This window comes from Alligator mississippiensis, chromosome 12 (genome assembly GCF_030867095.1).
Source record: "Alligator mississippiensis isolate rAllMis1 chromosome 12, rAllMis1, whole genome shotgun sequence".
Lineage (NCBI taxonomy): Eukaryota > Metazoa > Chordata > Crocodylia > Alligatoridae > Alligator > Alligator mississippiensis.
The window spans coordinates 3,942,336-4,230,693 of NC_081835.1; the positions used below are offsets into that span (position 1 = coordinate 3,942,336).

At 44.0% G+C, this 288,358-nt stretch overlaps 1 protein-coding gene and 1 long non-coding RNA gene across 22 annotated transcripts in view; both read right to left on the minus strand.

Annotated features, from left to right (window-relative positions):
* Nucleotides 1-6,425: 6,425 nt before the first annotated feature.
* On the minus strand, nt 6,426-158,957 carry LOC132244516 (uncharacterized). The gene is made up of 4 exons (XR_009456072.1): nt 158,799-158,957; nt 112,275-112,398; nt 20,131-20,343; nt 6,426-6,538 (listed from the first exon to the last, which is right to left on the minus strand). It is a non-coding gene; the product is annotated as an uncharacterized LOC132244516 (long non-coding RNA).
* Nucleotides 158,958-170,686: 11,729 nt separating this feature from the next.
* MAGI1 (membrane associated guanylate kinase, WW and PDZ domain containing 1) overlaps nt 170,687-288,358 on the minus strand; it is a 410,797-nt gene continuing 293,125 nt past the window's right edge. Inside the window, exons 2-24 of one of the 21 annotated variants that reach the window (XM_019499604.2) lie at nt 268,090-268,209; nt 259,090-259,183; nt 253,147-253,353; nt 249,461-249,668; nt 246,623-246,705; nt 242,754-242,792; nt 239,182-239,239; nt 236,240-236,328; nt 234,897-234,989; nt 231,381-231,563; nt 228,866-229,486; nt 211,825-211,856; nt 204,114-204,330; nt 198,120-198,197; nt 194,428-194,519; nt 193,292-193,484; nt 191,022-191,315; nt 188,298-188,501; nt 180,876-180,966; nt 180,708-180,768; nt 179,758-179,904; nt 178,072-178,210; nt 170,687-174,474 (exon numbers count right to left, since the gene is read on the minus strand). In XM_019499604.2, the coding sequence (XP_019355149.2) occupies nt 173,750-174,474; nt 178,072-178,210; nt 179,758-179,904; nt 180,708-180,768; nt 180,876-180,966; nt 188,298-188,501; nt 191,022-191,315; nt 193,292-193,484; nt 194,428-194,519; nt 198,120-198,197; nt 204,114-204,330; nt 211,825-211,856; nt 228,866-229,486; nt 231,381-231,563; nt 234,897-234,989; nt 236,240-236,328; nt 239,182-239,239; nt 242,754-242,792; nt 246,623-246,705; nt 249,461-249,668; nt 253,147-253,353; nt 259,090-259,183; nt 268,090-268,095 (3,954 nt within the window). In that variant the 5' untranslated portion in view covers nt 268,096-268,209 and the 3' untranslated portion in view covers nt 170,687-173,749. Of the gene's footprint in view, nt 174,475-176,002; nt 176,092-178,071; nt 178,211-179,757; nt 179,905-180,707; nt 180,769-180,875; nt 180,967-188,297; nt 188,502-191,021; nt 191,316-193,291; nt 193,485-194,427; nt 194,520-198,119; nt 198,198-204,113; nt 204,331-211,824; nt 211,857-228,865; nt 229,487-231,380; nt 231,564-234,896; nt 234,990-236,239; nt 236,329-239,181; nt 239,240-242,753; nt 242,793-246,622; nt 246,706-249,460; nt 249,669-253,146; nt 253,354-259,089; nt 259,184-268,089; nt 268,210-288,358 lie in introns of all 21 variants that reach the window. The other 20 variants (XM_019499607.2, XM_019499616.2, XM_019499615.2 and 17 more) reach the window with 20 other exon arrangements.

Here is a 288,358-nt window from a genome sequence, read left to right on the forward strand (position 1 = left end):
TATTGAATGGACCGGAGGTGGGGTCCCAATTACAGCCGAGCTAAATGCAAAAGTGCAAGGTGCATGGGCTGGGAAAGGTTGGGAAATCACCAGTCTGAGTTAGCTTTGGGATGTTTCTTTACATCAGTGATTCTCAACCTTGTTTAACTCCAGGGAACAGGCCAGCTTAGCCTTCCCCCCTTTTGGAAAAATAATAGAGTGACTCTTTTGTGGCGAGGAACTCGTAAAACCACAACAGGTCAGGATGCTTTATAGGATCCTATTCAAATCTCTGGACGTATCTTTTGAACGATGTGGGTGTTTGCACACCCACCAGAGCTAATACTGCATGGCACCCCGCAGCACCCTTCAAAGGATTTCACAGCTTTCTGGGGTGCTGTGGCAGCTTGGTTATGAATCACTGCATTTTATCATTAAACAAAAATAATCCCTTGCTCACAACTGAAATCTGTGTGCAGTTATGTCTGCTGTACACCACATGAGAACTTGGTGCTTCATCTGCTCTCTGGAGATGGGGACTCTGACAGGGGGAAGGGCTGGGGAATATATAAGTGCAAATAGGGTTCTTGTGGTGCAATACAGATTTATACCCTACTTCCCAGGTGCCGCTTTCTGAAACGACTTGGCAGAGGTTTCAGTGCTGCTGGGCTAGATCTGCACTAAACTTGTGTGGTCCTGCAGAAGTACACTTCACGTGCAGCATGCTCACGCTGCACTTGGGAGCAGCTGTGTGTGTCCATGCTCATGGCTGGGCTTGGGATCTCCAAGAGGATTTTGTTTTGGTGTGGTTTTGCCCTTCCCTTTAGATTGCCTCAAGACCAAATGACCTACGCCAGCTGTTCGTCACGAGCCCAGGAGGACTGCGCTATCAACACACGGCAAGCATCGGGTTTACACTGTGTTCAAAAACAAGCAGCAAATAATGAGAAAACACCACTTACTAGCATACTTTTTTTTTTTTTGCACCAAAATACAGGGCAATTATTGAAGAAGAACTGGCTCGTGTGCAAGGAGCAGCAATAAGGAACCGGTGTTATACTTCACCAAAGCTGTTAGCGGAGGCGCCTAAGTCTCATTTATGCTCAAGCCTCTTTCATGCCTCTCCAGTAGCATCAAGGGAATGAGAGTAATGATGCAATTCACCTCCTGCCCAGTCCTGACATGCCCTCTAGACTGAAGTACAGCGGGCTGAAGGAGATAGGAGGGGTGTGAAAGGCATGATTGTTTCATCGGGCCAGGGGAATTGCCAGCTGGTAGACCTCAGCTGCTTCCCCGCCTCTTTACCTGGTGGCTTGAGCACAATAGAGAGTTTCAGCTTCTGGCAAAAGCAACCTTGTGGCTAGGTACGTATGTTTATCCGTTTTTAAGCTAGCTATTTCCCCCAATGATGATTATTCATCCCAGGCTCAGATTCCTTCAAACTCCTGGCCTCAGTCTCTCATCTGGCAGCTTATAGATGAGCGATAGGCTGAGCATCTGACAGCCAACTTTATCAATAAAAGCAATGGCTAGCAGTTCTGCTCCGCACACAAGTTGAATAGCTTTCCCCAGCTGAATCAATCAACCTACGACCCATTCAGCTTAACATCATTTGCGTCTACAATACGGAAACACTCTCACCATTCCTGGGCTATTTATGCCATACCCCAGGGCCTTATTAATCAGCAGTGCTCTTCCACACCCTTTGATAGCATGAAGGATAGTCTCTTGCTCAGTGTAAGATGCAACTGTCTGGTGATATCTCAAAGGGAGCGGGAGAACAGGAAAAAATCACTGGAGAACAGAAGAAATCACCATCACCCATAAGTTCGACTGAAGGGAGCAAAGCCCTTTTATTCTGCATGGTTGATGACTGACATATAGGAAGTGAGGTGACATGGGTGTAGGGGGGGAATCAGTAGCAAGCTGTTGGTAGGGTCAAATAAACTTACATTATCAAGGCATTTAATTTCTCCCTTTCACTCTGCCCTTCTAGACCTGACGGCTTGCTTTGTGCTTCCTATATTGTCAACTCTCTGGGGTGGAAGCTGTGGCTTCTTCTCCAGTTGCAAAGCACCTAAAGGTACTGTGGTCCAAATAACCAAGTCAGATGCCAAATGAAGTCCAGTCAAAGTCAATGAAGTCCAGTGGTCCGAGTTGGCGCTGGAAACGTTGGTTGGCATTTGCAAAAGGGCCACAAGAGCTAGGTGCCTAACACATGTGAGTGCTTCTGCTCACTACAGAAGCTCATGATCCCCAATTAGTTGTCAGATGAAATGACTGCGTTTCATTTTGAAAAGCTCAGCCATTCAGCAAAACGCAATGCTGCTGAAATCTCATCTAACAGGGCTCTGAATTGCAGCACATCTAGTTTTTGTGCTTAGAAACTGTCATTATTTGCACTTTACTCCTTTGCTGGCTACGCCGTGCCGTAACGAGGCAGATACATTTCAAGTCTCGTCATTAAGTCGGTCCTTGAGGATCTGAAGTGTGATGTTGGAGAGGTAAGAAACAGACAAAGTTTTCTGTGCGTTAAAAACGCAGTTTAAAACGGAGCTGATTTTGAAGCATTTGATTAGTTGCTCTTATTTTGTAAGTGAGACCTTGTAGGAAAAACACGCCGTTTCCAACACCCACTTTAATATTTGCCGTTAGCTCCCTGCTCTCGGCTGACGCGGTCTCTTAGCAACTTTCTGCCCTTTGCCCCTTTTCATTCTTGCTTCTGTTAAGAGCACTTCCTTTGGTTGCCAGTCACTCACTCCCCTTCAGGACTTCCTTAGAGAAAGATAATAAAAATCCTTGTGTAGATGGAAAGCGCTATTGCTGCATCCCTATGTTTATAGCACAGGCCCAGGGAACAGGCTGTCCTGGGTTCTGGCTTCCAACCATAGCATAAATCAGACAGAAAAAATGTTAAAGCCCTGGAGAAGAAAGCAGAAACAGCAGCACGCCCTGCAGTACGAGCACCAGAGCCACCTAGCACCAGACTCAGCTCTCGTCCTTATGCGGGAGTGTGAAGACAAAGGCTTTCCCCCTGAATGACAAGCGCTGTCACTTCTTTTCCCTTGGTGGGGATTGCCCATGGGAGATTAAAAATGCAAAAGGGAAGAGGTGAATTCTCTGCCCTAGCCTTGTAAAAGAGCCTGCTGGCATTTGGCTACAGCCCCTGGAAACGTGCCTTGCTCAATGGTCCTCCAATGTAGGGCGCTAACACCTTGATCCTCCTCCCACGCTGCCCTACAGCTCCTCTCCAATCCCCAGGGCCCAGAGAGGCAGCCACAATACCAGGGGCAGACGTGACTTTTGGGCATGTCTACACTGCTTCTGTGCAAGCTGAGATAACAGCTGAGATGCCAAAACCCAGCAATGGGACCATGTAGGGGCCCTGCGAGAGCAGCCCTAAGCATGCACCGAAGCAGCACGCCCGAACAAGAACCAGAGCAGCCTTGCAGCAGATGCACCGAGCCACTCTAAGGCATCAGCGTGGGATCTGGTAGGAGCTGAGCAGGAAAAAATTTGCCGAGTGGCCATCTTCAGACACGGAAACAAACCCATAAAGTTGTATCCCTCCTTTTTTGTCCTTGAATCTAATGCAGCAGCAGCCACTTACCTAGGAACATGACCTGAGGTCTCTGCACCCCATAAAAAGAGCACGTATCAGCTTCTTTCATCCTACCCCATTCAGCAAGGCCATGTATCTACCAGGGGGACAGTTTAGAGTTTGCCCACACCTCCATCCGTCACTTCCATTTATAAACGAATAGGGACGAGAGTGAACAAACCTCAGCGTCGCACACGCACATCTGAAGTCAACCAAAGGCACGCTGTACCTATGCGAAGGGCTGCTACAGGCAAAACTCTGACTCCACGTGTAAGCTGATGTATTTTGCAAGCACATTTTGTAGAAAACCCACAAACTCTGGCCTGTGGCATATATTGTTGGCTCTTGTCCGTGGGCAGGAAAAGCATTTATTTATTTATTTATTTATTTATTTTTTACAGACATCTTTCCGCTGTAAGTGTTTTTGATCTTTCTTTTTATAGGTTTAATACCTGAACTCTAGACCTTTCTCAGGCAAATAATTATTTTAACAATGAGGCCTTAGCCAAATGCTGCAAAATCCTAGGGGAGGATATAGGCTGCTTTCTGCAAGGACCTTGGGAAAGGCTCGCTCAGGCATTTCATGTGTAGGACCATGACAAATCCAGATGTAGAGCAGGTCAGACACAACCTGGTGTAAGACTTTGTGGTTTTACTCTGAGTCCATCCATCCATCCTGTTCTGATGAAAAGGGATAGACTGCAACACATGCTTGAGTGCCTGGTTGGATCAGAGCTGTAACCCACAATGCTCACATCTTCATGGCTTTTAAAGTAAATGGGTTTTATCTATTTGGTCTCCCATTGTGAGCGCTGAAGCTGTATAAAAGCTTATTTATTATTATCATTTTTAAAAAGCAGGCTGGATTCTCCACTCCATTTCTTGCTGTTATAAACCCATAGATTTCCACAGCACAACACAGGGGGGAATCGGTCCCATCAGGTGGCCGTGAACAAGGGGAAGAGTGAGAAGATGATAAATGTGCACGTGGGAGAGGAGAGGAGGAAGGGAAAAGATGCCTGGAAGAAAAGGAGATGGAGAGTGAGCCATGCTTGAGGAAACTGGTGGCACAGTACAAAGGGGGAGAAGAAAGAGGAGCAGACGTCCCATGGCAGTACAGACAGTGAAGACGAGACCATCCAGTCCAAGACCTAATGGAGCCAAGTTCTGATTCACATGAGGAAATTGTCCTTTAAAACACAGATTCAGCAAGGACTCCAGCACCTGTTTAGCTTTAACAGACATGTACATCCCCAAAAAAGACTTCAGGACTTCCGACTGGACTTAAAAAACAAGGCCTCAGGTGCTTAAACAGTCAATGCCAAAGAGCTTTACTGCACTGGAGGCGCCAGAGGAATAATTAGTGGCTTATAATCTTGGCCCCCTTAAAACCAGTGGTTTTATCATAGATTTCTGCAGAGCCAGTGTGTCACCAGTATCCTTTAGCAGCTGCAGAAGTGGCACATGGACCTACCGTGGATCCCTAATGATGGCTTAGCATCACACTCCAGTGTTCACTGCCTAATAGCGTGTGCCTACAAACGCCACCTTTCCCTCTTGCAGCACTTTATACCTGGCTTCCACATGAATGATCAGGACTTTAAAAAAGAATTCAAGCCATAAAGTTAGATTTAAAAAGCAAATAAGTAGGTTAGGAGGACAACTTAGTTTGCCAGAGGTTTCAAGAGGTCTGTGGTTTTATAAGCCAATTTAGCCCAGGCCTACTGAAAATGTTTCCTGGTGGTAGCGCGGGAGTACTTTCACCGCTACGATAATACTGACCTGTACTCTAGGTCAATGGAGATGAATATGACTGCAAATTTGGTTCTTTTGTTGCATGTAATCTAATGCCAGATAGTTCGGAAAGTGTATTAAAGCTCCTCTGTGCATGACCTCGCCGGGATTTTTTTTATCATTCAAGCTTTAGTATAATTCAAGGAAGGCTTTACCCTGCCCTGATCATAAATCGCCCTAATGAGGAGCCACAAAGCAAGATGCTCTTGTTAATTCTAGTTTTTCCTCGTCCGAGACAGAGAGGTGAGAAGTCACCAGAGCTGAGAGCTTCCCAAACAAGGTCAGCAGAAAATATGGAGCCTAGAAAATCAGGTCAATATTCGAGTCTGCCCCAAGGGGGTTGGAAACACGGCAAACCGATTAAATGTCTTTCTACCTACTAGTGTCTGCCCATCCTCTCTCATGTTGAGTAGCTTTATACTCTGTGGGCTAATTACTGGGACTACTTGTGGGGTATCATACCACCTCCGCACCGGGGATGTGGCTTGACTGGGACCTCGTATGCCAATGCAGGGCACAAGCATGCAAGAAATGAAGCCTCAATAACTGTTTCAGCAACAGCAACAATCATTCCCAAAAAGACAGGCTTTAGAAATTAATACATGCCGTTCAAAACTGCATCACAAAATGACTGGTTTCCTAATAGGTGCTGCACCGTGCTTGTCAATGTAGCCTCTGAAGGCATCGCGCTCATTAATTCATTTTTACAACATCCTGTGAGATGAAGAACTGGGACGTGGAGAGATTATGGTCAAGAGCATCCAGCAATTTCTGGTGCAGTTGGAAACACCAAGGACCTTGTGTTTCAGTGTGTGGCCAAAAGCTTGCAAATAAAGACATTTTTTTAGTTGGTCTAATAAAAGATATCACCTCTAGCTCTTTGCAGGTTCAAAGCACAGCTGCCTGTGTGCTCAGCCCCTCTGCACTTGGACTACAGGTTTCCAGAGGTCCAGAAAACCACAATTAATAACTGCCTGTGACAAATCTCATGTCAAGGGACTTACCCATCATCTCCTACATGATCTGCCTTTCCCCTCCAAGACCCTCCTTTCTCTTCTTGCAATTTCAGCCTCCGTCACTACTCACCTTCCATCCTCCGCGACCAGCGAGGCAGGAGTCCTTCAGCCTCGTACTCTTCATTCACAGAGCAGGTCCATCCACAGCCTACGCAAGGAGAAAACACAGTATAAGACCGAGGATCTAAAGACTGTATGCATGTTATCTTGGTGACAACCCACGTGGGTCACCAGTAGCCATCAAGGCTTGACACCACCACACAGGCATCTGCCGCTTGAGCTAACGGAGGAATTGGCATCAATAAAAGGTTGCTATCTTCTATGAAGCCCGTCTCTAACTTAAGTTCCTTGAATGATCTTGCTCCATATTAAAAACAAAACTGCCACCAAATTGTTGCTTGTAGGAGCAATGTGAGCAGAAAATGGCTCAAACAAGCAGGGGACCGAAGTACTTGCGTCTGCTAAGAGGTAGCATCCCCAGCTCCTGTGCTATGGGACTATAGAGAGGCTGTGGTTTTTCTGTAGATAACAGCAAGATTTCACTTTTTCTTGAGCGCAATATCAAAAAGGTAGGGAAAAGTAGGCTTTCCCTTAGAGTGCTTAAAAAAGGACAAATGACAACAGTTCTGTCCATCTCCTGCTGAAGAACCCTTGGTCTGGTAACCATCCTTGACATGCGTCCATTAAAATATCCTCCAAGAGAGGAAGAAGACGTCCAGACACACAGCGTTCAGCCCAGGTTACAGCTGGAATAAGCCAGAATCATGTGGAGCTATAGCGTATAGGCAGTATGGACAACTAGGTAGGGAAAGGGCTGGGAATTGGGTCATGTTTCTATCTCTGTCCCCAGCCTGCTGTGTGGTTTGGGGCAAGTCACCCCATACATTTGTCTTCTCACACCTTTTGTTTCATCTTTTTGGATTACAAACTGTTTGAGGCAGGACCTGCCTCTTGCTCCGTGCGCATACAACATGTAGATGCAATGTCCCGAGCTTATTTGCAACCTCCAGGTGGTACCGTGATGTAAATAGAAACGGCAATTGGAAAAATAAAAATAGCTTGTTTTAAACGCAAAGCAAACCAGTGAAGTGTTTCATTTTCCGTTACTGTTATGCTTCCAAACTGTAATCAGATCCATTCGCAGACTAGTATAACGTACGGATATTTGCCCCTTCAATAAAATGTGCAAATGACCAGCACTGCTCTTTTAAAAATGCATATATAAATATCTCGGAGATATTTTGTGAGACCAAGCACTGGTAAAGAAAGAGAAGCTGAACTGCACCAATCTAAATTCTGGAAGTAATGAACTGAGATAGGTCTAAGGTTAAATGAGAGGACCGAGATATATCTAGTTAACCACGTATTGTGTGCCTTAAAAATACCATTTGGATTCTGGTGACATAACATGTGTACCCAGTCATGGTCTGTAACAGCAGACCCTGGGCTTGACCAGAAACATCAGATTCAGCAAAAGAGATGGGAGGAATAAATGCATTCAATCTTGACACAAAGGAATCGTTAGAAATCAGTATAAAAATATATTGCAGAAGAGGGAGAGTGCAATTAGCTATGCATAAAGTTGCTGTCGAGTAGGTAAACATTTTAAGATCCAAAAAATATACCCACAGTCTTCACAAAGGATGCATCGAGAAGGTTGCCAAATGGGGATTCAGGTAGTCCCTATTTATACTACACTGTCTTGGTCAACAGGGGATGGCTTTCTCAGATCACGCCTGAGCTGATTCCCAGACTTAGATGTACTTCTTTTACTCTGGTTTTTGATACTGACTCCACACAATAAATATTCAGCATGCAGAGCCATGCTATACTTCATTTGAGTACAATTTGTCATATTTTTCCCAAGAGCTGCTGCTGATGATTTTTAAAACCAAATGTTCTCTCTTGCTCATTTTTGTTTCTTTTCTCTATCATATTAAGCTCTAGCCTCAGTAATATCTTGAATGATGATATAACAAACATAAAAGTTGGAAAAAAGCAGAAAGCACATTATCTATTTTAGGAAACAAGTCCAATAAACTAAGACCTAGGTAGATAGGTTGCTCCTTCACACAATGGTCCTCTGCAGGATTTTCCATTGGGCCAGCATTTTTCTCTGTAGGAGCAGCTTGCTAAAAGATATCAATCCATTAACCTGGTCAAGTCTATTTGAGTCACTACAATTGCTCACATTTATTTTTTTCATTTGCTGTTCCAACTCCTCTTTAGTTATCCAGCCAAGTATTGAAAGATACTCTAAACAGCATAACCTAGGACAAGACAACATGTAATTCTCTCTCTCCTGTCTCCTTATCAAAAAGGAGCAAGAGAGCAGGAGAGAGACTCAGACCAATGACATATAGGTTGGAGCTCTCCCTTCTCTCTCACTAAAATAGCTCAAAACTAATCACTCCATCTACAGTAAATCAGTATTATTCAGACACTTCATGAGACAGCAAGGTGGGAAGGGACAGACTTCTTTTCATTAGCTTAATTGAATTTTACAGAAGACCTAGCTAGAGCAAGAAGCCTAAAAACATTCATATAGCTATTAGATCTTCAGACTTCACTTAGCTTGGCTTTGCTATACCTTCAGCTACTGGGGATGCTGGAAAGAGATGGACTAGCCATGTCAGGCCTCTGCCAATCCAATAATCCTCCCTTCTCCAGGAAGGAAATCCCAAATTGTTTTAAGGCATTACAACATTTGAGTAATGTCATCTGAATAATCACCCACATTTCTTTTTAATCCACAAAATCAAGGCATTTCTGATAGGTGCCAGCTCCACTAATGGCCTTTTCAACTTGCATAGTGGCATTTCACTAAAGCACTTCTCTAAAATAAGCGGGGATGGATGCATCAGGGACTGCAGCCAAGACGTCCTGAGCTACAGCCAGATTTTGGTCAGGCAGGAACCAGGAGCAGAACAGAAAGCAGGGTGGAAACTTGAGGCTGGGCAAGTACAGGATACAGGAAAGCAACTGCATAGCCACTTAGTCACTGTCTAGAGGAGAGGACTTGATCAAACATTTGTGTTCACTGCTTGTATGGCTGGCTCCGGAAGGGGTATAGTCATGAGTGCAACAGGAAGATTTTAAAAGTATCGGGAAAACCCACCCGTGCAAACAGTAATGCCGCTGAAATGCAAGAAAGGGCAAATTTTGTTACGTGTACAAGCGCCCGTCGAAGCAGAAGATCCTATGCGGTGTGGTCTAATCGGCCCACCTCGTGCTGAGGGCAGTCATGCAGATTATTTGCTCAACCCAGTTGACAAACCAAGACAATCCTTGAACCAGACCTGGGTCTGAACTAGATCAGAATTTTGCAAGGTTGAGTTTTCAAAGAAAGTTTTATTATTTCTTTCAATGGCACAACTCAGCACTTTCTGTTCCCGACAGGGACCCTATGAGAAAACACTTCTCTCTCATGGGATCTCTGACTCAAGCCCCAATCCAGAAGCCTTGGAAAACTCCAAAGAACAGAGTTTTTTGGTGCTATTTGCAATCTAAACAGGTGGGGATAAACTCAGATAAGCATCTCAGCCAGATATTCAACACTTGCAAGGTTCATCTATCACCAGAACTGCCTGACTTTATTTTTATGGTCCTAGTCTCTCCTCAAGACATCCTTGCAAACCCTTGATTAATGGTGACGGGAGTTATGCAGATGAACAACAACAACAAAAAAGAAAATAGATCCACTATGAAGCAGCTCTCATAGTCCACCCTGAAAAATGCCAGCTTTCCATAAGAAAAAAACCTAATCCTTCATTACTCGCTTGAAGTGACAGGCAAAGTAGCTTCAAAAGTCTAAGAATTCAGATACATTTCTCAGAAAACTGCAGCGCAAGAAAAAAAAATGCTGTTTCCATTAGTGAGGTATTTTAAAAAGAACTGGTTCAAGACAGCTCTTAAGTTTTCCCTCCTTATATACTTCAGACAGAAAAATATACCACTTTATTTCTCAGAACCACTTTCCCGTGCCCGTATTTATTTTAGGACTTATATGCAGTTCTTTTCCTTTGTCTTTTGATACCACTTAACACCAGTAGCGGTTACCAACATCTTAAAGGCCTCTCTAACTCTTCCATGCGTGTGCTGTAACTGTAGATAAATGGGTACTCCAAAGGCAGTAACTATTGGCAATAGCTAACTACCATATAACTTTGAGAGAAAATGTGTTGCATTCGCTTCATAACTGCATATGTTTTTCTCCGTTGCACCAATCAGGAGGATGTTTCACCATTGCTGAAGGCCCCAAAAGTATAAAATCTCGGAAACTCTTCTTTGAAGCAGCAGATGTATGCAATGCATGCGATTCATTTCATTTCCACTATTAAACTGATAGCAACTTAATTGCTACAGCAGCATCTGCTTACTGGCATACAAACTGCAAGCACTCTTTTCTACTGATGCTTAATTTTTTTTTTCTTCCAATTTTAATACTCGAGGTACAAAAGGTATCTGCAATATAGCTCAGCAATTCCTGGCATGGCTTGCAGATGGCGACAGGGAAGCAAAGGTGATGGTAGAAGCAAGAGCTTCTGGAGCTCCCTACTTAGTGGTTGAGGCCCGTCTGCTGCTGCCTCTTGTTTCAAACGGCGTTGAATAAGTAGGCTGGGCAGAAGAAGCAAGTCAAGTTTTTAGCAACTGCAACTTTGGCTCATAGGAAAAGCCTGTTAAATTTACAGGCTTCTCTTCATCACTAAGTAGCTGAGAAAGTCTCCTACCAGTGTGTCCTCACCATCCATGAATGAAAGAAGGAGAAGAATAAAGGGAAGGAATCTCTCAGGACCACTGAGAGGTCCTGGTGAAGAACCCAGACTCCAAATTTAAGGTAATTTTACTACAAACGATAAACCTCTTTCCCTGGAGACTTCCCTGAGGATTGGGCAGGCCCCGGGACAGAGGACCTCCAGCTGGTTCCTACTTGGGAGGAGACACCAGTCCCTGAACATCATGGGTGCTGTACCAGTGAGACACCTGCAAGGATGGAGCCAGCCCTCTCGGGTCCAAAGCAGCCAGGAAACAACCTGCCATCCCAGAGTCAGGCAAAGGTCCTGATCCTAGCACTGGGGTGTTTGTTTCTCCACTTTCCAACACCGACCGAACAAAAACTCGCACCACACAAACCACCCAAACAGTAGTTTTCCAGGTAAAAGCCAAGAAGTGTTCCCCGAGATGAAGGCAAGGTCTCAGTGCCCACAGCCAGTCTTAGAATGGAAAAACCTGAGGATGGCTACACATTCATTAATGCGCTTTAGGTAATGCACATTAAATCTAGTACCTCCAGGCATTTCTACACATGCAAGTGCTGCCGCACTGGAGGTTATGAAAAGCACCCAGTGCTGTGACTGAAGGGCTGATAAAATGGTGGCAGTGCACTTTTGAACTGAAACACATAAAAGGTGCTTTAGTTCAAAAGTGCACCAGTGCCATTTTCTGCGTACTGACGTGCCTTTCGCCGCCTATACATCTGTACGCCACACAGACCTGACCTTTCATACTGTTGGAAGATGAACCGAGTCTGCTCCAAAGTAGCGTTTCTCCGGCGCATCACGGGACCAAAAACTATGTGTATAAATGCCCTCCATTGTGAGGTACTAGAAAAAGGTGCATTAGCCTATTTTAATATGCATTAGCTAAAGAGCACGTGTTTTTGTGACGTTTTAATGCACATTAAAATAGACTAATGTGCATTAAAGCACGCATGGCGATGCACCCACTGAGTCTGTACTTTTAATGCCTGGCTTAAAATATTTCATGGAGAGGAAGGTAGAAATTAATTTTGTTCCCATAATCGCTTCCCGAGGGCTCCTGAAGCTCCATGGCCCCTGAGATTGTATCTCAGAAGACATGGGGAGATAACTTTGAAAACTATATTTCTTTTCCTGAACAGATTCAATGATGTTCTGAAGCACGTACCAATTTGCAGGACACATGTTGGTGAGCTCCGTGAACCTGATTTTTCTGAGGCAGAGTGATAACATCGAGAGTACAAAACCGATAAACTGCTTGGTGGGAAAACCGACCCCTTGAGGCCCCGGCCATTTATGGCAGGAGACGTAGGACAACGAAAGAGGAACAGCATTTTTATCTACTACATTTTATTGGGACTCTTCTAACCACATGTCAACCAAGCCTCCTTCTCTCTCTCTTTTAAACATACAGTGATGAGTTATGGGCTGAGCTGGCATTTTAACATTTGTGTTTAGTAGGATCATTTGAAAAAATGGAGTACAAAAAGGCTACGCTAATTGGAAACAGGAGTTATTCAATGCCAAGCAGGAATTAGCTACAGTTTGCATTTTCCTTACAGATGGCACATAAAAAAAGGCTTAAATTTGGAAATCAATTCAAAGAAATCTACTTGGATTAGTACCATTGAAAAGCAGCCAAAGTCAACCAAACCTTGCAGAACTTTAGGCCCAAATTTGATCTTGGTGGTGGGAACTGCAAGCTCCCTGGGTGTCCCTGAAATCACATCCATCTTCAACCCCCTCCAGAGCTGAATGAAGGCATGGATTAAAATCAGGTACATATGATCTGAATTGCAGCACATATTGAGTTTAGCAGGAGTTTTGCCTACATCAGAACTGAAAGGTCAGGTCTCTAATTACTCGGGGGGGAATCATTTTTTTCTCCCTTTCATTCTGTGGCAACAAAAACTAAAGGAGAAATAAATATGTGTAATAATTTCAAAACCCCAGGCTTTGTCATTAATCTCTGCTCGGTATAAACAATCTCAAATGAAGTTATAAAGCTGCATTCACATGAAAACAGTTTTCCATGAGGTTGTGTATAGTTTAAAAAAAAAATCACTGTTCAGCGCATACCAGTGAATGCATACGGTTTCCAGACTATGAACAGTATTTTACCTCTTGTCAGAGAAACCTATTCTAAAGATGATGATATACTGCATTTTTTAAATATAAATATTCTGCCTATGATGGAAACTTAATATAGCAACAGCAAGTTAAACGGTTTAATTTCATCTTTGACATTTTCCCAATTTTGTTTGGTTGAAGGCCTACTATTTACATATTCCCTTATGTACTTCAATTTTCTTTTTCTGGACCAGACTATTCTGCCACGTTCAATAAAGCAACAAAACATTAAATATATCTTTTCTACTACAACAATTATATGTTGCCAAACTACCGTTTTTCTTACCCTCACCATACACTCTGCTTCCTTTGAAAGCATCTCTGTAGCAACCAAACCAACCATAAATTAGTCACAATGCCGTTACAGCTGAGTTTAATTTCAAGTCTCTCAGCAAGTTGTTAAGGGTTCCTTCCCTAGGTCACAACTGCGGAAATTTGGAAACTCGGATATGATTTATGAATATTACTATATTGCCAGGTAATAATAAATCCTAAAGGGAACACATGCTAATAAACCTTTGTTTAGTTCAGTCCCGGTACAAATTTATTTTCTTGGAGCAGAACAAACATGCAAATCAATCCAATTGTTTTACCATCCAACTTATGACTTTTGAAAAGTCCAGCCAAGTAAAATCTCAGATTCCAGGTTTATTCAAATACAGTTTGTTAGTACTTAACGCTTCTCTCCAGATAAAAAAATCTCTTGCCCTCTCTGTCTCACCAACTAGCAGATAAGTTAAGCAAATAATCTGTTCAGTGGATTTTCAACTTTATTGATTTATTTTTCCATTTTTAAAACAATTTACTCAACGGGCTGGTGGTGAACAGTTGTTTGCACAAATTCTCTTATTCAATGTGCGAGATGTTATTTGGCTGTGGTTAGCCCTATAAGTAATATTTCTGTTCTTTGGTTGCACAAGTATAACCCCGGTAGAGCCAATATCCTGTTCCTTTACTCATGGAGAGCATTACTTTGCTTGGCAAATAGTCCCATCAGGATTGCTCTCCAGGAGTAAAAGGACTTACCAGGCCAACTAACAACCTGATTTCACCATCTCCTTGTGGTCATCTCTTCTCTCTCCATTTGCATTTAGATTGTGACCATCTTCCTGTTCAAAGCTTGTACAGCCCCTAGCACAGGGTGGTCCTGGTTCACAACTACGGCTCCTAGCTACTACAGCCACACAAGCATCATCATCATCATCATCAGATCCACAAAGGTTAAGATACTTAGTCCAGCCCATATAATAAATCCACCAACCCGGCATTTTAATATCTACAGCAAATGAAGACAAAAAGGCCCACGAGCCTGCCTGGCCAAAGATCGCTCCGTTTTAAATTCAACCCAGCACACGTTGAGCATTTTTGAATATTTTAACTGGGCTTGACAGATCCTTTTAGGCTGTGATCTAACCTGATCACCTAATTAGGTGATTGGCATTTAATCTAGATGTCACCTTGGGAAGTAGAGTGACATCCCTCCTTCCCATGCCTACTTATTTTTAGCAGCATGAGCTATGCTGTCACTCTTATTTTCTCCATAGTATCCAACACTTCTCCTGAGCGGGGCACTGGGAGGCAGCAATTCGCCAGGCAAGGCCCCAGCTTTGACTGATTTGTATGCCCGCAGATGAATCATTTACCCCTCTCTTCCTCCCACACACATTTTCACCATCTGTACACATAAGATAATACCCACTCCACACCACCTTGCTGCACCAGGTGATATATTCGACATGAATAGCAGGTGGAAGGTTGATATTCCTAAAGTGCTTTGCAGCTGAAAAACACCATCTCCATCCAAGGTCTGTGCTGTTATTTTTAGTGTAGGTGATACCGGTCTGTTGAACCAGCCAACTTCCATCGCTTGGACTGGGTCACTAGGATAGTAAGCAATGCATTGGGACTAGGGGGGGTGGAAGGCAAAGCTATGTCAAGGCAAGGCTATCCCATCCCAGTTCTGCCTGCTGAATCCACTGCCTCGTGTGCTACAATATGTGCCTATCGTCAAAGGAGTCAGGCAGCAGGTCAGTAGCAGGGACTGGAAAGAGAGGAGAGGAAACCTTTTAACTAAAGCATAAATTAAATCTGCACATGAGGGGGTGAGAATCAGGGAATCATAGTTATCCTTTTGTCCCTGCAGCCTGTTTCACCTTGCCCGTCAGGAGCAACGAGGTATTTGCCCATCACGGACCTCGATCACCCTGAGGACTGATGAAGTTATTCCACCAGTCCTCAGGCACTGCATGGGCTGCTAGGTCTAAACTGCTTATAGAAAGTGCAAGGCTTTTGGTATTTTTTTTAAGGAGTCACAGAGCATTTCTTCTCCTATCCTTAGAGAAATTATTTTCAACCTCAGTCCAGGAGACCCAACCATTGGAAGGAGTTTTTCAATACTCAGTCATCAGCAATGATATAAAAATAGTTTGAATCATTGCCAAGATATTTGCTTTAGTATTTGCATTGAAACTGGAGAGGGACTGATGTTGTATTAACATCACCTTGGTCACTGCTTTAATCATCATCATCATCATCATCATCTACCTCTTAGGCCGCTCATTCTCCTAAGCCTGCTTTCTCTCTGCAAAATGCCCCGCACATTTGGGGCACCCTGGAACATAAACAGCCAGCTTGTTACTGTACGATCACGGGCGGTAAATGCACCAACTCTGCTCAGTTTGCAAGCCCTTTATGAAAAGCCAAGAGTTTTGTTAGCCTTAGCAGGTCAAAAGGGTTCAACAGCATCAAGCCAAAATTAAAGTGCATGCCATGCATGTTTCACAAGCTTGATTGGATGCTGAACGCATCCAGATAATTCAGCCCATTTCTCCTTCTTTTGATTTTTTTTGTCCCTTTTCTCCCAGCTAAGCACCAATTGCTGGCGCCCCATACACTGACTGCCCTTTGATGTACGCCGCATGCAGAAATCTGGGCCAAACAATAACGGAGCCCTACTTATTCATGCCCATGGTGGCTCTGTCCCATAGGTGGGTGCACTTTGTGCTACGGCAAGGCATCTCGCTGGGAGTGTGGGATAAGGTGGCTTACATGCTATTTTAAACACTGGTGGGCCCTGAGCCTTCTTCAAAAGAAAAAGAAAGGGGAAAAAAGAAGGCAGCCCCAGGATGGAAAAAAATCCTAGAAAATGTCATGTGAAAGAAATTCTGGGGGTGTCAAAAAAGCCCCCCAAAAACCCGCTACAAACGTATCTTTAAATTCAAAGGCAGCATCTGCATTTGTTCCAAACAATGGTCAATGATGGCAGGAGGAACACAAAGTGCTGCCACCTACTATATACATACTTCACATTTCACATATAGGCCTGGTGGTCCGCGTGTGAAAAAAGAATCGCTTTGTTTGGTTTTTCAACCCCCGAGGCCTGACTTTTCCCACAGAAGCCAGTACAAAGCGACCTTGTTCCATGCTGCAGAGATGAGGTGGGGTTCGACTTCCCCCCTGCAAAGGAAATGTTAGCAGATATACTGACTTAATATCTTGTATGGAGAGGTTTGCCTGGTGGATCCATGTTGTTGCATCAACGCTACACCACCCTAGCCCTTATCATGGCCTGCATCTCCCCCCAGCCCGTCCCTCTTCAGATATGCAAGGGAAATGTGCAGACCCTACCCTTTCCTAGGACGGGCAGGAGGAAAAACACGAGCTTGTTATCAACTCATCTGCATAACTCTCTTCAAAGCTTTGGACAAGCCACCATGCTTCACTGCAACTAGGATCCCCAGCAACTAGCTTAAACGAGGACACTTTAAGTTTGATGGGATTGGTATTGAGAGGCACAAGGCCCACTTCTCCCATGCCCTGGGACATGGCTCGCAGCAGCGTAAAAGGAGAATAAAATACTACAAATCCGAATGGGACTATTTTGCACCTGTCTTGCACCGATACAACTGTCTGCGCAAGGGTCACGATGCACTTTGTTGTATGGGATTTTTATGAACATGCGGATTTACTTTTGCAGTCTATTTCCTGTGAAAAAACTGTGACTATACTAAACGTTACCTGTGATAAAAATGGCAGAATTTTCTACTAAAAGAAATGAAGTCTGAAGGAACACCCTGAGGACGTTTCAAATTTTCAGTGAAATTCACTCTAAATTTAACAAAACCATATATATATATTTTGGGGGGGGTTCCTAAGTCTTTTGAAGAGAGTTTTCAACCAACTCTAATAACCATGGCTGCTGAATGCCCTCAACTGCGTATGACTTTATTGGGTGCTGGGGGTTTTAAGGATATTGCAGAATGATGCTTAGGGTTTCCATTAATGGAAAAAATATCCTTCTGAGCACTGTTAGTTTCAAACCTAAAGCCTTTCCATTTAGTGGGTTCAGAACAATGAGAATGTTGATAATATCTAACAAAACAGATTAATACTGGGTCATGTTTGGCAAAATTTGTTTAAAGAATGGAGTTTTGCAAATATTTGTTTTAATGCTGTCATCTAAGACTGCGTTGAGTAAGCGACGGAAAAGACAACAGACTTATGTAAACCTACTAAGTATATGCTCTGTGCTGTTTTGTTAAAAGTTCATTCATTAGCTGTTACATATTATGCTGAAAGCAAACAAAGTGGAGCTTTAAATCTTCTGCACCCAGGAAGAATATCACAGAAATGGCTTAACTGAGGATATTTGGGAAAAATAAAGCGCTATCCACAGAGCGCCTCCTTAAAAAGGTTAAATGGGTTCGTTTAAATCTTTTGACTGAGATTCCAGTTGTTTGAAGGAGCTACTGAACTGTTGGCAGCTTTTGCCGGGTTGAACTAAGATGAACTTAATGCAAATTTGGAGCTTGCCAGAATTGCTGCTTGGGGTAGAACTTGTAGTAACAGGATTGACGGAAACCTGCCAATACAGCTCTCTCTGGCAGCACACAAAGTGCAGCTGTAGCTGCCTTTTCTTAGGTTACTCCAAAATTACAACACGTTTGCAGCAGCTTGACAATAAAACTTTTAAGTGGGAGAGAAAAAGTAGCCAAACTGGCCCAAAAAGCAGCTCTATGTCAAGGAAATCCCATAGCAGGTTAAATCTCCGGCAGAACTGCAAACTGCTAAAGCTCACCAAGGCTGAAACTAGGTCCAGACCAGTATTGTTGAAGACTTAGGAAGCTCTCCTGGCTCCGAAGAAAACAAATTGTACCAGTTGGTTTGTCCCAATGCTTGTACGATACACCCATACTTCTTTGTGGCTTTGCACAGACAAAGCAAGTGAATCCCTGCATTGAAGAGTACAGTCTATAGCCCCAAGCCCACTGCTAGATCCATGTAGGTAGCTCCTTGTGTCCTTGGGCATCACTAAGAGCATGGTATTCTCATTAGAGATGAAACAATCCCACTAGCTTCTCTGTCAACTGCAGGATTGCCCTCCCCTCTATATATTCTTGTGTTTTGTCTAGTATTTCATCTCTCCAAGCAAAACCACTGCTGCTGTTTCCTTGCCAAACTACCTGCTATTCCACCCCTGGGAATCCTTCCCGGCTATTTGGCCAAGATTTAGGTAACAAATGGTCAATGGAGTAAGTAATGGCATCAGACCATAAGGGAAAGAAAGGAGAGAAAAGTAAAACAAGGAAAAGAAGGGTAGGGAACATCATTTACAAAGCAGACATAGGCTCTGTAAATATAAAACCAGCTTTAAATGTTCTGGTTTTAGTAGTAACTCTGCACAAACACTGGGAACAGGTATATCAAATGAACTTGATATAGTAAAATGCACTGTATTGCACTATCCTACAGTAAATTGTCCACAGCTTATACCAAGGGAAAAGGGCTCTGTACTTCATGTTGGATTTGAAACTCTTTTTTTATACTAGCTTGGATCAAGCTTAATTCAAATGAAGCAAGCAGGGTTGCAATACGGTGGTCATGGGGTATATAAAAAGGAGAAGAAGTGATTCACAGTTTACAAGAGGCATACTCCAGCTCTTAATATGACAGTGAACATTGACCTTCAAATACCCCTGCCCCATGCTCCTGTCGACATGGTCACTCGCATGCTAACAGCATGACCAGATCCCATGACACTCCCGTCCTCCTGCTTACTCTCTCCAGCCTGGCTTTGCTGTAACCCTAATGGAAGGCATTCAGTGATTGCAGCCTACTAATGGACATCTGGGCTAACAGGAGGTGGGAGATTCTTCGTCCTACTTAGGCAGCCCAAATATTTATTTCAGAAAACCCACCTCTTTGCATAAGCCCCTGCCCAGTATACACAGACAATTTTCTATGACTGCAGTAGTCCACAGCTGGAATGAAAAACTCTAAAACTCTTGGTTCAGAGATGATACCTTCTATTAGATCAGCTAAGACATTGAAAAAAAACCCAATTATCTTTCTTTCCAAGCTTTCGGGGGCACGCATCCTTCTTACAGTGCACAGTTTGCATTTTGCCCTTGTGTGAGGTTCTCCCTCGCTGCCCAAACTGTACCCAAACGCAACCCTTGCCCACGAGCAGTCGCACGAAGGAGACCCTGAGGTCCCTAAACTTTCTGGTTAAGGGAGAAAGCAGGGTAGATTTGCACCATTATTGACTAAATCAGAGAACTTGAGTCTAAGCTCATAAGCTTACTTCATCAGACGCTGTGAAGGGACTGTAAGAAGCAGAGCTGCTAAATAAAAAGTAGTGATTAAAATACAAAGGGTAGGAGAGTGGGGAGGAAAAAAGAGGGTGGGAAGGTAGGCAGGGCAGAAAACAGCAAAGCAGTTAACCCATGGGAAGGGACATGGGGATTATAAAAGATAAGCATCCGTAGTCTCTATTGAGACCATACTTAAATACAACCCTGGGTGTGGATACATTTCTTCCACAATCAAGCTTGTTTTTAAAAAGTGTTGTTACCTAAGAATAGCTGCCCTGAGGTCAGCGATGGACTGTCCAGGGAAGTTAAAATGTTCTTTCCACGGGATTGTCTGTCTTTCTGGTATTGATACCAGAACGGTCTTCATTCATTCTTGTGTGCGGGGATCACCTCCTCCATCCAGCGTAGGCGTCAGAGGGGCCCTGTAAGCAGGTCCATGATGTTGGTAGGGAGCAGGTAAATCAACCTTGGGGCTAGGAACACAAATGACACACAAACTGGTATAAGCAATCAGAAACTGGTTCACATCTGTAACACAAGAGCAGTTCAGTACATATAAACCGCTTTCAAAATGGCTGAAACCAGTTTAAGATAAACCTGGACAGATGTAGTATTAGATTGAACTGATTTAGGTTAAATCGATATATTGAACTTCTGTCCCAGATCCCCTCCAGATTCAAGTTAACTCGCAGTCCCCCAGCATCCCAGGATGCTTTGCATCTCCTCCACAAACCTCACTTTGGAGGGTGGGTGGGCTAAATAACCAAAGATTGAACAGATTCAGCCCTGGGCTTTTTCACTGTGTGTATTCAGCCTGGATATTATCATCCGTGTTATTTGGTCCACTGATGATGTGGTTAAGGGTGAAATCAGGGATCCATTCCCCTACGCTGGATTAAGAGCCAGATGTTTTCACTCCATCGTCCTTTGCAGAGCTAAGTTGGGGTGCCCAGTACACAAGTGAAGGGTCTCGGGAACAACTGGAAACCTGTTTTGTGAATCCAGACCTCATCAGCCAGTCCAAACTGCGGATCCTGTTGCCGTCTGCAAGCCCCTTGGGGCAGGGGCTGGGTCTTCCTTAAGACACCATGCTGTGTCCAGGGCATTGCTGCACTAAATAAGATATCAGCTATAAAAATCGCCCCTGTGAGAGGGGCCTCCTCGGGAACGCTCACAGGGATTGTGCTCTTACAGCTGTCAGGCAGGTGGCTAGGAATGGCAGACAGGCTGCTTGGCAGAGATTACACTACTCAGATATGACACGGGAAAGGGCTCTGGAGGAGCTCAGAAAGCACATATCTAGAAACATAGTGAAGAGAAGGAAGAGAAAAATAGCAACTGCAAAAAAGGAGTAACTTACTTTTTGGACAGTATCTTAGGTGCCAAATCTGTATGCAAGTACATGTATGCATCTACAGTCAATGAATGCTACACTCACCCACACACCAAGAGGGCAATTTCTAATACGTCTTACTTTTGCACTTGGGCGGTTTTGAACCACATCAGTTTGTATTCACAAAACAGTATTTGTATATACAAATCAGGGAATGAGGCATGAAGATCATTGAGATGCAGGCTCTGCAATACAAATAGGGACATTGCACGACTATGCAGGTGGTATAGGGAAGCAGCTTAAACACAAATACCACTGTAACATGAAAACATACAATATACTGCAAGTCTCTGTGATCAGTAGTATTATGTTGTTTCACTTCCCCCATCACCAGCCCTTGATCTATCCTTTCGCCATTTGGTCCAGGTTCTCTGAAGCAGAAACCATCACTTATTCTGTTTGTAAAGAGTATAGCAAAATAGGTGTAGAGCTTATGCTCTGCATCTCTGATTCAGTTAGCTTGTAAAAGTCCAAATCTACCATGTCCTCTGCTTAGCAAAATAAGGACAGCGGGTGTCACTATATAGAGACAGAAATAGTTAAAAACATGGCCTTACATGTAGACATATATGCACGGTATCCAGTGCCAGATTAGGACAAGCTATGTCCATTTTAAGAGGCCCCATACAATAAAAATAATCCATGAAATCCACAAAAGTGGATTTTCATGATATTTTAAGATGAATTTTTGTTATTTCTGCATAAATGTATGAACTCAATATGAATAATAACTGTGGAGCCATACACACATGCGCACACACACATACACACACATATATAGATATATGTATACACATATATACACACACACACACACACACAGAGGAATGAAAATGTCCAATTTTTTTGTCTTATTTAGAGGCCCCTTATATTGTGAGGCCCTAAGCTGTAGCTTAAGTAGCTTAAGCATAAATCCAGCACTGACAGTACGTGTAGCCGGTAATTAGTAAGACATTCAGAAATATCAAGTAAACACGAGACAAAGATTTTCCCATTTTTTTTTGCATGCAAAAGGAACAATCGGCATCATGCCTGAGGAAGTGGGAACATCTTTGAGTTTTAATGCTGGCTCTCTGTTGAATATTATTCTTTTGGAGGGGAAACCGATGACAAAGAACAATAAGCCTGCCAGCTGTTGCAAACAGCCAACATTGAGTATGAAGTCATTTTACTGTGAGCCCAGCAGTTCCCCAGTCTGCCTAGGGTTTGTTGGGTTGCTTTTCTTTTTTGGGAGAGGGGGTAGCAATGGCTGTATTAATTAGATGGGCTTGATTTACATCAACAATGTATGCTACTAGCATAAAATTGAAATTATCTTCTGATTTTCCACTTCCCTGTCCACCTTTTATTTTCACAAAGTGTTTTCATAAGGGAAAATTATTCTCTTTCTTTGGGGCCTGACTGAAACCCCCACAAAAATCAATACAAGTCACTCCATGACTTGCATTAGACCGTCAGAGAAAAATCAAACATCAGGCATGCCACGGAGGAGTGTTTACTGATTGTTTTCAAACAGCCGTGCCTTGGGTTCGGCGACTTGCTGGTTTTAGCCAGAGGGCTAGATCAGGTTCGGCTTTCCTGAATCCCAAACGGGCGCAGCTCTTTATGAATAGCCGCATATCAGACGACTCCTGAACAGGTTGTGAAATATCTGAAACCCGCTCTGAAAAAGGCGAGACCGGCAAAATGACGATGTGGCCGCTTTGCTGTGAAATAGGTCACATTTCTTCCAAATCCCTACCCTGAAGCAGCGCGGTATTTTAAATGTTCCCTCCAGGTCCTTCTGTGAGATGTAATTACAATTTACAATTGCAATGAAGTGCTGTCATTAGGCATTTCCACAGGCGCATTATCTCAATGGCTGCAACTGGCCAAGTACCGGTCTATATTGACCAATTGCCAGTTCTATATTGACCAGCAGTTCTATATTGACCAATATTTCTGCTGCCCTATATGCTGTCGCATAGCCGACCTAGCTTGCTTGAAGCTGTTGCATACACCACGGCCTTTCCTTGACTCCCTAAAGGACAAAGCACGGTGTGCATTGGCACAGACTTTGAAGACAAGTTCTCAGCAGATGGATTTTCCTTGCCAGTTCTGGCGTGGTTTGAAGTGAGGAGTTTCATGGGAATGGTTAGATAACATCAGTCTTCTAAAAATAGTCGCAATTCAGGAGGCTAGTTCTTCCAAAAGGCAACTGGCAAAATATGCAGTCTAATACAAATAGTTACCATCGTTTTTTCCTATGCTCCACAATGCCAAAGCAAATGCCACCATTATGTTTTAATTTTCCATTAACAGGAGGGAGATTTCCTAATAAGAAAAGGATTATGGTATTAAAGACCAAAAAAATAATTCCCCCTCCATGTCCAAAAAAACCCCAAACAGCCAAAGAAAACCTCTGCTCCCCCTCCCTACCCATACTGAAAAAGCCATAGGTCAGGGGACATCTTTGCATGTGGGCCCCCAAAATCTGACCACTGCCTCTCATGGCAGGAATCTCAGCATTAGGTTGTCCACTTCTGTGACTTCCTTTATAGCAGCCTGTCTAGCCGTTGCTTTAACTAGAGGCAGGCACATGTCCGAAGGTGCTTCACCATAGGCCTGGGGCTCAGACCAGACTTTGCTGTCACTGATGTAAAATCAGGAGGCACAGCACTGAAACCAGTGCGAAACCAGTGCAAGATCATGCCGAGCACCATGGCATCTGCACATCCAACTAGGCTCTCATGCAATGTCTCATTCTAACCCCAAGCCAGAGGTACTTGAAAACCTAAGTACCTCTGTTGCAGCCCCAGAAGGAAGCAAAGTAAGGGCTTTGTGCGAACGTAGTGACCTCCTAACGCTAGTACGTGTTAGCGGATAACCCTTGCCTGAAAGGGACTGGGTTTGCAACACCGCAAGGGCACTTAACATACACTAAACTGCTTGAACGGGTGTCTGCTTGCTTTTTAACTGAGGTTAGTAAGAGTTAAGTTGAACATGTGATGCTACCTATGATAACACTGGAAAAATTGGGGGGAAAAGGGCTGGAAAAGCCCCCTTGTTAAGATATCTTGGGTGTAGAAGACCTAGACCGAGTTCCCTATTCTGCTCCAAACCGCAGACATTGCTTAGACTGTCTGTGCTCCTGCTCCCTGTTTGCATCACGAGGACAATAGCACTTCCAAGTCTTGCAAGGATTGTGAGGTGCACAGGTAATTAGGGCCAGATGGACATATGGGCACAGCCTGATTCAGCGTCTGCTGAATCCTGCGGTCAGGGCCACATTCAACCAAAAAACTCCCATTGAACTCAAGGAGGAAGAACTTGGTCATCGCCGCAGGATCTGCCAGCAGGGCTAATTCTGGCCTAAACAGTGCCTCCGGAGTCAAAACCTCACATTTATTTTCCCAGCTTTTTGATTCAGCCTTTTCTTTCTCTCACTCTCCAAGGTTGCCGTGCAAATATTCAGTCTCTCTTTCTCTGTTTCTATTTAGTTCTCATTCTTGTTTGCCTTTAAGTGAAATGAGATCATTTGCTGCAATTCCCAGAATTATCTCAGAAAAATAGGAGCTGTCTGACATCTCTCTTAAAAACTGCATTTAGGCGAGAGGGAAAAAAACCCCCAACTTTTAGCCGTGAACATTTGAAGATGATTAGAATTCAAGTCACTTCCCAACATGAAATGTTTTCCCATCTCAGAGGGATCAGACTATAATACCGTCATCTTTTAAATTAATCATTTCTCCTTCAGATTTAAATTCAAATACGTTTTGGCTTTAAATTATTATTTTTCATCAACGGCGAGCGCTTTCCATGTTACCAGGCTATCGTGAATGCCTGTGCTGAATGAGAAAGGACTTAGGGCTTTTTTATGTCAGGACTTGAAAGATGCCAGGTCTCCTTTAGATAAATATATATGTATTTTTTATTCCTAGGCTATATTTTTAACTGTCGATATTCTTTAACATTTCAGCTACTGTGGGAACCTCTCTTATTTTTAATATCTGCTCTCATGCATTAAAACCCCTGCAGACAGGAGGCGAGGTGCGCATTAGGACCTCTGAACTTGTACATTTGCATGCATGATTTATCTTCCACTGAATCATTGCAATGTCTCTGTTACAGGCTTGGATAACGGCTTTGATACAGTGAAGTTATACATGCATTTAAGCAAGATCACCTATGTTAAGAGGTGGGAAAGGGGCCATCATCTCCTCCTCGCACCCTTTTATAGGCTGCTCATGTCATGGGCTCTGCAAAGTGGAGCACTGATGAGCTTCGCCAGCCCGCTCCAAGAAGACAGGGCCGGAAAGGGGCTGTGGGGAGTGGGAGAAGCCTTGACGCCTTCCCCTGTTGCACCGGCAGGCTTTGCTGCTGCAAGAAAAAAGCCCTGCAGTAGATAAAAGGCTGGCATGATTTACCTATAAAACAAAGGCATAGTTACAAGTTGACCCCTTTCCTGCTGTTGGAGCTGCAAGCCTGCAAGGCATCCCATCCTCGAGGCAGACAGCAGATGCCGAGATACACTAAGCATGAAAAGCCACGCGCCGCCCACCAAAGCAACGTTGCCCGTCGTCTTTGATGCAAGGCTTGGAAATCATAGCCACTGGAAACTCTCTCCTTAATTAGGGACAGGAAAAGCACTAAATGTTTGCCACAGTTTGATCATGGCAGAGGCACGCTGTTAATTAGCAGCATGTGTTGTCGCAGAGCATCGCTCGGCCAAACCCTCATCCGGGTCAATGGGACGGTTCACTCCAAAGATGGAAGGCCGTCATCTCGGACACTTGCTCCCTGTATTTGGGGGTCTAGTTCAGATCCGTCAAACCTGGTGAGAGTTCAGAGCTGGGAAGGGGATGCTACAACATGTCATAATTAACGAGGGCCGAATGGTGCTCACCACACACATGCTAGCAGTCCTCGTTGTAATCCGTTAGTAACAAGATACGGCTTAAAAGAAAATAAGATTTCCCACATCGCATGCAAAGAACTTGCCATTAGTCATATTCAAGTGACTAAATGCCACGGAGGGGAAAGAAAAAGAAAAGCTCAATGCTAGAACAGCTGGAAATCTCCATTGCTGGGTAAAGGACCTCAAATTATTTTTCTATCTCAAGAATATTTAGGGCCAGCTGGGGAACTGCCCAAAAGAAAAATTAACTGCTCTTCTGAAAGGAACAGCTTGCTGTAACTGCTGATGACAACCCTAAGGGAGGAACAAAAAGTGATTGTGCTCGGTCTATCAAAGGCCCGTGCCCGGCTTCCTTCTGTGAAAGATCATTTGCATCACTCGAGCGCCCGCATTGGTGACTAAATCTGCGTGTTTAGCATTGCATGATGCTCCCTTTGAGCACCACAGTGGCACACGCGTGTTCAGACTCTGCCGACTCCAGACGGGCTGTGCATCATTTCGTTTCCGCCGAGTTGCAAGTGAGGAGTCCGTGCGAGGACCTCCGTTGCCGGAGCGCATTTCAGCTCGAGAGCTCAATGCTTCACCACAACACGCATTTCAGCAGGAGTCTGACCTGGGAGCAAAGAGTTGCATCTATTTTCCACCCCGTTGAGGCTCGTTGAGAAGAGAGAATCACGTTCTCCATGAAGTCGTCTGCTCTCTCATCCTTCTCTCTCTTCCTGGTTGCAGTGGGGTTTGGGTTTGAGAATAAATCAAGACCATTTTTTTCCCTCTTTTTTGGAAAATACTAATTTCTCACGCTTTTTCAGAGCTTTGTGGGGGGTAATTACATTGGAAGAGCAGTTGATGAAACTCAAACAGCATGTTCTGGTCCTGGAATTCAGGCCCAGCTTTCAGGGATTAGATGTCCTAGGCTAACCTCAGCTGTTTGGCATTAGTCCACAATTTGGCTATGGCAGGTGAAGGGGAACAAAGGGGTTTCTCTCTCCTCCCAAACTTTTCCCCCTTGCCACACATGACAAATGTGCTTTCAATTCAGACATGCACATGTCATCTCCTGGATGGCAGGGTAAGGAGGCAAGAAAGAGGAGGAAATGGGATAAAAGGGTTGTTCCTTAGTTTCCAATTCAAAGAACATTTCACAATCAAACTCAGCTGCTAAAACCTCAACATCCAGCTCATGGGTAATGAGGGGAATTAGGGCTGGAGTTTCTAAAACTCCTCAGTGCCCTGATAATGCAATGTAACCATTGGCTAACCCAACTCCATTCGTAGTTGGAGGTGTTTGTAATGGAAAGCCACTTGCTCTGATCTGATTATATGCTACCCTAGTCCAGACTCCAGGCAGCATACAGATGCATTTGAGTTGGATGCATTGCACTTATTATTTCACTGACAGACCTTCCAGAGCAAAGAAAAGGGCATTATTTCAACCTGGTCTGGATATCAAAAATGTAAAGGTATCTATGTTCAAAAGGAATCAGGACTCATGGTAGAGGTGATCTCTTATATTAGACCAACTAGATTTTTGCAAAAATAAATAAATAAATAAAATTCTTTGCAAAAATCTAGTTGGTCTAATAAAAGAGATCACCTCTACCATGAGACCTGATTCCTTTTGCCTCTTGACCAGTGTGGCTACAACCTGGATACCTGACTATGTTCAAAAAGCACCTATGAGCCAAAGCACCACATTCAAAATGGTCCATAGGCACTGAGCAATTGCTGTATGCCTGGAACATTTTAATCCCAAGATTCATTGTTTTCACCTTGTTTACAACAAGTGGGTCGTAGCAAACAGCTGGTGTGCGCTGTATATCTGATGGCAGGATAAATTAATAATGGAAAAGCATGATGGTTACTTGCAGTCACTCCAAATGCTCGCTGTGCTTTCTGGATGTACGTGACATGATAGGCTGCAGGGCAGCGTGGATCCGAGAGGCTCTTTCTGCTCCATGTGTAGGTTTTTGTGAATAGCCATCAGCTTGCAAAACACATGCAGTAGCAGGCAGGGATGCTGAGCTTTACTTCCGACTCACTGGGCCGGTAGCACCGCTCACCTCCATGATGAGGTTATAATTTCCGCAAGGCAGCATTTTTCTTTGCAAAGAAAAGAGCGCGGCCCTGCCAATAGGGTTCAGGTTGGGCTGCTGATCCGCTCCCGTGGAAAAATGAACCACAAATAATGACACAGGTACCTCAGCCGTAAGCAGAAGTCTAATGCAGCACATCTCAGGACCATTTACCTTGGAGATGCATCTGCTGCGTACCAGCCAAGGCAATTAAAGCTGTATCTCACTTCCTAGCTCAGCTGAGGAACAACCTCTTCCTCTTCCATTCAGGGTGTGGGGGGAAACACCCACCGCTCCAATAAATCCCTAGGAAAAAGAAGCACCACATCTACCAGTCTTAGAGACTCCACCAGGTAGCTAGCACCGCTGTACCCATTTTAAATCATTCAGATGATAATTCAAAATCATGCCGTTGCTGCTGCCAGGTCAGAGATCAGCATTTCTGAGCCTGGTCAATTCACATATTGTAAGCTCCCCGAACACAGCGATGATGCACCAAAGTTACCCAGGCTACAACCATCCAGACGCCGAGGTCTGGTAACCTCACAAAGAGCAGCTGCAAAGTTATCAGATTAAAAGAAATATTAAACAAGAATATTCACCTCAAATTGCCATCTCTTCTCCAAACATTACCAGGGCTCTGGGAACTGGGTCTTTGGCAGGCAAAACACCGTTTTGATATCATTTCAAAAAAATATAGGGAATCTTTCGATCTGTTTGAATCCTGCATCAACAAATCGGCGTTTTGAAATTATTTCTATTAAAATGATTTTTAAAAGTTCAGTTCCTCCGCATTCTCCCCATGACAGCGTGAGTGCAGATGTGAAGGGCAAAACCATCCTCTTAAGTGCCTTCATTTCTTCTGCACCTTATTTACACAATCAAAAAATGGCAGCAGCATGCATATTATGCTTCCTTCTCACATGCACATCCTACAGCTGTATTGTGCCGACTTACAAGTTGTTTTCTCACATGTTACATGGCCAATATAAGAAGCTCAAAAACGCCCAGAAAGTGCAAACACTCCCTGTGCCTGAAGAAGAGAGTTTGGACCCAAAAGCTTGCAAAAGAACGATTTTTCCAACTATTTAATTGGCCAAAAAAGATATCACAATTACCCAAAGAACCTTGTCTTGCTACCATACAGGTCTTAGAAGATGATGGTTCAAGTTCAGATACGCTATTTGGGGTACTAAACCTATCGCATTTCAGGATCTTTCTAAAAACGAGAGGAATTTTCCTTGTGAGAAGCAAACTGAACAATCACTTAGCCCCGATATAAAATCTTTAGTTACCATGGAGGTGCTTTTCATTGCAACCTTATATTCTTACTGAAATTGTGATTGGAAGAATAATGGAGGTCAGAGGCTCTTTAAAGCTGCTGTACTTGAAAGTGCCCTTATTGCCAAAATCATCCTGAAAACAGATTCTTTAAAAAGTTAAGCATAGGCTTGTATGTCTAATTGGATTGGGCCCTTTCCACAGCATCCAGGGTTTTGTGCAGTCAGTAGAAAGCAGGTACTCGCTCTATGATCTGGGCATTGAGAGCTTAAAGGTGTCAGACGAGGCATATTTTATTGAAGATATTTTCTCTTCCAGGGTTTTAGGTGTCATGGGCAAAATGATAGTCAGTAATAATACACCTGGAAAACATTAGCCCCCTTTTTCAACCAGCAAAAAGGCACATGTGAACCTGAACAGCTGTAATTTATATCATTATTGCTGATGAAGTTAGTAACCTTTAGCAAGGAGACATGGGATCAATAGCTGGTTTGAGGAGACGCAGCTGCTGGAAACCTAAACAGGAATGAACTAGGAAGCGAGGTGTAAAAGGCAATAGCAGAATATTTAAACCAGATGAAAGCTATAAGGTGGGTAAAGTGACCTTGAAAGAACTAGGTAACCAGAAGGACAGAAGGGCAACAATGATTTATATACTTGCCTCGCACAAATATTACAATGTTTGTTGAAGGGTGCAGTAAATTATGAACAAAGTAGAGCTTTATTAGATTAATGAAAAGCGAATTTATATGGGAAGGTTTGCTTCTTTGGAGAGTAGGTAGGGGAAATGAGTTCAGTTTAACTCCTTTGTGTTCAGGCTCAAAGCTGCCTTTGCTGGCTTTACTTGGGCTTTACAGATGTGTTCCCAAATGTGACACGCGTGGACCTCCAAAAAGCAGGAACTGAACACGGTGCTATTCATAACGAGGGAAATCCTAAAAGGCCGAGCCTGGCAATTCTCCCAGTGATCCCAACAGGTTTTGGTCCTCCCCCAAACCCCATAGGACCCAACGGAAAGATCTCCATTGACTTCCACACCATTATTACAGCATCATTGCAAAGTCTCGGCTGAGACGAGGACCGCGTTGTGCTAGGTGCTGTGCAAAACAGTAAATGAGACTGTCCTTCCACCAAGGACTTCCTGAACTGTGGGAGAAGAAATGAAAGCACAGAGAAGTGATGTGATCTGGCCACGACTGCACAGAGAGTTTGTGGCAGAGCTGGCAGCAGACCTCCATCAGGCCACCAGACCTGCCTCACCCATACTGCATCTTGTGTCGTGGCTTTTGGATCAGACCCTTGGATATCAGACTTCAGTGGTGGCAGGGCCAAACCCTTTAATTAATGTCAGTACACTTAAGAGTCAGCCCGTTGCTCTTTGCAGCACCACGCTGAATTGTGCATGGGTTTGCTGGCTTATTTTTTTAATGCAATAATGGAAGCAACCAAACAAACTCTGCCTTAAACACTTAAATTCAGCAGAAGTCAAATTCCACCCACAGAAGTGACTTTGCTAAATGAATCCTCAGGCTGCTACTTTGGTGGCGGTTGGATCTTTGTCATCATATATAAAACTATATGCAACATAACAAGGTCATAGTACATGCTCTGGTCAAATTTGGGGAATCAGCAATATCTATAAGAGAGCTGACGTGTCATATAAGGGATCAGGGCACAGTATATTGTTGCCAACCAGAGCATGTCCCGTGGGGATGGCTCCATTATTTATTTAATGCAGGTTTTGAACCTTAGGGCCCCTCTACATATGTAGGTAAGGGTGCGATGAGTTCCAATGCATGATCCACATGATCATGCCTCCTGTCATGCCAAAGCATAAGATCCCATCACAGCTTATTGCCATCCCAGGCTCTCCCTGCACTGGCAAATAGCAGGATCCCACAACACACACATGTAGCCTGTGCCCCCATGGCTGGGCGACCCCAACTGCTGCAATCTCCCAGCCGCAGGGGTGCAGCAAACACCCCAGCTGCTGTGCACTGTTAGTCCTGGGGGCACAGGCTACACGTGCAAATTAAAGCTGGATAGAAACCAGCTGTAAAGTCATTACACATTTTCAAGCAATAACTTTATAGCTGGTTGCATCTTGTTAAGGCACCATAGCCAATTTCCAAGTGTAACCAGTCTAAATTAATTGTACAATTAACCAGGTAATTGCACAACAGATGTAACGTAGAGTAGGCTTTAGTGTAATGAATTTTAGTGACTACTTCTGACCCAGGAAAGTAGTAGTGTAAATGTCATTGGGAGTCCAACCCTAAATCTAATTAAGTCACTGGCAATCATCTTAGACTTCAACTGGTCTTGGACTGAGCAATTCCTATCAAGGCTGAAACCCAATAAAGATGAATAGCCACATATACAGTGGTTCTTATTGCTGAGTGCTGTTTCTAAAAGACCTTAATCAGGTAAGATGAAGAAGTCAGATCTCTGTGTAAAGATACAGATAGCATGCTAGGATTTATACTCAGAATAGCTACTTAACTGGGAAAAATAGGAACTTTTTTACACACTTGGAGATCTGAAAGAATCAGTGCATGCATGTGCACGCTTACTCCCCACCCCCAGCTGTTAAAGAAGGAAAAGTGAGGGATAATTCAGAAACTCTTATAGTGCAAGTGTGATCCTTAGTTCCTTTCCTTGCTTAGGTTTTCACTCCTACCCATACATTTTGCTGAAAACGTGAAACATGCTATTAAATCAAGTCCGACTCCCTTCTCCCCCTCCCAAAATTTTTTAGGCATCAAGACCTTGCCCTGAATAGGAGAGAGCACATTCTGTTTGAACTCCATAATTCCTTCATAATTATTTTTAGTAATGTTCTCTTTAATTCTCCGTGGGCTCCTAATGAATTCAAGAAATCATATGGTCTCCTTGAATTACCTGCTGTAATTTCCCACAGGTGTTACCCTGGGTTTGGATGGGGGTCACGCACTTTCTTTTCCATTAAAACACCTCTCTATCTGGCTTTCCACGTGTGTGATCTCGACAACAAAGTTCCAACTCCGAGACTTCCAAGCCCCTGTCCCAAAAGCCCCAAACGTTTCAACTCCAGCAAAACTTTTTCTGCAGAAGAAAGTAACAAGCATAAATCAGTATTGGTATGATTTAGCAGCATTTAAAAGGCTCTGAGAGCAATCAAGTCCCATAGCACTACATGATGCAAACACACAGTCAGAAAGTGCTCAGGTCCTAAAGGGGCGTCAATCTAAAAAGAAGTGGAAACAAGGACGAATGGGCTTGGGTCACCCACCAGGTTGGTGGCCAAGCTGGAAGGAAAACATGGATCATTTGAATAGCAAGGGATGCTGGAGCCCATAGGATCATCCTCTGCGAAGGGCACTCTCTTAAGCCGAACTGGCCATGTCCCGGGCCCCTGCACTGGTGTGGAAAGAAGATCGAATACAGGAGAACCGGTGCTGTTCTCCTGCCCATAGGACCAAGACCAGGGTCTGATGGAGAAGCAGAGAGCCGGCCAACCTCTCAGCTGTTTCTTCTCGGGCAGGTGTCAATCATAAAGCCTCCCACCGTACTACAGGCCTGTCTGCACGCCTGCTGTGCCCCACTTCGGGCATGGGCGGTGCAGCCTTTCCAGGGTACATCTAGGTGTGGGTCATACAGAAGCTGCATGTTGAGGCTCCAGGGGTTGGCCCAGCATCACAACTCCATCACCCTAAAGGTACCAGAATTGCATGCACATCACTCGGATTTCTAGGGACCCTGACAGACGTTACACTTACAACGTGATTACCTGGTTAATCATGTCTCAAGCAGTAACCTGGCCACACGTTCTATCAATTAATGGCATGATAAAATAGGGAATAAGCCACAAAGTTATTACACAAAACATGTGTAATAACTTTGTGTGCTCCAGGGGCTGGGAGTGCACCTCAGCTGACTGGGGTCGTGGGAGCACAGGGAGCCAAGATTTCTACTTGCCAGCAATGGACATCCAGCATCACGTCACCCTGCAGTGGTAACATGGGGTCCATGGCTCGATTCCCACGATTGTGCCTCCTGCCACGTGCGTGTGGCATGGCAGGAAGCACAGTTGTTGGGATTGTGCATTGGATCCCATCGGGCTTTTTATTTAACATCTGTCAGGGGCCTAGGAGACAGCATTTCCCAACAAAAACATTGCATCAAACAAAAAAATATTTAAGCTGGCTCCACCTCCCCATCTGATAGGGATGAAGAAGATTTTTGTTTCCATTGCTAAACAAACAACAATTACCAATTGGTCCAGACACAGGATACTGGTGCCCTTGGAGGGCCATAAACTTTATCAACCCGCCCCATGACCTCCAACTCGACTATTTAAATAATTGTAAATCATTTCTGTCCAACCTAAACATTTTTTTATCCTGCTCTGACTACTGTCGCTCTGTTTCTCAAAACTTGTGTGGTGTTGAGCTCCTTGATCACACAAGAATTGTAATAAATTCTGCTTAATGCTTTAATCCCAATCTTGCAGCTATATAATTGTTAAATAGCTACTAACTGTGACATGTGTCCAATAAATAGCCACCTAACCACAGTGTAAATAACATCAGATTTATTCCAATATAGATTGCAATTAAGTTAGTTTCTCCCAGTAAATCTGTTTAAATATCTGTAAGATGGACCAGAATGGCAAAACATATTAAAGGGATTTGCTTTTGGAATAAGACCACATGCAGTATTTTTTCCCCATTTAAAAGGCAAATTTGAGCATTCAGGAAAAACACTAGCATTGGTGTGTGTTATATGGGGGGGGGGGGAACCGAGCTGAGGGAACTCTTCTTGCACAGACAGCAGTGTATTTATTCAAGTAAAATATATATGCAAAAAGGGACAAGCATAGTTCACTGCTGAAACCGAGCATCTTTGCACATTATGATTTGCGTGTGCAATATGAATCCTTTTACTCCACATGCAAGTGTTCTCCATGTGTATAAACCTGGAATGGAAAAGTTTTCTTAAGTATGAAGACAGCGCTATGCCAGTCCATTTGCGTGCATTATACAGTATATGGGCCCTCTGCACTGGTCTGTTTTGGAGGTCGTTCAGTGCACGTCCCTATGAGATAACCACTCAGCACTGATCTTCCTCTGCAGACCGAGCAGATAAAGGTGGATCCAACCACAGTGAGAGACGACTAGATCTGCAGTGCCCAAAGGATGTGGGGAGGACTCAGGGTGGGGGAAGAAGGGGTTAGGAGTGCACACTTGTACAGGTGCTGGGGGACCAGTTTCTCAGAGCTGAGATTGATTTTGGCTAAGGTCAAGCGTGACTGGGGGCATCTGAACTCCCAACTCTCTGGGCCTGGGGCTTGCACATAGGATATGGGCCGTGTCTGGGAGGAAGGATATTGGCTCAGTTGTAGTTTTATGGCCCATGGATCTTTGTAGACATGGTCATTGAGCTTTGCTCAGCAGCATTTGGAACTAAGTGGGCACTTGGATTAAACCACCCCCCAACACACACACTAAATAAGATATTTTAACCCTGTTTTTCAGGTCGGAGGAAAATTAGGCATGTGGGAAGAGACAAACTTGAAGTAACAGGCTGAGGTCTGGCACGTCCAATTAAGATGCTGCTACAGCAAATTCAGTTTTAGTCTAAACATTTTAATCCAAGTTCCAAAACAGTCTGCATGAAAGGCCACAGAGCCACAAGGACAACGGCTCGCTCACCAGCCCCCAGCGGCTCTTATCGTACTTTCACTTATCATAGTTTACTTTCTTGGACATTTACACTCTAGGGCCTGCTTGCTGCAGAACAAAGCAATACAATGGATTATACACTGATTTGCTGCAAATTACTTCAAGGACATGGGAACCTTTTTCAATGATTTCCACTCTCTGTCTGTTGCTGCGTGATAGGCTGCAAAGGTTAATTTGTTTTGAAATACCCATCTCTGTTTGCATTACTGATCAACCCAGCAATTATAAATGTTAATCTATTCTTTGCTAGCCTTAAATTCACAGATCCAGGACATGGGTCTAAATAAGAATTCCACTCCTCACCTTGATTTATTAAGTCTCGAGTGATATCCACAACCTGCAGAATCAAAAAAAGTGAAAGCATGCTACTTTTCAGAGGGCTTCATCAAAGAACTTTAAAGCAGGGTGTATTGATTAAAAGCTAAGTGATTTAAAATAGCCAGTTTTCATTTCAATTTCAGATCAGAAACCAAGCAGTCTTTACTTAAATCATTAATTTTGATTTGTTTTACAGTTGTACATTTTACACATTCAGAAAGAAACGTTGCTAACCCTTAAGAAATATTGATTTGTAATATGAGGTAGCTTAAGCCTGAATCTGATACAGCTCTTTTCACTAGTCAGAAAACTACAATAAACACATCTTTAAGCAATGGTATTAAATGAACATCCATTTATTCAAGGTTCTTATTTGTTGTGTTTTATCATGTTTGAAAATGGTGAATGACATTCCTTATTTACTAGATGATTGCTTTATATGCAATTTGTGTCAAGCTGCATTTGGGTGAAAATTGGAATTGAAATGAAAAAAAATGCTGGAAGTCAGCATCTTAACATCATGTTAGTTAACTAACACAATCTTAATGTGCATGAAACAGAAGTTGACCACAATATGTTTTGCTTTCAGAACTAGCTAGACAGAGGAAGCATTATCTGTTCATTATAAACTGAATTGGTGCTGTCTAGAAAGGATGACCTCCAAAGATTTGAGAGGTAGTAGATCTGCTTCCCATACTTCACTGTCATGGTCAATTGGAAAAAGAAAACAAAAAACTTCCCTGCTTTCTCGCTTCTCAATTGAGTTTACAACTTGGAATGAGCTACTTGCTGAACTGAACTAAGCTGAACAAACTAAAAGGAAGAAGATGCTCCTTTGGTGCATCTACACTTGTAAATAAGCGCAACTAAATATAATGTGCATTAGGCAATTTTTGGCAGGCGTCTACACGTGCAGAGACTTGGGACTAAAGTTAGTCCCTCCAGTCCTGCCATGTGCCCCTGTGGCCACCAGGGGGAGCTCCAGCTTCCGGCCACATGACTGCCAGTACTTGGGACTGACTTTAGTCCCAGGTTGAAGACCAGAGAGGTGGCCAGCCAGAAGCCCTGGGGCTGGGCTCAGGCAGGGCCCCTCGTGGCCAGGCAGACCCGGCACTAAAGTTAGTGCCAGGTTGCATCTACATGTGCATTAATGCGCCTTAATTAATCATGCCTAAATTCGATACCTGCAGATATCAAATTTAGGCACAATTAGCCTAAAATCACCATTTTTAATGTGCATTAAGGGTGTGTATGTGTAGATGCACACCCTTAATGCACAATAAATTAGGCTAAGGCACATTAACACATCTCATGTAGACATGCCCCCTGTGTACCTGCACAGCAGACTATAGCTGGCTGGTTTATCATTACTTCAACACACTCCAGTTCTGGATTTCTTAGCCAGTGACTTCCCCCAGGAAAGTAGACTGACTTTCTTTAAAGTTACAGCAGCAAATACTTTCTAACTGGTTATTTTTCATTTATGTTAAATTGACGTTAAGAGATTGTAGTAAATTTAGGACTGGGTATTACTGATCATAATTCCAAATTTGATTCTAAATTGGTTTGTTTTTGAAATTGGCCTCTCTATTACTGCAACGGTTAACAATAGGAATCATGACTTTCAAAAGACAGACAGGATCTGGATCAGCCTTAAGTGATCTCCATGACTGGAGGTAGGACTTTTGGGGGGATTTGCTTAGCATAGCTGTTCTCACTGATATGGTTCCTCTTGTCTTCCATATAATCTCAGACTCATTTAGGGCCTAATCCTGGCAGGTACAGAGTTCCCTATACATTGCAGAAGGGAGTCCTTGCCAGTGACACTCAAATATATTGCAGTAACTGCATTAATAAATCAAATCAACAGTAATCCAAGCTTGCTGTGTCTTCTATCTACTCCGCTGTCCATTTTGCAGGGAGCATATAGTTAAAATAACAAAATACTCCAATTCACTAGATGCTTTCTGGTTTAAATTGATGCTAGAAATAAGGTACTAATTGTAGTCAAGAGGATAATGAACACTTTAGCAAAGAAGTCTTTAGGACCAGATGTTTTTCTAGAAAGATACAATCTTGTTTCTTAAAGATTCATGAGGCAATTACTAAGTACAGTTCTGTTGCCTTCCACCCTATGAAGTGGTCCAAGTAGATGATGAAAGAGGTCCTTTCTGACTTAGAAAGTCCATGAGTCTGACGATATAAGAAAAAGCACAGTTGACGGTTACGGCAAAAGCTTTTTCTGCAATTCAGATATATAAGGTGCAATGTTAAAAAGAAGACAAGAAAAGGACAATGGATCTGAAAGCACTCCTTGAAAATGTGGTAGGAAACACTCAAGAAGTCTTCCCCTAGTTTTCTGTGCTGTAAGCACCTGCCGTCTAACAAAACCTCAGTGTGTTTTTTCTTCGGCATTCGCAGAAAACATCTTCCAAGCATGCTCCTTGCATTGGATTTCAAGTGCCAAGGCCAGAAAAGTGATTTGCTTTTATTGCAACGTACACCCCCGTATGCTGTGTGATCCCTTATGCAGCATCTTTTAGAAGAGCCTCAAAGCATCCTGCAGGTAATTCTCACGTCACACCTGCAAGACAGACAACTACGTTTCATTAATGGATAGAAGAAAGGAAGTGTTCGTGACAGGGTTTTACAAAGTCATCTGCCATCATAGTTTTTGCTAAATGTGCACCTACACCCCGCTGAGCTACAATAGCATGGTGTTGCACTCGGCGTAAGTAGCTCTGCTGAGAACAAGGACTTCATTCCTGGTTTTGGAGCTCAATGAGTCTCTGCCCAAGTGACTGGCATGAAGTTGCACAGAAAAGGCAAGGAATAGACTGAGAGTCTGGTCTCCCTCTCCAGCAATTAGGCTGTATTTCTACTACATTTAGAGTGAGATGTTTTCCTTTAGAAACCTCAGCTCTCCTGAACACAAAAAAGCCAGCAGCTCAGTTGTGAACACCTGTCCAGGAATTGTTTGCAAACCCAAAATATTCAAATCCAAGACAGAGAGAAATGGCGAGTCTAACACAGCTATCACCTACTGCGTGGCAGACTATGATCTGTACCACCTGTATGCTGCAAAGATCTCCCTCTCCCATCTATATCCATACCAAACAAGCTTCCGTTCACAAGCGCCATCCATTTTCCAGACAAAATGCTAAGTATAAGATACAACGTCACAGAAATTAGAGCTCTCCAAATAGTATTGGAGTGGGGAATTTCCTTTATATTCCTAGAAGGGGAGAAAAAAAGAGCAAAAAAATAAAAATCTGAGGTTCCTATCTTTGGGGAGGGTCCCTACCCACAGGCTCCTCACAGTTAATCATCTCGTGCACCGTGTGGCTTTGGCAGCCATTTCTGAAAACATAACCAGTGCTATTGGCTGTGTCCAGTTTTGGGCTCCCACTGCAGAAAGGATGTGGGCAAATTGGAGAGAGACCAGTGGAGGACAATGAAAATGGTTCAGGGGCTGGGGGACAGGACTTGTGAGGAGAGGCTGAAGGACCTGGGCTTATTGGGCGCCTATAGACATGCAGCAGGGCTGCTTCGATGCGCTGTAATTACAGCGCGTCAGAGCAGACTTGATTAATCAAGTCTGCTGGAGCGTGGCAGACTCCAGAGTCACATGTATCAGCATCCCTGCGCTGAAAAATGGCAGCGGGGGCGCTTTAACTAAAGCTTGTCAAACGAGCTTTAGTTAAAACACACTTACAGCCATTTTTCAGCACAGGGATGCTGATACACGTGACACTCTAGGTGCTTTAATTAAAGCAGCTTTTAGAGGAAGGAGTCTTCACGTGGTGAATTTGATCTACCCCACCCCTCTCAGAGTCCAGAGGGACCTGGGAATGGCCACCCAAAAGTGGTATCTCCATGGGGCCACTGCGCTCCAGCTGTTCCCAGCACGTCTGGGTGACAGGGAGCCAGGCAGGAGACAAGAGCAGCAAGGATTTCTCCGGAACTGAAGATTGCAAAATTTCATCTCGGTCTGATCTGAAACTCGGCTCTGCTCTACTGACAACTACATTGTTAAGAAATCAGCAAGGTGGTGGAACTAATCAAAATGCTTCAGCTAGCTGGATACTTCATCTCGTGTGTGGGATGGAGGAAAGAAGAGAAATAAAATGAGCTGACAGAAAGGAAACTGAGAAGCTACAGCACACACAGAACTGGCCCAGAAATCGGATTTCTAACCTCTTTATTGGTTCCTGGCCTGGCTCCCGTTCCTACCAGATAAACTTGTAGTCAGGAGAATGGCGCAGCTTTGCTTATTAGTGTAATGAGGTCGTGGGTCATTCTGGTGCTATCAGCCCTGGATTTCGGAAGAGATCATCCCCATAAAAGCCTGGGCTGGGGAGTGGGAGGGGGAAGAAAGGAGAAAAAAAAAAGTATTTTCTTCTTACTGTACAAGAAGTTTATATTGGGAAGCAAGGAGAAAAATGGATTTTTTTTTTTTTAAACAAACAAGTCTTGAAAATGCGGGCTTGCTTCTCAGGTAGTGTAAGTGGGGACAGCTCCACCGAAGTCCGTATGCCACTAAATTTGCAACGACTGCAATGGAAAAGGTATGACAACCCTTTAGCCACATGCCATTGCAGCTAAGTCCTTCCACTAGGAAATGCAGGTAATCTCCTCTCACAGGTAGCAGAGCATCTTTCTTCTCGCCTGATGGGGAAAAATGTTCAATGCAAATAAAAATCGCCCTTCCTCCGTGAACACTTCATCTTTCTCTTTCTCTTTGGCATGTTCCTAGCATTTTTCTTCATTCAGCAACAGCTGTGCATAGTTGGTCAGACACTTGGAGTTGTTTTTCAAAGTTTTCCTAAGGCTTTTCTGGTCCCTTTTTCCTGCAAGGTGCCCAAACATAAGTCATCCTGTTGGCTTTATAGGCAAATTAATTCAGAACACAAGCCTCGGAGCTGGCAGGTAATTAGTTAGATGGAGCTTAGAGTTGAGCATTTCTCTTTCCATAGCAAGGGCATCTGAAGGGTGGCATAGACATTTTTGAGCTCACCCATTTTAATCCACACTCTACATTTCCTATAGCACAGCTCTTCAGCCAAATCCTATCCTTTGTTATTTGTGTAAACTTCCTCCAGGAAGTCCACGGAGGCTGAGCATGTAATGAAAGGCTGGGTGCGTGCCTTATATCCTACCACATGCACAGAACTGGATCGTCCAGACCCTTCCTGCTTTCACTGTGGACGTGGAAGGACAATGATATTTCTGAATCATTCCTACTTCATGCAATACCTGTTGAAGCCCTCAAATGGGCCTGGGTGTGGGGTTTTTATGGAGGGGATTCTTGGGGCTATCCTGAGATGAGAAATGAATGCTTCCTTTGGTATTTCACCAGTCTCGCACCGTGGGCACCACGCAAGTCATCAGTATGGGGTGGGTGCTTACAGCGAGCAACCAAACTCATGAAAACCCAGGACCCTCAAAGCAATTGGAGCTTGTGACCCAGGGCCAAGAAAGGCTGGATGTGATAGTCCTCGAGTTGACAACCCAAAAATAATCACAGATGGCAAAAGGCCCTGTTGTCCAGCATGAAGGAGTATCATGAAGTTCAGATAATGCCCTTTTTTCTCTAGTCCTGGCTTGATAGGACCACTGCTAAGGGCTTATTAAAAATAAAATGTTCTTTGCAGTAGAAATAAGGGTAAATTTAGGATCTATTATTTTATATTGAAGCTGAAACCAAGTCCTTGATCCGATGGCCTTTTGGGATAATATATGTAAGGGGTAAGGGGGAAACTGGTATTTTTCTAGTAAATTTTTCCTCTTTCGGAATGGCCTTTGCTCTTACAGTTTGACCATCAAGCCACAAAGGGCACTGCCAAAATAAAAAGCCACGGCATATCAAAAGGAAGTATTTTGGCCGTGGGGCTTGTTCTGCTCACATTCACACACCATCCCCATCCTCATACGAGCCATGCTCCCTTATTGGGAAAGGGACTGAGCGGGCAACATGCTAGGATCCTGATCCAAAGTCATTTGATGTCAACTGATGTCTTTCCCCAGCGTGGAGACACAAAAATGAGCTGGTTGGATCTCGCGTTCACCTCCAGTGCAACAAGAGTTGGGTCAATTGCCTGGATCTATCTCCGTACCGAACAGGATGGTAGGAGTCATTACTCACATGGCATCTCCCTTATTATCCTCTAAAATCATAAAATCCTCTAAAAAGATAAAAATCATAATCCTCTAAAAAGATAAAAATAGAAGTATTGTAGCTTGGTGCAGGAGGGGAATTCGTGCCCCAGCTCCCACTGATAATCAAAGGAAACTCTCTCGTTGACTTGAGAATTCTCCTGCCTGAATTATACCCAATTCATTTCATATATTATCATATTGAATGTATTCCTGACATTACTTTGCTAAGATCAATCAAGACCTATTATAGCCCTGATCCTGCAAAGATTTCTGCATGTGAATAACCTTCTCACCTCAATTATCAGGAATAGTCATGTACTCAAAATTACTCACAGAGTCAGGGCCCATAGCTGGGACACAGAAGCAAAACAGCTGAGGAGCAGTTATGTATTCTTACTGGTTTGTTTTGCTGGGAGAAAAAGAAGAGGAAAGCTTGAATGGATACCGGTTTGGTGCACTACACCGGCTAATTCTTTTAATCTACTGGACCCATCAGCAAAGGACTAAAATGAAATGTTTTTTTTCTCTTGTGTCTCTATTAATAAGCTTCATTATGGTAGCTATTCATCAGTTATGGTGATTGTCATCCTGTAAATCACTGCATAGTCCATTCTCTTTTGGAAACTGGAATAACTGAAACAACCCAGCATCTCTTTTCAGCTCAAGAAACTTTCCTCCTTAGCTCATCCTCAGAAAAAGGTCCGTGGTTTGAAAACAGACTAATCTGCGTGTCAAACCCATGTTCTGGTCCGTTTGGCTTGCTGCATCCAGTGGGATGCTTCGAAGGAAAAACATTTAAAGAGTATGCTGGACTTGCAGAACAGCCTGCACACTCCAAGCGTGGCCCTTCAGGGTTTCTCTTTTGAAGATGCTTGCAAACCGAATCCTGCAGTTCATTTCATTAGCGTAGGGGAGGACAATCCTTCCCCCCCTAACACACAAACTGAATTTTACCCCAACTGAAAAGAGCTACTAAAAGCAATCATTTATCTAGCATGCTCCACTATGCCCATCTGGTGCCAACAGCAATACCTATACATTTCTTTAATTGCTACACCTGAAATCAAGCACAAAAATGCATGTGATAATGATGATATGCAGCTATTATATAATTTTCTGTCTTATTTTCAGTTCCTTCTGCTACACAGCTCTGTAAACACAACAGGTATATGCTTCCGAGGAGGGCAGGCTTCAATGTTTTATGCACGATGCTCCACGAGATGCTATACACTACATGTTTTATGCATGATGTTACATGATGCCTGATCCAGCGGATGGGGCAATGGATCAGAAGGCAAGAGAACGGGGATGTATTGGCAGCTCCGACACGTGCTTGGCACAGGGGCTTTAGGCAAGTTGTTGCACTTTAACATTCATCTTTTCTTCCTGCCACCCTTTGTCTTATTTCAACTGCAAGCATTTGCCGTGGGCAAGTGCGTCTGGTGCCTCACGCAAAGGAGGCAAATAAAACCACCATGTAAAATACATGGATAATAACATCCATGTACAAACTCATATTTAAAACATTTCCCAAGCATAAGAAAGAGGCCAAATTCATTTTATGAAGGGAAGGAAGAACACGGAGTCAAAATGAACTGACACAAGTAATGCCATAGCTATATCTGCAGGAATAGGGGATATTTTTGAAGGCTGAGGTGACATGCTGATCATAATCCGATTTGTCTGTTCTGTTGCCTTCATGTGCCCATTGGGGAGGCCGGGGGAAGAGAGACCCCATGAGCACCCTTCAGAATCAGGCAGGAAAACCACACAGAAATCTGAAATGTAACTTAAAAAAAAAAAATCAATGTGAAATCATTTGGTTCCTATGGTTAAAAGCAGCCACATATCTTTTTTCCTTCAACACAAGCTTAGTAGCCCCTTGGGAGAAATGATTATGGTTAACATTTTCATAATCACTTGGCTTGCTGTAATGCATCTTTTTGTGAAAGGTGGCATTTTGTTTGCCAATTGACATCTTTTTTTTTATGGTGCTATTATTTCCTTTACATTTTCTGCGTGGATGTGTGTAGACCTGGTAATTTGTCTGCTCAAAGGGCTTTCTCCAACTGCTCTTTCTGTTGTCTGCATAATATCTAATGCTTCCAGTGCTGTTCCTTGAATTACGGCAATTGCCTTAAGTATTTCTGCCCTCTCCATCCTTTGTGAAGATAAGTCAGTCATTGCTTTAAAAGTGGACCTAGTACTTGTAAAAGACTTTATGCTCTTCAGGATAGCACTTGAATGCATGCTCAACATCTGAGTGTATTCTTAAACCCTTCTGAAGTCAGGCATGGGTAAACTGGGACTTTAGCTAGCTAGTCCTTCAGCATGAAAGAGTATCCTGAAGTTCAGATAATGCCCTTTTTTGTCTGGTCCTGGCTTGATAGGACCACTGCTAAGGGCTTATTAAAAATAAAATGTTCTTTGCAGTAGAAATAAGGGTAAATTTAGGATCAATTATTTTATATTGAAGCTGAAACCAAGTCCCTGATCCGATGGCCTTTTGGGATAATCTCTTAACAGCAAATCCTACATCCCTAGGAACAAGTGGAAAGTTTGAGTACCAGAGCCATGCAGACCTGGCTGTCTTTGCTTAGACCTCTGACTAGCATGAAGAAAAGGATTAATGATTTGGTCACCTGTAAAGGAAGAATGAAAATGGGAAACCAACCAATCATTTCACCAAAGCTACTAAGCCCACATAGCCACTATACAATCTCTTTACAGCATTGTATAGGAAACCATAAGTACCAGCAAACCATGTTGGATTTATAGTGGGGAAACAAAAAGGGGCAAACAAGAAGTGTGTGTGTGTGGGTGGGTGTGCGCACATGCATGCACGCTTTTCCTAAAACTATTATATTTCTAATATGGCCCTGGGTATGACTGTAAACTGCATCCGACGGGAGGGCCTGGTGGCAACGTGGTACTTCCAGTTTCACAGCTGGTGCTTCCAGGGGGTGCAGGGTCGATCTCAGGGGGTGCACGTGCACCCGCGTGCACCCCCTACGTGTTGCCAATGCTCACTGAGGAATTAGGCCATCAGCAGCAGTTGCTATTTGTTGCTCTCTGGCAGAAGCTACAGCCATTGAGGCACCGAACATCTGGACTCGGGCTGGCCTTTGGATTCAGTCTCAATGATCTAAAGTGGGGGTGGTAGGTCTCGAGTAGCCTCCACTTCTCCATACTCTTGCCTAGGTGTACGTGTCAAAGGTCTTGGTGTGATGCTTGCCGGACTCTGTACAAAGTGCATTCATCAGGCACCTGACTACACCTCTTACACATACACCGTGATCCAGAGGATTGACGGTTGCCTACACCGTATTTCTATACTCTTGGGTTGCCTAGCTCTTGCTGAGCGTTCCCTCTCATTCCAGTAAGTATTGAAAACAATTCCGTTTTTTGAGAACAGGACTCTGGTGAAGATAACACCGTCAAGATTTTCTATACAACAGAAAACTGAAACATATGGAAAATTGGTTTTGTTCCAAAGCAAAATAGTCTCAACCAAAATGTTGAAATAAAATACGCCCCCCTGCAAATTCAAAAGGTAAAACAATGATAAGCAAAACATGGGCACCATCAAAATCAAAAATGAACTATTCCAACTTGCTACCGCCGAAAGTTTCGGCAGAGCCACACAACATTTCAACTTAATCAAAACCATAGTTTTTGATTTTTTTATATATATATATATATTCCAGCTATTTTTATGTGTGTGTGTATATATATATATATACACACACACACACACACATATATATATATATATATATATATTCCATATATATTTGCGTGTGCGTGTGTGTGTGTGTGTGTGTGTGCGCGCGTGTGTGTATATTTTTTTTTTCCAGCTATTTTTTTTGATCAGTTCAGTGAGATTTGACTGCACTCCTCCTAGTTTACAGTTACAATGATCGGGATTAAGTTCACTCTCTCGGTGCATCTTCATAATTAATTCCTCCTTTGCTCTTTATTAAGGATTTATACTGGAATTACTTAAGACATGTATTTCATATTCCCTCAGACCAAGCTGTCCGAAGTTGGAAGCCCTTTGTATTCCCTCTTGCACTTCCTCTCGCAACCATGTTGCATCCAAGTACGGCTGTAATTATTACCTATTTGATGCTTTCCAGCTTCAGATGTCCTTATCGCGCTTGTCTCATTTCTTATGCAAAAAGCAGATAACGAAACATTTCAAGAGGCCTGTGAATAACAGGCAAGGAGCACAAAGAACACAGTTGTTCTTAATTTATATCTAGCTAAGCTGCTTTGCTGTGTTGGCCAAACTACGGTGTTTATGTTACTTCTTACTGCAGACTCGGCATCATTCATCACTCAATAACTGGTATAAATTAAGTATCCTCCTGTTCTTTTAAAAACTCCAGCTATTGTTTGGGTTACAGGCATTGCCATACCTTCTTTTTTTCTTGCAAACATGTGATTCTAGTTGGAATCCTTATATTCCTTAAATAGGGAAGACACCTAAGGTTTTCTCCTTTGGGTTGAAGCCTCCTCCCGCTCCTCTCCTGCCATGCAGAGACCCAATCAAGACCTAACCATGTAACCCTCTGCTTGGAGACATTTGCTGTGTCTCAGCACAGAAATGAATTGCACCCTTTGCTCCTGCCATGCTCCATGGTTTCCCTTGAAGCCTTTTTCTTGCAGTAAATCAGTGAGGGACTGTAAGGCCTGATCCAACTTCCATTAAAGTCAGTGGATACCATCAAGCTTTGAATCGGGTTCGTTATTATTTATACTCCATCTGCTCTTCCACCATCTTCAAAAGAAACCTATGAAAGAGCATGGGCCTGTGAGGTCTGCAGTGCCATCAACTACATTAGGGAACATGAGCAAGGGCTGAAGATGTTTATAGCCCTTTAGGCATTTTCATCTACCTTATTTTTGAAGTGTGCTAGCAAATACCCTCTGAATTGCATCTAATTTTTTCAAGACTACCCCTGAGAAGTGGCTGAGGGAAAGATATCTCTACGCTCAAAGCACGACCTCGCAATAATTTTCCAGTGCTGCCAGCTAGCTCCAAGAGGGAATGTGTGTTAGCTAATAAATGCTGCTCCCACAACTGTGCTGCTAACGTGATTGATGTTGCTAGTGATGGTCCTTATGATAATAAGGAAGCCAACGGGAAAAGCCAGGCTGGCGGCACTGAGTTAAAGAGAGACTAAAAACAGCATTTGTCAAATGGAAAGAGACCAAGTTGGGAGGAAAAGACAGATTATGCTCCAAGACGGTATTACCACAGGAAAGTGCAATTAAATTAAGCTATAAAGATTACTTAAACACTCTTTGCACGGTAATACTATAAGACCTTACTCCCATGGATTGCCTGAATATTGCGTGTTACTTACTGGAAAGAAATGGGCTTGGCTCTGGCGTGTGTTTTAAAACCTGAATAACGAACATTTGAGAAGTGAGACAGAGAGAAAGAAAGAAGAGTCCAGAATTTGACTGCTCAAGTTTAGCAACAGAGGACTGTCCTGTAAACATCCATCTTATTTAAAGGTTGTAAAAGAGGCTCTAGAGGTACTTTTGTCCATGCTTTGGGTCTGTAGCTCCAACATAAGTCTCACGGGAACAATGAGTGATAATTTATGAGCATGAATGAGATGAGAACCAAAATGTGCACGTCATTTCCTCGAAGCTGAGAAACTGTGTCTATCCAGGCAATGAGAAATCTGTCCCTGCCACTGATCTGATTTGGAGCGAATGCGACTGGATCAACACCCGACCCCAAGCTCGCTTTAGCCGCGTGCATTCAGCCCTAACCACTGGGGTATCGACTGCCCATGGCAGAGGGCTGCCTCTGCACCTCTATTTCCAATATCATTGAAACATTTTATTCCATGATTATTTAATGCAAAATGCATCTGGTACAAAAAAGTGAGCGCCCCTTTCCCTACCGCCCCACAGCACTGCTTCAAACACGAGGCTCCGGCCCATCTAAGGAACTGGGGACTTGGACAGGCTGAATACGCTCCGAGACAGCTGAATGACCACAGAGCTCCTATGAGAAATACAGCTAAGTATAGATGTTCAAAAGGCCCCTGGCAGAAGTGCCCTAACTATCGTGCTTTATGTAAAGCGCTATAAGTCAGAGCACGAGCAAACAGAACAGATGTTCACTGTTCAGTGTGGAGGGGATGCAACCTGCCCACGCTGACCACTGGGAGCACTCCCACATGCCTCCCAGGAGGCTACTGGACTGGCCCCTCTCCCCAGCTCTGCCCTACTTATCCCCTGGTGACCGACAGCAGCAGCTGGGGCCAGAGATGCTCTGGACCCCTCTCCCTGCAGTCCCCCATGGCAGGCCAGCTGCAGGGGGAGAGACCCCAGAGCCCTTCCCCAGTAGCCTCCACCCCCATCAAGCAGTGGCTTCCTGCAGGGCTGGGGTGGCTGTGGGGTCAGAAATTTTAGGGTGACTCAGTGACAGCCAAGGGGGAGTGGGACAGACCCAGGCCTTCCTTACGCGCCACGTGTGTAGAGTCTGTGTCTAGCCTAGATGTCGAGGGGCCTGTTCTTGTTGGCTTCTGATCTTGTTTAGCAGCCCCAAGAATAGTCACCTCAGGAGCTTTTCCGGCCAGAGATGCTCAAGTCCTGTCCCACAAGCCAGATCCAGCCCTGGGAGCCATGCTGTGCAGCCCTCAAGGATCTCTTCCAGGTCTGAAAATTTGGAATTAGGGAAGCAGTGGCTGCAATTGCTGTTCCCTTGCTGCCACATTTCAGGACCCGTGGGCTGGGTATCACACTAGATCAGTGCATGAAGGTGGCCCAGGGCCTGATCTGGGCATGCAGGTGCTGGTTGGAGGCAGTAAAGGGCCCAGTCCTGCAGCACAGGGCCCATCCAGCCCACAGACTAAACTTGCACCATTCATCCAGCCCACACCCCCAAAAAGGTTGAGAAGCTCAGCTTCAGGTCAAAATCCCACTGATTTTGTGGCTGCTGTGGTGGAGTGGGTCCGGTTCATAAGTAATGACTTGGATGCCTCAAAGTCCCCTAAGTGCAATTTATCCATCTCAGAGACAGACTAGGACTAGGCCATAATTTCTATTTTCTCTTGCTGTAGTTGCTGTGGTTAAAATCCACTCAACTATAAACAAGTAAAGTTTTGTGCTGCCACATGTAGCAAAGGGCTGTTTTTTTTCTCTTTCTAGCTAATGCCCATTTTCTTATTAATGCTCAACATTTTCTTTTTGTGGGAGAACCACAGGTTTGGCAGACGTTCAGGGACAGAAACACTTCTGAGAAGCTATTTTAATCGAAAACGGTTAAAGGGTGGGTGAACAGGTTGAAACATAGGTATAAAAGGGTGCTGAAGCAAATGCAATTATATTTACAGGCAGGAAAGGGGAATAAAGGGAGGGATGAGGAAACATGTCCAGGCCTTGAGTTTCTCCAAAAAAGATCTGTAAATGTAATTTTTAAGAGGGTCATGGATTATGTCATGAAGATTAGTGTCCTGCAACTATAATAGGTAGTAGCTGAATAAAAAAGCGTGATCATATTTTTTGGAAATGGACCTGTATTAAAAAAAAACAAACTCCAAAACATCCGTGCATCACATTGAGCCACGTATAGTGTGAGATTTTCATATGTTGGGTATGGGTGCCATTTAGTCTGCAAAGCACTCTGGTCAGGTTTACATGTTGAGAGTGTTGCTGCTGTATCATGAACAGCTCGGATGCCAAACTTGGACTGGACTCGCACAAGGAAGAGAGAGGAGCAGGTTTGCATTTGCCCCTTGCTGAGAACGAGGTGAAACGCAGACCCTCTGCACCTCACTGCCCTGACCTAGCACTTACACTATCTGGCATAAATACTTAACCTGGAATAGAAGACACCAGGCCCCATGGTACCTACTGCAGACAGTATCAATGGAAACCCACAATGAATTCAATTGCTGAGTTACACCTTGAAGTCTTCAAATTCAAGGGAACTGTTCACGTTGAGTAGTGGCCATTGCAAGAAAGAACTGTAGAGCCAATTCCTGGGCTTTTTGGCCTCGGGCACTTCCCATTGACCTCCTTGAGAGTAATGAGAAGGAAGGCTGAGAAAGAAGGAGGGCCAGTTCCTGAGGTCTTACCCAAGGACTGAATGAGCAAGCTCATTTGCTCCAAGGAAATTGCATATGGAAGGAGGTATTACTCATGCCAAATGACGGTATTGGGACCCAGCCCCGAATGAATGGCTTGGGTGTTGGCTTTTACCATGCACATTTCAGGAATTCAGAAGGACGCAGAGTCCCTGAGAAAGTGGAACAGAGCTCATAAGCTCTTCCTACTCAATAATAAAGCCGTTTAAATGGGAGGAAATAATCCAAGTGGTCTGTTTCCCGAAGAACGACTCGCCTATTATTGTAGCATGGATGGGTCGGTCAAAGTGATTCAGCACATTGATGTTAACAACTTCCCATTGTTAAAAATTCTACCAAACTGGAAGGAAGGCTGAGGGGCCTTTCCCTGGGGCCAGGTGGAAATTCCCCTCCCGGCTCATAGTTCATGAATACACCTCTGGAAGAGACAACAGGCACCAAATTACATGGGCAAAGCCAAACAAAACTACCTTGAAGGAAAACTCGTGCCCCCATTCCTGCCCTCCAAGCTCCTGACCCTTTGTCTTGCACTTGCACCGGTGAAACATGGTGCTCTGGTTCTTAATACACACGGTCCGGTTCTGAGAAACGACGTGTACACATTTCTAACAAATGTACTTAAGTTCATATTTGATCCCCTCCTTCCTTACTAAAAAGTTTCCTTATTCCCCCCGTCTCTGCTTTCCTAAAAGATAATTTGTGAGAATCCCTTAGCAGCAAAGCATGGATTCAACAGTCGCTTTTAACACGAACTCGGAGCGAGCGCTCCTGTTATGTGTGTGATGTTCTGTGCTCTCCTCAGCAGTTGCAGACTAATTAGGAGATAGGTACAGTTTATTAAGACCAATTCTAGGCCCCAACTAGCTTCTCTGTCTGCTAGATCCCTCTGTGAAGCACCCATCACAATCTTAGGTCATGGAAATGGCTGTGCTGTCAAAAATGCAGTTTTTAATAGCAAGATCAAGGAGGAAGAGGAGAAGGAGAAGAAGGAGGGGGAAGGTAGGAGGATGTAGGAGGCCTTCATGTTGGCCAGGGGAGTTATGACAAGCATGTGGAAAATAATTGGATTTATGCTTACCTTTGATATAACTTTGAAGCTTCCCCAGTGCACACTTTTCTTTAAGGAACCAGATACAACGAAAAATGCCGCATACAAAGTCCCACTCCCTAAACCCTAGCTCAAGTCCATGAAAGTTATAGGTTTAGCCTTTGGACTATGTTGGATATGATGGGTTTCCCTCTAGTGGAAGGTCCAAATAGAAGATGAGAGTCAATCTACTGCTACTGAGCAACACTTTTTGCTCATGATAGGGACTCATCATTTAAGTGCTAAAGGTTCAAACCCTTCTCAATGACTGATTCAGGGAACAAATCACTCTAGAAGCAAATTGCATTAGGTTACACCTACATTTTCTGAGGACAGATTCCCACCTTGCTCTGTTTCTGCATTACCGAAGCCAAGCGAACTTTCAGATTGAACTGTGCCCAGAAAGCATTGCGTTTCTCACTAACAACGCGGTTGCTTTCGAGGAAGGAGCACCTCTCTTTGCAATAATCATGTCCTATTAAAGCTATAGACTTGCTGGCTTTTATTTTTAGCTACACCAATTTATGGCAAAAGGGCATCCGTTCTGTTAGCAGGGAAGACAGCACTAGCACTTCTATTCATTTCTTCTAGCATAAGAAAATACCCTAGGCCCAGTCTATAACTAGCTTAAATTTGGTCCAAATGAATGAGAGAGAAAACATATAATATTTAAAAATATTTGGCTTCACTATTTGCACGTACTGCAGGCTTTTGCCAGAAAAAAAAAGGGTCAAGTTGAGGACAGCACCATAGATTGAGACTGTTAATTATGGTCTGGCACCTACTGTTTTGTACAATTAAAAAAAAAAAAAGGAAATTAAATGTTCTTCATAACTAAAATGCAACCATCTGTCAAAGCAGGCCCCCAGATTGTCAAGTTCCTCTTTTGTCTTTTGGAGGAAGAATAATCCGTTGTGTGGGACCTCTTGTGCTGTTAATGCAACCATCACTCAGAAAAATGTTTGAATTTTGCACTCAGTGTTAATTCTCTGAATATCACACATATTTTGATGAGGAGGGGGAAATGATCACCATCCTTGATAAAGTGTTTGCTATCAATCACACGCTGGATAATTACTTATGGAAGTCAAAGGAAGCCAAGTCCAAAATTCATTGCTTTTCCTACCTATTTGGAGAAGGTTGGAGTTTTAAACTGACCCCACTAGCAGCATGTTGACAACTGCAGTGAGTCCTCCTTTGCTTTCCGACATTTCTCTACTTCATGTATGCCACAAAATTATCACTTTAACTAATCACCACCTTATTCAGCAAGCGGCCTGCACTGGTCTCAAGGAGCTGCTTGAAAACTGAGGTCTACTCAGTGAGTGACAGGGGCCTATAACACAAGACTCGATTCGGCAAGAACAATTATTGAAGGACTTCTGGAATACAATCGAGCGTGTTCTTCTCTCCGGTGATTAAAGAAATATTCATGTTGATGCAGCTGAAAGACAAAAGCCTTCTGTATGGGCCCTATGCCAAGCGCTGAAGAATGCCTTGCTTTAAACTATTTACAGCAACTACTGTATGCCAAGGACATATCATTTTCATGAAACCCAGGCAGGCAGTTTCATGCAATCATTGCTTACACGTAATTATACAAAAAAATAAAATAAAATAAAATAAAATAAGAAGAAAGACTGAAAAAAGGTCTAAATGCAGTGAGCCAGCTTATCATTGATCAAGATGCATTTTACCGCTCCTTGAGAAAACTTGTAACTGGAAGAACTTTGCTGCACTTTTTCAGACTCATTGGAAACTGAAATGAAAAATATTTAATAAACTGCATTCGTGTTGTGAGCACAGTATTAAATATAGAAAGACAGGGGACAACCAGCAAGGCTCACATGAAGAACTAGTCCAACAACCCCCAACCTCTCCTACAATGCTTTCCTAGCTCCATGCAACTCTAATAAACCCCATCCCAATGCATCCATGAATAATATAACGCACACCATAAAATTTGTGCAAAGAACAGCTATATGTCTATGTGCAGTATAGCCTAGGATATAATTAATCTTAGCCTAAGAGAGAATTATCCAATATATATTAGGGGTCATTTTGTGCTCCTGAAAGTCTTTTATTTTTATGTGAGTTGGGGCTTCTTAGACTATTTATTGCAAGGGGAGAATTACACCATTTTTCCTGATGCTTTATAGTCAGCATGTATATGATTATACACAACCCAATCCTATTCCAATGAATAAGGCAAACTCAGTAAACTTCGAGGGGAACGGATAAAAGCTTATGGTTGGTTACAGCTCTGCCACTGCTTGACAACTTCACATTAAATATATTGCTATTAATCATAGATATGCAACCATGGTGCTTTGCAAAACAGAGGAGCGGGGACGTTTTCTGCCCTGGTGAGAACTCCCTACATACTTTTAATCCGAAGAAACAAGTGCTCATCCATCAATGACAGGGATGGAAGTGACTCTTTTAACCTTAATGCTTTCTGTCCAGAAGATGCAGTGCCATCAGTGCTGAAAGGTGTCCTAAAAATTCAAACAGGTTTAACAGACTCCTTTTTCCAACTGAATTATCTTAGCCCCAAACCAGTACTGCAAAGGACAAAGGCCATGGGGTTATTTATATAACACAAGGAAATAATGTAATAACCGGCTGTTTGAAGCACGCAAGTAAGAGATCAGGGACAAAGCCTGAGGCAGGATGTCAGCAGTGCTATGCGGGGAATTAGCCATGCAACTCTTTCCAATTAATTATAGAAATGCACATCCAAATCCCCATTCATATATCATTATGAAAATTTACCCAGTGATAACGACGATTCACTGTCTACCATTAGCAAAGTAACGGCAGCCAGGGGAAAAGAAAGCAGGTCGACCACCAGTAGGTAACTGTGACTGGGTGTCCTTCCTATGCCCAATTTGGGTTTCAACGGTGACTATGAAGCAACGTGGCAGGAAACCACCCTTAAATGGGCCCAATGTATAGTATTTGATAAGGTTGTTGTACAAGGAATTCACAGGTCTGTATTAACCACTTAGACAAGCTCCAAAAGGAGCCCAAGATGATGACCTCTCCATGCAAACTCCCTGAATAGCTAAATCAGGGCTTGCTACACCACTGCAAACCCCCCTAGTACAGCTGGCACCTTGGCATGCTTGTCAGAAGCTAAGCCATTGGGCGCAGGAGAGCTTTTTAGAGGGCAAAGATGTCCTCCAAAGACCTGGCATCCGCTGCAGCAACATGCCGTATCCACGCCTGTGTGGCATTTGTTCTCCTCGCGAAGTAAGAACAGAGATCAACTGAGGCGCAAAAGCAAGGAAATGTGCAACATGCCTTTTCAATTTAGTGTGATTAATTACATTTTATAAGGCCCTAAATGAGATCCCACTAACAAGATCCAAAGTTAATTAGCTTGCTTGCATCTGTTGCACGTTTTTTTTTCCCCCCAGCATTGAAAAAAAGTTAATCTAGCCCCATTTTCAAATAGACATACTTGATCTGTTTGCATTTCCCCCCAGTATTTTAAAGAGTTTTCTTGCCATTTTCAAATGCTGGCTCTTGGGTGAGTGCAAAGAAACAAAGCATCTTCATTATAAATCAAATGAGTCCATGACTCCATAACCTTTTTTTGGGGAGGGGGACGGAAGGGGGTGAGGAATATTGACTTTGTCTGTCATGGATACATGGCTACTCTAATCCAAAGTTTATTTACAAATTAAACCCCTTAAACCAGCTGATATCAGCATTAACTACAAGTAGTCAGCCCTCTCCAGCTGCCTTCGATGCAGATTCCTTTGAGGCCTAGTTACATGCCCTACCTCCACGGTACCTGAATGAATATCTGTCTCCTCCATCAATATGCTCTTATACAAAGATGTTCTTTACTCCATGCAAATAAACATGAATTTAGAAAAACTGGCTGAAATGGCTTTATCTAAACAATGAATGAAAGCAAAGTGGCACCAAATCTTTAGGCAAGAGGGGTAGGGCCACAAGTCACAGCTGATCACTGTCCATACATGAGCCAGCCAAGCTGATGGGTTTCATGGCAAAAGTTGCAGGATATTATGCCAATTATGGCATAATGAGACAGCCCTAGACTAAGGGGTACTGCAGCTACTGCCGGCCATCCCACATCTCAAGGAAGATATGGACTTGCCCCTGCGTATTTATGGGTCTTGCTCATAAAGTCAACAGCATGAATCTCATCCAGGAAGATATCATAGATACTAGGGTTGGAAGGGACCTCAAAGGATCAGAGTACCGTGAACCCCACTAGGTCTGTGCAAATACTCCCTGCTGTTGCATTGACTCCTGGAGAGCTACCGCCAAGCTAGATCCTTCAAACCTATTACCATCCAGACACCTCTTTATAGCCTCAGTCTAAAACTGCTTGCCCCTAAACTAGTGTTGCTTGACGAGCTACAAAACACACATACACGCAAGATCAGGCTGAGTTCTTCAAAGACTTCTTGTTCATGTTTCTACAGCATTAATATTTAATCTGGAGTGAATCATTTTAAGCCTAGGGGCTTGTGTTTCTCACAGTCGGTTCCTTCAGAAAGAGAAGATGCCACGTTTGCTTGATGACCGATCAGCCAACCTATTTTTTTTTTTAAATCAGCTCATGCACAGCAGACTTCCTAGGTAGTGCCAAGATCCCAGTATAATTACATGCCAAATGCCACCTTCATACAATGGTCCTGCATGATTATACAGCATTTAGCTAAGGACTGATTTTCCCAAGTAAGGCCCAGTCCTGCAAGATGCTAAAAATACCCTAGGAAGCCGAGGATGCCAATACTTTGCAGACACTGCGTAACGTCCTTTAACATGCATTACTAATCTCCTATCTTGGTCTACTGCAGATACTCCCTCAAAGATTAAGGTCTCCTTTAAAACTATCCTAAGTTCAAGGGAACCTCAGAGCAAAAATGAAGGCACAAACCAACTGGACTTTACATTTTGTGGCTGATAGCACTGAGTACTCTACATCCAGGGGCTCTGCTCATTGTCTAACTTTGCATAGAGTAGCAAAACTTGTAATTTTAGTGCATTATTTGGCCACTTTGCCAGACCCCCAGAGCTTTGGGCTGCCTGCTCAGTTGCTACATTAAATAATGGTCAGGAAAAAAGTGCATGGGAAACAGCGTTTCAGCTCAATGTTAATGGCACCGCGCTGCACATTGAAAAAACACATGGCTCTTTCCGTTTGGTTCCTCTAAACAAAAAAATCAGGAGGTAAAAACCACAGGTTTCTGACCACACGTTGAAGTATTTGGAGAAAAAACCCGGCTGAAATGGCTTTATCTAAACATGAATGCAGCAATCGCACACACTCTAAACAAGCTCTAATGAGCCTGGTGACATTTCTACACATGTAAATGATCGCTCATGGGAAACACGGTATAATAGCTGCAATGGAGCTGCTGGAGTCACTGTTATTATGCTTGCATTTAACTAAGAAAAGGATGGAGAACAGATTGGGTAGAAGAAGAGAGAGGAAGGATGGTTTTCCCTCCTAAGATTTAACCTCAACTGCTTTGCTGCAGACATATCCCATCCACAACGTTCCCTCCCATCACCAAACCAAAGCAAGATAACCAGTTACCCTACCAAAGCAAGATAACCAGTTGGTTTGGCATGATTTGTTCTGAAATCCATGTTGGCTTTTAATGATCAACCCATCCTGCTCCTAGTGCTTATGAAGCAGTCAGCATACTCCAGTAACTTCTCCGATATTGAAGTTAGATGATCATCCACTGGGTCCTCCTTTCCCCCACCCTTTATAAAGATGGGTACTATGGTATAGCTCTTCTTTCAGTTCTCCGGGACCTCACCGGCCTTCGGTGACACTGCCAACATTATTGTCAGCGGCTCCAAGATTTCCTCAGCTAGTTCCTTTGGCGCACTGGGATTTATTTCGTCAAGCCCTGCCAGCTTGAATTCATTCAAATTTATTAAAAACTCTCTGATGATCTCTTTACTTATCATGATCTGCCGCCCTTCTCCTCCTTTGTCTATATTAATGTTGTTAGCTGTCTGGTCACAGGCAGCTTTGCGTTTGCCTTTTTTGCATCTTCTGTTAATAGGTCACGCTGGCTATTTAATTGGCAGGTGCAGTTTCATTGGTGTTAAATGGAGGGGGGGGCGTGAAAACTCATTGCACCACGAAACCCATTTTTAAGGCCATCTTGATAGATACTGTATAACTGCATGAATAAAGATGAAGATGCTGCCAAAATGAATGTGTGTGAATTTTTAATTAAAATATAGTCAAAACTTCATTAACTGCCACTTCATAAAGGAGTGTATGAAGCTAAGGGAGTTGAGCAGGAAACAGGGAGAGCTGTTACCCTCTTCTTTTTAATTGCAAAAGCATCTAGGGATTGTGAGAACTTCTAGGAGATGGAGACAATTTTAAGAGCCATGGATGCCAAATACTTTGGGGCTCTTTAAAGACACCGTTTAGAAACATGAAGCAAAGTGCAGCTAGTTGCCAGAAGATTGCTCATAGATTGGGGCGCTAGTGAACAAGTCACCACTACATATGAGATTATCATATTGAACCAGGGCTGGATTAACACATAGGCACGACTAGACACAGGCCTAGGGCCCTGAGCTGTGGGGGTCTGCGGCGGTGGCACAAATACTGGTAATTTGGTGCTAAGGGGGAAAGTCTTTTACCCCTTAGTCACTATTTTAAATCGGTCCATGTTAGCAGCAACAAAAAGCAGCTCCTTCCTGGAGGCTGGCTGGCAGGCCGGTGAGATGATGGTCTTATTCCTATTCTGAGCAGACAGGAGCCCAACCTCACACAACCCTTAACTACAACAGGGACTAGCTGGAAGCCTTTATCCAGCCCCAGCAGAGAATGGGCATAGGGGTACAGCTTGGACATGGTCCCCACTAAGAGAAACCCAGTCATAAGAGTTCATCTAATCCAAACTATCCTAAATCTGAGTGTAGTCCATCCACACTAAATCCCCTTTAAAAATAAACCCAAGTAAAGTGTTGTTGATATGCCATATTACCTAGCGAGCCTCTGTTACACAGCAGCGTCAACCGCCCGAGGTATCAAATTTTGCCGTTTGAATTGGAAACCTTACAACATGAAGACCAACACCCCAGGGTTCGTCCTGCATGTCTCAGTGTTGCTATAGCACAGGTAACGTAGCAGACAGTTCCAGCATTATAATCCCCTTACAACACTGCATTTGAGTTGCTCTAATACAAGATATCAGACTTACCCAAAGATCCTTGTCTGCTTACACCAACACCCCTGTAATCCCCATACAGCCGGCGTTAGGAGCCAAGTTATTTGACTTCATAACTCAATGTTTTGTTTGTTTTTTTAGAATGATTATTAGTGGTTTGGTTAAAAAAATAAAGCGTAATTCTGAAGAGGGTGTATGGGGTAAGGAGGCACTTGTGATGCACCAGACCGGTCCGTTAAAAGAATTTCCCAAATCTTCCAGCTGTGAAGCCAGTGAAATGGAGGAGGTTCAAGCTTTATATTTGGCAAGTAAGTCTTGAGAGATGGATACCTTCGGTCAAGTTTGCACACACACATGTGCACACCACTTGCAGTGGACTTCCATTGGGAAAATGGGGGGGCAGAAAAAGAAGAGAGAGTTTATTCACTTTTGTGAAGCTCCAAAACAGCTAAAACTGAAAACCACTATGTTAATCAGTCTCTCCTCTCAAGTTTGGTGCATCCGAGCGTCACACCGCCTTCCACAGAAGACACCCCAGCTGAAGCACATAGCAGCAGTACTGCGGGATGCATTAGAGAAGTCCCATGTGCCAGGTTTTCAGTCTCCCAGGAGGTAGATGCCTACTTTGAGTGGGCATTTTCAGTCAAGGAACCTATATGTATGTTTGGGCACTTGCATTTTGGGGTTTTTTGGTTTTCTTTTTGAAGAGTCTAGCCCTACAGACACTAACAACTGAGCTCCACAACTCCCTCCTCCTCATCAATTAGCATAGTTTCTTTTAATTTTCTCATTCATGCATGTTTTATTCAGAACCTGGTTTTAATACAGATTTGAGTAATTGCAATCCACTCTCCATGCAGTACAACTAACAATACTCTGTTTGTAATTAGCTTGCTTCCTGCCCTAGAGGACATATATTTTATTAGGGACATAATATAATAAATAACTTTCCAACTCTTATATGACCATTTACTGTGTTAGAACTAGCTTGGCTACAATCTGTGTCCACACAACAACCGCAGGCAAAGTACAAAGGTAAAATTTAATATTCTGCAAGATTGATAGGGTCTAGAGTCCCATCTGGGTCTTAAGTGTGTTTTATAATTATTATTTGCCCCCCCCCCAGTCTTCCTCTCCCCTTCCTGAATATGATTTGGGGTACAATTTTGCAGTCTTAACTCAATCAAAAATCCTGATAAAAATGTGGAGGCTTCTGCCCAAAAAACTGGACCTACTCTGGAGACCTTTAAGAAATGCTTGGATACTTATCTTGCTGGGGTGATCTGACCCCAGCTGACTTCCAGCCCCTGGGGCAGGGGGCTGGACCCGATGATCTTGCGAGGTCCCTTCCAGCCCAAATGTCTATGTCTATTAAATGTTTGTTGATTTTTTTTAAATGCATGTTAAAATGATCTTTCTGAAAATGAACAATTTAAAGAACGAGATAAGCTAAAATCTCATGCTCTCACCTAAAAATGTTGCCGCCCCCACTTTTTAAAAGACTGTGATATTCCCATCCAAGTGGAAAACTTCTGGAGCTCTTAAAAGAAGGGGGGAAAAAACATCCCATTCAAAGCCATGATGCATTTCATGAAATGCATATTTTGTCAGGAGAACTCTCCCTGCTCCAAAGAGATCTGTAGGAAGGGGAAATTTCATTAACCTCTGTCTCCCTGTCGATGCTCCAGCTCGCCTGACCTCCATTCTTCCTTATCTGGCCTAACACTGTTCTCTTTGTAAAGGAAGGTGCAAGGGGTCCAATCTTCCCCTGCTCAGCTGGTCTTTGGATATGACACCGTTTCTGACCCCTGCTTTGACATGCCTTTTTTGCTCTCCACTTTCCCACTGCGTCAGACTAACCTCCCCTCCCCGCTCCATCAATTCTGTTTCAAATGCATGAGAAAAGCTCCTAGGAACCATCTCCGTTCTCAGATTATCCTTGCACATTTCATAACATTATTTTTCCTTCCTTTTGATTAAAAACGAAGGCCAAATTCTGTTTGGCTGCAAATCCATCCCCGGGACTGCCGACAAACTGAAGTTATGCCAGGGTCTTCTACCCTGCTGGAGCCCGTAACGGGGCCTTAATGTGAGTAGAAATAGAGAACGGTCCCATCTTCCTCCCTTGGTCTAATAAAAGGTATCATTTTGGAACCAAGAGTTCTAGATTTCGGTATTTCTTTTTGTCTCAGATCAACACATCTACCAAGTACATCCCTGACCCATCTTCCTCCTTTCTTTCCCCTACCCCCCGAACAACGCCTCCCCCTTGCAAGCATCTTTTCCATCCCTGGCTTCGTCCCTGCTCCTCCCCAAAGCAAGAAGTGCATCAAAATTGGTGGGTGCACGGAAGAAATACCCTGCTCTAGTCCACTTTCTAGCGCCGGCAGGGACCAAGGGAATTGGAGGATAAATTAGATGTCACTACTCTAAGTGGCATCCAAGGTAAAGAACTCCTCATATAATCCCAGAGCGTAAAAGAGCAGAGATATGGTTGAAACCCACTGCTGCACAGGTTTGCAGGTCCAGCGGGTGCGAAAGAGGAGAGAGATTTCTCCATAGTTACTCCTGATTCACTGCAACAGAGAACAGAATTTGGTCTGGAGTTACAAAATTGATTTAAATCCGTCTCCCTCGTGCTGTACCTCCTAACCGCTCAGCCTTCAGGTCAAAACAAGAAGTGGCGTCAGTGCAAAGGGAACAACTTGGCTCAAGTGTATTAAAAGAAAAACATCTGAAAGCTTTCCAAATCTATAAATACACACATTAATTTTGAAAAGGAGCAGAGAGAACATCTTGTAATCTTACAGCTACGGCTCTAGTATCCTACCCCAGTATGTTACCATTTTCCAGTTCAGGAGGCAGTATGGGAACTTGCTAGAGAAATATTTCTATAGATTTCGGTGAAGGAAAAAAAAAAAGGAGGGTTATGTCATATGATGAATCATGTTAATGTTGAGTATGCAAACATAATGTGATCATTGTAACCATAAATGCAAACATTTTCCAACGTAAAACACTGGCACCATTAAACATTAAGTGAAGATTATACATGCATATTACATACACTCACAAGCGGAAAATATTTTCTAAAGAGAAAACGCTCTTTGCGTGATTTGTTTTTATTACGAACTTATCTGTTCTCATTTTTCACTTTTCTTCAGCTGTATAGCTAAGCCTCTATAATAACCTGAGTCAAATTACTCAGGCATCAAACATGGAGAGAGGGGGCAAAGAAAGCCCACCAAGTGTCAGAAGCCTCCAAACATTACCTTAAATAGATTTTCGACACAAAAAGATGGTGACAGTTTCCTACGGTGTTTACATAAGAAAGCAAGACTATATTGCTTGGCTTAAAGGTAGCAATTAAGTTTCCTGAGAGGGTGTATGTCTAATTGCACAAACACATTAGAGTTTCGCATAAAACTGCAATTCCCTCGCAGCCTCCACGTAGATCTACAACATCCCCCTGGACTTCTGATTTAAAAAAAAAAATCTTGAGCAAATTATTTCCCCCGCTGCCATTCAAAACGTGCCTCTTCGTCTCCATCGTGGCTCTATTGACTCCCCGACCCACCTCTGGATGCCCAGCCTGCAGGGTCCACATAGACAGAACAGGCGAAGCACGCCAGAAAGCACGGGGACCGTCATTTCCTCCTCGTGCGGGCCCTCCTCTGTGTGAAGCAAATAGCCAGGATACCCTGGCCTGTTCTCTACCCTCGGGGATTTTTGAGAGCACATCCCTTTCAACACTGAAGGAAGAAGGGTCAGACCTGGACTGGCTTCCCCAGGGACCCATGACAGATGGAGCTCTTATATCCAATTAAAAATAAGAACCTATTTGGACAACCATCTTATTAAATAGATTGCTAAATTCAGCTGCCTGGCAACTTATCACCAGCTCCTTTCTCTCTAAAAAAACCCACCACCCCAAATCCAGGGGCTTTTCTACACTAGTACTCATTGATAAGGGCTATTCGGATGCCAATCTGGCACCAGATGCAGTTTCCAGCTGTGCCCCAGAAGTCTTTGGCAACACAATGACACCAAGGCAAAATAAGAGGAAAATAGGGCTTCCTTGCTCTCACCATTTTTCCTGCCTTGTGCCTTGCCTTTGTCAGCTGCTAAGGAAAGGGATTGTCTCTGCACCACAGGTCCCAGATCCCCGCACGCTTTGCTAGCACAATACAGCTACTGTGTAAGGTCTCTTCTGTGAAGCCAGCGTTTGTGAAAGGAGGGATGGCCAATTCTGGAAAGGGATGCTGTCTGCTTCCCCAGGGAACAGCTTCTGACCCCTCGCTGCAACTCCTGGAGGGCCGGCTTGTTGGACCGCTGGTTTCTGCCCAGTCCCCCGAGACGTGCCAAACAGGAGGGCGATGTGATGTAAACATGCTCCCAACACTTGGGAATACACAATCCACTCACTTTATGCAGACGATCCTGTGCCCTTCAACTAGGTGTTGCACGGCTGGATTTGAAGCCAGTTTTGTGTAGGCTAGTATAGAGGATGGGGTTGCAGACTTATTACGTGGCTGACTGGGAGATGTGGTTGTGATACAATAACTACCACGCTGCTCCACCCAGTCCCATTTACCTATGATGACTGTCGACTATTGTATGGCATTAAAATGAACCGAACTGACAAGCAGACTTAGACAGGGGCATGGGTGAACTGGGCAGCTGCCCAGGGCCCAGACAAAAAGGGAGAAAAAAAAATTACATTTGCAAAAAAAAAAAAAGTTTTGCTATTACATATATCCAGGACTGGCAATGCTATCAATTGAGAATGAACTATTCAAGGGCATCGATACCACAGATGGGATAAAGACTTTTGCAACCAAAAATGCCGCAGAGTGGAGTTTATATAAACATTTTATAATAAAAATATGTGATTTGAACATTTTCTTTTTGTTATATCCATTACATCTTCTATTCAACTTCATAAAAATGGTCATTTTTTCCATTTTTCAATTATTATTATTTCTGGCAAAGGGGGGGTCCAATACTAAAAGCATGCCCTGGTCTGCTAGGAGTCTAGGTGCAGCACTGCTGACAAGGCTTCCTAGATGCCTTACCCAAGACTAAGGTCTTGGGTTGGGCCCAGCACAAACATGAGTGCCTCTGTCTGCAACACCTTGCAACCTAGATGGACCAGAGGGGCAAAAGGAGAAAAAAGCATCCTAGATGTGGAGGGGTTGGGGAGGGAGTGAGATGCATGAAGATTAAGCCATTTGCCCAAAGTCACACGTGGCAGAACCAGGCATGAAACCCGGCTTTCATGGTCCGATGCCTTAGAGCAATCAATGCTGCTCATCCTTTCGGCCCAGTGGGTCAGATGAGTGTCAGGGCATCAGTTTGCAGGCTGGATCAGGCCCCATGCTGCCCCCACGGCCTCGGTCAGCCCCCAAGTGCCCAAGGGAGCAGACAGAGCTGTGCTATCTGGCCCCAGGGGCTTCCCACGGGGTCTGAAGACTCGGCAGCAGGGGAACGACCATTAACGCTGCCACCAATTCCCCCACCACCAAATTTTCAGACCCGTGGGGAGCCCCAGGACAACTCTGGGGGTCAGATCTGGCCACGGGCTGTGGCTGGAGCACCCTGCCTTAGAGGGCAAGACCAGCCTTTTGCAGCAGGGTCGGAAAGGGTTTGAGGACAAATCGGATTCTGTGTTCAGTATGGCAGATGCCATTTTAAGGAGAAAAAAAGATTAAAAAGGACAAGAACAGGCAGCAAAAATCCCATCATAGGTGATGTTCTGCAGGAGATTTAACTTGTTGGGAAAAAAAAATAATCCAAGCTAGTTTTTAATTTTGTTCTCCATTAACCACAGTTACTTCTCCCTTCTTTTACATGTGTTTTATTCTGATTCAAGGTTGCCTGTTGGTACCATGACAGCAAAAACAAAGGATCTGTCTATGTATGTGCCTGGATTCGAAGCCTTACCTTTGATGGCTCATTAGCTGCATGTGGCTACATGCAACATTACTTGACTTGGATATATTGCCATGGATTTAATTCCAGCATAATTTCAAAGACGTTAAACTGAATGCTTGCCCTTTTCTTTGTGGAGGTGGTATTTAAATTACCACTTTGCATGCTGAGGTTTTCTTTGACACAGACGTCGTACTGTCGGAGCGTGTGCCGAAACTTTGTTAAAATGTTAAACATATATCAGATGATTTTTTTTCCTTTTAAATGTGATAGTAGTAAACAGACTGTTGGTGATTTCAGTAACTTTTCCCCCCCCGATCCAGACAAAGGTGAGGTAGATTATTAACAGGTCACACTCATAAAACAAGAACTCATTTGTTCAGCATGGCATAAAACAAGAATGGGCTCATTTTAGAAAGAGCTGACATTTATCTGCCAATTCAAACAAAACTAAATCATGACTGTTGTATAGAGGATAGCTTCAGAAATCTACTTGTAGGCCAAGGAGCAGCCAAATGTCATAATTTTGCAATGCTGGTGGGGCCCAGTATACATTTAGTAGACCTCTGCAGAATATTTTTCTGGGTGGGAGGGTGGACATTAACTCTGTTCATACCATACAAATCTAATATTTTAGTTCAGGAATATTTATCTAGATTATTATTATTTATCTGGTTCATTATCTGGATATTTAACACCCTTTGGGCCAGAAGATCCCAGACTTTTTGGAGCAACAGACTCCTACCAACCTGCAAAAACTCTGGCAGACCACCCCCAGTCAACTTTTAATTGAAAACACTATAAAAGGTGTATTGATCTGTAAATCACTTGCTGTCACCTTGCAGGCTGCAGTATGGGAATCATTACTTTGCAGGGTGTTTTGGTCGGGGGGAAATCTCTAATGCTTGACACTGTTCTGACAGGTTACAGTGCCAACCTAATGCAAAGAGAAAAATATTGCAACCACAAAGCATCGTAAAACCAAGACTCTTTGCTCTCTGATATACAGACCTCAGTTTTAACAATGCGATTCTCTCATACTCATTACTCTTTTAATTTTAAACTCTGAATATTTAAGAAATCACCACTTCCATGGGGCTTTTATGCATGTTTGTACAATGCCCGGAGCAATGTGGTTCCTTTCTAGGAGTGCCAAAAGTTCCCAAGTAATTGAACATCCAGTTCGAGGTACAATTACTTCCAATATCAGGCTTTTATGCAGCCATTGTCACCAGGTATATAATACTGGAGAGTGCAAGTGCACACATGAGCTGCTGCTAGCTGAAGGCTTAGAAAACACTGGCTCTGAAAGGGGATTTTGGAGGTTGCTTGCAGGGCACCGTGCTTCTCCAGGCACTAGACTTGGACAGCGCTCAGATCCCGTGCAGCAGGATCAGATCCCTGTTCAAGCAACAAGACCTGCCATTCAGCACAGGCTGGACTATAGTGAGATGACTTGCTGTACTGCTTATAGCCATCTCACTATTAACTCTGCTCCATCTACCATAGCCACTTCTCTGATTATCATTGTGCTACATCTGTACAGCGCTTAGCACGGTCTGGCCCTGGACAATGAAACGATGAGACTCCTGAATCAGAGCAATGCATGGAAACATGGCACCTGTCTCGGGTAGATGCGATGCTGGGGCCGGTCCATCAGATTCAATGCACTCTATCCAAAAACCTCATGAACTGCTTTGGTCCCTACTAACAAAACGGCATTAATAGGAGGTGTACAACACATTCGCTAGCTCAAAAACACCAAGAAACCCTTTCCATTGTGATTCTTCCTATGGAAAGGAAGTGCAAAAGGGCATGGGTACAGAAGATCTGGGCTGCAGCTGGGCCCGGCTCTCCTTTACCTCGGACGACAGGAGGTGGGGAGCGCGGGAGCTCAAAAGAAAAGCTACCCAAACTGATCTCTATGGCCGAGCTGCAGCACGCACATTTATTCTAATTAAAAGTTTCACATACAAGCGTGGCATAACCGCTAGTTACCTCTCCTAACTAAAAACACGTCGCAGTTTTGTCAGATAAAATAAAGGCTCTGTCACTAGGAATTAAAGTGGTCCAGAAAGGCCAGGAGAAACGGTTGCTTTCGGTGGCTTGAGCATCTGGAAGGGACCCAGTCGCGGGGGGTGGATCTTGGCTCGGTCTGTCGGCAGAGACACACATGCATAATACATGGGCGGCCTTGAAAGGGCTCGAATGCCAGGGCAAAGGTCATCGCCTTCCTTCAGCTTAACATGCCCCGTAGGTTTTAATTGGAATAGCCTAACAAGTGGCATCTGCCTAGTCAAAGCCATTCTACCGAGGCCCGCTATTTATACCCTCCGGCATCATTTCAGTGTCGAGTAAGCAGAGCACGGCAGCACATGCTTATAGGATTTCATGACCTGTTCATACGCTGAAAGTCTCGATGTTTGGGGGCAACTGATTTATAGACTACCGGGTACCCTATGGTTTAATTTGTCATGCTGTTTTTCCACGAGCTTCGTTGAAGGTGCTGTATATTAAGTAGCTTTGGGACCAAGCGAGTGAACTAGCCTAGTTTCCTTCCTCCAATGCCAATACATTTTTGTCAGCCTTCCTCACAGCGGGCTGGATAGGAATGGTTCCCTAGGATTTGCTAGGCCTTTTTTAGGCTCTGTCAAAAAAAAATATGGAAGGTTTCCTTTTTCTCTTGCTTGGTTAAATCCAGAGTCTGCATTTAAGGCAGGCCGGTGCTTTTTCTCTTGTTCATTTAAATCCAGTGTCTGCATTTAGGGCAGGCTGCTGCTTTTTCTCTTGCTCAATTCAACCCGGTGTCTGCATTTAGGGCAGGCTGGTCTTTGTGGCAGTTCACATCAATCTCCCACCTTCCTCATTTATAAAACAATAGGAGTTAAGAGTGCTTTAATCTAAAGATTCACCAACCACAACCCCATTAATCTGACAGGAAGGGGATGGGTCCACCGCATTTTCTATTTCCAGCTTTGCAAGCAGGATCGAAGCACTGTCTGAGCCTTTGACGCCTCTACGTTTAGAGGCTGGATTAGACCAGAAGACAGACAACGAGGCACTGTGCAGTGTCTGAGGCTGGGAACAAAAGAGGAATCATTCATTACCTCCAGAATTGAAGCGAGCCCTCCAGAGCCGTTCCTCAGGTAATGGGATAAGGATCCCGAGTTTCTGTTAAGATCAGACTTAACACAACCCAGTCTGTGGGCGATTTCTTCTTCCGCTATTTCATGTTCAGGCTGGTTTTTAAAGTTGGATTCTTATTCTTCTCCCATTCCCTGGACCAGCCTTTAACCCTTATGTCTCTTGGGGAGTTAACTGTTTTGTGTCTTCCCTTTTGAGCTCTTCAATGCGCTCTCACCTCTCTCGACAGCGTCTCCCCTCCCTATAGCCTTTCCTCCCGCTTTCCCTATCCTATGCCTTTAAATTACTTTATGCCTTTCTATTTAGTACCCCTGCTCTCCGCAAGTCCATTCAGAGCCTCTCATGAAGTAGCCCCTCGCATCTGCCCAGGCAGGGGGGATGGACTCAATGCAGTCCCTTCCAGCCCTAAATGTAAGTGTATGCCTCTCCGAACGAGTTAGTCGGTAAGGTGTCACCCCGCACTACTTCTGCTTTGCTACTAGTTGCGGCACAAAATAGTCACTTTTGTGCACAAGTGAAACAGAAACCCAGTTTTCTGCCATGATGTAGAGGACCTACAGGCATGTTTTAAGTGAGAAAAGGTGATTTTTTGAGTTGCAATTGAAGTATTCAGGGGCTGAGGAGAGCTGCAATGGCGACTGCCTCCCAGACAGAGAGGGAGGACTGGAATTCGTATCACGGTTTAAACTCTTTGGCAGCCACTGCCAACTTGGCAGTTTCTTCTGGCCGAGGAGCCAAAAGCTGCTGCCAATTCAGCAGTGTCTGAGAGATGGTTAAAAATGTAGCTTTAAAAATACCTAAGCATCACCAGCCAAGATTCAGCCAGAATCTGGAGGGGGAAGGAAAAAATCTGTTTATTTTCATTTCTTTATTCAGAAAAAAAAAGGACGTGAGAGAGTTAACTAGGAGGCATGCAATAAGTGAAGGAAAAAAAAGTGTTGTTTCTCCTATTGAATTTTCTATTAAATCCCATAGTGTTGTCTGAACCCTTCTAGCAAAAGCTTAATTATTTATTGAGTAGGAGACCCTACACTATTTGCCTGATGTAAGTTGCTTAGGTAACATAAGATAGGTTGAGACCAAGAGCCACAAATCAATTGGAGCAGCAAGGTGGTAACGGATTTGCTTTTGTAGTCGGCCCTGCCTTACTGTTGTATTAGTATTATAGCATTGCAAAGCTTCCATCAAGATTATGACTTGCGTTTCTTTAATTAACGAGCATCATCATCTTTCCTGTCCAGAGCAGGACCCGAGGATCTCACAAAGTCCCTTCCAGCCCTAAACTTCTGTGAATCCTATTTTGCGGGGAAAAGGGACACCCTATTATGATTTTAGACACCAAATCCTGCAAAGGCGCGTGCATGTAGGTGAAACCCGATGCATTTTTTGGGACCGTTTCCACTTGTAAAGTAAGTCATTTGCAAAATGAAAGCCAGCAATACCTATTGCCCCTGCTTGTTGGAAGTAGCCCCTGAGCTCCCCTTCCCTATGGGCCAGGATGGTTTACAAGGGACCCTGGAACAGATGAAGCGACCGCTAGAAGCACCCAGGGCAGATGCTCTGCTCTTAAGTGGCCCTATTGTGTCCTGAAATTTCGAAACCCGATTCCAAGCAGCAAACAGAGGTTTCTTTGAGATTTCCAACGCTATAAATTTCTGTTTCTGCTGGAGCACCCAGAGCTCTGGGTAGATGCTTTCTATAAATCCAAAAGCATATCAACAAAGGCTCCTGTGAAGGCGCTGGTAAAAGCAAAACAGAAGTTGAGAGGAACTGCAGAACTTTCAAAATTAAATAGATGACATATAAAAGGGACACTGTTGACCTGGAAAAAAAAAAAAAGCACTTTTAAGCCTGAAAGTTGTATGCCTGCTTTACTCAGAAAAAGCAATCTGAGATTGCTACAAGTGGAGGGTGGAAAATAGAAAAAAACCCAGAACCCCTTTCCCGGTTTGGTGATGCTGCACGTTCGACAGCCCTTTGAGCATAAGCCATTTTGCTGCTTTGTCTGCAAAGTCTCTTAGTTCTTTCCTTGTTGCAAAGATGCTCATAAATATCCGTGTAGAGGAAAAGAAAGGAAGAAAACCTTTGTGCCTCTGTTCAAACGCGTGCTTTAAAGCAAATTCAGGCATTGACAAGGTATGCTTAAGAACAGGATGCGTTTCTAACGTGTCGGCCCAATTTTTTAAAACCGTGGCCTCGTTAATTGTCTACAAGTCATTTTGGATCCTGGCCTTTACTTATAATAAAAAAGGGAGCATCCAGCAAGGGGCAAGTAGCATGCCGAGCCGGCTGTGGAACAAAATAAAGGTGGGGGATCCTTGCTAGAGGAAGGCACAATGCTGCCAGTGGCTGGAGTCATAGCAAAAGGCTTGATGCTTTGTAGCCCAGAGGTTACTCAAGAGATATTATCAAATAAGTGATGTAAAAGCAAAGAAAGACACAGGAAGGGCGTAGGGTAGACAAGGTTCTTTGGGTAAATGCGATACAGAAAGGGTCCACATGCCTCGCCTCGCAACGGAAGGAAAGGTGAACCACTAGGTTTAGTGCATTACCCGGTCAACCCTCGTCAGCCTTGACAATTAGACGGGCAGACAGGTTTCTTGGCAATGCAGTATCTGGGGACAGGAGGCATTCATTGAGTGGGTCTAGCCAGACTGACTGTCTTGAATATATTTGCAAAGAGGAACAGCTTTGTTGCTCTGTTGCCAACATAGAAAAGCCGTGCCGTTTGGGGCTCCCTTTTGGAAGACTTACAAGATTTTAGGAGGGAGGGTGGTGCCTAGGTAAGAGACCAAGATAGTCTGGGATACTGCCAAAAATAGGGAGGAAAGGATCTAGCCGCAGCACCCTAATTGTTGGAAACACCCAGACACAAGCTTCCCTTTATCCATGTGCTCAACCACTTGGCTGGAGCAGGGCTCAAGACTCCCGGTGCTAGATAACGGTGGGAAGAGGCCAGGATGCAAACTGATACATCTTTACTGCTCCTTACACCCGTGTCACATGCACAATCTAATTACAAGCACCATCAAATATTACTTGGTTTCCATCGTGCTCCTCTGACGTAGGTATCAGTGAAACCATGTTATAGACAGAAAAAACCCTAAGGCAGAGAGACAAAAAAAAAAAAAAAGCTTTCAATAAGGCCATAGATGGCAGGAGCAGAAATAAGGACCCTCTGTCTCATCACTTCATGCTCATCCTCTTAGATCATGCCAGTGACCAGGGAAGACTCAAGAGATGCATAAAATGAGCAATAAATATATCAGATTCACCCAAAGAGCCTCGCCTGCCCATGTCCTCAGACCAACATGGCTACAACCTACACCCCTAAAATTAGCAAAGTGCTTGACTTAGCTGTGGAAATGTCCCAAGGAGATTAGGCAGGCAAGGTTTTTTGCATAAATGTGATATCTTTTATTTGACCAACTGAGTCGTAGGAAAAAAGTTCTTAGCAAGTTTTCTGGAACAGTCTCCCTTCATCAGACATAGGGAGTCTCTGCGGCTCCAAAGAATGAGAGTAGCTAAAAGTTTCCCTGAGGATCAGCAGAAAGCTCAGAGAAACCAAGTCCATAGAATAAGAGACCCACACAGGCGTAGACATGGGCAAAGCACGCTGAGAAAGTTTTCTCTGCTATTCCCTGCTCTCCCAGTGGTCAGTGTGGCTCACACCTGTAGTATAAGGATAGGATTCAAAGCACGAGCCCTGTATAAACAGTATTTTTTGTTTTTAAAGAATTTACTAGCATACAATCATATAGTAACAGGATAGCATCTCAAATTGAATCAGACAGCATGGGTACAGGGTCCATCATTAACAGGATGTTGATTCATATCAGACGGTTAATGACAGGCTGGAGCGTAATGAAATCTGAGAACATCCAAGCTCCTTATCTCTCCTACGTTAAGCAATCAGGAGTGATGGCCTCCTTAATTCCTCTCTTGCTACCCTTTTTCTTTAATGCCTTCCTTTCCTGTTACAGAGGATGAAATAGATCTTGGGTTCGGGTGATTTATGCTTGCTGCCACGGTCGGGAGGTTTGGATGCGCTTACAGCACGCCGTGCGTCGCCCTGCTCGTGTGCAAGTGCATTGGGCACTCAGTAAAATGGAAGCCAATAAATGAAAAATATTCAAAAGGCATTTAGCAAACACTCGAAAAAGCCAAGTGCTTGCGTCAGAGGCCAAAAACAGGGATTTACAAGAAGGAAGGCTTAATCAGGCTGCAGCACAGGACACACTAGCGGTTCAGGAAGTGCACGTATCCTGTCTGGAAGGATGCAATGGGCTCATACTTACAGCTCAGTGAATCACAGCTCTTTTCAAAACTTCTGCCTGGCCCGAGCAAGCCTTACTCCCCTGGCCGGAGTACTCCTCCCAGTTTCATGGGACCCCTGTGTGTTAGTCAAGTGAGTACACTATTGCACAGAAAAAGTCAAGATTGCAGGTCAGACCCACCCACTCGAAAAGCCAGGAGTCATCAGGGCAGAGAGGTCACAACACCGTAGATAGAAAACAGCTTCAGAAGCAGGATACAGTGAGTGGTTACACGGAGTCGCAACCATTGATAAGGCTCTGATTAGGGAAAGATAAGGGCCAGTCCTCTGCTATAATTACGTGCACATCATTAAGAGGAGAAAAAATAAAACCCCAGACATCAAAGTTTGCTGATAGTTTCAGAACTGAAGATAAAGGGCATGATTGCAGGGGGGGGCTCATCTGAAACTGCTACAGAATACTGAAAAGAAAGAGGATTTCTGCATATGCAATAGGACTGTGCTGAAAGGTGACTATTAAATGGAAAAAACATGGGGTGAAAGTAAAGCAAAGTAGACACAACGCCTGAAAACCATGCAGCAGAAAAGCCCTGACACGAGGAAATGGAGGAATCATGAAGTCATCACCCTCACCCCATAAAAAAGCAGTATCGTTTTTTGTGATAAAAAAAAAAAATAAATAAATAATCCTTGGAGCCGCCAGTCCAATGTACAAAGCCAAATGGGTCCAGTGGGCGCTTTTAGGAGGGATGTCAGACAAATCAAACGGATGCAGTTGGCTTTACAAGCCCCAGCTGGAACATGTATTCCTCCCCGACGGCCTTTGGATAGGAAGGCTTTTACTGAGTTACAACGGGGGGCCTCACCCTGTCCTAAGCAAATACCAGGGGGCTGGGATTGCCCTGGGACTCCCGTCTATACTGCTACAGGGGAGTTTGCTCTTAGCTAACAGCTGCCCAAATGGAAGAAGAGCGTGCTGGGCATCCCAGCACGGGAACGTGAGCCCTTGCTGACGAAAAGATGGAGAGCCACTAGAGAGGGAGGGTGGGAGAAACTCCCCGCACGGGGCGATTTCAGCTTTTGCACAAACCATACTTCATTTATGAGGTAAGACTAAAAGGGCCGGGCTTAATTTTACCTCAGTCACCGAGCCAAAAGCAATGCACGTGGGAAGCACTGGATGACAGGCAGCGGGTTACCTCGGGAGAAGGTCAATAAGGCAGGAGGCACAAGCCAACAGCGAGAACTTGAGAAGAGGCCAGGGCACTGCAGCAAAACCCTTTAAGATAATGAATATAGTATAAGGCACTCAGGGTTACTTGCCAAGTAAGGTTATCAAAGCTGCCGGATAAAGACGAGTTTAAGGAACATCTGGACATTGTTACGGCAAGAGGGCGGTTTGAAGAACGCAGGGATAAACCTTTATTGAAATAATGTAATGGGACAAAGTTGTTAGGCCTACTCAAACAAGAAAAGGCTTATCTCTGGCAGCAATACACCATCAAAGCCCCAAACCACCCCTTGTGAAAAGCCGAGCAAAGAGGCAACGGCTGAAAAAGTGAACGTGCAGGGACAGCCTGGTGCTCTTGCAGGCTTGGCTTGCGTAGCACTGGCCACGTGAAATACCTTTCCATATTTTTAGATTAGTATTTATCAAAACCCAAAGGGTTGCTGCTTTCATCAGTGCCAAACAAGGGCAGGGACAGACATTGCATTTTAAGTGATTGGAAACTGGTGTATTCCCGTAACGGAGCAGATGTTCAATACATATACGCTGGCTTAAAAAATGGCAGAACCCAGTCTAAGATTTCCCTCTCCACCAAAGATCAACTCTTTGTTCTGCTCTATACCCATCCAAACTATGTCACTTATAGAAAATCACGTAACATAGATCAATTCTGCATCAGGGTTTTTAAATATCTGTTCCTCTACCTGAGAGGGCAGGAAGGAGAGAGGAAAGACCCCACCCTCTTTCACAAGGGAAACAGAAAAAGAGCCGAGAAGAAAGGTGAAAGCAAGACAAGCAAAGCTACAACGGACCCGATTCTGCCCTCACCTATTTTACGCTGGTGCGACTGTGCTGGCCTCAGTGAAGCGGCCCCGGACTTGCACGACAGGATCAAAAGCCATGAATCTTACCAACCCCTAACTTTCCACCATCCGGGTCGTTTTAACCACTAGATCCAGAAGCAAAGTGATTCGTGCTAGGAGTCAAAACAAGGATCTGCTCATTTTCTCCGCAGCAGAGGCCCCTAGAAGTGGAAACACGTCTCCGCTGCGTGCATTCGAGAATGCATTGTATAAATACAGTGAATCCCCTGTAAAGATTATGGCCCAGTTTGTGTGTTGATGTAAATCAGCACAGAGCTACTACAAACAAGCTATTCCCAGCTCTCCCACCACCTACTGTCAAGGAAATATATAATTATGCCTACGGCAAGCAACTGCCTCCAGAAAGCTGGTGCTCGGTCCACTCCAGACCCAGTGCAACTAAATCGGTGAACAAAACCAATGTGCTGCATATCCCCTAACCCTAAAATCAACGTGCATCTTGACATGCGGCTAAGTTAGCGAAACGGTGATTTTTGCCACCATTTTGTGACATCTACCTAAGCAACGCATAATGTGTACAAGCGCCTTCAATGCCTTCCTTGGGAATGAGAGATTGAGAGGAGATGACTTTCTAAACAAAGAGTTCAATGAAACACTACCCTTGAAGAGCATCTCAGTTAGGAGGGTTGCACTTCCAGGGATATATGCTGTGTGGTCTTTATATTGATATAAAGCCCAGGTCAAACCTCCACATCGAAATTTCTGCCTAATAGGCCTCACCAGAACAAACAACGCAACACCGAACACCAACTTGGTCAGTTTGGGTCAAGATGCAACCTTTGCAGACCAGGCTGTCTCCCTTTCATATTTTCATACAAATACAAAAGCTTGGAAATTTGGGCATGCCTTGTATCTAACAGGCAGCTAAATCTTCTCCCTTTGCGTCTTTGAGATGAGCATTTGGAAAAATCACTGTTGCACGCCAAATACTGACATAAATCATGCACAACTATTTTTGCACGGGGAACAATAATCTATCAAATGCTGTTGCAGAGGCAGAGGACAGGCCAGCACCCTAAGCCTTCAAAAGGATATGGATTCCAGCATGCCTATGAACTTAGAAGAATTTATGTTTATCTGGACCATATTTTACCAGGACGAGTGCGAAATCCATGTGTCCTGGCCATGAGTGTCCTGACGAACAGAACGTGTGCTGTCATAACAAGCCCCTTCTCAGAGGGTGATTTTAAAGTATATTTCCCACTAAAGGGAGGTTATTGTAAATAAAGGAGACTACTGTATATCATCTCCCACCAGAGGCAGACACTTTAAAGCACTCTTAAGAAATAGGACTGTTCTGACTCAGAAGGCAAGTTAATTCCTGGAAAGGGATCTGGGAAATGCCAATAATGACAGCAGTGAAAAAGCAGATTTTAAATCCCCGTGTTATGGAAACAACAGAACATATGAAGAAAGGCTGCTTTGGGGGCCAAAGAAAGCAAAGAGGCATCATTAACAATTTGATTTTCTTTTAGGAGTGTAGGGGGAAAAAAAAATAGATTAAAATACCTGATACTTCTGCACCAGACAGACACACGTGAGATGTCTGGGGCAAAAGTCGACAGGCAGGTATGCAAATACAAGTTGGAAGTAACTTTAGAAAGCTTGGGTAAATGATACCAGTATCCTTCCCAGCTGCCCTTTCTCCACATGCGCGGACTTTAAACTGGGTTTAAATAGGTTTAAACAGGTACTGAGAAACCCTGAAGCCAGAAGATCTCTCAGGAGACTCATTCCCAGTTAGCCAACTAGCGAGAGACAGGAAGAAGCTTAATTGTTATGGCCTTTATCCAAAAATCATTGGATTTATGGGAAAACCTCTCAGTGATTTTAGCAGGTCTTGGGTCAGGCTCTTTCCCTCCCTTACTCATTTTGAACCAGTTTCTTTTATGTGCAATTCCATTGATACCAGTCACCCGGCCTACCAAAGATTTGGACCACACGAACAGATTTTGCAAGAAATCTTGCACATATAGCTCATTTAAGAAAATTGTGAACGAGAACGGCAAGAAAAATGCCACTAGCCCATAGCGAACCAAGCGAGTATTTCTCATTAGCAACATTTAGGCCCTTTAACATTTATGCCAGCAGAGCACTCATGCACAAATCCTATTACCTTCTGCAAAACGCTGGAGTATATGCCCGGGCTTCACAGAATCCAGGTGCTCACTCCCCTTAAAAAGGCAACACAACCGTGAGCTCCCTGCAGGTTGCTAGCAAGACGGTGCACGCTCCTGATTACCTTGAAAATGACATACTTCCTCCGGTCTTGTTACAAGACTTGACCTTGAACCGGGATCATCGAGACATTCAGGAAAGTTCACAATTCTTTTAAAAAAAATGCAAACCTGCTGGAAGGAAAACCTGGCTGCCTTGATGGTTTTGCAGGAAAATCATGGACTATTTCCCGAGGTCTCCAGTGGAAGCAGATACCCCAAAGGAAGAGGCAAGTAAGTGAAAACAAAGGAGATGCCATATACAAAAGGACTTTCAGACCCAAACTCATGCAAAGCAACCAGCATCATGAACAGTGCTGAACAGCAGTATAACCCATTAACTCACAGGAGAATGCTGAGAGACTATACAAACCAACTCCATGCAAAAAAAAGGGGAAAAAAAGCAAGAAACAAGTCTGCAAAACAGTAGTACCAAAAGTCAAGTTGTAGTTTCCTTTGCAGCTGTCAAAGGACTATCCAAGACAGTTTTAAAGCAAGCCAGATAGTCCAGCATGTTCCCCGAAAAGCTCAGGAGAAAGGAGGGAATGCTCTCCTGCAGCAGGCTTCTGCAACACTTAAATTCACACTTAAATCTGAAAATAGGATTTTAAATAGGCATGAAGCCTCGCACCAGCTGGCTGCAATGCAGGGAGAGGGACTGTATCTTTAACAGCTTCTGCTATAAAAAACTGAAGCTTTTAAGTTATAGTCTAAGGCAGGGCAACTTGTTTAAATGAATGAGGGGTTAAATTTGCTTATCCAGGAAGGCTGGCCCCCCAAGAAGCATCTTGCACAAGCAGAACCTCGCACGTCTCTGGTCTAGTACAAGAAAAAATAACTTACACACATTTCCCGAAAAATATCGGATTCTCAGATCTGTCTTTGGAAATGTAAGGGGTGGTAACACAAACAGGATAAAAACAAGCCACAATTATTAAAGGCCTCAAATATTGCCTAGTGTACGCTCAGCTTCTTAAATACCTGCCCCTCCTGGCGTTTCTGCAGCAGCTGGCCATCCTTACTGGCCTTGACCTCGTGTCTCAGGTCTTGTAGCCCTCCCATCCGTTCAGCCTATCATACACTGCATTTGAGCCCCACAAATAATGCTTAATAGCAGATACGCTGCTGAAGAAACAGCCATTGGCTTAAGCACATGCTTTGCCAAGCTGCCCTGTGACCGTCCAAGCACCATGTAATAGATCAACCTCACCTGACCGCACAACTTCTCTTCTTCGCCTGGCCACTGTTAGCGATCCCACCTCAACACTGCTTGCCTCAGCAACTTAGGAACAAAAAAAAAGGGAAAAAAGAAACCCTCTTTCCCCCCAAAACTCCTTCCCCTTCTCTGCTGAGGGGGTATAATTAACCCCACCTGTGCAGTGAGTCAGCAGCCCCCTGACTCCTTTCCCAGGTGAACCACACTGGATAACGAGGGGCCTTGCTAGCCTGTGCCCAATGCTGTTTCTCATCCAGGATTTTATGGGACATGTTACATGTTAGCTTTCCCTGCCCCCTTTGTATTGGGGATCGCATTTTAGAAAAAGATGCCTTCTCATTTTTAGCACCCCTGCCAAGCTGAATACCTATTTGTACCTGGACAACCCTGGAGCCCCTCATCTCACCGCATGCTCTGTGAAGAGTAAGCATTTGTGGGATGGATCTCAATACAGCAAACTCATCTCTGGCTTCTCAGAAGTCCTTCAGTGGGGTTACATGAGGCATGGCACGTCCTCGGATGGCTAGCTGTCTAGTCACACTGTGGGCGGACCGGCGGCAAAGTTTTAACAAGTAAACGGGACAAGCAGAAATGTCCTGTCTCACCTTATACTGAGAGCCTTGTACCTATATACAGACATCCAGGTTGTAGCTGTATTGGTCTAAAGGCAAAAGGAGTCAGAACTCGTGGAAGAGGAGATATCTTTTATTAAACCACCTAGATTTTTGCACCAAAAAAAAAAAAAAAAAAAAAATTCTTTAATTGCAAGCTTTCAGGCACAAGCACCTGTGCTTAAAATGCCTAAAATGCATTTCAGGCATAAAATGAACTGTGCCAAACAGGAGATTGTACCACACCTTCCACTCTCCTATGAAATATGAACTTTCATTTCTACCTACAAGAACATTTATAGTCTTTTCTCTGATGCCTGAAGAAGGGGGTTTGCACCCAAAAGCTTGTAATTAAACTTTTTTTTTTTTTTTTGCAAAAATCTAGTTGGTTTAATAAAAGATATCACCTCTACCACAAGCCCCAATTCCTTTGTACATATATACTCACTCAAGGTTTGTACCTGATACTTCAAACGTCTAATAATTGCTTATTGTTTGCTCTGATGGTCCCAGGAAGCGCGTGTACATGCAAATGCCTGATTCACCGCCGTCGATCAAAGGAGAAAGAAAGAAGAACTATGCACAGTTAAAGCAGCATTTGGGTCAAAAATGTGAATTGATAGACTTCACTGAAATGCAGGCATATGGTATTGCAAATCTCTATAACTTTTTTTTTTCATTTGTCAAGTTTTGCACATTTTGTCTCAGACATTTTCATTTTTCAAGTTTTGCATTTCTTTTCGTCTCAGACTAACACGACTACCAGATACATCCCTGGGTATATATTGTTCACATTAACAGTGCCCCACAAGATAAACGGAGTTTATCACAGCCTTTGCAAAAAGGTGCTCTCGGGTGGCAAACTATACCACTGCTCAAGGGCCTGCAGGACCAAGGAGGCCCTCCAGACAGCTAGGATGCTGATTCTCTGCCGAGTGGGGGACAGAAAAGGAGAGACCCCTTGCCTACCTTGAGATCTGGTTACCTTGAAGTAAGCACATAAAGGCAGCCACTGCATGTTCACTTAGTGCAATAATACATCCAGAGCAGAGTCAGTGCATCCAGCTCTGCCTGGCTCTCAGTTTGGGGCTCTTAAATGTGCACTGCAATATCCTGTCTTGATTATTTTCAGGGCAGTAAGAAAAGCCAGACACGTTGCTGTCTGCTTTTCTAACTCTACCACGGCAGTTTTTGCCTGATGTTGGCTCTATTTCTAGTTTTGTAGTATATTGAACATTATTAAAGTGATTCAAATATCCTTCTGTTCCACAGATGGAAACAACTTGATTTTCTGACTTCATTGCTATGGTTGGTACTCCGCCTTTTGGTGATATCGTATCATCTTCTCGTTCTGCGAGGAACCAGGAATCACTTACTAGGCCCCTAACCCACGGCTTCCAAACGCCTCCCATGAAAAAGTGCAAAGATTTAACACAGGCAGGATACACTGGAGGGAGTCCAATATGCAGACTGGAGAGAGAGCCAAGGAAGTAAGCTAAATAGCCTTTCCATTAGGTCGCTGCTGAAGACATCATGGTCTAGCTCATCTACAGTTTATCAAAAATCCCACGCAGGCATTTACAACCCCTTGAGACAACACAGTAAAAGGGTTATCACCTACGAATTGTAAAGTCATTAAGCAAAGTGCGGAGAGATTACCTATTTAGGAGGATATAAATTCTGCAGCCTTTGATACGTCTCTTCAGAGAGCGGGAGCAAGCAGCGCTCGCTCCGTAGGACCGTGTCGAAGGGAAGACCGAGCGTGTTCACCAGATGTCTTGCCCTCTTTCTCCCGGCTTTCCCTGGTTTCATGCCACCCCATGTGAGCGGCAGACATATGCTCCTGCTCCTCCCCAGCTGGAGAAAAGTGACTTTTCAGAACAGGTTGGAAAATGGGCCTGGTTATTTCTTATGGACTTGGTCAGATGAAGTGAGCGTGGACTCCTGACAGCTTACGCTATCTGCATCTCTGAGATAGTTAGTCTATAAGGTGCAAATCTACCCTGCCTCCTGCCTGACTTCAGACTAACAGGGCTAATTACCCCTCTCTATTTCCCCAGTGAAAATTTAGATGAGACGATTTTTTTTTTTTTTTGGTATAAGTTTTTAGACTCCTTCCTATCATAGCAATAAAGGAAATTACCTTTATAGGGCTAATTACCTCTCTCTCTATTTCCCCAGTGAAAATTTAGATGAGAAGAATTTTTTTTTTGGTATATGTTTTCAGACTCTTTCCTATCACAGCAATAAAATTAACTCTGGTTCAGCAGGCCCTTGCCCTCAGCAGCCAAGTTAAAAGACCTTCTGATTTTGCTAGTGTCCATAAGCAAAAAAAAGCCCCCAAACTAAGAGGATTCAGAACAGCCACTTCAAAACAACAGATAAGAGAAGAAAGAATAGAAATTAAATTAAAATGAGGCAAGCAGACACCATTTTCCCTGAAAATTGCAGAGAATGAACAGTTTCAAAAAAGGTGCATTCATAAACAGTGCTTAATTGTGGGGAAAAAAACCCATAATGCGAATAATTTGCTCATCTCCAAAGAATGCTGTGAATTTGATTACAGTGCCAGGATGTAATTTGGAAAGACAGAAAACTCAACCATACATTCATCCGTGGATGGCAGCCATTCTCGTATCCCTACCCGTAGCATATAGTCTGGGTTTAACTAACCATAGTTCTCAAGTTTCTGCCAAGGTTTATTCAAAACCCAAATCTCAAATGTAATGAAAAAAGGCTGAAAGAAGAGATCTGGCAACAACCTTTCAGGCCCTATTCAACTAGTGCTTTAATAACGAAGAAAGTGGACTTTGACATCTGTCAACACGTTTAATATAATGTCCATACGTGTGACCACATGGTTTAATTCCTTCCAATCAAATGGAAACGTTGATTGTGTAATACTGCAGAAAGGAGCTAACAAAATAGTCTCTGCTAGGCATTAATACAAAGGGATAGGCGATCTTCTTGGGAGGGGGTGGAAATCTCATCTGAACAGACTCAGTCTTCACCAACCAGAACAAACCCAACCCCCTGCCTAAACTTTGGCTCTGTCTGAATGGAGAAATTAAGTCCTCTTTCAATAGCTCTTCTCTTCATTAGTGCATCAGTCTTTCCCATCCTGAGAGATTTCTCTCTCCGGCCCAACTCAGTAGGAACTTTTCCTGTTTTATATACTTGGCTATACGTATCTTGGCTAATGGAGTAGTGTTTCACATGCAACAGAGCATATATTGCCTAACACTGTGCCTCCCCGGCGAGCAAGGGCAGTTCTGGTGAACTATATGGAGAACCAGGGGACTATGGCTGCACTATATGGAGAACCAGGGAGCTATGGATGCACTTTCTCTGTTGGCTTTACGGCCAAAATGACTACTGTACATGCCTGTCACTTGAAGCCCTTTTGCTCAGGGTTGCATTTGGCCTTGATATATGGACACAAGTAGGGAGAAGTGCACCTTATAACCTGTTTTCCCCCAACCCTTTTAACTCCTTGGGTTCCCGCAACGTGAGTTAACCATGATGATCTAGAAAAAAGCAACAGAAAAAAAAGTTTGCTAAGTTCAGTGCTTGGAGAAAAGCCCTGAAGAGCCGCACCATCACGTGGAGTTTGCCTTCAGCTTGCCAACTTCCCAGACGACCCCCTGGGTGCGAGCTCTACAAGGCTTACACTGGGGTTTCTGTCATACACGCGGCACAAAAAAAAGGCTCCCAAATTAGTCGTACCTGGCTACATGAATGTCAAAGGAATTGTTTTCACACGTCCTTTTCTATTCCCTCCTTGTATTTTCTAGCTCCCTTGTCTCCTTAACCAGCGTTTCTTTATCTCTGCACGTGTTTCTCCCTCCTCCCTTCCTCTCCATTTGGCTGGCTTCCCCATGGCTGAGCAGAGCTGCGCCTTCATTGTTTCACTTTTAATTGTCACGCTGCTGTAAAATTAATGTCTGGTTCCTCTATAACTTGTTCCCTCCGCTCCTTAGGGATCGTACATTGTAATCTTGATTTTTGCAGGCAAAATAAATTTTGCAGGAGAATCCCCAGTGGAAGCCTATGTTCCTCGCCCTTGGCGCTTCTATAATTAATCGCAGTTCTCTCTCTCTCCTTTGCTTTAATGAGAGGATGGAGGGATCTTTAGTCACTGGGTGAGTTTGGAGATCCCTTGGTTTCCACGCCACTATGCACTTCATCAGCAGAGTTATTCAGCTAAACTCAGGAGTGTGCACGGAGGAGAAGGGCTCCTGGGGAAACAGCTCTCTTCCCTCTCAGCCCTTATGCTATGGGCATCAGACAAAGGATCTCGGAGAGTTTAGGGGGAAGGAGCAGTATCCATCCCAAATCCTCAGACACCCTCCGTGACACCTGCTCCTTCATCACAGCTGGAATAATGTGTGGGACCCTTTGAACACTGCCAGCGCTGGAGCTGGTGACTGCGGTTTGCTGCGAACGCCAAGTAAACGGCAAAGTCCCTGCTCCACCCCCTCATCCCTGCCCTGTAATATGCAGCAGATGGGGTGTCTTCCTGCATACCTGCACGCCGAGGCTCTCCTCTCCAGCCCAGTGTCTCTGCTGTGGTCTGGCTGCATTGAAAGCCTTTTTAACTCCTAATGCACGAGGTGCATTTCGCTATCTAGGCACGTGCCATCCGTTTTGCTTTTTTCCCAGAGCTTCCTCCTCCTAGTTTTCATAGGAAATGGATTTGAATGTCCCTCCTAGCCCCTTCAGGGGAAGCCTCTGGCTCCAATCCTGTTTCTTCTCTCTCGATTAAGAAGAGCATGCATCCAAAGCCTCAGTGGCTGTATAAAACAGACCGTGCGTATGCAGTATCGATGATGTGCGTGTATCACTCAGACCTGTTTATAAGCCAAGTGCCATTCAGCCACTGAGCTCGGACTTCTTTTTCCAAAAATGATAAATGAGGCAGGATCTCCCTTCTTAGGATTTCAGTTTCAATGGGCCTCCTGTAAGGCCCTACACACTTCGGGGCTGATCTGCATCCACTCTCCATCAGTGGTGCTCAACCTCTGGTTTTCAGCCTGGATCCAGCCCATGCAACCTTAATTACTGCTCCCCTGCTTCCCAATTTCCAGGCACCCCTGGTAGGGTGGCCCTGGATGCTAGATTGTGCCAGCATGTGGCCAGATCCAGGCACATGGGGGTCATGCCATGGCCAGATCTGGGCATGCAGATTCAGTCTGGCATGCAGGGCCAGGTTGATGCGATGGATCCTACCTGCAGACCAGCCCCACACATTGAACCTACATAGGATTAGTCCCTAACTTGTAAAATGGGGATAACTCTAGTCCTTCACTTCCTCAGCATTTTGAGGAGAAACATTCAGAAATATTCATATATTGTGGTAATGAAGTCCTGGAAGTGCTGTAAATATAGCGATGATGCCTAAATAGACCCCAACCATTCACACCGCCTTTTACTTGCTGTAAAGAGTCTTCATCTTCTCAACACCCTTTTTGTACAGAAACCAGTGAAGGAAAGAGTACAGAAATCTTTGCAGGACTTATCTATACAGCAAAGGATATAAATGGATCATGGATAAAAACTAGTGTTAGAGCTAGAAAAGTAACTCAGTACAAATGGTCTGGCCAGTTCTGCGCTTTTTATCACGGCCACTTCTTGTTGGATTTACTCAGTTAATAGAAGAAAAGGTACTCAGCTATTTACCCAGCCCAACACGAACAACTCAGCCTGGGAATTGAAATTCAAACTGGGTTATTTATGGCTCATGGCCATCGAGGAAGACTGAGAGGCTGCATAGTGAGCATTATATTGACTACTCCTCCGGTCATGACTCTTGGTGACGCCAGCTCCTCGCTTGCTCTCCCGCAACTGCATTACCTCTGCATTGTGCACGGGGAGGAAGAACACAAACAGACCGAGCTTCCACCCACAGAAGTCCCCAGAAACATTTTTGAAAGCATATTGGAACAGATCGGTTGAGTAAAGTTGCCATTTTTATCCTGCCGCTCCTAACCACAACCATACTTTCAGCCATATGTTTTCTGTTAGACAGGCTGTGTTTACAACCCAAAGTCAGCAATTTTGCCAGAGTGAGTACAAACTGAATTCAGTAAGTTGTTCGGGGGGTACTACTCACATCACATAATTGATGGCAGTTCAGTTCAGTAAATCCTCTGCACGCTCGCATCTGGTGCATGCGTTTCAATGGGATATGGTGCTTCTCTTTTGCAGAAACCCTTGTGGTATGAAGAACTTTACAGACTGCATCTAACCTCTTCATCACTACTGTCTTCTACATATACAAGACAATGTCATTTTACAAGTCAGAAAACTGGGCAAGAGTTTAAGTGACTTGAACCAGGCCATGGATGGAGTCAGTATTAAAGCTGGAATTAAAACCAAGGAACTTCTGGCTTCTATAAGTTTCTTCAGATGGCCACACTACACTTCTTTCCATTATCCATGTGTTTCCAGAGATGATACCTTTCAGCATGTGCAATAGGAACATCATAGACTCTGAAATTTATGATGTATGCATTTCATTACATGCAGCATGTGTGTCTCACCATGTGATAAATGCATTTTGATTTCACTATATGAAGTCTATAAGTAGATTATATGAATGATGTCCTCAATAACTTCTCATACAAAGCTTGGTTTAGAGATAAATCATCAATCTAAGATGAAACTCAGCAAAACAAATGGCAAAATAGTGGATCCAAAAGGAAAAGGATGAGCTATTTCTCAACATTTCCCCAGAAAACTTCATGCTGCGTATGGGCGGCAAAGGATAATCTTCCACACCAAAGACATTGAACTGCAAGCCAAGTTCAACACTACATTTTTCCAGTCAGGATTTAGCCCACTCTAAATGCACCTTGCAAATATTAAAATACAAAGCATTTAACATTTTCCAGTCAGTGCAAGAGATTTAGCTACACCTTCCATTAAAAGAAACCATGGGCAGCGTTTAAACACTGACTGAGGAAGTGGTAGGATTATTATTATTATTATTATTTTAAATCTTCATTTAAGTATGTGAAAGCCTCCCAAAATATGTCCTGAATCCTAAAATGGATTTGGAATCACTGAGCTGGCTTATCTCCAAAATCACAAAGAAAATGTTAATGCATCCACTTAAAAAAAAAAAAAATCTGACTCCTAAACCTACTTTAAATAATTACAGTGGCCTGAAGAATTTAATGAATTGGCCAAGTAGATATTTTCAAAATATGGATAGAGTAGCCAATGAATTATCAGGAGCTTTTACATATTTCCTAAACCTTACAATAACTCAAAATATAACTACTTCTCATCAACTATACTTCCACTTTTGGTGAAAGATGCGACTCCATCAACTGCCTTGCTTTGAAAAAAAGTCTCAAGCCGTAACTGTTTAACAACAGCTTCTCTTTTAACTTAATGACCTTTCTGGCAGGGAACAACTTTGTGTATTTATTTAATTTTTAGATTTTTATTTTGCCCTACCCAGAAGGGCTCAGGAAGCTTCTCATTGCAGATCTCCTTTAGCAAGCTTATCAGATTCCTCCTGAAGATATAAAACTAGGAGTCTGCTACCCTTGACCTAATCCTAAATTTAGTGACACAACTCTGATGAAGTTGCATGTAATAAATGAGAGCAGAATTTTGCACTTCATATCTATCTATCTATCTATCTATCTATCTATCTATCTATCTATCTATCTATCTATCTATCTATCTATCTATCGCATCCCCATCTCTATCTATCTATCTCATCCCCATCTCTCTCTCTCTCTCTCTCTCTCATATCCCCATCTATCTCTCTCTCTATCAATCAAGAGAGAGGCATTTACGTCTATCCAATGATTCTGATAGAGCTATAGGTCTATTAGGTGTGCTGTGTAGGGGGAAAGAAACATATGTATGCCTATAGTTACACAAACTCAAAATGACCTAAATAAAATATACAGTAAATGTAGTATTATAATTTAAATGTTTTTAAGCAGTAATACTAGTAATTTTCTTTGTGAGCATGCCCCAATTTTGTATATTTTAAGATAAGCTAACCCAGCAATGAGATAAGCTAACCCAGCCTCTTTTTTATTGAACAATACGCTCTGAAGGGTGTCTACAGGTTTTACATAAGATTAAAAATAAATGCCATTAATCCCATTACTTTCTCAACCCGTGGAAAACACAGCACAGTAGTCATTATCAGCTTACCACTTGATTGTTACCCACCACATCTCCACCCCAAAAGCCATTGCCATGTACGTGGAACAAAAATGGCATGCAGTACTCACACACCAGCAGACTCTCGCATTCGTTGCTATTCAGGGTTGTTGCTAGTTGCACACTCCCTCTTTCCCGATGGGTGTCGTATAGAAAAGGTGAACTCCTGGGCTTTGCATTTGACCCGAATCACGTTCACTTGTGTCACTTCTTTTGGCAAGCAGTGTCCAGCAGACCAACCTTATCTGCATGACCAGGCTGTTAGAGTAAAGACCCAATCTCTCTCATGAAATAGTTATGTATCTATCTATAAGTGTAATCCTGCTTCAGGGACCTGGCAAAAGAGAGCTGTAAGGAGGACTGGAGCCTTTCAATGTTGTGTCTTGGTTTGACTAGTGACAGCGCATATTCCTTTCTCTATGATTGTGCTGCCTCCACATATATTCCAATGCGCTGTGAATAAAAGACCCAGATCAGACCCAATCTCAAATCCCAAGTGGTCAATATAACCTTTGCAACATAATTTAGGTTTTCATTATATTGATTTCATTAGTGTGTCCCTATTCCAGGAGGCACAGCTTGCTTAGGTAAGAATCAGCACAACTAAGCATTTTATGCTACGCAGATGTTGCATGCACAGACATCCCACTGTTAACTCCTGCACCGTGCTACACAAATGGTCAGCAGTTATTCCAACACTACGCCACGTACATCCACATCACCATAGGTGTCTTATATATTCTGAGTAAGCAAAATGGTTCAGCTATCCTAGAAATTTCCTCTGCAGAAGTATTGTAGCGGTACTGTCTACAGCTGGACTGATGCAGGTTGGACTACATCTGGACAGGTTCTCATAAACACCACCTCGAAAGTTCACCCACATACAGCCTATGCCCAATGCCGGCCTTAGTAGTACTTGGAGAAGGGTATGATCTAAGCCACTCAGTGTGTATTGCTTTACTTGTACTGCAAAGAGGATCTTTTTAAGGATATAAGTGGGAATGAGGTCCTTAAACTGTGGGGAGTTAGGTACTTCACCACCCTTTTTAACTTTGAAGATGTATCAAAACCTCTCACATCTCTCACTGTGAAAGCCCACGCATACGGTTTGTGGTTCTCTCAAGCAGGAATCACTTTTACTGTAGCTCACTAAAACTGGGAACAACAAGAAAAATGCAATTCTGGATGAATAAGCAACCTTTGAGAAGAACAGCAGTTGACTGCACGTACTGATACCCAAGGCAGAAAGTCAAAGGGGATGAAGTGCCATAGAGACAGGGCAATGGGATAGGTCCTATAGTGTCACGCAGCTAGGGGCATCATATCTCAAAATTATGGAGTGTAGTACATTGAAAGACTGTTAAGCTAGCATTTATCAGCCTAATTGTAAGGTTTTAACTCTTGTCCATTAGCACCTGGTCCCTCTGAGAGACATTTATAAGCAAAAAAATGCAAACCAATGCAACTTGGACTAAACCTCTTGATGTGAATTTATGCTTTACACAGGATTTCTTCCTGCTTTGTATGCTTTTGCCAACCAGCATGAGGATGAAGGGACAAAGGGTCTTGCCAAGGAACTCTTCCAGCTCCAGCCAGCCAGCATTTGGCAAGCCTTATAGCTACACTTACAGGTTCCTTGATTGGAAGTCTAATTAGAAGAACTAAGGACTAAATAGACTTGGAATGAAATAAAACCAGGGTTTTATGGCAGGAGCCATTTCTGCCAAAAAAAACCCCAAAACAAAAAGGGTAACAAAACCCAACTGTCTTTGGGTCAGTGTGTCCCTGTTGCAAGTTGTAGTCTGTCTTATGATGTTGCTTTGTTAGCATTATTATAACCAGATGTGGTCTGAATGATACACTTTGAAGTCATTGGTTTAACATTTGATGTTCCAATAATCTTAGGGTTGTGGGGGGTGGGAGGAGATGAAAATGTAAATTAAATTAAAATGTGAAGACCAAATCTCCAATTATTTTGACAAATGTCCTAAGTACAGAAAAATAAGCTCTTTATGAAAATAAATATTAATCATTTTCTCTGCATTTGTGGATTAACTTTAATAAGGTTCTGTTGAAATGTAAAGACAAATATATTCATTTTCTCATTGCCATCGTAGGTTTAAATTAAATGATAAAAATGTCATTGTTTCTTCTTTCTGGGAATGAGGTTTTAGTCCTGGGAGTTTTTCTCCATTGGGTTAATAAACACCTTACTGCAATTTGAAAAGCAAACAGCTAAGGCTGTTGTGCATGTTGGGGGGGAAAAAAAAAGGTAAAAGAATGATGAGCTTTTTCAGAAGGTGCAGTTTAATTAACATCCGTACGGCTGCTGAAATGTCAAAGATAGCAGAATTTTAAGAAAATAACCTTTTGTATTTGATCAATGAGATCAATAACAGAGTGATGACAGTGGGGAAAGGACGTTAATTACAAAAATATATATATTCTGCAAAGCTCAGCTTAAAACAAAAGTATTCCCTCTGAATGACACAATAGAGAGAAGAGATCCAGCTTCAAAGCCAAATAACACCCACCATAATTTAAGAGTCAAAATTGACAGCTGACTGCTCGATTTAATCCTCAGCCCTTTCTCATTAAGATCCCGACTCGACAGAAGACAGCCATTTCTGGCATTGGCTATGAACTAACAAAATTTGTTATCAGCGATTTTTACAACTTCCCGTGTGGAGGAACAAAGAGCCCTGTAAAAGAAATGCTTGGTTAGTTTTGGGGGGGTTTTTTGTTTTTCTCTTAACTGAGCTGCCTCACATTGCACTTGGTCAGCAAAATGAAAATAATTCGATCCAGCCACCTTTACTTACAAAGGAACAACAGCAATGAGTTGAGTGATGCAATTGGCTCTTCTCAAAGGGAAGCTCAATTGAGGCTGCCAGGCTCCAAACTGAAGCTGTCTGAGCGTCAGGGAAAATAAAGCCGTCAGGTCCTCTAATGTGAGGATATACGCAATCCCGATTAAACGGCTGGTACCCTCCCAAGAAGGTGGATAATTCACCACTGTGCCACTCCAACTTTCTATCGGCCATTTCCACTAGCTTATTCTTGGGATGATGCATCAGGGAATGAGGCCCAGTCTGTTTCTGGTTATGGGCACATAAGTAGAGGTCATGCCATTGAGATCAATAACAGAGCGATGACCAACCTCCTCTGTGGCATGCCACAGGTCATGCCATTGAGATCAATAACAGAGCGATGACCAACCTCCTCTGCAGCATACCATAGGTCATGCCATTGAGATCAATAACAGAGTGACGACTAACCTCCTCCGTGGCATGCCATAGGTCATACCATTGAGATCAATAGCAGAGTGACGACCAACCTCCTCCATGGCATGCCATAGGTCATGCCATTGAAATCAATAACAGAGTGATGACCAACCTCCTCCGTGGCATGCCATAGGTCATACCATTGAGATCAATAGTAGAGTGACGACCAAACTCCTGCATGGCATGCCATAGGTCATGCCATTGAGATCAATAACAGAGCGATGACCAACCTCCTCTGTGGCATGCCATAGGTCATGCCACTGAGATCAATAACAGAGTGATGACCAACCTCCTCCAGTTGGTCTACTACCCTTGTGTATGTGATAATGAGATGCACAGTGAACTACCCCCAGTGGACCTTAGCTAAGACTTTGAAACTAAAAAAGGATACCCTCCCCATCCCTCACACAGCAACCAGTGAAGCTCAGTGCTTCAAGTGTTTGCAAAAGCTCTGCCGCCGCAGCTGAGTCCAGTTCCAACCAACCATGCACGAGGACCAGACAGCTTCTCAACCACATCCTGCTCTAGTTCTCTGTGTCTGGGCAGCAAAATCTTTAGAGGTGCAGTCAGAGAGATGGCATCCACCCCCATCCACTCTCTGTAGACTGCTTCCTGGGTTTGACAGATGCCAGTTGCAAATGGACTTTGAGACTCTGCTCCTTGCTGTTTGAATACCCCTATGGAATGACACACCCACTGGGTGAAAACCCAGCCCTGATGAAATCAGTGCAAAATGCCAAGCAGGCCCAGTGCACTGGTCTATCCATTAGGTAACAGCACACCTTCCAGAATAGTACAGTACTCTGGCAAAATACTCTCATCTAAGCTATTTAACTGGTCATTCAAACTTCCGCTGGAATGAAACCATCCTTATGATCCCAACCCTGTGAGCCTGCTACGTGTGCAGCTTCCACCCACATCACCCAGGGCCCAGTGCACAAAGGGCTTGACCAAGGCAGGCCCCAGGAATGAATACAAAAGATCACATTTGCAGGTCAGGAAGCAGATGCTTCTGGTAACGGTTCTGCTCAGCTACCCTTGCGCCTGAAAGGGGATTACGCGAGAAATAAACTAACACTTTAAAATATGTAAACTGATAAAACAGCCCTGCTTTGATGCATTCTCTGCAAGAGCCATTTCAGCAGAATCAGTAGTGCGAAGACAGTACTGTTCTTTCATTGCAGTGACACTAGGGTCTGCAGAAGTACTTTTGCATTTCTACTGTACTCCTATTCCAGGAGGCATAAAACAAATTGTGAAGCTCATCTCTAAAACATAATCTTATATACCTGCAACTGCTCAGAGATTTCCCTTGGGGATAGACGATATGGGTTCTAGTTTTCCCTTAATAAGCAATACGTAGGATGGACCTGCATAGCATATTTTCTAGTAGAAGTACTTGAGTTACTACAAAGAAACACATGGAGAAGAGTTAATAGCTGCCTAATAGAGACTCCCAGCTTATTTGATGGGGAAACAAATCACCATCTGAAACTCTCCCATTCAGTTCTATGACTCTGTGGGCATGTCTGCATGTGGGCTTTAATGCGCATTAACCTATTTTAATGTGCACTGAAGCGTCACTTTAAAAAAAAGTGCTCTTCAGTGGGTGCATCTACATGTGCCACTTAAGCGGGCTTAGCCTACAGGTGCCATTTTTAAGGCGCATTAAGGGCATGTGTCTATACATGTGTACCCTTACTGCACCTTAAAAATGGCGATTTTAGGCTATGTGGGCATTAGTACACATGTAAGCACCGCAACGCCAGGCACTTTTAAAAATGGCTGAGAAAATGATGGTTCATGCTTTTGAACTAAAACACATCAAAGGTGTTTTAGTTCAAAAGTGCACCGCTGCCATTTTCTGTGCACCAACGCACATTTTGCCATTTATACAAATGCATGCAATGCAACGCTGGGTGCATCAGCTTGCATGCTCTGTAGACTCGATTAATCACATCTGCTCCAATGTGCTGGGTTTCCAGTGCATCGGAGCAGACAAAGGTACGTGTATAAATGCTGTGCGAGCCTAACCTTGATACCCGCGTAAAGCAGGTATCAAATTTAGGCACAAATAGCCAAGTCACATTAGTGCACATGTAGATACGCTAACATGCATTGACAAAGTGTGCATCAATGGCTAATGCATATTAGTGCATCTGCATGTGCACTAATGTGACTTAGCTATTCGTACCTAAATTTAATGTGCCTTAATGTACCTTAGCACTTCCACATGTAGATGCGCAGCTAAATCGCCTTAATGAGCCTTAATCAAAGGCACATTAAGTTAAGGTGCATGTAAGTACACATGTAGATACACCCAGTTAATGCACATTATGACAGGCTAATGCACATTTTCCTAGTACCTCACAATGGAGGTACTAGATGTAACATGCATTAACTAAAGTGTGTTAATGCGCATATAGATGTGCCCTGTGTATATCAGCAGTTAAGACAATTTTAATACAAATAACAATGTTTGGAATTTGTATTACTCGTGAGCTCTCTAGTGGTCTGAGAGACATCCTCACTCAAGGAAATTGCATCTTGACATAAGGGAAATCTAGAAAGAGTCTAGATTGTGGGCAGAACTTTTGAAATCCATGCCCCTGTTGGTATCAGCATTGAATGCATTGCTGGCTACCCTCTGTATTCAATACGTTATGTCGGTAGTGATCCTAGACACGTGGCAAACAAGAGTCTTTACAGCTGTTTAACATGGGTTTCCATCAGGCTAGAAATTCATGACTAATTTGGCTTTTATAAACGTTGTTTATAGAAATGATGGTTTACAGATGAGAAGAAATGCTTCAAACCCCCCAGGAGTGGTTTGTAAACCTGACTACTTGGAATTTTTCAAGGACTGGCTGTGTGAAACCCCAAATACATTGCTGATATGAAAACTGAAGAGGGAGTCAGGGTGATAGGTGTGGATATTTCATCCTTTTTAACTTTTTGGTAGCCAAACAAAGTAGGTCTACAAGCACTCGAAGTAAGCAACAAGACAATGGCTGTCACACATCTGCAATCTTCAGCCCATTAGAGAATAGGAACTACTGCTGTGCCACCTGCATGTCACAAGGAGAGGTGGGAAAGGATGAGCCAGGACACTGGGACTTTTTTCCACTATGAAATATGAGTGATGTATTAAAGTGGGACTTCATACTCAGGTGGACAAGGGCACATTGTGTTTCCCAACACCCTGGTTTTCCCAGGGCGGAGGTTGGTTGTGGTGAACATTTCAGATGAATGGAAACCATGCTCCAGATTCAGGCAAGGTACTTCCCTGACCTTTCTGTATAGGCACCCTACCCACAGCTCATCCCAAATTGTTTCTTTTCCTCACTGCTATCTCAGAAATTAGCGTTATCCTTTTTCCCATGTGTGTGTTTCTAACACTGCCGTGTCCCATCCTCTCTTCTCATTGGCAAGCCCATACTGTAGGGAAATATAGCTGGTATATATTCAAGCTAGTTTTAAATTCCCTAGGTTGGGCACTGATAGCAGTGTAGCTGCAAAAGCACAAAGCTCAGCATCATTTGCAGCAAAATTAAGCCAGGACTTTGGGTGAGCACTTGGACCACTAACCTGTGCTGCTCCAGACTGTTGGGACTATCATTATCCATGCCTGAAGTTAGACAGGGTAAGACTATACAGCTGCAACGACTCCCTTCATGCTGATGAACAAGTTCAAAGCACTTTGGACCACTGTCCAGTTTCAACCTCTGCCATTTTTTTCAAATGAAATGATTTTGGCTGTGTAAAGCAGATCCACAATGAAAAAAAAAAAATTGAAAACCTGGAACCACGATGGCCAGAAACTCCCTGAAGTGTTGTCCCAACGACTGCGCTGTTTGAAAAGTTTTAATTTTTACCACAAATGGCGGGTTTCACTGAGAAACAGTTTCAATGAAAAGTTTCTGAGAAGCTGTCCCAGCACCCTTAGCTTGGGGCTGGTGGGTAAGCAAAGTATACTATCCTCTCGCTATTGTTACCACCAGGGTAGAGTAGACTAATTCAGCCAAGCCCTGGAAACATCCCTCGAATCAGAGATGACAATGGAGTTAATAGAAACCTTCCAATCTCTTGCTTCTCCAGCTGGTGCCTCTGGTTTTGTGGCTTTCCAAAGTTTCCATCCCTGGCTGAGCCCATTCTCTTCCCCCTCTGGTTTTGGCTACCTTTCTCTTTAGCTTCCTTTGGTTTCTCTGCTTTGGGGGTTGTTTTCTGTTGCCCTCGCTCTTTCTTTGAGCATGTCCTTCACCATCCTGGTCTTTCCCCTTGTTCTTTAGCTTTGATTTCTCTTTCCTGTGTGCAATGGACTTACCATTTTCTATTTGCTCGCTTTTACACTGTTCATTTTGACCTCTGAATGTGCTGTTGATCTTTACGTTTCTAGGCCAACAACAATAACTTCTGCTTTCGGCTACAAATCCATTAAAGTGAAATTACATCAAGAGCATTGCACCTACCTAAATAAGAGTCTGGGACCTTCTTTCTTTATTTTTATTACATATGACTTCCCTGTTTAATAGAACTTTCCACTGTTTTGGATGGGCATGTGTTGGTTTACAAGATTATCATTTTGCCTCCCACATTTTACTTTGATTTCTTATTTCTCCCTATCTTAGCTTATAGGAGTGAGTCAGCTGTGTGTTCACTGCCTTAAAAAAAAGAAAACCAAAGCAAATCTGTGACTCAGCTCGATGGTACATCTTGCTTCATGCTGAATCATGGACTCTTTCCAAAGCAATATGCCAATTTTGATGCAATAGGGACAGAGTAAGTCAACGCAAGAACGGGGTGAACAGCGCAGGCATCACGAGGCATGCTGCCAAACGTGGAGCTGGGAGGCTGAGTTCTGAGAAAAGGATGAACCAAGGGTCAGTTCCCTTGTAACTCAAGTACTGCCAAAGTATCCGTGGGAATTACAACCCCACTGATGCAACCGATGATAAAAGCACTGACGTCTGTACCATGACAACCAACTCTTTCTCTGTTACAACTGGCTTTTCCATGCAGAGGACAAAGCTACGTCCTCCTGTTTGGTATTGCTCGGTGGTTTGTTAGTGCATTTATTTCAGACATGTTGAATGATAATTTTTCGCAGGTAAGCTAGAGATTCTAATTTTTAGTTTTAGGATTGTGATAATGCCTCAACGCTCCCATCAGAGATCACAGTGGAAATCTGTCAACCCTAACAGTATTATCCTAGCTTACACACCAGCCAAAACCAGTGGTTTGCCTTAGACCAGAACTAATACAAGAACCATAAATATGCAATGCTAGCTATAACACATGCTTAACTGTGCAGGAGAATAAAATAAAATGGGGAAATCTTTTAAAGAAACTTGTGAAATGACCAGCAATAGGCATATGAGGAGAGACTGAGGGAACTGGGCTTATTTAGTTTGGAGAATAGGAGACTGAGAGGGGATTGAATAGCAGCCTTCACCTCCCTGCAGGGTGGGTGCAAAGCAGATGGAGCTGGACTGGTCTCAGTGGGGGCAGACGACAGGACAAGGAGCAATGGGCTCACGCTGCAGCAAGGGAAGTTGAGGTTGGATAGTAGGAAAAACTCACGAGGAGGGTATTAAAGCATTGGAACAGGTTACTTAGAGAGGTGGTAGAGTCTCCATCCTTGGAGGTGTTTAAGACCCAGGTAGAAAAAGCCCTGGCTGAGATGATGTAGTTGGGGCTGGTCCTGCTTTGAGCAGGGGTTGGACTAGATGTGACCTCCTGAGGTCCCTTCAACCCTCATTTTCTATGATTCACATTCAATGAGTGAGCTGACTGGGAGTTTTGGACTGTGTGGAGACCAAACTGGTTGCCATTGGTAAGCCGTTCCTTAGATTCGTAAATAGGCAGAAGAGCAGGAAAGTTGTAGATGAAAAAGATGATGTCCGTTCTGATATCAGCATCACCTCTTTTGCTGAGTGAAAGATGTGTGGGACTCTGCAGACACTCTCCTTCCCTAGGAGTTAGCAGCAATATGGAGACCAAGTATGTTGTAAGTCGGCTTGTCTACACATGGTCCTTTTAAGCAGGATTAGCCTAGTATCGTCATTATTAAAGCGCATTAAGGGCGCCTGTCCATGCAAGCACACCCTTAATGTGCCTTAAAAAGGGCTATTTTACACTAATCCTGCCTAAATTTGATACCTGCTTTAAGCAAGTATCACATTTAAGCTGACATAGCTCAGCTGCATTAGCCCATATGTAGACGCTTAAGCGCATTAGCGTGGCTACACATGCGCTAATGTGACTTAGCTATGCCAGCTTAAATTTAAAGCACCTTAATGTGCATTAGCACATCTATGTGTACCTAAATTGCGTACCTAAATTGCCTTAATGCACCTTAAACAAAGGTGCATTAAGTTTAGGTGCACGTAACTACACGTGTAGACACACCCAGTGTCACTTATTGCATTTGCACATATACATCAGCCCTGAAATGAGATGGTTGGAGAGCATCCCGAACAACCCTTTCTTCCTGCAATCTCAGCCTAACACTGATGCCTGGGTACCTGGGAAAGTCTCCAGCACAAATATTGGCTGAAATCACAGTGCGAGGCAGAGGACAAACTGCTCATTCAGCTCTCTTTCCCCTTGAGCTGTCTCTTCACAGAAAGCTGCATAGCCCAGAAATCACAGCAGCAGAGTATGTCTTCCCCAAGTCAAAGCTTGTTCACACACATTAAATCTTGTTCACACACATTAAATACACACACACATGCATGTGTATGTGTATAAAGACCATGTATCATATGGTGATGACTGCCATAGCAGGGACATCCTAAACAAGAGACAGGCAGACCAAGCTCGGTACATTTTCAACAATGCATTCTTAAAAATACCAGCTATTTGGGATCTCTGCATTGCTTTGGGTGGCTGCACGCATTGAATGGGTGCTGAGGACATGACAAAACTGCCTGGATTTCCTTGTCTGTGTGCGGGATCTGAGCTGCAGGAAAGGATGGAGCTGTCAGAGGTTTGCTCTTGAGTTTTGTACACAGGGCAAGAAAGACAGAGGCGGGGGGGGGGGGTTTCCCCCACCCCACATGGGCCAATATGGAGAGAAAGCATGAAGAGGCTGCAAGTCAAAATGGCCCTTTTCCTTGTGCTGTTCTGGGCAAGACTTTACCCTGCTTGTCTGTTTAGACTGCCTGCTTTGGGGAAGAGACTGTCACTTATTATGCATTGGTAAAACACCTAGCCTGCCGGGTTCAAACCCCCATGAGAGCCTTCAGGCGTCCTGTTAATGCCATACAACACACACAGAGTAAGAGGATATGGGAAGAAGCAGTAAGAGGATATGAGAAGAAGCTATTCGTATGCACCAGAGTTTCAGGTTTCCCTGCAAAGCTGGGTTCACAACACCCCAACTCCCTCACGCCAGTACGGCTCAGCCGCTGTGCAAGGAAACGGCTCTGCACACCTGAGAAGCCATGCGCTCGGGTGTGCACGGCCTCCTAACTCTTCACCGTCTGCATCGGAAGCAAATGGAAATGGGCCAGAACGGAAAGAGCTCCAGGGCAAGGAACTTCAGTCTTACAAAGACTTCCAGGCTCGGTTAGCACCACGTCTCCTCCATGAACGATGCTCCAAGGAGTCCAAAAGTGACAGACAACAACCATAGGGGATAATCTAGAGCATGGGCAGTCCCAAGCTCTAAAGCAACCCTCTCTGCCCCTTGGCCCATCTCATGGGATCACACCAAGGCCTGGGTATTTGAAGCCAGGGTGGAAAGAAATGGGTTGGGCCACAAAGCATGCTGCCTCTTATGGCCCGTAAGGGGACAATAGTAGCTGACCACAGCCGAGAGCCTGTTCCCACTGCCTGGCAGATTTAGTTACCTAAAAATCCTGGGAGTACAACAGAGACGTAAAAACCAGCTTGCTCTGCTCCCTGCTCACGCTCCTTCTGCCTTGAACCAAACTGAGACCCAGATGGACTGTGCTCACCAGAAGGCACCCAGAGACCTGAGGGTATCTGACCAAAAGGTTTATCTGATTTGAAGTACTTGCCAGGGGCTTCTAGTTTTGCCCCCCAGCATACGTATCACTTAGGTCTCAGACCGGCACGGCGAGTTTCCCAGAGTGTATATTACATGTTATATGTTATATTATATGTTACCAGTTTGCTGTTTTTATTATGGGAGAAGGGAAGTAAAAGGCAAATGTCGTCAACCCGCAGAGCGCTCCTCCACCCTCCCTGTCACCGAGCGGGGTTCAGACGCGGGTCTCCATGGGGTCACTTCTAACGTAGAGGAAGAGGGACCCCGGGCAGTGATGTTGGACTGTGCTTTAAAAACAGAAGTCCCTCCACTGCTCTAACGGGATTATCAGGCCATGCATCACGAGCAGTCACAAATTAAAAGCAGCGATCTTGCAGGGGAGAGGAAGAGTGGCTGCTCTTTGCATTTCCTCCTTGTCAGTTTGACTGATCCTTTTGCCGCCGGCAACGAGAGGATTAACAAGTGGCACTTCGCATTGTACAACACCTTCCTGCTGCTTGCAGGAGGTTCCTCTCGCTTTCCTACTCAGATGCAATTAAGAGAAGAAATATATCACCCTTCACTGATTATTTTTCAGTCGCTCGCCTTTTGCTTGGCACCACCCTCCAGATAGCGTTCCAGGAGCTCAATTCCCTTGCGTCCTCCAGCTGCCTGCGCAGATCTGGCAAGGGAAAGGCTCGGTCCTCCAAGTCTCATCATTCCTCTTGAAACACGCTGTTCTTCCCGTGCATTCGCCTAGCTAAAGCTCTGACTTGGAGCGCAACGAATGTTTATGGTGTCTTCACGTCACCGTCCTGGGATCCTGCCACTGTACTTGCCTAACATAGCGCTCTTGACTGAGAGCCTGTTTACGAGAGCATCACACGACGCACGCTGTGATGATCCACACGGAGAGGAGCACACGGTGTCCAAACCTTTGCTCTTAAAAATAGCACGGGCTGCAATGCTGCATGTCTTCCGATCTGGAGGATGCGTGTGCTCACCCTGGTGTCGTGGGTAAATAACTGATGATTGCAAATAATGGATGTTAGAGCAATTTCCTGATGCTCTTTGGGGGGCGGGGGGGGGGGTTTCTCTCTCTTCCTTTTTCACCTCTTAATGCCTTGAGAGGCATGAGGTCAGATTTTCTGAGCAGAAATCAAGCACAGCGGAGGGAGAAAAAACCCTCTATTCCTTCCATGTTCTTTATGCCTTTTGCTCAGTACCTGGCACCAATCTGAGCAGTCTCAAGGCTGCTCCATAGCAGAGAAGGTGTGCTCTCTTCCTGCTCTCTCCTGCCTCTTTCAACAGGCACTGAGAATTGGTGTCCTAGACCTATTGCTCCAGCTGCAGCAGCAGCAGGGGTTTCCGAGCATCCCTGCCTGACCCAGCCCCAGGGGATGGGGAGGCACAATATAGCCCAGGGTGTCATGGGAGCAATGCAGTGCCACAGATTGCATGGATGCAGTGCTGCGTGCAGTGCATTGCAGTGCTGCATGCAGTGTCGCATGGTACGGTGGGGTGGCAGGTGCGTGTCCATGTGCACAGGGTGCAGCCTGGGGATGGGGGGGTGTCCTCCCCCTGCTGCCAGTGCAGCCGCCAGCCACTTAGAAGTTGGACAGCCCTGTCCTAGACAAAGAGGTGGCTCGTTAGCTGTCAACCTCCCTCCCTCCCTTTGCAGCTACTTCCATTATTCTGCTCTCGTTTCACCAATCCCCCATGCCGGACTTGGCTGTCTCAATGTCTTTCCCAAACACACACAATGGGCCTTATCCTAGGTCCTTTCTTCGACTTCACAGACCTCTGAGACCTGCCCACACCAGACCTCTCCCCTTTCACGGAGAGGCAGATCCCATGCCTCTTTCTTGCCCCTATTATGTAAACTCTGCCTCTTCTTCCCAGCATACTTTTCTGGAAAGCTTGCCCTTCATGCTCGCAGTTCTTGGCACTATTCCTTCCTAAATCCTGTGGGGATTCAGGGACCAACGTGTTGTCCCGGTGCAAAGCTTTGAGGTCCTCCATCAAGCCACATTCCCACTCAACCTGCTGGGAGTTCCCTGTGCTTAAGGAGCACTGAACTTAGACTGCTATAAATCTGAAGCACTTCTACTCACAGCTGCATTACCTCAGTGCCAGGAAGGAAAATTTGGCCCAAAACAACATCAAATCTAGCAGACATCAAGATGCTGCAGTCGCTCGGAGAGCCCCTACTTTGGAACTAGCTAGCAAACTCTCTGGACGCACTCCAGAGGAGAGACGGCTAGCCCTTTGGCTCCATCTCTCTCTGACTTTAGCCTCTAAATCTCTGGGGAGCCATGAATAGGAATGACAAAAATGAATGCCAGCAGGACTTTCCAGATTTACATATTGCAGGTGCAGCCGAACCGCTTCCCCTTCCAGCACCTATCCCTTTGAGACCAGAGGGGCCGGGGTGAAAGTCATCTCATGGTTCGCACAGAATACCAATTCCTCCCACGCTTTGTGTCTGCAATTATGAGTATTAGACTGTAAAGCTTCAGGTCAGTAAAGGTATTTAGGCACCTGTGAGAACCTGGAGCCCCAATTTCATAAGTCGAGATGATGTAACCTGCCATGCCGATGGTGCCAAGGAATTAATTAACTCCTAAGCTTCTTCAAGTCCATCGGTTCAGGGACATGTACAAAACATCGACCACAAAGATGCTAAAGCTTTTGATGGAGAGAGCCCTGGCATAGCAAATAGCTGATATTCAGCTGCTGACAGCTGGCTTTCTATTTTAATATTACCCACTACAATAGGCTGTCAGGTAAAAAAAAGAAAGCAAGCACTTTCTCTCCTTGACTGCTTTTTAAGAAATATGATGCCACACTTGTTAGTAGTGGTTTGTTTTTTCCAGGACAAACGGACTCCCTTTTGGTATTTATACATTTTGGAATTATAATGAATATAGTTTAGCGATATGTATTCAATAGCTGCAGTTATAAAACAGCAGCCACATAATTTCATTTCCAGATTTATAGGAAGCCAGCACAGATGTAGAAGAGAGCACATTTCAGTATTTATGAAGTGCCAGCTTTCTATAAAACATGAGAATCTGGTTGCCATCATACCACTCATTAAAATTCAGACATTACTACAGGTGAACAATTCATCATTACCAATAAAACGTAAAATGTTTAACACCCATGAGGTCAAGCCTACATCCTCCATGCACATCAGAGTGTCATTTAAGTCACTGGGAGTTTGGGCATGTGAAAGGATTGCAGGACTATTCCCGCAAGCATGTGGCCAAGCTGTCTCCCGAGAAGCTTCAGGGGGGCATTCATAAAAGCGCGCGATTCACGTGTTCATGAACTGCTGCGGTGCACCTCATTGCAATGCATTAGAAGTGAAATCTATTTGCACACAGATCTACGTGCATTAGAATAACAGGTCTCAATGTATGAAAAAAACCTGCAATTCCTTCCGCAACCAAACATAACACTTCTTCTTGCAGAGGCATACAACTTATTTTTCCTAAAAACTTCAGATGTAAAATTATTCCAGCCTAGGGCTACATTATAATAGACTGGTAGAGCTCCATTCTTAATGCACGGGGAGCGGGGAGGAGATTCACCTTTAACCACAAAACATTTAACCATAAACCCCCATGGGCTCGGCATGTTTACATATCACCCTATGGCAATACAGCAATGCGCTACGTTGCTGTACGGCATACTATGGCAACGTAGCGATCATGCAGGTCTACAAGTGATTGCCAGCTACACCACCATAGCGGTGTGCTACCTGGATATAGTGTGCCACTATAGTGATGTAGCTGGGAAATCTAAGCGTGTGCTGCCCACATGGCACAATAATTGCTAGTACTGCGTTGTGCTTTAGTATTTCCTTTCGGCACTGTAGCAATGTCGCCGTATGGGGACATGTAGACGCGCCCACTATGCATGCACTTGATTACTTAGCTGGATCAGAGCCTTATAAATATCGCTCACTGTTACATTAGGCAGGATACCAAGGTAAGGGTGGAGTTTCAGGATACAACAGCCACTACATTTTGGGGGGAGCAGCCTGCTAACATCTGCAAAGCCATCTTTCCAATCCCTCCTCTAAGCTCCCCTTTCCTTTTGATGCTTAAAGAAAATCCCCAGTTGGGCTGCTGTGTGCTGAGATCATTGCTTATCATACTGACAAATATTGTCTTGCCTTGCTTTTGGACACCTTCAGGAGAAATTTGGCTGTTTTTCTTGCTGGGATCCTATGACCCCTGCTGACTTCCTGCCCCTTGGGCAGGGGGCTGGACTCAATGGTCTTCTGAGGTCCCTTCCAGCCCTAATGTCTATGAATCTATGAAGTACAGAGAGTCAAAAAGCCCGATGGAATCGATTCAATCTTTGCAGGTTAATCTAAATTGCCTAGGTTAAACCAATAAGCAAATGAACAGACAATCACTTTTGATTCTGGAAATGCAGCCACCTGCCTGCAGTGGCCCAGGCCAGAAGCCAGGGGGCGCTAGAGCAGCCCACCCTGCTCAGCTGGGGCAGGCAGCTTGGGCCAAGGCTAGCCCACCCACCCTGCAAGGGGGGGGTGTTGTGGGGGAAGTGCAAAGCATCCTGGGATTGTGAATTAACTTGAATCTGGAGAGGATCTGGGACAGATGTGCAATGAACTGATTTAACCTCAGTCGGTTCAGTCTGGTACCACGTCCATCCTGGGTGATCTTAAACCAGTTGCAGCCATTTTAGAAGTGGTTTATCTGCACTAAACTTCTTTTGTCTTACAGATCTGAACTGGTTTCTGATCACTTATACTGGTTTATGTGTAACTTCTGTCCCTAGACTTTGATGTTCCCCATTTCTGCCAGGGTCCATCAGCGTCTCACTGTACACTTGGGTGATTAACTCTTTCTGCGCTTTGTATGGCTCCTGGCACAGCAGGGTCCTAGGACAAATGGTAGGACAAATGTATGTACAAGAACACATTATAAACCAGACTTTGCCCTGATGCCTCTTGGAAGAAGGACAGAGGATCTTAATCGTGTCTGGAGGAGAAGGCTGGGAGAGTGAGAAGAAACCTTTCAGCCGCTGGCTCCTTCTCCAACATCAATGCCAAGCCTTTCGAGGCTTCCCACGTGTTGCAATTAGCAGGGTATTTCAGTGATTGGACACCAGTCTGCTTAGTTCTCCAATCCAAAATTGGGGCAATGCTTGGGAATGGGTTGATTTCACGGTCAAGCCATTACTAAATGTTGGATGCTGACTCTGGCTACGCTGGGAGATGGGCCCGCTGTCGGCCAGCTCCCTGCCTGAGCCCATAACTGAGATCTTGGTCAATTAGCAAATACGGAGTACACGATTTGTATGGTTCAGATTATATCCCCTTGCACCTCTACAGAAAGGACAAAACACACTAGGGCAGGGGAACAAGATAATTGTCTTGGCCTCTTAACGCCACAAGAGAACTGAGGAGTCTCAAGCTGGGCTTTTCTTTTATTATTATTCAGAGCAACACAAGCAGAGAGGTGTTGTGCCTTTTACAGGGTTGCACAGATTCAATGCCAACTTTTACATACTAATGAACTTCTAAAATTCAGCAATAATCCTCACCAGGTTTGCAAAATCTTAGAACGTTTCACAACAGATGCTTTCATTTCATTCAGATCCCTCTTGCAGTTTGTTCAGTGCAACTCTGTAGACTCTCTGACTCACTCCCGGGATCACCAGAGACAATTTGATGTCGGCTCTTTACACAAGACAACTCACAAAAGTAAGGCGATCTCTTGAGAAGTTTCGCAACTGCAAACACAGCTAGTCTCACGCAGCTACTGGAAAACAGCATTGAGTGGCACAGGTGCTTTCTGCTAAGGAGAGCATGCTTTTGCCAGCTTAGAACATGTAGGCATTAAGACAAGTCTCCATCAGATGTTTAAAAATTACCTTAATTTGCTAAAAGTGTGACTATAATTAGAGAAAGATTTTCAAAAGTGTGTAATTCTCACTGGATCAGGTATGCAGGTGTATTAATTTAAAGGAAAAGGCAATCAGGACTCATAGTAGAGATATCTTTTATTAGACCAACAAGATTTTTGCAAAAAAATGTCTTTAATTGCAAGCTTTCGGGTACAAACCCCCTTCATCAGGCATCGGAGAAAAGATTGTAAAAGTTCTCCTGGGTAGAAATGAAAGTTCATATGTCATAGGATTTCACAGAGGAGTCAACAGATGGAAAACTCTGGGCAGTCAGTTCATAGCTGGTATGAAGCCTCTCGCCTCCTGTGAGGATCTCTGATGATGCAAATTGCCTTGTGAGAGGCTCCTTACCAGCTTTGAACCGACTACCCAGCGGACTTTTCCATCTCTTGACTCCTCTGTGAAATCCTAAGACATATGAACTTTCATTTCTACCCAAGAGAACTTTTACAATCTTTTCTCCAATGCCTGATGAAGGGGGTTTGTGCCCAAAAGCTTGCAATTTAAGACATTTTTTTGCAAAAATCTTCTTGGTCAAATAAAAGATATCATCTCTGCTATGAGTCCTGATTGCCTAATTCCCACCGGAGTTAGAGTCAGCCGCATTTAGTTTCCTGTGGAAACCACCTCTTAGTGTTTGCAATGCATATTTCCTTATTAGATCCCGACTAGAAGCAAGTCCCTTTGTTTTGGGAGGACTATGGTTACTAGAGCGGTCTGAAGAGACTCTCCACGATCGTGTCCTCTGTGCAATCCCTCCAGGACTTCTGGAACCATAAGCATCTTTCCCTGCAAACCACCTGATTTTTATTTTCCCTCTCCATAAATCTCAAAAATTACTTTATGATATCTGGGGTTTATAACAGATGGGATACATGCCAGATGGAGTACAATAGAAGGAAATGAAAGATAAAATGATTGGGTAGGAGTGAAACAGGAGATGAAATTACTCTCAAGTGGTTTGGATATGAAAGAGGGCCTTTATTTTTGGAAAAAGAGGTAAGCTCCTCAAGATTGATTTTGGGTGGGGAAGAACTCAGATAGATAAGAAGATAGCTGGTATCTAGCCCGGGTCCAATCTGCTCCACACCAGCATATTTTAAGCATTGTCTCTGTTCTCTTCCTGTACCTCACTTACAATGTTTTGGCTTTTTTTTTTTTTTGGTTCTCTCTTTGATTGTACAGTATCTGTAATAATAATAAAATGGGTTAGTAGCAGGATGGACCAAGCAATGCTTGATAAGAAAAGGGAAGCTTTTGATCAGAGGAAGAACACGAGGGTGGGCTTTTGAACAGAATCCAAAAGCAGCCAGGAACGTCCCCGCTGTAATCCCAGGTTAAGCGCTAACTCGCATGCCAATCAAGCAATTTGGTGCAAATCAATCCCCCAGCATAGCCCTCCCTGTTCCCATACTGACCATGGGAGGCAAAGCACGGGCCATCGTAGGAGCTGAAAGCTCCTCACAGCTGGAAGAAATTGGGCTACCTATTTCTGGCCAGCTTCAAACCACCTAGGCCATGTCTAGATGCCTGGCAGCAACACCCTCGCTGCATTGAGCCACACTGCACCCTTCGTTTCACAGCTGGAAGAGGGCCTAGGGATAGTGCCCAGCCACTGGACAGATGTGGCCATATCACTACTGGTGGAGGGAGGAGATAGCTTGCATGGAGCCACTGCTGGGCACAGTCACCAAGGGGTTAGGAGGGAATTCCACCCAGCCCATTGCTGGAGCACATGTAAAAGTGCCCACTTTTTTGTGATGCTCTAAGGCACATTAAAAATAGGCTGATGCACATTAAAGTGCACGTATAGATGTGCCCAACAGGCCTGCAAACCATTTACAAGGGGTGCCATATTTTCACAGGAATGCAACATCCAGGAGCTCTTCCTGGCTGCTGAGTCTCATCAGAAAGTCCAGTTTCATTTGGGACCTGGCTGGAAACTGAATTCTCTTGAAAACAAAAATCCAGCTCCAAAGACGGGCGTCAGGCTCCGGAAAATCTGACCCTGATATCTTTAGGAAATCTGGCCCCACGGGTCTGTCTGATTGCAAGACACAGATGACAAGAACCAGCAGCTTGTAGTGACTTTACTTTCTGCTGTGACTTGTCAGCACTGCTGAAAAGGGAGTCCTTGAAAAAAGCCCTGGGAATTCTCCAGCGCGGGGAATCAATCACTCATCATGCCTAAGCATTAAACTTAACCCGAGGTGGTCACACTATGAAGGATTCCCTGAAATGAAGGGGTTACCACCTGCAACAAATCTCGGGCCCACCGCTCATTGATGTACTGACCTCTGGCCCAAATTGTTCATACAGTCAATCTCAATACCGTTTTCTTGCTCTTGTCTTGAGCTCTGGGTTGGAAATCTGCACGGGGCTTGCTGGTTCAGCCAGGAGTGCATATCTGGGTGCGGCTGGCAAGGGAATCGGCCACAAGCAGCAATGGGAAGCAAGCCAGCAGAAGAGTGGAGGTAGATAAAAAGAGGAGAAACAGCTGGGATCAGAAAGGGAAGACTCTTTTCAGGAGTTCAGAAGGGAGTTTGTTGCAAATATATATATATATATCCATTTTACAACCGACGCTGCAGAAATTTAAGACAGCGGCGAATTATTTCCAAGTATTCCAGCAGATCAGCTTTTCTTTTTTGCTTCTTATGCAGTTTTCATTTTGTGTCATTGGTTGTATTGAGGGATTGCAGAGTGATCCAATGAGTTTCTATGGGTTTTCTCTTCCCTTTTATTAATTTTATTAACTAAAGCTGAGCTACAAACACAAACCATTTTCACAAAAGTTTTCCAACCTGTGGTGGCCAGGATGACCTTCATTTGACACAGAAACCAGCATTCATTTCCCTTGCAACCTGCAATAAAAATAATAAAATAGAGCCATTGCTATTAATCTTCTCAGCATGATCACTGAGTGATGGAGGCTATTTAAAAAGTTAAGGTTATTGTTCTTTTGCTCAGAGGCAGAATTCCAAGGAAACGTGTATCGCTCTCTATTGAAAAGTTCAAGATTGTTCCAAATGGCTATTTTTATCCTTGCTGCGAGACAGGCAACCCAAGAGAAAGGTGAGCGTTCCCTTGCCTGGCGTGGGTTTATAGATGCTGTATAAAAGATGACTTTGCCCAGCTGAGCGGTTGAATGCCAGGCCTGCCACCTCTATGTGTTTATGAATCATATTCCTTTTCAAATAACTACCTTTATCTTTCTTCTGGGGAGAATTACGGTTTATATTGCCTTGGCAAGACCCGTCTGCTATGCTGTCATGACAGATCTATTAAAACTGCATAGGGCCCTTCATCTGCATTTTCAAACTTTCTTCAAAGCCCTGGTGTAAAACCTCCAGAGAATTGTTTTGCTTTTTGTGCCTTTGCAAAGCTATACTGCAAACCTGGCTTCTCTCCCTGGCAAAAATATGTCCAGGTCATGTATCCAGGATGGGCTTCTGACCTAAAGTTATGCAAATCTTTGATACCCCAGAGAAGAATTGGGGAAAAATAAGTTGCAAACTCTTCCAGACAGGAAGGAATACGAAATGTAAAATGGTGTTAAGAGAGTACTACGTTAGGAATTAATACGAAGCAGAGCATTGGTTCATAATTAAGCAAACAGATCATCTCTGGTACATATTTAATTTATCTGTTGATCCTGGCAAGAGTGTATTCTTATCTTTTCAAGTGTTGTATATGTAATATTTCCAGGAGCAACATTACTTTAAGCAGTTGTCTACAGTGAATGAGGTTTGAGTCACTAATAGTCAGTGACTACAATGGATAACTATGGCTAAAAGAATGACAGACAGGGTTTTTTTTAACGCAACAGTCATCTGAACATTGTCATCTCAGTGGCTTCCAGAAAGCTGTGGCATCAAAGACTTTTCCCAGGGACTCTAGAGAGACACCTTACCATTCACCATACAGTCCTGTGCACTGTGACATTTGCTTTCCCACACTCAAGTGAGACTTTCTGCTCAAAGTCCTTTGCACACCAAAAATATAGATCTCATCAGAAATATTTAATTTGCAGTGGCATACAAAGCCCAGCTTTGTGAACTCGCTGGTTCACTCGTGGTTGAAGGGGACATCCCCTTGGAGCACAGAAAGCCATGCTGACATTTTGGTAGATCATTCCAGGTGGCACATCATTTACACAATAACCCAGCAAGTGCGCAACTCAGGACTCCAGATTTATTCCTAGTGCCAGTCCATTGAAGCCGATGGACATTAAAGTCGAACCTTTCCTCTTTAGCTGTTCTACAGAACACCACCTATTTCACACAGAAATACAGCTTTGGGGGATGACTGGAACTGGGTTGTTAAGCTTTACCTGGATCTGTTCAATATTCACTCAACATCCCATGCTGCGACTCCCTCTGCTCTTGCAAATTAAGCTGGGTTGGACTTGGTCCAGGTTTAGGAGACCAGGACTTGATCCAGGCTTAGGAGACCAGGAGGTAACATCTGGGAGGGACATTGGCAGTTCCACAGAACCTTAGATAACGGATGGGGCCATCACCCCAATGTCCTGGATAAACTTCATGCAAATAAAAATGACATTCTGCCTAGCTAAATCTGCTGCCGTTTCAAACGAAACCATTATTCTTCACTTCCTTTCGTGCAACAATGCTTCGCGCTATTTAAGTTTTGCTTTGTTTCACCTGAGATGCAATGGCATTTCACTGGTGTGAGAAATGGACCCGAAAGTACAATTTGCACATCAGGTAGTCGAGCACTCTGGGGTCATTCACAAACACGATGACAATCCTTCTAAACGAGTTCATGCATAATTCTGATTGGATTGGCCTTAAAGCCTTCCAGTAAGTACCTGGAAGTTGTCCGTCTATACGGCAAGAAAAAGGCAGGAGTCCCTAAAATTCCCCCTGCTTCTTTGGGCCTGCAGGTTTATAAGTAAACTCCTTGTTTCAAGTTTCCTTCTCCACTTCGTTATCAGTTAACCAAATGCACTTTCTTTGCCCTACCAAGAAAGGTTGTTACCCTATCTGACCTCCTGGACCAGAACTCAACCTGATCCCACATCTTTGAGTTTTGTGGGGGAATCAGTGGGAAATGGGAATTAATCATAAAATTATTTTATGATTAATTTTAATGTGCCTGGCCTGCACTAATTGCAAGCAGATGCGGAAACCCCGGAAGGTATTTCTGACCCAGTCACACATCCTAGCAAACTGCTTTAAGCCGCGTCTTGTTCCAGCACGTTTGCTCTGGTGAGCTTTCCCGATCATTTTCTAGACCCCAAACGAATCCCTGGATATTCCAAAACAGACGAGCCAAGGTGAGCGGATCCACTGGCTGTTTTTCAAATCCAGCTAGTATTAGCCATTTCCATTTGAGTTTGGGGTTTGTTTTTCTAATGGCTTGATTGTGGCCGGCCACACGCACCATGCAGGAGGTAGCATTTTTCTCAGTGCTAGGAGCAAGCTGGAAAGTAAACGATGCCAATCTGCCTCCCAGATTCCCCTCATCTCTTGAAGGGGAAAGTGCCTGGATCTCTGCTATGCTTGGCACACTTCCAATCCCACAAGGCAGCCACATCTCCCGGGGTAAATCGGTGGGTGGGAGAAAGCTGGGGCCCATTCCCCACCCCTTTCTAATCAGGATAGGAAACGTAGGTCTGTAGAAGCTGCCCATTGCCCACCAAGCGACAACCAGTGCAAGGACGTGAACCCTATGGAGCCTTATGCCCCCCTTCTCTCCCATGTAGGTACACAGAATGGGTCATGACCTAACCCTTCATCTGGACTAGTTTGGCTAGGCTGCAGGAGAAAAATCAACCCAAAAAGATTATAGAAAATTATGCACAATGTGGCATATTGTATAATTTGCCATCTGAGACAGAAAAATGCTGCCTTAATAGCCACATGTGCATCTCATTTAGGAAAAAAAAAATCCATACTGTTATTAAAGAAGCCACAAAGGGAGCATTACCTACAAATTAGCTGTGTGCACTGTAGAACGAGCTCTGAGGACTGGGTTTTAGGGGGGCTTTTGCCGGGTGGAAGACGAAAAGGAAAAGCAACCTATCTAATGTTAGGGGACCGATCAAATATAAAGCTAACGAACATCTCTCAGGTCACTGTGGACCAAATCCTGCTTCCTACACAAACCCCATCTTAGTCCTCTAGCAAAAAACTGGCAGGCTGTAAATGCCAAGTCCTTTCTGGCAGGTTTTGAGTGAGGGGGAAATCTATTACTGAATCAGCTTCCAGTGCATTGAACCATCAAATGCAATGCAAGTTATTTATGCTATCGCTCATTTTGCAACACATAATATACAAGAAAATCCTCATGAAACTGCCCAGAATGACTAGAGAGGAGATGCTGGATGGCAGCTATACCGACATGGCCTTTCATTTACAGTTTCACTCGTTATGTTTTTTATGCAGACCTTTGCAGCTGTGCCCTTTTCTTCCCATGCATGCACCATATGTGTTATCAAACCTAGTTACAAAGATGAGTGGCTGTACCCCTTTCCTTCCCAGAGGTTTCTATGGGCTCCAGTGACAAAGAACATATGCAGTGTTTCCTTTTATTCCCTTGCCCAAATTTGCTCTAGCTCACTGCCCCCCATCTCACAGGAGGGTGATATCCAGCTCGGTGTCTGAATATTAATGGAAGACAGACTGGCCTTCTTTTGAAACTAAAAAAGTCCACAAAAAAAACTGTGCCCAGAAGTTTTGACAAATCAGACAATGAAAAACTGGGTATATTGCTTTTAGTCTCTTCAGTGGCAAAAGGTCGTGTGAAGAGAGACAGAAAGAGGTGGGAAGCGAAACAATATTTTTAAAAATGGGTTTTCAATTGCCACTCTCAGGACAAGTCTTGCACTGATGAAAAGAAAATGTTTCTTTACTAAAAACCTGTGAACTGAAAATATGACTGGGATGGTTCTGGGAGGAGGGGAAAAGATCACTTGTGGGCACTAGCTTACCGCACACAATTTGTGAGTGCACCTTCTGTGAAGGGAACGTAGAGATGTACCTTATAGACTGACCGACTCAGAGATACATAAGCTTTTGTAAGCAACAGCTCACTTCAACAGACACTATGAAAAAACGTGAGGGCTAGGTACAGTCAAAAGCCCAAGACTGAATCGATTCAGTCTTTGCAGGTTAGTCTAAACTGCACAGATTAAATTGAAACAGAAGTGAACAGACATTTACCTTTGATTCAGGAAAGGCAGCCACATGCCTGCAGTGGCTTAGGCCAGAAGCCAGGGGGCTCTGGAGAAGGGCTCTCTGGCTGTGTGTTCACTTCCTCTTCCTGCTGCCCCCAAGGTCTCTGGGATTTGCAGTCCAGGATTACAATAGCAGGACTCTGCAGAGTTGCTCATTACTTCCCCTTCCTGCTTCCAGGTGCCTCTGGGATTTATAGTCCTTATTGCAGGCAGCAGTAAGTTTGAGCAGGGAAGGGGTGTTTAACCCCCCTCCCTGGCCCCAGACCCCAGCCGAGGTTTGCCGGGGGGGCAGGGCCCCCTGTAGACCGGGGGGCATCCCCAGCTGGGCTTGCCCCTCCCTCCTTTGTCAGCCAGCCCTCACTGCTCTAGATGGGGAGCAGAGAGGTGGGGCCAGCCCTGGAGCAGACAGCACAGCCCAGCCCAGCCCAGGACTGCAAAGCATGCTGGGATGCTGGGGGAACTGTGATTTAACTTGAACCAGGAAGGGGACTGGGACAGAAGTTTCATAAGCTGGTTTGACCCAAATCAGTTAAGTCTGATACTACATTCAACCAGGTTTATCGTAAACCAGTTTCAGCCATTTTGAAACTGGTTTATGTGTACTGAGCTTCTGTTCTGTTACAGGTTTAAAACAGTTTCTGATTGCTTAAACTGGTTTATGTGCAACTTCTGTCCCTAGCCGAGGAGAGCAAGCTATCAAAAAGAGAGAGTGATTTGAATCTTGCCTTTGAGAAAAGCATACCAGAATCGTTACAGCTTCGCAACCAGAAAAATCAGGACGGCGGCTGCTCTTCCATGCCTTGCATTTGTGCCGTGACTTAATTTTCAAGCTGGGCAGCCTTTAAACTTGATCGTAAAATGCTTGTGCATGAGTGTAGTCAAATTACCTTGGGCCAGAGACAGTCCGAGCTGGAAGTCTGGCATGAGAAAGTTATCTTTGTTTACAGCGAGATAAAAAGGAGAAGAGGAATGTCAGCCTGTCGGGGAAACTGCTGGCTCGCAGCACACCCTGCTGGATCCCACGACAGTGCAACAGGGACACGCAGTCGTGCATGGGGATTTCTACCTGGGTTGGCTTGGATTCACGCATTTTAAGGCCAGGAGAAGGATTACAGTATCCCCTCTGAACTCCTATAAGAAACACTGACCTACAGGTCAAAGTCCATCAGCCTCTGGCTGCAGTGCTGAGACCCATAGCTTGTCTTTGGCTGAACCAGAGCAATATGAAATCTTGACCTGAAGCCATCAAGAACTGCAGAAACCACCATTCCCTTTACTAGGCTTTTTTTCCACCCCCCATTGATGAACTGTGCTTGCTGGTACCGAAATTTCTGCATTATTTTCCAGTTTAAATTTGTCTGGATTTACTGGCCAGCGATCGGCGATGCTTGTACCTGTGAGGTTCCCAAACCCCTTTTGTTCCCAGTGTTTCTACCTTATGGTGGCAACTGCTCACCGTAATCAAGCCACTTCCAGATCTTCTTTTTCATAAAGGAAAATTATTGACCTCTTTAAGCCTTTCACTGCAAAGCACATATTTTCCCACCACTGATTCAGGTTTCTGGCTTATTTGTGTATCCACCCCAATGTTTCAGCGGCTCCTTTGAGCGGTGGAAAGCAGAACTGTGTTTAGTGTTCCAGTGGCAGTTTCATCACTGCTGTAGACAGAGGCAAAAGCCACCTCCCAGCTCCTGTTTTCTAAATCTTTTAGGCCTTTTTCCCACCCACCCCTCTTTCCAGTCAAGATAACAAAAAAAACACACCACGGTTGCTTTCTAACCTTCTATTTTGCTAAGTCTCAATGAAATCAAACCCCCTAAATCCAGGAAGCAATACTGTTCCTAAACCCCGTGAATTAGCACATCCGCAGAAGAATCATGGCACAGGGTGTTTCCCCCTTTTCCACAGAGAAATTTGTAACAGGACATATATCCCAGGGACAAACAGAACAGTCTTTTTCTATTTTGGGGAAACATCTGCGATTTGTAAGATAGCAGGAAAGAGGTAAGTGTGTCCCTAGTGATGCTGGTGCAAATTCTCCCTTACCCACCAGTCACAGCTATTGCTTCCAGTATGTCCCCAATGGTCTGTCTCAGAAGAAGTTGCTCCTGTCTTCAAAGGAAGCTTCTCCGGGCAAAACCTCTCGCTGCCTCTGCTTGATGTCCTGGAAGAGACTGAAGAACCACTGACATTAGGGGACTTCTTTACAACTAACCCTAATTTAGTTCCAGCCCATCAGTCCATCCACACCCTTGTGATGGAAGATCTCAGAAAAAAAACTATTAAGATCAAGGTCCAACGGATGGACCAAGTTAGGATGTGCCTGACTTGGTCAATCCATTGCCCCATCCTTTAAGTCATATCACACAAGAGCTCAGGGTGTACATTGTGCAGACTCCCTGAAGTCTTCCTCCTTCCATGAGAGGAGAATTTGAATTTATAGCTTAAACTAGACTTGGACCCAATCTAAAAGATGAACACAAACCCAAGCACAGAAATCCAAGCCAGCACACCCCTCACACAAACAGAATGGTGCAACCTCGCGATTAAATATACTGTTTTTAATATCAAAATCAGCACACGAGGTGTCCACAAAAGCAATTTAAAAACTAATTGGAATACTGATATATCACCTTACTTGCAGTCAGATAATTACCAGTATTACAGCACTTGCTAACTGAACTGGCTAGTGATAGTTAAATTCATACTTGCATTGTGTAATCTAAAACAAAGTTCAGTCAGTCAACGCACAGAAGACCGGATCAATGGCTGAATACGGCAACAGCTCTGAAGTGGTCTCATCAACAACGTCTTAGATTGCTATAGAAACTGTGCTCCCTCCCACCCAAAAAAAGCTAAACACACATTGCAGGACTTGGGAAATAAATTAAGATGGGAAATAAGGGATCTCTCACATAAGATACTTTTAGATGCCAGAAGGGCAGGCTCCACGATATCCCGAGCATTGCACGGGTGCAATCTCTTGGCAGACGTCACAGACTCCATACACTTATCAGCGACACTGGGACACAACAAATTGGGATATAAGGCAGGGCAGCTCAATTGGGTTTTCTGATGGACTCCCATCATTAAGCAAAAGGGTTGGCAGGCTTCCAACTGTTCCAGATACTCCAGGAATTGTGGCCAAAAGCTTGCAAAGAACTTTTTTCCAACTCCTCAGTTGGTCTAATAAAAGATATCACATCTACCCAAAGACATTTGCCTGCCTGTGTCCTTAGACCAACACGGCTACAACCAAAAACCCAGACACTCCAGTGCTTCCCAACTTAATCCAAGGCTATGGAGATATGGAGAGTAATTCAGGACTCAGGACTCTGGCCTCTTTGCATTCATGAATTCAGAGTCAAATCTCCTTTTGAATGACTCTGTATATTCAGTGATAAACGACCTCGAGGTTTTCGACTAAAACCGTCCATGCAATATTTACCATGTATCAGATGGAATAAGGTGCTCTTTGCTATAGATCATAATGCTTATAGCGCTAAGTAGCTTGACAACTGTACCAAAGAAAGGCAGTTTGGTATTGAGCCACTCTGAAGGGCCAAACCAAAGTACTGTACATGCCGAAAAAGGGTTTTCGTTGCAGTGAGCTAGGTCTTTTTAGAGGCTTACTGTGATATGGGGATGCAAAACTTTCCTAACCTCACATAAACCCCCTCTAATCTCAAAGGTCTTTAATTTCACCATAGAAGGAGTTCTCCCCCGAGATCTGAAGCCAGAGCTGTTGCACAAAAGGGCCATATCTTCAATGAAAACTACCCCGTCAGAGCGGGAAATGTGCCAGAAACATTTTTCTACAAATACCTGTGTGAACGGTATGGATTTGCTTTAGTCCCATGCCCAAAGGAAAGTATTTTTGCTTTGTTTCCGCAGCACCCAACTAACACGGTGGGGTCCCGATCTAGGCCTAGGGCTTCTAGCCACTACCACCCTGCAAGTCGTAACCTCTGACAAATAGGCGGAATGTGAAAAATGTGATGAAAAGGTAATTTGTTCATGGAGAGTCCATGAATCGAAAAAAAGACTACTTGAATAAATAATGTATTATGAATTATTTCTTCTGCTCCAGTTCATTTATCAAGATCCTCTCGCACATAAAACCTGCACATGCTAAATTAAACATAAGTGAGGGAGGAAAGGAAGCCAACGTCCACAGCTACTGTGTCTAATTTCCCACAAAGCAGTTGTCCACCAGTGACCAGCCAGCTCATATCTTGACAACTTCAAAGGCTGTATTCTCCAACCCCCGCTCTCCACTTCCTTTTGCTATTCTACCTTCCCCTTTGTTTGCCCGCCGGTTTTATCAATATTCCCATGGCAATTCAACAGAACTAACCCTCTCGTCCCCACAAAGGACTGCTCAAAAGAACAAGAGACTGTTAGTGATTAGTCTTCCTCTAGCAGAGGGATTGTGATAGACCTGGGGTTAAGTTTGTCTTGTGCGAGCCCATATCAAAATCGGTTTCTGCTTTGTTTTCTTTCCTTTTCCTCTTGCATGTCCTAATCAGCACATTTCCAAACTCGGGCACGTAGTATGTCCACTATGAGATTAAACAGGCCAATGTCTCTGTACTCAACATTGTCCATATACAAAGTCTTCATAAAGTCCTTGTGCACCACTTAAGTTATTGAAGTTTAAAAGTGCACAAGGACTTATTGAAGACCCTGTTTTATCCGTTTTATATTCTATAGTGACACAGTCCTACAAGAACCTTTGATTCTGCAATTAAAGAAATGTTTTCTTGCAAAAATCTTGTTGGTCTAATAGAAGATATCATCTCTACTATGAGTCCTGATTGCCTTTTGATTTTGGACACATTTCTTCCATCCCAATTAACAGAGGGCCATCTCCTGCTAACCTTTAGAAGATTATAGAGAATATTCAGGGTATTTAAACTGCCCAGCATAGGTATAGTTCGATATACCCCGTGTTGTATCAAATGAGATGAATCGGTAATAACGCTGTGAGAGACGTGACAAGCGTGTCTGGCTTTTTACGAACTGGAAGTAATCGCTGCACCGGCTCCAAAGAATGAATCGGAGAAAGAGCAGAGAAACGAATGGTGTTTGCGACACGAGAGGAAGTATCTACAGCTTGCTTGGGAGACAGGAGTGGGGAGGGTCACACAACAAACAAGGATTGTGATTTTGCTTTGAATTCTGCTTTGAAGATCAGTCTGCCTTTGAAAATACTTTGTTCAGCATCACAGCAGGAGAAAACGTCCTCAAGGCAATCCAGGGTAAGCTCCACAGGAGCGAAATCTATAGAGCAGAGATCCAAGAACAGGCGGGGAGGGTTGGGGAGAAGAGCCGAAACCCAAAAAAAAGCACCACTCTCAGCTGCGAACATTTTGCCAGGTGCTAAAAGCAAGTTGGATAGCCAATGGATGCCACCGCTAGGCAGGCGCATCCTCGACGCACCCGAAATAAAATCGCGGCAACCACCTGGTGATATCCTGCACATTATCAGAGATGAGAAGCTGTCAAGTAGTCTAATGGATGGTTGCGATGTGGGAGGGAAAACGGAGCCAAGCGGAGGGATCATAAAAAACGCCGCTGGACTAAGCCGCTGCAGAAAGTGTGGGTCTCAGATGAAGCGCGGCTGCAAGACATCCCATCAACCACTCTGGCTCCTAAAAATATCCTAGTTATCCTTTTTTTTTTTCTTTTGCAAATCAAGGGAGCAAGCTTTGGCTTTACACTGTTAAGTGCCTGATCTTCCATTGTTTCAGGGGCGTAGGTTGTAGCCGTGTTGGGTTTAAGGACATAGGCACTCTTTGCATACATCTGATATCTTTTCTTAGACCAACTGATAAAAAAGTGGTCTAATAAAAGATAGCAAATTTACCTGAAGAACCTTGTCTGATCTTCCCTTGCAGTTTTAGCCATACTCCGTTTTCATCCCTGTTTCCGGTCCTAAATGCCTGCGCAATGATGTAGGGGTTTGGGTTGTGAATGTGAATGGAAGCAGAAATGTAGGGCCCAATGCAAGCCCTACTGAAGGCAATAAGAGGCTTGCCATTGATTTAATCTAACATAATCAGACCTTTAAAGAAGGCAGTTGAATTGTCTATATGAAATCAAAGTGCGCAGCCCAACCACACTTCTTACCTCAAATAAAGAAAATAGTGTGATATGAATAAGGGTGCATATGTCTGCTGGCCCCTACAGTGCTCATCACCTGAAAGGACTGTCAGGTTGACCATCCAGATATTTATCAGCTGGGGGTTTTTCTGCCACTCACACATGGCAATAAGAGAGAAATTTGTCTTGCTTAATTATATAAATGAATATTTGAACAACCAAGAGAAAAATACAAAAGCTAGACAAAAAAACACATATGAGAGAGCACATTTTTTGCCATTTCTTTACATGAAGAAACAGCTCATTCTGGAGGTTTTACCCAGCAAGAGCAAAACTGCATAATTTATTAATGCCTAACACTGATTCACCTGCTTCCATCCTGCTAGATCTGCCATTACATTATAATAATTTGATATTATGGCTCACATATAAATATTTAGCTGAAGGGAAAGCTGCCGAATGAGCAGACAACTAGATACTCGCCACACGGTATATTCTGAGCCTCAAAACCCAAGGAAATGTTGTGGCCCATCAAACCCAACTGCCATTAGCCTACGAACGATTCATAACGGCTGGCAATTAGAAGCTCCTAAATAGGAATTTAATTTAGATTTATTAAGATAGCGATTGCATGTCAATTTATTTAAATGCAAATTGATTATTTCAAATGTGTTTGTCGAAGATTAACAACTCCTGTATATAATATAGATACATGGCTAATTATAAAGTCAAGCAGCCCTTATTAATGTTTCTAATGATCAATTTGTATTCAAACAACATAAAATAATCAACTTATTAAGGCTTCACTTGCAGTGGTAATTGGCATGGGGCTCTGCTCACGAGGCAATCATCTGGCTTGCAAATAGATAAAAGTCAGAGGTCTGTTCCCTGAATGAATGTTCGGCGCCTGAACAGATCTCGGTGTTACAGGGAGGCCGGAGAAGCTGAAGAAGAAAGCAGGAAATGAGTCTGAAAACCATTTAATCTAAGAGATCTATGGGAAGAAGGGAGCTTGGTTAGAAATCAAACTGACCATTTCAATGTGATAGGAATAAGCAGGTGGGAAGGTGTTGCCAACTCATATTTTTATGGCAAGCTGGATGACAGCTAGTGCTTTGTTTCCTCGGAAAGTCCTGTGTCCCAGAGTCATGAAAACCTCGCTTTCATCAAAATGCATTCCTAATGTTCGCAGCTGCAACAAGAAAGTTGGAGCAAAAAAAAGGCTCCAAAGAAAGAAATGCAACGTGCATTGATTTTAACAATCTCATGCTTTTTCTGTCTGTCCCATGCCTTAAGTTCATGTTTTTCAGCAGTGGGATCAGCAATGCTGTCCCATAAATAAGACTAAAATAGAGTTGCGAGTGGTAAACAGGAAAAGCTACTTCAACGAGGAGGCTGCAGAAAAGGGCGGCAGAGACCCATTTGTAGGGTGCACCAGAGCATGTCGGGTCAGGGTTAAACTCGAGGGGCCTGGTTTGCAACCGCAGTCGAGTCCAGCACCATCTCTCCCCTGCCTGAGCCTTCATGCCATTGAGAATCAGGTGGCAAGGCTTAGCTGAGAGGCAAGTCTCCACACCCAGGTGACACACAGGATAAACATGAGGTTGCTGTGCTGGTGGGTTTGTAGGCTCACTTTAAACAAATCCTTACAAGTAGATTTGCATTCGAATTGCCCAAGAGCCCCCCATCTGCAGTGAATAAGAAATGGGCAATAAGTATTGCTCAATGCCTCTAGATTTGTCATTAAGGCCAGATTCACCATGGCCAAAATTGGGTGCCCTTCCAAATTCAGGCAATGACAGCTGGCCTTGCTTCAAATTCCGCATCTCTCCTACAACAGGCTTCTCGTGAACGTGCAAAGAGTCACCGCAGATATATTCCAAATCCCTCGCTTTGAGGATGGGATTTTACAAATCAACAGCCAAATGCATCCTACTCTCACTAAAGACACCTTAAGGTTTGGGTGTATGCAGTAACTCTCTTGGCATACTCAAGGACCTGTCCCTAATGCAGCAGCAGTGATGGACAGACCGTCTGATAGCGATACAGCTCCGCAGTGCGAGGTGCCAGGATTCACCACACTCTCCTGACAAGGCAGATCGGTTATACCTGTCATCCTTGTTGCCAGTGTAAGGAGCGGTAATACTTTTACACACTATATTTATGCTTCCCCCACAGTTTTAGCCTTTCCTGGTCGGATCCCTTCCAGAAGGCAAAGGAAACCATTGTGGCTGCAAAGACTTGATGTTTCAGAGGCAATCTGGACAAGATTTATTAGAGGACCGCACATGTCTTAGCACAACAGGGCCGACCTTTTTGGCAGGCAGGCCACAGATAAGCTCCCCACCCTTCCTGAAGGCCTGAAGTACAAGGCTCATCTTTGAGATACTAAATAAAGGAACCAGTTGGGTAGAAAGACACCTCCTACTCTCGGTGCTCAAAGCAAATGATTTAATGAGATTCAAGGTGATAGATAGATAGATAGATAGATAGATAGATAGATAGATAGATAGATAGATAGATAGATAGATAGATAGATAGATAGATAGATAGATAGATAGATAGATGTGCAAGCTAAGGTTTGGGTCCCCCTGCTTAGCACCTCCGCTGCTTACCCTCCCATGGCATATCTAGGAGCCAGCGAGAGAGAAGATTGAATCAAGGCAGGTATAGGGAAAATACCCATTGAATGTTGCCTGACACCAGCCACTCAGATCAGAAAGGGCCCTGGGAAAATATTCTGGCTGTGGATAATGAACAAGCTTGCAGCAGCACATGGATGGGCTAATGACAAGCTTGCAGCAGCACATGGATGGGCTAATGGCTATTTTCCCATCTCTAACATGTGCAATTAGACTGATCGGTGCATGCAGCTGGCTCCAGCGGCTTTGCAAGTGTTTCCATAAGCCTGCCTCTCCAGGAGGGCAGGTGGCAGGGGTGATTAAGTCCCTTTGCATCAGAGCTGGCTGCACATTTTCCAGCAGAAAGTTTTTCTGGCAGAAAATGCTGATTCAACTAAACTGAAAGATTCGGTGAGAACGCTGTCTATCTATTCAACAGGAAAAGTATCAACACCTTTTTTCTTATAAGGTTGAATTTTGCTTATAAGGTTCTTATAAGGTTGAAACATGTTGCTTTGGCACAGGTTGTAAAATAAACACAGACTTATTTTATGTAAAACTCAACTATTAAAATGATAAAGGTGAAAAGACATGAGTTTGTGCTGGTTTGTTTGTTTTGTTTCAAGGAAGATTGCCTTTTTTGCCTAATTCAGGACAAAATGAAATCCTTATATCTTAGTTTCCTGTGGTACAGCAATCCTGATTATTTATCTGTATTGTTGGGTTCTGGGCAAACTATAGCATACCATACAGAATCCATAATAAAAGCCATTCAAGGCACCCTATATGTTGCTAATAAATCAATATAATCCATTCGTCTTGAAAAAAAAATCACAATAGACCATGCTGCTGGAGGAACAGTCTCCTCTGATATTTTTTACCAGAGTTCAGTGATTCTGATAGGGTTTCTTTTCTTTTTCTTTTTTTCTTTCCCTGAATTTGCAATAAGCACAAAAAGCTGCTTCACCAGAAAAAAATAAAATACTCTTTGCTGGAAAATGTTGACATTTGCAGGTTTATTCCAAATGATGAACTGGCTCTTCCCCATCTCTAATTCCCTATGATTATTTTTTGCTGTCTCCCGGAGCAAAACTAAAAAGAATTGGCACAGAAGCACACAGCAGCCTCCACCACAGCCATGACCTGCGGAGGACAGGTCCTTTCCCCACGTCGTCCAACATAGTCCCCATCCAGCAGCTATGCTCTAGCACTAACAGGCATTTCTCCATTTTCTGTTGGGCTCGTGCCCTGCTTATTGCTCGGCCGCTGCTTGCAAACTCATTCTGAGGCTTAGCGTTGGTCAGGGCAGTTTTCCTCTAGGAAATGCTGATTTGGCAGAATCCAATCATTGGATGGAAACATGTCAATTCAGTCTACACTTGATGGAAACCAGACCCCAAATTCTGCCTTTCCTTCCTTCTCCCCCAAGTTTCCTGCCTGGTGTGCTCCATACATGACCAACTACCCAGGGAGGTCAGGTAGCCATTTCCCCGGGTCTACAGCCTCCCCAGGCCTCCTCAAGTGGCCTCTGCTCCAAGCTGCTCGACTCTTGAGCTAGCCAACTGCCCAGACCCCACTGACTGGGTGCTTACCAGGAAAAGAAACCCGAAGAACGAGTGCCCAGCACACGCAGCACGGAAACCTGAGTATAGACATCGTCAATGCTGAAGAGGCTGGGGCAGCACTCAAAGAAAAGATTGATGGCACTTGTTCAGTGGTTCATTATAATCTCATTCAACCTCTAAAATACTGGAAGGAAATATACTTGAGGAATATGAGTTTCTCATCGTCGAGAATCAGGAGAGGCAGTCGCAACACGAGCTTGCGTCTCAAACTGAAGGGCACTTTGGTTTTTGCGTGACTATCAGCATCCTAATAACAGAAAAAAATGTGCGCTATCACAGCAATATCCTGCTTTCTCGATTATAAAAAAGGGCAGCTTAGCATTGAGGTTTGGAGATATACAGGGCTCTGTAAGCAAAGCACTATATAACTGATGAGACTTCCCGGTCCGTGGATTTCCAGTATAACCGGAGCTTGTTAAGGGAAGCCTGTCCTCTTCTCTTCTTTTGCTTTACTTGCACCTGCTGCCATGCTGGCCTGCCAGCCGCTGACTTCAGACTTGAATTCCTACTAAAACACCCACAGGGAAAGACGACCTGGTAGAGCAATACCCCGGAGGTGGTACTGGAGCAAAAGTCAAGTTTATATTTGTCTGATATTAAAGTGGCAATGGTTATGTCACTTCCAGGAAGCCGAAGCAAACAGCTAACGGATGCAGCTCCCCAGGGGCTCACCCTAGACTAAACCAGACATAGCAAGCAGCGGGTTGATGTTGCACACGACAGATACCCCAAGCGCATTTCACTGTATAATTTTACATGCAAAGCTGCTGGAATACTTTGAAGGTATATGCAGATTGAACCTAGAAAGCGTAAAGCAGTTCTGACACTGTCTCCAAAGAGGATAGGAAGTTTTCTAACAGAGCATCTCCAAATCCACATGACATGTTTAAAAAGTTGTTGTACTCCGAGTGCCCGTCAGGAGATATCAACAGCGGGTACTCAGGACACGTTCTGCACTACGCACTCCAACAGGACACATGCCCAAGTGGCACTTATTGGTGGCACTTGTCATTTTTTAGTGACCTGTTATCCTACTGGAACAAAGTATTAATAAATCCACTCTAAGCCTTCCCCCAAGATATTTGGCAGTGACAACTCAATATACTAAGGAGAACACGCCTCCCTATTCAAAAAGTACCTTAGTAACTGTAGGCTTCGTTATTGTGACTCGCACTGAATTCGATTTACGGGCATAAGTCAATTTCTCACTAACAGAGGTTAGGAAGCAAAAACCCAACACTTTCCTTGGGGTCAGGTGCAGTCACCAGGGCCTACTGCTGGGTTTCTTACTTCTTTTTCAAAAGCAGCTAGTATTGTGCACATAAATAAAGGCAAGCTATTTAGCTAGATGTATCCTTGGCACTATAGAGCACGCTAGTTCCTCTGTTTCTTCATCAATGGGATAAAACCATAGAATCACAGAAAACAAGGGTTGAAGGGACCTCAGGAGGTCATATCTAGTCTAACCCCTGCTCAAAGCAGGACCAGCCCCAACTACATCATCCTAGCCCAGGCTTCGTCTAGCTGGGTCTTCAAAACCTCCAAAGATGGAGATTGCACCATCTCTCTGGGTAACCTCTTCCAGTGCTTTCCTGGTGAGAAAGTTTTTCCTAATATCTAACCTAAACTTCCCTTGCTGCAACTCAAGCCCATTGCTCCTTGTTCTTCTGTCGTGTGCCACCACTGAGAACAGCCCAGCTCCATCCTCTTTGCAACCCTGCTGCAGGTAGATGAAGGCTACTATTCAATCCCCCCTCAGCTGTCTCTTCTCCAGACCAAATAAGCTCAGTTCCCTCAGCTTCTCACAAGTCATGTCCTTCTGCCCCCCAACCATTTTCATTGCCCTCCGCTGGACTCTCTCCAATTTGTCCACATCTGTTCTGTAGTGGGGGGCCCAAACGGTCCAACAGCTTGACAGTTTCCATATAAACCTCCATCATCATCATTGACAAATTCACTATGGGGCTCAACCAGACCTTGAAGCGGAGTGGAAAAGTTCCCCTTTGTGTTTGTTTCATCTGGCACAGACGGTTTCATCAAATGGTGCTAATATAATCAGGGAAGCTGATGTATGCAAAGCCATCAGTGCTTCCTCCTCAAACAGCCTCTGGAGATTTCCCTCTCACCTGGTGACACTTTTTTTCTCAAGCAGACAACTATTCCAATAATAGTCCCTCTTGAAGCAGGTTCTCAATCTTCCCCTCCTCCTATTCATGTTCTCACTTTCCTCTACATATAGCTACTGGTATGGAATAGGACCTACAGGTGTAGCTGCTGCTAAAAACTAACACCCAGACTGCTCAGGAACATATTGGTTGGCTTGCAAAGTTGGAAATATCCAGCAGTAATGTATCAAATGGCTGTCAGGCCAGGCCTTGCTTGGTCTGCTGTCCGGTATCATGTAAACCAGCACAATCTGTTCCATGGTTGGGTTGCTGGTGACTAAACTGGTGCCCCCACCCAGGCTAACCTGAGTGAGGAGGGTGTGTGGACACCCAGCAAGGCTAAAAACAAGACCTGTCTAAGGGCGGACGAGCTCTCTCAATGCCCATCCATACCCAGCGAAGAGACAGGCACCAGCAGTTCACTGCCCGAAGAGTCACCGGTGAACCAAAGCAACTCAACTATTTTCATCTGCATGGAGGAGGGTGGTTACAGCATCTAAGGTGCCCCAATGGTTGCAGCGACCTTGGGACTGACTTGACTTGATGCATCAAATACACCTGCACCAGCTGCTGCGTATGACCAACTACAGCCACAACAGTGTGACAAGCTATTTTTGCCATAAAGACTGGTATCAAAATGGCTCTATCTGCCCAAGATGAGGCAGATCATGGCACAGTGAGAGAGGAGAATTACCAGGATGTTTTTGAGTGTTATCGCAGGGTGTGGGATGCAGAGACATCAGGTTATCTTCCACTGCATGCCGCACTTTGCACGGCAAGATCAAGGGTTGTGTATCTAACTGGTCACATATCAGTCAAAATTGTAAAAAATTGCCAAAAGGTCTAAATAATACACAGAAAAAGCACAGATTTTTCCATTAAGAAATGTGTAGAAAAATATTTTTAAAAAATCATATTTCTGTCAAGAAAACTACAAAAAAGCAGGGTGGGTTTGTTTTTTTTTAATAAAATCGCTATAATCTTTGACCAGTCAAAAATATGCAGTCAATTGACAATACTTGACCAATCAATTAACCAGTTTGCCAACCCTAGGAATATCCAGTCCCATAATTCTTAGAGGCCAACAGAAAGGCAGAGGTATTCCCTGCACAATGCTAAGCTCATTTTTTGGATGCAGTGCTTGGGGCAGCACTGTATACTCCAAGTGCTTTGGATATCACTTCTGCAAATTAGTATGAAACAACTGCACTGAGGAGTTGCACTTGAAAGTAAATCCCCTTGGGCAGACAAGCCCTCAGAACTTAAACTCTCCAACAACTTTAGTCTAGTCTCCTTAATGATTATCTAGGTGTTTTTATTCAGTGACCACAAAAGGGTAAACTATTAGCAAGATATTTGGCTTTTGACTAGAAGTCTCTCTCTACTTCTCCCTCTTGGCCCTTCCAGGCTCTACAACTCGACACAAGTGGCACTTTGTGGTGCAATCAGCCACTGAAAGCACTCTACAGTTGTGCCCCTCATATTGTGAGGCCCTAAGCTATAGCTTAAGTAGCTTAAACCTAAATCCAGCACTGTCCCCACTCCCATTTTGAAGACAGCACTGGGACTGGGTGGGGAGAGGGATAGAGCAAGGGGAAAATGGCTGCAGACTCACAGCTGATCTAAACTGCAGCTCAATCCCCCAACCCTTGGGACCCAACAGCAAACATCTGTTGGGTCCAGGGGGTTGCTGTAACCCACAGCGCTTCCTGCAAAGTGCCATGAGTTACAGCTGGGAGCTACACTTCTGTCTGTGCCTTCAGTGACCATCACTTTCACTTAAAAAAAAAAAAAAGAGATGAATGAGCCCTCCATCATAATGATTTAATATGAATTTCTTGGAAAACGTATGCTTATGAGAAATCCAGGTCCCATGAAGCCCCAACTGAGATTTTCATGCGTTATGACAGTGTAATAAATCTATATAGGATTACCTTTTTGGATATGGCTAAAGTAACTCATTCCATGATACTGAATACTATGGTTAAAAGATCACCTGAAGAGAATGCAGTTCTAGTAAAAGGTTGAGATGTTGAGAAAAAGCTATTTGGAATACCATTTGATTCCTACTAGTTTCCTGTAAAATACATTCATTAAAATGTTTCAGTATGGATTACATGACACCTTCACCCCTTGTTGCTCCCTGTTTTTGAAGGTGCTATCTGCAGTTATGGCTGCGTGAGCCTGTTTAGTCAAAGTTCCTAGAAAGAGACTAGTTCCATTTTTTTAACGACACATTCTCTTATTAAACACCAATAATGAAAGGCAGTGTCAGCCCTGTAGATAACATTTTGCTGCATTCATCATTCAGCTCTGGGAAAGGGAAGATTCAACATCTTGGGTATTTTAAAATAGGAATTTGTCTTTTATAAGGGCAATAAATAATGCAAACTGCATCTGCAGTTATAGTGACAGAATCATCTCCCCATTGAGTAGAGGCATCCCAGGTGTCAGCCTGTGACACAACCTCGCACACTGTGATAAATGATTGTCTATAATAACCCTATCGAGCACTAGCAAATGGATGGGCTGTGGCAAACGCTATGTGCTGAGCTGCAGTGCTTTGCGGCTGCAGTACAATCACTGCAGTTATTGCGAGAGCAACATGGGGCATTGGAAAGCTGGAAAAAGACTGCATTCTCCTGGGAGACAATGCATAATGCAACCCTAACGAGTTTACCCTGTGGGGTACCCTGCAAGTATTTAAACTGCTAATTAAGTCCTATTAAAACAAAGTCTTCTGTGTACATCAGAAAACGGTGCCTGCAGTCTTGATCTTGCAGTGGGATCTGTCAGCCCCGCGCCAATGCGTCAGTGGAGCTGAAAGTCTGCAATGGTTTGTCTTGGCCGGTCCCATTTCAGGATTGGAGCACTGGTCTGTACATGATTTTAGTCCAGTTCAAAGATGTACTTGACCTGAGTAACAAGAAACCCAACCTCTGCAAAAGAAACCTGCTCCCATGCTCTTCCATGCATTTACTTGAAGTGTGAAACATGCACATTTCAAGTTTAATTAGTCTTCTTGTATTACAGATACAGATGATCTCTAGTATACCCAGTTATATATTATTTCATTTCCAAGCAGTCACATTTTAGGCCATATAGGTTATTACCTAGTAAAAGGCTTCCAAGGACAACAGGTTCTTTCACAGACAATATGCAAGGTTTGCAAGTCTCTACTAAAGCTCCCGGCGTGAACTTCACAGATGATTTTTACAGGGCGCGTTGCTTTTTTTTTGGAGAATATTGCAATTCCTTCTGGGGGACAACAGCCTGTAGGCAATGGATGGGCAGAGAAATGACTGGGATGTTCTAATAAATTAAATCCTCATATTTTCCCAAGGAGGAAGCAACTATGACCACCTGACACCTGAGATCCTGCTCCTGCCTTTGTTCAAGTTAATTTGCATCATCACAGAGCCTCGCAAGAGAGGTGAGAGACCCTAACAGCGAAGACCTGCCTGCCCAGAGGAGTTTTCCATCTATTGACTCCTCTGTGAAATCCTATGAAATACGAACTTTCAGTTTTACCCAGGAGAACTTTTACAATCTTTTCTCCAATGCCTGAAGAAGGGTGTTTGTGCCTGCAAGCTTACAATGAAAGAATTTTTTTTTGCAAAAACCTAGTTGGTCTAATAAAAGGCATCACCCTCTACCATATGTCCTGATTCCTAATAAATGAATGGTATTCTTTTCCAGTTGCAATGGAAACCTAGAGAAAGTGGCCTTCACACTTCACTTTCATAGGTACGCTCTAGTGCAGCTCCATGTTAAAGAAAACCAAGCCAAAAGAGCTCTGCAACCACATATTGATTTTTCTCTCAATCATGGTTGGCCACCAGTGAGGTGCAACATAGAGGTGGGCACCTACTTGCATGGAGAGCTACTAGATGGGGGCCCAAATCCACCCTCATCAGAGAGAGAAACTCAGCAGAAAAGCAAGCCCGTGACAAGTGACGTCCTGCCTCTTCCCCACTCTGTCTGGAGGAAACTGGCTTTCCCCCTCCCACTGGCATAGTTGCCTCTTGCTAATATTAGGTTAAATTAATCAGCCATGGAGCGCTCCCATGCTAATAGCATTTTGATGAGGTTTAATTCAACGTAACACTGCCCTCTGGTGCTCTAGCACATGAGGGGCCTTTCTGCTAATAGAGTCGTTCGTTATAAATGGGAGGGAGGAGCCATCAGTTTTCCCCAGAGGATTCAGCAAACATTTCCCCCCACCCCAAATATTTTATGCCAAGAGGGCAACGCTGTCTGCAAAGTTTTTGCTGACCTTGTCATTTTGAGTCTGTGGGAGGTGTACGGCACAGGAAGCTGATTCAGTATTACTGGGGGACTTAAAAAGGTAGACAAGGATATGATTAAAAAAATAGCAACATTAAGACAGGGGAAAATGAACCAAAACAGCAGTGAAGTCAGGGCAAGGAAACAATAGAATAGATCATGCAAAGGAAACAGACCCATTAAATATGCTTCCGCTGCAGGGAAGTGTTTACCTTTTTGATGAAGCACTGGTTAATGGGAATTATAATCAGAACTTGACAGTAATTAACGCTCTGTTCAAACGTAGTTCCGTTGGACTTGCATATTCTATCCACATAAAAGAATTAAGTTAATCGTGCTTAATGTTCATGCTCAAAATAGATGTGAAAGCAGCAATCACATGCAATAGGATGTTGGTGTTGGGTTTTTGGGGGGGGATGTTTTATTCTGTGCAATAAACAGTTTGCAATAAAAGAATAGGGAATCAACATGCTCTCTATATGTAGGTAGTGCATGGAGGGCTCAGTCAGACTTCTCCAAAGTTATGGGGTGGGGTGAAAGGGAGCGGATGTCTCTCCAACAACATGGTGCCCCTTGGCAAATACACCCAGTATCTCCCTGCAACACTCCCGTCCTGGCACTGCAGGGTGCTAAGGACAGACGGACCGATTCTGAAACCAGCACTAGGCACCACAGTCTCTTTGAAATGACTGGTGCCTTCAGCCATGTTACGGCTGCATCTGTATATAGCATCTTCTCTCCCCTGAGAGAAGTACTCCCAGCTGGAGTACTGCGTCCAGTTTTGGGCTCCACAATTCAAAAAGGATGTGGAGAAGCTTGAGAGAGTCCAGAGAAGAGCCATGAGCATGATCAGAGGTCAGGGAAGCAGACCCTACAACGACAGGCTGAGAGCCCTGGGGCTTTTTAGCCTGGAAAAGCACAGGCTCAGGGGTGATCTGATGGCCACCTACAAGTCTATCAGGGGGGACCACCAGTATCTGGGGGAACGTTTGTTCACCAGAGCGCCCCAAGGGATGACGACTAGGTCGAACGGTCATAAACTACTACAAGACCGATTCAGGCTGGACATAAGGAAGAATTTCTTTACTGTCCGAGCCCCCAAGGTCTGGAACAGCCTGCCACCGGAGGTGGTTCAAGCGCCTTCATTGAACACCTTCAAGATGAAACTGGATGCTTATCTTGCTGGGATCCTATGACCCCAGCTGACTTCCTGCCCTTTGGGCAGGGGGCTGGACTCGATGATCTTCCGAGGTCCCTTCCAGCCCTAATGTCTATGAAATCTATGAGAGCACTTGAGAAAGAGAGAAGCAGAGGACCTCTGTGGCATTGCTGGTGGAGGGATGCACGCTGAGCCACTTGGGGCTGCGTCAGCTTATCCTCTGCTCCCCGAGACACCAAAACGGGCAGGTTTAGCAGACATCCCCAGGAAGGATGCTGCAGCATTTTGTGCCCAAGCACCAGCAGGCATATCAGTCTTGATATGCAGGCAATGAAAACCATCTCTTATCCCCCCCTAGAAGTGTCACACCTTGGGTTTGTCTCCATGCCCGTGTTGCACCGTAGCAAGCTGGACAGCATTTGCTATGCTGCAGAGACGGAGGGGTTTTAAAACTTCTTTCAAGAAATCCTCGGGTACAAGTGCCGTAACAGTGACACTGGAGGCGAAATTCACTCAGAAGAATAAAGAAAGCCTCCTACGTGGGTAAAAAAGGAACTGACTTCAGTACAATAAAAAGGTCATTTTCTAGCACGCTGCTAATTCGGTCTTGGTGCTTGAGAGTCTATGGTTTACTTATATAGGTGGTAGTTAAGCAGAGGATGAGAGAAAGAAAGATGGAGGAGAGAAAAGAAGCTAATTACTGAGATCCAGGCATGAGGTTACAGCACCATTATACAAGGCAAATTGATAGGCAAAGGCCTCCATTCATCTCTCCAGCAAAGCACTTAAGCTTGTGCTTGATTTTAAGCAAGCGCTTGCATCCCACTGGCCCTAATGGACATAATTATTTGGGTGGGTTTCCGGACCTGCTCAATACTTCATTAAACAGGGGTTTATTGTGTGATCCTTTGTAAAAGCACCCAGAAAGCAAACACGCACCCGCAGGGAAGAGGACCCCGCAGGGCATTTTAACAGGGCTGAGCCCGATGATCTCCCATGGTCCCTTCCAGCCTTCCCATCTCTGAATCTACGAGCAAAGTATTGGCGCCCTGAGCCAAGTCAAGCGAGTGGCGATAGTTTACACCAACCAGTACAAGCTCCAGTGTGTTTGCTGTGATAAAATGATGCCAAAGAACAAACACAAACAGCAGCTGATCCAAATCAGCAACGGTGAGGAATCGATGAGAGCATGCTGAAAGGGCTTCGATGGGAGAGACGATCTCTGCAACTCTAATGGAGCCAGCTCGCTCCTGCTCGCTGCCTTGCTCGGGGGGGGGCACTGCACTGTCACGCTTCTTGTGTCGGGCCAGAAGAGAGCAGCAGTCTTCTCCTGACTCCATTCAGGGCAAGCATGTATAAGGACTCCCCTCTCCAACCCCACACGAAGCAAAGCAGGGCTTGGAAATGTCAATAAGTCAGTGAAGGAGGAGGAGGAGTTATTTACTGGCCATCATCTAATACGGTAACCGGCCTAGGATGGTCACAACGCTTTAGAAATTCCTGCCTCTGGTATACTAAATAAAGACTGCATCTGGGGAAAGGGAATGTACACTTTGGCCAGGCAACAGACATTTCATTTTCTTTCAAAAATATAGAACAAACTTCCCTGGGAAGAAGCAGTCTTTTTTTTTTTTAAACTTTTAAGGGACAGGATTTAAACTGTTTTATGCAAAACCATTCATAAATGTTTGCCTGCCAATCTCTCCAACAACGGGAAGTAAATATTCCTTCAAAGATAGCCACCGCCCTTATCCTATCAACAGAGATCTGCTTTTTCTGATAAGCCACCAAAATAGACCAACATTTGGACGAGACTGGAGCATGGAAGTGAGCTAGACCTTCTGAGGTTCAAACCGGATAGGACTGATGTCGTGTTAACTGGCTGCAGAAGCCGCTTGATTTATAATTGCCTTTCGTCCCGAGGGTGTCTCTTTGCTACCCATTTGCACTCCGAGGTCTCAGGGTGCTCATCTGGAATGAAAGAATGAAATAGTGGCAGCATTTGGGATTGTTTCTACCCCTCGTCCCATCTTCATCTCAGTACAAATTTGAGAGTCTCTTCCAGATCCCGACCTTGCTACTGTGGCACAGGCTTTCATTGCCTTGCGAACTCCTTCCTATATGGTGCCCCTCGCTAGAAACCCTAATCACAGTGGGCATCTATTTTTGTACAAGGTGGGTGCCTAATATGTTATTTTTGACCTCCTGTGTGAAACACTAATGGTAGGTCTCTATCTACCCCACACACATGCTAGGAAGTGCTGTGCTGAGACATTTCATATGCTATCTCCAGATCTAGCATCCTTATAGCCACCTGATTGTGGACCTACACATGCACCCCCTTGGTTATAAAAAATCCCAAATCCCACAATGGGCAAATATCAACAAATCCCATAATGAACTTTGCTGGAATTGAGCTATTTAGCGACTTACCGGACACAAGGATGAGATCTTAGCTCTCATGCTAGTGAATTCAGCATTCCCAGGCCAGCCAACAGCATGATGCTGATACGCTTCTTTAGGGAACAAGCTACCCCAAACTCCATCTAATCTCTGGATCTTCCCACACCAGGCAAAACAGAACAGGAACAAAACCAAAAAACCCCCTAAAACATGTATATCCAATGCTAAAATGGCAACACGTGGCACTAGAGACTCTACCACAGGAAGCAAAAGCTTCTTAAACTGGTTGATTTACCAGAAACAAGATCCAAAACACAAGACAGCTTTGCTATAACCAAGTGCAGCCAAATCTGCAAAGGGTTCGCTTACTGCCGCAGGAGAAACCCATCCATAAAGTCTTGGTTGCTTGGAAGAAACTGGCTTACTTACGCCACGTCCGCCATACTCTCCCCTTCCCACTGTTAACAGGTGTTTTACTGTGTGACAACAGAAATAACTATATACTAGCAGATTTCAGTGCTGTAACAGATCATTAATCATTTCCTGAAGTACAGCTAGCGTTCCAACAGGTGAATGTACTTGCTGTCTTCATTTACTTTGAACATTTCTACAGCTATCTTAATTTTCTTGGGAACAGCTGGTTTGCCCGTTAAGAAAAACAAGGCAATGCAGGAAAAAAAATGGCAGAGGAGAAAACCAAAAAGGGCAAAAAAAAAAAAAAATGAACATGCTCAGAAAACACAGACTTAAGTTACACGTGCATGATCAATAGGGCTGCAGTTCTGCAAAAACCTATTTTAAAAAGCGTAGTAGCCAATGTGCTATTCTCCCTGTTGAAGCTGAACGTGCAAATGACTTTAGGAAATGGGCAATGGCAAAGACCGATGACTATCAGCTGACAGCTCGTTCCATAACTTCGTAGCAGGGACGGCAGTGATTGATTTGCCAAAATGCAGAGCACAGACCAAAATCTATGTCAGAGCCCAAGCATGTTTCATTAGCAGGAATGAAGAGCCACGTTTTTAAAGTGTCTGAGTTCCTTTAAATAACCAGACTGAACTAAGGATGAATCTGCTACTGAGACTGGGAATACAATGTGATAGGCACATTTGTAAGAGGGAAAATCCCACAGCAAGGTTTGGTATCTACGGTCCCAAAGAAAGCCAATGTCATTGTTTCCTAAAAACTAAAACAGCAATGCCATCACTCTAGCAGCACTGTGGGTTTAATGATAAAATCCAGTTGAGAGCAGATGATAGTAAATGAAGTTAGTGGAAGTCATGGCTGGTCACCAGGAATTTGCGGGACCTAAATAGACTTTTCACCAACAAGTCTTCCAACATCGTGCCCCATGGTCAGCCAACAGCTCAGTTTTCCAGGGGGATTCCCCAGACTTTTAGGTAAGTATACAGGTCTTGATGGAAAAAATAAGGGCTAAGTTTTCAAAAGTGCTTTGCCGGTAACACTGCCTTTGAGAATAATGGGAAGGGAATGCAAGGAGGAACTAACTAATTATTGCCCCCGTGGGGGCCAAACATGGTTGAAATCTGGCCCGAAAGCAGCATTTCCCTAGCAGCTGACAGAAACGAGGAAGAATTGGATTGCACAGATCACGCCTGTAAATGCCTTGAGCCTTACACGAAGAGTCGATCAGCTAATGTTGGTGTTTATGCTCCGTTTATAATTATCGTCATAGATTTACTAATAGCAGGAAGGTGGCAAGGAAAATGGAGAGTTTCTAGACAGATCATACCAAGGGCTCAGTCTTCACTAGAAATATGGTTGTGTGTAAAGGACTCTTCTCCATGGGGGCAGATGACAGGACAAGGGGCAACGGGCTCAAGTTGCAGCAAGGGAAGCTGAAGTTGGATATTGGGATAAATTCTCTCACCAGAAGGGTAGTAAAGCCCTGAAACAAGTGGTGGGCTCTCCATCCTTGGAGGTTTTTAAGACCCAGCTAGACAAGTTGCAGACCCTATTTCAACAAGTGACGATGATCCATCGCCTAGTGATTGGAGGCTTTTAAGACCCGGGTAGACAAAGCCTTGGCTGGGATGATGTAGTTGGGGCTGGTCATGCTTTGTGCAGGGGGTTGGACTAGATGTGACCTCCTGAGGTCCCTACAACCCTTATTGTCTATGAATCTGTGGCTGAATTAGCTGACATGATCCTGGCTGTTACGTTAGCTCGGGCCAAACTGAGTTCAGCATTGTGTCAGCTCGCTGCAATTAAACCCTGCCGCTAATCCAGACAGGACCTCTAGAGCTGATGTTGCTTCTCCCGACTACCCTCAGCCTGCTACAGCCATTGGCTTTGCAGTGCAACATGCCAGCTCAAATATATTTTGCAACGTGACCATCTGAAGTCTGCACAGCGCAGGCCCAATTAAGGAAGGAAGGAAGCCTTGAGGTAGAACAAATGTAAACATCTTTACCTAACGCGAAAATTGTGAAAAGTGGACAAACATTTGTCTACAGGAGCCTTGTAGCTGACTGGGCTTCATTCCAACGACAGCGTCTGCCTCCACCGCAAGCAGTGTCTTTCAAACACAGGCTGCACTATATTATCTCCACCGGCAAGGCTAACTTGCAGAAGCCAGGAGGCAATCAGCGCTGTGAGAATACATGCACCAGACCTTCCCAAGGCTCTTGTGTGTGACACAAAGATTTAGGAACTTTTACAGTCTGGTTTGAATTTGGAAAGCTCTGTCCTAAGAGACATTCGTCCCTCCCTCTTCCAAGTTTAAATCAAGGGCATCTATAGCCAACATTTTCTTTTTCCTTGGTACTGGGGAAACCTTTATTATGCACTAGAGACAGAAGCCATTCCAGATCATAAGCCAGCCTCCAAATTTATGGGGCTTATGAAGAAACTTCCCTTACACATACTCTCACTGCCATCACGACATCCTGTAGGGATATTTACATCTTCCACTACAGCATTGATTGCTTGACCACCACTGGGGGCAGGTAGATAGGCCCGGAAAGGTAACAACTCTGCAAGAGTTAAGGCTGACTGGTGAGTTTGCAATGGACACGGTTCCAGCTACTTTAAGAGCATGTTTTGCAGTGATGTGAGCAGTAAGCTGATGGGCAAGTTTAAAAGGAGAATTTGTTTTGCATCTGGGAGCCAAAATCAGCAGTCGTATATCAATTTATTCACCATTTGCAGCAGTCAGCCATAGTCCCCTGGGATTAAATTGCAGTCTCTACCTATGCTGATAGTTAGGGTCAACCTTAGGTGGAGATATTAAAATGTTCCATCCAGGGGATGAAGCTGAAATGATTACAGATGCTGAGATAGCTACTAGCCAATAATGATCATAAATAGCATTTAATATTAGCTCAAGATGAAAAACTACAGCAGAGTTGCTACCACACTTATCCCCTGGGCACCGTGAAAAAAACCTCTTAAAAGCTCCAGTTTCTCCAGCTCTGAAATAAAATGATTGGAAAGGGCAAGCACAGCATCAATTACATTAATTTATAAACTAGCTAGACTCCTTTGAAAAGAAGGAAGAACCTTTTCCCTTTTCTTCTCCCCATCCCGTTGGGTTCAGTATGGTTTTGTCTGGCGCTAAGTAAGATCACAGCGCTGCTTTGGCAAGAAGTCTGGATAAGAAAGATCACATTTTAGATATTCATACCACACGATCAAGGAAGCACGCCGGAAAGCTCTCAGATATGCTGATAATGGGGACATCATAAGAATTAATACGGAGTTAAGGGGCTGCCTGACATTTTAAAAAAAGATTAAATCAGTTTTTCCCATTTGTCAGTTGTTCCACCTCATAACTGATGTTATCATCCCTTCTCGAACGTGACGGACTGAAGTAGGCTGTTCATGGCAGATACACGAATGGCATCAGCTCCATGTCACTCCCTTTGCAGAGACCAAGGGGTCGAGGAAGTTTGAAGGACTGTTGCACAGAAAAATAAAATCAGAAGACCCAGAAGAGCTCCATTTGTCTCCACATGCCTGAAGCTATTTGACATTTTATGGTCATGACTTTTTCCTTTGAGAATCAAAGGGACAGGCCACTCTTGGCATTAAGGGTTCATTTATTCACAACATAAAGGGTTAATAAATGCCTAATAGCTGTCACAAGCATGTCCCAGATGCAAGTACAATGTGCCATAGATGGCTCCATCCCACCTACTGATGCATTAGATCTAACAATTAATTGGTTATGAATGAACCCTACTTACCATTATGAAACCATGGTAAGTGAAAGAAAGTGGAGCAAGTGGGACATCAAACCCAACCTGGGTTTTATTGATATTACCACTTCATTAAGGATTTCACGGGACAAGGCTTGCTCTCCACTCTCCAGGATGACTTATGGGAGGGATGGCAGACATCCCACTGTTTGTAGGGTAAGGCAATGAGCAGCTCAAATGGAGAGAGAGAGATCTGCAACTCTGAGAAATGGATAAGTGAGATAGTTATTTAGAGACACACTCCCTTGAGAAACAGCTTGGCAGAGAAGCTCCCATCATTTTATATATGACATTTCTAAAAGGCGTGATCCTGGCCCTGGTCCAGATGAGAAGCTGCCTCCTCCTTCCTCCCACCTTCCCCTCTGCAGAATAATTACCACCTGCCATTGTCTTTGGTTTGGAGGATGACATCATCCCCCACTAGAGAACAAAGTAAAATCCACTTTCCTCCCGGATCCCATTATCTCCTTTGATATCCCGCTGGAATGCAAATCAACAAGTTTAGCAGAGAGAAGAGCCCAACAGCAGCCTGCAGACTCAATTCAAATTAGCTCCAGCCTAGTGAGCGAGACAATTTGGATTACTGTGAATTACCTGGACAGAGCAATGACTCTGCATCTCATGAGCCATTGTTCTTCAGATCAAAGAGATTTGATCGACAGTTAATTAGAAGATAAGCCAGCCGACCATAAGACACCAGACAAGCCTCTCAAGTACATAACTCGAGTTAGCAATAAAGAATTGCTTTAATTGTCAAAATTTTAGACAATACAGCCAGTCATGAAGCAACACGCCGACTGGGGAGAGCAACTACTGCTTTGCTTTTATCAGCAAGAGGCCAAATGGTTCAAGTAATACCTAGATGATCTCCAAAAACAGGGGGATTCCCTAACACAGCTGTCCCTATGACCACCTCTCTCCAAGAAAATACCCCAAAGACTGCAAGATGGGAGCAAGGTTTAGGAAGGAAGATGCCATCCCGTACATTACCAACATGGTGTTTTATGTTGGCATCTTACAGATCCACCATCAATTACAATAAAAGCATCCCGAGGGAGAGATTGAGTTAGAAAGAAGCACTTATAGATGCTGTGCACGCTATTTAGAAAGCTGTGCAAATTCTTACTTTGTCTACAAGTTCGAGGAAATACAGAGAGGCTGAAAGACTTGGGACTGTTCAGCCTGGGCCTGGACCCGATGATTTGTAAGGTCCCTTCCAGCCCCTTACAACTATGGGTGTTTGTACACACCATGGCATTTGATCCTCATTAATTTATTGTGCCTTATACATTTTAACCCAGGTTATTTTGTTGCGTCAAGTTTGTGTTTGTACGCCACATGTTTTCGGACGAATTAAATTTTGTGTGTAATTCCTAGCAGATTCCAGAAGGGGGAGGCAAATACCAATCTACCCCCAGCAATGTCTTTCCTAATGAATTAAAGCAGGAGGTGCATGTAAACCGGCCTCCACAGCCCCTGGCCCCTGCTCCCCACCCCTCTCTCCACCTGGGCACAGTCACCCCAAAACCGTGCCCCTTGCACCTGCCTAAGCTCAGGCCGGCCTCCCAGAAAGCAACCCCATGGTGATCCCAACAAGCCATGTGAATCATTCCTTCCCATCCCTTTCCCTTCCCCCCATAAAGGAGTGAGAGTTTATATGAAACTATGAAAGTGTGGCCAGGAATATCTCCTTAGGCTTCACAGCCAAAAAATTGCACTTGTGGCATTTTTCCCCCCACCCTCTAAGAAATAATTCTCATGTGTTAGTTATCATCCCTGCTGGGGCAAAAGAACAATACAAGGTCAGTCCTCTCCACCCTCCTCACCCAGGAATGATGTGGTCTAGTTTGCCCAACAGTAAAACGATGGTGTCTGATCTCTGCTGGTATTTCACAATGCGCTAGCAAAGGGATCAGTTAGTTACTCTGCCTTTTATTAGGCAGCAGTAAAGAAAATCCCTTAAGTGAAATGGAGCAATCTGGCATGCGTTTCAACAGCCCCTTGCTCACACCAATCCCCCATGCACACCCAGAATGGAGGCTGGCATGGGCAGAGGCTGCACCCACGCAGATCACAACACAGAGCAGAGGAGTAAAGAAACTCACCCAGGGTGGCACACTGTGACAGGGGGCACGCTCGGGGTCAAGTCTCAAGCCAGCCCACCCACCTGTCTATGGGGCAGTCTGCCCAGTCTCGCCTGCCATGACTTTGCTCTTACAATAATCTGGTGGAAAATGCAGGAGGCTGCCCTTTACATGCCCTGATGCCAGGGGGTGCTATCCACAGCTCTGTACCTCCCCTACACTGTGGCCCATGCCTTGGAAATAGCATCATAATTCTTAATGGCTCTGGCTCAAGGCCAGATTAAACTCACCCACAGTTAAGCCTCTTTCATTCTACCTGGTTACGGGCCTCATGCATACAGCCCCCCTCACAGGGGCCTCTTTCACTCCCCCTGCTCTCACCAGGGTCTCTCTCCCATACTGCCCCTCTTGGGCCACACACACCCTGCCTTTGCACCCTAAGCGACCCCATAGGCCCATCAGGTTTAATCCCCTGCTCTTCTTGGCCAGCCAGCATGCAGCCTTTTGGGCCTCTCTCATGCCTTCATCTGACACCGCCACAGCTGCCCGCGGGAGCTCCCCGCTTGCCACCACCACGGCCCCGCCACCAACACTACTGCAGCAGCTTGTGGGAGCTCCCCACCTGGCCCACCCTGCCACTGACAACACCACAGGTGCCTGAGGAAGCTCCTCAGCCACCATCACCATGGCTTCACCACCAACACTGCCGCTGTTGCCTGCAGGGTGCAGTTTTAGGTCATACTCAGGACCACTGAGGCCTCCTCCTCCCCCATAGCCTCCCCTTTACCTCCAAGGTGTTCCTGGAGCTGGAGCTCAGCAGGGAGATGTTTCTTTTTTCCTCGCTGGCTGGTCTCAAACTTCTCTCCTCAGCCCAGAGAGCTGGGTATTAAATGGCCACCCTAATCAGGCACCTGCCGTCTCCCCGGCCCAGCCCTTGAAATGACAGGCACTAAGGTGCTCTGTCACATACACATTTAAATACAGATAGTAACACCAGAGAGGAAGGCTAGCTGTTCCCTTTACACCCGCGATGGTCTCCTCTTTGCCAGTGAGATGGATTTAAAAATATTCTGTGTTTATCTGGACCTTCCTCCGGGAATGCTCCAGCTCCTGTATGTTGATTGCCTACTGTGAGGCATGTTTATATATTAGCATTCAGAAGCCAACCCTACACAAGTGTCCCAATCAATAAAACATCCTTAATACAGCAATATGATTTCCTAAGCTTTGAAATTCTTAGCTAGCTTCACACTATGCAGGAAACTAATCTTTTCATTATACTCTCAACGGGTCTGATTTTGCCTCCCTTACCCAGTCTTAATTAGAAGCTGCAATGGCAGAGATGCTCTCGGCAGCTCTAAGGAGTGTGAGGTTAGCTCAACTGTGCCCTCTGCACAGCTGACCCAGCTATTACCAAGTGAGACTGGTGGCATCTGAACCCCAAGGCCTTGCAGGGGAGATCCCACAAGGTGGTTTTGGCCCAGGTGGTTTTACTTACTTGACAGGGGAGATCCCCTTCTTCTCAGCCTTGAATGATATGGTGTAGTTTGAGCCTGTCCTTTGCACTGCAGGCAAGCTGACCCCTGCAAGAGTCTACAAATGCCTCCAAATATGAGGATTTTGGCTACACAATTTATGGTGATAGGGAATTTCTCTCAGGCTTTCCCTCTAGTTTGTTCTTTTGGCCTTTTGGCTGAGGGCAAGTGAGACTAGGAGCATTTGAACTGCAAGGCCGCTGGGCTTGGGGTTTGCATGTGGGATGCCTGCCATGAATTTGGCAGTATTTGAAACCCTGGACTGAAGAGGCTGGGAGGTAGGATACTTGCCAGTGGTAGCACCACACAGACATAAACAATTGAGATCTGCTCAGTTGGTAAAATTTGGAACTGATTTTGCTGATTTGGCCCAAGACACAAAATTATTCCAAAAAAAAAACCCAACAAAAAAAAAGGAGGATGCCTGTGTGAATTTGGGGATATCTGAAGCCTCAGACAGATGAGTCTGGCAGGGATGATACTTGCCCCAGGGGCAAAGCCACACAGACTAGATGACTGAGTTCTGCACAGTCAAATACTATTGGGCTTTGCTCAATTGAATTTGGAACCGATTTGGCTTTGATAAAGATAAAAAAGCTATAAACCAGTACCTGTTGATTTGGGACAGAGAGTTGACTGGATATGGTGCTAGCCAGGTTACAAGCTTGAGTATCACTGGGTACAAAAGCTGGTATGCCTTAACCACATGAGCCTGCACTAAGAACAAGGGTGTTTTCTAGGTAAGAGGAGGTGTCCCCAAGCATCTCTGAAGTCCTGCTACATATAGGAATGATGATGTTCCTTATTTACTCACTTCAGTAACAAAATGTTGTAAAAAAAACCTAAGCTGTTTAAATGCCTGGATTGTAGGGGAACTTTTTGATAGGTTAATTAGGTATTCACAACCCATAGGGCAGTGGTTAACATGCCACACGGGTTTGGGATTTACAACAGATAATTCTTCACACTCAAGTAAAATCAGTTAAACTCAGGCTATGCCCAGTTGCTCTGATGACAGCGGTAACACACCATCTTCAGAAGAGTATTTTGAACTCAAGCTAACAAAAGATGCACTAGCCTACTCTTAACCCACCAGCAATGCATTTGCATTGAGGACTTGTGGGAAGGCACCGGCCTCCTGAACGCTGTTCTTCATCCTGCCAGCACTGGAGCAGTATCAGCATTGGAGTGAACAGGAGATCAGCCTGAAATGATGCTTTTATTTGCCCTACACCCAGAGACTGGGCCAGCCCATGGAAGCTGAAAGCTCTGCTAACATGGGGAAAAAGCATCTTGATTTTCAATCTTGTGTGCGCATCAGAGGGCGGCTTGAGTGAAGACATATCTTCAACGAGCAAGATAGCCGATTCACTATCAAATCTAATGGAAGTCAGTGTCTAATTCGTCTGGGCTTTCTCTACACCCAAGCTGTACCATTTTGAACTATCCCATTATAGAAGGAAGGGCAGAGTTGCACCTTGTAGAGTAACTGAATCAGAGATCCATACACTTTCATTAGCATCTAATCAAAGCATATGCATTTCTGATTCGGTTCCTCTCTAAGGTGCAACTCTGCCCTGCCTTCTTCTTGAATTCAGACTAACACAGAGAATTATCCCATGATTGTTAAAGCAGTGTACACATCCGCACTTCAGGGGACGTTCTCCCAGTATAGAGGTGCTTTACACCAGTAGAGCTATTGCGGAGAGAAGGGATGCAAGTCTGACCACATTACGAGTTGTACCAACTCAACAAGATCAGTTACGCAAGAAACCCAAATACAATCCCCGCTCACTTTGTCATCCTGGTACAAAAGCTTTGTTCAGACCTGACCTCAGGTTCCTTTGGAAATCCCAGACTTAATTTTCAGAAAAAGGAGCTGATTACCTGCCCTTTCTTTCCATGTTTTACATGAAGGTGCTGCCCTCTTCACAGAAAATCCAGGTGGAGCTGAGAACGTGACTGATATGGCTCACATTGCTTCTTCTACAAACATTGCCCATTAGTTCCTCTAACGTCCTCCAGACGTATTCAGACCCAGACCACGGTGGAGCAGCCTCAGCACACAACAGGCAAAGCTGGGTTAAGTTCATCATGTGGCCAGTTACGGACCTAGTGGTTAACATCCATTCTCCATTTAGCCTCTTTGGTTTGTAGGACAAGGATAGAGTATGTCCTCCCTACATTTATAGGCCAGGTTCTTTGGGTAGATGTGATAGCTTTTATTCAACTGAATAGTTGGAACAAACTTCTTTGCAAGCTTTTGGGCACTTCTGAATGCCCAAAATGAACTTTGTTCCAACTACTCAGCTGGTCTAATAAAAAAGATATCACATCTACCCAAAGACCCTTGTCTGCCTATGTCCTTAAACCAACTTGGCCACAACCAAAAACCCTCCCAACATTTATAACACTTCCACTTTGAGCACCAGTGTGTGTATATGAGAGTATGTGTGTGCATGTGTGTGCACATGCATGTGTGCACGTGTACAAGTAGGATTGTGTGTGAGCGTGTATGAGCGTGTGTGTGTGCGCGCATGCATGTGTGAGTGTGTACATGCATAAGTATGTATGATTGCGTGTGGGTGTGGATGAGAGCGGATGTTAACTTTTAACCCACACCAGGCATGCAACCAACTCAGATCTCAAAACAGGCATTTTCAACTGCAGCTTGAGAAGTGAGCCGACATGAGCTAGGTTGGGAACGGAGGGGAGAGAGATTGTCCTAGCTGCCACAGAGGGCATTTATATTTACACATACAACAGCTTAAAAAGGCACTTGTGAAACCAGCTCGTTGGCAGGCATCCGTTCAGACGGTAGTAAACTGCAAGCTTATTCAATTATTTACGCAGGTTGTCAGCAGCGGCGCATTGCTGCATTTCTTTCCCTGTTTAGGGTGGGGTGGGAGGCGACTGGATCCAAACAGGCACTGTGAATTGTTAGCCCTTTGCAGCCCTACGGCTATGCAGGGAGGGGAGGAGAGGAAAGCTGTCAGTGCTCCAATCATTAGCAGAACCACAAGCAATCAGCTGCTCCCTCGTCTGCTAAGGCAACTGGAGTTGATTGATTACTTTCTGCTAACGTGATTGCCAATGCTGCAAACAATTTTTTTTTTTCCTATGGACAGTTCTCCAGAGAGGCCACAAGTGCAAGGCTACCTGGTGCCTGACTGCCGGAGAGGAAAAAACATACACACACACTGGTAAATGGTAGGCTGGTTGGATTCACGTCCCAACGCAGGCACTCAGAAGGCCGGAGGATCAAGAAGCCTGGTGACTCTACCGCCCCGTGCTAAATCCCGCTCTCCTTCAGGATGGAGGATGAGAAGCCTGAAATATTGCCTTAGTGCGAAGGATAGGAATAGGTTCATTTTGGGGCAGCATTTTTGATAGCATCTTCCTCTCCTAGAGAGGGGAGATGTAGCAAGGCTTGTCCCCTCCTACCTTGCTCTCACCTTCCCAACTCACTCAAGGGACCATGAGGCTTCTCTTATTTTCCTCCTCCTTCTGGTAAGAGCTGCAGCCAAAGGTGCATGCAATAAGCCATTTGCAACATGTTGCATATTTTACTGCCCTATGAAATCTAGCAGAACTATGCTGTGTTTCCTTGAGCATCACCTATTGCCTCTTTCTTATGTCTGTGTACCCATGTGCACACATCCAAATCCCAACTCTGGTATCCCTCACATGTCATAGTCCCAACACACCCAACAAAACAACCCTATAACATGCCACCAGGAAATAGCAAGAGAGGAAAAGCTACCACCAGTGCCTTATCACTGCAGCAGGAGGAAATGCATTGGATGACTCTGGTGATGATGGTTTTTGCATGTTCCTGTAACACCTTGAGCTACAATATGTGAGCAGAGAGAAAATGACACCTCCGTTTGCATCACTGTCTAATGTGCTCTTCCCAGCAATTTCACTCCATCACCTCAATAGCACAGGGGTGTGACAACCACTTCATCCCAGGGTTAGGTGATCCCAGGCAGGGCTGCAGGAGGACTTGAGCTGGAGGAAAGGTAGATGTGCTTTCACAGCTGCTGCTAAGTGATAAATAGGGGCTTGTCCTTTAGCCTCTTTCACTAAATGGGAACTACAATGGCCATCATCCTTTGCTAAAAGAACACAGTAGACAATTAAGATAATATTGCTGGAGAAAGTCTCGAGCCTTGCCTGGTCTCTTCTAATCCAAATCCCTGATAAATGACTGAAATGTCCCATGGTCTTTGTCCAGGCAGCACAGATGATCTAGTCCCAGCTGCCACCAGCTCTCTGCAAAGACATTCAAGGGCAGGATTTACTGAGGGTCCAAAGAAAAGTGCTGGAAGTTGGTGATGGTCAGAAAGTATCACAGGGTCTGGGTTTACAAAGGATGATTTTTTTCGCCCCGAGGCAATTCTGATGTTAAAAACAAATCCTGCTTTCCTCTGTTGAACTGATTGTCATATTAATCATTCCTCCTCAATATGCACATATAAGCAAGGCCTAGCCATGCATATGCTGTTGCTTTGATCGACTGCGGGGGGTTTCTAAAATATAGACTCAAGTGAATACCTCCAGAAGAAAACACCTATTTAAAAGGCTTCTACCCTATGCCTACAGGACAGTGATTTTTTTCTTTCTTTAAATGGCTCCAGACAGATGGAAAGAATGACTGCTGCAATGTTAGGAGATATGGGTTGAACCCCCAGCCCTGTGAGCCCGGGACATATCACCAGTTGTGCACGTGTGAACTAGAGATACGTGTTTTCTTGCCACCACTATCTTTTCTCTTCAGAGTGTAAGATCTTGCAGGCACGAGAGCAAGACTATCATCAATGCAGAAATCCTAATCCTGGGAGGCATTTCTGGACGCTGCCATAACTCATATAATAAATAGTAAATAGAATAGGGTCCCAGCTCATTTGCATGGCTACCCCAATACATTCATATTACAAGAGCTGTGACCAAAGAAACGGGAGGTGCATGATGTGATGAGATAGGAGAAGAAGTGCATGTGGGTCACGTCTTCAATTATTCCCAAGCAGTTGGACATCACCCATTCTCTTTCAAACTGACCTTTGCTTGCGCCCTCGCTTCCCAGAAGTGGCTGCTCTGACTCCAGCAGACGTTTCAATCAGAGGCTCGCCTCAAGTGCAGTAAGTGATTTAAAAAACTCACTGAATCAGGAAATGCTCAAAAACTTCAGACTCAGCAGTTCCCATGCCATGTAATAGGAAAAAAAAATTAAAGAAATATTTGCTTACAGCTAGATGCATTAGCTGCGGCAGCGCTGTTGGAAGAAGGGAAAGGATGGGAGAAGGGGAAGTGGTTTGCAGAGGACCAAAATCCCGAGCCAACAGACTTGCTTTTGAGTGGCAAATAAACTTTGTCATTTCTTTTAAAACAGAAGTTTTTCTTTCATGGCAGGGGGCTATCTTAGCATGCCACTTCCCACTAATTGATTCCCAATCACATTTCCATGAGGTCATTTTATGACGGAGACGCTTCAGGGTGCATACACCAAGCTGGGATCTCCGCGCTTGTATTTATCACCACCGAGTGACATCCCAGCAGGGCGCGCGTCCTGTGCCATGTTGCTCCGCACAGCAACTCCGGCAGGGGAGTTGGGCACCATCCGTCTCCGCGTTTGCTATTTCCGACATCCATGTAAATCTTTGCTTAATGATCTGCTTGGCTGTTTAGCACCGGCATTCTCAACAACCATTTCATTTAATGATCAGTTCTTTTTAATGAAGGCTTTAATTATATACAGTTACCACAAGCCCAGTCAACAATCATCTGGCTTTGACTATAAGTAAACACGTTAACAAGAACTACGAGGGCTGTCAAGCAAAGAGAAATTTTGGAGGCTCTGGATTAGGGCAAAGAGGAAGTTGCACCAGAGCCATCTGGGGAAAACTATTTAATCGGGGTGTGAAATCAATACCCAGAAGTCAGCCCAGGTGTGTTATTGCATCACGGGAAGGGGTTCATGTACCACAGCAAAGGGGCAAGGTGAGACCCTGAAAGGGAAAAGGTTGCTGGATCACTGATAATTATTTGTATTACAGGATTTAACTGAGACCAGGGCCCTATGGTTGTAGGTATCATAAAAAACCAAACAAGATAATGAGAAATACAATCTTTCATAGACTCATAGAAAACAAGGGTTGGAACAAGGGAAACAAGGGACCTCTGGGGGTCACATCTAGTCCAACCCCCTGCTCCAAGCAGGGCTGGCCCCAACTACATCATCCCAGCAAAGGCTTTGTCTAGCCAGGTCTTAAAAACCTCCAAGGATGGAGAGTCCCCCACCTCTCTGGGTGACCTCTTCCAGTGCTTCACCAAGCTCCTAGTGAGACGGTTTCTCCTAATATCCAACCCAACTTCCCTTGCTGCAACGTGAGCCCATTGCTCCTTGTCCTGCCATCTGCCCCCACTGAGACCAGTCCAGCTCCATCCTCTTTGCAGCCCCCTGCAGGGAGCTGAAGGCTGCTATTCAATCCCCCTCGGTCTTCTCTTTTGCAGACTCAATCAGCCCAGGCCCCTCAGCCTCTCCTCCCAAGTCATGCCCCTCAGCCCCCAACTATTTTTGCTGCACTTCACTGGACTCTCTCCAATGTGTCCACATCCTTTCTGTAGTGGGGGGCCTAAAACTGGACACAGGACTCCAGATGTGGCCTCACTGGTATTGAAGAGGGGAAGAATTACTGTCCTTGACTTGCTGGCAACGCTCCTACCAATGCAGCCTACTATGCTATAGTTTTCTTGGCAAGAAGGGCACACTGCTGGCTCATATTCAGCTTATTGTCGACTTTAACCCCCAGGTCCTTTTCTGCACAAGTCTCTAAAGACTCAGCAGTCTACACAGAAAAGGAAACGGGTGGGAAGGAAAATAGGGGCAATGAGCATTTTTACACGTGGTCCAGGATGTGGCATAGGGCACTTTAATTAGTAAGCCACCCTAATTAAAAGTGCCTGCACATCATGAGTATGAGCGCCCCCACTCTGCAAAATGGCAGCAGGGCGCTTTGAACTTAAAGCTCATCGAATGTGTTTTGGTTCAAAGTGCCCCGCTGCCACTTTTTCAGCACAGGGACGTGAATGCATGATGCAAAAGGTGCCCAAAGTGTGGCAATATCCATGCTCCGGTAGCAATTAATCTTGATTAATCAAGTCTGCTCCAACTCGCTGGATTTCCAGGGCATCAGAGTAGGCTCCCTGCACATCTGCAGGAGCCCAGTGAGACTTGCCTGGAGCTGCAGTGGCAGGCCAATGGCAGAGGCTAGCAGAAAACCTATTTCTCTCCCAGTCCAATGCCCTACCCATTGCACCTCATTTCCCATCCATGACTTCTATTTAATAAATGAATACTCTCTAGTCTGACCCCCGTCAGCATGTCGTGCAGCACAATCCCAGAGGTTTTGGTGCACTCCATCACCCGCAGCATTGCTTCCCAGGCTCTCTATGAAGGGATCTCCACCACGTTTCTCCAGGGAAAAGGGATGTGTTCACACAAATCTGGATCCTAGAGTCAGGCTTTCTTCCTGGTGTGAGGACCAACATCTCCAAATACTGTATAAGTAGAGAGGAACAAGGGCTTGCGGGATGAGGGCTCTGGGAACTTCAACCTATGAGTGTTTGACCCGAATGGCTATTAATCCTGTACCAAAAATAACTGGAAATGCATTCCTGTAGTCCTCGAAGCCAGGACACCTTTCACCCCAGTGAGCTCCTAGTTACCAAACTGAACTCAGTATTAGGGGCCGTACAACAGCCTTAATCCAGCATAGCCATGAAGCCTTCAATGCTCTCCTGTAGTACAACTAAACCCGGGAGGAATTACTTTTTTAACACCCGATCTCAAAGCCAGCAATGGATCCTGGGGAGCATTAATAAATGCCATCACCATCCGCTGCACCTGCAGCTCTGCCATGCCCTCAATGGCTATGGGCATGTCCCATATACAGATTGCACCTTGAGAGCCATATCTTATGTATGATGGGAGCGAGGTTCCCATGGACTTGATTTTACCCGACCTCCTATCAACTCTGGTTCAAGCAGCTCCACTGACATCAGCAAAGGTCCTTGCTGATTTATACCAACGTGAGTAAAACCAGAATCTGTTCCATGCCCTCAAGTGGCCTAAACATCTGAATTGAACAAGCACTTTACCAGGATATTTAATTGCTCCCTTTCAGGCCCCTGTGCACAAGCCTGGCAATAGAGATGCACATTCACACTGCTGGAAAACCTCAGACTGCACAGCGTGCTGTTCAGTTTGACGAGCAATCAGTCTGTCACTGGAGCAGACACAGGATGATTTTTACCTGCTAATGCTGCAGCTCTTTCCAGAGCAATAGAGGTCAGAGCAAGCGAATGCAGTGTATATTCACAACTGGCCCTTCTGGAAATGAAATGAGGATTTACAAGGATTTGAGAATCTACAGTTACGGTACAAAACAGCAGAGTTTTCAATAATGTTACTGCAATATCTCTCAGGCTCGTACTGTAACAGAGTGCGTATGGACGTGTGTGTGGGGGGATGTAATTTAGTTAGGAAGATCAGATTCTTTTTCTCTCAACTAAGGCACAGATTTATGGGATTACATAAAAAAGGTAGCAATGTGGCTGCAAATATTCATTTATGCAATGGAATGGACTTCAGCTTTCAGTTGCATTCGCTCTTCATGAACTGGTGAGATCACATCTGGAGTCGTGTGTCCAGTTTTGGGTCCCTGCTATACAATGTGGACAAGTTGGAGGGAGTCCAGCGATGGACAACAAAAATGGCTGGGGGCTGAAGGACGTGACTGGTGAGGAGAGGCTGAGGGAAGTGGGCTGATTTAGTCTGGAGAAGAGAAGACCGAGGGGGATTGAATAGCAGCCTTCACCTCCCTGCAGGGGGTTGCGAAGAGGATGGAGCTGGGCTGGTCTCAGTGGGGGCAGATGACAGGACAAGGAGCAATGGGCTCCAGTTGCAGCAAGGGAGGTTGGGTTGGATATTAGGAGAAACCTTCTCACTAGGAGGGTGGTGAAGCACTGAAAGGGGTTACCCAGAGAGGATCTCCATCCTCGGCGGTTTTTAAGGTCCAGCTAGACAAAGCCTTGGCTGGGATGATGTAGCTGGGGCTGGTCCTGCTTTGAGCAGGGGTTGGACTAGATGTGATCTCCTGAGGTCCCTTCCAGCCCAAATTTTCTAGGATTCTCTTATTCTATGGTTATGACCAGAAACTTTACGTTAACATTAGATATCTGAACCAAACTTAAGTATAATGGGGAAAAATGGCATGGAAGGCCATATACATGGCTAGAAGGCCAGTCACATTCTGCAGCACCTCTGTAAACAGTCCTCCCAATAAATAGTGAGGTTAGTTTTAAGGCAAAGGCCACTGATGCTATCGCCCAGCATATGGGATGGGAAATAACTGACATGTCCAGGACTCATAGTAAATGTCTGACCATTCACAGAAAGTATTTTGAAACAACCAAGACTGAGATAATCTCAATCTGATTAACACACAGACTATTCACAAACAGCAAAAGATGGTGTGTCCGTTTGGTACTACGTTGTGATTTTAGACAACTTGCAGGGCTAGGAAAATGTAACAAAACATGCATATTCGGCAATACCGAGACACGTTGCCAATATGCATCAACATTACAAACAGTTTCGTTTAGGATGCATTTAAAAAATTCAGAGCAGCGAGTGCAGACTCCCCCCCCCCAATGAAACATGCTTTGGTTTGAAACAATGATCTTTCCGTAGTTCCTATAATCGTGTTAAAAATTTCAAACACAGAACAAAGCTGAGGATCAAAATGCAACTTCCTGATTTTGCTGAAACAAAACATTTGGATCAACCTGCAACCACGTTTTTTGGATTTTCAATTTGCTGAGAATATCAACAATTAGGGTTTTATTCCAGCTCAGCCCAGTCCCATCGAATGGAAGAGAGCTTTTATCACCTCCTTACGGTCCTCTGGAATGGGTTGATGGGTGGAAATGTTTCATCGCCCTACTCGCTGACCAGATGTACCTGGGACACTGCTGGGAGCACTATCATAATTTGCTCATTGTCCAGGCCAGTAGCAAATTACCCCTTTGGCACAAGAAGGGAAGAGAGAAAAACTGCATCTCAGAGACATATTTCCAAGTCACAGTGCATTGCACGTATCACGGCTTGCCTGGTGATACAGCCTCACTCTTAAGACACGTCTCTGGGAAATATCCAGTACTTTAACCCAAGTCCTTTCAACGGTATTGCTGTAGGGGTTGGAGGACACAGCAAAAATACTCATTAGCATTTAACTTAAGTACTTTGGATTTATTTGCTGACTCATTTTGCATTTCCACTTGCAGCAGGCTTGGAATTAAGTTACTGGAGAACAATGACCACTAAGGGATGGAGATTGCTTTATTTCTGTGTGCCTTAGCAACAGTGATTTCACTTTGCTGTTGCCATAACAACTACAGTATGCACATCAAGGTCACTAAGCCCACTTTGCTGCTTGCCTGTAGCTATGTCTCTGATGGCTTATATGCCTCATTTTTATTGTAGCTTCATTCAGGACGACTTGTACGGAGGAAAAACACTTTCTCATCCTATGTGTAAACAAGAACACCAGGATGAATATTTACGGAGCTAAGGCAGACCGACAACAGACAAGACACGGATGGGAAATGCTCGTGCCGTCTCCAACGTAAAAATCCCTTTCATAAACACCTGATCCCACGTATTTCACGCGTGTAAAGGGGCTGAGTTAGGAGCCCGATTGTACATCTCACTCGTAATGAGATGAGGAAAGAAGTGGAGAAGTTGAACGCCGCAAAATTAAAACCGGTTTGCATCCCCATGCACCTACACGTGCAAACACGGCACTAGGAAATTGTCAGCCTGGAATATCATCTTAAAGACTGAAAGGACCAGAGGGTGAATAAATATAACTCTAGTGGATTTACACTGGACAAGTATTGGGCTACTTCGCTCTAAAGGGATTTTATGAAGAGCCACAGACCAACATCTCCCAGGAGGAAAGGGGAAACAAAAAGCAAAAAGTCCATCATTAAGATGACAGGCAGATAAGCTCTGAAATTGTCCTAAGACAGACTATGGTGATACTCTCACTGATTTTGAATAATTAGGAAACACACACACAAACCCCACAAACACCAGAGCATACCAACGGTATGCCGTTCAACACCAAACCCGATGATCATTGAAGCCGATGGGAGTCTTTGCACAGACTTCTGAGAGCCTCGACTTAAAAGGCAAATTCAAAAACCTGTAACTTCACTTTCCTCAAAAAAAGTGTAAAGGATTTGAGCGGACGTGTGTGATTTCACGGCATGCACACCAAAGACTGCAGTTCTCAGCATATTAAAGACTTTCCCACTACTCCGCAGTTGCAAGAAAAAAAAAAAAAATCTCAATTACATGCATCTGTTTCATCCATCAGCTGAAGTCACTTCCAGAGGAGAGTTCAAGCTCCTATGTTACCGCAGCAAATTTTTCCGCCGAGTTACAGAAAGGAGGAAATAATTATCGTGATCTGAAGATAAATAACTGCACTCGCTCTCCTTACAGCTTCCTAATTACAGCAACTAGTGAATGACAGATTTTGATTTTCATCTGTCAGCCTGATAGCAAGAGACACAAGCAGGGAGGGGGTGGGAAAGAAGCAAAAGGCAATGTTATGGTTTCTTTGAAAATGGTGACTTCTTTAGTACTAGAGCTGGACAAGGAATTTTGAATTGCAAGAGAGGCATTTGTCAAATTTCAAAGTGGGAGGAAAAAGCCATGAAAAGTGACATTTTTCATGGAAAATGAGGACATTTCAATGCATTTTAGTCAAATAAGCCCCAATTAAAGAAAAAAAAAGTAAACTAATCAGAACTGGAGACTATCTTTACTGGCCCAAGGTGGGATTGGCTGGCAGCAGCTAACCTCTCCTCTGTGCATCCTCTATGGGAAATGGATTCGACTGGATTCCCGTGTTTTCAAAGCAGAGCAGAGATGCAGTGACTTGCCTAAGGTGATATAAAGGAAACCTCTGCCAGAGTTAGGCATCCAATAGACTCGCACTGAAATGACACATTGAACAAAACCATCCTTCCCTGCAATTTTTTCAATCAAGTATCTCGTTAGATAGGATTGCATAGAAGAAGAGCTTTGGAGTGGAAATGATGCAACATGTGGTGGTGAAGCACTGGAGCAGGTTACCCAGAGAGGATGGCATCTCCATCCTTGGAGGTTTTGAAGACCCAGCTAGACAAAGCATGGCTGGGATGCTGTAGTTGGGGCTGGTCCTGTTTAGAGCAGGGGGTTGGACTAGATGCGACCTCTTGAGATCCCTTCAACCCTCATTCTCTATTAATCTATATTTCTATACAACCACAAAGGGAAAATCTCTCTCCTGCACGGTAAAGCCTGCAAAGAACATTTTGGCAGCAACATTGCTAGGGCGAGGTACTGATATGCACCCAAGTCTTTAAATGGTACAATGAAGTCATTAAACGGGGAAATGCTCAGTTTTCGAGACGAGTCCCATTGTTTGGATGGGATACGATACACCCTTACGAAGACCCCTGCAATGGCTGCGAGACTCAAAAAGGAGGCGTGTAAAATGGTTAGGAAAATGGAGCCAGTAGCAAGAAAACATGGATTGCACAGAAGGCAAACAGCATCCTGTGCTTTGTGTGTCCTGTAGCTTACAAGGGTTGTAACCGGATCAGATCTCACTTTGGAGACCCTTCCGCGCTAATGTATATGAGAGTCAATACTTGAGAAAAGCAGGGCTTCAGACTCTCATTGAAATCAAGAGCCATGCCAGTGACCACTACTCAAGGATCTGGTCTACACAATTTATGTTGACCATAAAGTCAAGAGTTTGGTCACTAATGCAAGTCACACCTGGGATGAAACCAAGATCTATTTGCAGGAGGTACATAATTTGCTAGCTCCAGCGTTCGCTGCTGGGGAAGAGAGACTCTGAGGATGCTTTCTGGACTAGTCGTGTCTACAGCAATTTCAAACAAAAAAGAACAAACAAAGGAGATCCTCTTACTAATACACTGAAGAGATGGCATGAGCTGAAAGCACCGCACAGCTATCCATTAGCACAACGATACAGCAACCAGAAACCACGGTACGTTTTTCTGAACACACAGGCTGGGATTTTCAATAGACAACTAAGTTAGCTATTTGAATCCCACTGCCATCGATTAATATTGCACATCCTTCTTCTTCCAACACACTGAACCTAACAAACAGTCTCATATATTCTAATAAGCCAGCCAACATGTGATTATGAAAATACAAGTGTACAGCTCTGATTAATGTTGCTTTCAGCTACTACAGAGTTAAAATGCAGAAGAAGGAGGGGGGAAAAAGAAACCAACCCATGGAAAGAAAAAACCAAAAAGATGAATTAAATGCAATTTTATTTTGCATATGCATAAAGAGCAATATGAGATCTAGCGATTTGTCTTTACAGATTGCTTTGCCTGTTAAAAAAAAAACCCCATCAGCCTCCCGGCCAGCCTGCAACATCAATAAACTTTTGTTTAGACAAGTACTTAAACCAGACTGTTCACATAACAATGAAAATGGAGACAAGGCAGAATGAATGTTTTGTTGAGACTGGTTTGTGGAGCAAACTTTCTAAAGTGGTGGTTATTATAAAGCTTTTATAAGCAATTGGATGCCTATTACTGTATGGGATGTAAAAAGTAATCTGTATACTTCCTTACTGACAGCAAGTAGGAGACTATTTTAAATCCCTCGAGTTGAAACTGCAACCAGTGATTTTTTATTTTCACAGCATTAATCACCCTTGACAACATAATTCATTGGCATGTTTTGGGTCACAAGTCAATGGCGTCATGTTGAATTACAGCAGCTGAGGATCAGGCTTGGAATCTATATCATCATTATTCACCATTTCCCTTGTGGCACTTCCTAATGGTGTTGGGTGCTGTATAAATATATGTACACAAGGCAGCAATCCCTGCTCCAAGACATAGCAGCCTAAAGGATTCAACAGGTGGGCGAGACAAACCAGAGGACCTGGTGAGGAGGAACCAGAGTAAAGAAAAGGAAAAGGATGTGCTTAGTTCAGAGCAATTATCACAGCTCCCATCTACCTAAATAGCAGGCTGCAGTTGTCTGAATGCATAGAAATAAAAATACCACCGACATAGTGTACTAGCAACCACAGCAGTCAGCAGACACTGCCTCCTGCTTGGCAAATGATTCACTGCTCAGTTCTTTATTCAGACTATCACCCTTTATTTGAACCAAGAACTAAATCGTTTAAGATTCATGCAGACAGCTCAGCACAGGGAAATTTCTCGGAGGGCGACCAACAAAAACACTTGTCAAAGACCCAAATCTTGGCCATCACCGTGCACAAATCCTCATCCCCTTCAGTCAAGGGAATTCTGCATGAGCAAGAGAAACAATTTGGACCTGAGATGCAGGAAAAAAAATGAAACATCCAAGGTGCTTAGCCAGCATTTGCTGGCTGCATGATGAGGTTTTGGGCATGCAACTCCCCTTCACTCCAATTCGAGCTGCATGCATGCATCCAGGGACAAAAATGCAGTCATTCCTCACTATTCTGGATAATAAAGCATTTGTTTCTTTGTGTAAACTAGCTGGTCACCTGGAAGAGCAACAGGTTAACGTACTGCAGAGAGTTGAGCATTGCATGAAGACTAATATACAGTCATGTGCTTTGCTTAACTCATCATTTTTAAACCTGTGTTTAAATAAAATGCATTGCAGCTGCTGACAGCTCCTAGAAATTTCAGAGCAGCACATTACATTTTTACCCCAGGCAAATCAGTGAAGGGAAAGCACACACTATACAGTCTGCCAGGGAGTGGGGAAAAAATGACCATGGTAGGATCTGAGAATTCAAGGTAGCCCAGTGTTACCTAGATTGACATGAAGACCCCAGAAGAAGGGTTTCATTTTAATTATTTCAGATCCAAACCTGTAAAAGTTGCACCAACTCTGGCTTTGACACAGTACTCCAGGAGTAACAATGCAATAAGAATAAATTTGACCTGGAAAAATTGCTAACACTGAAAAAAATAGTGTTTTTTGGGGGTTTTTTTTTTGGAGAGGGGGGTATAGATGTGGTGGAAAACGGAGAACTCTATTTACCACCATGTCCATAGACCAAAAACTAAAAAATGTATCCAGCCTGGGTTAGCAGCAGAGAACATGGGAAAAAGCTACCTACCTCTAAAAATGTAGTACTAACAGTTTCCAAGTTATAGCTGTTTTATTGCAGCCTAAATGATCTCCATATCCTGATGTGAAGCAATGGCTTTAAGCAATTATGACACTTATGAATAATAGTAGCTCAAGGCCATGAACCATGTGCTACCTAAGGCTCTCCCAGTATTTGATTTCTATTTTTGTATGCAATGGCTACATTGTTCCCCCCACTCCGCATTTAAACAATTCAATTTTACTAGCATTGACCTGAATTCAGACACTGACTGCTCGTTTCCGGTTGTGACCATTTTGCTCATCTTCCAAAAAACACCTTCTTAGTATGCTTAAAAAATAACAGACCTACAGTTAGTCTCTCAGTGATGCAGAGCTGAGAATATAAATGGGTGGGAATCAGACCAACTTTTGGTAATGTTCTACCTTTATTGGTAAAAGGGTCTGCTGCACAGCTTGGGATCTGTAACATCATCCAAGTACAAGTCCCGTACCGATAACAGTAAGTCGAGTCCTACCTGAAGTCCCCAATGTGGCGTCCAGACTTAGCCCTGGACTGGAATTTGCTTCTAGATGAGGAATTAGCAGCTTCCAAACAATGCAGGTCTTGCAGGGAAGCGCAGCTCTCAGCCTGGAGAAGCTGTCAAAATTATCTCCTCCAGAGGTTTTCAAGAAGAAGATGGATAGTTGCCTGTTTAGGCTGGGCCAGGACCAGCAAATCCAGCATCCGCGTGAGCGGTTGGACTAGCTGACCTGCGGTCTAACCCTATGGTTTTAACGCTCTTAGAGCCTATTTTGCTGTCATTTTCCCTCTTTAATAGAAACAGATATTGTTACAGTGAAGGGATTCTTGAAATTAGGGTTAAGCTTTCTACAGGAAAAGAAGGAGTCTGTGATTAAGGGAAAATATGACACATTTTATCCAGAAAAGCCGAGAAATTAATCTCATCAATTATTTCAAATAGGGTGGCACCCTAGTGACTTCAGCAGCTAATGAGGTGGAGATAAATTAAGCCACAGCCTGGCCTTTTGTGTAAAAAAAAAAAAAAAAAAAAAAGGAAGAACATCTGGTGTTCACCAGCTAGACCAATCAAGTCTCAAATTAATCTCAGGGAAGCAGCACGCTTCCCGATTTTTGGGTGTGCGGGACCACTTTTTCAGCCCTGACCATTGGTATAGAAAATAGCTTGTTGAACGAGCCACTGCAGAAATCTTCGTGTCATGAAGAACTCATTAGGTCAGCAATAAAGTGATTTATCAAAGGCTTGGATAGCAGCCACCAGCTTCACTCATACAACAGACTCAATTGTGATGCTTCAAGCAAAGGCTCACAAATTACCATTATAATCTTATAAGTATGCCTCGTCTATACCAGTCAGCGCTTGGTCACTGAAGTGAAGACCAAGCAATACAATCGTTCTTGACCTCTATTATATGTTGTCAGCCATCCGGTTGTGATCCAATGAGTTAAGCAGGTATGAATGCTTTTGAATAGTGATGAAAGAGGCTGTTTATGCTGCAGGAGTGGCTGGAAGCAATGCAGCGTTGCTTTCTGTAATCTTAACTCCTCCTCGGGCACAAGGCATTGCAAACTTCCTTTGCTCCATCCTGGGAGGCACTGACCAGTGCAAACTGAGCACCCTGTAGGATAAGGACATTTATCTGGGATCAGCTAAGCCTTATACAGCTTTGACCCTAGTATAATCTGGCGTGTATCTAATCATCTAGCTCAAGCCACTGAAGTTGAACACGACCCTTTTACCTAAGAGCTGTATTTTTGCACTGGTGCCATTTTTTCCTGGGTGTGCAACAGGTGAACAGGGCCTGCAAATGTCTCATCACTGAGGTCCTTACGTCTGAAATACAGTCCAAGGTCTTTATCTTCTCTGCCGTAAACACACGCACATTTTTTGTTGCAAGAAAGGATTCAAATTAAAAAAAAAATTCAAGCTGCAAGAAAAGCTTGAGGAGCAGATCTGACCCTTACAAGTTGGGTGACTAATACATGCCCACACATATATACTATATTTAATTTTCTTGCCCTCTCCCTGCTCCTTTCCCACCCCTGCTTGAGTCTTGCTATCTACACTTGCTGCCTTCTTACTCTCTCTGATTTCTCACTGCATTTCCGCTCCCCACCCAGAGCACCCCTTTTTCCCAGCACAGGAACCCTGATCAAGCAGAGTCAAGCATGATGGGTTTAAAATTTCAAACAGATCCTGCTAGCCTCCCATGCCAGGGGCAGGGCTCTTCCCATGTATTTGGAGAACAAAGAAAACGTTGCTGAAGAGCAACCGAGCGCTGCTCCTTCAACAGGTTTGCGGCTCAGCTTTTCTAAAGGGAGAGACTCATAAAAGACTGACGGTTCGCCCAATGCCGGCAATGTGGAGCAGCATTTCTATACACCACACATTTCCCAGCTGCACGGGAAGCCCCCAGCTCCCCCGGCAAGCCTCGCGTCGGCATTTTTATACCATTCGTCACCTTTTATCATAACTTTCCAATTTGTTGAGTCAAATGTCATCTTCTCCCCTCCCTGCCAGCTCGCCCTGCTTCTAGCTGAGCATTCATTAAATGGACAGATCGAATTTGTTATCATATATTTCGGGCACGAGGCGTAAACAGGAATAAAGGACCTCGGCTTCTCAAGGCTCTAATAATAGCCCACGCTATCAGTACTTGTCTGCGCATCCCGAGGAAAGATGATGAAAGATGCTGCCCTCGTCAAGTGTCTAGCGAGAGCCCCCAAAAAATACACACATTCTGCATTCACTAGCGTTCAGGTTTTTGCCGCGTACATCCATTATACTGTTTTAAAATTTAATTCAGGCAGCAGTCCTAGGCAGCGTCCCTAGCCGGTGCTCAAGTGGGAAGTTGCATTCAAAGAAGTGATGAATTAAAAACAACAAGAATAACCCCCCGGCAGAGGCGGGGGGGGGGGGGGGGGGGGGGAGCAAGCTGCAGGCCCTCTGACAAAGACCTCGGCACGACGCATGATATTTCCGCAAGGTGAGGAAAGTGGCACGGGGCCAGGCCGAAAACGGAGAAGGACGTAAGGAATTGAGGAGCTGGAGACTAACGAGTAACCAGGTGATGTCTGCAGAGGCAAGGGGCTGAAGATGGTATCGACTGAGAGTATTGAGTTTTTTTGGGACAATATGGGAAATCAAAGGGATGCCAGGGAGCTGGAGGACTATGCTGCAGTCTCCCTTCCCCCAAAAGACGGTAATTACTGACGGACAATTCTGCATTCAGTACTGGGGAAAGGCCTAGGCAGAAAGTGGATGATCACAATGCAGCAGATTACAGATAGAGGCAGCCAAGTCCTGGCTCGGTGCGAGGTACAGATGCGAGGTGACCCAGCTGAGTCCACGGAGAAGGCTACCTGCCCCACAGCGTGCAGGGAAAGAGGGAGCTGCTGCCACCTCGTCAGGAAGGGGCCAGGCAAGAGGCAGAAGCTTGGCAGAGCAAGGCCCGGGGAATGGCAAAAGTAAGTGGCATCAAGCAAAGGGCTGAGCCAACTCCCCACCTGGGCTAATGGAAAGCAATGGACCAAGAGGTTAATTCTGATTCAAGGCTTGGGACAGCTCAGCTGCACGCTAGAGACACATTGCATAGGTCTAGGCTATGAAAGCAGAGACCTGAGTCTTGCTTCAGCTCACCCATTCCTACTTCATGTACAACAGCCCAGGAGATGAGGTGTAAGGACAGTGTTGAGGCTTCCCACACCACTGATCCCCAGGACATGGCAAACCCAGGTCTTGAGGGCAATGCCAGGGTCATCCCCCCTGCCCCACTGAATGCATCCCCACTGCCTCACTTCTGGGGTTGAGGCCCGCAAACGTGGAGCAGATGGGCAGAGCGTCGTGTGTGGACATACCCATAGCGAGACTCAATTCCTGCCCTGAAAAGGGGCTATGCAAGCGGCTGAGGTGCCGAATGGAAGAGTTCCTCTCATTTTACAGCTGCAGCATTAAGAAAGCAAAATCAAAAGACTTTCCCAAGGTCACACAGAAGTCGGTGGTGGAGCTAAAACCGAGCCCAGGGTCCCAGCTGTGCATCGTAGCGCCAAGAGCATCACCCTTCCCCCAACCCGCTGAAGCGGAGCATCGCCACCGACAATCTCATTTTACTTCCCCATCTAACCTCCTCTTCAGCCTCTTTATAAACACTCAGGCTGCACTCTTCGCACACAGTCAAAGCACCCTGCTAAAAGCTTGCTTTGGGAAATTTCCAAATTGCTTTATTAAATAATCTTCTATACATTTACCTACTAGCAACTTAATAAAGATATGAAATTAAAAACACATTATCTCTATCTATAATTATCCAACTTTAGCAGCAGGAGAGTGCTGCAGAGTTAGTCATCACATTTTTAAAGCATAATTACTTTAGATAAAAGTAAAGTGGAAAACAGCCCCCCCCCCCCCCAAACTTGTAGGGAGATAAAAATGCTCCTTTGGGAAAGTCGGCCAGTATGTGACAAGGGGTCACACGGGATGGACCTAGTCCTCTGCCTTTCTCCAATGATCCAAGTTACATGATTCAGGAGGGGCTGAAATGCTCCACGGCAGTTTACCAGGTCTGCTACAAAGATGAAGCCCCTGCCTCATTTTCCCCTCATGCTTTGGCAGTAGGCTTTTAGACACTGTGATTTGGACATGACTTGCCATCGAAAGACTTTCCCCTCAGGAAAAATAAAAGCCAAAGTAGATGCCTCGCGAGACAAACCTTATGGGCTAGACGCGTGGCTCCAAAACCTCTCCTTTACCATGCCCCATGCCTCGCAGGTGCTATTTAAACATTGTCCCTTTTGATGAGGCGTCGGTGTAGCTCGGCCTCCTGTTGTTACTGGGTCCTTGGCCCCTGTAGCCGTGCCCTCTCCAGCCGTCTCGGTTATACCCTCATGGGCGCTGGGGCTCTACGTGGTAGTGCGCCCCAATGAGGCCTCCTCCTCCCCAATTAGCCTTATCCCAGCCCACCGCTTCAAATCACAACGTAAATACGAGGCCCTAGGCTGCAATATAAGCATAACAATGAGACCGGAGGCCACACTCTGCCCCTTGAAGAAGGCAAGCGTCTCCCTCAGCAATGTGTGCCTCCCAGACCCAGGTGCTTTGGGAGCTCCTCGAGCCCAGTCTTACCTGGCAGCTTCAAATAGCTTTTTCTGCAAGAGCTCCTTCCCCCTGGCTGCTGGCAGAGAACTAACTCCAGCCAGCCCCAACCCTGGGGCTTGCCTGTGTGTGTCCAGGCCTTGTCTCCTTCTGCTCAGCTGACCAGGTGCAGGTGTTAGCTAGTTCCCTCATTAGCTCATTAGCCTGCTCTTGCAGCTGTGGAGCTCGCTATAGCAAGCTGCTTTTGATCTTAAAAGAGGAGGCTTACTTTAGCACCCTGCAACAACCAGGGAAGCACAGAAGTGCAGAGGACCTCAGATCTTGGGCGCTCAAACCCAATCTCAAAATTATCCAACCCCTCCCCCCAACTGTTCCTCCCCCCCCCCTAAAAAAAGGCATTTCCCTTCTGTAAAAATATTGTAAATTCTGCTTTTCGTTCCAAAATGGCACAAAAGTTTGCTAGAGTTCCCTAAGGAATGGGAATTCTTGCTTGTGAACTCAGTTAATAGCATAAAGACCCCTATAGGACATAGCCCCATCAAAAAGACCCTGGCACCCTGTCTCTTTCATAAATGGAGAACATTTCCTCATGCATGATCTGAGCACCTGCCCCCAGCAAGCTTTTTGTCAGCCTGCACCAGCCTCCTTTTGCAACCTGGGAATGACAGCGGTTGCTGCATCTGAAGCTCAAATCAACTGAATGTCAACAGATCACAGGTAGGAGCGTGGCGTGTGCACAGCAGCTGGCGCAAACCCATGGATGCAATGAACCAAATTGGGTGCCGGGTGGATTGTCAAGGCATGTCATTTCACAGGTACAGAGCTGTCACTGATGAATTATTCCCAGTGAATTAAGAGGCATAAAGGTCCTTCGCTCACCCAAGCCTGGCACAGGCCTTTTGGAATCGGTACCTTGTGACGTCTCTGCATAAACCTTGCAGTTGCTTGTTATGAAACAATTTCTTCCCCTGCCAGGAATGAATTATGGCAAAAGCCCAGAAAATCCCCACTGCAGTAGAGTTGCTCTCAGTCACATTGCCCAAGGCATTATTACATGGTCTCAAAGTCATAAAGGGGACAGTACGAGGGATGTAAAAGTCTGCTTTTTTTGCTCCACGTACCGTCTCCTAAAGCCAAAAACATGCTCCCCGCCTTGCAGAGGCCACTTAGCATGCACTCCTGCCCGTGCCTTTCATGGTAGGCAGCCTGAGTTTTCAAGCTGGGGCTCTCGAGCAGGTGTTATGGTGCTGTGACCATCCCTACATGCATTGCAACTGGGATGGGGAGGTGGTGGGTGGGAAACCCCTAATAGACCGTGATGTACTCCCTTCGCTCTTATGAAAGACAACCTCTAGTTTATTTGTCTAATCCTAACCTTGAATTTGCCCAAACCCTTCGGTCTGTAAATGGGTGCTGCATGGACGACTGGTGCCACATTAGTCAGGGGGGCCACATGCCCCCACAGCAACCAGGCCAATCTCACTGAGCGGGGAGGGCGGTCCACCCGTGGCCAATGTCACTAACCAGGGGAGGGAAGGGATCCACCCGTGGCCAATCTCCCCAACCAGTGCTCGCAGGGGGGGCACCGCGCTCCTGCCTAGCCCCCCGCCCATTGCCTAAGCAGCAAGCACAGCTGGTCAGGGGGTGCACCAATGCTTTCAGGGGGTGCATGTGTACCCGCTCCACATCGCCACTGGCATGCTGTAACTTGGTCTTTGCCAACGCCCAATGACACCCAACAACCTTCCAGACTCTGTTTTCTCCCGTTATTTTTGCAAACGACTTTTTCCGTTCCGACCCATTCGGTATTGGCTTAAACGGCTTCTTTTTAATCCTTTTCGCTAACAGCAAAAAAGGAGAGATGTGCACAAACCAATAGCTGCTTTAACAAGCACGACCTAGCTTCTTAAACAAACAGCGCACTTCTGTGCCTCAATCCCCACGTGCAGAAATTTTCCTTTGTGTCTGCTCCCTCTCAAACAGCAACTGCTCCAAAACAACCGACAAAAGAGCAAAAGTAACATCATGCAAAGCAAACACACGCCAGTTTTCCTCTGAACAAATACACGAATAGCCTCCAGTTTGAGTACGAAGAATATACAAATACTTAAGAAGCTAATTCCCAAGCCCCGCCAATCAAAGAGAGAGTTAAAAAGACTCTGAACACCTGAGCAAGCAAAACACTCTCTTATCCCTCGCTAAAGTCAACACACAAACAAATCTTACTCACTCTTCAAGCCAGCCGTAATATATTGCCTGCCACAACCATGATGATTGTACTTGTACTCTCCACCTCAACCTAATATACACTTGGCAGATTCATAATTCTTTCCAGCCCTCCAAGATAAATACGCTGATGGCTGATAGAGGATTTCAATTATAACATTCCTGGAAGCCTCAAACACGTAGGCCTGCTGTTCAGTGCCGTCGTGGGTTCAAACCCTCACCCTGGGGACTATGACCTGGTGTCACACACTGGTGGCTAATTGCTAATGAGAGAAACTTGGCATGTGTGCACAGATGACTCTCTCAGGTATCCAGGATGTAGCCGTATTGGTCTAGCGTCCAAAGAAATCAAAAACTTGCGGCAGAGGTGATATCTTTAATTAGACCAATTAGATATTTGCAAATAAAGACTTTTTTTTGCAAATATCTAGCTGGCCTAATTACAGATATCGCCTGTGCCATGCATTTTGATTCTGTATGACTTTGTGCATTTACTTGCACAAACCAGGAGGGAAACAGTGTCCCTTTCACGTGACCTCTTTCCATGGAATAGGTTCTTATGAGACAAAACCAACCAAATGGAGGGCTGACAATACTTTACACAAGAATAACACATTTATTGCTGTCTGCAGTGAAAAAAACAGATAAAAAAACGTAACACATTAAGTCAAAACAATCCAAAATGCCCATTCCAAGGTATATTGGCTGTGGACTGCCTTAGCTGTGCGCAAAGCAATGTATGGCTCATGCTTAGAGAAGTGCATCATGACTTTAGTTGACTTTACACTCCTGCACACCATTTTTAACTCCTGGTTCATCTCTTCTCAGCCCGCCACATCGCTTGAGGACCTGAGCCTGTTTTGCCATCAGCCTCAGTTCGAAGTCAGCACCATCTTCAAAGCTCTCCCATGCCACCCTGATTTCCATCCTCAACATGCATGCAGAAATGCTGGTAATTGCTGGGCTGGATGCACTGCATTGCACAAAGTGACACCCCGGTGTGAAATCCCTCACTGTATCTACCAGCTTATCAAGAGATTCAGCTCAGTCCAAATAGATTGATCAGATGCTGAGCAAAAGAGAGTTTATTTCAGCAGCACGCAACAGATCATGGCTGTTTCAAGTGTTTCGTCTAAGTGAAATATTTTGCCTTTCATAAAGGATAATAGCCTCTGCAGTCTATGAAGCATGACAGATGCATTTTTAGATCTTTTACACTGCAGCATTGACTGATACACCATCTCCACTCCGCAGCTCTACTCAGCCAAAGAAAGATTCTCACGTTGGCTCCCCAGAACATGCAATTCTAAAAACGTTTCTGAAAATGTACCCATCTATACATTTTTTTTTTTATTGAATCAAATCATTAATTTGCTAAAATGAAGAGGAGTAACAAAAAACTTCACAAGCAGGGAGAAAGAACCAGGCAGATTATGCATTTTTAATTGACTGGTACCCCAATTTAGCACACTCTCCTGTTTCTCTTAAATTTGAAATTAGGGAATACAGTCTGATTTTGAGCTGAACTCACTGCGAGTTGGGCCTCCTTCCCATTGCCTTTCTCTTTTTGCAAATCTCCCTTGTTCAAGGCCCAATTGCAATGATGCTTTGCCAGAGACTCAGCATATTGCCCTATTTTCTCGTATACAGGCAGTCCTCGACTCAAGACGTTTCAAGTTACAATGAACAGCACTGACAGCGTTTATAAATTGACACCCTGTTTGGAGTTTACAATGCTTGATGCAACACCACGCCAGCAAACAAGTTTGCTGCGTCACCCGTCTCCCTGGAGAACATCTGTCCAAATTTCCCTGGACACTTTCTTTAAGAAAGCCGACGAGACTCCAGAAAAACCTGCGGCCAGGACTCCTGAGAAGACTCCAGCCAAGAGCCCTTCAAAAAGTTCAGCAAAGTCACTTCAAAGAAGTCCTTCCAAATCAATACAATTGCTATTTACACTATAAATACATTTATGTAGCTATATTACTCACCTATAATTGATTGAGTACAAAATTTTGGGTTATTTTTGGTGAAAATAGGGCATCGGGCCTTGGTGCAGGAACCTATTGCCCATTTATAAGTTTCTATGGGAAAATTGATTCCAAGTTAAGACGTCTCGAATTAAGACACGGTTTTCAGGAACCAGTTGTGTCGTAAGTCCGAGGACTGCCTGTACCACACGCCAAAAGAAGATACGCACCTTGTTTTTAGAAAGCAGTATGGAGATAAAGCTTTTTCCGGTGTCTTGGCATAACACTGAGTACATCCTCCTGGAAACACAGAGCACCCCAGGGCAGCGCAGCACACCCAAGTTAGGCATCAGATCCTTACAAAGACAGCAGCAAGCCTGTTATTTCTTCACTGAAAATAGTTCTTTTACAGAAATCCTTAGAAATAATAGTGTTGTGCCATATCACAAGCCTCATCAAGATACTACAGACTGCAGCCATCAGCTTGCTTGCCCTCAGCCAGCTCAGTGGCTTTTCAGCCAAAAACTACGGCCTCACCAGCAGTTGCGGGAGGGTTAACACAGGACTCTGCCTCTACTGCCTCAGGAAGAAGTGGCAGCCAGTGTGGCAGCCATTTTAGCAATGTTAGCAGCTCCAAAATGTGTATTTTAAACAAAGTTACAAATATACATACCTATAATTTATTAAAGTAGATTGTGAATATACAGTATTAAAATTGTACTTATATACAGGGTCTTCATAAAGTCCTTGTGCACTTTTAAACTTCAATAATTTGGGTTGTAGATAGGATAGAAACAATCTGTAAATGGCATTTAAAAGCAAATTGATTAAAGCTTTAGGACAGCTAGAGTACACAATGCTAGACTTCATAAGTAATAACAAATTTATTTTTAAATAAGACGGAGCTTCGTGCCACTATGCTCTGAATGCATGATGGTTCCTAAATGACATTTTCCCAGAGAAGTGGATAGGCAGACGTGAACCAATTGCTGGGCCACCTCATTCACCTGACCTGTTGCCGTTGGACTTCTTTTTATGGGGAACTGTTAAAAGTATAGTTTACTTGTCAAAACCACGTTCTTTGGTGGAACTTAGGGCTAGGATCACCAATGCAATTAGTGCAGTAACTCAAGAGCAACTGGGAAACGTTTTCAAGCAGTTGGAAGATCGAATTGAGCACTGTATCACAATGGACGGTGGTTACGGTGAAGTCTAGCATTGTGTAGTCTAGTTGTCCTAAAACTTTAATAAATTTGCTTTTAAATGCCGGTGACAGATTGTTTCTATCATACCTAAAACCTAAGTTATTAAAGGGCACAAGGACTTTCTGAAGACCCTGTATACATGGAGTACATGTATAATTTATTAATATAGATTTGTAATAGAAGATATATGTATTATGATAGATTTTTGTAGGGTGTGTCTGTATGAGATGCTAACTGCAAAGTAGCCTAATAACATTGTGCAGTAGTGTCGGGCAAAACCCACACTAATACACTACTATGCAGTAGTATCGGGCTACCACGCAGTTTGCATCTGTAAAAACCCACGTGCTGGCACTACGGCATAGTAGCACCAGTTACTGCACATTGATTTAGTATTTGGTTATGTAAGTACTAAACTTTATGCTCAGTAACTACGACACATTAATGAACATGTAGACACACCAAGAGGGCACATTTACATGTTATGCTACGTTGCTGTACAGTGTCCTACAGCGACATAGCTATCACGGGGGTCTGCACAGGATCACCAGCAACGTCACCATAGCGGCATGCTCCCTGGTTAAAGTGTGCCGCTATAGCAATGTAGCTGCAAAATCTAACCATGTGCCATGTGCATGGTGCAGTAACTGCCCATAGTGCACTGTGCTTTAGTACTTCCTTTCGTAGCAACTTTGCCAGACGTGCCCATACAGACTATTCCTTAATCTCTGGTGATAAAGGTCTGCAAACTTCTTAGACCTTCTCCTGATGGATTTTCTCCTTTAAGGTGCTGCACGCACTGCCTTTTGCTTCAGTAGGAGCGGTCAGGGACTTAAAGATAAGCTCCCGCTTAAAGTTTTACGAGACACAGGATCTTCCCAGTTTCTATAGTGGGTTCTTGGGCTTTGGGGCATTAATGTAATTTAGGGAGAGGAGTATACGTGATGAGCGGATAACACGCCAGGTTCTGAGAAGCCGGTCACAATTCCCGTTAAGTTGTTTTGCCGTAACACCTTTTACTGTACTACTTTTACAAGCATTTGAATACTTGAAATGAGACACTGAAACATATTGACCAGTGTAAAAAATTCTTCCCTAGAATAGCTAGTCTTTCCCCTCAGCTAAAGTGAACAGACTCAAACAATACGACTCCTTACCTGTAAATAACCTCTAAGCAGGGATGTTCAAGTGAAAGCGCCACGGGGAAAGCAGGACACGGCACGTGTTGAAGTGTATCCAGCAGAGCAGAATCACTAGGCTGTTTTTAAAAGTTAAGACTTTGCTTTTTTCCACTCCAATAAGTACGGATGGGAATAATTAAGTGCCCCCTATATACTTAGGTAGTTGTGCAAAGACACTTCGAATTAACCACCCCTGCAACCCCTAGGCCTGCTGCCCTTGTGCCCCTCTCTGAACATGGTACTAAGGGTTTGGACATACCATTCATTTCTCATGGATCTGTTCCTCCACAGTAACTACGCACATATAATGTGCTCCCCTTAGCAGTGAAATCCAACCTGCAGTACCGTAGCCCTCAGGGAAAGTGAGTTACTATGATTTAACATCTACCTTCCTTGGAGCGACAGTAGCTGGCAGGTCGTAATACAATACCTGCTTTCGCCTCTCAAAAACTTATTCCCATGTCCATGAACTAACAAAGCCACCTTTGGTACCTTTCTATCACATGGAAGCTAGAAGCTTTCTTTCCAAAGGCCTCTCCAAATGCTACACTTGAAGATTTTAGGATTTTGCTGGCATTCAAAGCCTCTCTGGACCTTTTGGGCAACAACTTCATCCCACTTATGGTTTCAGCACACAGTGGGTAAGGTCTGGCCTATTTTTAAAGTTGCTAAATATGCAAAGAAACAAAATTAGCATGTTGGGGGGAATTGCAGAAACAGGTTGAGATTTTCTTTACCTTCTCCTGTGCGTCTCAGCAGCAGCATCGCTGCTTTTAGCCCTAGTGCTTCCTACATTTAAAACGTTCCTGCTGTTCAGTTTTGACATTGGGGCACAGCTCGCGGTAAAGCATGGCAGTCTGTGGTTTCTCTCTGTCAGCACTACTCAAGGAAACTTGGGAGCCCCAGTCATCTTTCAGCTCCCCATGTGCTCAGGGGGAGGAGAGTGATTTACTGCTAGCTTTAAAAAATGCTCAAAAAAAAATTTTTTTTTTTTTACAAAAGTCATTTAATTAATTCCTGTAGTTTTTTGGTCAGCTCTAGTCATAAATGAGCGCCTAATATTTTTGTCCTGAGCTGACTTTGTCATCAGTCCTTTTGTTTGCACCCGAGGCATCGTGTGCCAAATGTTTGTAAAAAAAAAATATATATTTTTTTTATGCATTTTGCTTTTCCTTGATATTACCCACATTCAATATCTTTCATGTTTTTAGTCTTTCCTACTCTGCTTTCAGGCATATGCCTGCATCTTATTGACTGTAATAGGAGCAACGCACATATTTAAGTGTTTAACCAACTAGAAACCCTACCCAAATCAGGTCCTTTAGCATTTATTTAAAGTCCTAACAAAGGCATTTTTAACCTGTCTCCAAAGAAGCAAATTAAATAAAATCATTAGTCCTGGTAGCATTCCATGCAAATGAAAGAGTTCATGTTCTCCATAAAATTGGAGGTAAGTTTTCATTTCCAAATGCTTGAAATACAGGAATTGCCTGGCTCGGCTCGTTCACTATTTTCTAGAGTTTACATTTGACTGCAAATATTGACACAATGCTGCTTTGATGAATGCTGCCCAGAATCTCTCAATATGTTGCCAAAGTATAAGACCTTGGAGGAACTCGCGGTTCTGGGAGCATGAATCATTATGACTTCCAATAAAAGTTGATAAAGACAAAGACCAGGCTGAAAAAGAAGGAACTGGCTGGAAACCAGTTTATCAAAGGGCTACAAAGAGACCATGATAAATATTGCAAGAAGTCAGTCGCCATGCAAGGTTTCCCATTCTTGGGGAAACTAAAATATACAAAGAGGTGGAACAATATGTAGCAAGCCAACCCTTCTCTTAGATAGAAAATAAGAACAAACCTGCATTTGCTTTTTTCTGGAGCTCACAGCAATCAGTGGATCACATGGCTTTGAAAGTCAGTTAAAAACTTTTTTATTTTCTTTGCCTCTCATTATGGATCCCAAAATACAAGATACTCTTCCTCAGGTCTGATAGAGGAGCAGACACAGGCTATTGCAAGACACAGGCTGCTGTTATTAGCCCAAGCCAAGTCTGCTTCTTTTTCAGGCCTGTGGAAGGGTACCTTTTGCCTGAAAGCTTGTCGTAAAATCTTTAATTGAACCAACTGCATAGTAGGGAGAGATATCACCTACAAAAATCCTTTCCTCCGTGATATTTATGTCAAATGCCAGGAGCTCGTTTTAAGACCAAATTAGGGGAGGATGATAGCATAGCTCTTTAAAGAGAATATGTAAGGAGGCAAAATGGGTCACAGGATGGGTGATAAAATGAGGAGGTTTTTAGTCCTTGGGTTATCAAAGTTGTTCCTACTGGAGGGAAGATATTGCATTAGAAGTTCATACAGGTATGAAGATAGCTTGTTATAAGTTAATGGCAATAAAAAGGGTGTTGGAACAGAGATAAAAACCTCATTTCATCTTTTAAGACAATCTTTAACAATTACAAATTGGGCTTTTCTTTCAATCAGCTGGAGCTGGCTCTAGGCAGACCGGGGCCTGGATGAGATGAATCACATGAGCCATCCAACTGGATCACCCCCATGTTCCTATGCCCAATTATCTAGACCCAGACAAAGGAAACCCCACAATGACCACAAGATGGAAGCATGGTTGAGCATATATAGTAGTAATATCAGAGCAGAAAATGTTACATGGGGTTATTGTTGTTATTCCAAATACATGCATTATAAACCCCAGAAATTAAGACTTCAGCTGATCTGAAAAAGAAATGCTTTAAACCATGTTAAAGGTAAGGACTGCACTATTAAGGTACTCTAATACCCTTAACTCTGCCCTACACAGTGCAATCAGGCAATAACTACATGATTGTGAGGAAGGCATTTCAGTGTCTACGGTCCAAGTTAGATGAACATTTTTTTAAAGACCATATTGTTCCACGTGTCTTCCCTTCCTGTCATCACTACAGGGCAGTTCTTAATAAATAGGTACCTATAATGCAACGGGGGAGATCCTCAGCCTCATCCTGACCCCTTTACCAGGGGTACAAGAACTAGAGGTCCTGACTCTGGCTGCAGTGAAATTCCCTTGGTAGAAGAATTAAGCAAGACAGCTTTATGGCGGTTCTTCAAAGAGCCCTCTTACAAGTCCTGGCATGGGGACTGCTGGAGGTTTAAAATATGGGAAGGATAGGGTACAGTCCAGGATGAGGAGGACTCAAGTCTGTCCTCCTGCTAGCCCGCCCGTGACCTGAGAGAGCTGCATGCTTTGCCTCAGAGGTGCCACAGTCCTGAATCTCCATCAAGACTTCACCACCAAAACACACCCCATCATTTGTCATCTCAGCTGGGGCGATTTTGGGAATGAAGAATGAACTGTCAGAGAGCTGGGGGATACCTAGTGTACTCCAGTAGTGAACTCCGCAGCCCAGGGCTGTCCAAGATGACACCCTCTTCCCAAAGCCACCTCCATTCAGCTTTCCTTCCAACCCTGGGTCAACTGCCAACATGCTTGGGTACGGCAGAGACCAGCTATTAGACAGAGTAGATGACTTAAGAACAGCCCTGTCTACTTCCAGTCCTGATTTCAGGCTTCTCCCGACCAGAGAACCCAAAAGTGGCCTTAGGCTTACAGCATGCAATGCTATTCCAAGGCAATGACTCAGTCCTATTGCCAGACTGGGGTGCCTACGCTGGAAGCGGGGTCAGAAGGGAGTTTATATAGATAGGCCCTTAGAAACCCTGTTAGAGCATGGCCTTCAATCAATATGCAATATCTTGGTTCGATTGCTGCTCCCAACATCCAAAGTTTTGAGCAGAACCAAGGTTAGATGAGTATCTGGAGGTTAGATGAGCATCTAGCTGGGGTCATCTAGACCCAGCACTCTTTCCTGCTTATGCAGGGGGTCGGACTCGATGATCTATCGAGGTCCCTTCCGACCCTAACATCTATGAATCTAAGCACACCCTTTGTCAGTCAAGTCAGGCATAGAAAAAACTCAGCAAAATCTGCACAGCAACGTGAGCCCGTACTGTCAACTCCTGGGTTACTGCAACCATACAAAGGTTAGAGCCATTGCGCATCTGGTATTCGATTTGGCTTTGAAGGGATGAGACGCTGAATTTCCACATGCAACGAAACAGCAGTTGCCGTATTTCAGTAGCCTTAAGGTTTCCTTCCTCCAGAAATACTGATTTTTGGGTATGCAGCATGGCAATTTACAGCTTAACTGTAGACAGAGGGAGTAGTATCAGGGAATTAATACCATTTAAGAAAAATCATCAAAATGCATTCAAGTCCATGAGTATTCAGACCAAATATTCAGTAAACCACTGGGGTCTTTTTTTGAGCTCTTGCTTTGGTTCCATACATATCTTAAGACTATCAAACCCCAGAAAGCCAGAAGACACATATTTGCAGATGGCGCCAGTGGGATATAAACGGCATCCTCTTCCTGATGCTATTTATGAGCGCCAAATAAACGGCATGCATTAGAAACCATTTATAAAGGAGACAGTACTGAAATCCTCCTTTAACAAAAGATATCCAAGTGGAGAGGGGAAGAATATCTCTAATTACGGCTTTGGTGACAAAATAAGCAAAGCACAGCAGATGGATTAAAACCACCACCACTATTAGATAAAACATAGCCTGAAACATCTAGGAATGGAAGTTCAAGCTGAGAACGAATGCAGAAGGTAAGTCATATAAAAGCCACAAAAATAGCTTAGCTATTCTAGAACTTGCTAACAACTGCAAAGGGAAGATCAGAGAGAAGTTGGTACCTATCGAGGCAAACAATGCCGTTCCAATCAATGGGACTGCTTGTGAAATTAGGTACTAGTCAATGGGAGTAGGGGCGGCAAAATTTGATACATTGAAGATGACTCATCATCGGCAACGCTCAAGGCCAACAGAACAACTATGCCAGGAAAAAAGAACGATGTAAAACACAAACAAAAGAAACTAATCATCCCAATTTCCAGAGCTTTTTGACTGATCGCTTTGTAAGCATTTCAGGTTTCCATCAAGCCAGAAAGGCATTTCAGTTACCAGTAATCCTTCTAACAGAATCACAGTTGTAATAATTTATTAACAAAATTATCTCCAAATCTTATCAAATGCAATCCAAGAAAGGTTTTCTCCTCTCATTATCGGATCTCCTGAAAAATGCTCGTGTCAGCTGGGGTAGGGTCATGCCAATGAAGCATCCAACATGCGCCAGGCTGAGCGCTATGGAAGTGCCATACAACGTGCTAGCAAAGCAAGACCTTGTGAGCAAGCTTTTTCGTCAGCATATACTAACGCTGAGGATTAAATGTATGAGTAATGAATGTTTTGGTATTTATCAACACTTCTATTCTATGCAGTGTTTTATTTTGCTTGAACCAATCAAGTCTTATTGACCAGCTCTGTTTGTTACTCCAGCTATCTTGTTACATAAAAATGTAGTAGACATACAGTAGAAACAATCGAAGATACAAATTTAGAAGCGATAATTATGGAATGCATACATTTACAATATAATTACACGGTAAAAAGGCATAAAAAGTCACAAAAGATTCGAACTTAAAAAAACCAACCACACATGGCTTTGGGTCATTGCTTTGTACCCTCACATTCTTTTAAACAGCAAATTTGCATCTGAAGGTGGTGCCATTGAAAAAACAAAACATTTATCAGCAACTTGCTTTCATCAAGGCATCAACACGCTCCCAAAAGGTTGGCAGAAGTATGGCGAAGTTCATGACAAGGGTTCAAATGACTTATGCAGTATGTAATATAAATCCAGTTTTGCATTCCTTACCTCATAGCCTTTTTACAATATTTCCAGTAAGAGCTGGGGAAACGATGGCCTCAGTGACTAATGTCATAGGATCCTATAAATACATCAGGACACATACACGTCCTTTGGGATTTTACATTATCACATACGCCACTGTGCTGTGACGCTGATGGTGTCGGGCTCAAGGAAGATGCCAAACTCATACTCATCTAAAAACTTAGCTCTTAGTTGGGAGAGGAACGGGGCAGGGAGAACAGACTTCGCCTTTTATAAAACTCAATAATACAATTTTGTGAAATGAGTCCTATATTCTTTAGTGCATGACTGCTGGAAACAGAAAGCTACAGTTTACTAATTTAAGGAGTTTGGGCAAGTTGCTACAGGGGATGGGTCTCTTCCTTAATCTTACCACTACACTCATGTGTGCTTTGTATGGAAAACTTTATTTGATAATAAAAATAGCATTCACAGACTTTCTCCTTCTTTGTTGCTACATCATATACATTGTGTCTGTTCCAAGGAAAGATGTTCATACTGGGTAAGTCCACAGGTACTTATACTAATGTTATGTATAAACCCAATAAGTCAAATAAAGCTATGAACAATGTCGTATTTATATATGCATAGTGTTTTATAAAAAAAGATTGGCCCACATACTGCTTTTCATCAACACAGAAAAGAGCATTATGTCTATAGCACATTGCAAGAAATGATGATCGAAGAACATAGACTGCATACAAGTGCTTAGTAATACACAAGCAGGCCCCACCATGAAGAAAGAAATCATATTCAAACCAACAAAAGCTTTAGAATTACTTATATAGTTTCCCATTTTAAAACAGCTTTACATACCTGATTCAGTTTACATTAAAATATATCCCCATGAATCAATTTGTTCCATTTTCAGAAATATAAACACGTATCACATTCCTCACAGCTAAATTTTGTCATAAATTCTCTTTTATACAAGAAAAAGGCAACAGTTTTTTTGTTTTTTTTTTCAACAGGCTCTATTAATTACAATTTAAACTCTGTACACACAATGATTGGCCATCTTCTTTTTCGCTTGTTTTTTTTTTTTTTTTACAGTACCATGGCAACAACAGTGATAGACTTGCAATGGTTTCGTGTTGGTATGGAAAATGTGAAACAGTATACATGTACACACCAATGCACTGTAAAAAGCAGCAGTTTACTTTAGTGGTCCAACAGTAACGGCAAACATTTTGGCTCAGCTAGGCAGTAATCCATTAAAATCTTATACCAATACTACAGCAGACTTACCACACAACTTGCAAATTGAAAAAACACAACTTAGCGACTCGCTTTGTTTTCTTGTTCCCATTTACCCTTGTTTTTTTTGGCTGCTGTTTCATAGATTCAAAGTTTTACAGCATAACCAGGACCTACCATCCAGGATTCACAACCAGACGTTTCCATGGATTGCCTCTTTCTGCTCTGAAATTTGTCCTTGACGTGCCTCACTTGTAGCAAGTGCACTCCTTTTGTCTCAAAAAGGATGAACCAGTAAAATAAAACTTGAATCTACATCTAGAGAGAAAGGTTTCCAATTTGGCAAAAAAAAGAAAAGCCCATTGGTTTTGGCTGAGCAGAAGGAATACACCTACTCAGTGAAGGGAGGACTTCTCTCTCTCAAATTCACCGTGCCTTTGTCCCAGTACCCCATTTCCGCTACCCTACTTCAAAGCAAACCAAACAAATCCCATGCATGCTTAGATTTCCGTCCGTAGACTTCTAGTAGTCGAGTAGGGCTGTGGCGGTACTGTCTGAACGAAAAATTAAGTGTTTTTGAGACTAACGAGAGATTGACAGTCTACTTTTGTGTCTTACACAAAGATGGCGGCTACCAGTCTTTTGCCTTCATGCATCCTTTAGAGGGGGCCTGAAAGTATAAACTGTTCATGGAACAAACTAGAAATTCCTTATCATGAATCATCTTGTGCTGTGTGTGGGTTTTTTTTTTCTTTTTATAAATATCCTTCATTGAAACAGTAGTCTCTTCAAACAGTTCTTGTTCTCTTAGGAACATTTTCTTTTTTTTTTTCCTCCTTAATTCCTTCAGCAGGAGTAAGTACGCCATTCCTACCGACACGTATATTTTTCTTTCCCCCATTCCCGCCCCTTTCAAAAAAATGTCTACGTACAACATAGCAGTGAATCACTATTGAACAGTCTGGATCAAATTACTCAAGCTTGGTCATAAAATCTCTTACCTATATTATAACATTGGCTGCCCCCCACGTAATCGTGGGGGTGGGGAATTGCTCGATAAAGGAATTTTTTTTTTTTTTCCTCCCTCAAGAAATCTACAGAGAATGTAGAAACAAAATTTTATAATCCTTTAGGACCAACATTTGGCAAGTAACTTCAAAAAAATGTATACACTGAAAAATACTTTCTTTAATATTATACATCAGGCACAACACTTTTGTATATATTTCTGTTATAAGGTTTCATCTGCATAAAACGTTTGTTGCTATTCGTAGGACCAGCAGGTGTCAGATTTTTTGTTGCGTAAGAAAACGAGGATACTTTCAGCTTTGCTGCTCTCTTCTTAGAAACTTCAGTGTTGTAAAAGGCTGGAATGTGGCTCAGTGCATCGGACAATGCCTCAGATGCTGAGATCAGTGCTGCACTCTTTATACGGTCTCCTCCTCTGCTCGGGGGGGTGTCTTTTGGTAGTATCGTATTTCGAACTGTGCTCTTCCCTCTCTCGGTTGCCGACTCGTTCACCCCTGGTCCTTTTGTCAGGCGACCTCTCCCTCCTCCTGTCGGACGACTTAGCCCTTCGTTCGGGCGAGCTTTCTCTTCTCCGCTCCGGTGATTTCCTTTGATCCGTGAGTCTTTCGAGTGACCGCCTCCGCCGGCTAGGTGACCCGTCCCTTCTGCGAGTCGGCGACCGTTCTCTGCGCCTCTCGGGAGAAAGGTCTCTCCTCCTCTCGTGCCGCTCCCTTCTCTCCAAGGTATTGTCAGCACTCCTCGTCCCTTCCCTCCTCTTTTCGGGAGACCTCCTCTTTTGTCCATTTACCACCATTTTTTCTGGTTGTCGGTCTTGCCTCCTTTCCGGTGACCAGTCCTTTTTCCTGCCTGCGGCGCTAGCGCTGTTTTTAGAAGTTCCGTTCCAAGTGTGGTGCTCATTGGATTGTCTGCTAAACTCTCTGCTGCCTTTTGGGTCTTTAACATAAGTCCGCTTGTCCCCATGTTGTGATGATTTGTGAAGATCTGGTGGATAACTGGACTCCAATGATGGGTGTTGGCGTCGGTCAGATGGCACGGTTTTCACTTCCGATACATTTTGTGAACCTGTGGCTGGACTGTTCCTGTCACTGCTGGGGTCTGAAAGAAGAATAACAGCAAATTGTTTGGTACAAATGGATTCGGTCGGGTTGTGACACCATTTATCATTCCTCAGACTTCATTAGTGACAAAAACAAACATCTGTTAAAGCAGTCAGTAAAAGACTAACTGAAGCTTTTGTTAATTTAAAATGTAAACTGCAAACAATGAGAGTTATAGATTAGTATTGGTGCTTCTCCTCATTAGCTCTATTTTGGTCCAAGTTGCTATCATTGTTATGCTCAGCTCATCACACAGGATTTTGTGTTTTCCCCCAAGTCCAATTTGTAATTTTTAAGATTAAAGTAAGTTCTTTCTAGTGAAAACAAAAGGGGGATTGCAGGACTTTTTTTTTTTTTTTTTTTTTTAAGATGTAGTTCCCAATAAAAGGGCCTTTAGGAAGTGATTAGCGCTATCTTTTTATTCTTTTGAAAGAAATGCCTCCTTAAAAAAATGTATTTTGTGTGTGAAGTCTCAATTTAAGTGACTGTAAAAGGATAGAGTGATATAATTGATGACTATGTTTTGATCCCTACAAAATAACATTTTAAAGGTGTGATAATGAGACCATAATCATATAATTTCCATTGCAGTGAATGTATTACTTAATCTCATTTAATGTTATTACATTATGAAATAGTAATGGGATCGGTTTTGGTTTTGCCACAATGATTCAACCGATAACGATAGAAGTTATGATCTTTTTTTATTAAAGCAATGGAGGGACATTCTCATATGCAGGATAGCTTTGATTAGCACGTAACCTCCTGTTAATTCTTTTTATTTCTACCAAAGAGATCTGAACGACCTGAACAAGACAAACTGTAAAGCAAGGGAACTGTACTGTGGCTAAATTAAAATTACTCTTGCCTTTTGTTTTGGATGCTGGTAAATGATTTATCATAAACATGGCAAAACATTAAAGTAGTCACACTGACTGAAGGTGGGAAGCAGTTTTTCTTTGCAAAAGTAGGTATTGTAAGGCAACTCGACTAATGTTAAATACTAACACTTCCTGGATTCAATTTGGGGAACACTCACTTTTAGGTAAAGCAGGTTGTCCTGATGACAACGACTGAAAAGCAAAACAAATGACTTAGCCCTCCTAACTTGCAAAACACTTAAATTTTCATTTTTCTTATGTGCAAGCTCTTTTACTAAAACCTCTCTCAATTCAGTTGTTTTTTCCTTCTTTCTTTCTTTCTTTTTTTTTTTGTGTGTGCGGGCCATTATTTTTGTGATTACAGATGCAAACCACTCTTGCAATTCATGTTGCTTCATTTATTAGCTTTTTAAAAATCAAGATGATGGAGGACCATAGCTGCAACTGCTTGGTTTCTTGCCACCTGATTATTGCACAAGGTAAAAGCAAGGCTTAAATACATGTTTGGTTGTGTACTTACAATTCAAAGAACGTGGGATGCTCAGAATGAATTGCCGTACATATAAAAATATAGCAAAGCGGAAAGCAATGTGAGGGAATTAGGCCACAGCACAGAAACACCTAATATTGATTTTAGCTACAAACCGTAGTTTGATTATGGCCCATAAGGTAGAAGCAAGGCTCCCCGAGCTTGTCATTTCTCATACATGCAGCGATATTAGGAGGTATCATCGCTGAGGAAGGAAGAGCCCAGCACCAAGAAAAGTAAGAGAAAGAGAAAGAGAAAAGTAGAAAATTTAGATTCCCTAGAATAAAGATGAAAGAAAAAAAATTCTTCATATTTTATCTTAGAATAAAGAAAGTTTATTTTTCCAGTCAGATTGTCTAGGCTTCACCCAAATATAAAGCTGCAAAGACAGCAGTTGTTGTTATAGTGACATAATTAGACATCTAAGAGGTGATTCAATAACCCAGACAACTAAAGCATCCATTTTTAAAGACAACTGGAACAGCGACACAGAATGTCATCGGAAAAACATTAACAGTCAAACAACAATGGAAAATAAAGTCCACCGGAGACCACAACATTAAAAATAAGTACAAAACTCATTACAAAAATATACAGCTTCGTAGAGAAGCATGTTCCAATCAAGTCAGAAAAATATTGGAACTGAACATTATTTGAGTAATCATTCGCAACTGCAGTGAACAGAACTGAAGGAACTATGCCCCAAATGTCACAAGGACGCTCTTTACAGTAGCACGGCCCCTGCGTGTCAGATCCTGGCTTCAATTTTAGTGACTTGATTTATTAGTAGCCAAAAGAAAACGGGTGTTGGATCTTCATCCTCAGTGCAACAGACATATGCTTTGAAACGTGAAGCGCTTAATTTACAGGGTATTTACGATGTCTAGCATATGATACAGTACTGTACATCCAAGGGAGAATAGGAAAAAGACAAAAGTAGAAAGAACATTACATCATTTCAGTGCCATTGTCAAACCTCTGGTGTGCTGTTTAGAGTACAAAAGCATAACCCCACCATTTCCCTTCTATAGTACTGAATACCTTGAATGCTAGATTTCAAATTGGCCATTTAGGTTCAATTCTACTTAATGAGCAGATGAGCGGAAACGCTTGAACATGAAACAGTAAATAAAAAGGAAAAAAAAAAATCTAGTTAACATATTGTGCAGAATGGCTTGAGTTTATTTTCAGGAAATGGAGTGAAAAGAGACAGAACGGACTGACACAGCAATCACCTGAAAAGGGGGAGAGGAGTACAGGCGGCATCTCTTCTAGCATCAGTTTCTACAGAAACTTCAAAGCCCTTTGCTGGGAAGTCAGCCCTGCATCGAGGGCATAGTTTGCCATAAATAGCTCAAATAAATAAGACATTATTATAATAATAAATAGAATACTATACTATGGCGTCCAGCGCGTTGGCTAATCAACTCGAGCCAACAAGCGGGGTGAAGGAATTCAAGCGCAAATCTGAGGAGGAAATGAAAGGTAGCCATGTCTCCTTGAAGACGGGCGCTAGAAGCACCTTTTCATAACCTCTCAACCTCCTTACACCTGACAAATTACTGATTTGATACCGGTAGAAATGATAGGAGAGGAGCAGTGGGAATAACGCTGGAAGGCCAAATTCAGGTATTTCTGCATTAACGTTCCTTTCATAAATATTGACATAAATACTAAGGGAAGCCAAAAGCCTGTGAACCATCCCGGCATTCATGCCTCTGGATACAGACAAACTAAAGAAAAAACAAAAAAACAAAAAACAACCCCTGATGTTTCAAAAAGATGACCCAGGATTTCCATTTTTTTTTTTTTGCATTAGAGCGTTATTCGAGATAACAATTCAACCAGCGAGGATCAGTTTGGCACAGTTCAATAACATTCCTTGTTAGGTTGGACGAGACGATAAGGTTTTTTTTGTTTTTATTTTTCCCCCCCCCCTCTGATCACCAAAAAATACTGCTATGATGATCTTGCCTTACACTGCACCCCGAAGTCCATGGAAGCAAGCAAAGGATGGAATGTGTAGAGAACTCGGCATAAGCAAGGCAATTAACTGTATGTTGCAAAGGTTGGTAAGACACTGGTGAGAAAGGAAAATTAAAAGAATCCCCGCTTCAGATCTTGAGACAAATCATTCATGGAGAGATGCCGGGATAGAAAGGAATGTTTTCATAGTTTGACCCACCATATTCTGGTACTGAGCCATCTCCGCGTTTCAGAAAGAGGCGGACCCTACGGCCACCATTTTTAATCAGTTCTATGGCCCGAGCATGCTTCATGTTCTTGGTGGTCTCCCCGTTGATCTCTAAAATTTCATCGCCAATCTGTCAACATGATGAAAGAGCAGAATCAGGGATTAAAACCGGGCCGTGGCACAAGTGCATCCCCTCAAGTGTGTCAATTAAAGGACCGCAGTGTTAGCATAGCACTATATTGGCATTGGAGCTTTTGAGTGTCGATGGAAAATGCAAACTCTTATAGATTCACAGCGCTGGGAGGGAACTCAGAAGTCATTGGGTCCACTCTTAAAGGCCTCCACTTAAGAGGGGTGTAGATAACCAGGGAGAAGAGCTGTCTTGAACCTAGGGCTTCTGCCTTAGCAGCCCAGCACTCCAGCCGCTGGGTTATCACCCAGGGGTTACCTGTATTTGTAGGCCAAACTTTTTGCGAGTATTTTCTGGCTGTCTTACAGCTACTCATTGGGAGGGCCAGGGGCCTCTTCTCACTTGGATGTCAAGGCACGACATAAATCTGCAACCCTGGTTTTAGATATTCAACAGCTTATCAAGAAACAAAAATAACAGTTACATAGTGGACCCTCTGCATACTAATTTCACCCATATTTAACTCAGTGGAAAGTCTGGTCCTGGAGGTCTTTCCTTAACCAAGACTCTTTCCAAATTGCAGAACCCCTTGCACTGTGCTCAGAAAGAGAGGGTACTTTGGTCACAAAATTATGGCGACAGATAATGCTGGGGTTGTGCATGGTACATGCAAACCTACAAAAAACATGGGGAACCTTTTCTCTAAGTATGTCATCATCGAAGTCTCCAATTTACTAAACATATTTTTTGATTAAGTTGAACGTGCTCAAACTCAGTGGAATCATGTTATGTAGTCCTGTGTCTATATAATCATATTATCTAGTCCATGTTTATATATGTAACACAATAACATATCATACACAAAGGGGAAGTAGAGGTGGAAGGTCAGGTCAATGGTTGCGTCAATGAAAAATTATGCTATCCTTTGCAACTCTCTGGTGAGTGCATCTTACAGATCTCTCTCTCTCTCTACCCACTGCGTGGAAGTTATCAGTGCATTGCAGCCCCAGCTAGGACCTACTGGTTTTTTAGCTCAAGTGTAACAACTCATGCACTCAGCTCTGGAGGACCCTGACTCAGTCTTCAGTGTGTTGACCAAGATTGGTCCTCAGTCCTTGTGTGTTGGCCATTGCAGTTCCTTGGTACTTAAACCTTACTAAGCCTCTACAGAAATGGGGTTTGTTACAATCTGCATCAAACAAAATTCTAGCTCCCTCCTGCTATCATTTTGGGTCACGTTGTTTGGCTGAGAAATGGGATTGACTGTGGAAGGAGGTGGCATCAAGTCCCAGGAAGTTCCTCTGCTTAAGGCTGAGCAGAGCATCCGTTGTTAACCTCTTCCTCTAAAGGCTTGTATGCAATTGCCCGCTGACTACAGTGGGAGCTAGTTCTAGGACTCTAGGAAAGGAATCCCCTTGGCTAAAAAAAACACTTTAAATCCATCCCGATTTTATTCAGAATAAGTCAAAGACCAGCAGAAAAAGAAATGGCAAAGAAATGACTTTTGCTGCAATTCATATGATTTTCAAACTCCTTGTCATACATACCCTCATCTTCCCACATCTCTCCGCTGGACCATCCTCAGCTAACCGCAATACATAGAGATCCATATTATACTCTCGACCGCCTCTCAGGCTAAAGCCAAACCCTTTGGCTCCTCTTTCCAACTCAACGGTATAAAAATCTTGGTCCTGCTGCGAGGAAGGTAATTTGGACAGAAAGGAACAAGAAGTTGAACTCTGTTCTATTTCCTGCTTGGAAGATATTCAATGTTGGACATTGCATTGTTTCAATAAAACGAAAATTAAAAAAAATAAATAAATCAAGATTTGTTGCCACAGAAGGGCATTGCTTTTGAAGCCCCAAACTGAGTGCTTGATTACAGTCTGTGGAAAACAGCTTGGACATCCAGGAATGCCTCTCCCTCCTTGTTAGCAGCTGGTACGTTCCCTTAAAGACAGCTAAAGTGCAAGCAAGAGTTCTCTGTACAGAAGAAGTGATGCTCCTCTCCCATGAGGATGCTCAGCCATCACTAATGGGAGAGGTTATCTCTGCAACTGCCAATGGAAGGGGATGCATCTGTGAGAGAGTCTTTTTAATAAGATGTGGCCAACACGGTGAAAATAAGTCACGACACCCCAAGTGCAGCCCGCTCCCTAAGCTCCGATATTGTTCGGTCTTCTGAATCTATCTATTCTGTGCACAGCAATAGCCCCCTTCAAAACCCACACTGCAGCAAACAAACACATAAATTATTACTGCCGTACAATATTAGCTGCCGTTGTTTTCAGTCGTGATTGCACCTCTGCAGTTGAAGTGTTTGTCATCTGAAACAACATCAGCCCTCATTAAGAAGCTAATCAGCAAGCCTTCTTTTTTCAGCCCGACTGGGTGAGGGAATATAGCCTCGCAATAGGGTTTTCAGAAGGAGACAGCTCTAGCAGCTTGGAGACAAGGCTGCGTGGTGAATAAAGCAAATTAGAAAGGCGGCTCTTACCTGTGCTGCTTGGGGTGGTTTGAAATCAAACTGGGACTCCTGCTTTGGTTTTGTGTTGTTCCTGTTGAAATGATCGAGAGAGAAAGAGAGAGAAAACAGACGGCTCGTGGGAAATGGAGATGACTGAGAAGTAACCAAAGAGAGAGCGCATCAAAGAAAGGAGCTGACCTGTTCTCCTGTGGTATTTGCTGCGGAGTATGCGTGGTTGTAATGGTAGCAATTTTTTCTGCGTTGGTCAATAATGTCGCATTGGAGGATTCTGTGAAATAAAACGGATGGCACCATGAGGGAGGCTCTTAATTAAATAATTCATTCAAAGACTAATGCGGGCTCTGCTGAGGCATTTCATTGGGAAGTATCACATGCATTTGTTAAGAGTGTGCCTTAGAGGGATATGCCGGATTCATATTTCCTATGCCCAATAATTGAAAAGGGAATTATATAACTAGATAATCATTAAGCATTCATCTAAAAACACACTGTGCAACAATTGCCCAGAAACCCTTAAGTATATAGGGAGCCTTTAATAAAGAAATGCTGATACAAGAAGGATGGTAAAATGTCTTTCGTTCCATGGCCTTATGTAAATACAGCTGTTGAACCAAGACTTGAATTTTGCATGCTATATTCCTCTTTGCCCAGCTTTTTCTTGTGATCATTATTAGATCTACAGGATAGCTCCACAGTTTCATTTCCACCTTTTTTATCTTAATAATAAAAAAAAGGCTCCTAGACACTAACCAGTTGGAAAATGTTGTCACAATATCTGCTGTTGCTGTAGCCCACGCCTTGTCAGTAACAAAGAAAAATGTTGAATGTTGAAGACACCATCTCCAATCCCATTATCATCCAAGTAAGTAACAATAATAAAAAAGCCTGCACCAGAAACACTGCCCGAGCTTGTAAATGTAAACTGCATACAGCAAGACGCTCCATTAATGTAATGAATATTATATTTTATGTAAATTGGATTTCTTCTCCAGTAACCAAATTCATCAGTGTTTTCATCAATCGCAAACAAAAAAAAATCTAAAAACAGCACAAAAAAATTTACGAATTTGCTCAGGCTGTTTGGGCAAGATGCATTTCCTTTCCCCTTTCCCCACTTTAAGCAAAGGTTGACTCTCCAAAAACGAATAAAGATCTTCCAGTATTTTATTTTGTGATTAACAATATGAATCCCAGCCCACAACCATCTCCAAATTGGGAAGATCATATTGGATCTTTTTATAGGAGCGAGAGAAAATATCACACCACCAGTGCCTCTCTTCCTCTGAACTTATAACTTTAGTTATGGGTGATATCGAATAAAATCTTGATCCAAACCTTATTGAAGATGATGGGAACTCTCTATTGACTTCCTGTGTCGGACCTGAAAGACTATTGATTTCCTCACTTCTCAAGTATCTAGCAAACTCATGTTCCAGCCCTTATTGTTCTTTGCAAAGTATATTGTACATTCAGGGCCAAACACTTCCCCTTTGAATGATATAACTGGCATTAGATATAGACGAAAATAAGCACTCAGAATTGGTCTGAATCAAGCTCATCTGGAAGCTAGGGGAGTTAGATCACAGATATCACTAGCGGTAGAGCTAAGTCAGCGCTGAGTGCTTCTAAAAGTCCTATTCAGAACTAATGACTGGACTAAGACCAGATATTGGTTTGAACATCCACTTTTGGGGGGAGGGGGGTGGAGAAGATGGAGGTTAAAGTCTAAATGCACATCTGATTTTTGTAAAGAGGAAGACACACATTTCACTGTTAAGCCATAAGAATGGGAGACCAGGTTTCTATTTTCTTTGGTGCTAGAGGCTCTCTAAGGCAATGAACCTATAACGAACCAAACCTACAAATTTCCCTTGAAACTGTGTTTGCAACATGGGCAAAATGTTGCAGCTGAGGCCCATTTCAGCATTGGGAATAAATGGCTCACGCACGCATTCAAAAGTTCATGTTAACTTGATCTTGAATACTCTTGGTGCACACAGCCTCAGCAAAAGCTGAGAGGGGCATTAAGCGAGTATATATGCCAGGGGTGGGCAAAATGCGGCCCGGGGGCCGGATGCGGCCCACCAATCCATTCTATCCCACCAATTTAGAAAATTAATATTTATCTGCCCTGGGCTGCCTGCCATGCAGCCTTTGATGGCTTGCCAAAACTCAGTAGGTGGCCCTCTGCCAAAATAATTGCCCGCCCCTGATATATGCACAGAGAGATAATTTGACAAGTGAAAAAACAACCTGAAAAATCCTGCATGGCCTTTTGCAAAGGGTGCAGGTGGAATACTGTATTCTTACAAATATTCCTCCCAGGATACTGGATTTAGTGTTTCAGAGGAAAGATCATCATCTGAAGTGGCTGCAAATCAGTGGTGTGCATTTAAAATAGTGGGCAGCACTTTTACGTTTGTTGAGTTAACCAAAAGTGCAGGGAGTCTCAGAGAAGTTGGCTGGAGAACTCGCAGCCAACAAAAATATCCATATTTCATTAGATTAGCTTTCGAAACCATTAGCGTAATTGAAAATGAACATGTGGAGAAGGGCGAGCAGAACCACTGAAAGCCACAGGAATATGCACTATTCAAAAGACCAGAAGAAGCTGTTCCCTTGCAGTCCCGGACAGTAACAATTACAGAATCAAAAGATACCTAGGATTATCTTTGTAGTCAGGTCTGGTCATTAGGAAAGCCTCCCTGCTGCAGGCAGTTGCAAAAATTAGCAATAATAAATACTCAGCACTTATACAGTGATTTTCGCGGGAGGAGCCTCCTCTTCTTCTTGGCAGGGTAGATGCTACTGAACAAGCTGAGGTCTCTGTAAAAATGGCACAGGAATGGCAAAGTCTTGAGACCTCAAGGCCGTCGTTATGACTCTTCAGGGATGCAGTCTGAAGTAACTGTGGTTTGACACACAAACCACGCTGAGCTTCTTGATTACTTTTAGACTTGTCCATGGAGATTTTCTGTTTGCTAATGAGCTTTCATTCATAGCATCATCAATTTAATGGCCAGAAGGAACCGTTATGATAATCCTCTCTGACCTCCTGCATAACAGACCAGAGAATTTCATCCAGCCAAGACGTGGCTTCGGGCTGAACCGAAGCTTACAAAGATGCGCAATCTGGATTTGAAGGATTCAAGCGACCGAGTCTGCCGCAGCCCTAGATCACTGCTACCTTCTTTTAAAACAGAGCCCTTATTGCAATTTTAGCCTTCCAGGCTGAGTTAAAAGCAGAATAAGGTGTCTGCCTCTCTAGTACAAAACTCCCAATCTCCTCTGTCCTGCTCCTGTTTGAATTGCATCCTCTTGCCATCTGGTTCCTTGATCCTGTGGACACGGGCAAGTTCACAGCAAAAGGGGGCCAGCCCACAACTACAAATAGCATTAGCAAGTGGCTGGTGTTTGAATCAAGGGAGGAAGGTGGTCAGAAGCTTTCCTGAGTGTTTACTGAATGCCAGAGTGGTATATGCTTGCACTGATATATTTTAACTACAGATACCTGGATAAAGTATGGGTTTCCTCCTCCTCGTTAGCCGAGTCAGCATGGCTGCAAAGGAAACGGAGCAGGTACCTAAGATGCCTATGCATCTTCTTCTGGCCACTGTCAAAACCAAGCCTCACCCACCAGACAGAGTGGTGCAAAGGTGTGTACTCAGGACCCGCTCAACCTGTCTTGCTGGATGCAGCAGGATGGAGTGGGCAAGCCTCGTTTCCAGACAGGGAGTGGTACAGATCTGGCCTAAATGGACCTCTTGCAAGCTGAGCAGCTTCCACTCTGCTCCACTAATGCAAGTAAGCACTTCTGTATGAGGATGCTCACCTCGCTAGAAAGCAGCTAGATCTTAAGACCATGGGTTTTTGCTTAATTCATTCAGATGCCCCTAATGCTAAATTTTGGCCCTAAAATAAGAGGGTTCAATACATGTTTTTGAAGCGTGCTGAATTCAGCCAGCACACAAGCCTCAGCAGCCTTCTGTGAATAGTCTGGGATAAGACGAAGACTTCAAAGGGAATGCAACATTTTTGCTCCCTGGTAGGTTGTGCTAAGCATACCAAGCAGATCAACAATGTCTCTTCTGCACAGATGCAGTTCCACAAGTCTATCTTTAGCTTCCCGTATACCAAGAGTTAGCAAGGGTTAGCAGATTGGCAGTATTTCGGTTCACATTTTAAACAAAGGCTCAGGCTGCACGAGGAACACCTTTACTGAAAATCCTCTCCTATTTCCCCACCTTGAAACAAGAAGTGAAAAGCTATCTGAGTGACTGTAGCCTTCCCGTGTAGATCTATTAGCTCCTATAAGTACCCCTGTCTCCTTTGCTGAAAGGCTATCTGTAATTTCTTACTTTACAGCTCCTGGAGTATTCTATTAGATTTTCCTCAAACCATCATGCCCTAACAGAGGCTACTTTCTCCAAAAAGGCTGCTGCAGTCAGAAAGCTGCATTATACCAAGTCAGCTCAGCGTGGACCAGCAAAGCACTGGCCGTTCAGCCCTAGAAAGGACACAGGCATCTACTACATCCAGTTTTGTTCTGTGCCAAATACTGTCTTGGGTACAGAAAAGCGCTATTACATCTACGTGCTTTTGCAGGCTATTCATTTATATACCATGAGTACTTCCACTGACTTCAAGGCCAATTTTAGGGGCACAGCTCAGGAAGGCAAATTTAAGCAGGTGCATGAGTCTTTTCAGAATCAGGGACAAAACCAGAAAGAAGTGCATTATTAGCTACAGTATATGAATGGACTGTGGACCACATTCTGCCCTTGGATAGAAGTGTGTAACTCTTTTGGGCATCAAAGAGGTATCTACATATGTACATGGGCAGAAGCTGTGTGTGCATTTGTGCCTCTCCATAAGCTCCCCATTGATCTTGCACTGGCTGCTCTCTAGGGATCTACTATCTGCGCTGCACCCTGTCCCAGAGAAAAAACCAACGTTGCACCTCTTGATTAAGAAGCAAGTGCATACACTGTAGTGATTCTGCACCTCATCCATATGCATCAGAAATCAAAGGGAAAAATGAATGCTTCCTAATGGGTGCTGTCCCAAGAGGAAAAAAAATCCCATTCCACAATCTTTAGTGCAAGGCATTCCCTTTCTACCTTGCACATTTTGTCTCAGTGCATTGAATGAATGTTAAAGCAGATGTTCTCCAGTGCGATTATCAACCAGTCCTCCCTGACTGCCAGCACGGAGGTTGTGGCAGCAAAATAATGGGGTAGAGAAGGTGAGATAAACGGTAAAAGGAGAAGAGGTACCACTTCAGTGTTTTGGCAGGAACAACCCCATATACTAGCTTGAGTGTGGCAGACAACTCAATGCAACTGGCCTAGCACTGTTACACACCTAGAACATGGGGGGCCAACACTTGTGAACACATCATAAGTCTCTTGGTAGTTGGCATGTTGAAAACCTCATCTGTGTTGTTATGTGGCTTTTTCTTAATAAACTCCTAGACTCTCAGATGCTTGCATGCTTGATGTTGGCAAAAACACCATGACATTCAAAGGGAAGAAGGAAACCTCTCAAATTCTTCAGTTCTTCATCAGAGAACAGTTTGGCCCTTTCTTTCTTAATTTACTTTTTTTTCTGTGGTCTTTCTTTCCCTTCAGTCTGAATGGCTCAATGACCAGCCTTATTTGCAAATGACCCAGCTGGAATACGTTTAATACGGCATTTTGTTTTTCCCATAATCCTACAAGAAGGATTTCCGAGAAGAAAGCTGCCACGTTTTGGCCATGTGCAATGACTGAGAACGCATGAGACAGGAAAACTTCTCTGATAGGAAGATTTTCCAACCACTCAAGGTTTTTTTTTCCCCCTCTTCAGATATCATTTTTTCCTCAGTTTGGGTCAGATGCTAGAACAAGATAATGAACCATTTTTCTGTCAGAGCCGTTCCTCTAAAATTGGCACATGTAGTCCTGTTCAGACTCTGGTTTATCTGATATATAGTAATTGTATTATTCATGAATACTCAATTTGCTGGAAGCAGCACAGGCTCACATACCATTTGACCAGCATAAAAAGCCTTATACACACGCAGTATATTTTGTCTTAGCTATAAATAAACAGGACATGTCTAGTCTCACTACATTTTAATTTTCGCAACTAAAAGCATGACAATCAGGCTCCTGGGCTGCTTTAGAAATCACAGCTGGAACCACGGGTTCATCTCGGATCCAGAGAGATTTAGGCACCACTGAATTATTTTTTTTCCCCTTCCCTACACAGGAAATAGGGTGTGTAAATCTTTCGTGACCCTTTGAAAATCCCAGGCTCAATTCACAATTTCTCTCCAGTCTTTTAAAAGCGTTCACTGCCACAGCACACTTCATAGATGCAGTACGAAACATGGCTTGGAAGATAGAGAGCAAAATATAAGTGACAGCAAGCTGTTTCCAAGTCAGACAGTGGAGTGAAACGATCTCATTTAATAGTTTTGGTTGCAATGAACTATCTTACTCAATCCAATTTCTCCTTAATCACCCTCTTTCTATATTTAATTGAGTTTTCTGGACTGCAAATAACGTACTGCGTGATTCTAAAAATGCTCGTTAGAATTGTATCTATGCCGTCAAATGTCATAACCATTGATTTTGCTTGAAAAGAACCAGGTTGCACGAGAAAATTTCTGCAAAGCAAGTTTACACTATGGACCAATCCAGTGCATAACGCTGCAATCAATGAAAAGTAGAGGGATTCGTAATAATTTAATTGACTACAGAAGTTTCCCGGCATTTATGCCTCCTGCCTTCTTAATGTCATGGTCAAGGTAGGCTTGGGGAATCCTAGATATAAGGCAGACACGTTTCTTTATTTATAATAAGGACTCTGGGTCTCCTAAAATAGTCAGCTGGGAGCCGGCAAACACCTCCAGGATCAGAGCACCCTGACAAAATCATTTCATGCTGGACCAGGATCATTCCCAAAGCAACCTGCACATCATCTTTCCAAACAGCTTCAAAACACAACAGTACACTTATTCCCTTTTGTGATCTCTTATGAAAGACCCAAGAACCAAGCAAAGGCTGAACGTCAACAAGGGTGTGGGTCATATTCATACAATCACAGACAACGAGGGCTGGAAAGGACCTCAGGAGGTCACATCTAGTCCAACCCCTGCTCCAAACAGGACCAGCCCCAACTACATCATCCCAGCCAAGTGTCTAGCCAGATCTTGAAAACCTCCAAGGATGGAGTATTCACCACCTCTCTGGGTAAACCATTCTAGTGCCTCACCACCCTCCGAGTGAGAAAGTTTTTCCTAATATCCATCTTCAACTCCCCTTGCCGCAACATGAGCCCATTGCTCCTTGTCCTGCCATCTGCCCCCACTGAGACCAGTCCAGCTCCATCCTCTTTGCACCCACCCTGCAGGGAGGTGGAGGCTGCTATTATATATCGACAGAAAGAGGCTATAAAGAGACAGCTCCAGGACTGCAAAAGCACGGGATCTCAGAGAAACAAAACATGACCAGATCACAAGTCTGGTAGGATGGAAATGGAAACCTCAAACTGACCAGAAAAGCCAAGGAGAAGCAAAGCATTTGAACAAAGACAGATGAACGTATACTTTACCGTCGCCTGGAATGATGCGCAGAGTGACCGTGTTTCCTGCTTCTTTAATCAAGTTGACAATGTCCGAATGCGACTTGTTGGTGATGGAGCATCCATTAACGGCCAGGATCCGGTCCCCTACTTTCAGCTTGCCGCAGCGGTCTGCAGGGCTCCCCTCAATTATCCGACCTATTTTGTGAGGCATGGCCACACATGCATTTCCTGCTTTTGTATTGTATTGTTTGTTTGTTTTTTGTGGGTTTTGGTTTTTTTTTTTTGGTTGGTTTTTAATTGTTTATATACATGGGAATATGGTGAAGGGAAAAAGGAGAAAAAGGGTTGAAAAGGGAAAGAGAAGGTTAAGGGTTAATTAATTAATGCATCAAGCAAAAGTTATTAAAGGATAGCTTGGCTGCCAGTGTTCAAAACATTGGCAATCGACTGTGAGGGCAAAGGGCTTTGCTTTAACTGACTGCCATTACGGGGAGGCATTGCACCAATCCACCGAGAGTCTTGCCCTTTGGTTTCTTTAGAGATGGCGGCATTTTTATAGACTACAGCTGCACTTGGCAGCCTGAAAATCATCCAATTGAAGTTTTGTTTTTGCATTTGCAAAATATGAAATTGCTAATAGAGGGCTCAAACTTACTCGTCTGAGATGGTAACGGTGTCAGCCTCTCCAGGCCTCCACTGAGCCAGTGGCTGCTCGAGCTTCTGCCAATGTTTTGTTCTTTCTCAGTTTAGAAAGATCATCACTATGCCTGCGACGGAGTCAAACTCCCACTTTCACCACAAAGACCCAATCTACCAGTGTCGCGTGGGGTGAGCAGTGAGAAACCAGTTCTTTCATTGTGAACAAAGGAAGCACTAGGGAAGGCACAGGACCACTAGAGATGGGCCAAGACTGACATGCGGGACCTGCTCGGTACCACCCACCACCTCATAACCACTATTCATTCTTCCCCTTTTATGAGCTTAAAAGTTGATTTGGTTGGGGAAGAGAAGCAGGGACTGAATGCAGACCCCTGGCTTCAACAGCTCTAAAACCACAAGCAAAACAGTCCGAATGTCTCCGAGATGCATCCAGCAAGGGCATTTTGGGATGAATGCACAGCAGACGCAGGACAGCTCACAACAGTCACCTGGCCCTGCAAATGGAGGATGCACGCAACTCAGGACATATGACCCCTCCAGCTTTCCTTGCACTGCTGGCAAGCCCTATATACATATCCCAGTCACTGGAGCATGAGATGGTGCGGCGTGAGATGACGGCCGTATCCACCATGCATCCATCCTCAAGATGCGCTTGCGCAGCTCGGCCGTAATCCTTTATTTGATTAGTAGTTTTAGAGATATGCGCTGTTACAGATGTAGTAATACTTGAAAAAACTATAAAGAAAGGGCTAAAAATGGGATATGAGGTAATGTGACAAGGCTGGAGAGGCACACGCGTGACTTGCTGCAAGGGTGATTAGACACGGGACGCCGTTTCTTAACAGCAAGCAAGTTTCTCCTTGCAATACAAAGCCCGGCTTGCTTTCAGTCGAGGTCGTGTGGGTTTCAGAAGCAGAAATGAATATTTAGTCGATCCAGTGTATTGACCATGGATGTGAAACCCCACACTAACGGGACCAGGGGGAGCTTCCATACCAGTTCAGCCCATCTCTAAAGACAACCCATGAAGGAGGCACAAAAACTACAGGGACAAGGCAAGCACTGCATAGCTGAGGGCAAAGCATCTCATGCGGAGTATCGGGAAAGAGTTTGATGTACTTGAAAATTCAAGGAGACACAGTCACAGGTCAAAATATATCAAGTGAGGAACCCCTGGAGAGGTTACATTACACCAGCTTTCATTTAGCTAATGGTTCTGCCTAGAACGAACATCATTCTTTACATGAGCTCATCACAGTCTCTTCAGGGAGGAACAGTGCAGTATATTTTATATTTCACACTGCTCTTCCCAACAATCCCTCTTAGCGTCTGGTTGAAGAATTAGAAATCTCCCTTGCAACGCAGCGTCCCAGCTAGAAGGCGGCCCAGGGAGGTATGCACAAACAGGCCATGTTGATGCATGTGCTTGCCTTTAAGTGGCCAAATCCACTGAAGAAGCAGAGGAAAAAAATACTTGTTATTCCCTATTCTATGCAACCATGTGCTTGGGAGGAGGAGATGGAGGGCAGGCCAAGCTAAGGTAATGAGCTATCATTTTTGATGCAACTTTTCATTATCTTCCATCACAGCAAGCACTAATAATGCACCAATCCCTAGCGATCAGCATGCTCATACCCTTAAGGGCAGTTAGGAGCATCCCTCTGAAATGCAGACAGGAGTTAATCACTTTTAGGAGGGGCTGGTTGCAAATCTACGGGCCCTCCATGGATCAGAGGCAGCATTTCAGCTAGGTTATTTGCTCCACTGGACTCAATGATCCCTTTTTCTGGGATCCTCCTACTCCTCTGCTGGGAGAGAAATCTAAAATTTCAATTCGTACTTATTGCCGACCTGCCCGAGAGCGATCCCAAGGAACGCCAGGCACTAGCACTCCTGGCTCTGCTGCTAGTCAGAGTTCACAAGGTCCCACTCCTCGGATCCCAGGGTTCAACAAAACCCAGGAGGCAGCACCTACTAACTCTCAGCCTCCAAATATGGCACCGATGAATTTTAATTTACACCCTCGTTAGCCTCGGTGCACCGCAGCATGCACCCCCTCGCCTCGTTAGAGCGACAGCTTTCAGGACTTACCGAAGGTCGTCCCTGCCTCCGGCCTGCTCACAGAAGACACGATGACAAAGCCAAAGCCTTCGTTTTCTCCACGCCGGATTTCCACGTCGTACGGCTGCACCACCGTGCTGACCACGCCGCTGCCGCCACCCCCTCCGCTGCCGATGCCGCTGGTGCTGCCGCTGCCGGAGCTCACGGTGTTTAAGGAGTTTTGGCTTCCCTGCGGGGTACGTTTTTCCTCTGTCAGGGAAGCAGGCTGGTTGCTGCTGTGATGCGAGGAGGCTGGAGAAGGGACTTCGTTCTCTGCCTTTGGAACTGCAAGAGAAAAGCACAATTCTCACCGCGTCGGCGGCACGGCCCTGGTGTTTTTAGCGGTACGGAGATGAAGTTCGGCTACAAAAAATAAAGGGCCTGGGATAAATGGCAGGACAGGCTTCTTTCCAACTGGGTCAACATCTGCTCATGCCAGATGCTGCTGGAGCTGCTGGTCGTTACCTGCACACTGAAACGGCCCTGGAAATACACTCACACCCCTGTACACTCGCACAAACATGCTCTCACGTGGCACAAGTTGCACACTGAAGCCTCATGCTAATTTACAGAGGCAACGGAGCAATGAACAATTCGTTGTGAAGTGAAAGATGGGCTAGCCCTCCACAAACAAAGGGCAATTACTGCAAGGTGAGAGCTTGCACATAGGTGCTTACCCCGGACCAGCTGATAAATGGGGAAACCCTACCCCTAATTGGCCTATGGTAAATTATTTCCATGCCTATATCCTAAAATTGTGATTTAGTGAAACCAGTGTAACTCTGTGTGTGAACCTCACTGACATCTCAGATCTGAATCACGTGGGTTCAGCGTGTTTCTGTTGAATATCACAACGTCATCCCTTAAGTTAAGATGGACTTATTGCCAAAGAGATGTTCCTCTGCGCAGTTCTTTGCAAGTAGTTGTTCGTGAATAATCCCACATTTAGAGAAGTCCCTAGATACAAAAATATATGTATTTCATCCATCTAACCCTTTTTGTGATTGTTTCCAGCCTGGGTTACATGCAATAAAGAAGTCAAGTAAACCTAACTCTGCAAAACGCTCCTCTTTAGGCTATCTAAAATGGTAAGACTGGAAACAACTGAGAGGCATTAGCTCCATGGGGTACACTCGCACTACATTTTGACAGTATAAAGGAAAAGAAACCAAACATGGATGTAATGCCGCCTGCCAGAAGTCCACCCAAAGTCCAGTGGAGAGAAACAAGGATCTTTTCAACCTGAAGGTTATTTTGATCCTCCTTTAGGCTTCAAGTACATCATTCCCTGTCTTTTTGTTGACACCTCACCTGGAAGTCTGCTCCACATCCTTTTTGTCTAGAAATGGGCCTAGACCAAGATCCAACTCTGAAATTTGGACTGAGGTGGAAGGAACTCCCAGCACTTACTATTAACTGTCACTAGCAACACATAAATCAAGTGTCATCTAGCAACCTCGTTGTCATGTCCCCGCTTTCTTTAATAACAGCACATTTTTGTAGATTTGCAAGAACAAAACCATGCTTTGTTCTTGGCTCGGCTGTTCTTCCATGTTCGGGCCCTGTTCATTGGCAGCGAAGGATACATTTCTGTCCTGCATCAATTTGTGAATGTGCAACCACTGGAACCTTACTTACAACACAAAAAAAATAAAGGAGAGGATTTCAAATGACTCTCACTTGGCATCATTTTTTAATGTTCTCTCTACCAGAGAAGCACGGCCCAGGGGTCAGGGCACTGAAACGTGACTTCATTTGTAAATATATTTCACTCCCAGCTCCATCACTGAACTAGCAAAGTACTTCCTTCCCCTCTCTGTGCCTCTCTTTCCCTTCCCAGCCCGTGTTTTAACTATGTCAATGAAAAGGTCTTCAGGGAGGGGCACTATTTTACGGCGTGCTTGTAAAACCGGTGCACGACAGAGCGTCAAGAACTCACTGTAATACAACCAAGCTATTAATTGCAGCATATTAGGAATGAATAGCGTACCCGTATCTGAAAGGTGTGCAGAGAAAAGATCCCAGATCTTGCCTAAAGATACTCGTATTTAAAATGTGTCATATTTTAAAGCATTCAAAAAGCCAGAAAAAAAAAGGATAAAAGTCAGCTGGAAGGTGCAATAACGTCTGCATTCACACTTACTATAAAAATGGAAATACAACTGTTTTGAGATGGAGGTTTAGGGTTTCTAACCCGTAAACTCCCTGGATGAAGACTGGAAAATAAAAAAGCGAGGTCCTCCCAATCAGACTGAACGTACCTGCATATACAACTTTGCGCCGTACAGTGAGGTTGACATGGCCTTGCTTGGCAGCCTGCTGCATAAGTTGGACGACGAGCTGGTGCGATTTTCCAACCACAGGAGTCCCATCGACACAGATCAGCTCATCTCCGGATCGCAGGCGACCGTCGGCATCGGCAGCACCCAGTGGTACAATGTGACCAATGTAAATCTATTGGGGGAGAAAAAAAAGGGATGTATTCAACAATCAGACGGCTAAGGAAGCTTGGGGGGACTGGGAATGAAATTGAAAGCCCTGGGTTGTGTATAACCCAAATCAGCAGCGGGCACAAGTGACCAACATCCATCAGCTGTTCTGAATAAAGCCCTCTGTGAAACGAAGGAGAACCAGGTGTTTCCCTTGTTCTTTATCATTGGGATATAACTGCGTGCAAGATCCCTTCACTCTGGCTCATCACCTGCCTTGAGAGGATGCGTTTCCCGAAAGAGACTAAATAACAGCACAGAACGATTAGCAATAGCATCGTCAATCAGAGCAGCGAGACCAAGAAGCAATCTGGACTCTAAATCAATCTCTTCGTTGGCCCCAGAGCTCATCACCTCAGCTCCACTTTCACATGCAACAGGTTGGCTTCGGTTTATCGCCGCTGAGCTCAGCAACGCTGCTGTGGCATGAAAGGAAACCGTGACCTCCCTCTCCCCAGAAACGGACAGGAAGCACGTCGACAGGGCAGCCAGCAGCAATGCGCGCTGACACTTTGTATGCTTGACCTGCTCAGCAAACAGACAGAAAATTAGGTGCTTTTAGTTTGGCACCTTTCCGGGATGCTAGATTTACAGCTAAGAAACCAAGTTAATTCAGGGAAACATAAAAGAGACTGAGAGAGACTGCTCTTAAGGTCAAATAGTAAAACAGGAACCTACTGAAAAACTGATTGGAAAAATCACTTTCCACCTCTGTGGGGATGTGTTAAGATCTGGGGGCTGGCCTAGCCTGTAACATGCACACGGGGCCAGCGCTGAATTTTAGTCTCCTCCGAACCTGGGGTATTTGGATGGGTGCTGTCTGTTCAGGACTGAATGGAGAGAGCAGGATATGCCTGCATGCGTTTTGGCAGGGACTTGGAAACAAGTCCCCTTTCAAAAGCACTCACCGGTTCTCCAGGCTCATTTCCACCTAAAATCCTAAATCCGAAGCCAGTTTCCTTTCTCCATAGAAAGATATCCTGTTCTTGATAATCTGGAACTGAAGGAACAGAAGGAAAGAGAAATGTTATTACAACCTTTAGTAGGAAAGCTGTCAGCTTAAACCCAAAGTCCTCCAAGTCCTATCATTTTTCTTGTATTACGAGTGATAAAACCAGAGACAAGACGCCGTATTTAAGGTCCAACGCTTATAGCAAATAGCATGTTTCTACAGAGTCCCATTAATGACTTGTGGAGTTAGGTACAACTCACCAGCAATGAGGGAGAACAGGGGGGGACCACTAGACTCGGAGCAAAGAAACATTGCAGAAGCAATGCAATGAAGGACTAACCATCATCTACAGTTTGCCTCCATGTGAGACTCTGGATGAAAGCCACCTGACCCCCATGGAGCTCCCTCATGAATGCTCTGCTTACGTTCCCCTGGGACCTGATCCAAAGCCCGTTGAAATCATTGTGAGTCTTTGCATTGGCTTCAGGGGGTTTGGATCAACACCCGGATGCATCTTCCTGCAGAGAACAGTGTGCATGCACATGCATGTGTGCATTGGTAGAGGGGAAATTACTCATCTCCTTGACTTGTCACTGCTACATTAGGACAGAAGGATGGAAGCCTTTCGTTTCTGGCCTTGTCAGCCTTCAAACTATGGCTCTCGGAGGTGGGGTAGGGCGGGGGGTGGCAGATCTCAAAGCAAAGCAGCAGCTGAGAACCTGTTCCACCCCTTCCCACCCAGGGATAGCATGAATGGAGAAAAATTTGCAGGAAGGTTACCCTTGCCAGAGATCCTTCCACCCTCCACTGTTTCTGAGGATTTGACTGCAGGAGGTGATGGGTCCTGAAGTTATCTATTAGGTATGCTGCTCTGATTTCTGCTCCTTAACAAGGCTCGCTAGCTGGGAATATCTAGTCAGAGAGGTCCAAGGCTTCAAGGTGTAACTAAGCACGTTCATAGGTTTAAGTTGTAAACTGCAGCTAATAACTCCATGGCTTCTGTTTGAACAACGGGCGGGAGACTGAGAAGTGCTACAAGCTCTTGCTGTTTGCTTAGCACCATGGTATTAGTATTCATCTGTATTAGAGTCGCTAATAAGTCCAACAGCCTTTTGTAAACGTGTCTCTATAAGAGAGGATAATGCCATTAGCAACATGATACAGATGCTTTTCTTTTTATGGAAGAAAAAAAAAGAAACAAGAGCTTGCTGTTATGATTTCTACTGTCATCATTAGGTTTTGTAGGGCATAGTTTCGTAGCTGATGGCTCTTGAAATAGCTAGGGGATGAATCCTCAGCTGGTGTGAATCGGAGGAGTGCCAGCGAAGTCAATGTAGCTGATGCTGTGGACCTGGATTTTTAAAACGTCTCGTTTTCTACTAAGCAGACAAAGGCAGCTGGAAATGCAAAAGAGCCCAACTATACCTACTTCTTAGTATGGAACACAAGCAAAATGTCTACACTGAATATTACATACGTTAAAGGGATAACCTTGAAGTGCAACTGAACACAGATAATTTAAATGAAGTTATCTGTGCTTTCTTTCCAAATATATATATATATACATATATACACACACACACATATATATATATATATATATACACACATACATATATAATTAATATATATATTATATATATATATAATTTTAAAGCAAAATTAATTGTTAACATTAAATCATATCAGAAGACACCTTCAGGTTCATTTACTATTTATTGGTTAGTAACTGTAACACTGATTAATTTTGTAATAACCCCCCATGATTTATAATTAATGGCAGAAGAAGTTATTCTTGTATTGGCCAGCTGTTTGCATCTTTGGTAAAGGAATGATGCTTAATATGAATATCAAGGACGTTGGAAAATATTTATGGCTGGGGTGCATGTTGATAATCAAATAAAAATCAATGCCGGTATCTAAAAACAAGTAAACTAGCTCTCTTCATTAAAGGCCTTTTCCAAAGTCCACGGAAGTCGACAAGCATCTTTTAATTGATGTCCATGAGCTCAGGATTGGGTTCTTATTGCATTTAATGCTGTCAGTGTCTGTCGTACAAAAGGTTTGGGTCTAATCGATTGGTGCTTTATACAGTAGACTTCAGTCTGGCTCTGATGCTTCCTCTTTCAGCAACTCACCAATGAGTTTAAACTGCAACATGGAAGAGTGGAAATGCAATGAACAGGTGAGTGCAAGTCCCGGGTGTCAGGGAGTTGGCATTTTTATTCAGATTTTGTTACACCCCTCGACTGAAATGCATTCTTTTTTTTTTTTTTTTCCGTCCTATACCTTCTTACTTGATTGCTTTATGGTTAAAAACTAAGCTTAAATTCATATGCATCACCTCTTGAAGTCATAAACTAATTTTTCTCCAAATACAATTACTAAATAATAGAAGTGATGAGCAGACTGGAAGTTGGTAGTCTTTACCAGTCAGGACTACGTGGCTGAAGGCTATTTGCTATAAATTAGGACATCCCCTGTAACAGAATTTAGACCATAAATTAATTGGTGTTTGTCATCGTCTTTAGTTAATCCAAGCACGAAACTATGCAGACACTTTCTAAAAGTTCTGTCTAACATTTCACAGGCTTTTTGGCAGACTCTGGCTAAACCAATTAGAGGGCATGCCCTGCCTTTCAGAAACAAAATGGCTTCAACAGAGATTGTCAGCATGGGCCCATTTTCTCAGCATCGCTTCACACATTTGCCAAATCTACAGTCTTGCCGAACGTTGCCTTATGTTCCTCATCCAGGTACCTTTTAGTCTATGAGCAGCCACTCAAGGTAACACAAACAGAGGCGTAAATGTGTGCTTCAAACCAGAGCAATGAAACATAAGGTCTACCACGAAGTGCATTTACCCAGCAATGAATTTTACTACGAAAGACTACAGGAAGGGGGGACACAAACACAACATACACAACACACACTTACACAGGGTGGGCGGGCAAACAAAACTTCCTTGGCAGCTTTTGCATCCATTTGCCAATTAGGCGATTGATTGATGGAGTCCAATTTGCTAAAACAACCCCCCCATTCCCCCGCTCAGTCGCAACAACTTTATATGAGTAACACAAGACTGTAACTGCTTTGTAAAATTAACCAGAGTGCTCCCAAGGTTCAGGCAGAACGTTTTGTGGATTAAAACAAAAGTTGCTGAATCTTGGTACAGAAAGAGGACTCCCGGATGCGTTCGTTCAGTTGCCGAGCTCCAATCCAACTCCCTAGTAGGTGCACCTACTTCGAAGACCGCCTTAGTGTCAGCCTAGATGGGTGGTGACTGCCAACCTACTTTTAGGAGCCACCGTTTCGAATAACACGCAAAAGCTGTCAAGGGAGTTTTGTGCAAGCGGTGAAGAGGAACGAGACCAGTGGCGTAGACTGACTCCATGTCATCAACAGGGCCCTGTAGGGCAGGTTCGTGGAAGACTATCAGAGTGGATGGAGGTGCTGCAAGTGCCTACGGTCTGTTGCTTGCCAATGAAAAGCCAAAGCAACTACGTGGTGTCTTCATTCCTCGTTAGCCATTGCCTTTTGCCCTTCTGAACCACCCTTGGCCACAAATGGCCCCCCGTGGCAGAGTAGCAGCAATACCAACACGAGACACGAGACGAGACACAAGACACGTTCTCAACACATCCTTACATTCTCCAAAACTCGTGGAATTGATTTCTCTCTCTCTCTCACCCTTGCTCAGTCCAGTTGCAGGCGAAGGTGACATAGCTGCAATATCAATTTTACAATTTTGCAAAGCTTAATGCATCTGCTTTCTTGTTCAGCTTCACTTAAAACGTACTCAACCGATACGCATATTTTGTTAGGCTTCTGCACGTACTACTGCAAAGGTCACAGGGACTGTGGATTAAAACAACGGTTGGCTTATTCAACTTTCCCCCGCCCTCCCGTAATGCATGAATCTCTTGGAAAAAAACTTGAAAAAAGAGTTTTCTACAAAGTTCTTTTTGAGATCACGTAAACCACTTCCACCATCACAGCACAGGGTCTGGGGTTGCGAGAGGGAAATCTTATGTCCAGCATTAGAAGAAACTATAAATACAAGAAGGTGAATGCTGAAAACTGAAAAAATGTTTTCAGGCACTTTGACTTCATTTTAATTAAGTGTTACTCGGTCGTCTCTAACCCCTCTCTTTACATGTACGATACCATCTATTTTTTCCCATTGCAATATCACTTTAACAAAATAGCAGACTTGCCTGGAAGAACAAATCTGCCGTGCACAGATCACAAGGTCTAATAGGGGGTCAACCTCAACAATAACTGTTGCTCAGTTAATCATCAAAGTATTTTAGGCCACAATTCAGCAAAGTACTTAAGCACGTGCCTAACTTTAAGCATCGGTACTTCTGCTGAAGCCAATGGGATGACTCCAGGGTCAAATACTTCTGCAGTTCGAGCGTGGATTTCATATTTTGTATTCTTCCTAAATTCCCAGTTTTTAGAGCAGGCTATTAGAAGCAAAGGTATGGTTTCTTTCCTTCCTTTAGCTAAAGTTTCTAGCCCTTCCCATTGTGGAAAAAAGACTTGAAAAATATGACAGAAATGCACCTTCAAGATGCAGCAGATAAAAAAAAGTATTCTAATTGTGTTTCTTATTTAAAATAAATCATTAGAAAAAAACCCTCATCATTTTTTAGCGCTTGGCACTGGCAATTTTACTCATCACGCACGTAAAGTCTGGGAAGCACTTGGTACCTTGCTAAGATCCAGGACTAAGTTAGTGACAGCTGATCATTCATTACATGTGGTCACAAATCAGCTTTGTAACTAGACCTGCTCTGCAGCCGTTTCTGCTCATGCAACATGCTAGAAATATTAAGATCCTTCTAAAAAAAGGCATTCTCTAAGGGCACGGGCACATCTGTGTGTCCAAGCGCATGAATGTAACTGTTTGTTTCATGTTAATATAATACAAGAACATGACCTTACAGAGGGCCCTTTTTCTACACTACTGTCTTTAAAGCCAGTCTGCTCACAAGGCAGTCGGCAATTTCCGGAGTGTATTTTTGGCGGGGGGATGGAGTGTGAAACATTTGATACCATGGTGTTAATATCTTAAAACTCTATTTAATGACTGTCAAGTCAAAACTACACACTGTGTCAACTTTGTTTGTATTTTTAATCAGATTTACAACAGATAAAAAAAAAACAAAAAAAAAAAACATGTTGTGCCTGAAAATAAAATTCCAGTCTTAAAGATAACCAGAATAGTTTAAAAGCTTCAGAATTACTCTATAGTGTTCCGCTTTACTTTTAATTAAATGTTTAAGTCCTTCAAAGGGATTCATTAACACATCTGCAATTCAGATTAATTCATTTTGTTACTGCTGTTTTGACAGATGGCCATATGTAGGATATGGTATTTTGCAAAGCAATCAGGCCACAAGAGAAAAATTTGACAACAGATTGTGTTAATCTTCAAGGAAGTTCAATAATAAATTGAAATATAAAAAGCATATTATAAAAATATATTTTCAATAAAAGGGTACAGGATGTGAGAGTCATCGGGCTCCGGTAATCTATTCAATTACAGCTTCTTCCACCGAGGGCTCTCCATGCACGTAATGTCCGGATCTTGGAAACGGTCCATTTTTTTAACTCAATGCTAAAGTCTCCCCTCTGATACACATATAGAAGTCTAATTAGCAATAACAAGCTATGCATAAAGAGGAGACCACACTGCTACAACCTAACACAATCAAATGGCAAATTATCATCAGCGCCAAATGATCTAGTTTCAGGAGTCGCTCAGCTGAAAGCTATATATTCCTTCCTCTCTTCTGCAAAGGCTTGATTCAGTCAAGTGCGCTGCACTTGAGCCCAGCTTAAGCCTTAAGCACCTAAGTAATCCCACTGGCTTCAAAGCTTGAAGTTGAAATTGGCTGGATTGAGGCCAGGGTCCTCCGCACCTTGCAGGATTGATCCCCAGATCACATGCTGCCACACTTATTAATTCACACTGGATGCATGAAACTGCTATTATTTTGCTGCTCATGCGGCAAGGCCAGGGCACAGAAAGTATTTCTTTGGAGAACACCGTCTGTTCATACTGCTTTTGAGCTATGAATCCTGATTCAATGTTTTATACCCAGGAAAGGGCAATGCTTGTATAGCTCTCATCAGCAAAGGAGGCAAGTGCCTCGTGATCTCACAAGACACGTGATCGATCTAAAGATAAAATATATGGTTTGGCGATGGATGTGTCATTTGGAACCAAATATCACCTTTCACAGATATGCTTCAGTAGCCAAAGGGCGCTCAGCAAAGGAAGAAAAGATTATCTCCACACCGTACAACCTCACTGCTGCCCCTATCCATGTCTTGAATAGCGGACAATGCAATGGGTGAAATTTGCTCCCAATCAGAAGAGCTGCCCAGGTGTTTAGTATCCTTCAAGGTGATTTTGTTCCCATCCTCAAGAAGATGGCACTGCAATACTACATGAAATCTCTGCATATTATTGCTGGAATAAAACTCTTGCCCAAACTGGGACATGGTCCAAGGATCAATCTCTTCTTAGTATCCGCTGCTTTCAAAAGGTGCGTCAAGACATCTCTGCATGCTTTATAGTCAAAGATAAAAGGAGCCAAAATCCAGTCATAAGTTGCTAGTGGATTAACTCCTTCATTAAGACCTCACCACCTTCCTTGATGTCTTCATAAAATTCAACATGCACTTATAGTTTCAAAGATGTTAGATGTTTTGATTTTTTTTTTAAATCCACTTCATGGACTACTTATTGCAAATCTACTCCATGCAAAGGTTTCGTCTTGCGCATGATGCTTGGATTGCATCTGCACTTTGCAATACAAAGGAGGAATAAGTTGTGCGTCTGCACTCTAGTAAGTTGTGCACAACTATGCTTTAGAGCAATAGTTTCCATAAGAAACCCAGTGCTAGGCTTGCAAGTCTGCTTCCACATTAAATCCAGCTATGATAAATGAGTAACTATCCGCTCGTTAAGTGTCACATCTCCATTTGGGACCTGTGGTTTTAGAGGGTTACTTATGACTTATTGAAATGAGACATATTTCCAAGCCCAGGAAGGGGTGTGATGGGAAAAGGGGTACCATGTCACTCCACAGACAAGGGATCCTTTTCAGCTTAAAGCGATGGCATCTCTGCATCACTAACTGTCGAAGTACCAGTAAATACTATGTTGTGAGTGTACTGTAACTTACTGAGGCCAAAATGTTAAGCACAGCATGAATAAAATAGCTTAGCATGGGGTACCTGGCACCCAAGCTCTCCCATTTACTTCTGTCATCCTATGGACTGCCACCACCCAGGACTATGGGGGGAGAAGAGCAGGATTGAGTCCAAAATCTTTGTCAACTCAACTATCAAGTTTGCCTGGGTCTGACCCCCCCGTGCAAATAAGGTGCCTTCCAGGTTACACCTTTTCTATCTTGGTTTGCCTTTCACAACGAAACCCAGCAAAGCCAAGCTGTAAGGAAGCAGATGGAAGAGGCAGGATGGTCATGTTTCATTGCCCGATTTGAAGCTGACTCAGAGGTTGAAACAGGTCTGGGCTCAGCAAAGGTAAATCCTGGATCTTTCCACCAGCGCATACCTAAGAGAGCTGCCAAGAAGTCCAGGTGAATCTTCCCCCTGAAAAGCTGTGTCAAACTGGGGGAAAAGGGATGGGCAAGTAGGAGTCAGAAGGCAGGATTCCCACCCTTGTCAGTGGGAGATGAGGATCACAGACAGAGGAGAAGGCAGGCCCATGCTTAATGTGGAGGCATGATGGTGGCTGCGTCTACACGTGCGGTGGACTTGGCCGCGTCTGCACATGCAGCGGACTGTGCAGTCATTTAGTACTTTAGCAAGCCCTAAATGCAAGTACTAAACGACTGTGCAGCAACCGGCGTTATCATGCAGCACTGTCATTGCACCGTTTTTTCCTGGTGCTAACGTGCAGTAGTATCGCATCACGGTTAGTGCCCGGCAACACTAGTGCACGGCAGCAACAAGCTACGATGCAGTAGGTCATCGCGACCGCGCCGTAGCATCTCGTGTAGACGCGCCGATAGAGAGGGGAAAGGAGGGAAGCTGAAAGAGGAAAACGCGGCAGCAAGAAGCCGGGGTTTAGAGACAGGGCTTGGAGATGGAGAACTGGGGACGAGGACGAATTGCAGAGCTGGAGGGGAGAGAGGGCCAGTCATCCCACAGATTTCCACTGAGAAATCCAGGCAGGAGTTAATGCTGCTGAGCTAACACTAATGACTAATTAGCATGAGCTAAACAGTTAATTAGAAATTTGCTCAATAGCTGCAGGGGGTCCAAGACAATGACAGCATGGTTTCTACACAGCCAGGCTGCAGGGGCAGAGGGGATTCGGTTCCCACAAGGCTTCTGGGGGAAGTGGCCCTGGCCACGGACTACATGGCCCTCATCCACTCCTGATGGGATGAGAGGACCATCCACGTCCCCCATTTCTCCACCGGAGGGGCCAATAAGGCTGAAAAAGCAACCTGGGCCTGCATGGCCAGAACAAGTATGTCTGGAAGAGAAAAGATTGCCACGCAGAAACTGCATTGCTGAGACATCGCATCCGGAGAGACGCATCTTCAGCCAGGAAGCCTCTGACTCATGAGTTATTATTTTTCTCCTCGCCATAGGATTTATAAGTGATTCAACTGGTTGGAAGGAAAAAAATAAAAAAATAAAAATCAAGCCTCTGCTGTCCATTCTGGGGTAATGTGGATATTATATTGGTTGCACAAACCTCTAGTTAATGTGTTATGAAGCTCTTCATCATTTCCACAGCTAAAAACGGTCTCTCTAACATGTTCCTTTAGCAATAAGAGTTTCAAGCTCCCTTGCCCCCAATTAAAATAGCCATTGTTTCTGAAAGTGTACTTCTATTTTCAACTCTTGCTCCGAGAAGCTTTTAGAGGTTCTTCTGCCTTAGACAGCGTAATTAGAGAGATGCAAGCATGCTCATTTTGTTTACAGAGGAAGATCTGATTGAAACCAATTTTAAACTCTTGGAGCGGAGTCAAAGCCCTGCTGAACTATTAGCCAAGTGCATGTATTAATTATTAACAGAGAGCCGCTTACTGTATGTGTTTGATTTCTCTATTGTTACAGTAGTACATGCCGGTAAAGGCCAAAAGACTCAGCAGCATTTTTCCTCCTAGGAGCGAGAAGGAAAAAGCCTCTGACCTGTATTTCGGCAAACTAAATTTCTCTCTCGTTTCCTGCCGCTTCCATGTGTGGCAAAGCCAAGTCTTATTCTACTAGAAGAAATTTGAGTTGGACACCTAAACTCTTCTCTCTTGCTTTTGAAAAAAAATCTCCCTAATGCCCATTTTAAAGATGCATGAAAAAGAGTAAAAAGGAAGGACCTTAATATTTGAAATGTATTACTGTTCCTTGCACAAACCTATAGTCTAAGCCGCCTGAGCTCATTCTTCACCCAAGACAAAACCTGACCCTTGGTTAATGTCGATCAGACATAATTCGCTGATCCTCTCAGCTTCTTCCACATGTATGACTTTAGTCCTCTATTTTCCACACACAAAAAATAAAAAATTAGTAAATTCATTTCCTAACGGAGAAAAATCAGACTGGCTGCCAGCACCGTAGTCTTAGCAACCACACCTGTTCAATACTCACGTCGGCTTTCATACATGCTCCTGGACTGGGCCCAAATTTTGAATGGATCTGGCTTTTTCTGCCCAGAGTTGTCCGGTTGATCCACAGCCGGTGCTTCGGTGGCGGGGTAGTCGGGAAGCACCTGAGCGCTGTGAATGGGGGACGCGGTGTGTCCGCTGCGGTGGCTAGAGACGCTATGCTGAGAACTGTTTTGGCTGTCTTTCCTTTCAAGTGGTTGCTGCAAGTAAAAGCAAGCCGAGAAAGAGGGAACAGACGGTTATTGGTCTTCAAGTGGGTGTTTTCCATCATTTCCCCCCCACTCTTCCCTTTCTGCATGCACATAAATAAAGAAAGAAAGAAAGAAATGTCACACATGGGCTGCTACCGGTTACTGCTAAGTGCGGATAAATTCCCCAATGACAGATTTTGATGGACAGACGGGCAGAAGGAGATATGTAAAATGGAAAGCAATTAATCATAGAAAACATGTTGCCCTCCACATCTCGGCATAAAACAAATTTAAAATTGCATTATAAGTAACTTGGTTCAATTGAATCCCCCTCCCTTTCTGTGTTCAGCCGCAAAAACTTGTATTCAGGTAATATGAAGGGTCTAATTTAAATCCACAAAGGCGAGCTGGAAAATGTGCACTTAAGCTGCTACTGGGTTTAAGGACTGCAGCCTTTCGTAGGTCCATAATTTGGTATGTTCACAGCTCTTTCCAATGCCCAGGTTGCAACAAGTGGGTTAGGAAGAGACTTCAAACATAACATCTGCATTTCCTTGAGCTCTGATGATAGTCAAACTGGGTCCTCAACGTGTGCGGAATGAGCGATTTGATTTCCTCGTTAATTAAATATTTTAAAAACAAAAAACGTGTGTGTCTACCTAAATCCAAGGCAGGCAAGGTTCTTTGTGTAAATCTGATATCTTTTATTAGACCAACTAATAATAGTTGAAAACATTCTTCTTTGCAAGCTTTTGGGTACAAACACCCTTCTTCAGGCAGAGGAAGCTCCAACCAACGCTACCGAAATTCAATGCTCGTGCAAACCCAGTGTCGTCAGACTGAGTTTTTCAAGACCAACCTAAATTAATATATTTCCTGTCTCAAGAATATTCCATTTATATTTTTAGCTTTGTGTGTGTTTTGGGGTAGGCTGAGAGGTGTGGCGATTCTGGCAGCACAAATTACTCTGACATTCGAGACTTGTACTGAAGTGGATGACCCATCGCTGGCACCTCTTTAAATGATATCTCCATTGACTTGAATATGAAATTAATTTTGTACTTTAAAGTCATTTTGAGCAAAGCATACCTGCTGAGACTGCTCAGCCACCAGTTTTCAAAGACAAATATCTGAACCCGTTTCAAACACTGTCGTTTTTCTAAGTGGTAATAGAAGCTCATTCACATGCAGACCTCCCTGTGCACAAAATACCAGTTTATGAACAAAGCAGTTTTAAGGCAGACCTCTGTTGAAAAGCATCTGAGCTGTGAATAATCACCGTTTTATTACTAACGGAAAAAAAAGGTATTTTATCTTTTTTTTTTGGAGGGAATGTAAGGGAAGGGCAAACGACTAAAAGACAATAAAAAGGCTTCTGTGAACACCAGGTTTGAAGTCCATCTTGTTGGAAGTAACTTGCTTATAGAAACTTGATAGTCAGACCTGGAAAACTTCACCAAAGATTTGAACAGACCCAACAAAAAGGTCATCATGGACAACCTCTTTGTGAAGAGGCACCTTTATGTAGCTTATTATATGAAATAATTAATAACTACCATTCAGATCTCAAGTCCCTTTCTGCCCAGGGGATCTAAATGGAACTTTTTGTGTATTCCAAACTAAAAACAATCTCGTTGAGGTCATCAATGCAAATGAATACAAATTATTTAAGTGTGAAAGACAAAGCAGGTTTTTTTTTCAAACTTTGAAATTCTAAATGTAGAAAAAACAGCAATAAAAAGTAAGGAGATTTCCATTCAGGTCACTCAAGGAATTGCATACGTGCCCAAGTATCCAGAGCCAGACACGGGTGAACCAGGCAGTTGCCTGGGGCCCAAACAGAAAGGGGGCCCAAAAATGGTAATTTTTTTCTCTGTTGTTCAAATATTATTATCATTATCTCTGGCAAAGAAGGTCCCGATAATAAAAGTTTGCCTGTGGCTGCCAGGAGTCTGCATGTATCCTCATCTATGACTTAATCAAAAAGTTTGGAGACAAACCTTTTCCTACCAATACACGTCTGCTACATTAGTAGGGCTCAGAAGTGAAAAGGGATCTACCTGAACTACTGTTTTTGTGTAGGTACTTGAGATTTTTACATTTCCATGGAGTTTTCATCAAGAAGCACCAAACACTTTTGCAAGCTACTTCAGCTTTCTTTCGGTCTTCCCATGTCTTCGACAAAAAGTGAGCACACGGGAATCAAATCACACTGCTGTCTGGAGCAAACGGACGCGCTCATACTCCTTTATGTGCTTTTGTAGCGCCTCACCCTTAAGTGGGAGTTAGTATCCTGTTCACCCGGAACAAATGGCTTCCCTGAGATAAGCCATGGATATCTGACATCTATGCTGGCTTACTTCACATCAGTGTAACTTTGCCCCTGATTTTCCCCCATCATAATTCTACACTGCTCTTGAGTGAGCTACGACGTTATAGGGCTGTGCATTGTGTGTCCACTTCTTTGTTACCCTGGAATAAATGAAATGTTTGTTCAGGCCCAAAGACATGCCAACCCCAACCCAAGGACCTCCAGGATTCCTCGCCTAAACCATCAGGAGGGAGTAAGCCTGCAAAACCTCCCAAAGCCTTTATCAGAATCATCTTCCCCAAAATATATTCTTCTTCCCACGAGCTCTTCATGTCAACCAGCTTTCCCTTTTTTTGCAATGCGAAAGCTGTAGACAAACTACCCTACAGTTTTTGTTTGGGCCACTGATCGTGGTAAAGGTAAAAGCCCCCTTCCCAGGGTAGTGACCCAAGAGCAGGGAGTAGGGAGGGTAGGTTTCCTGTGGGGTTTATACAGCTGTCTACATCTTTCCCCTATGCCATACCCTTTCAAATCTCACTCGCTATATTTTCCACGAAGCTCAGGAAGAAGCCAGCCTTCCATGTGCTTACAATGCCAATCCAAATCTAGTCGCTTGGGAAAACTAACGGGATTACGCTGTGCACTGCACCATCCCCTGTTCCTCTCTCAAAGCTGTGAGAGGATTACAGGAGACAAAAGAAAAATACAAAAGAGTTTGCAGTTTTTACACGGTGGGAAAAAAAAAAAAAAAAAAAAAGGAAGGGGAGATATCCGAGTGGAGAGGCCTCGCAAAGTAGTGCAGTGCTGGAAGGCACCAATGTCAACCCTCAGTAACAGATCTGTGGAAAGCCTATACACAGGAGCAATTAAATGCTGCTTTGGGTAGTGGTAGCCGAGCGAGCAAAGCCATTGCCCAAGGCACTAGCAAGGCTGGGACAGAAGCTCAAGGCCTGAGCTGTCGGGGGACTAATGTGTGCTTGCAGGTGTCAAAGGCAGGCAGCAAGGACAGAGCTATTAGACAGGGAGAGGAGTGATGAAGAGGATGACCCTGGGGGAGACCTGGACAGGACTTTCTGGAAAAGGAAGCTCAGAAATTGTGATCGTGGGCACGGCCCACTGATTCTGCTCCTAGTGCTCTGGAAAAAAGGCCTTTACGTCCCCCTTTGTGCGTAAACAGGGATGCATCATGGACACACTTTGTCCGGATAATCAATTCCTCATCCTGACAAAAATAGCTCAGCATAGATCCTGACACCAGCTAAATGCACACGAGCCGAAGGGCAAGACTGTAAGCTGAATGCATTGTAGCCTGGCTGAACTCTCCTGAAAATGCTTCTCTTTAGACATTGAAACAAGGGTGTGGAAGAGAAGAGAAGAGAAGAGAAGAGAAGAGAAGAGAAGAGAAGAGAAGAGAAGAGAAGAGAAGAAGGGGATGGGACGGGTCGGGAGACAGGGAACAGGGGAGGAGGCAGCATTAGCTCTCCTCAAAATCCTTAGCTCTTATACTTGCATTGCATATCTTGGTGGCTGGAGGGAATTGAGGCCCGCAGTGGATCTGGCCATGATTATGAAGGGTGAGCAGAACGAACTTCAATGGTTTCAGGAGAACTCATCTACTTTTCTTCAAACCGCCCCCCTTGAAAAATGTAAATGTTGACCCCAAACTGTAGAAAATGGAAAGATTTTAAATTTTTGGTCAAGGTTTTTCACTTTTGGCTCTCCCGCTGACAATCAGACACAGCCATAGAAAGCAGGTATGTTCTGTGAACATGTCCATCTAACAAAAAAAATCCACATTTCCTCTGGGGAGGAGAAGAGGGAAGGGTTTTTTTTCCTGAAAATTTCTAGCCAGCTCCGCACACAAAAACTTAAAAATCTGATCTTGGGACATTTTACAAATTGGGCCCTGCACTCCAACCTGAAAAACTCTACCAAGCAAATGAACAGAGAAGAATACCTTGAACTCAGGTCATAACACATCAACTGATAGTTATGAAATAACAATGGAAGATGTAAAACCTTCCAAAAACCCGCTCAGAAATGCAGTTATTTCTTTTCCCTGTGTCTGAACATACATTATTCTCTTTAGAGCAGACAACACATGTAGCACCATTGTGGTGGTACCACCAAACCTCCCAAGGGCCTAACATTTCTTCTCCAGGCCTGCCTCTGGTAGTAAAAGCCCACAGTGACACAGATGTGGCCTGATGGGAGTAAGTTAGTGGATCAAAACCAGCTAAAAACCAGGGCATGTTTAAGAAACAGACCACTGGCAGCAGGCTGAGGACAGGAATGCATTGGTGCTTCATTAGGACAGAGGAAAGGAAGAGGATGGGCAACAAATTGGGTGGAGGAGCTGGAGAAATCACTGAAGTTGCTCGAGTTCACTCTTTAAGGCCATTCAGAAAAGGCAAGCTGGGGCTAGGGTCAGTCTACGAACCTAAGAACTGACTGTGTGATGCTGCTTTAGTAGCAGCTCATTTATTAATCAAGAAGTAAATATTTGGTCAGGTCTTCCTAGAGAAGAGCGAGGGCAAGAGAAGGACAACAGCCACACTATGTCGGGGATCTTACAGGTGCAGCCACCCTGCCTCGAGGAGTACCGAGGGAACTGGGGCGTTTTGTGCCACGAGGATGTGATATCTGCACTATTCAGGGAGCTCCTTAGCAATCCCACCCCAACTGGTTTAGCAATCCCACCCCAACTGGGAACAGGCTGTAGAGACTGGAGGGCGAATCTTAGAGGTGATGCAACTGTGTCTTGAAACCCTTTCTTTCTATGCTTCTTAACATGGTTAAACATGAAACCTCCATTTATTATACTATGCAAAGGAAGCTGCTATAAATATTGCATTGATAATGTTACTGTGTTTATTCTTTTGCTTAAGACGAAATGACGGATTGTATGTTGCAAGTTGATCATTTTGTTCATTTACTTTTGCACGCCAGGATCCTTAAATCTTTCAGACTACAATAAGCTGCCTTGATATACTGTTTTAACATACCGTCCACTAGTTGCTAGTGCAAGCACTTCCTATACCTAAACAGGGGGGAAAAACAGTGTTTTTAGCAGCTTCTTCCCTTTTGTGGGAAAAAGCTCACTTTTGTTTTCCTTTTTTGGGGGGGAGGAGATAAATGAGGGGTGAGGAGATCAGCAGATAAGCTAAGTAGATAAACCAGGCTTAGGGTCCTCCCTAGACGATCCCCCACCCTACTGCCCAGCCCCTGTGCAAGGAAGGAAGTATTGTAATCATGGAAAATGAGGGTTGGAAGGGACCTCAGGAGGTCACATCTAGTCTAGCTTCCAAAGGAAGCAGGACCATCCACAATCTATAAAGCTATAAATTAGATTTTAAAATTGGGTCCTACTCAATTCACAAAGTTACGGAGGGGCCCCAAGTCCAAAGCGGGGGGCCCCAAGTCCAAAAAAGTTGAGAACCACAGGTGTATGGCTTTGGTGAAAAATACTGAAGGGCAGGAGAGGAAGCAGACTTCCAGGAGCATAATGTCCAAAGAATTGGGCAGCTTTCAATGAGCAAAGCAGCTTCTGCAAGCAACCTCCACAAAAAACCAGCTGCACCTGAGGCTGGTGGATTCACTGAAGGCTCCAGGACGACACCTGTTTGCAAACAGTCTCACTCTTCATCCAAGGAGGGTAATCTCTAAGTGGATTTAGATGTTGCACAGATTTAAATGCTGCTGAAGAACCATCGTTCACTAGACAGGTGCTTAATACAGCCTCTCATTAATAAAGGAGATTTTGCTTGATCTGATCCTGTGTGAGGACCCAGTTTTAAAACTCAAAGTTCATTTCCCAGAGCTGGTTTAATAACAAGGGTTACACTATCTTAAATCAAATTCAGAGAAACCTGCTTTGACAGGAGGAAAGGAAACACGCAGCCGGGGGGGTGGGGGTGGGAAAAAAAATCTGCTGGGCTTGTACATATTTTACACACTTGTTTCTATTTTACCAAGGGCTGAATTAATCTTTGACTATGACACAGAAGTAAATGCATATGGCCTGACATTTCTGTGATCGGAGCGTGAGCGCAAACTGCTCTTCTCCCTCTCAACATTAATGCAAGCTGACAATGGTATAGGCCTGAAGTCATGTGACTTTAATCAGCGCTCCCCTGAGCCACGGGAATCACATTAATTATTTCAGGGCTATCTTTTAGGAGGAACGGGGAACTCATATTAAAAGCAGGAGATTGCTGCTCATTTCCATATTAAACCTCTCACCGGGCTGCACGGCTACGGGCTGCTGCTGCCGGCACCCACGGCGGACCGTCGGGGAAGTTTCACTCTGCCGTATGGCACGGCACGGCACGGCAAAGCTGTGCAGGAATCAACCCCTTTCAAATCCACCTGGCTAACCTCTCATTCCCTATAAAACAAGCGCCCCCTTTTCCTGGCTCAAAAGAGCATATTCAGCTCTTAACGCTGGAGGAGCGGGGCTTTTAGCACACTTTAGAGGAGAGTCTCCAAGCTATTATCTAGCATGTCAACCAGGTAACAGCTGTACGTGGAAACCAGATGAGAAAGGACAGGAAATCATTGCTTTCTCTTTCGCGTTTCCTAAAGAAAAGGATCTCGCACTGAGAGCGAAACGCTGCGAAAGGCGAGCCAAGGAACAAAGGGTGCCCCCCACACAGCGAGCCAGATGTTCCCAGTCTCACGGCAGCTAACGGCATGCCTGCGAACCTGGAGACGCACCTTGCACCTGGCCTCCCCCCCTGTAAACTGCCCGGCTTTTGTAGTTGGTAAATAATTCATCTACTGGTGCATGAGAAGACTCCGAGTTAATGCCAAAGGTTGGAGTCCCCGGACACCTCCGATGGGAATTGCTCTCTGGAAAGAAGGTGGAGCCTCCCATCTTGCAAAGAAAGGAAACAATGACATTTGAGGAGGGGGGTAACTTAAACTGCCGAGCGGCTCATCCGTTGGGGACGAGGATCTGTGCATCTCCAGCTGTATTTGCAGGCAAGCTCCCTTCCTGCACAGCTTTCCTCTTTCATCTCACCCTGCACGGTGGGCATTGTGGCAACAACCAGACAACTTAAAACAACCCATGCCAAAATAATAATAACGAGAAGGGGGGGGGGGGAAAGCCCAACATACAAGCAAGCCCCTTGCCTTACGACGGAGACAAACAGAAGGAACTCACACACACACATAGAAAGAGTGCTTACCGACTTTGGGCTCTTCTTTGGGACTGGCAGTCCTGAAAAATGGCAACAAGGGGAAAAAAAAAAAAAAAGAAACGTTAGCATACAAATATTACCTTTTTAAAAAAAAAAATCCCTAGGTGTATCATCCGAACGTAGCCATCTGCAGAGTTATGTCAGATTTCGCTCTGGCATTGGAGTTACCAGTCTGTTCATATCGAATCAAAGCAGGGAGAGGGAGAGGGAGTGGGAGCGGGAGAGGGAGAGGGAGCGAGTGAGGGAGAGTGCGAGGGGGAGAGATCTATCTGCATTAGCTATGCTGACTTGTGCTGCAGCAGCCTGGAGGCTGGGGAGAGAAATTCACAGACCTCAGCGGCCTGGGAAATTGAACACTTGGACAGAATCTCAAATGCTCCCCTGGATTAAGAGAGACTTAGCTTACAATTAAGCCAAGGATATTTCCTTTTGACGCGATCGGCTTGTCAATGTTATCGCACCAATCAGAACGGCAGAAGAGAAACAGGTTGATTTCTAACCCCCCCCCCCCCCCCCGACCCAACCCAACCCAACCCCCCCTGGAAAAGTGCCTCCCTAGAAATAGAAAATTTGCCGTTTCAAATCTATCGGCTTTGGAGGAGACGCTCCAGCTGGCCCCGCCAAGTGAAACAAAAGCCCAAACAGGATAATCCTTATCCCTAAAAAAAGATCATTTACAAATATAGATGTTATAGACAAAACACAAGTTTTTTTTTCGAGTCCCCCCCACCATAACGATACGCAAATAGAGACATGAGCTGTCAATTGTGACCTCCAATTGCTGCAGCTTGAAAACAGAAGGCTACTGATTTCTTACATGGAGTAGCTGGAGGTGAAATTATTTGGTAGCTGGAGAGGATGGTAACGAGGGGGAGGGGGTCATACGATGAACATGCAAATGAAGAAAAAATTGAAAGGGTGCAGGAGAAGGATCTCCAAGGATGAGCCAGTGATGAGGTCAGAGACGTGGGAGACCTTAAGTGGGCTACCACAATAGGTAGCACAATGCCCAGTAATAATGATGTGCCTCCTTGCGGGAATTGACCTACAGCTCAGAAGAGGCTATTTCCTTGAGCAGGCGGAAAAGACAAAAGCGTTTTCGATAACAGGGGGGGAGGAAGGGGGAAACAGAGAAAATAACCCCACTCGATGTTTCGCTTTGATTGCAGGCAAACAAACATAAACACAAAACCGAGACGACAGCGCACATCAAGTGCTCAGTAATTCAGGTGTCTGCAATCTGCTTTTGTCTTTAGGATGTGATTTACGTGGCACTTACGCCTCCTTACGTTGTCTACATCATGCATTTTGTTTGCGCTAAGAGAGAAAAACAACGCCACGCTCCTGTCAAACTTTTCTACAGAAAGTAGAACAAGATGTGAAACAGCAAGACGACGTGGTGCGGGGAGAACCTCGTTTTATGGTAAGTGGAAAGATGCCGGCCCCAAATACAAATATCCATATAGTAGCAAGTGGCAGACAGTGCCCACTTAACTGCTTGTTGACAGGCTGGTCTAATCTGGACTGGAGAATCCCAAATACTCGAGCCTGTATTTTAAATTAAATGTTTTCAAATGTCAGGGACTAGCAGTGCTCCAAGCTTGATTCTGTTTAGTGTATTACCAGCAAATAGCTCTTGTCCCTTAGGGCACCAACTGATTGAGGGATAATGAAACATCAAAACTGTTCGGACCAAACAATTAAGAGGCAGCTTTGTTTCTGCAGACAGCGACCGCATCCACATAACCCACTCGGACTATAAAGCTCTCGCAGTTTTCATGGGAAGTCACATTGTGCAACAAGCACGGTCTCTCCCAACTACATCTATTTTCACTCTTTTCCCAGAGGTAATCTTACGGAGGGGATCGATATATGGAAGAGATGCATTTCCACATGTACTAAGCACATACCTGAGCCAATGTTGGTAAGCACAGCAATCTAGATCCTCTTAAAATACTAAAGAAGGAAGATGCAACCGAGCTGCAGGCTTCAAGTGAGCCAGACGCTGAACGTATTGCATGGCAACCATCAACTGCTAACATTTAACAAACAGAAACTACGGAACAAAACTTTCCTTTGGAATCTGTCACTAGTTTCAACAGTTGTAATCCCCAGGAGATTGAAAATGGCTGGAAAGAAAAACCCACTGATGGAGTATACACACCAGGATATAGTTTGGCAGGCCCTTCGATGGCCCATGAATCTTACAGCGTCACTGCTCAGCTTTGGACTTTGATGCAGACTAAGCAGTTGTTGACTTTTTAACCAATTTAAGCATCTGGAGAAGATGTTCCAAAAACCATCCGTAGGCTTGCGCAGGAGAAACTTAAAGAGTCTGGGGAATAACTCATGTTAATATTTTCCTGTAAAAAGTTGTTTATTAATTTATACCAGGGCTTACTGCAAAAACTTCTAGTTCCTGCCATTGTGGGTTAAGTCAGCGGATCATAGACCGCAATTTATCCTATTTATTCCTGGCCGATGGAGGGGGTGCAGCCTACAAGAGCAAGGTACATCCTCTGCTTGCAGAAACCACAGCTATGAGAGGTGGGGGTGGGATTGCTAATGGGAATACACTTGCCTTGTGTGGGCAACTAATGGCGTTAGGGAAGGAAAGCATAACCTTTGGCCAGGTGCCACTGCACGCAGAATCGAATTTAGGATAGCAATGACTGGAAGTCACTGCTGTCTACCGACTGCCTGGAGGTTTATGTACAGTGAGGTGGTAGTCTCCAGTTGGCTAATATGCACCTCCAAAACATGCACACATACACACACATGCACGCGCGTGCGTGCACATGCATGCCTATATGCACACACACACACAAACGCATGCATGGCAACCTGGCTGCCAATCCCAGCAGAGAACTGCAACTACACAGGCATATTAAGGAATGAAGACTACCTGCTCTTCCCTATAAGAGTCACGGTAGGTTGTCGTTAAAGCTCAATTTGGGGGATATATGTGTTTTGCTTCTTATTTTGTAACTTCTCTGTGCTGTCGCCCCTATGACATCTTTCACTCCCACAGAATCACCTAACATGCATTTAATTAAGACACCGTCTCAATGTATCATCTCAGTCTTGGCAAAACAAGCTCAAAGAGGCAAAAGGAAGCTGTCACCATCATAGTTTTAGCAACGACTAAAAATAATAATAATAATAATAATAATGGCCAACCTGATAAAGACTGTCAATATGAGCTAAAGCCCTGTGGAACAGGGAAGAATAGCCCTTGTATACACACGCACATGTGACTCAAATTAAATTAATTAGAACCACAAATTACTCTCCTCTCAATAAGGATGTGATAATGCAATGGCTTAATGAGAAATACCAGAGATTGCTGTGAGATCTTCGAGCACAAGAAGGGATAGTAATCAACCTACCGTCGCTGAGTCACCTGCAAAAGTAACAATGGGTTAATCGAAGGGTGTTTGCATGGGTGTGCGTTCGGTACAGTCAGGCCAATTAAATTATCAATCACTTTCATTGTGAAAGGAAGGGTGCCTAGTGGTAAAGATGTAATTTAACACCTTGGAGACTTGGGTTCTATCCTCTGCCCTGCTATGGACACCCATTGCGACCTTGAGCAGGTCATTTAATTGCCCTCAGTGAGACCCAGAGAGGCAGCATGCTCATTATGGCTTCTTCCAGGTGACTTGTAGTCTGCAATTCCTATACGACCATCAGCACCAATGTTACGTTGGCATGACACATGCAGAATGAGCGAATGAATTGCAGTGCTTTTCACAAAAAAGCATTTTTCCTCTCTTCTTCCTGTGTTCCCAAAGGTTTCTACATACAGCTGACCTCACTGATCTGCTCAGCTACATGTTGAAGTGCAGGAAATGCATTCTGCAATTTTGCATTGCAGGAAAAAATGTAAATTGTTTAGCAAGTTTTGCCCCATGAAAGACCACTGCTTCAATATCTTTCCTCTCCAGGTATATTTGACATGATGATGCGCTGTGGGTAGGGTAGCCCACAGACCACCATTTTCTGTACTCTGAACTGGCATATTTTTTTCCATTTTAAGATAGCTTACACTGATCTGTTAGGTTTGATTTTCACTGTCACAAGCACTGGTCAAAGCCCTGATATGGTGGTGGTGGGAGTCAGACAAGAACCTGAATGCATGATGTGAAAGCCCACCAGCTATGAAAGACATTTCTAATACACAGGGATCCTGGTTTTCTCCGATTTAAAAAAATCCCAAATTTTCAGTTAAAGAAAAATAATCCCAAATCCACGTTTTTCCATGATTTCAATGAAACACCACTGATACACACACACATACACACCCCAAAAATTGGGATTTTTTTAAAGCAGAGAAAACCAGGATCCCTGCTTTTATTTAGATCGATCAATTGATCGATCGACAGACCTATATATTACACTCAGATTCTTACAATAGGAGTTGGTTGCAACTTTTGTCTTTACACAACACATGGACTAGAAAGGAGGCACAGGGCACAGGGTCAGGTCCAACTGTCCAGGTTTACTAACCTATGTAAGATGGAAAGCCAAGCTCATTATGCAAATGACAACTTGGGCACGGCATCGGTGGCTCCTAAAACGAAGAAAACGGTGAGGACCACTAGAGGGCTCACAACCTATTTAAAGGGAAACGATGCCAACTCTACCGTGTGTGCGACCACGGAGGAATCAAAAGGGCTGAGTTATTTGAATTCCAGGAGGGATTTAACTGAAGTTAGGAGTGGTCATCTGCATCTCAGAAGATGGAGAAATTAAACTGAGGTCTGTTGGAATCTGTCCCAAAATGAGAAGCATGCCCACTGGTCCGCAGTATCGGTGGCTACTGCTCTTTAAGATGCTCAGGGATCTCTGCACAGAAAAGAGGAAAGGAAAAGACAATATGCTTTGTCTCTGGCTCTCTGCATCATGTCTGGGTTGCATCTCTAGTCCAGACGTCCTGTGAAATACCTGCAAGCATCAGCAAAGCGAAGTGGGTGGCTCGGTTGGAAAGGTCACCAGTTGGTTTTAGTCATTATTGTGTGTGGAGCAGAGAACTCAGGGCAGCAGAAAATTAGCAGGAGATTAATAAAAACGCAAGAAAAAGCACCGAGGGCTGTGTCAGAGGGTTCACATTTACGGGGAAAAATCCTGCTGCATAAAAAAGTAACAAGCCTACTCAATAGTGTTTTTTACATTGTGCTGATTGAAAGGATATCATCAACCAGGACGCACATTTGGAAAGATGTGGGGTGAAATACTGGAGCCGGGGGTAAACATGTCTTTTCCCAGCAACGCACACTGATCTCTATGCTTTCTGAGTGCAGAACGAGGAGGTCTAAATAATTAACACTAATGGCCATTAATGCTGCTGGGGGAGGGGGGAGGGGAAGAGGAACTAATTCCACATCGCCAAAGAATTTTTAATAAAGGAGGCACAGTTCAAAAAACGGAGAGGAGTCAGACTTCTCTCAGCTGAGGGGAAGCGTATCACAGTCATTTGCAAAAGAAGAGAGATGCAGTTCTGCATGCAGCCATAAACAGCACCATCAAGGAAAAAAGTCCCCACCCTGCAAATGTATAACTTTTCTGCTTGTCATAGTGATCTGCATTATAATAGTGTTACTGCACTAGCATAAAGATAAGCTACGCAAAGCTAGCTCTAAGCCAAAGAATAATTTCCACTGAAGGAGTTTAGGCTCGCCATAAATCAGGGGTTGGTAACCATCAAACAAAATGAAAAACGCTCCATTTCTAAAATGTTAATGCTAGAGAAAAGCAGTTTTCAGGAGACCAACTTAGGTATTGTTAACCCACTGGCACAAGCAAGCGCACAATAATGCAGAGCATATTACAGCTACGAACAGGAGTTGCAGCTCTTAGTAGCTCTTAAGTTAACTCATGTTTATGCTCAGTTACTCGTTCTGGTTTGAAATGCCGAAGGAATGCCCCAAACCTAGAATTTTGGTCATACTACATACCGACTTCGATCATGCCTCAAGTAAGAGTTCATTTCAAAAGCAACAAAGAAGCTGTTTAATAAATGTGTTCTTTTGGCTACTGCAAATGCATATATTTAACTGTGTAACAAGTACGATGATACATACAGAATAACAATGATATTGGTTAATTGAGGATCCATCCTTACATAAGGAATCGCCAGTTGAAGCCCAACCCTTGACCAAGACGGTTTTGCCCATTTATATGATATTACTGCTAAGATCATGAAAATTTTCTTAATACATACAAAATAATGATGATACTGGTTACTTGTGAGGATCTGTCCTTCCGTAGGGAATCGCCAGTTGAAGCCCAACCCCTGACCAAGACGGTTTTGCCCATTCATAGGATACTACTGCTAAGATCATGAAAATTTTATTAAAGACTGAACTCCCAGATTCACGCGTTCACAGAAGAATCACAACTTTATCTACACACCGAGAGAAAAGCTTAAGAATACAAATCTTGAAGAAACTAATAAAGAATGCAACGTTTCCCGACCGCCCCCCTAAATAAGGGCACAGCTTTGAAAGCCAGTCTCATGATTTCTTCAACAGGACTCATGCTTTTTGGCCATCTGGAGTTGACATTGCTGTCAACTGTCAATCCGGGGTTGACAATGCAGAATTTGTGGCCACCTGAATTGTCTTCATGGAGCCAAATAAAATCAATAAGCTGCCTCAGCTCAATTTCTAGCATGGCCAAGACAGTCGGTAGAGACTAGTGGCACAACCGGCACTCCTGTTGGAGGGTCAAGCAGGCAAGCCAAGGATTCAGCATGCGGCGAAGCTGAAATGCCTCTCACCACTAGACAGGAGTGCCCTCCAGGGCTGGCACTGAAGTACACTCATGCATGGGGGGCAGTCTGCTGCTGTCTGCTGCAAGTTTTTAGTGAGTTTTTGTCTCCAGGGCTCGTATAATGTTAACACACAAAACCCATTCAGTTTGGGTCAGGCCCTGTTAGTGTACATTGGTACATCAGTCAGCATAATGAGCCTCTGCTCCCAAATGGGGCCTTTGGGGCACCAATGCAAAATTAGTGATTTTAAGGGAGTCAGATGGTAAAACTTCCTTGAAGACAACCGTGTTGTAATGCAGGCAGGCTGCTGCCCCAAGATCTGGCCAAAATGATCCTGATATTTTAAAACTGATTCTTAACCGCATGCTGCAGCACCCTGGGGTGCCTTGAGAGCCTTTTAAGGGTGCTGCACCGTGTTAGGTGTGCCAGCATGATTCACGAGATAAACCCAGAGGTTTCAAATAGGAATCCCCAATGTTAAAAACATTCTGACCTGTTGTGGTCTTGGCAACAGAAGAATTGCTCTAGTATTTTTCTGTAGCCAGAAAAAGGAGCGAAAACCAGAAAAGATGGCATTTGCAAAGGGGTGCCTTGGGACTCACAAGGTTGAGAACCGCTGTTCTAAAATAAGGGATAGTTGCATTCAGCTACTATTTCAAGGATTTAATTCTAGGTGTTTCTTAACAAAGACAAAGAGGTGTGTTAACTAGTTTAGGGAGGTAGTTTCTCTGCCACACTGCTGGCAATATATTCATGACAGTCCACCAACAGGCCACAGGGCCACCAACCTGCCATGTGATTTGGGGTTCTCCCACATCATCTTCCTGCGATTTCCCCTCTCCTCCCAAGCTCTGCCTGTTTATCAAGGCCACGGGCTCTTCAAGGCAAATGCAGGCGATCCAGCACCTAAAGTACTGGGGCTCTGATCTCAACTGAGGTCTCAAGGGATTACTATGACACGAGCGATCATCATTAGCAAGATACTAAGAGCACTCTTAGGAGCGTCATCATCCAAGAGGAAAACATCTGACCGTACACGGGGAAAAGAACTAGGCTAAGAAAATGTACGTACACGTTGAATTGGGCTCCAAATATTTTTAAACCATTTGTTCTTCCTTGAAACGAGCCTTTTTGTTTCTCTGTTACTTTCTGGTCCGTCGTGATTTCTGGGCAAATGAATAACCTGGACATACCCAGTCAACGGAGCTGGGGCCCAACAGGCTTACAGAAACCCAGGGCATATCTCTGGGAGCACCCTGACACCTGAGTTATTAAAACCCTGGATTACTGAAATGCAGAGTCTGTCTTGGAATAAAAACAAATCAAATTAATCCCAAAACCATTAAGAGAGACCCACTGTCCCCAGTCATTTTTAAAACCCCGCTGCTTTTAAAGACTCTCCATTCAATCTATTATACCAACAAATGGAGGCCTCTTCTTGAATTCAGGCAACTCATTATTGCCCATTATTATACTTAATCGGTCTCTCTGCAGATGTTGCACCCAGCTTGGAAGTGGACAGTGGCTTTCTGAAACCTCGGTTACGCACAAATTAGCAGCTCCTGAAGGTGCCACATAAGCTGGCCATGCTCAAGGTAGGAGGAAAGAATCGGTTTTAGATGCCAGAATAAAATGCCTGATCAGAGAATTCAAAGTCTGCTCAACTTGCGGGCGTATGAAAAATGCTGAGGAAACTCAGATTTACTTCCAGTGAAATCTGCCTTGTTTAAGGCACAGTATTAGGTTCTGCTGTGCCACCTTGTGTTACATCACATTAAAGCTAAGATAAAACAACGCTCTGCAATTTGATTTACTCCAAGTTTACAAAGTCACTATTAAAAAATAAAATAAAACCAAGCCCACAAAAACCTGGGGGGGCAGGGGGAGTTCAAAAATTTAAGTGGTATTTCATAGCTTTAGCTATTCATTTAAACCAGCCTCACTTTTTCTTCACATAAAGGACTTATTCCCTGCTGAAAGATGAGATGGTTCACAGAATAAAAAAAAATCTCAATGGGAAGATTTCAGGCAATTTCTTCTTCTAGCAAATCCCGTTTTCCCTCCTGACTTTATAACTGGTCTGAACTGTCCACATCACTGTGACAGCTGTGCTCCAGCATCCAACATGCACTGCACTATTACAGGGGTTGGTAAACACAAGGGATTATACTCCTTCCACATCCCCCAAGAGCTAAAATTATCGTGCCAGTCCAATTAATTACCCAGTTCCTTCACTGGTTTCCAGGGGCTGCACGTTTATAAAACCATTCTGACTCTTTAAACATGATTTTATGATCAAAACCAAAACGCAGATCAACTACTCTGCATTACTCTGCCTGAACATCCAAAATACCTGCAGCGATCAGATGCAGAGGAGGGAGAAGCATGGTGGGTACAAAAGTGCCGTATTAGCACAGGAACGACAGGCACCTGATACAACACTCGCTTTGACCCTCATGTAGACGATGTGGACATCTATGATTTTTTTTCCCATTGCTTCTTTCTGAAATAGCAGAAGTACCACCAAGCTGCTGATGTACAGTACAAAAGGAAATGTTGGGTTTTAAATCACTAACAATTTAACATCGGGTGCCTTTATACGCCAGAGCAGCAAAATCTGGACAGCTCTACAGCCCCAGATTACTACCTCCCTACAACGTATGATAAATAGGGATCAGATATTACAACCCTATTAAACCAGAGACGGTGTTTTAACTTGTTACCTAACTTATTTTTACGAGACTGGTTAATAAAAGGGAGGAACTTCATTTTGAATAAAGTCTAATGACTTGTCTGTCTTTTCTGTCTTGATGCGATTGGACGACCGGCTCTACATTTTCACCGATCTGAATTCCTCCTTCCTTCCCAAACGAGTGTCTCAAGGCAAACGGTAACTTAAAAAAAAATCAATGGGTTTTGATATTAATCTAGATGGGTTTCACAATGATGTGAAATTGTTTCATCAATATTTTAAAAAAAATCTAATTAGATTCCTAATTTATACAGAACCTTGCATTCAAAGCTAATTTTTAGAATTAAACACTTAAGGCATGAAATATCTATTTTCTTAATCACAGTATAATTTTTTCATTTCACACCTTATTTTTTGGCATTTTTAAAGCAGAACACCCTTCTCTCGTGGAATATGTGAATTCAGGAGGAATCTTACACTGGTTACCTGCCAAGAGCTATAGGCAGGGGTGTTAATGGATGAGGAAGGATGCGATGAACATATCTACGGGGAGATTACCAGCTGGGAGGCTTTGATGGTTTTATCCATGGCAGAGGCCAAGAGGAAGGGAAGGTAGGATTTGAAAAGAGTTAAGGGTCAGTTGGGCGCACCAGATGGCAGGGTTCAGGCAGCTTTACAAAGATGCAGAAAATAGATGTGTCCTGAAGGGGCTGCCACAGTCTGGACTACTAGCATTTGAGAGAGCCACCACGAAGGACGAAGGATTCAGCACCAGTGAGGCCACATCTGGAGTCCTGTGCTCAGTTTTGAGCCCCTCCACTACAGAAAGGATGTGGACACATTGGAGAGAGTCCAGTGGAGGGGAATGAAAACGGTTTGGGGCTGGAGGACAGGACTGGTGAGGAGAGGCTGAGGGAATTGGGTTTATTGAGTCTGCAGAAAAGAAGACTGAGGGTGGATTTGAGAGCAGCCTTCACCTCCCTGCAGGGGGGCTGCAAAGAGGATGGAGGTGGACTGGTCTCAGTGGGGGCAGATGGCAGGACAAGGAGCAATGGGCTCAAGCTGCAGCATGGGAAGTTGAGGTTAGATATTAGGAAAAACTCTCTCACTAGGAGGGTAGTAAAACACTGCAACAGGTTACCCAGAGAGGTGGTGGACTCTCCATCCTTGGAGGTGTTTAAGACCTGGCTAGACAAAGCCTTTGCTGGGATGCTGTAGTTGGGGCTGGTCCTGCTTGGAGCAGAGGGTTGGACTAGATGCGATCTCCTGAGCTCCCTTCCAACCCTCACTTTTTACAATTCAATACAAGTGAAAGCACGCCACGTATACCCAGAGGAAGACAAGGAGGAGAGTTTGGATGGGCCTGACAGTGCAAGTCGAGCTACAAAACCCCCCACAAACCTCACAAGTTCTGAAACACAAGAGAAGTTTCAGAACTGAATTGAAATGTATTTTCTACTGACGGGAACTTTTGACCCTCTTTAATTTTCCCTGAGCCTGAGGAAGGGCATGTGTGCCTGAAAGCTTGCAGAAAACGATAATTTTTTTGCAGTTGCTTAGTTGGTCTAATCAAAGGTATCATCTCTGAACCAAGAGTCTCAGCATTGTGCATTTTGAAACACAAGAGAGGAACTAACGTGCATCAAGCACAAGCACGGTGCCGCAGGGGGTAAATTCCCCCCGTTCAACAAATCTGCAAGAGCACATCTCTACTCGCAGGCAGATCAGAGGGATCACTGCTCCACACACCCACAGAATTACAAGCTGGAAGAATGAAACTTAGGGCCACGATCCTTAGCCCAGACACATGCTTGCATTCCCAGACAAGCTGGACTGGTGGTGATGGTGGGAGGTGGGGAGCAGAGGGCTTCTGGGTGGATCCAAGGAAAAAAATCCATTGGCTTTTACTTATTACAGGCTGAAAAAACCTCAGACCTCATGATGTATTCTTCCAAGTCTGGCTTAGAGGAGTACATAGCGAGGGATGCACACATACACTGGGGGCGGCCACTTGACCCCAAGTGACAAACTTCTACCCGTGATCTGGAGTCTCTCTCTCCGTGTCTTGCCATTCAGCAGCTGCTAGAGCAGTTTGAAATTTTCTGGCAGCTAGGCACTTACGCAGCACGATTTTTGCCTCGCTCCTTGCTGCAAGCCTAAAGGGCAAACAGAAGAGAGCGGCTTGCTCAACAGAGTTCAAGTCTTTGGCGAATAGCTAATTGCAGCTCTAATTACGATGGTTTCACATCATTAGGGAAAGTGACTAAAAAGCAGATATAAGACTAATGATGCAAGATTAGATATTGCTTTTTATTTTATTTTTTTTGCTTGGCTCTATTACCATTTAATGATTTATCTTCCCGCAATCCTGAGAAGCTGGGTAAAGTGACCCAGTTTCTTCTGGGAGTGGGCTCTCAACATGCATCTTTCAGGCCTTGAACCTGAAAGGTGCTGAAAACCCTTATTTCCTATTGAAGCCACCAAGAGCTAAACATAGTCACCGCACTATGGCAGCACTTGTTCAGAAGTATCCGATTAGCAAAACTATGGACCCTTCAACTTGACCCAACCATCCATCCTCACGTGACTAAGGACTGTGCCAAAGCCTCCAATTTTACTTACCAAGCACTCAGATATTATAGTGGCGGCAATGGTTCAAACCTGGTATATAGGGAGAGAGGTAGGTAGACAGTGAGATGTTATTTTTATGGCTTCCTTCTCCCCTCTAAACACTGACCAAACTGGTCCTCCACAAAAGACCAAGCTCTATTTCTCAAGCAGGTCTTTCTCCAATTAAATGTAAATTGGGTACTAGTGAAACCTATTAGCAAACTGAACATCTCTGTGCATCTGCCCAAGGGGCTATAGCCTGAGGTTGCTCTAAAATGGACTGGAATAGCTAGTGCAGAATAAACTACTCTGGATTAGCTCTCCATGTGGACAGCCTATTCTGGCATAAAACTTTTATCCCAGAATAGTTACACTGCTTAGGAACTGGATTTACCCTTCTGTTATAGTTGGGTTTTTTTGGGTTTGGGGTTTTTTTTCCCTAAACAGTATCCATACGGGGAGATATTCCCACAATAGCTTCTCCAGGCAAGTTCCATGTACAGACAAGGCCTTCCTACAAAGTGGATTTTACTGCATGAATCAGCTCCAAAACACCAAATCTGGGACAATCTGTTGGTTTCTTTGACTACTTCAGTGTTACTAGGAAACTGTGCAGTCACACATATTTAAAACAAAGCTACGCTTGCCTTCTGCTCTTGCCTATTAACATTAACACTATAAGACTATTGAGACTGAACTAATTCATGCAATTTTCAGCTACGTGTTTGTGAGCACCCAGACACACACAGTCACATGTGCATGCACGCACACACACGCAGTTGAACTTTTGCATGTACTTACTTGTAGCACCTTTTGATGCACGAACAAGGAAAAGAGATCAGTACTTTTGTGCTGCCCTACACACCGCTCCATAAAATTGCAAATGATGTAGTGGAATGTAACAAATCCTAAATAGCATTTTTCTCTCATCTTGTGTTATTCCTAGGAGTGGCTTTTGGATAGTGCAGGCGTAGCGATATTTTTTCAGCAGTGTAGCACCCAGGGTAAAATTTCAGACCTATCTTTTGTACGCAGCATCTTGCCTTCCCTCATTCACAAGCAACTGCAAGACTTTGTTGGCACAAACTATCTACTTACAGGAAGTCAAAACTTCAGCTGAAGGTATGTCACAGTAAATGTTGTTCAGGCTTCTCTCCCAGGCTACGCACTTCGTATCTTAATTACACCTAATTGTTGGGAGAACACCAGTGGCTTGGAGCTGACGGAGCTTTTCGCATCTTGTGCGCATCTCTTTCTGATATTCTTCTGCTTGATTAGTAAACCACTACTGGCAAACGTTATGGACAGCTCTGAGCACCAGCCTCAGCATTACTGGATGTCTGAATGAATGCAAACGCTATGAGAATTAAAGAAGGGGCAGACTCTCCCAGACCTCTCCTTTCTGGACAGCAGAGGGAAGAGGAGGTAAGGGCGTCCAGCCCCAAACCCCGCAGAAGAAACACTTCCAGAGACTTGAAGAAGCTTCTTGCTAACAGGAGCCGAGCTCATTTCTGGAATCGGATCAAAATAAATAGCGACGCTTGTCTGAGGCCGGACGGGCAAAAATAGGGCAAGGTAAAGTTACTGTAGAAAGGGTCTGAGCGCATCAGATCTCATCTGCTTTCTAGCCAAGTACACTCTGCCACTTTTTCTCCAAGGATGTTTTCAAGGTTGTGCCTACTATCACCTCTGCACGTTCTGCCAAGCTCTAATGAACAGCTTCACAGGATAACGTTATTCTGATGTTGAGAAAAGCACATTTCAATTATCTACTGCGTGTCAGGCCCACGACTGTTTCAAACTACCGGACCACAACAGCACAAATGGCAAGGCCATTACAATCAGGTCCAAATGCCAAGGCCGTTAGGCCTGTAACGAGAGATGAAGGAAGGTGATTGGTACACTAGCTGAGAAGTTATTAGCAACTTCTCAGCCATCTGTATGCACTCAGTTGATCAATATGCATACTGGAAGAATTAAGGCAGAAAGGAGATTCATCAATATGATCGGTGATTGATCATTTACTTTCCCATTAAAACTCTCCACTTTTATTTCCTGACCAAGCCTTCTCATTAGACCTCCGAGCCGTACGGAAGATGATTAAATGCCAACTATGGTTCATATCACTAATGCAGGATAGTAACAGATATATTTATATTCTTTCCAGGAAAATTAATAATACCTGATGTTTCTCTTCTGACTGTAGATGTAGAAACTTGCTACCAAGCACATAAATCATTTACCAGGCTTATGGTATATTTTAAAGGCTCTCAGTAAAAGAGTGATTCAAAAGTCACTCTGATTCTGCAGAAACCAGTGTATAAAACTCAATGTATTCAGGTCCTTACTTTTTGATTCACTATTAACATGTAAAATATAGTCAACACTTCAAGAGTGGGAAGAACAAGGAAGCATTTGCTTTACTAGAGCATCCATCCATTACTAGAGCAAGGCACTAGAATTGCTGGCCTTCATTTCCAGAAGTGATAGACCCATCTGAGATGCCTTCAAGGGGTCCAAGTCTCAGAAAATGCTGAGGGCCCACCCTCTGGGTCCCCAGTCTCTCCTAGGTTCAGCTCAAGCAGACTGAACATCAAGAGTTGCTTTGGAAAGAAATGCCCAGCTCCACCCATGCACATGAAAACTAAAAATATGCAAATTCAGGTCCCAGGCTTGCCAGTCAAGGAGATGCTGCAAGGGGAAAAAAAGCATTTCCCATATTACTGAGACCCGCATTTGCACATTTCTGTCTCGGCTCCAGTTAAGTGAGCATGATGCTTGTCAGGGGACTGATTAAAAGGAAACAACTGCAGGACTGAAATGAAAATGAAACGAAGTACAGCAATATGTTGGACACCCCCCATGGGCTGGCCATGTGTTTGTGCATCCAGTGCACCCTCTGGAAACAGCTTGTCCCCCATGGAAATTTCCAAGCACTTGCTGGCTTGATGAAGATAACAATGAAAACAATTTGGAAAGGTTTAAGAAAAGGATTTCTGTGCCAACTGCTGCCCGCCGGTTGGCGGGGAGGTAGCATTCAGCGCATATTCCTGGACCGAACTCAGAGCTCATTTTAGCTCTCGCTGCTCAAACCTGCCAGCAGGTGCCAAAATCTGAACGTATCCACACAGGATACAAAGTGGTGCGCAAGGCAGGGGACGGAGCAGAGCCTGGGTCTCCACGGCCTCAAAGACATCACTCCTCTTGCATCGTGGTACAACAGAGACCTACATGGGTCTCCAGAGGCTATGGAGAGAGGGCACATGGCTGGTATGATGCACCCCATTACATCTGCCTACTCCCCTAGCAATACAATGTAGCTGAATCACTGGAACTTTAACCCTAAATTAAACCGAATTAAAGTTTCAAGGTTTTGCTAAGCTTGTATCCTTACAGGAGTCCTGCCCACTGGGCTGCAGAGACCTCGAGGGGAGGACAGCAGGGTGGGGAGCCGCAAGCCTGCACCGGGCAGCCTGCATCCTCCCCACCCCCTGGGTCCGCCCGTGGGGAAGTGGGGTGCTAACCTGGGCTTGGGCACTGCTGGTGGGGCAAGGGGGCAGTGGGTGGGGAGTAAGGGGCACCTGGGGTTGTGGGGGGCTGCGGGTTGGGAGTGAAGGGCCATGCTGCGGAAAAGGGGTCATAAAAGGGGTCGTATTGAGGAAACATTTGGGAAGCGCTAGTCTGCATCATGAGACGTGCAGAACCTCACCAAGCTTGATCCTGATTATTAGGGTGGAGAGAAGCGACAGTCACCTAAAAGTGGGATCACCAGCTATTTTAGTGCACAGCTCTCATCAGCACAGGATCATCCAAGGGGCTGGACCCCATGATCTCTCAAGGTCCCTTCCAGCCTTGAACTTCGGTGAATCTTCTCCTATTCACCTCTCTTTGCCTCTTGTGCTCATATACAGTATAGCCTCATAAATCTGGATATCAGATATCTGGAATTCTTGAAAATCTGGCACTTTTTAATACTCCACTAGATTGGGGAGTAGCGGCAGCAGGGGGGAAGCTTGCACGTGGCAGCTGCCACCACCATCCCATACCACCGCTCCAGGACCGGCCGCCGCTACCTCTCCCCTCCCCTGGGACCGGCGGCCGCTCTGGTTTAAAAAATCCAGAGTTTTCAAATTTCCGGCAGATGCTCAGTCCCGAGCATGCCAGACTCATGAGGTTATACTGTACCCTTAATTTCCCAAGCTGAGGCATGGGTGCTCTTTGGTCGGTCTCTTTTTAACAGATCTGCAAACGGGCTCGAGACTGCCTATTGCTCAACCAAGCTTGTCCCAGCCTGTCGGGCTTTGCTGAGACCATCATGCTTTGCAACACCACAACGGGAAGCTTACTGTCTATGTGCTGAACGGATGGCAACGGAGCATGCTCAGAAGTTATTTTTCCAGTGGCTGACTGCTTTTGGAGATTTTAATTCCCACCTCCCTCCCTAAGGCCAGCCACAAAATAACCCTCCCACAACAATTATGCATATTCCTAGTTTGGAGGGTATCTGTCCTTGGGTATGTTTGAGTTCTCAGTGAAAACCCCCCCCACTATGCCCCATGCATAGACTATTGCTAATTTTCTGACCCCTTCAATCTCCTAAGAAGTCCCCAGAGCTTTCTGACGACTGATACAAGGGAAATTTGAGCCTCCAAAGCCAGTTTGTACAAGTATTTGAAAACAGGATTGACGATGGAAACTGTCAAGTAACCATAACAATCACAAGCTCTCTACCAAAAAGACTGTATGCATATATATCTGATGCATGTGTATAAGTCTATCTATATATGTGTCCACTGCAACCCAAAGAGATGGAAATAATGAATTATATTATAGTAAGATGGGAACCCACTTGGGGAGGACATTTTCTACACCGTACACCCGAAGGCTGTTCATAGAGAAAGATTTAGGACAGCAAACATTTTTGCATTACTGAAAAGGGATACACGACCTACCTCCTCGCTGCACCAGCAGTGTGACTTCGCTCCCTTTAGGACATTCAATCAGCATATCCACCACCTGGTTGTGAGTGAGGCTCTGCACATTCTTCTTGTTGACTTCAACTATTAGATCCCCTTCTTTTAGGCCCCGGCACCGCGGGCTGTCCACAATTTGTTTCACTCTTTGGCCCCCACCGCCAGGACTGTCTGCTATAGTAAAACCAAAGCCCATGGGCCCTTTCACAATATGCACGGTTATGAGTTCAGGTTGGGTTGCTATAGAAGAAGCCAAAGAGACAGTATCATTGGGGTAACTATGGGATCCGTTAGAAGAGACCTCAGTCGGACTGCTTGGCCGTGGCTCCTTTGTGCCGTTTACTTTCCCTGTTTTACTACTGTGGCTTGCTGGAGAATCATAGTTTTCCTGCCCATTTACAATGATGGGCTCTTTATCCAAAATCGCCACGGACGTCACCAGGCTGGTGTTTGGGTCGTCGGGGTCAAAGGGCAGAGGGTAACCGCGGCACAGTTCAAGGTCCACGCTGGCACCGATTGGAATGGACTGGAAGATTTTAACCACTTGAGCGTGTGTGTGTCCCAGCACACAGGTATCGTTCACGCTGACTATAACGTCTCCTGCGGAGCAAACAGAGACAACAAACAGATACACACGGTCAGGTCATTGCTTTCATGCACCACGCTTTTTTTAAAAAAAAAACAGCTGTTTTCAATGCTGAAAGACTCCTATCTTCAGGTGAGATTCAGTCCAATGGTACCACTCTGCTTTCTCTCTCACAGCATCCTGCTACACATTCAAATGAAAGCTAGACAGAAACCGGCTACAGAGTTGTCACACATTCAAGCACTAACTTCATAGCTGGCTGGCTCTCTTTATAGCTAGACGGACGTTTTGATTGTGTGATAATTACTTTGCCCATGTGGCTGGTCCAAATTTATTGTGTGATTAACCAGTTAATTGTGGGATAATTACTTTGAACTTGTGGTTGGTCTAAATTTATTGCGCGGTTAACCAGTTAATTGCATAACATCTGTAATGTGTAGCAGGGCACGCGGACTTCTACTGGCATAATCATCTAAGCAGTAATAGCATTTACATGCTTTTCTGCCTGTTAGACAAAGGGACCAAAGTTGTTGTACCCAGGCAAGTGAGAGCTATTTTAGGGCAATCTGCACACAAAAGAATTATTGCATATATACATTTTTTGCATGCACCGACATTTTTTTTTTTTTTTAGCAAAAAAGTGAAACTTGCCTCATTTGAAAAAAAAAAAATTCAAACATCGTGACAATATATGGCCCATTTAACATTTATTGCAATGCTCAGTGCTGACTATTATACACTCCACTACAGCTGACATATGACTGAAGCAAAATGAAGATCCTCTGAATAAAACAGAAGGCTTGCAACTACCAACTACACAAACGTGGTGCCGTAGAGCGCGGCTCACACCGACCCCATCCTCCAGCCTGAGTATGGATGAAGTTACGATGTGTTTATGATGTAGCGGAGAGGCCAGGGTGCTGAAGACAACAGAGCTGTGGCTCTCGAGCCGCCTGCCTGGAGATGAGTTGGTGGCACCTTATCTCCAAGAGTTGGTGGCACCCCGTCGCAGTCGCAGCAAAGGCATTGCCCCTTTGCTGTCCGTGGTGCTGGGCACACACATTGCACGTAAAGCAGGAAGGAAAAAAAAAAAGGTAGGGGGCCTGAATGCCTCTGCATGGGAAATGCAACAGGAGAGATAGATAAGAAGAGCTCAGCTAGCCATGCATCCACAAAATACCACCATCAGATCCATTTTCTTCAGTGCACTAGGGGTAGATCTGTATTGGTGGTTGCTCCTACATCCAAACCTGCCCAACATCTATACTAAAAGCCCTTTATCTTGCCCTGCCCTGGGCAGTGGCCCAGACCATGCCAGGATGCTCTCCTGAGCACCAGAGCCCCCAGCCCATGTGTCCCCAGCTGCATGGTCAGAGCCCAGGCGAAGGGGTGCAGAGACAGCATCCAGCTCTTCTGTATCCTGCTTCCTGCAATGCTGCCTGTGATGGGAGCCAAGGATGGGAGACACACATAGAGACATGATTCCTAGAAGGCATTGCGGTCACAAGAGTCAAGCTTTCTATTACTTGTCTCTCCTTTTGTGCTTCCTCCATCCTGTTGTGGATAGGGAAGGGTTGGGAAGAGATGAGAGCCCTCAGATACACCCTGCGTTGTTTCTCAGCACCTTGGGGTGATTATTGCAATGCAGCATCAGGCAGCTCCCTGAATTACTGGCTCAAGAAGTGGCTGCTTATGTTCCCAATGTTCAGCATCTCAGTGCCAAGTCCTGAACCAAGGATTTCAGGATCTGTTACCCAAGCTCTGCCAAGGACCTGCTACAAGACCATGAACTATTCGCTCAGCTGTTGCAAGATGGAGCTATAACAATCTTTACCTACCCCAGGATACAAAGAGGCTCTGTAGATGCAAACAGGAGTACTACTTCTTCTTTTTCACCCGAGCAGTTACCTGTCTCCATTTTGCCATCCAGCGCCGCAGGACCATCCAGCACCAAACTTTTGATTTGGAGAAATTCGTCCGGTTCATCCCCTCCGACCACCGTGAAGCCGAAACCCCTGCTGCTTTTCCTGAGCTTAGTGTGGATGAACTTCCCTTTCAGTTCAGAAGGATTCCGTGTAAAAAAGGGTTTTCCTGTTTAGAAAGTTTTGAAAGTCCATAAATACACAGGAAAAAAAAAAAATCTGATCCATTTTAACTCCCCCAAGCTCTTCTAGGAGTTTAATGGGCGCAGAGGTGCGCAGGCACAGACGGGAACAGGACGGTGCTCAACTTTACTCTCGCTAGCTATCCACTCCAGTGATGTCCATCATGGAGTAAAGTGCTATACGTGGGTCAAGGAATGGGCACATGAACAATTTACTGTGGGGTAAAGGTGGGCAAGGCAGAGACTTAGTCCCATGTATATACTCATCCTCCGAATTAAGCTGAGTAACAGTGCGTACCATTTACCAAGCAGCAGCTCAGGGGCAATACAGCTCTCCCCAGCCCCAATAAGCTTTCTGAAAAGATCTTGCTCCTTTTCAGTATCATCCCCAACCCTGCTGCCTATAATGACTAACCACCAAACTGTGAAGGCTAATCATGGCCTTCAGATCATATTTAAAGCATGGGCTTCCCCCCCCTCCTGCAGTCTGCCTGACATGCATGCAACACTGTACTCAGTAGCATGGATCACACGGAAACCACTGGACCAGACTGGCTGTAGTGGAGAAGTGTCACCAGGGGTCTCCAGGAGCCAGCTATGGACCGAAGGCACCCTAGAAGGCAAGTGGTTCTGGGGAGATAGAATAAAAGCATCTAAAAATGCAGCATCTTTGCCCTTGCCACTCATTTTAAGGCACAAACCCAGAAGGGAAGAAAAAGGCTGTGTCATTAAGCTCCCTGGTGACAGCTCCAGGACCGGCAAGACCCTCCAAGTACTGTAAGTAGGTTGGTCGATGCTCATTTGCAAACTCCTACAACGTCTGCAGTCTTTGGCTGGCAAAGGCAAGTCTCCAGGGAGCTGCTGGCTCTGTGCGATGCCCGGCCCCCCCAGTGACACAGCTCTGCAGAGAGCATTTCCCATTTGAAAAATGTCAGCAGGGCATGAGGCTCAGGACTCACCTAAAGCCTCTTTGAAATAAAAGAGCCTGGTACCTAGGGATATGGAAGCATTACACTGATAGCTGCATTTTTGTATCCCAGCTACAGTGTTTTTGGGGTGGTGCATACATTTTAAACGATTTTGTGTATTCAACAGAGGCCATAATTAACACGCTCCATGACAAAGCTGCCAGCCACGCTGCTGACTGGTAGCTTTTGGTTATCCAGGCTTTGTGCTGCACTCCCAGACGTGCAGAGTCTCAAGTGGAGGAGGTGACAATTTGGCTACCCCCACCTCCAAAGAAAAAGCTGTTACGGGAGCGATGCATCCGAGAGAGGGAAGATGCAGGTGAGAAACCCTGTCAGGGAGCACCCAGGCAAGCTTCTGCCTTACAAAAGATGGAGGAAGAGGAGGGTGCTCACTTTGCATCACCCCATGAACAGGAAGGGGAACAAATGAGGGGAAGTATTGAGACAACCCCAAACTTATGTTCAGCCATAAGCAGGTAAGAGCTACGTGTAGCTTGAAAGCACAAGAGTTGCGGTTCCTGCAGAGTTCGACCCTCCAGATCCCGCTTGCCTGGTCCAGCCCCACACCACTCATCCGGCCCATGGGGGACGAATGCATTTGAACACCCCTGATCTATAGGCTCCAGCTACATAAAGGCACTGCACAGGTCTCCATGGGCTGGAAATGAGCAGAGACTGGCAAAGGGGCTGTGCTGGAGGCAGGAATGGAAGATACTTGTTTCAGCATCAAGAACAAGCAACTGGGATTGCTTTGGGAAGGATTCCCTGAGTGAGGCCACACAGGCTGACCCAGCGAGCAGGCAAACACTTGGACCTGTTGTACCAGGTCCAGGACTCGGTATTTTTATCCTGGTAAATGTGGGTCATTTATGGGGAGTGTTCAACTCATTGTGACAACAACAAAAAAAATACAGTGCCTTATCTTGGACCCAATATTTTCTTACTGCACATGCTGGAGAGAAGAGTTTTGTGGCACGTGATCTGCAGAGCGTGCAAATACTGGCTTTACGCTGCCTGCTTGCCTTCTCCCCACATCGACACAGATTTCCTGCTCACACTTAATTAAAAATCTGTGGCAAAGCAAAAATGCTGCAGTCACTGGAAAGATTTCCAATGATTGCAGCGAGAGGAAGGAACTTGATAGCCTCATCTCCAGGTCACCTAACTGTACTCATGGTTATGACGAATCCTTATACCGAGCACTATAAGGCCTAGAAGTTTGGGCAGTTCTTGCCCTGTTCTTATGATACTTAAAATAGGTGAGATGTTGAGAGAAGGAGAAACTGGTCCTATTGGGTTACATTTTCCCGGATGCTACAAAAGGTCCTGATGGTCCAGCTCTCTTGTGGGTGCTGGAGAGACAGAGTGCTGCAATAACAATTCCCATCTCCCACTGCCCAACCTGAACCTCATCTCAGCTCTTCCTTGCCCTTACCATGGCCAACCTGGATTACCACCTCTCATAGCCTACAGGGAATTTCTTGGGGTTTTGGCTGCTACGGAAATGGTCTCACTCTCTCCTGAAGGGCTGGCTGCGTAATAGCTGCCGCACGCTGCACTTTATCAAGGCAGGTGATGATTTATGGCAATGGCGATGAACTGGCAACCCTGGAGCTCTAGCAAATGGAGGCCTCTCTCTGTGTGAGCAGTGAAGGCTGCTGGACCCTGAACTTCCTTTACCTGCAGCCAGGAGGAGGGCAATGCACTTGCCCTCCAAAGCAGTCCCCTCTAGCACCCAGCTGCAAACCTCTGCTCCAATGAGTCTCTTAATGCCTAAAGAAAGGGGTTTGCAAACAGCACTTTTTCCCAGTTGGTTTAATAAAAGATATCACATCTACCCGAAGATCTCTTGGCAAAGCTGCTCTGCATCTACCCGTGCCTAACAGGCATAAGGATTTACATGCCTGAGCATCACGTGCATGTGCTCACAGACAGTATGTGTTCCTGCTGCGCTCGGCGACTGCTCCCCACCCAGGGTCTCGGTGACATTCAATCAGCAGCGTGATATGCATGCCCCTCATGCTGTGCTTGGAGGCTTGCCCTTCCTAGGCCTCCGTTACTGAGACACTCGCAAAGCACCAGCACTCTCCAGCGGAAGCTCAGCACCCCCCTGATGGCACAGCACCCCTCAAGAGCCACGTTTCGATGGTCTCTACATCACCCCCACCCCAAAATACCCCTGTGGTGGGATGATTTGCACTGCATTTTTGCAAAATCAGAGGAATCCAGATTGCAGGGGCTTTTCTATCCTTGCCATACTGTTATGGGGTTGGGGGGGGGGGGGGGGTTTGTAAGGAAGTCTGATGGCAACATTTAAATCATCACAAGGAGAAAAGCCTTGCTGGATGTTACCTTGTACTGGAGCTTCCCGAACGGCCTCCTGGTTGTTTGCAGCGTGGTTTGGAGCAGCTGGGGGTGTGAGAGATGGGTGTTCTTCTGTCCACTCTGGAAAGAGAGCGAGGACAAGAAGTCATTCATTATTTTGTTCGTGGTAACACAGAGAGGGCTCGTTTGGCTTGGCATTGTACATGCATACAACTAAGAGCCAAAGATCTGGCAGTCGAAACAGGTAAGATAAAGATTTAGGAATGGAAACAGAGAGGTGAAGTGAGTAGCTCGAGGTCATGCATCAGAGCTTTCTCTACAATCGAGGTCTGGATTGACCTCAAATAGTTTGCATCAGGGTGGAGCAAATATTTACCATGCATCCCATCCGACCTGGCCATACACCTGTTTGTCTTGATGCACAGCAGTAGTACTGATACGGATGGCCAGAGGGTTAGGGCAGGAGTGTTGGAAGGAAGGAATAGGTGCCTCAAGTTCTTCTCCCATCACATAACACACAATTTAAAAGAGGTTACTCTATGTGGCAGGGAAAGCTTTCTGCACACAAAAACTAAAAGTAATGAAACAAAAACAATCCACTTTGCATGAGTTTAACCCTCTTAGGGAGTGAGGAGGATGGGTGGGAGAGGACAGAGACTAAGAAATGGGGCCACGTAGGTCCCACGCGGTCTGAGGCTGTTGCCAATCCCTATGTCTGCAGCATTTCACTGCCTGAGATTATTTCATTGCAATACAATAGTAAGGTGACATGGTTTTTCAGAATCGAAAAATGTGTCCGAATAATCGAACTGGGCATGGTGTCACCGCATGCTTGCAGCACCAAAGGATCCACTATTAATAAAACAGTTAATAGAGGGATTTTCTTGAATGCATACGCAATCTTAGCCCTTTGTCTTCTTCCCTTGCCTTTTTCCATTCCTCCAGACAGATTCAATAACCACGTCTTGATTAAATTCATGATTCAGGCTCTCAAAAGTAGATTTTTACTGTGCCTAAGGAGCCAACAAGCCTTCTCTGTTGCCTGTCAGCCTTTAAGAATGGAAGGGAGAGAAGTACAGGTAAAAAAGAAATTCTCCCAATTTCAGGGACACAAAGCCATTACGTTAAAGCAATCAAATATTTCAGAAGGTCTCTTTTACCTTGTCCTATTCAGCCTTCTGATAAGAGTACCTGGCTCAGTGGTCCTTTGCGTGTCATTAGACCAATCAACCCTCTCTCAAAATTGTGAAGGGTGACAATATCTGTATTTTAATGAAGGACAAGTATGCCCACATGAGAGGATCAATTCAAGGGAGAGGTTGTTCTATTTAGCAAATATTGCACGCATTGCGCTCTCGGCGTGTGCCAACCTTCTGGTGCTGGTTGCTGCTGCTCAAGCTGTTTCTTCCTTTTTGCTTCCAGAACCGGATTCTCATATTGTGTCTTCCTGTTGATGTGGCTGGACAAGGAGGAGAGAAGTAAGTTAGGAAACACTTGGAGTGCCAAACCCAGGTGCAAAAGTCCTCTCGACGAACAGCACCAGAGCCTAATAATAACACAACCCTCACAGCAAGGCGTACAGTGCCGTGCCCACCTACTCGTGCCAAAACACTTATTTAGGAAACCCCCTGATCAGAAGCGGGTGCCTAGAGAAGGGATGGCTAATTCTTTCAAATACAATAAAGGAGTAGTTTATCTGTGGAAAAATGAGATTAAGGCAGAAAGGATGCCCTGTCTGATTACATGTTAAAAGGCAGACCTACATCATCTCTGCTTTAATCAGATTCCCAGAGGTGCAGTCATTCCCTGACTTGCTGAAGTTAAAAAAAGCTGGTAACATCTGTCAGCTATCTGATCAATGCACAGCCGTAAATGTGGTGGCTATTGGGTATTTGCTGCGATTCAGACTAGACAATGTAGAGCTGCGCAGAATGACCCTGGCGCACAAAATATTTGGAACTGGCCTCCAATAAGTAATCCTGGTTTGAACCAGCATAGGGGGGTCCTCAGATGTCCCTGTAGAGCAGCTTGAAGCTCATTTGGCTGCTTTCATGGTAAAAGCAACCCTCGTGAGACTGCAAATACTTGGTTTCAATGTTTATGAACATAACAGAGCTGTGAACACACGTTTTTTTAATGAACAGAATAAACTGACCCCAAGACTGAGTAGAGATGGACTCTGTTTTCTGCAGATGTCAACCATTTTTTGGAGCCTTAGAAAAAAAACTTTGCCAAAACGAAGCTGGTGTGGGACAAGTACGGCAGTCCAGATTCATTCTGGATAACAGGCGCAAGCTGAGATTATCAGCAGAGCCACGTTATCCTCCAACACCCGTTGTTCGAATGCTGGGAAAACAGGCTGCTGAGTTAAGAAAAGCTATGGTGCTTTTGACATGCCGGTCTGCAGGAAGACGTGAGCAAACCGTACAAGGAAAAGGTGGCAAAATAGGCCAGTTTGAAAAGCGGTGAAAAACGCATCTCGAGAACTTCAGACAGTCAATTCTGGGCTGATTTTGATGATAGTCACGTGTCTGATTTCCAAATACTCTCTGCCATGTAGCATCTCTGTGTTTAAAACTTAACCAACCTAAAAATCCTAGCACCCCAAAATAAAAAGCTTATATCCAATTTTTCCAATACGTACTTATGAATCTGGCGTATCACTGGCTTTAAGCGTCTACCTGGAGATAACTGCATTTGGTGGTTAAAATCCATCTTTGCGTCCCAGGCAAAGCTCACCATCGAGAACACGCGTTTCACTGCCCGTCTGAAAGTCCCTGGCACAGCTTTTTTATTAAAAAGAAAGTAATTTGCAGGTAGCTGCAATACATTCGCTATTGAGTTCTGCTCAGAAATCTCTCTGCTTAATTCACAACATGGATATGAAATGCATCTGATGATAGACTGCTGATTTAATTAATCCAGTGAGCAAATGAAAACAAATGCATGAATCCTATAAGAGATGGACAATTTTAATGTATCCATAAAAATTGCTTTAGCTTTTTTCATAAAACCGTCGCTTTCTTTTGCACGGGTGGTTTTAATTTTAAGTGTACATGCAGGAAACAGAAACAGATCTATATTGCATTTGTCGAGGCAGATGATAAATATTAAGTCAAATAAACTTATGCCACATGCTGTTGGCTTCTTATTTAATTTAACCGTAAGGAGTAGCCCTGAATTGAGGGGCATGCAGACACAGAGTGGCATGAGAAATGCTCAAGAGGCCTCTTGGCAACATTTAATAGCTGAAAAATATCTTTGATATCTTCGGCGAATAAATGTCAAGCCTTAATTATGCGTCTGCTAACCTTGTTTCCCAAGGCACAGATGGTAGGGTCATAAATGAGCCAAAGCAGACAGAAAGGGTATGCCACATCTACTCTGAGGGCTATCACAAGCCATCCTAACAGACAGGAGTATACACATAATTAAAAATTCATTTTGTGGGGTCAGCGATGAAACAAAACTTGATCTCCGATTTCCCAAAGGAGAGACCTGACATCTAGAGAAAGAAGACGCTGTTGCAATGCTGGTGACAATTACATTAAACCCGTCGTTCTTGCCGACACAGTGCAGGTTCTTGGTTCACCAAAAGAACACTGTCATGTCTCAATCCTTAAAAATATATATATCGAATCGGTAATCTGCTGTAGGAGAGCACAGTTTGATCGTATTGCTATGCTGGGGGAAGTGCTCAATTAACCATTCAATCATTACAGCCCTGATTAAACAGATCTCAGCTAAAATTGCTTGCATCTTCACAAAGACATCCTTCGTTCCCCAGTTTTTTTAACAAGAGCCTTTAGTAACAGCCAAGTCATTTGCCAAGGAGCCTAGGCCTCTGAGTGTTAAGGCTCTGAGGTTTCCAAGCACTCCCGTCACAGCAGGCCTCTTCCTGCAGGGAAACCCACTTGCAGCAAACATTTCAAGCGTGTCCAGCGCTCTTCTCCGGGCGAGGAGGAAGGTCCGAGCCTGAAACGCTCACCCGCATGCACACGCTAGGGGGTGCAGAAGAGCAAGGGATGATGTGCCCTCTTTAAGGCCGAGCACTTTTAACTGGTCACGTCTTGAGTTTTAGGCTGGTCTTGGATGCTGGTCACTATAAGCTTCCCAAGCCATTAGGGTAGACCCTTTTCTTGTTTCTAGTACCCTCAGTTAGCTCCTGGGTTTTTCCTGGAGGAGTACAAGCATCAGCTTCCCCCAGCACAGAGCCACCGTGCAACTACAGTGACGGTGAAGTGCCCAAACTCCAGTAGAAAAAGCTCTTCCCTATATGTCATGCCAACGAGAAATGCCCGACAGCACTTACTCTACATAGTAGACACCATATACGGGATCTTCGATCTTTTCCCAACCAGCAGGCAGTTCTGGAAACAAAAAAATATTAATATCGTACATGCGTGTTTTTCAGACGGGTATCCTAGTTGCAAGCTGGCTGGCAGAAGTCCACGTAAACCCGTATTTTCACTTATCATACAGCTAATGGGAAAGAGAATAGCCATGGCCATCTTTCTTTCCATCTGGATGAATGTCAGCACATGGTTTACGGAGTACAAATATTAAGGTTTGCTTGTGTCAGCAGTAGGTCTAACAAACCTGTGGAGAGTGGACAATTGTGGCCAGCTGTCTATTATTTATGAAATATGACTGCCTTTTTTTGTTTAAGGGAATGTCCGTGTCTTTCTGGGGATGTTTTAGTTGGGGGAAAGCATGTGTCTGCTAAGCATTCATGGGAACTGTGAATATATACTATATATTTTATATATTCACTATATTGCAACACTTAGTGTGGCAACCAAATGCCTCAAATGGGACCAGGGTCCTATCCTGCCAGCTGCTGCACAGACAGGAAGGCACCTGAAAACAGCACTGATCACCCTAATCAGCTATTTCCATGTTTTAAAATGAGCATAATTGCTGAAAACAGCTCTGTAGATGGAATTAGCCCTTGGAAGCCTATCTACCTACTCTGTGCCGGCATTACTTCTGATCTGGAGGGGTACAGTACTTTAGGCAGAATCAGTAAATGAGAAACAGGCAAAGCAGTTGAGAAAAACTATTACATGTATGTATTACTCGAGGGCCTGAACTTGTTCCTACTAAAGTCAAACCCAAAGCTCCCACTAGGCTTAGGTCCTGAAGCGATGATCCTTATTAGCAGCAGCAATCATGGTTATTAGGGTGGTGCCCATAATTATGGTGCCCCTGGTTCATTACGGTGGTGCCCGTCAACCGGGGATGGGACACCAGCACGGGTAAGCTCTGTACAAAGACAGAATAGATGGGCCTGGCCCTTCAGATCCTACAAAAGTGACATTAAAAAGAGATCCAACCTCTTCTAAGATGCATTCATCTGCAGTCTATTAAAAGACCCTAATGAGAATGAATTCTTTACGAATGCAGCACTTCCTGCTAAAATGACAAAACCAATAGGAAGTAATCTGTGTTTATTCGTTATGGAAAGCAAAGATTTACTTTTATGAACAGCATCAGTTGCTTAGCCAATACAATCAAACAATGGCCCATTAATCAGAATAATGCAACTCTCCAGCTCTGTATTTATAGACGCTGCCATAAGGACAGAAGTAGTTCCAGACTGAAGGCGAACAGAATCCACACAAACACACATGGACTAATTACTCAAAGTTGATGTTTGTGTTAGGAATTGGCTGAACATCAGATGAAATTAATTTCATGGTTTTGGCTCCACATGTCTCTTATTTGCAAATAAAAGGCAGGTTTCCCCTCCGATTCTGGTTTCTTTTTCTGCTTATCGTGTTTTAGCATCTTTGGATTCCTTGAGACATAAACATCGAAATGCAAGCCAGTGCTAACTTTTGGCTAAGGAAACACAGGTCTCGTGAGCAGATCTAGTTTGCATGCTTACGAAACGAACGCTCTGGAAATCGGCATTCCTCTCCAAACCACAAAAGGGGATGTCTACGGTAAAAAGGAAGCTCAAAAACTAAAGGGCCAAGTCCTGGAAGTCTTTAAACAAACTTTAACAAGAACACACTTGAATGGGAGGCCCAGCTGGCGAAAGCACTGCAGGTCTTCCAAAGTTTCTGTGCAGTGAAAGGTATGACACAGACAGGAATCAGGACTGTGCCTGACATTTCAGTCTTCATTTATTCCAATAAAACGAAGAATTACAGGTCTCAACGTTCACAACGGGGGGTGGGTTCTTGCCCATGTGTAACAGTGTGCAATTTGGCCCCTGATGTTTTCACATCTATATCCTATAATGCTCTGTTCTGTTAAAAACAGGATAATTTATATTACTACATATTAAACCCTTTGCGTTTATCTTGTCTATACTTCTTTCGATTTAATTTTCTCACATTTAGGAAACAAACATTAAACTTTAGTTAAATGAACCCGTTGGCATAACTCAATCTGTATTCTTGCTTGAGGGGAGAACTAGCTTCGAAGTTTAGACATTTCCTAACCTCGCTGCAACTGCCTGAACTACTTCAAACTTGAAACTCCTTTCTTGACTTGCAGGCAACTCATGAGCCCCTACAATACATATCTGTCTCTGCTTCCATGATTACTCTCACTGAAATCAAAGTATAGTTAAGAACTGGCTTGAGTAAGAAGAATTAGGACTGTGGTTATCAACTAATGGTTTGCTAGCTAGATGCTTTCTCTCTCCATGAAAAGAAACATATATACATTATACCACATATGGAAAGGTTGCCAGCACCCCCTATCTATCTGGCTGACAGGTGCAAAGCAGGGGAGTTGCATTCAGTTATTTTATAAAACCATTTTATATTTTATTTATTATATTTTATTATTACTCTATTTAGGTTGCATTGCGGTACTGCACTAAAAGAAATGCAGCCCTTAAGGTTACCCGAGTCACACTAGCCACAAGAACAGTATTTTATATAGTTTTTGCAATCCAGTCAATAGTTATTGACTGCTTTGGGCAGATCCATCACACAGAAGTGGGATGCAGTCTAACTTTCAAGTCATTAAGGAAATCAGAGATTAATTCCACTGTAAGGTAGTCCTCTGGCATAGAAAACAATGAACTATAAATGCAATTTATAGCCCTAACAGAGCCAGGGAAAATAAAATCATGTGCAGCCTATTTATGCCTTCTAGCTTCTGAAGCAGACTAGGGCTTGCTAAACAGAAATAACCACAGTCTAACCTTTCTCTACGCCAGAAGCAGACTCAGGTCGCACAGCTAAAGGAGATTGGATATTAAGATAGCATTCTTCAAAACTATGCAGGAAATATCACACCACCAGAGCATCTGAAAAGAGCTAATTTGTAAAATGAATGGCTGAGGCAAAAACTCCTGCTGTTATATTTATAAGCTTAGCAAATGCATTTGGGGAGATATTTTTAGCCACTGTTCGAAATTTCACTATTTTCCCTAAGCGGAGAAATGTCTCGGGCTCCGATCCTGCCTAGATGTCCTTATGGGCTGAACCTTAACTTTGAAGTCAATAGGTCTGGATTTAGAGGTGAAATCCTAACTCCACCGAAGCCAATGGCAACCTCCCCTCCCATCTGCGACTGGACAGGGTCCGGATTTAAACCACTCTGCAGAAAGCTAAAGACGCTCTTAAGCCTTTTCAAGATTGAAGCCTTTTTCCATCTCTCCTCTTCAGCACCCAGTTCATGAGAGACGTGCTTTAGTTTCCATGCCATAGAGAGGGGGAAAAAGCACCTCCTTCCAAGTGCCAGAAAAGTTTTGTTTCTGATTGAGGCCTTGATGAAATTAAAAAGGAAAAAAAAAAACAAAAACTTAAAAAAAAACCAACCTGAAAGATGCAAAATGACAGAAAGGAGAAAGCTAAGCAATTGAAGGCTGAAACCAGTGCAGTTGAAGTCAAACAGCAAAATGAGAGATGGATGATTTACCTAGTTCACTGTCCAGTTCCTCCGTGTGTACCCCTTCTTCTCCAAGGGAACAGCAGTAAACGAGACAGAAAACATTAAAAGAAAATTTCAGATACCAGCACCAAGCAAGAAACCCCCTCCAGCCTACAGCAGAACCAACACCAATTTCAAACAGGACTAGGCCGAGCTTTTGCTTTATCACATCTTAGTGACCAGAATATTTACAGACTTGGATGTGAACCGTAAATACAGTTCCTCCACCGTCATAATCATCATGTCGACCAGTTTACTTTCACAACACAATGGGATGTGATAAAGTGATGTTTTGTTGCAAAGCCATCCTCTCAGACGTATATGTTAGCATATCTACCGGAAAGCCAAAGTTGAGTATTAATGTACAGATTTGAGAGGAAGGCTTTACCCTTAAACTGGAAGTAACTTAGGGACATGAGGTTAAAGTGAATTGGAGATTTGGACCCCCACTCTGCAAAACAAAAGTACCGGCCCCTGCTGTGGAACGTCACTGTTTTCAATGGGAAACCACTGGATGGTGCGGCGTTACGAGATCTTTATGGGTCCGGTTTCAAATGTGCAAGCCATCAATATTCAGCATTGCTGTGTTTATCATTAGCAGCTCTATTTTCATCAGTTAACAATGACACAGTTGATTAAGGTATCACTTAGCTTATCAATGCTAATGCAGTCAGGAAATGAAAGGTGGAGACGAAACTAGAATGCGGATGGCAAAACAAACTTGGACATCATACAGAAAAGCGTAAGCCATGTTAATGAATGGTACAAACAGAAAATACAGGACCAGAAAATTGCCGTTGAATTTTTTGACACTTAAGAAATATTTGACGTGGTCTAATTTACCCATGAACTGTTCTCAATCGAGTACATCAGAGCTATTGTCTGGAAATTGCAGTGTGAAAGGCTAATTGGCAATTTCTTTGTATAGTGTAGTCAACAGAAAACTACTGATGACTTCCAGGGACTGGGACCCCGGCATGGAGAGGATGCAAGGCACGTGCATCCGAAACAAGCTGGACAAGATGTCTAACACCAAAACATTTACTGTACTGAACACATCATGGAACCAGGCCTACACACACACACACACACAACTTCAGATGGGAGTAGTCACATATACACACACACAAACACACATACAGCTTCAAACGGGAGTACAGGGCATTTATACATGTGCTCCAGGAGTGGAGGGAGAGGGAGGTGCTTTAATTAGAGCAGCTCCAAGAGCTGCTTTAATTAAAGCGTCCAGAGCGTCATGTGTATCAGCATCCCCACGCTGAAAAATAGCAGCAAGCTTTAATTAAAGCATCCCTGCCACCTTTTTTCACCACGGGGATGCTGATACACATGACGCTGGAGTCGGCTGTAGCACGGTAATTACCATGCTCCAGCGGACTCAATTAGTTGAGCCTACTCTAACACGCCATAATTACAGCACGTCGAAGCAGCCTCACCGCACGTACATAGGTGCCCATTGACTTTAGCGTAACTACTTGGACAAATGACATCAAGGTTTAACTGCTTTGGGTTGGAATTTGGTAAATTTGGGTAAAGCGTACACAGAAACAGCTTTGACGATTTTACCCCTTTCGAGGCCTGCCTGCTTCCCCACCCCCCGCAAACTCTACATTTTTTGCGAATTCTCAAGAAATATCAGAACAGCGAATTAAAACTGTGCAGCACACTACATGCACCTGTGAAACGATGAATTTAACGAGTTGCTGTTAAAAAATTCTCATTAGTTAGCAAATAGAAGTGGGAAAGATAAAATTAGCTAAACTTAAGAAGCTGCTGAGCAAAGACACTGCTACTCATTAAAACTTATTATACGGCTATATTTTTATAATCCCAATTCAGCTATTCAGACAGCAATTTTTAATTGAAAAGAGGATCAGATTTCTCTATATCCAGAATAAACTAGGGTCCTGAACAGAGATGTAAGGTCCCCCTGACGTGTTGGCTTGTGGCTTGACATAGTTTGCAAGTGCAAGTGTCTCATGCTTAGCCACAGTGGCACATGTCTCTTGCTAACTTCAACTAGACTACTAGGGGAGCTTGAATCTTGCCGTCAGCAGGAGCTAGGACAGGGGAAATGCTTCTGGGAAAAGCCTGGCTTCAGGCAGAAGCAAGCTGAGGATGAGATTTATGTTTTGCTGGATTTTTGTTTCGTGGTGTTGCTTTTTAATGTGCTAATAAAGCTAAACTCCAAAAAGAGGGGGAGCTTAGAGAGTACAAGCTGTTCCCTGCAGACCAGGAACTCCACCTGTATAAAGCTGTGCCACTGATTTCCTGCTGAAACAATTTTTTTTATCCTTATCCCACAAAAGAAACAGCCTAGGGGTAAGGACCTTCTTGCCCAGAGTCCTACAGACAATAGGGCATCTCTGTCTGGTTCAATCCTAGTTTTGCACAATCAGGCACTGGAAAGTAGGGTCCCACATTTCAAAGGGACTACCTAGCAGACACAGACAAACAGTCTGCGCACACTTCCTGTCCATGTTTTGCATGCTCCCTCAAAATCCTGGCATTTTGCACTTGCACAAGTGAGTTGGCTGCCTGGGTATCAAAGAAGAATGCATAGTCCACACTGAGTACGATGTGCAAATTCAGATCGGGGGGAAAACATTGGAGGTCAAAGAATTGCTCATGGAAAATGTAGCAGCAGTTTTAGAGGCCACTTTCAAAACTGATCCAAAATGGACAACTTTGTGCTCACTTCTTTCCTAATTATAACAACATCCCTATTTCACAGGAACCTTGCTCCAAAAGAAGTTTGAGGTAGTGACTAATCACAACGCCCGAGTGAACTTTAGGATGATGGTGCCAACACACATGCACTAAAAACTCTCAAGTTCTCTCTCTTGGGCTAGCACCGTGCCAGTTAAAAGTTTAAAAAGTTAAAATACTACGATAATTTTTGTCTTGAAGGTCATTAGACCATACTTTGAAGCATGTTTTCCCAAATGTCGTACTAATCCTGTCTTATTATGTTTGCAGTTTCTGGTATTGAAGTTTTGTTACTTTCAATGTCTTTTTTTAAGAGGCACTTAAATAAAAGCATCCCCTTTCATTTGGCTGCTTTAGATTGGACATTGGCTTGCATTTTCAACATCTCAAGGAATACAAAATTAGAACAGTGCAAACTATTCAGTGATAAAAATCCATCAATCGGATATCATTTGCATGCAGTGGTCACCGCATGAACTAGACTACCTGAATCTGACACTGAAAAGTGAAGCAATACGTTATCTTTTGAGTCCACCCAAGGAAGGAAATAATAAATGTCCTTTGGATCCATATAAAACATGGGTCAGTAACCTGCAGCTCATGGGCTAGATCCGTCCTGTGGAAACACTGGATACGGCCCGTGGATGTGGGGCTTTAGTGCCATTCAGCAGTGGAGGGCTTTGGCCTGCTGCTGGAAGAGGTTGCCTTCTCCTGACATAAAACATCCTAGGCACAGTATAACACAGTGAATCATTCAGAGTGTATCTCGGTGTGCAAAGGGAAACCAAGCTAGCACGCTTGTTTGAGGGATCCGTATGACATTCAGTATTGGTGAACAGTTAAACCTATTTTGCACAAACATAGAGGTCTCCTACTTATAGCACTGCTGCAGGATAATTTGAAAATCATAATGGTTGCTTTGCTTTTAAGCCACAATGTTATAACAAGCTCATCTGCATAAAGGATAACACTATACACTTCATGTTTGTCATTTTTTCCTTTTCCCTTGTGTAATCATGGAGAAGGGCAGGGGGAGGGGATGGGGGACAGAGGGAGAGAGGCACAAAAATCTATGTACCTAAATTAGACCAAATGCACAGAGTTTTATTTGACTAGTTTCAGTCTCTTACCATCATCTTCACATTCTTCTAGAGGCTTCTGCTGTTTGTTCAGGCACCGTGGGTCTAGCCAAGATGTTGTTTTAGTATTATGGCTGCAAACCAGAAATGGAAACATGACCGTTGTTAATAAATGAGAACTATAGGGTCAGCTCCACTGAAGGCATCTTTTTGATTCAGAAGAAATAGAATTACAATTTTGTTTCAGCAGGTTCGGAGAATTGTATACACATATATACATAGCTACACACACACACACACACACACACAATTAAAATATATTTATATATATACATATTTGATATAGATATCTATATATCAATATTTATCTAGATATAGATATATAGATAGGATTATATATATCTATCTAGTTAGATAAATCAATATATCTATCTAGATAGATAAATCAATATATCTATCTAGATAGATAGATCTATATATATAAATATAGATCTATATAGATATAGATGGCTAGATATCTATATTAGATACTAATATATCTCTATATAGATATAGATGGCTAGATATCTATGTTAGATACTAATATATCTCTATATAGATGGCTAGATATCTAATATATATCTATATAGATATATATTAGATATCTAGCCATCTATAGCTATATATAGGTAGATATATCTATATAGATCTATATAGATATCTATACAGACAGATAGCTCTAGATATCCATATAGACAGATAGCTCTAGATATATCTATCTATCCATCTAGATCTACCTATATATCTATATTGTCTAGATAGATAGATAGATAGATAGATAGATAGATAGATATTAGCTGGAAAGATTCCTGTGCATGTTGCAGGAGTTACTATGTCATGGATCTGCAAACTTTTTCCACCTGTGGATCACATGTCAGTATGGAGATCATCTCCTGGAACCTGCAACGTCCAACAGGAGCCAGGTACTTTTATTTCTTCTGGACTGATTTGCCCAGCTCCTGCCCCTTATTTCCATAACATGTATAAAACGCATTAGCATTGAGTCAAGCACGCACACCGAGACAAGGACAGATCTCTAAGTCAGTTTTAGTGAATAGGAACAGACTTTATAATGCATTAATTCCCCTGCCCTCCCTAATCTTTATGATAAAAGGTTCACCTCATCTTTAAAGACTATTTGGCAGTCCAGGGCCTGAGCTCATTACAAGACTGGGTGTATTATATACCATGCAGCACTCTGCATCCCAGAAGTGTTTCAGGAAAATGATAGCAGAGGGACTAAGTCACCCTCAAGACATAACTGAGGGTTGAATGCCATGTGGGAGATAATAATGACCCCTCTTAGTGTGAGTGGAGGTACACCAGGTAAGATGTTGTGCAGCGTTCCTGACCACAGGCTGTTTTACAAACCAGTGCAGCTCCTGACATGATTCAGATACCTCTGGGGAATGGCCAAATGGCCAGCAATGTAAGGTCCTTGTGAGCAGCAGGGGCCCCACAGCACCCAATGCTTCCCACCCTGGTCTTTCCCCCACCTTATGTCTGGGATTGTAGCCTGTGCAGTAGGGAGGGGTATTCTCTTCTAGGCAGACCCAGGAATCCCTCCCTGGTAACACCTGAGGAAGGGTGCTTGTGCCCAAAGTCTTGCAATTAAATAATTTTATTTTTGCAAAAATCTAGTCGGTCTAATAAAAGATACCATCTCTACCATGAGCTCGCATCCCTGGTAACTTCACCTCTAGCTATTGTAGGGCCATTTTCACGACCACCCTTTAGCAAGACTCTTCTAAATCACAGCCAGACCAGAGCATGTCTACAACATGCAGGAGATGCTCAACGGGTTCGAGTTAACACGCTATTCCAAGTACTAGGCCAAGGGAAAGGCTTCGTACCTGGGTGCACTATATTCAGTCTGCAGACAGAGGTCCTCAGTACCCAGTCCTGCACTGTGCAAGCCTTCAGAACCAAAATATCCTTTTCTTTGCCCAAACCCTGCTTAGCCAGCTATGGCTTTAGCCTTTGGTATCAAGCACCATTTGAACGCTAATGACTAGCTAAACGCTGTGTGAAGAATCCCTCCCACCAGCCCATTCTGTTGATTAAACTGCTCACGTCTGAATAAGTCTATTTAAGTACAATCAGAGCATATTATTTATGGCCTGAAAAAGAAATCAATATTAGTAGCACTTGAAGACTGCCAACAGCCTAACGCGGTCATTAAAAAAAAAACCAAAAACACCCAAAAAACTCCACATCATCATCATGTCCTTTTGATTCTTTCAAAGACCTCGTGCCAAGTTTTGCTGTGAGTTATGCCTCACACATTAGTACTGAATTGGGCTCCTGGTCTTTAATGAGCAGAGCTGGAAGCTAGCTCCGTGGTTGTGCCACAGGCTGAACCTGCAAGAGGAGGGATTTTTCCTCCCACCTCAATACATGCACGCAGGCAGGCTCCTGAACTCAGCTCTCAGGTAATTAGGAGCTTTCATCCCAGCCTAGAAAATAACTGACCTGTTGATCTTGAACCTCTGATCTTTTTCTTTTTAAACTGCTTGTTGATCTTGAAACTATGATTGCATTCCTTGATTGTGCTATTAACAGAGTCCAACTCCCTTTCTGTAACCCACAATCCCTCATCAAGTCTAGTGAATCCAAATGTCTCTGAAGTCTGGAAAAGTGTGGATGTAGATGCAATCACTAGATGAGTGTGTAGGAGGAGTATCACAACAACAGTTTATAACCAGCAAGGATATTTTTTGCTCTGATATGCAACTGTGCATAGGAAATACACATGCAGACACCATCTCTGTATCTCCAGGGTTACCCATAGAGGGGAGGGAGGGAGAGGGAGAAAAAAAAAAACGAGAACAAGAAAAAGATATGCTTTACTCTATAAAATAGACTTCTCCATTCTCGGTATAGGCCATCTCCCAATTTTCAGGTAGAGGACCTAGGTTATCCTCTGCAGGAGGTAGGTATTGGGGGAGGTTCTGAGATGGGTCCGTGGTGGGAACGGTGGTGAGGCTATTATTCACAGGTTGCGGTGCTGTCTCTCTTACGCTCTGCGTATTGTGCTCGTCTGGGTTGCCCGAGTCTGCTGCAGAACAACAGAAATAGAAAGCGTTAATGAGATGCTCCCACATTTTTCTGGCCTGTTCATTTCTTCATGCCTTTGGTTTGAGTTCCCAAACACTTGCTTCACTCTGAATGCATAGCATAGGGCCCTGAGAAAAGAGGCTGCCGAGTTGTCCCGCTATTCCTTCCCAACCCCAATCCTTCGAACTGCTGCACGCAAGAGCCTGCTGAACCGAGGTCAATGGGACTGTGCGTGGTTCGAGGGTCTGCTGAGAGGGTTGCAGGACCGGGGCTTCAGAGAATAAGATCTCTTGTTTCTAAAAGAACTGGACAGGACAATTTCTGCGGGACATAGCTAGGAGCACATATAACACTGTCTGTCCTGCACCTTGTATATCTATAGGGTTTTATACTGCTGCTTATCATCGTTGTATCTAAGCATGTTCAACAGAAAGTCAATAGCAGTGTCTTAGACTCATAGAAATGAGGGTTGAAGGGACCTCAGGAGGTCACATCTAGTCCAGCCCCTGCTCCAAGAAGGACCAGCCCCAGCTACATCATCCCAGCCAAGGTTTTGTCTACCTGGGTCTTAAAACCTCCAAGGGTGGAGACTGTATGACTTCCCTGGGTAACCTGTTCCAATGCTTTACTACCCTCCTCATGAGAAAGTTTTCCTAATATCTAACCTCAACTTCCCTTGCTGCAACTTGAGCCCATTGCTTGTGTCATCTGCCCCCACTGAGACCAGTCCAGCTCCATCCTCTTTGCAGCCCCCCTGCAGGGAGGTGAAGGCTGCTGTTCAATCCCTTTTCAGTCTTCTCTTCTCCACTAAATCAGCCCAGTTCCCTCAGCCTCTCCTCACAAGTCATGCCCCCCAACCCCCGAACCATTTTTGTTGCCCTGCACTGGACTCTCTCCAATGTGTCCACATCCTTTCTGTTGTGGGGGGACCACAACTGGACACCAGACTCCAGATGTGGCCTCTCTAGTGTTGAACAGAGAAGAATCGCTTCCCTCCATCTGCTGGCAATGCTACCAGTGCAGCCCAGTATCCCATTACCCTTTTTTGCAACAAGGGCACACCGTTGACTCATGTCCAGCTCACTGCCCACTGTCACCCCAGGTCCTTTTCTGCAGAGCTGCTGCTTAGCCAGTCAGTCAGTTCCACATTGTGCCTGCCCGCAGGGATGCCTGGACTCTGGGAGAGGTGCAGGGTGCTCAGCATCCGGAGGAACCAGTGTTTGCTTGTCTTCAAAGGAGGAGCATCATTCTGAGGATGTCTGGACCACAGCAGTCCAAAACGATGGTGGAGTTTGACCTCTGCAGGCTTTTCTCACATCCTTAACTACAGCAACTTGTCCACACACCTCAGGCCTGTGCCCCTAAATCCCAGGTGCAGGGAGATTTCAAAAGCACCCAAGTCATTTGCAAATGTTTTAGGTGCTTCTTTGTCCGGTGAGGGCAGTTGTGCTTCTTAAAAAGTCTGGGAATCTGTGGCAGTGCCCCAAATTCTTGACTTGCTCACCCCAAATCAAGGATGTTTGGCTGTCTTTGTGAGTGGTACTAAACGAAAAAAAAATATTTTCCAAACCAGGGAAGGAAAAAAAAGTTCAAGACTCTGCCAACACCCTTACTGTCTGCCTCCAGCACAGGAGCTTTTATCTGTTTGAAAGCAGAGACTGGCAAGATTAAGAAGCTAGCAATCTGCATGGTGCAAGATTCACGCTAGCAAAAACATGCCAAACAAGTCAGAGCCCGGTCTCTCCCACAGAATAGGAAGGATTTTAATATGGTCAGCCCAGATGTGGATGATATGAACTAAGTGCATGACAGTCTTTTGTTGGTGGTGGACAGAAGCTCTTCTGCACCTGTTTGGTGGAGACTATTTGGGGGTGGCTATTACGTTATTGTGACAGGTTAGCAGCTGCCTCTCTCTATAATGCACACCGAGGACAAATACTAGGCATATTATTATATGATGTATTATATATTATATCATGTGTGTGTATATCTATATCTAGATACAGATATCAATATATCTATAGATATCGATATATCTATATCCAGATATCGATATATCTAGATATTGATATACATGCACACACAATATAATACATCGTATAATAATATGCCTAGTATTTGTCCTCGCTGTGCATAGATATATATATACCTATATATTACATACTTATACAATATCTAACATATATTATACAATATATGCTATATTAGATATAATATATTACATAATATTTAACAAGTGTTGAAGAGTTCTCTGCAGCAAAAAAAAAAATAAATCTTTACTCAAAACCCCTAGCTCAGCAGTTCCCAACCTGTGGCAGTACACAGACAACCTGTCCGTGCTACGCATTAACAGATTTATTATAGTTACTTTATATGACAAAAATGTCCTGGTGGTACTTAAGGCTGAACTGCAAAAATTGCTGGTATCGTCTTAAATTGGTGGTGCGCAACGTGTCAGAGTTTGGGAACCGCTGCCCTACATTGAGGGTTGATAACCAGGGTGCCACGAGCTCCTCTCAGGGGTGCTGCAGTCCCTGGGCCCTATGAGAAGAGGCAAGCAGCATTCAAGCCCCTGGAGGAGTCGCTGCAGGAGCAGACCGGGGAAAGAGCAGGGCATGAAAGAGTCCTGGCTCCTGCCACCTTCACCTGGCACCAGCCCCGGCCACCCCCAACTTCCACCTCCTTCAGGGACAACTGCCTCCTTCAAGGGACGAAGCTCCCCAATCTGCCCCACCAAGCAGCACCATGTGCCAGCCCTGCCAGGCTCTCAGGGGCACCCTGCCTGCCCTGTGGCACCGTGAGATACTTTTCAGGGTGGTGGAAGTTAAGCACTTCAGAAAATAAATTCATTTTTAAATAGAGCACCATTAAATACTGACATGGTATGAAGGGGTGCCTTGAGTCTTGAAAGAGGTGGAAAACCAGCGCCCTAGATCTTTGCCAGTGCAGAAGGTGGTAGGACATCTAATGCGAGGGTCTTCCCTTGGGTGCTCGACTGCCCTTTGGGTGCTCCATCACAACTGGACCATCACGTCTAGGACAGATACCAAACCGGGAAGCGTGCAGTGGTTTTTTTTGGGTTTCTTTGGCCTTTCTTCATTCCACACGGCCTTCCAAGATGATGCTCTCAACTGGCAACCATCATAAGGTTTATTCATTTAGCAAAAAAAAAAAGAGATAGAAGTAGATCTTTCTAGGGAGAAATGTCTACAATGCACTTTTCCCAACTCACAAAATACTTAAAAATTATGGGGAAAAATATATATAAATATCCAGGTGTTCCCCCTTAATTTTTAAGTATTTTGTGAGTTGGGAAAAATGTATTGTAGACAGAGAACAGACTTCGGAAAGGGGCAAAAATAAGAAAAAAGTCAACGTGGTTCAATCCAAGGGGCATCTTTTCAGGAAGTCTGTGGAGAAAAGTGGGGGAAATAAAATCCACGTGTCTTGTTGGAGGGAGGAGAAGAAGTTTGCTTTACCTGTAAAGCTACTGCTCATTTCAGGAACATCATCCTCATCCTCATTCTCTGTATGCACTATGCCAGCATTTTGCATATCATTGTAAGACTTGGTTCGTTTTGGAGTCGACTGCTTGGAGCCGGACTGAAGGTTTTGCAAAGCATCAGTGGTAATCACTTCCCCACCGACGGGTTGGCTGGGAGGCTTGGGTGTTCCATAATAGTTACCTAGGCAATAGAAACACATTTGCATGTTCAAAAGAGCGCAGATTTTGCCGCAAGATTGTTTTTTTATTCCATCAAAATCTTTTTAACTTGATTAAAGGACAAAAAAAAAAAAAAAAAGAGGGGGGTGGGGAAGACACAATTGTTCTGGTTTTTAAACTGGATTTCGTTTCTGGAGCAGACTAGAAAGATTTCTTTCCTTTTAAGTTATTCGTGTTGAATGCAGAAGTAGAAGCAAGGGTTGCATTGTTTAGAAGCACTGAGCATACAAGGACTAAAACAAAGGCAGGCTCAGTGAATAGCAAAGCTTCATCTCATTACATTTGAATTTCAATTAGTCGCCTTTTTACATATGTGCACCCACACAATGTTGTGTCAGATTTAGAGTGAGCCCTGCAGAAAATAAAAAATTCATTACTTCTATCACCCAGATATGTGATGAAAGGCAGGGATGACCTGCTTTAATACATGCGTTACTTTTGGGTGGCTGTTGCATTTTTAAAAAGTAATCTCTCTCCAAAGGGAAACTTTGACAAAGAAAGACACCACGTGACGCCTACTTTCTTCAAAGAGGAAATTCAGCTCTTGGGGTCAGTTTGGTTAGGACTGAACAACCAACTCTTTAAAGCAAAACTGTTCGGGGCAAATAATCTCCCTGAGTTATGTCAACATGCGACTCCCATTGCTTTCAACACGACTTGGACAGATTTAAGCCGTTACCTTAAAATGCACAACAGCAAATGTGTTTATTTCTACTAACAGCAAAATGAGAATACTGTAAGTGGAAATTCATCTAATCGGACCCTCAACCCCGACTGTGAAGTATTTCAGCCCTTCCCCGCTCCATCATCAACATACCGTTATTCCCCTTGGCACTGCAGAAATCCTGGAAGGATAGCTCCTGTCCCAAAAAACCTTTCCATCTAAGCTATGCATGGTCTTCATAATGTAATTTATAATATTTAAGATTTCCATGAGGGAGTGCAAGTCAATTTAAAAAATGCTAACTGTCCCGTTTAAAAAAAACCTAGATTTTGAATTTCTGGCCTCAAACAGTCTCTCGTTCTTTGTGACCTGAAAGCAATTAAAAAAAATACATCTCTCCCCCCACCACCTTCCCCAATATAAATGCACTTTATAAAAAGCAGACCATCTAGATGCATGTGTGCATTTGTCTACAAAATGGTATACGCTTCTTTATCTATACCGGCAATACAAAAATTCTCTTTTACGTTTTCATGTTGCTACTTCTAGTTAGCTAGAGTACATACGAAAACCTGAAAGTGCGATTTGGCAGAAAAGCTTTATCAAAATAGGCAACACACGATAAAACTTTTTAACACGTTGCAACATCATATATCCCCTACCTACTCTACACACTCTCCCGCCCCCTCTTGTATATATTAGAAAGGCAGAAAGAAAATGAAAAGCATTTTCTAGCCCCAAACAAGGACACCCCCCCTTTATGCCACAATATTGTATGCATGCCACCTATACTGCACACGCAAAAACACAGAACATTTTTGTTTCAAATTAATACACGCCTATCAATCGATATCCAGACATCGAAAGATCCACAGCATCTACCCGCGAAGTACAGTGATCCCTAAATCTGGGTTTTGAGCATACAACTATTTAATGGCGTCCTGGAAGAGCACCCAAAAACCTGACATTCAAATTGCATGCATTAGGCATTTTAATTCATAAACCAGAACATGTCTCTCAACTTCCATTTGGCTGACTCAATCACGCTTCTCCTCTCACATTTCTACTCCAGTACAGCTCAGACCTCAGGTTACTGGCCCTTGGTGTGAGGACACTGGGAATCCTTCCTCGGCAGCTAAGGACATCTCGTGCAGTCTGGAAAGTGAAAGACCGAGAAGATGTCTGTGGGCCATGGGAACATGACCAGGGGCATGAAGAGCAATGGGAAGGGAGAAGCAGTCCAATTAAGAGACAGGGATTAGCACTTGCAAGACGATGGCCAGCTTCAAGCCCTATGCAAATCACAGCTTGCTCCCCCAGCTTGCCCTGAGCAAAGATTGCTGTCTTACCCATCACACTGCCTCCTTAGAGCAACAAGGACACGGATGCAAATGCTAAGGTTCAGGAAATCAGAGGGATTCCCTTCTCAGAGCTGCAGAAACGCTGCAACAGCAACACATAGAGTTTCAACTCAACCGGGTCTGCTCAAGTCTGTGCAAAGCACCAGGGATTCGGCTCTATAGGAGCAGCAATGCTTAGCAACACCTTTATGTTCTGTTCGTCATTTCAGAATCTTAAATGAACACGGATGCATAATTTATAGGGAGAAGAAAATGACTTCCTCTGGAAAGAGCCCCTAATGGAGATGCAGAATCCTACAGCCGCCTGTAGCCTCTGCTGGAGAACTGATTCTTATGCTCTACATATTGCAGGAGTATTTTATGGGGAAACAGGAGAAACGAGAGAGGGAAAATAAAGAGGTAGAAAAAGAAGAATATCAACCCTGCACTATTCTGCATTTCTCCAGCAGTACAATATTGCTTGGTTGTTTTTAGGTTGTTTTTTTTTTTTTTTTTTAACTGCATATAATGTTTTATAAGGATACCAACTGGCATGTTATACTGGGCAGGGTATGGGCAAAGATGTACATATACCCTGTTTTAGGTGTGAGACTGCAGTACTCTGCACATTATTTATTTCAGCCCTGTTCCATCCGCGGAGACATGCTAGACGTCAGCGATTCAGATAAAAGCTAAGGATGCGGCAGGCTTGTGTCGAATTTTGCCAGTCTTGGGTTAGCATGTAGCACAGAGGTACTGCTGATGTCCCTTGGGAGCCTTTGTTAAAATTTCACCATCCGATTCAAGGAAAAGGAAAAGACAGTGTCCCTGGCTCTCATGAGCATACACTCATGTATTTTTAGCCTAGAAGTCAGGAAAATACTTACAGAGTGGCTGTTGCTTTCTGAAAAATCTGCTTTCTGAAATTGGGTCCCCCAAAATTACTAATTGCTTTGAAAAAGCTTTGCTGCTGCTGTCTTTATTACTATTAGTTGGTTTTTGGAATAGATCAAAAGGCAGCATTTTTTTGACAAGAATAATTTCCTGGGGCAGGCTATATTCCTGGAAAATACTTTAATTCCCCTCTTATTTCCAGTTGGCCAAACTGAACACCATGCTTGATTATTCGTCCATTAATTATATATTTTTTTCAAGGTGTGGCAATACATTTTTATTTTCTGTTTAATTGAAAATAGAAGGTTCAAATCTCAAATACTTTCAAACATGCCTTCAAGTCTACAAAGAGATTTAACGGGGACGTTATTGCCCGTGGAAATATCATACCACAGTCTTGTCCAGGATGGAGAACTGCAAAAAAAGAGCAGTGACCTAAACTTAATATCATCGTTACATCACGTGAAGAACGTTAGCTTCAGTGGAAATCAATGTTCTTTGGATGCAAAGGTTAATTTTGGTTGTATACGACTGAGTCGATTTTCCTTTGCTACTCAATGCATTTATAAGGCCCTGAGGCAAGGTCCCAAGTCTTTGGGCTCATGCTTGGCTCCTAGACCTTCTGCTTCTGGCCTTTGAGACCGTCACCTATAGCTAAAGCTCAAATATGTGCTCCTACTCATGAGCTATAGAGGAAGAGGCCTAGAGAGCTTCCCATTTCTGAAACAGGAATGGACAGAGCTAGGGAGAGGGGTGCTTTTGCAAGCACGAGATGGAAGACCTTGGAGGGAGGTCTGGGCTGGCTGGGGAGAAGTATCAGGTGAAGACAAGGGTGAGATGAGATGACCAGGCTGGTTGGGGAGTCGTAGTTGTTAGGGGCTGGAAGGGACCTTACAAGATCATCGGGTCCACCCCCCGGCACTTGGGCAGGAAGGACCGCTGGGATCAGAGGACCTCCTGGAGCGAGGTGGGATGCTCTCTTTAATTCTGAACTTTGCTTAACAAAGCAAGTCTTGGTAAAAGAACTAAAGACTGGAGGTTGCTCGAGGGAGTGATTTCATCTTCCCCAGGGGGTGGACTGTCCCAGTCGCTTGCAAGCTGGTCAGGAAAAAAAAATTACTCTGTTAAAGTAATTAATGAATCAGCAGAGTCCGCATGGCATTTCTCTTTAGCACCTGGCTACAGGAGTTAGGACCTGCCACGTCCAAAGCCTGCTGACAGTCCACGAGGAGGGAGGATCACTTATTTGAGCAAGGCTGTAAATCCTCCCCGGCTCCGAGCAAAATACGCAGCCCTTGGGACACCTTGTGTCAACCTTTGTGTCTCTTTTCCTTCCCCGTAACCTTCCCGCTCCTCCTTGCAGTCAACAGGGAGACAAACCCAGCTCATCCGTGGCATCACCTTCAAACCAGCCACATAGGTATCATCGTCGTCCTTCTTTGAAGTCGGGCTGCCACCACTTCACTTCTAGCGCAGTGAAGCAATTACCCAAAACACGAACACGGGGGTTTTGTCCCTGACTGTATTTAGTGGTAACTCAGCCTTGATTTTCATGAATACAAAGAAACAACCTGTGAAACCGAACCTGGCTGTCTTACGCCTACTCCTATCTCACGTTGAAATAAATTAAAAAAAAAAAAACAACACAGGAAATCCCTATGGAAGAGACCAAAAGAAAAATCAATGCCTTCTTGCTGGTTGTGCGTCACGGACTTGGGTGAACAGCTTTCCAGAAAACCTTCATTCACAAATTCTCGGTTGTAACGTTTCTCTTGAGTTTGCTGTACTCCAGCGGGGGAGTCAGATGACTATTCATTCATCCGTATTTGGACAACCTCAACGAATTTAGGAAAACGCTCCTAAGCACCCGGTAGCTGTTTCACAAAGCTTAATGCAAAGGATGGTCCATTCAGAAATTTCTATCAGACCGGGGAGCGTCTGACATTTGTTTTTCCTTCACTTCCTATTTAAATTCCTTCAGTTAACCACCGAGAAAGCGAAAATGCCATCCTATGACCTAGCAACCCAATTACACACCACGAATAGCAAGCAACGTACATCTAAAATTAGATTTGTCAGCTTTTTGGGGCAGAAACCATGACTGTGCATCTGTTCTGTAATACGCTTAGCACCGTTTGCTTGGGAGAGTGCATAAATATCAACAACAAAAAATAATAAGGATAATTCTGGAATCGCTTTCCTCCCTTTTCGTACCCGATCTACAGCTGTCTGAAGCTTGAAAACGTTAGTATCGCACATAATAATTAGAGCACAATAATGCCTAATCACAATGTGAGGAGAAGTTCACAATCATAACATTTCTTCCTCTGCCAGTTCAAGTAGTGATCTGTAAAGACATCCACATCCATTTGTTCACCCCCAACAACTCAGGAATTAAAGCAGCGTTGTCAATCAATGCACACCCTAAGTACTTATTTAAAAAGTTTAGACAAGGAAGCATCTTTGCGGCTTTTGAAAATGCCAACAGAAACAATTTAACATTTTCAACAAGGCTCCATCGACGTGTCGAAAACCCAAGCACAGCTTAATTTGCTTGTGAACGAGAAATTGAAGCTGACTACAAACTTAAGTGGAATTAAATCAGTCTGTGTGCAGCGGCCCAAACTCAGTACAAAGCAAACAAAATCAAATGAAATAAAAGACGTTGTAAATAAAAGATACAACTGGATTAATATGAAAAATCGAACCAGATTATTAAATATGAAAGGCTTCAAATGCTCGAAAGCACTGTTTCTAAATAAAGGGGTATAAACAAAAAATGAAAACAAAAACATAGTACCTAAAAGGGAGAGATGGGAGAAGATGCACTTCCATGTGGGGAAAATGCAAGCCAGAAGATAATCCAAACACAAAATCCAACAGGAATGAGGGATCTGGAAAGCAAGAAAGCTGAAGTTAATTTCATGGTGGGTTAGGTCTACTCTGCGCTCAAAGGTGGGACTACAGGGAGCAGATAGGTGATGAGCTAAGACCACGGGGAAGATGCGACGGCACGGACTTCAGTTTGAGCTCCGGTTGAGTAGCTGGGTACCGCAAGCATTGCTAGCCCAGCTCAGGTCTGCTCGCCTCCAGCACTATCACACCCCCAACTGCAACACAGTCAGACCCTCCAAGTAAGAAACGGGAAGGCTAAGCGCTAAATACATCAGACGTGGACAGCTTGATCATCACGGAGCTTCACCAGCTTATACGACCCCCCAAAACCTTTCACTGAGGCTGGTTAAGCAAGGTCTACAGTTACTATTTCGTTTGCCCTCCCTTTCTCCCCAGGAAGAGACTCAGGCTTGGCACTGGGAAGGGCATTTGATCTCCGGGAACCACCAAGCAAAGACGTGAGCAGCTTCGTCTTCCTGCAGCCCTGAATGTCCCGACTCCTCAAGGCAGGCCAGGTTCTTCGAGTTGATGTGATATCTTTTATTAGATCCACTGAGTCGTTGGAAAAAAGTTCTCAGCAAGTTTTCGGGCGCAATCACCTGAAAGCTGGCTGAGAATTTTTTTTCCCCAATGACTCAGTTGGTCTAATAAAAGAGATGCCTGCCTATGTCGGGCATATCTGGAAGGTCTGGAACGGGCTCCCAAGGGAGGTGGTGCTCTCCCCTACCCTGGGGGTCTTCAAGAGGAGGTTGGATATGCATCTAGCTGGGGTCATCTAGACCCAGCACTCTTTCCTGCCTATGCAGGGGGTCGGACTCGATGATCTATTGAGGTCCCTTCCGACCCTAACATCTATGAATCTATGAATGTCTTTAGACCAACACGGCTACAACCGAAAACCCAGCGACTCCTGAAGCAAAGGCTAATTCTGCAGTAGTACTGGGCACGGAGGAGCTCCTATCTGCAGAGGACGCTTCCCCATGCACAGAGCTGTGCTTTGCCAATAAGGGCTTTCCTCTTCCACAGCAAAGCCTCTGCTGTGCATGAGCACAAATAGCATTTGGGGGAAGAAATCTGGAGCTAAGCCACTGCGTTAAGCAAAGACGATGGAGAATCAAAATGTAATTATTAGCCTAATTGTTTTCTGAGACGTGGCTCTTCTCGCCGGCTCTCTAGAAGAACCAAAGATGAGTGACCCTTCATTTCCCTCAAAGTGCCTGTGTTCATCTAATCCAACACGAGTGCTCCTGCCTGATTAGCACAGGACGAATTGATTCCTGGGAGTGGAGGCTGCTCACTTCCCAGATTACGCTTGGCTGTGGATTTCTCCACTGAGATGACGGATCTGGCTGCCGTCTGCAGGAATCACCTAAGTGCAACTGCACATTGATTAGCAATTGCCTTGAGGAAACGATGAGTATCCAGGCAACCGAGACGAGACCGCGGCTAGAGCATCTGGAATGGGAAGCAAAGCACAGCTCGGTTTTGCAGGAAAGCAAGGGACAAGATCTCTGAGAAATGCATCTAGGATGGATCCAAATCAACCCTCCTTTATATTTCACATTTTGAGCCAACAACCGAGGCGGTTCAAAATGGGAATGCAGAGAAATCAGTGTGGGTGTTTTGCTGCAAATCTACCCTAACATTATCCTAGCTACATGTTCATTTATGGCTGAAATACTTGAAATTCATCTTAACGTTTTGTACCCACTGGCCAAACCGGATGGGGTTATTATATGGATGGAATGAATTTGGGGAGGCAGACACCGAACTGGATAATCTCAGCCATCATCAATAACGTCAAGAGTTCGGTATCATGCAGGTCTACCACAATCAACGCCGGTAGAGGAAATGAGAGTTCAGCAGAAAATCATCTGCAGCACTCAAAATCTGTCTTGAGGCCCCTAATTTATCCTGTGTTTCGGGAGATCATTAGACATTTCCCCAGCCGCTTGGCTATTGTTAGATCTGTACACAGCTGCATGCAACAGCATAATGTACATGAAAGTCCACCTGAAACCATAACCAAATAAAGCCATTTATGGGTTAAGGCAGCCTTTATCGTCTGCTGTTCGCTTTAACATAACGGCCTGTGATCTTAACATGTAAACAGCAATTTCTCGACACCCACAGGGTGTTAGGTGATTACATGAATTCAGTCTCCTTCTTGTAGTCGGAGACTATTCACACTCCCATAAAAGTGGAGTGTCTATTATAAATGCACAGACACATCCACATCACAACCTCACAATCTATACATTGCACATACGTGTGCACACACACATATATAACAGTACACTGTGTTACTGTCCTCTGGGCTCTTTTTAATTAGTCCACATCCTCTTTGAAGCGTGGTCTCAACAATATTGAGCAGAACACAAGAATCACTTCTCACGGCTTCGGTCGGGCAAACCTGCTATAGGTTTTTGGCCACAATATTATGCTCTGGGTTCATAATCAGCTTATGATCCGCTATAACCCAAGTCCTTTTCTGCAGTACTGCAACCTAGTCAACCATTCTGCACTTTTTACATGGGAATCGAATGCTCCTTATTTTATGCCTGCCCTGATTGGATTTTATCTTATTTATCCTACAACATTTTCTCAACGTAGCAAGGTTATTTCAAATCCTAATCTTGCCCCCTCAAGTGCTTTACCCACCCACCGTGGTGTCTTCTGCAGACCTCTGTACTCAAGTCCATCTCCCAACCTAACCTTGATGAGGTTGGACCATAGCACAGTAGTACAGGGCTTTTTAAACATATGCACCTACCTAATAGCAACTTAATCTACATCTAATTTCCTTATTTTATGAGCATGCTATGGAAAACAGTGTCACCAGCTTTACTAAAGGTAAGGTAAATCACATCTTGTGCTCTTCTCCTATCCACGAGGCCCGGCATCATGTCACTGAAGGAAATAGGGCTGATTAGGCACGACTGGCTCTTGACAAATCCATGTTTTCTGTTCCTTTCCCCATTGTTATCCTCTACGTGTTGCAAACTTATTGTTTGATTATACACGCCAGAATTTTTCCAGGTACCAAAATCAAACTGGCTAGTTTATAATTTTCTCCATCCTTTAAATGGGCACTGCACTGCCCTCTTACAATCTTCTGGGACCTAACCTGACCTCCACCGGTTCTCAAACACAATAACCAATGGCTCCGCAATTATTTCAGCCCATGCCTTGTGTACTATAGGATGAATTTTGTCAGGCCCTGCCAATGTGAAAACCGCTCCCTTCTCAAAAGAGCTCCTAACTTGCTCTTTCCCTACTAGACACTGAATAACTACTCCCTCTCCTTGCTGCTAATTGCTTATCACCTGCTCGTTGATCTCTCTTGTCAAAGCAGAAGTAATAAAGGCATTTAACACATCCTTTTCCATATTGCCCATTATTACCTTCCCTACAACACGAGTCACCAGGGGTATGAAAAGCTGCTAACTCCGTAACGCAAGGTAAATGTTCTACCCAATTGAGCTTGTGCTTCATTTCTTCACTCCCTCGCACCCCTAGCTGTGTTTACACCTCCCCAACACACACTCCCTTCCTTTTGTTAACCAAATGCACACAAAAAATCCCAACCCTAAAAGCGCAGAAGTGAAGGGGAAAACGAATCTTTCACCGCAGCGCAGACGGTAATAAATGGAGGGTTGACATGATACACGGTAACGGCTCTAAAGGAGCCATTATGATTTATTGAGTCAATCTGCAGCACGGAGACGTTAATAAGCGGATCTTATCTTATTAAGCGGAACATGTTGTTCCACTACATGTGCATCGACAGCATCTGCCACCGCCAGTCTTCTGATCTTTCTGTTCACATTTGGCATACTGTGGACATCGCATTCATTTCAGAGCTGTCCAAAGGTGGCGGGAACCACAGAAGACAACAAAGAAGTTGGAACAGCATAAAAAACAATACAAAAACCCCAGCCTTTCCATAAAAACAGATGAATGAGGAGGGCCAGGGCTGGGAAGCATATGCATAACTGAGCACATCAGAAATGTGAAGCTAAAAGCTGCTTCTTTGAATTCAAGTATATATTTCTGAACACACCATGGGTTCTTGGCTCATATCCTAGCCAGCCTGTTAAGGTACCCGATTGTAGGCATTCATTACCGTAATCAGAGTTGCCGGCTACCTAGTTTTATATACATTGGCAGTCTTAAGAAGTTACCTCTTGACTTTTTAGCCGTGCAACTCATGCAGATGACATCATTACTTTTCTTGGCAAACACACAGCACTTGTCATGAGAATGAAAGATGATGCCGGGACAATATAACTCCATAATGTAATAAGCCTTCACATGTTATAATGCACAGCACTTTTTCATTTGAAGATCACTAAGTGCTTTGCAAGCACCTGTTAATGAAGCCTCACGACACCTCTGTGACACACGGGGATCACCATTCATAATTCAGGTGTTCGCCGCATCGTAGCAACCGAGTTTATCTTCCTTCGTGTCTGTGCCCCTAGTGTAAGACGGTGACAATCCTAAATGGGCACAGGAATAATGATGCGAAATACCAGTGCTCTCTCCCCTGCATTTGCACCAGACGATAAGTGTGTGCATGGCGTGATATCTTTTGAATTTTTAATGGTAATAGCCTTAAGTGTTACCATACTATTTTGCAAGCTTGTTGGGGAGGGAAGGGGAAGAGCAATTATCTGCCTAGTCCCAGGCCACCCAGATAGCTCTAGGAGAAATGGGAATAGACTCCAGAAGTTGTAACTCAACATCCTGTTTGAGCCATTTCAGGGTCTTCCCTCACAGTCTAGCTGGTACTTGTTAGGACCACAACCTTTGCTATGCAAAAGCAATTGCTAAATAGTCAGCTCAATGAATTCCATGACATTACTACGAGTTTAAAGCACTGCGGGATGAGCCAGTAAGTGCTGGGAATTAGAGCACTCCTAGTTCCCCAGCTACCACCTGGCCTCATAAAAAAACAAGGCCATGCATAAGGGTGCAGAATGTGGAAATTATGACCATTTGGCTTGAACACAAGGAATCAACTCTCTTGGCACTTACACAACCCCAAATCTCTCTCTCTGTAAGCTCCTCTGACTTCAGTGCAAGACCTGCAGTATTTGGCGTTTTACCTTAAAGCCCCTGCTCTTGGAGTCATGAGATTGCATGAGAATCCCAGTTTTCTTCTTCTTTTTTTTTTTTTAAACTACATTTATAGACTTTATGGTTAAAAAAAAATAGTAACTGTAAACATGAAGGCAAACTAAAAGATCCCAACAATTGATTCTATTTCCCTGCAAATCTAATGGGGTTTTTAGGGTCCTGACTCATGATTTTGGAATATGTTAGGCTGGCCACACGTTGACGGGATTCAAAACGTGGTGGCTCTCTTGCCTGCCCAATGAGCAATATGGATAAAACTACTGGCACTGTACAGGAACAGACTGCGATTAGGCCTCCAATGTCAAAGAAGCGGGCTACATAGTGCTGTATATTCAGACAGCATGTGCTTGCAGCAGCTTGTGCTCGCTGCCCTTCAGTGTTAGGAAAGCAAACGGGCAAACACTTTTCCAGTGACCCTGGGGGCACTTGCCACTCTTTCCCCACTCGGATCTGCCCTGAATTTATGTTTTTTTTCTCCGTCCTTCAAGCAGACCACCCTGCAAAACTCCCCTTCCTCAGATCAGCCTCACAGCCGGGCTTCAAACACTTCTACGCTTGCTTCCTCACTAAGTTCAGGTCAAGTGAGCTTTTAAAATGATGCCCGCTTTTGCAAAGCTTCGCCGCTTCTTTTGGCCGTGCACTTCCGAACAACCTTCAAAGCGCCGCCTTAGCACAGGGCAATGAGGACGGCTGTGGCTTCTCACCATTTTTCTGAAATAAAGGCCTTGGAGATGTCACAGAGCTCCCCGGGAAGAGTGGAAATGCCAGTGCTATCTGGTAGCCTCTACTTCATTGTATGCTTTGATAAAAACCTTGAAAGCAAACAACTCGTGTACTAATGCTACTGCCGCCTACCATAGAAATACATGGATCTCTTAACCATGGGACTATTGTTTAACTGATTTCAAATGCCTCTGTCCTGGTTTGCCTGTTCCCAAAAGCCATCCAACCCTGCCCAGGGAGGAAGGTTAACTAATCAAACCCCACATGAACAGCACAGGTGTGATATAAGCTGAACTTCCCATTAAAGAAATCTCCCTGGTGGAGCGAGCAATAAATGAACAGGCCTTCTTGCACGTTACCATCAAATGTTAATATGCCTTGATGCATACGTATACATCCATATTATCATCATGAATGTCTTTATTGTTTTCTTCTGCTAGGCACCCTCCTGCCACTCCTCGCCTTTCAAGGTTGTCTGGCTAGATGATAGGCCCTTTCATGCAGCAACCTTATCTTCACACCTGTCTGCAAAGCACCTTGTGCAAAACCTGAGGAATTATAATAGAAGATGGCATGAAGCATCAAAATGAAGTGGATACTGGCCTCTCTCCGAGATCTGCAAGAGGCTCCTTTGAGTCGAGGTCTGGGGAAGCACTTTACAGTGCGACGGTAGTGGCAGGGTTAGAAGAACGCAGCAGAACCCGAATCATTTGCATCCACGCAGTTTGCAACCGGCAATGGGTTGCCAAATGAAGGAGTCTCTTGGCTGTTTTGCAGCAGCTTTTCCTTCAAAGGGCACTGCTTCTCTGACCAGCTGGAGCACAGCAGTGGTCTTAAGACAGCTACAAACTGGGGCTCTGCGCACACTTTTTGCAAACCCTCATCTTTGTAGGGGAACCTAACCCTGAAAAGTACCCAGGCTTTACTGGGCTACCTTCAGTAACAGAAAAATAGCCCAGACATGGATGATGGAAGGGGTTCATTTATGGCCTCTACTTCAAGAGAGACTCCTGTGGTCACTGCATCCCATTTAAATTACGTGGCTTAACCAAGGTCAATGCTGATTAAATCAATCCACATGTAAAAAATCAAATCAACAAGAAAAAAAACCAAAACACGTAAACCCATGAAAGAAATCTCCTTGGTGGAGCAAGTGATAAATGAACAGGCCTTCTTGCACATTACAATGAAATGTTAATATGCCTTGATGCATATGTATACATCCATATTATCATCACGAATGTCTTTATTGTCATCGATTTCCCTTTAGATAGCTCCATCGTTGAATGGCCAGAAGTGCTGACCAGCGCCAAATCCAGCGAATACCCCTAGGAGATGAAGCTGCTCAACATTTCTGAAAAGCAGGCCCCAAAGTTTGGCATGCCTCAAAATCCGGTATCACTCAGTGTAGCAAGAAAAGGCCTAAATGAACAGGAAGATTTTCTGAAACTTGGAAAAAAAAACCCCCTATGAAATCTGAGTTACTTAATCCATTGCACATATAAACATATGATCTGCGAAATGGCCATGTTTAACGTGCCCCAGCTGGGTACACCGATCTCCAAAAAACAAATTCCCGGCATGTCTCAAGAGCCATCTTAGAGACAGCTTCTCATTTTGCCTTTCCAAGTGGAAAGGTCAACAGAACAAATAGGTTTGGGATGTAATTGGGAAGCAGTTGAGCTGATCTATTTTCAGTGCCATGACAAAGAAAACTAATTTAGTGTTATAATTAGAAACAGGGAAGGGGAAAAAAAAAAAAGCTCATTTTTCAGTAGTTCTTCTGCTGGAGTATTAGCTGTGGTGCTGGTTGAGCTAATCAACTCACAGCACTGGAGAAGTGAACCCCCCCGTAAATTTTGTATCGTCACACACGGCTAAACCGATACAGGCTGAACAACGTAGCTTCCCGTGTGTGAGAACTCGATGCTTCGAGGTGACCCTCACCAAGGAGCTTAGAAAAACTGGCTTGGTAAGAAAGAAAAATAAATGCATGGGATTTATTTTACCAGCAATCCCAAATTAGTTCACGTGCACAGACCTCTAAATCAGTTGATATCAGCCGTTTAAGTGTAGCTTGGATTTTTTATATGCTTCCTATTACTCTTTCAAAGGCCGAAAAATAAACGTTTCTTCATACTCTTCCTCACTTAATGACAGCATCCATTTGACACCCGCAAGATAGGAACTTAAAGAACGTAAGTTAAATTCTTTAAAGAACTAAAGACATTTTAATTGTTAATTTGCAACTAAAGAATTTTTTTTTTTTTTGCAAAAATCTTGTTGCTCTAATAAAAGAGATCATCTCTATTACGAGTCCCGATTGCCTTTTCAAGATAGGGACATATTTTGATGGGGGTTGGATTTATTTATTTTGGCTGCCTTTATTTTAGCATCTCTGCCTGTGCATTGCCTCTCTCAATGTTGTAAGCAAAGGAAGAGCGCGGCTCTAGAAACCACGGGCCGGATCCTCAGTCCCCCAAAGGCCTTTTTGTGCATCCGTACCAGCAGACATGAGCTCTGGAAGAAGGGAAATGTTACCTAGGCCTTTTTCAAGATCTCTTTGGCATTGCGAGGGGCATGCAAAGAGGCTACAATACATAGGAGAACCCAACCCAGCATTTCATAGAGTTTCTTTGCTGCTGGAAAGCGCCAGTTGTTATTTGCATTTAATTCTCCACCTACAATGAGGGAGTTCAAGTCAGCCCAAGACCATGAAACCCACCCAGCATTGCATACCCATTCGTCTGAACAGGAAACCCCCTTCAAAAGCAAAGGCCGACGTGTTTCTGGTGAAAAACTTGAAAAGGAGAGTTAAGGAAAGCCGCACGCAAATGAGACGGGCGGAGGAAGAACCCAAAAAAGTTTGGGAAGCTGCATCACCTTATGAAGGTGTCTCTTCATAAGGATAAAAGGTCTGTTCTTGACTTACGGTAGCTAACTCCAGGTAAAATCCTAGCAAAGATCAGGCAGCTTGCAGTCGCTAATTAAACACCTCATTCAGCGCGGGTTTTGGAACCAGGTCCCCGCTGGGCCATACCTTCATATGTTCCCACTTCAAGAAGGGTCCCGCTCTGCTCAAGCTCCAGAAACTCCTGCACAGTCAGGAAGTTATAGTCCACACCAGGCACTTCTCCTTCTCTTGGAGGGCGGGTTGTGCCTAAAGGGAGAAAACCAAAAGTTAGTGCTGTGGTTGTACCATCAGGAATGAAACAGGAGCCTGAGATCTCTTTTAGGGCAATGAAGGCACCAGGACATTAATTCTGCCATAGGTGCTAGGCAGAAAGAAACCCACGGGGTCCGTTCAGACTCTAGACCTGCAGCCCAATGGAAATACGAAAGGAAAGGTACAGCGCCGTATGCCCAAAACCTTGGGATTGCCCCACTGTTTTACCTTCCTCTGTCTGGGCTATGCCAGATGAGCCTGTTTGAAGAAATCTCTTCTATCACAAGCAAAGAGACATCTGCCGGCATTTGGTGCTCGGGAAGGCATCAACAATTATCTGACTGTTGCCAGCGTAGGATCTTATTTTACTTCCTCTCATGTGAAGTGACAGGAAAAAAAAACCCCAACCCACATCTGAATGCTACACAAAATATATCCCTAGATAAAGCACCTTTTTTTTTTTCTTCAGCTCCTATTATCTGGAGCAGTTTCCATGTATCTCTGCAACTCATCAGTTCCTTTCACATTTCAGCTGAATATCCCCTTTCTCCCTTGCCTGTAGCTCTTATTTTATCTTTATTATTGCTAATATTTTTCACTGAGTACTGGAAAGGTTATGAAATGCAAACTAAAGCACATACAGATGCACAGACCACACACTGTAACGTGGATATAACATATAAACAACTGGTAAGATGAATTTGCCTGAACTTTCATTCATCCCATTCAAGAAACACGCCTCATTTTAAACAGTCATCTCTGAATCCCACATGCTTTCTAAAAACCAGGGCTTGGTTCGTGTTGTTTTTTAAACCCACAACAGAGTAAGATTACCAATTTAAACACTCAAGAAGTGTTTGAAAACACAAGCCGGTGAAGCTTCTCAAGGCGAACACCCCTCCTCTTCATTGCATGGCTCCTGCTACCCCTCTCCCCTTGAGCCCACAGTGCTGTGGGATTCCTGCCACCTTGGACCATGGTGCTGGCTGCTACTGGGCACGTCTACACGTGCGCTTTAATGTGCATTAGCCTATTTTACTGCACATTAAGGCGTCATGTAAAAAATCGTGCTAATACGCTAATGCGCAGTAAAAATAGGCTACTGCACAGTGGGTGCCACTAAAAAAGCACGTGCTTTTCCTACTGCGCATTAGGACAGCCTAATGCACACTTATTTAGTACCTTACATTAGAGATACTACATTTAATGCACAGTAGCAAAACTGCATTAATGAATGTGTAGATGCGCCCGCTGTCACTGGCACTACACTTAAATGTGCCAGTGGTCATGCCCTCCTCACTCAGTCATGCCTCTATGACCTTCAGATTAGATTAAATGATTGCAATGCTTTCTCTGAGGGGCTACCCTTGAAAACACACTGAAAACTTATTATAACATAACAGACAATGAGGGTTGGGAGGGACCTCAGGGGGTCACATCTAGTCCAACCCCCTGCTCCAAGCAGGACCAGCCCCAACTACATCATCCCCAACTACATCATCCTTCACCCTTGGAGGTATTTAGGACCCGGCTAGACCTCTGTACAAGGACAGAGAGTCCACCACCAACCTGGGTAACCTGCTCCTGTGCTTCTCCACCCTCCTAGTGAGAAAATTCTTCCTAATATCCAACTAAACTTCCCTTGATGCAATGTGAGCCCATTGCTCCTTGTCCTGTCATCTGCCCCCACTGAGAACAGTCCAGCTCCATCCTCTTTGCACCCACCCTTCAAGGATTTGACGGCTGCTGTCAAATCCCCCCTCAGTCTTCTCCTCTGCAGACTAAATCAGCCCACTTCCCTCAGCCTCTCCTCCCAAGTCATGTTGTCCAACCCCCAAACCATTTTCATTGCTCTCCACTGGACTCTTTCCAATTTGTCCACATCCTTTCTGTAGTGGGGGGCCCAAAACTGGACTAACGTCAACTAGCACAGCCCATTTCTTCACTACAATTGATCCATATAGATTCTCCATGAACCACACTGGATCCCTTTTTGCTGCTGAACAGTGCAAGCATTCATAGCTTCAATCTTCGCTCTAGATACTTGGGTCTGGTTATCATCGCCGAGAGGCTGGGCGTCTCCTTAAAGGCTGAAAGCAGCAGGGACACCGCTCTCTGGCACGATCACGAGAGGAGTAGGATCAGGCCCCTCATACAGTTGCTTTATCATCCCCTAAATCCCATGTGTCCCATTTGATTGCCCATCAGAGCATGACTCAAGTTAGTCCTTTCAAGACCCTTCTTCCCTTTGCTGAGGTAGCTCGTTCCACTGTTTTTTTAAAATCATTGAGTGCGGTTTAATTGATATCTATCGATTTCTGTTCAATCGTGTTCGTCTCTGTAAGTGGCCCCCGGAGGCCAGGGAATTCGGTAAACGTGAAAAGGGATAGACTGGCGGCTTCGCAGATACCACGACAAATGCAGCTTCAGGAGGAAGGGCAGCGTGGCATGCTTGGAGGTATGTGCACAAGCTGGCCAGGCAGCTGGATCAGGGACAGCTTTAAAGGTATAGAAAACTACACGTGACATTTAACCAGGTATGACTTGTCAGTAGGACGTTTCCTTCTGGAAGGCACCTGTACCTCGGCAAGTGCAACCTCTTTTATCCTCTATACTAGACTGAATTACACGACTGAACTTATACAGGGGTTTGGCTCTTAAAAAACTGCAGAGAAGATCTCAGCTTTGAGGCAAAGCTGCTAGCGAATAAATTTAGCCACTATACTGGCAACCTGGCACAAGTTTTTGCATGTGATGGGGAAAGAGAGATGGGGTTTTACTCCATCCCCTTGACAGAGAGCTCCAGAAATCACTCTGGAGAAAGCCACTCTCCTTATGTTGCCCGTTGATGATCTGCATTGGGGCGTGCCCATTTTCATTGCCCGTCTGAAGGTCCTTACCCAGAAAAAAAATGGTCACGAGCAATTTCATTCATGTTAGTCACCATCACACCTCTCCCCTACTCATGGTTTGCCTTTATCACGATGCAAATTCTCTGTTCCTAGACTAGACCCTGGATCCGTCAGGGCGTGGGAAGGTGAGGACAAGGGTGAGGGTGTTTAAGGCCTGAATTCTCAGAAATTATTTAGATGCTTAATTTCTCTCTAGGTTTCATAGTTTCATCGATATTAATGATATTATTCATAGGATGAAATGATATTCATCATACTTAAATTATATTTATCATACTTTTGATTGATCGTAGTCATCTTTTGCGGACTTCTTAGACATAATCTGCAGACCCCGGTATTATAATGCTCTCCACTGACTTTCTTTGCTCCTGCAGACAGGATTCATTAACCTTTTCTCCTCTGCTTTCTCTTTTTTTTTTTTTTGCAACACTGAAAATGCACCTAAAGTTTTATTATCCCAGCTTGTCATTTTTTTACTGAACAATTCTATCTTTGGTACAATTCCTCCGTTCATTTTGATAGGGGCGTGTGCTTCATCTCGGTGTTTTTAATTTCCTGAAAATGTTCAAGCTGGAGAAATCACAGATGTGCTGGCTGCGAGCGCGGCGGTCTCCAGCACACATGGAAAGCATTAGGCACGCCGAGCCTTCGTGGAAGACACAAACATTGCATCATCGAGATACCATTTGTCACCTCGCCTGGGTCTCCCGTAATGAACGGGGGAGAAATAAAACCACACGTGTTGTGATATCTTATCTGGGGAAAGACTTAAAAAAAACCCCAAAAAACAAAACTGGGTTGCTATCTAGGCCCGAGATTGTTCTCAGATGCGGCTCTCCTGCCAAGCAATGTGAGCAAGTGTTACTGAATGAGATTCAGAAAGGCAGGGGAAAGCAGAACTCCGCCTCTGCCTTTCTTGCAGCAGAATGACAGGCTGTCGGCTGGACACACGCCTGGCAGATGGCATTTCAAAGAGTTTTCATGAACCATCTGGGATGTGTACAATGATTACAAACCACACTTACAACAAAGCCAGAAGGGTTTCTTCTTGACAGGAAAAAAAAAAAAAAAATAAGGAGAGGCACAGCAAACTTTCCTCCGTTTCTCAGTAACAGAGGCCCGCTAAACTTGATCAGCCTTCCTCGGCTCTTGCATGGTCTAGCACGACTAATTCAGAGCATGTGTGCTAAAGGCCATCCCGACACCTTCCCGGCCAGAGACTCGCCATTGTAACGCTCTGCTGATGAACTTGAAAGAGTCATTAAGTCTCTTGTTATTAATTATATGCCCGGCGTCAGATTTTTCTTTAGTTTGCATTTCATTGTCTGTAGAGTCGGATGGTCTTGGCTGAGCGAGGGGTTTCGGAAGATCCCTGTGCATTTCTTCTCCGCTACTGGCAAGTCCCAACACGGCTGATGGCAGGATGCACCCCACCCACGATAAGGCGTTCAACTTTAAAACAGGAGCTGTTCATATTTAAATATACTAACCTGCTTGAAGCTTCTTGCCATTAGGCACTCATTTAGCTAATGTGACCCATGCTCTCCCATGCAATTTGCTCAGACCTGCTAATGCTGGGTCGTGAAGGCATGGATGAAGAGGTTATCGACTTCTTGTGCTTGTTATATGCTCCGTAAACTTTTACTATATTTGGCTAAAGTATGCCATATTGTATAAAGGTACTTGGTGACTTTAAACACACAGTCCAACTGCGTGTGCTTCTTCGCAAAAGCATAAGGCAGGCAAACCGACAGCCCTTTAGGTGACCCCATCCCTTTTGGCACAGGAAAGTGAAGCATCTCAAAAGATCGGCAGCCAACTCAGACAGTTTTCAAAATCATGCATACACGCCAGCTGTACACTAGCTAGCTCAGGTGCTTTTAGAGCAGAGCATGGGCCCCAAACTTGCCGAGAAACTGGAGAAATACCCAGGCACTGAGCCTGTGCAGAGCCCTCTGGTGCTATGGTTCCCCCCCAAAATCGAGCTAGCTAGCTTGAAACTTGCTCAGGGTTGGCAACCCAACCGCAGCAGCATGCTCGTACCCTCAGCAAGAATACCACGATGAGGAGATACCAATGAGTCTTCCAAATCCGGTATCCTACCTGTCTGTTTTCAAGACAAATCAGTGCTGCCATTACATCGCCTAACAACCACGTTGACAATTATTCAATGTCAGCCTAAATGATTGTTCATATGAGATCCAGAGGCTGCTTTATCTCCTTATCATTCAACCAGGGCCTCATGTTAAGTTGTTAATAGCCACCGATGCCCTGCTGCTAAATTAATCAGAATCTTGCTTATTGTAATCTAAGAATAAGACTTCAAAGAGCCCGTAGTTATTCACTTCAATTACGTTCTCGTTAGAAGAAAACAATTCTCATGCATTGTAACACAATGACTGCATTTAATCAGTCTTCTGCAAGTCATTCTGAAGTGGATTTTCAGAGGTACCGAGCACCGGCACGTCGCACCTCCCATGAACTGAGCTATTATTTTCATAATTGTCTCACCCACTTGGGTTGTGTTGGTTGCTGTTTAGGTCTATCAGATAGACTAAAGGTGAACCACTGATGTACCCCGTAAGTGATTTGCTTGAAAACATATTTATTCCCGCTGCCATTGGGGATCTAACTATGGACTTTTCTATTCTCCTTAAGAGCACAGTTGCTATAAAATATTTGCTCCACATTCATCTAAAGGGCTAAATGCCCCAGGTTGAAGAGGCGATAGCAAAACCCTTTGTATGCACAAGGCATGAGCAGTAGCATCATATAACAAAGATTCAAAGCTTGGTTTTACGACTGGGATTTTACCAGACATCTTCTTGGCAGCAGTGACACTGTCCTAGTCTATATTCTGGGGGCATCCCAGAAGGGATTTTTTTTTTTTTTCTAAAGCAACTGCAGAAAGAGATTTCTGCCCCCCAGCCCTTTGGAAAATCAGGGGGAAAAAAAGAAAACACATGTTGTTTAAAGGTCACCGTCTTCTCTCATGTCATCAGATAATTTGGAAAGTCTGCTTTGCCTTTCCTGCATCTGTCATCTACATCACGATGATAAAGGGAAGGCAAGGCTAGCTCCACAGATCTGCTGATGGCAAGAAGAGAAGTGAACAGACAGAGACAACCTGTTCTCTCTCCAGAAAAGGCAACTCGATTACTGGCAAGGCTTGAATAAGAACTGATCATCTATGGCATATAATTAGAAATACGCTCTTCTCCCCAGAGTGCGCGGACGCATAATAAAAAGCAATCCCTCCATCACAAATTTGGGGCCCAGCACTTCTCAGTTCGTAGGTACCCCTCCAAACGAGCCCTATTGGTACTTTTCTTCACGAACCGCTGGAAGGGGTTGCATTCTGCACGCGCTCTTACGTTCATTCAAATGAGCATCTCTCATTCGCGCATCTGCGTTGTACAGCTGAACTTTGATAACTGACTCTGTAAAAATGACATCAAGGCGTCCATGCCCGTTACAGATCGAATTTGCTCAGCTTATACACCAATTTCCACGCCCCACCCTTCAAGCTCCTTCTTGAATTTCAAAGTGAAACACTACCCTTTCTTGCTTGTGCATGCTCAAGTGCCACGCTAATCACAACGAGATGCTTCACAGATGCATTTAAGATGCAAGCGATTTATTTAGCGGGGCGGCAGAGGAAGGATATTACCTGTCTTTAGAAATCCGTTCACGGTCCTGTTCATGGGGCGCACGCTGGAGCAAACTGCAGCTCATTCTCCTTAGCGGCGCAGGCAACGGGTGGACTGAAACCTGATGTGACACCACCAACGCAAACGCCGCAGCCGAATCAGATGGCACCAACGTTACACAACCACGTATCAGACCGCCGCGGTTCAACGCTGTGCGCTTGGATAGTTTTCTTCTGTCATAAAGAGATGCTAAGTAGGCTTTTCAAGAGTTCACATCACTGACCTGAGTCTGAATCTATTCGAATCGGTAGTAAAAACCTAACCAGGTCTAACAGAAGAGTTTGGTCAAGACCTCTTGACAAAACCCCTCTCTGCCTTATTTTGGCAATTGCTACCAGCTCTCCGCAGCCAGTCCCTGGTCCCTCAACAAAGGGGGCTGTCGTTCTTTCCGGTACGACGTGTCCGATCACATCACCCCCTCCTTTCCTCTCAAAGAAGTACTGACTTTTTAAATCCACCCTTGAGAAATGATTCAGCCGAACCACGCAGCAAGCGCTCGGCATTCTCCAACCCTCAAGGCAACAAGTTATTTTTGTCCCTTCTCATCCGTCGGAGGTGCTCACGTGATCGCCACTGCTGTAGCATCTGAAAGCTTCATGGTCTCTAACATATTTCACCTCTGGTGGCATCTGTATCCTCATTTACAGATGGGGAGTGATAAAAGAAAACCACTGCGGGCCAAGCCCTCACCTTGGAGGATTTGTCCAAAGCCACATGCAAGTTCAATAGGAGTCAAAGCCACATTGCCAGGACAGAGGCTTTAACCACATGTTAAATACATGTTCCACGCGTTGCAGGCATCACTGCATGAGTTGCATGGAGTTTGGTTTCCTGATGTCGTGACACAAAGGGCTCGCTGTGGACTGCAGGAAGGATTTAAAGAAATGGGCTGGTTTCTTGTGACTACACGAGGATAAGTGTACCAAAATAGCCGCACTTCCCCAATCCCAATAAGGTATTCTGCTCATGTAACAGTGTTAGATATGCCACACAACTCTTTGTTAGGTTATCATGTACTAGAAGCATAATCTCCCAAATTCTCAAATGTGATGGGTATCCAGGTTGTAGCCATATTGGTCTAGAGCAGAGCTTTCCAAACTGTGCGCCACGACACATTAGTGTGTCGGCGGCAGTGTGTAGGTGTGTCGCGCGAAATGCAGAAAATTTTGTGGAAGGGCACCACGGAGCTCCCTTACTCGCGTCTGCTTCCCTTGGCCCCTCCCCCGGAACTGAATTACTGTGTCGCGAAATGATGCATGTCTACAAAGTGTGTCACCAACATGAAAAGTTTGGAAAGCTCTGGTCTAGAGGAAAAGGCAATCAGTTAAGTTATTGTCTTGGGGTGTCTCCATCATATTTGGCAGTCAGGACTCGTAGTAGAAGATGATACCTTTTATTAGGCCAACAAGATTTTTGCAAAGTTTTTGCTGGAAAGCTGGCAATTAAAGACCTTTTTTTTGCAAAAATCTTGTTGGTCTAATACAAAGTATCATCTCTACTACGAGTCCTGATTGCCAAATGTGATGGGGACACCCCAAAACAATAACTTAACTTGGGAATAAGGAAACCACGACTACTGGTTTCCTAACTACTGATGATAAAGCATGGATGACAGGTTACAAAATGGGCTTTGTTCATCAACTTGACCAAAAGAATAATTTTATGAGTATATTTTTATATTTAATAGAAGTGTATATCTATCTATCTATCTAGGTAGATAGATAAAGATAAATATCTATATAGATATAAAAAGATCTCTCTCTCTCTCTCTCTCTATATATATATATAATGGATAAAGATTTCATAATGAGACCTCACTATAATGTTCTGTTAGTAAATCCATCTAAGTAGTGAGGGAAGACTGCCATTTTTTGTGTGCCCAAATTAGATAAACATGAATTAGCAAGGTGATTATCTCTGTATGCTGTTTTTACATATGCTTCACATGTACAATTTAAACAGTCACGATAGTTCAACAGTTACAACACACACAAATGCTCCGGAAATAACAGCAGTCTTTCCAGTGTGGTAATTTTTTTCTTTTAAATGGGCTCTGCATATATTTTGGAAGAGGGAGTTGTGTCTATACACCAGTGGCTTTCAATCTTTTTAGATTCAAGGCACCCCTGGATAGACTTGTGGCACGGGTCGGAAAATGCCAGCTCTTAGTTTTCACTCTTTTTTTTTTTTGACTACAGAAAAATATTAGAGCAATTCTTTGGTCACAAAGATCTCAGAAAGACCTCAACTGTGAATTGCTATATGAAATACTTCCCCTCTATCGGGCGCTGGTCAGACTGCAGTTGGAGTACTGCGTGCAATTCTGGGCACCGCACTTCAAGAGGGATGCGGATAACCTGGAGAGGGTCCAGAGAAGGGCCACTGCAGACCAAGCCCTACGAGGAGAGACTAGAGAAACTGGACCTTTTCAGCCTCCGCAAGAGAAGGTTGAGAGGCAACCTTGTAGCTGCCTATAAGTTCATCACGGGGGCACAGAAGGGAATTGGTGAGGATTTATTCATCAAGGCGCCCCTGGGGGTTACAAGAAACAATGGCCACAAGCTAGCAGAGAGCAGATTTAGACTGGACATAAGGAAGAACTTCTTCACAGTTCGAGTGGCCAAGGTCTGGAACGGGCTCCCAAGGGAGGTGGTGCTCTCCCCTACCCTGGGGGTCTTCAAGAGGAGGTTAGATGAGTATCTAGCTGGGGTCATCTAGACCCAGCACTCTTTCCTGCTTATGCAGGGGGTCGGACTCGATGATCTATTGAGGTCCCTTCCGACCCTAACATCTATGAATCTATGAATCTCTGGGTTTATTTTGAAAATTATGTTTGCAAATCTAATGGAGATAACACCCCATGGCACCCATGAGAGGATCTCAAGGTGCCCTGCTTTGAGAATTGCTGTTATAAGTACTCTAATCAGTGCTATTTTAATCAGATGCAAAGCACCAGTCATTAGACTCAAAGCAACCCTTGGAAAACAGCAGCTCTTAGTTTTCACTTGTTTTTCAACTATGGAAAAATAACAGAGCAATTTTTCTGTTGGAAAAAAACTCAGAAAGACCACAACAGGTCAGAATGTTTTTAATATTATGAATCCCTATCTGAAATCTCTGGGTTTAACTTGTAAATCATGATCACAGATCAAACATTGTGTGGTACCCAGCAGCACCCTTGAAAGGATCTTAAGCCATCCCAGGATGCCACGCACCCTGGATGAGAATCGTTTCACTAAAGGCATGACACAAGTAACAAATGAAACATTTTGCTGCATGGCTAATCTCAAACGTTAGTTGAGGCAAAAGAACAAGAGAAAAGATTGCCTCTTGCAAAAGTATATACCAAGTCAGGCACTTTCTGTTTGCTACCAGGTTGTCATGTGCTGAGCACAACATTTGGGGTTACAGTAGGTAATACTGGAACAGGAACATACTGTAGTAAAAACTGCACTTAGCCTCTAGGCTGCAAAAGGCTTTTGGTCTGGAGATGGGAGGGAAACGAGATCCCATACGTAACAAAAGGCTGCATACAGAAACCAGGAGAACTTAAGAGCAAAGACAGCAGAGCAAGCAATGCAAGTACAGGTCAGGTAAAGTGAGGTCACCAGCTTTCCAGGAGTACTTAAAGGAATGGTATATTATTTAAGAGCACTTTTCATCCTACATAAAACCCCAGAGGAATTGCTTCATTTACTGAAGGCTGCGAGATGGAAACGCACGGAACGAATACTTGAAGACCTGAGGTTATCTTATCTACAAATAAATACATGTTAATAAATCCTTTGGGCATCATATAGGGCTGCTCCAGCAAGTGGCCATCAAGACTGCACAATATGTGGATCCGTGCTGAGGCTCACTCCACCTCCCAGTGCAATCAGCTAGAGTATTCCAGCTGGGTCGGGTCTTCTGTCCTTACAAGTGGAACGGGTACACAAATCAATATAGACTTTAGCAAAAAAAAACCAAAACCCCACCCTTGCTCAGCCATACAGTGGGCAGAATGACCTGGAAGGAATATTTCTTCCCACCTCTAAAAGCTTCCTATAAACTGCTTTCTCCTTCTTAACTGACACTTAAAAAAAAAGAAGAAGTCCAAAACAGGACTAAAGGGGTGTGTTTATACATGCACTTTAATGCACAGTAGATTATTTTACTGAGCATTAAAGTATCACATAAAAAACTGTGACATTACATAATGTGCAGTAAAATAGTCTACAGTGCACTGAGTCGCGAAAAAGCATGCAAACGTGCTACTGCACATTGGCACAGTCTAATGGGCCTTAATTTAGTACCTCACTTTGGAGATACTAAATTTAATGCACATTAGAAAAGGCGCATTAATGCACGTGTAGACACGCCCAAGCTTGCCACGTCTGTTTTGATGATCTTCCACAAAAACTTCTGTTGTAAGACTTATTACAAGTAATTTTTGCTCTCTATGCATACAGGCACCCACTGAGCTGATTTCTGATGGTTAACCTCAAGAAAAAAACGACTCGTCTCCTTTGCTATTTTCATCTACTTCTAAATAAGTTCAGAGGTCCGAGAAAATGGGACTCATTTCTGACCATGTGACACAGATCCTTCTCACTGACTTCAATTGCCCTGATCCTTAATTTGCTGTGAAGTCCTCATCATAAAACAACTCACCTATAACTAGATCTCCGTAAAATAATGTCACAAGAGGAAGGTGTCACATGAAACATCTTCAGTTTAATGCTGAGGTCCTGCCTACAGACTGCTGTAGTAACCTCATCTTCCCTAACCATGTGAATTTTTTACAAAACAGCACCCTACCACACTTCTAAGCCCTAAGTGCAGTTATTTAAAACAGTCTTTTCACTGAGCAACAAATGTTGGAGGTATCTTCTCCACGGTATCCCTTTCCCCATAGCCTGGAGCAGTGAATGCTATAAACCTAATGGACTTCCAACTGTGATAACCTCATCACACTTGTACAAGCTCTGCATCTCCCGTGGCAGTCCAATTTTCAGCAAGATAGAAGTCTTCTCACTACCAGTCCCTTAGCTGAGATGGCTTTTGCTCACAGACAAATCATCCTATGCCTTGGCTTAATTGATTTATTTAACTGATCTGCTAAAAGGAACTGACCAATAAATGAGGAAAGTTACAAACAACAGGTATAACCAGGGGGTAGGAGCATGCGGTCATGTAACCACATGGATTCACCTGTAAAATATAAGGAGAGGGTTACAACAGGCAGGACATCAAGCCCATTTAGGATTTTATACCCAATGGAGACTCTCATTTTCTTTACCCGCTATTAGTTTCTCCCATTTTTTGTATTATACGAGTAATTGTGTACACAAAGCATGGTTTATTTTCTTCTTCCGTGCTACTTTCAGTTTGCTGTATATATTATTCTTGATCAGAAATAAAATCAAGATGCTGCAAAAACTGAATTTAAGGAGGTTACAACAGGCAGGAAATCAAGATATATATATATATGTTACACTCCATTTTGCCTCTTCAATAGGCAAATATTATATGAAGATGCTTACAACACTACTATGAAGATGCTTACATCACTATATAATATTTGCCTTTTCAATAGGCAACAATGGAGTGTAAGTCAGGGTTGTTTTAGTATCCTATTACATGAATATTATAATATACATTTCAGTTTCCCAGTGTTGTAAGCATCTTCATATATATATATATATCTTCATATATATATGTATGTGTGTGTGTGTGTATACACACACACTATATCTATATTATATATATATATATATATATATACACACACACACACACACACGTGTATGTGTATATATATATACACACACACACACACACATACATACACATACACACATGTATGTGTGTACATACATATACATATCTATATATCCACCTATATCTATAGACAGACACACACACACACACACACACACACACACACACATAAAGATGCTTACAACATTATGTAACAGGAAACTAAAACAACCCTGACTTACACTCCATTTCTACCTCTTGAATAGGCAAATATTATATGAAGATGCTTATAACATTAGTATGAAGATGCTTACATCATTATATAATATTTGCCTATTGAAGAGGCAAAAATGGGGTGTAAGTCAGGGTTGTTTTTGTGTCCTATTATATGAATATTATAATATACATTTCCGTTTCCCAGTGCTGTAAGCATCTTGGTTAGCCAGCTCATAATTCACCAGCTTCTTTGCAGGTGACAGCAAACCATCATCATATTGATAATGTACATACATTTCTCTAGTTACTTTATTGTTTTGTCAGCTGTATACAGATGGCAAGAACTCTACTTCCAGCAACTGTCAATACCACAAATTTCACATGATGACAGGCTATGAAATGCTTTACTTTGCTGGCCCTGATCCAATACTGCACTCTGTGTCAGATTTCCTAACCGAGAGCACTGCTGTTTAGCCTAAATACCTTTTTGCTTCATTTTCCCCCAATTACTCCTACTTATAACCTGCTTAAAACTTTCCAGAGTGTGCACATTTTGCCACTATTTCATTCTCGCAAAATCATTATTAGATTAAGCCATATATCTACTCATTTCATTATCTTCTTCTCAAGTCCCTTGATTTTAGCTCCAATTGGTTGAGTACCTGTTGCCTTGTCAACGCCTTTCCCGTACTTGGGCGCCCAGAAAAACACAAGCTCTGTCCTGAGCTATAATGGTGTTAGTGCTTACCTTCCACGTGCACATATTGCTTTTATTCTGAGAAATAGATACAGCGGTGTCTTGGGATCACCACTAGTCACCGGTAAGAATTCAGATCAAACAGAGAGCAAACAAAACTCATCACTACTGCATGATGGGTTGATGGTCAATAGACCCAAGTCAATGCTCATCCCACTTCACTCCTTAGTGAACAGATTTTATTAGCTCCTGTTGTTAGTGCTGGCCTAGAGGGGAGGAGTATCTTTCCCCGCTCTTTCGTCTCAGTTTAAAAATGTTCCTAAGGCACTTAGGGCAAACAGCGTTTTGCTGGAGGTGTTGCAAAGACATCCCTACAGAGAATGGGTCTCCCGGAGAAATGGAAAGCTACTTTTCCATGCTGTCACCTCACTAAAATGAATACTTCCTCCTTAAATTTTCCTGAAAACATGAAATCATAGTTACACTTTTAAAAAAAATATATGGAGATGGGATTCCTTTAATAGACCCATTTAGCGTCTGACTTGCAAGAGAACCGTGGGATTATCAGTGGAACAGGATGTATTTCCAGGACAAGGAACCTCACATGGCAGATAAAGCTTTATCAAAAAAGAAACTTGAAAGTTAAATTCAAGCATTTACTGCCAAAGCAGGAGACATTTATCCTTCAGTAGCTATTTCTAGTTCTCCAAACAACCGATGCAGATGAAGCAATTTAGCCAGATGGATGGTGGGCACAGAAGGCTTTAAAGGTACTCTCTGTGGGCCCAATCCTGCGGAGCAAATTACACAGAATACAGATCAGCACAATTTTTAACATTTGCAAGGCTGGGGCCTATGTGTGTCTATGCATTTGGGTTAGCTGTGTCTATCTACTAGGATAAGCATAGGCATGCCATAGCAGTATAACCATGACCCAAGTAATCTATGGCTTAGACTTTAGCTCCAGCAGCAATCATGAAATCATGGGCTCCGCAGGACATCGGGAATACAACGCTCACACAAAAGTCACACCTGGGATGCTAGGGAAGATCATAAGCCAGATAAAACACATTTCCAACCAAGACTGGCTGCTGCACTAAATCATAGTTTGTGCCACCATAAGCCGCTATTCCATTAGCAGTTACCATTCAAACTACTAAGCCATAAAAGAAAAGAGCCAAGGAAATAATATTGTAAAGTAGGAACTCAGTTGATTAGCCGGCGCTTGCCTCATTCAGATCACTTCATTCCTCAACGGAAAACGATACTATAAAATATTATCTACAGTATTGCTCGTGCCACTACTGCAGTTCATTTTGCTTTACACTTTCTAGACGGATGAGTCACATTAATTATTATTTTTCACTCTGACTGTTAAGCCACATTAGGCAGCTTTTAGAGGTGAAGAGGAAAACACAATTATTAATGCTTCTAAACATTCACTCCGGAAAAAATAGATGTAGGCAGAGGGGGGAAAAAATCTTTGCTGACACAGTCATGAAAAACATTTTGGCCTTACATCTGTTATTCAGAAACTAGACTTCCCCCCACGAGGTAGCTCTGTTTTCACCGTAGCGACTCTCATTGAGCTAGGTCTATGTTCCAAATAAATATATTTTAAACCCACATCATTAATGTCTATTTAGGAATGAATTACCTGTTCTCTAGGTTTTGTTTTTTAAACAAATGGAGTTGTGTTCCCCTCTTTAATTATATGGCAAAAAACCAGACTGAATTGGGTTTTCCAACAACTCGTTGAGGGTTTTGCTATCTAAAAAGGTGGTTTAGATCTGATGCAAGCTCTACTAGTTCAGGGCCAGGGGAGGGCAAGCTCAGAGAGATCGGTGTCCATCTCAAAGCTATCCACTCTTCCCTGCCTGCTGTAGCTATTATTCAGAGGACTGAAGACGCATGACCATTATGCAGAAAACTGAAGTTTATTTCCTGGATCGTTTTCCTCAATGGGGTTCTCATTTATTATTTAAAGTATCTGAAATGTGATCTTCCCTGGGGATCTTACGGGAGTTCATTTTGCAGACAAATTCGCCCAACCCCTCTGACGGATTCAATTGCTCGGAGAAGACGCTGGCGCTCAGTGTGAACAGGGGTGGGGAACTGGGCTTTCAGTGCATAATTAATACAGCAGTAAATCAGGGGAGACTTAACCTGGGCTCAGCACACACTTCTACGCAGAGCATAGCTGCCCAGATGTAAACTTACACTGATTTCTTTCATTTGCACAGAGCTTTTAAAGTGTCTAATTTTCTGGAAGCTTTTCTTACTAGTAAGAATCACTGGTTATCCCAGATCCAAATCTCCAGTGCATGCATCAACTTCGTTCAGCACAAATGCTTCAGTTAATCGTGCCAGTTGTGACTTTTGCTGATCACATAAAATTATATGCTGCCCCTCTAGGAACAATAAATGGCTTATTGGACCATTCCCCACTCAATGTGTATGTGTGTATATCCCATTGGTGTTGATGGGGTTATCTGTTTAGATGGGAGAAGACACCAATTATGCACAAGTGCTGGAAATATGTACGTAGGCAGACAAGGTTCCTTGGGTGAATCTGATATCTTTTATTAGACCAACCCAAACAGTTGGAAAATAATTACTAGGCAAGAACCCTTTGTCTGCCTATGTCCTTAGACCAACACAGCTACAACCTACACCCCGGAAATATGTACTGTTTCATGGGGCCCTTCCTCATGTTCCCGTTCTACCTGGAAGTAGCGGCAACAAATTTATTAAGATTTGTTTTGAATTTACAAAAGAAAGAAATGAATTCACTCGGACCAGTAGAAATCCCAAACAGATCATATCCTCAAATCCTCAAGTTGAGGGGCTGTTGTAAAATATGGAAATGATAAAATAACTATTTGCTCGGCTTTGCAGCATTTTCTAACCCCCTTCTTGAACTGACTCTTGAACTGTGCCTAATTACTGCGCAATTCAAAGCATGCTGGTTTATTTTACACACTGCATATTAAAAAGGGACTGTCATCTCCTGCTGTGAATGAGAGGCTTCCCAGAGACCTGAAATCTGAAATAAAAGATCAGACCTACCATTTAAATCCTTACAGCCATGACCCACTCAGTCTACTCGAATCTGGAAATCCCCGGCACCCCTCCGTTCTTCAGTCAGTAGATTATGAAAATAACCCTCTCCCCATCCCACAATGCTCAGGGTACCAGCATAGAACCACTGTCATTTTTGGTAATGTTTGAATATGCAATTTGTTACACATATTTCCAATAAACAGGGTCTTTAGTATACTTTGCATAGCAATGTAAGCTAGGACCCTGCAGTAACTTGCTTTTCAGACACCTGAGACATAGAGCTGCCTTCTGGTTTTCTACCAGCTCCCTCCACTTTTAAAGCATGTAAGCCTTTAGGTGTTATTACAGAGGAACGCTCTGGAGTTTTACTTCCCTCGGTTTAGACCGGGGTGGGCAAAATATGGCCCACAGGCTGGATCTGGCCTGTAGTGGGTCTTGTCCAGGCCACGGCAGATCCCTCGGTCCCTTGGCCCAGGCGCCGTCCAGCCGCGGTGCGTACTGCTACCCCCTGGGCACGCAGCGGGGCTGGGGCGGCTCCGCAGCTGTCCTGCCGGTCTAGACAGCCCAGGTGACAGGTGTCTCCTTCTGGCTGCCACTGCTGCTGGCCCGGGTCCCCGCTGGTATGCTGGGCAGTGTGGGTAACCACCAGTACCCATCCAGACACACACCCACACATCCTCACAAACACTCCCCCCCACAAAACTCCCATATCCACCCCCCCACACACATATCCCCACATGCCCCCCACAAACCCCATGCCCACCCCTCCATTCCCTCCCCCCACACAATATACAAGAGTAAGACTTCATTTTGAGCTATTATGCAATCACCTCTATAGACACACCACACAAACACACACAAATCAGGACAAACATTTTTTTTTTTAAACCAAATTAAAATGTGTTATTGTAGATGTTTGATTTTTAGTATATAATTTGGTTTTTTTTCTGGTTCCAAGATGGCAAACCCCCTCCCTAAAATTTCATAGATTTCATAGACATTAGGGCTGGAAAGGACCTCGGAAGATCATCGAGTCCAGCCCCCTGCCCAAAGGGCAGGACGTCAGCTGGGGTCATAGGATCCCAGCAAGATAAGAATCCAGTTTCCTCTTGAAGGTGTTCAATGTAGGTGCTTGAACCACCTCCGGTGGCAGGCTGTTCCAGACCTTGGGGGCTCGGACAGTAAAGAAATTCTTCCTTATGTCCAGCCTGAGGAGTACTTCTGGGCGCAAAGGGAGGGACTTCTGGTGGCAAAAGATCAGGGGGCAGGACTTTCAGTCCCAAGACCATGACCAGGGAGTGGGGCACCTATCAAGGGGCAGGGCTACCCTGGTGGCCCTCAACAGCTCACCAACCCCGTTAAGTTGCTCTCCAGCCAAAATAATTGCCCACTCCTGCCTTAGATACATACATTAGGAACATGAAGGGAGAGGAAACTAGAAGCTCGCAGGTCAAAGCGCGACAGGGACCGTCTTCTTTTTTTGCAGCGGAAGCTGCTGTATATAATCTGAGTTATCTACATGTCTGAAAGCCAGGTCGATTGACATGCTGAAACGACTGCTCTATCTGCAAGGATTAACATGTTGCGTCTCTAGCTGTGGGCGAACAGCGAGGTTAAGACTGCACAGGAGAACACCCAAGTTACAAATCTCACTAGGAAAAATCTTAACCTATCTGAGCAACTCCTTTGGCAAAGTGAAGCTTCATCCTCAGTGCAGCTATATCGCTGACTTCACACGTACGCCTCTCCTCCAACTTCCTGAGCTCTTCAGCTTCTCAGACGGCACACAGCTGGTTTGGTGTGATATCCGTATCTACTGCTCACTCGTTTCAACCACAGCTGAACCCAAGAGGCATAGGAGGCACATCTACACCAGACGCTTACTGCACATTGGCCTAATACCACTGCATAGTAGCATGTCATGGCAAAAACTGTGCCAATAGCCTGCTGCGCAGTGTTATTAGGCTAATGCGCAGTAAGCATCACTAAATAACCATGCGCCGGCACTACTGTGCAGTAACTTTAGGTACTGCACATTTAGTACTTTATTAAGGAAGTACCAAACTAAATGCGCAGTATCTAAGGGGTGCCTATGTCCTTAGACCAACACGACTACAACCTACACCCCTGCAGTATCTAAGGTGCATTAATGAACGTGTAGACGTGCCCAGGGAGTTGGTCATGGGGCAGCAGAGCACTCATTTCTCTGGTTGAATTCCCAGCCCCCACAGCTTTTATTAAGCCCCATTTAAAAGGCCTCCTGACCTTCCCGCCCCCTCCTCAAGCATCTCCAAGACGGAAAACAGACTCAGCAATAAGCAATTATCTTTCTCACCGTAGGAACATACAAAGCTCAGAATCTTTCATCTTTCCAGCTGAATGGAGAGGGTGAAAGGGGGGGGTGGGGAGGCAAGACATCACAAGTTTTGCTGCTATAAATATACAAGTAAGGAACAGTTATGTGGAGTATGAATATATCAGGCCTTCAAGGCTCTGTTATCTATTGCTTCTAATTATAGCGAACAACGCTGTAAACACCAGAGGTGATAATGAAGCATAGGCCAACTTGTCAAAACGCATACAGTGCACATTGCATCCATCACTTTAGTGCTTTGTCGGCATTAATTTTAACAACCGGCACCGTGTGGGTTGTAGCCTGACATCATCCGAGGCCTTCGGGGAACACAGTGGGGCTAGAACTTGGCTGCAGAGGGAAAACCCCACCGAACACAAAGAATGCTTTAAGAAACGTCAGGCTTGTGACAAACTGCTAAACCTCAGGGATTTCTAGGTTAATGCCAAAATGCTGCCTTTAATTTATGTTCTTGCAATTAAGGGGGGGGGGGGGGGGGGAGAGGGCTGAGACTGGGGGGGAGGGGAGAAGAGGAAAGGGGAATCTCAAAGGACGACAACTGCAAAGAGCAGATCTCTCAAGTATACATCAGTTATGAAAACTGTGCTTGTACTTGAGCCTGATTAATTATGCATGCAGGATTTTTACAATTAAATTATTCACTCGTTAAATATGTATTTTAAAATGTTTGATGGACGATAATAGATCCCGCGAAGTTATTCCTGCCCACAGCTACACACACCGTACATTTTGGCATACTGGCTATATGCTGAACACCTGCATGGCCTCATTGCACCAATCTGCAAATTCCTCGAGGTTCATACACTATTGATCTTTTCGCAGCCCCCGCAGGCTCAAAATGCAGAGATGCTAACTGTAGATGCTTAAGAAATTTTAATCGACCAAGACTGGTAACAAGGTTTCCAAACAGAAAAAAAGAATATTTAATGCCTTATGCTCAAACACAGAAGGCAACCTTTAGGCGCTCTGCTGTCTAGTAGCGCGCAAAGCTTAAATTAAACATCAGGTTTATGGAGCTCAAGCCTGAAGAAGCTGGCTGATCATTATTATTGCTTGGGACATCTATAACTACTTAAAAACTGATTGCACACATCTGTTACAACTGGATGGAATATGCATACTGCTCCAAGCCAAGTCTGAATTTGAGTGAATTTTTATATGCAAGTTTTAGGACACTGAAAATACGGGGTTATAATAGAAATGGCTGACCTGATTCAACCACTGAGGTGCAACCTCGTTACTCTAATTATGTACAGTTGGAGATAATAAACACTGCTGCAAAATGGAGGACTCTGTTGATAATCCATTTTCCTATTAACAACAGCAGGCTTCAGCAAAGGGTTCAGCAAAATCCAGCAAATAAATTGAGTGGCAAAGCCAGGAAGGAGACCATCTCAGAGGGTCCAATTACAATCCCTAAAAGTTGCTC